This window comes from Myodes glareolus, chromosome 6 (assembly GCF_982192425.1).
Source record: "Myodes glareolus chromosome 6, mMyoGla1.1, whole genome shotgun sequence".
Lineage (NCBI taxonomy): Eukaryota > Metazoa > Chordata > Mammalia > Rodentia > Cricetidae > Myodes > Myodes glareolus.
This window is the reverse complement of record NC_142031.1, coordinates 20204474-20489219: the sequence shown is the minus strand read 5'-3', so window position 1 is coordinate 20489219 and position 284746 is coordinate 20204474. Positions and strand designations below refer to the sequence as shown.

The following is a 284746-nucleotide window of genomic DNA, read 5'->3' as shown; positions in this document are numbered from 1 at the left end:
CTGCTCTTCTCAGGCTACAGGTAAGGCTGCGCCTGGAGATCCCGGGGCTGAGATGGGAGTAGAGAGGTCCTTCTGCGAGCGTGGGGGTTGGGAGTATGTTCCTAGCTCTACATGTGAGCGGTGCCCGGTGACGAAAGTGGAGGAAGGGGGGTCGAGGTAAAGAACAACAGGACTTTGACAGTCAAGAAGGGGAGCACCTCCTAGTAGGGTCGGGAGAGGCCACCAGGGGAATCAGCAGCAAGGAGGGGACAGGAAGAAGCTGAGTCCGAGATTATCCTCCGGGAGCGCGAGAGGAACAGTGGGAAGCCTTGTAGCTTGGGGCAGAGAGCAGAAGTACGGGGGGGGGGGGGGGCAGAGACAGCGTGTCGAGGAGGGAAGGAGGATCAGGACCTGAACACGGTCTATGGGCTGGCAGGATGGAGGGAATACTTCAACATAGTCTGCGGAAAGATAGGCAAGGGGAGGGGTCTGCAGGATCACAGCCTCACTCTAGAAGGAAGTAGATAGTGGGGCAAGAAGGGACATGAGTGTGTGTGTGTGTGTGTGTGTGGTGTGATGTGTGTGTGTGTGTGTGTGTGTGCGTGTGGTGTGTGTGATGTGTATGTGTATGTGGAGGGTAAAGATCCTGTGGGGAACCCTGAGGACAGTTCTAGGGAGCCACCAGGTCACAGTATTGGACCCTGAATGTCTGGAAAACCAGATTGCCCTAGGGAAGGACAGGGAGAAGACCCCATCATCCACAGCACTACCCTGGGAGGTTTTCCCCTAGCAACCCCTGCAGACTCTAAGTCTGCCTCAGACTGTGTGCTGTGAGGATTGGTGGATTCTCCAGGCTGGCCTGTACTTGTTGAACATCTGGGGCACCGTGTAGAAGCTCCTGTCAGGAGGACTGTGTACCTCAGGTCCCGCCCCTGGTGAAAGGGTTCCCTTTCCAGCCTCCACCCCTGTCACAGATAACCCTGGCTGGTCAGTGGTGCAGTTCAGGTTCCTGTCCTGTGCCCTGTACTGGTGACTGCAGCTAGCTGGCCCAACCTCTCTGGGCTGCCTCCCCTTTTCAGAATACTCTCCTTGGAGCAGTGGGGTGTCTGAGCTCCGGGTAAGAATTTTCTTAAAAATTACTCATTTCATTCTGGTCACATTTCTGAGTACAAATAGAGACCCACAGCAGTTACAAACACAGACGGGTTTTGTTCCACCCTGGAAGCCACGGGGCGGGGGGGGGGGGCTTTTTCTTTAAACTGGTTGAGTTGAATTGGAGAATCAGTTTGCAAAGAAGGAGGTGACTTGGTTGCTGAGGGATCTGAAGGCCTGCCAGTGCTTGTCCAATCTACATTCATCCACTGGGTGCCCAAGAGTTGCCCGGAGCTCTGCTTCTGAAGTTAGCATTGGTGTTAGACAAGCTTCAGTGCTATCTTGCCTCTGGGCCTGAATCTCCAGATGGACCTGGGGGTTGAAGTTGTGCAGAACCATATGGGAAGCTGGCTACTGCAGCTAACTGATAGAACACCTAAGGACAAGCATTTGGGGTCCTCCGTGGCTAGGCTTCCCCTCAGGACCCCTCTGGGGGCTTTGCCTCCCACACTCACAGTATTAACTCTGGCTAGACTTCTTATTGCTAGTCTTTATCTTTGGTAGCTACCATATGGACCTTCTACCCCAAGTAGGTGTTAAATTATTTTTTTAAAGCTTTTAAATGCAAGGCCCATCAAGACAAAGTTATTTTTAAAAAAAAATATTTATTTATTTATTATGAATACAGTGTTCTGTCTTCATATATGACTGTGGACCAGAAGAGGGCATCAGATCTCATTCCTGATGGTTGTGAGCCACCATGTGGTTGCTGGGAATTGAACTCAGGACCTCTGGAAGATCAGCCAGTGCTCTTGACCTCTGAGCCATCTCCCCAGTCCTGTTAAATGGTTTTTGAGGCAATGTCCTAGAATGTAGGCCAGACTGGTTTGGAATTCTCAGTACTCCTGCTTCCCCTCCCAATTGCTAGGGTTATTTTTTTATTGTTTTGTTTTTTTGAGACAGGGTTCCTCTGTGTAGCCCTGGCTGTCCTGGAACTCACTCTGTAGACCAGGCTGGCCTCAAACTCAGAGATCTAGCTGCCTCTGCCTCCCAAGTACTGGAATTAAAGCCATGTGCCACCATACCCAACTGGGCCATTTATTTATTTATTTATTTTTAAATCTTTTTTAAGATTTTTTTTTATTATGTATACAGTGTTCTGCCTGCACACCAGAAGAGGGCACCAGATCTCATTATAGATGGTTGTGAGCCACCTTGTGGTTGCTGGGAATTGAACTCAGGTCCTTTGGAAGAACAGCCATCACTCCAGCCCTATTTACTTATTTTTAACAAGTTCATAGAAACATGGAAAATTAGGTGGACATGGTGGTGCAGACCTGTAATCCCAGCCCTCAGGAGGCAGAGGCAGGGGAGTCATGATTTGAAGGCCAGTCTGAGCAACATGGTGAGATCCTGTCTGAAAGGACAAAGAGGCAGAGCCAGTAGAGTGGTTGCTGGGTAAGTTGGGAGCCTGAGTTCTGATCTCCAGCACCCACATGGAAACCTGTAACACATGGGCATGCATGCACACACTTGTACAAGCCTGTAACACATGGGCAAGCACACACGTGTACAAGACACACAAAAAGACGAAAGGAGGGAATCAGGGAAAAGAAAGAGTGGAGGAAGGGAGAGAGATGACGTTTGTATATGGTGTCATTTCTGGATCCTGGCTTTCTTTATTCTCTTTATCTAATGAGGTTAAACTTTGCTCTCCATGGCAAGATAAAATAGACTTTAATAGAATGTGCTGAGTCGTCAGGGTCCACAAAGTAACAGCGGAGCTTTGCGTGCCAAGGAGGTAGGCCTAGTCCACCCCCTCCCTAAGACCATCTCATGCAGCCCAGGCTGACCTTGTTCTTGTTACATAGCCAAGGTTAACCTTCAACTTCTGATCCTCCTGCCTCCTCCTCCCAAGTGCTGAGATTGTGGGTGGACGCCACCACACCAGATTAGTTAGGATACAGTTGACTTTCTGTCTGTTCATCTGTGTTCCCTCCAACCCCTAGCCCCCTCGCCCCCCTACCCCATCCCCAACTCCACCCAGATCCATTGGCTCGGATGGAAGGTTTTGTTTTTGTTGTGCTGGGGTGGGACCTTGGGCCTCATGTCGCCCACCAGGCCACACTTCATTCCAGGGACAGATTTTTGAAGAATCCATCAGGCTAATCTGAGGCTGGGATTTCTCTAACCATTCTACTGGTATTCATAAAAATGGTGGTTGTGGTTTACGGAGTCCCTAAATGGTATTCAAATTCAGCTCTTGTCCTTTAAATTTCTGCAGCAATCTGCAAGGTGTGTGATTTTGTCATTCCCACAGGGGAGCTAAGAACCAGAAGGTCAGTCAGTGGCCCAAGGTCATGGAGCCTGTGTTTTATGGGATCTAGCATCACATTCGATTGTCCCTAAAATCCATCTCCCAATAAGTCTTTCTAAGAAAGTGACCACTTACTCCCCCCTCTCCCCACTTACCACAAGGCAAGGTTTCTCTGTGTAGTCCTGGCTTTCCTGAACTTGCTCTGTAGACCACCAGGCTGGCCTGGAACTCAAAAATCCGCCTGCCTCTGGCTTTTGAGTGCTGGGACCAAAGGCATGTGCCACCCTTCAGGGCTCGCTGACTCTTTTATCTTTCCTTTTGATTCCAATGAATTCGGGATAGGAACCCACCAGGTGCTCCTGATATCCATCTCCCAGACCCCAGCCACTTAGTACCAGCTGGCTTGGCTCTTCCTTTTTGGTATGATCCGGGTATGTCACAGCTTTCCAGACAGCAATACACTTCTGCCACAGAGGTGTTGTTTGTGACTGAGCCTGGATTTTACTAATGTGGGGGTCAGAAAGAAAGGGAGGAGAGAGAGAGAGAGAGAGAGAGAGAGAGAGAGAGAGAGAGAGAGAGAGAGACACGGTCAGTCCCATCCTCCCGAGACATCACACAGGACACTTCCAGGCTCCACCCTAGTGTCCCTCACCTGTGCAAGTGTCATTTAGCACTGGGCATCTGGTGATCTCGTGCAGTTCCACAGAGATGTCAGGCTCCAGGCTCCAGAGAAACACCCCCAGGCACCCAGTGCAATTTGAGGGGCCTAGAGAGTGGGGGTTGCTGTTGCAGTTTGCTGGGATAGTTGTCCAGGACAGGCACAGCCTGGCTGCCTGAATGGCAGATCACTCTGGATGCCATAGGATGGCTCCCCATCACCCCTTCCCGTGTGGCTCCAGCTTGACCTCTGCCCTTGCTCCCTCCTTTCCTCTGGATCTGAGGTCTCTATCTATAGATTAAAGAGGACAGGGCCTAATTCTGAAAATAGATCTATTTATGTGGGGTAGTGCCTCTGCCAGGTTCCTAAGGGAACTCAAGCCATGGGCCTCTATCCCACTAGAATGTTGCCTATGGCATCTGTGTTCAGGGCCTGCCATGTCTAGGTACACGGGGTTGTGCGTTGGTATTGTCCCTCTCCTGAGGAGTGGCTTCCCTGGTGAGGATCGAGAGAGTAGGACTGAGGGAGACTAGAAGCCTAAGGACATTATTTACACAAGCCCTGAATGTCTGCTTCAAGTCAGTATATAGCAGTGTTGTTCTGGAGGCGCAGGTGGGCGTCACAAGGAGGCAGGCCAGCAGCAGAGGAGCTGATGAGAGTCCAGGTTTGCAGGCACTGGGTCCCACAGGCATGCATCTTCCCCCCTCCCCTTGGGTAAGAATCTCTTCATCCCTTAGACTGCACCATCTGAGCACCAAATGGGTCTCCTAGATCCCAGAGACATTACCAGAATTGGTTATGCTTGGTGGCACTTGAGAGGTAGGCAAAATCTCAAGGAGTTTGAGGCTAGCCTGATCTACTGAACGAGTTCCGGGGCTACACAGTGAAACCCTGTCTTGAAAAATGGGAAAAAATTGGTCACAACAAACATTTGATTTCCGCCGGCTTTCTCACGTACTCATGACTGGGGGAGGAAGCTTAATCAGGTAAACTTGGCACACTTAGGTTCAACAAAGCTAAGGACACTTTGCCGTAGAACTTCCCAGAGCCTCTGCTACATTCTTGTCCCAGGAGTGGGAGTTGGAGCCTGGGAGTGGACTTAAAAGATCACAGGAACCCAGTGACTAGGTGTGCATGGGCTCCCTCTGGCTTCACTGTTCCCCCGGTAGACCAGAAGCCTTGCTGGGCTTGCTGAGTCTGGAAGGGAACGCCAAGGTCTAGTTTCCTTGTGAGCCACCCAAGATGTATTCTGAGGCCAGTCTGCCCCTGCAGACAAAATCGTGGACATGAACAGAGGCCAAATGGTCATGGCTGACGTCTAGTCTCTTGGGATGAGGAAGAAGCCTTGGGTGGAAACTGTTAATAGTTCTTGTTAATAGCCCATCTAAAGGACCTGCTTCCTGAGTTGGCCCTGTCAGGCTTTCTGGGATGAAGGAGCCCAAGAGGCTCTCTGTGACTGAGGAGCCCCCATGTGTAGTGGTATGTGGCTGATCGAAATTTTTGTTATTTTGTTTTCCAAGACAGGGTTTCTCTGTGTAGCCTTGGCTGTCTGGAACTCACTCTTGTAGACCAGGCTGGCCTTGAACTCACAGAGATCCACCTGCCTCTGCCTCCCAAGTGCTGGGATTCAAGGTGTGCACCACCACCGCCCGGCCCTATACAAGCTCTTGAATTGTGCCTGAGTCCTTTGGGCGGTTGGGGGGCAGTGGCTGAGAGGCTGTGCAAACGTAAGCACCTGCACATACAATGGCTGGGACAAAGGTGGCCTTGCCAGACATCTGATAATCCCTGAAGAGAACGCCTGCATGCTGAGTCTAGAAATCTTGTTGAGGGAGTTGTCTGGCAGATACCAAGAGATGCTTGAGTTAATCAATGGTGATGTCTTAGTCAGAGTTATCGTTGCTGTGGTGAACACCGTGGCCAAAGCAACATGGGGGAGGAAAGGGTTTATGTGGCTTATGCTTCCACACCACACATTGTAGTTCATCATAGAAGGAAGTCAGGACAGGAACTCAAGCAGGACAGGAACCTGGAGGCAGGAACTGATGCAGAATCCTTGGAGGGGTGCTGCCTACTGGCTTGCTCCTTATGGTGTACTCAGCCTACATTTTTATAGACCCCCACGTTTTATAGACCCCAGGACCACCAGCTCAGGGATGGTACCACCCCCATGGGCTGGTTCCTCTTCCACTGATCATGACTTAAGGAAATGCCCTATAGGCTTGCCTACATCCCAATCTTATAGGGGCATTTCCCCAGCTGAGGCTCCCTCTTCTTTCATGATTCTAGCTTGTATCAAGTTGACAGAAAACTAGCCAGCACAAATTTTAAGCTTGCATGAAGCAGCAGGTGCCAGGAAAATATGCTGTGTTTATTAAAAGACTGAAAAATAGCCCCTGTCACCATGTCTTAGATATTACTTACTTTTTTCTCTCTGTGACAGAATACTTAACAAAAGCACCCAAAGCGAGGAAGGGTTTATGTTGGCTCACAGTCTAAGGGGATACAGTCCATCATGATCCAGAAGGCATGGCAGCAGGGGCTTCAGGGGTGATTCTCTAGAGCTGGCCACATTGTAGCTTCAGTCAGGAAACAGAAAGAAAAGAGTGCTGGTATTAGTGTGTTTTCTCCTTTTCTTTCTTTTCTTTTCTTCTTTCTTTTTTTTGTTTGGTTTTTTGAGATAGGGTTTTGCTGTAGCTTTGGAGCCTGTCCTGGAACTAACTCTTATAGATCAGGCTGGCCTTGAACTCATAGAGATACGCCTGCCTCTGCCTTCTGAGCACTAGTATTAAAAGTGTGCACCATCACTGCCTTTCTTTGTTTCTTTGTTTCTTTCTTTGTTTGTTTCTTTCTTTCTTTCATTTGTCATAGTGGAAATGCTTTTCAGTTAAAATATATTTTTTTCATACAATATATTTTAATTATGATCTTCCCTCCCCTGGCTCCTTCCATAAGCTTTCCACTTCCTCCCACCACAAACCACACCCTTCCTTCCTTTCTTTCTTTCTTTCTCCCTTCCTTCCTTCCTTTCTTTCTCCCTTCCTTCCTTTATTTCTTTCCCTCTTTCTCTTATCAGAATACAAACAGGCATCTAAAACATTAGTAACAAAATAAAATAAAAAACAAGTCAGAATAGGACAAACATACAAACAAACAGGAAAAGAGCTAAAGAAAAAAATCACAAGAAACACATATAGATGTTGAGATGCACACCTTCACAGACACAGATAACTCATAAAAAATAAAATCAGAAACTTTAATATATAAGCAAAAAAACATGTAGGTTTAAAAAAAAGTCATCGAGTTCATTTTGTGTTGGCCATCTTCTGCTGGGAATGGGGCCTGCCCCTAAGGGTGGTTTGTATACCCAGTGAGACCCCACTGGAGTCTCCGTTGGAGAAAACAAAGTTTTCCTTTGTGAGCCGTTATCAGCTGGAGATAGCTTTGGGTTAGAGATGTGGGGTTGTGTTCACCTCCCCTCGCAGTGTTCACCCCTGATCTGGCCTGTGCGTGCTCCCACATTCCCTGAGTTCATGTCCCAATGCAACAGCAGGTGCAGGGGCAGCAGAGGAAGGAAGAAGGTTTGGGGTGTGACGTGGGCTGGGGGGAACCAGGACAGGAGCAGTCAACCTTTGAGGAGGGAGGGATTAAATTTGGTTTATCTAGAATTAGGGTCCAAGGGCAGCAGGGAGGAGACTGGAGGGAAAGGAGTGACTCTCTAGGACTGGGTCCTGAGACTTCTTTCAGGCAAAAGTGGTTTTTCAGAGTTGGCTCTTGAAGAGGCGCCAGAATGTGTCACGCTGTTCTCTCATTCAGAAAATAGTGCAAGCAAGTGCTGTACCTAGAAGTTCACCAAGTCTGGAGAGAAACTTCCCAGCCTCTTTGAGCTCCTAGTAGCAGAGTTAATGCCCTTGAGAGGTGTAAGAATTTGATGGTAGGCACTCAAGGAGAGAAGTCAGGGGACAAAGAGGAAACAGGTTTTGTTTGTTTGTTTTTTGAGACGGGTTTCTCTGTGTCACAGTCCTGGAATTCTCTCTTTGTAGACCAGGCTGGCCTCAAACTCACAGAGATCCACCTGCCTCTGCCTCTCAAGTGCTGGGATTAAAGACGTGCACCACCACTGCCTGGCTAAGAAATAGGTTTTAGGATGTGAATAGGAGTTTGCCTAGTAGGCCAGATGGAGATGGGGTGGAGACTCAGTAGAGGGCACGGCTTGTGCAAAGCTATAGCTGCCAGAGTCTGGTGTGACTGTGATAAAGACCGAGGAACACTGTGACTAGGTAGTGAGGCTGGGAGAAGAAGTAGGGGCAGATTATGTGATGTGGGAGTGGTCAGTGGTGTCCCTGGCAGCTCTCGATGGGTAGTGGAAAGAGGTAGTTGGGTCTGATACTATGGTCATTGTCACTCAGAGTGAACATGGATGGTGGCACAAACACACAGACGGAGAGAGCCTGTCCCCTTCTCCTCTTCGCTCAAGCAGAGAAAACAGCTGGGGCTGCTGTGTGGCAACAGGGCTGGAAGGGAAGTGACTATGGCAGGGAGCCTTAGGAGCGATGGAACGAGGCCTTTCCACGGGTCCTGAGTGTTGGGGGGTTCTGTGTTGAATGAGTCGGTAGAGGAAAGAGTTCAGCAGGAAGGTCCAGCCTCCGATGATCTGAGCGCCAGACAGCGGTACAAAAGCATATTTATTGATTGTCACACAAGGTTGTTTTTCGGGTAAAGTATTTTCTCATACCCAGGTCCCTAGTCTAATTCATATGCTTTTCTGAAGGAGAGCATCATGTCCCTGCTGCTTTAGTCCTTTATTGGGTACCATTTGCAGGACACAGTCATTCAAGAGCTTTGTGTGCCAGAAGCATCTTGTGACCAAAGTCATGCAAAGACTGTAGTGTCCCCTTCAGAAAAAGAATTCTGTAAATCATGGAAGACAATCACCATCTTCCACGAGTCTTCAGGGTCTATGTACTTCAGGCGACAGCTGTTCACGCTCACGATTTACCCTAGATAGAGTGGCCCTGCTAGACTCGTACAACTGAGCACTTGAGTCAGGCCCTGTTCTGAATGCCATGGGAGAGAGCTTGCCTTTTGTAAGAGTCTCTTTGATTCTCATACTCAACCTAAAGTCAGGGTATGGGAGAAGGGAGGAAGTTCGGGGCATCAGAGCCCCAGGTGGAGACACAGGAACTCTGACTTTGCTCTGACCTCTCTCTAAGTGCCCTGCCCAGGACTCAGGCATGGCCGTGGCAGTAGCCCAGAAGTTCAACCACCTGCTGTCCAGCCTATGGCACATGGGCCAGAAGCCCCTGCAGCCAGAGCCCGTGTTCACGGTGGACCGGGCTGAGGTGCCGCCTCTCTTCTGGAAGCCGTACATCTACGCTGGCTACCGGCCGCTGCACCAGACCTGGTGCTTCTACTTCCGCACACTCTTCCAGCGGCACAACGAGGCTGTGAACGTGTGGACCCACCTGCTGGCGGCCCTGGCGCTGCTGCTGCGCCTGGTCATGCTGGTGCGGAGTGCCGACTTCCTGGAAGACCCGCACGCCCGGCCCCTCTTCATCATCGTCCTGGCCTCCTTCACTTACCTCTCCTTCAGTGCCCTGGCACACCTCCTGCAGGCCAAGTCGGAGTTTTGGCACTACAGCTTCTTCTTCCTGGACTACGTGGGCGTAGCCGTGTACCAGTTTGGCAGTGCCCTGGTGCACTTCTACTATGCCATCGAGCCCACCTGGCATGCCCAGGTGCAGGCCTTCTTCCTGCCCACGGCTGCCTTCTTGGCCTGGCTTTCCTGTGCGGGCTCCTGCTACAACAAGTACAGCCAGAAACCAGGCTTGCTGGGCCGCATTTTCCAGGAGGTGCCCTCAGCGCTGGCCTATGCGCTGGACATCAGCCCCGTGGTGCACCGCATCATAGTGTCCCCTCTCCCTGCCGAGGAGGACCCCGCACTTCTCTATCACAAGTGCCAGGTGGTTTTCTTTCTTCTGGCCGCTGCGTTTTTCTCCACTGTCATGCCCGAGAGTTGGTTCCCGGGCAGCTGCCACATCTTTGGGCAGGGACACCAAGTTTTCCATGTCTTTTTGGTGCTGTGCACACTGGCCCAGCTAGAGGCGGTGACGCTGGACTATCAGGCCCGGAGGCCCATCTATGAGCCTCTAAATGCCCGTTGGCCCCACAACTTCTCTGGCCTCTTCCTGCTCACTGCGGGGAGCAGCATTCTCACAGCCCTGTTCCTCAGCCACCTGGTGCGGCGAAAACTCCATCAGAAGACGAAGTGAAGAGCAGCGTGGGCGGGAGCTGGCAGGGCGAGAGAAGGCGCTAGGGACAAGGACCTGGACTTGGCTCCAGCTGGGAACAAGGTCTGGTAAAGTTTTTCCTATCTGGCAGCCATGGCGCCCTGCCTACAAGCTCAATGGCGAAGGTGGCACTAGCCAGTCTCTGGATCCGGGGATTGACTGGTATAGAGTCCCTGGCCAGTTCCCTGCCCTGGGAGTGGAAGAGAAAAGGGAGTAGATCTTCCTGACTGTCTTGTCTCCCTTGCCTCCTCTCAGGGATAAGGGTTGGGGTTCAGCTTTGGTCAGCACCCTGGTTTAGGGTTTCCAGGTTGTTGGGTGGGAGATGAGACTTTGGCCAGTGTCAGATTTGAACCTAAAGAGAGGGGGTACCCGTCTACCACATTTCGTTGGTGGAGGGGAAAGAAACAGGCCAAAAGATGGGTAGCATTTTAATCTTATTGTCCTCTGCACCCGAGCCTGGATCCCTGGGTTCCAGAGAGTCTCTGAAGACAAAAGATCCTCTCCACTGCCCCCATTGGTTCTTCACAGCCCCAGCCTTAAGCCTCACATCCAGCATTGCCTGTGGGTCCTGTATGCTCTTTCCAGCTTCTCTCCCACAGTACTCAGTTGGGATTCGAGTTCCGTTTCCTTAGCTCTGTTTCCCAGGACTCCAGGTTTTAGCGTGTCAAAGGAAGCTCTGAGGCCAGGCTAACCATAGTACTGCTTGGGGCATTCAGAATCCTGGGCTGGGAAGAGTGGGGAGTCTGCTCCCCGAGCTTAGACGGGCATTCCAGGCAGAAGCGGACACCTGGGCCCAGACCCAGAGTCGCAGAGCAGGAGTTCAGTGGGGCTGGAGGTAAGGCTGGAATCTGGTCCCTGACATGTTCTAGATTCAATAAAGCGACTATAGTAACAGCTTCCTCTGTTTTTGACTCCTGCTCCAGGGAGGGGCCCCATTCACAAGGAGGTTTTTTGTTTTGTTTTGTTTGTTTTTAGACTTGTTTTCAGTGAACACAACACATCTTATGCCTCTTTTTTAAAAAAAAAATCTTGTGCCGAGCAGTGGTGGCACACGCCTTTAATCCCAACACTCGGGAGGCAGAGATAGGTGAATCTCTGTGAGTTCGAGGCCAGCCTGGTCTACGAGAGCTAGTTCCAGGACAGGCTCAATAGCTACAGTGAAACCCTGTCTTGACTAGGAGAAAAAAAATTCTTGTGGGAGGGTGTCAGATCTTAGAGTTACAGACAGTTGTGAGTTGCTATGTGGGTGCTGGGAATTGAACCCTGGTCCTCTGGAAGAGCAGTCTTAGCTGCTGAGCCATCTCTCCAGCACCCAAAGGAGGTTTTTTTCTTCTTTTCTTTTGAAGCTGCAGGGTGCTGAGGGGTTGTTGTGGAGCAGGGGGGTTTATGTTTATCTGAGGATAAAATTGATGTGGAGAATGTATGTGTGTTATATATATATATATATATATATATATATATATATATATATTTGGCATTTTAAGGGATTAAAGAGAAGTTTTAAAATTGACTAAATTTTAGAGGTAGTTAAAGTAGTGTTTAATATCCAAGGGTTGAGGGCTGGAGAGATGGCTCAGAGGTTAAGAGCACTGACTGCTCTTCCAGAGGTCCTGAGTTCAATTCCCAGCAACCATATTATGGCTCACAGCCATCTATAATAAGATCTGGTACCCTTTTCTGGCAGGCAGGCATACATGGAGGCTGAATGTTGTATACATAATAAATAAATCTTTAAAAAAAATCCAAGGGTTGAGGACAAGGCTCAGTGGTCGAATGGCAGCCTGGGAAGCGGAGAGACCCTGTCTCAAAGTAGAGAGGACTGGTGATCTAGCCGACTGTAGAGCCTTTGCATGAGGCTCAATCCCCAGCACAGCAAATGAATAAGTGGCTAGGATATGTCCTTCCATTGACAACACATTCTGGGGTCTTCATAGAAGACACAGGAAACTTACATATGTGAAAATGCAGATTAAATGACATGTATAAAATGTGTGAGAAATATACACCTGAGGCTGGAGCTCAGTGGTTAAGAGTGTGGACTGCCCTTCCAGAAGATCTGAGTTAGATTTCCCACACACATGTTGGGTGGCTCACAATCTCTGGGACCTCCAGCTCCAAGGGAACGACACCCCCTAAACATAATTGTGACAGACTTACAGTTAGTTTTGCTTTGAGCTCACAGAAACCTGCCTCTGCTTCCCAAGCGCTGGCATTAACACTCTCCCACCATGCGTGACAAGCACTCTATCAAATGAGCTATATCCTCACCCCTTGATTTCAACTTTTATTTCATGCTTTCAAAAATCTTCCATGTAGTAGCTCAGTGGTTCTTACATGCCTGCTAGTGGCAACCTTGAGTGTTAGGTAACTAGGTCAGCCATGGGGCGAGTAGGTTTGGAGTGGGGTCCAGAGCCTGGTTCCACGGCTTCCTTTGTGGGAGAGGAGGCAAACAGTGCTGTCCGGGTCTGGAGAAATGGCTCAGCGGTTAAGAGCACTGGATGCTCTTGCAAAGGACCTGGGATTCCTAGCACCCATATGGCAGCTCAAAAGAACCTATGAACTCTAGCTTCATCCAGGGGATTTCACTGCTCTACCCTCGTAGACACACACACCTATATAATTAAAAATTTATATATAAACATATATATACACATATATGTGTAATATGTGTACATAGTATATGAGAATGTACATACTATATGAAATATGTATATAGTTTATATATACATACATACACACATATTATGAAAAAATATATATGAAAAATGCGCAGTGCTGCCAAACCAAACGCGCAGTGGCGACCCACGCACGCAGAGGGCTTTCTAGATCTCTCTCTGCTCGATCTCTCTCTGCTCCAGGGTCCACACAGGCGTGGATAAGAAGGCGGGAAAAGGAGTCTCTAAGGGCAATGGGCGTGGTCGTGGGCGGGGCCTACGTCTTGGCGGCCGCGGCGGGGCCCCGCCTCCCGCAGCGGCGCGAGATCCGAACAGGAGTCGGCGCAAACGGCGCCTGCAGAGGCGCGCGGTTTGCGGCCGCCATGGGACGCAGAGGCCTGGAGGAGAAGAAGGAGGAGGCGTGTGGCGTGTGGCTGGATGCGGCGGCGCTGAAGAGGCGGAAGGTGCAGGTGGGCCGCCACGGTTGAAGCGGCACGCGGGCTTTGGGGACGCCCGAGGGGAGGGGGCCGGCATGGAGGGAGGACGGCTTCGGGGCCACGGGCTGCGTGCGGCCTAAGCCGGCGCCTAAGTCGTCCTGTGGCATCCTGGGAGAGGCTCAACTAGGGTCACCCACAGGGTGTGTTCTCCCCAGCTTGCAGAACATCGAAAATGCAGGGCGAGGATCTGGCCCAACATTAAACGGGCATCCCTGGGGTGCTGGAGACTGTAGTAGGCATTTAATATGCGTTGCCGGTGTCCTTGATCTTTTCCCAGTGAAGGAGGGTTGAGTACGCCAGGTTCGCCTGATTAGATCAACAACCAACAAGTGTGAGGTAGTTGTTTAGCATTTCCTGCTGGCCATTGTGCCGGGTGTCAGGCAATGTTACCTTTTGTGATACAGCTGTATGGTAGTACCGGTCCATTTAACCAGGCAGGACGTGGAATCAGAATAATTACTGCTGACAGGCAGAGCTTTGGATAGATTAGCCGTCTAAAGACCAGCTGTGAACCATTTTGCTTATGAAAATTGTTTTTCTTTTGCTTTGGTTCTTTTGCTTTTTTGTTTTGTTTTTGGAGCCAGGGATTCTGGACCTCACAGAGAGCCACCTGTCTGCCTCGAAGTACTAGGAACAGTGTGTGCCCCCGTGCTCAGCTGAAAGAATTGAGGAGTCTTAAAATCGTCTTACAACTGAAGCCATCCCCCTACCCCCTGACAGGGTTTCTCTGTCCTAGACCTTGCTCTGTAGAGCAGGCTGGCCTTGAATTCAGAGATCCACCTCCCCTTGCCTCCGGAGTGCTGGGATTAAAGGCCACCACTACCTGCTGAAGTCATTTTTCGTGGGCTAACAAGTGATAACTATTTTTCCCCTCTTAAGAACATTTTTGGGGGGTTGGAGAGATGGCTTAGCGGTTGAGGGCATTGCCTGCTCTTCCAAAGGTCCTGAGTTCAATTCCCGGCAACCACATGGTGGCTCACAACCATCTGTAATGAGGTCTGGTGCCCTCTTCTGACCTGAAGGCAGACACGCAGACAGAATATTGTATACATAATAAATAAATAAATAAATAAATAAGTATTCTTTTTAAAAAAAAACATTTTGGGGGCTGGGCAGTGGTGGCGCATGCCTTTAATCCCAGCACTCGGGAGGCAGAGGCAGGCAGATCTTTGTGAGTTCGAGGTCAGCCTGGTATACAAGAGCTAGTTCCAGGACAGGCTCCAAAGCTACAGAGAAACCCTGTGTCGATAAACCAAAAAAATTGGAATTGGTAATCTATTGACGCACTCTGACATTTAAAGGTGTAATGTGTACTCTATTGACACACTCTGCAAGTTAAAGGTCCTGTCTTACCCTGGAATTACTGTAGTTTTCCAGGGATTTCTGTGTCTGCAACAAGCAAATGCATCTTTTCTTTCCTATTTATAAATAGTAGCATGCTATACATTGTTTAGCAATTTGTGTGTATTTAGATTTTTATTAATTTAATTATGTATTTGTGTGTGGGGTATGTGCACATGAATGCAGGTGCTCACCGAGTTCAGAGATGTGCAATCCCCTGGACCTGGGGTTACAGGCAGTTGTAAGCCACCTAATGTGGGTGTTGGGAATTGAACTCAGATCCTTAGAAAGAGCAGCATGTGCTCTTAACCACTGAGTCATCTCTCTCGCGTGTGTGTGTGTGTGTGTCTTAAGATTTAAAAAAAATTTTTTTGCATACATGTCTATATGGATGACCTTGGAGGCAAGCTGGAGTTTTGTGGGTGCTGGGAACTAAACTTGGGGCCTGTGGAAGAGCAGCAAGCTCTCTTAACCACTAAGCCATGTCTGCAGCCTGCAACTGTGTCTTTCTTTCTTGCTTCATATGTTTTCATGTTTAATGTTTTCATAGAGCTGCTTTGTGCCTTTGTAATATTACACATATCAAATGCCATTCATTGTATGCAGTGATATTACTTTAGTTAACCCAGGATGCCATAAGAAAATACCATAGACTAGATGGTTTAAACAGCAGAATTGGTTTTCTCAGTTCTAAGGATTGCAAGTTTTGAGGTCAGGGTGTCATCATACTCCTGTCTGGTGAGGATTCTTGCAGTGTGCTTAGGTAACACTGTGGTGTATGCCTATGTGGGTACATGCATGGAGAAAGAAACAGCAGGTTCTCTAGTGTCATGAGAGACCCACTTGGCCTCATCCTCCCAAAGGCTCCATCAGGTACCATCTTTGGGAGTTAATGCTTCAGTGTATGAACTCCATGTGACCAGTGTCCTTAGCAGTGTTGTGTGTGTGTGTGTCTGTGTGTGTCTGTGTCTTATGTGACTGTGTCTTTCTGTATCTTTTCAGTAGTCCCTTGTAGGAGGAGCAGCAGGCTGCATTCTCACCTGGATCCCGGCTAGCTTACCCCCGAAATAATTACACAGAAACTGTATTCTTTTAAACACTGCCTGGCCCATTAGTTCTAGCCTCTTATTGGCTAACTCTCACATATTGATTAACCCATATCTAATAATCTGTATGCCACCACGAGATCGTGGCTTACCAGGAAAGATTCAGCATGTCTGACCTGGTGGCTGGTTCCATGGCGTCTGCCTCATTGCCTTCTTCCCAGCATTCTGTTCTGTTTACTCCACCCACCTATGTTCTGACCTACCAGGCCAAGCAGTTTCTTTATTAACCAATGAAAACAACAGATAGACAGATGACCCACCTACATCAGTCCCTAATTGATGAAAAATTGTCTTCCATCTTTTGCTATTTCAAACAGCTTATGAGCTAGGTTTGATGGCATGTGACCCAGAAGCTGGAGGCAAGAGGAGTGCGTGTTTGAGGCCATCTTTGAATGGATGATTTCCAGGTCAGCTAGGACTATACAGTGAAACTGTCTTGGGAAACAACAAAACAAACACAAAACCCATGGAAACAGAGAGTGCGTGTTTGTTTCCCGGCTTCCCAGACCCGAATAATCACACAGAAACTATTAATTAAACACTGTTTGGACAATAGCTCAAGTGTATTCCTAGCTAACTTTTATATCTTAAATTGACCCATTTCTAATAATCTGTGTATCACCATGAGGCTGTGGCTTACCAGTAAGGTTCCGGTGGCGTATTTTTCCTTCAACAGCTACATGGCATCTCCTTGACTCTGCCTACTCTCTATATCTGTGTTTGGATTTCCATCAACCAATAAAAGGAACACATATATAGAAGGACATCCCACATCAAATCTAAAAGCCATTTCTGTGACAAGAATGTTATACAACCTTTTCTCTCACCATCTACACCATATATGTATGTTTTCTTTGGTATCCTGTGTAATTATTACTTTCTTTTTTTTTTTAATGTAGCCCAGACTGGCCTGGAGCTCCCTATGTAGACCAGACTGGCCTTCAACTTTCCTTGATCCTCCTGCCTCCCTCCTGCTGAGATGACAGTGTATGCTATCACATGGAGCCCTTGGTAATATTTAAAGAAAACAGGAAATGCTAGTATTTCTCTGGGCTCTGTGAACTTCTCCAGAGCAAATAACCGTGGTTTGTGGAATGCATAACACAGGTAAACAACCCTGGGCTTGGGGTTGGCGTCTAAATGGGGTAGCATCTTGGGGGCCTGACTCAGCCTTTGGGATCTGACGTCATCTGTGGGAAATGGTGTCAGAATGAATTGCGTTAGAGGCCACTTGGCTGGTTTTTGCTGCCTGGATTGTTTGCTAGGCTGTGAGGAAAAAGCCACACACTTAGTGTTGGGAATGTTTTCTTCCTACTGCATTCTCATTGAACACTGCAGATACCAGAGAGGAGCACCACAGCATCTCTGACAACACAGACCTGCCTTTTCTAGAGAGCTAGCAGGGAGGTCACAAAGCAGGGCTACTGGCAACGCTTTGGAAAACCTGCCTCTCCCCTCTTGGTCTTTGAACAAAGCTGTCGTTTTGGAGCGAATGAGGGAAGCATACCCTTGAGCCTATGTTTAAAGTGGGTTTGTGTCTTACCTGTTCTCACTACCAGACATGCAGTGTTGTCCTCACCACCTAGGTTTTGGTACAGCAGATAGTTGTTTTCTTGCTTTTTTTCTTTTTGAATTTAAAAAGTATTTAGCCAGGCCTGGTAGCACAGGCCTGTAACCCAGCATTTAGGAAATGGGGATAGGGAAAATCAGAAGAGTTCAAGGCCACTGGGCTACTTGATAGACACCCATACATACTTATAAAAATAAACCAAACAAATAATACTGAGTTGTTTTAAAAACAAAAGGCCACATTGGTGGTAGCTACAGTTAACAGGTTGGTATCCTTCAAGACATGTGTATATAAGTAATGTCCCCCCTAATGGGGGTGTTTGAAACCTCTGTACTGAACCCTATATATGCTGTATGCCCTCAAATTCATAGAACTCCGTCTGCCTGTCTCCTGAGTGCTGGGTTATTATTTTGAGAGAGGGTTTCACTGTAGCCCTGACTGCCCTGGAACTCACTTTGTAGATGAGCCTGGAATTAAAAGTGTGTGTCACTATGCAGGGCGAGATTTATTTTTCTCTAGTTATGTGTAGGTGTGCGTGCCTGTGTTGGGGTATGTGCACATGGATGCAGGTGCCTGTGGAGGTCAGAGGTCCCTGGAAATGGAGTCAAAGGCAATTGTGAACTGCCTGATTGTAGGTACTAGAACCAAACTTGGATCCTTTAGGAAACCAGTAAGCACTCTTGACTCTCAGCCCTTATGAAGAAAGGGTTTCACGTAGTACAGGTTGGCCTTGAGCTCATACGAGGTCAAGGATGACCTAAACTTCTGATCACCCATCTCTGTCTCCTGGGTGCTGAATTTTAAGCATGTGTTGTTATACCCAATTTTATAGGGTGCTAGAGATCAAATTCAGTGCTTTATGTATGCTAGATAACCACTCTACCCACTGAAATCCATCCCTAACCCTAAAGTTTTAACCTTCTACAGAACAATAATAGAAAAGGAGTAGCTCTAACAATATGCTGTTTTAAAAGGCACACAAACGTGGTCTCTCAGCTCTCATGGGGACAGTAGAATATATGGTGTAAATACAATGGAGAAAGATGTTTCACATCCTGCTGCAGTAGGATGGTGTAGAAATTTACCACCATGCTGAGTATAATTCAAATTCAAATTATTTATTTTTGTGACTTCCATTAATATGTTAGGCTTGAGTTGCTGTAGATAACTGAGACAACAGAAAGCCAAACCTCAAGTAAGAGGGGTTTCCTCACCCGGTCACAGCTGCCCACCTCCAACTAGATACAGAGAGCTTTCCACGTAAGACCTACAAGTTATGACAATATGATACCTCAAAAGGCTAATTTATGTAACTTCTAAGTTTTATATTTAACTGTGCTTCTTCTATGTAAAAACATTGAAAAATATCCACTGCCTCCTTGCCGGCAGCACTAGGGATTGAATCTAGGGCCTCTCACATGCCAGGCAAGTGCTCTGCCACTAAGCTGCTTTCCCAGCCTTTTTTGTCATTTGAACTTTGTATACATGTGTGTGTATGTATGATCCACTGTGTACATGTGAACACACCCTAGTGAGCCTTAGGGAAAAGGGTTTTTCCTACACGTTAGAGAGACAACGCAAATTTAAGATGATATATTTGTTTGGCTCCATTGTGTTACATCTAAATGTCATTATAATTAAAGGACATGATCAGGAAAAATGGAATTGTGAGCATACCATTTCTGCTGAGTCGCCATCAGTTTCTAGGCCAGTGCAGTGGAGCACTGACTGCCGCCCTGATCTGAGCAGCTTCATTAGCATTCATACAGTCAGCACATTCTCTGCTGGGCTGTCAGGTGGAGTTAGAGTTCTTTCCTCCCGTCCTCCTCCTCCCATCCTATCATTTTGTCCTTGAATTGAACATAGGGCCTCACTGTGTCTGAGACTCTCTCTACCACCTACTATATCCTCAGTTCTGTCCCCCCCTCCTTTCAGAAAAGGTCCCACTATGTTCTCAAACTCAAAATCCTCCAGCCTCAGCTTCCCACATAGTGGGATTATGAGAAGATGCCCCAATGCCTAGTTTATAGTCATATTTCTTACCCTATCTCTCACGTGCGCCAGAATGACCATTTGCTTGGTTTAATTTACTCCACCGCCCATAACAACCAGACGCTCCTTTCAGTCCCTCCAGCACTGTTTCAGTGTGTGTGCTCTCACGCCATTCAGCTTTCATCCGGTCCGTGTCTCTGCCTCATCCTGTCTGCTCCAGCCGTTCTCCGGGTACCTTTGCACTTCTCTGCCCGTGTGGAGGGATTAGAGGGTTCCATTGCTCTGTTCTGTGTGTGCTCAGATCAGTGAGTTGTTCTTAGCCCCCATAAAGTAGGAGCCTTGGTGCCGAAACCACATACTCCCTCACTGTCTTTATTTTTCACCATAGCACTGTTCGTCAGACGTAAATATGCTACATATTTAACCTGTCCTTTGGTGCATTTCTCTCCATCGGCATGAAAGTCCAGCAGGTGGTCTTCCAAACGGTTATCTGCTGAGTGAATGAACACCTTGTTCCAGCTCTGCGTTCTCTGCCCCTGTTCTAGTGTCTTACTCTTTCACTCTGCGGAACGAGTGGGATGACTTTGAGCTTTTGCGGGTAGAAATCATCTGGAGAGCTCCAGGAACGTGGTTGTGGGAGTGGTTAACACTCCCCCTTTCTGACACTACCTCATTGCTTCCTATTAGAGAGGAAAAGCTTATCTCATTGAATTAACAGTGTCAGAGTCCAAGATGGCAGCACTTGTGGGAGCTTCACCTATAGCTTGGCAAATGCAAGACTGTAATCAAGTCTCATGCTTTATATCATCCTGGCATCCATTTTAATTAGAAGTTACATTTTCTCATGCCGGCAGTGGAGGCCATTGACTGTAAGTTCTCAAGCTTGTACTCTAACCTGGGACCTCTGAGTTCCTCAGTGCCGTAGATCCAGTTTCCTGCCCTATACAGCTCTGTGCTGGTGACCAGTTCCCTGAGGGACAGCTAGATGTGGCCTGTCTGACGGGCTTTGCTGATCTTCCCTACCTGACACTGATGGTACTAACCATACCACCTTCTAGAACTCGCATCTGCTTGCTTTAAGCCCACCAGTTGAAACTCTCCAAGGAAAACTTGTTTGAATAATGTCCTGGACTGTGTAAAAGGCATTGACCCCCATGAGTCCTCTGTCCTGCCTTGGGATTATAGTCACGCACACCCATACTCATCAAAGAATAAAACCAACACACACACACATTCCATGCTGACAGACCTCCAACTTACTTGCTGCATTGCAGAGAATGGTCTTGAACTAATGATCCTTCTGTCTCTACCTCCCAAGTTCTGGAATTACAGGCACGTACCACCAAGCCTGGCTCATAGGCAGGCTTTCTTCAGCAGTACAGAGTACATATAGAGGCTGTCTCTATGTTCAGATACTAGAATCAGCCAAGGACTTTGTACCTGAGTCGCTCTCTGTTCTCAGAACTGAGAGTGCTCAGTTGCCCCCCCCCCCAAGGCCATAGGTATTCTAAGACAGCTAGCTGACAGACAGTGTCATCATCTGCCAGCACTTTGAATTTCCTTTAGTGCCTACCAAAGATGACCCGTGATTTAGATGAGATATTCCCATAGTCTTGGCCATTTGAATACTTGGTCCTAGGTTGGTACTGTTTTGGAAGGCTTAGGAGCTGTGGCCTTCTTAGAGGAAGTGTGTCCGTGTAGGCAAGCTTTGAGAATTTAAGGACGTGTGTCATTTCTAGCTTGTGCTCTCTGCCTCATGCTTGCAGTTCAAGATGTGATCCCTCAGCTAGGAAGGGATCCTTCCAGCTGCCACGCTGCTGCCACACTTGGCCATGACAGACCCTTAACCTCCTGGAATTGTAAATAAAATTCCTATAACCTGCCTTGACATGATGTTTTAGCACAGCCATTAGAAAAGTAACTAATGACCAACCTAGCAAAACACTTTGTTTGTTTATATGTAGCTATTTATTACACTATGTAGCCCTGGCTGGCCTGGAACTCACTATGTGGACTAGGCTGGCCTTGCCTGCTTCTGCCTGCTGAGTGCTGAACTTGAAGGCTTGTGCTACCGAGCCTGGCTGTAAAAAGCTTTATTCTCAGATGTCTTGCCAATTGAGGGCTTACAATTTTCTGACTTGTTGTTTTCTTTATAGGATTTAGCATATATGTACTAACTATTTATTAATAGCTTGTTTTATCTTCAAAGCTCCAAACTTTTCCAGGGCAGAGTCTGTTTTGTTTTCATTTCAGCATTTTGCATGTAGACACTCAAATATCATTCACAATATTTCACATATTTAAGATGTGTGTGTTCCTATAAAACGGAAGACCCATATGCCAGTGTGGGCGTCTTCAAATGTGTTGGCTAGGTTCCAGGAGTGAGCATCTCCAGGGAGCAAGGCAGAAGTTTGGAATTTCCCCCATATTCAAGGTGAAGCAATAAGGACCTCTTTCATGTAAGAATAGGATGGTCACATTAGCAGAGAACATATGACATGGAAACTCGTGACTGTTTTCCCTGGGTTGTGTGAGCTCTGGGAATCATTCAGCCTGCAGTTTGAACTGGCTGTTTCCCAAATACAAGTGTAGCCTGAGCAGAGACTGAAGGGATCTCTGTAGATGTCTGAAAGTCATCTCTGAACTGCAGGTCCAACCTCAGCTTCCCCAAGTCCCAATCTCATGTTGACTTAGCTCGCGAAGACCGCAGTGCTCAGCGTAGGCACACATTGACCTGGAAAGGGCTTCCAAACAGAAAGCTAGGGAAGTCTGCCGTGCAGCGTTGGTGCTATTTCATGGCTTGTATTTTACTACTATTTTTTTTAGTATGCAAAGCAGCAGGTAGTCTATTTCCTGGTGCCACCTTCATTACTACATCTCTTTCCTGGGCCAACCCTTCTGCCCTCAGTATTTTCACCACAATACACATTTTATCACCCTCACTGCTTCTTAGCTTGTGTTTTCTCCTCTCATAGACCCTTTTCTAGTTTCCTGGAATTTACACTCTCTCACCCCCCACACTGGTGTGAATTTGTACAAATTAGAACTTAAGTCTGCCTTCATGAGAGCACAAGCTGTATTTGTATTTCTGAGGCTTTGTTGCCTCACAATGTAAGTTTCCCAGTTCTATCCATTTTCTTGAAAATTGCATAATTTTTTTAAGGTTGAATAATTCTATTATGTATGTATACCACATTTTCATTACCCGTTCTCACCTGTTGATGGACCTCTGGGTTGATAACGTCTCTTTGGTGTTGGGAATTGAGCAGCAATAAACATGGATGAGCAAATATCACTGCAGTAGGTTATAACCTCGGGGCATATGCCCAGGAGTGGAAGAGGTGGGTCACATGCTAGTTCTGGTTCTGAATTTTTTTGAGGATTTCCACTGTGGCTGCATTATGTTACATGCCCACCATCAGTAAATAAGGGTTCCCTTTTACCCACATTTGTTGTCATTTTTTTCCCTTTAAGTTTTATTTTATGAGTATGGGTGTTTTGCCTACACATGCAACTGTGTACTGGGTGCATGCCTGGGGCCCTCAAACAAGAAGAGGGAACCAGATCTCCTGGAACTGGAGTTCTAGACCATTGTTAGCTGCCAGGAATATTGATGCTGGGAATTGAACCTGGGTCCTCTGGAAGAGTAGTAGCCAATGCTCTTAGTCATTGAGCCATCTCTCCAGCCCTGTACTGGCTGGTTTTATGTGAACTTGACACAAGCTAAAGTCAACAGAGAAGAAGGAGCCTCAACTGAAAAACTGCCTCCGTAAGATCGAGCTGTAAGGTGTATTTTCTTAATTAGCGATTGTTGAGGGCAGGACCCAGTCCATTGTGGGTAGTAACATCGCTGGGCTGATGGTTCTGGGTTCTATAAGAAAGCAGGCTCAGCAAGCCATGTAGAGCAAGACAGTAATCAGCACTCCTCCATGGCCTCTGTATCAGATCCTGTCTCCAGGTTCCTGCCCTGCTTGACTTCGTGTTCTTACTGATTTTGGTGATGAACAACAATGTGGAAGTATAAGCCATGAACTCATTTCTCCCCAACTTTTTTTGGTCATGGTATTTCATTGCAGTAATAGAAACTTAACTAAGATAAGCCCCTTATTTATGTTCTTGATAGCTGAAAAGGGTTAGATGGAATATCAGAGTCGTTTATTTTGAGACAAGATTTCTCTGTGTAGTCCTGACTGTCTTGGAATTCATTCTGTAGACCAGACTGGCCTTGAACTCAAATCTGGTTGGCTCTGCCTCTTGAGTGCTGAGATTAAAGGAGCGCACCACCACCGCCCAGCATCAGAGTAGTTTTAATTTGCATTTCTCTAACCACTAAAGACATTATTTTTATATTCATTTGAGAACTACTCACAGTTCCTTCACACATTTTATTTATTTATTTATTTTTAAGGTAGCGTCTTTTTGTGTAGTCCTGACTGCCCTAGAACTTGCTCTGTAGACTACTCTGACCTCGCACTCATAGAAATCCTCCTGCCTCTGTTTAAAGGTGTGTCTATGTGCGGATATATGCTTGTGAATGCAGATACCCACAGAAGCTAGAGAGTGTCAGATTTCCTGGAGCTGGAGTTATAGGCTGTTGTGAGCTGCCTGATGTGGGTACTGGAAATCAAATTCCAGTCCTCTGCAAGAGCAATATGTGCTCTTAACTGCCAAGCCATGTCTATAGCCTCTCCTTAGTGTATATTTCTTGATTGGGTTTATTTTCTTGTTGTTTAGTTGTTGCTCTTAATATATTATAGATATTAATACTGTCATATATATATCACAAAATTTTTCTCCTTTTCTGTAGATCGTCTCTTCTTTCAATTAACTGTTTTCTTTACTATAAAGAAGCTTTTTAATTTCAGGAGGTTCTATTTGTTAATTGGTTCTATATTTGAACAACTGGAGTTATACTCAGAAAAAGTGTATTTTATCTACTTTTTCCCTTAGCAGTTCCAGTTCTTACATTAAGGTCTTTGAGCACTTTGAAGTTGGCTTGTGTTGAGAGAGATGGGCCTAGTTTCATTGTTCAGCTTTCCCCAGCACCTTCTGTTAGAGACTCCAGTTAGTATTTTTTGACATCTATCTATCTATATATGTGTATGTGTATTATATATATCATGACTGTAGCTGCTTGTGTTAATGTTAGGTATTTTATTCTCGTCTATTGATCTACATGTGTGTTTTTGTGCAAGTGCCGTGCTGTTTATTACTATAGCTCTGAACCTTAACTTGGAATCGGGTGTGGCAAGATCTCTGCATTCTTTTTACTCAGGATTGCTTTGGCTATCCAGAGTCTTTCGTGCTTCCAAATGAATTTTAAGGTTTTCTTCTATTCTGTGAAGAACAATGTTGGTGTTTTGATGGGGGTAGCATGGGATCTGTAGATTGGTTAAGTTTCCTGTGGGTTAATTTTCGCTCACGTTGGAGGGGATAGTACCTTGTGGTGGACATTTGGTCGCCTTGCACCTGCAGTTAGTAGCAGAGAATGACTGCTGGTGGCTCAGCAAGCTTTCTCCTTTTTCTGCATGGCACTGCCTATTTAAGAGTGAGTCTTCCCACCTCAGTTAATTTAAAATAATTCTGCATGGCCAGAAGCGAACCTAATCTAGGTAATTCCTTCCCAGTGCGCCCCAGAAGCTTGCCTCCTAGGCTGTTTTAACGCTTGTCAAATGGACAGTATTAATGACCAAGGTAAGATAGCCATTTTCACAGTATCAGTTCTTGGAAGTCATGAGCATGGAAGATCTTTTCTCTGAGTGTTTTATTGAAGTTTCCATTATAATTATAGAGATCTTTCAATTATTTAGTTAAGTTTATGCCAAGGTATTCTTTCCTGAGGTAATTTTGGATATGCTTTCTTCCTTGACATGCTTGTTATTGGTATATAGGAAGGCTACAGATAATGTATGCTAATATATCTTGCCGCCTTGCTGAAAGTATTTATCAGTTCTTAAGGTTTTCTCTTTGGTTAGCTTTATTGATAACTGTTGGAAATTGGAAAGACAGGGCCACTTGGAATATGTGATTCCCGAGGTCAGTATCCTCAAGATGGCAGGAAGTAGTGGGAGGTGATGTCCAGTACAAACTACCTAGAGAACAGGGTGAACTAATATGAATCACTGGTATAGTAATAGGTTCAATTATTTTTCTCCCTCAGACACATTTAATCAAACCAGGCACCAAAATGCTGACATTGCTTCCTGGAGAGAGAAAATGTGATATTTCTTTTACTCAAAGAAGAAGCACTCGGCAGACCAGTATTGCATCCTTTGTCACCTTGCAACCAGGTATGGTGACCTGCCTGGGAATATTTCATTATCTGAGGAGCAGAACAAGTGTGTTCATTTCTCCATGTTGAACATTTATGAACTGTAGATGTTGCTCTGGAAAAGGAATATATTATACATGCTTTTTATATATGTGCTTTGCTGGTTCTGTTCTGCTCCGTCTAATTTTAAATATTTGTATTTACCAACAGAGCAGTGAGGAGGGGCATACGTGAGAGCTCAGAGCAGGCTTGAGCATACAGAGCCAGGTGGAGAGGGGGTGGGCCCACTCTTGCGTGTTACTCAGGATTGTCCTATATAAACAGAATGTGCACTATTCCCCCTCCACATAAAACTTACACTTTTAATTTATGTATAACCCCAAAATCAACTTTCCTCAGTTACAAAATCTTATGTATTTTATATATTGTTGAATTCTAAGAAAAAGCAAATGTTCTCACAGAACAGTGTAACTTAATAGGAGAGGACAAAAATAAACCTACCATTCTGCTTTTTAAAACTGTATCTTGATATAATTTGTGTAGACTGGGAATCTGTTTCATTCATCCTTAAGGGAGAACAGGATCCATCCTACACTTAATGAAATGGACTAGCTAGATGCTAGTTTTTCAGTTTGTAACTGGTTGATTTAGCATCGTAATACAATATCTTCATTGGCTTTCCCATGAAATGTCTGAATTGTGGAAAAGCTACGTTTATTTTTATTATTACCAGAAAATTTTAGAGTTTGATAATGATTTTATGACCTTACAAAATATCTGCCGAGAATATTTCCTTAAGGGTAATATTTGGATTTGTGTTAGCTAGTGGCAGGATCATTGTTCAGTAGGAACCATAGTAAATAAAAAGTTTAAAATGAAAAAAGAAAAACTATTTTGCCTTGTGTTAAAAAGCATGTAACAAAAACTGAGTTGGAGAAGTTGGCCATGGTCTAACTGTAAACTACACTTGACATATTAGGTAGATGTAGGTCACTGGGAGCACCCACGTGTTTGAGTAGAGGAATATATGAAGGAAGTTTTAGAGCATTCAGCAGAGAAAAGCAAGACTGAAAACAGGACTATTAGCCATGAAGTTATTTCAAGAGTCTAGGACTCCTATACCCAGTAGTAATAGCAGCTGATACTAGTCTCAGAAAACACAACAAAATCCTACTCAGGACAATTTTTTTAGTGGAATTATCTTTCGTTTCATTAGGAATGGCAAATGGTGGGAACCAGAAGAACATTTTAACTCTTAAAGAAAATCAGATCAACAAAGAATGCAAGAGAACCCAGAGATTGGGGGATTGCTTGGTATCACCTTTGGCCACATCAGCTCCTGCAGACATCCAGGAAGCTGGACATTCTCCATCTCCCCAGTTTTCTAGCTGCCACAGTTTGGAAACACCGTCTTTGACGACAACATCTTCATCCCAACCTGACATCCTGATGGATGCTGGACTAAGTAAAGCCTCCCTGAATTCTTCCTTTACCCAGGACATGGATGGTTATTGTTTGCTGGACCAAAGAGAGGCCAGGAAGAAAAGGGAATGGCTTCATGGACCTAAGACAAAATGTCCAGGCATGGGAAGCCACATTAGACCGTCTGGGAGTAAATGCTATCAGCCCTTGGACAAAGCTGAACTGGGAGAAAAAGGGACTGCCAAGGAAAACAGGCAGGCCCCTGTGCATCTTCCAACTTACAGATTAGAATCCTGGAGTAGCAAAAAACCGCTGTCAGTGGCAAAAAGCCCTCTTCTTTCTGTGTTTCCCTGGGATAGTGAAAGGAATGAGAGGGACTCCTGGAGTCAGCTTTTCACTGAGGATTCCCAAGGCCAGCAGGTCATTGCCCACAACACTAAAATGCCTTTGCAAGATATAACCAATGATAGGAGTCAAGGCTCAGGGCCATTTCTGGACAGCCCTCAGGCTCTGTGCCAAGAAGAGCCTACTCTGTTACAGCTGCAGCCAAACCTGCTCTTTACCCAGGACTCTGAAGGTAATCGGGTTATCAGACACTAGTTTTAAATGTTTGTGTGGGTGTACCTTGAAGTGGCAGAGATGGAGGAACGTACAGTAGAGGAGGGTTTAGGTGAGAGACCATGTGGGCTGAAGTGGTTGTCATTATGGAACGTTGTGCTCATGTAAATAAAGCAAGCAGTATGTGGTAGACATGCTTTTCTCTCAGGAAGGTGACTGGTGCATTCCATGGATGGATGCCAACAGGGACAGTAGGACAGGACTATTGACTGAAACCACTTCTCAGTTCAGAGTTGCTACTATTCTTCCAGAGGCTTGACTCTTTTTGCTTCTTACAGATATGTTCTTTTTACCTCTGGCTGGACCACTCAAGCAAGAGCTTGGGACCATTATTCCCAACTACATTTTAAGAGATGTCTTCCTCCCTAACCCAGGTGTGTGGAGCTGGTGGGAGGGCAAATAATCCTTTTTTCTTTTTAATGGTTAACTATATACATTGTTGACCTGGAACTAGAGCGATGGCTCAGCTGTTGAGCATTTGCTACCTCTGTAGAAGACCCAGGTTCAGTTCCCAGCATCCACATGACCTCTGCAGGCACTGGGCACACATGAAATCAGTTAAAAACAAGTTGTTTGCTGTATCTTCCCATCCCCAAATCTGAGCTTTGTAATAACCTAGCTTTTTTATTACACCCCCCCACCCACCGGAAGAAGGTTCCTTTCGGAAAACTGAAGCTGGATCTAGTGATAATTCAAAAAGTAACTTTTAGCTGGGTATGACAACTTAGAAGACAGGATTTCCATGAGTTCAAGGCCAACTCACAACCATGTAGGGAATACTCAACCAGCCTGAGCTAGAATGACACTGTGGTTTGAAAGAAAATGGCCGCAAAGGGAGTGACACTATTAGGAGGTATGGCGTTGTTGGGGTAGATGTGGTCTTATTGGAGGAAGTGTAACTGTGGGGGTGGGCTATGAGGTTTCTATGGAAAGGAGGACAAAACCCTTTAGAATAAAATGTCTGGGTGTTTTCTCTGTTTACCTCACGTGAGCCTGGTACCTATGAGACCAGAAGAGTGTCAGATCCCTGTGGGACCGGAGGAACAAATGACTGAACAGCCATGTGGTGCTGGGAATTCAACCTGGTTCTCCGAAGAGCAACCAATGATCTTGACCTCTGGGTCATTTCTTCAGCCCCAGGAAACTTCCTCCTAATGCAGTGGTTCTCAATATGTGGGTCACGACCCCTTTGGGTTCGTGTATCAGGTATCCTGCATATCAGATCTTTACATTATGATTCATAACAGTACCAAACTTACAGTATAGAGTAGCAACAGAATAATTTTATGATGGGGGGGGTTCACCACAACATGAAGAACTGTATTAAAGGGACACAACATTAGGAAGGTTGAGAACCACTGTCCTGACGGCAAGAAAGTAAGTCAGGAGCCTGTTTAAGAAAGCTCATATACCTTACAATTAACAGGAGTCCTCTCCAAAGGCCACTGTGGTCAAAACTCGGTGATAAAGAAAATGCACCATTTCTCCAAATCCTTCATTTAATATCAGGTAGTACTTCAACTCAGACACGCAGTATTCATAGAGAAAAGGGCCCTGAGGGCACCTGAGTCATGCATGATGCAGAAAATAAAATCTTGGCCCAACCCAGAGAAATCAGTTATTGTCCTAGAAGGATAGTATGCACTTTTCTCTCCCCAATTCTCCTTCCCAGACTTAAGTCCATGGAAGAAAATAATTTCACTCAGTAAAACTGCTGAGGCCCTGGAGGGTAGATCTGGTTGTAGTTTTATAAAATATGTTTAAGAAAAAATAGCCCAGGCCTCCCTGCAGCAGCCAACTATTGGCTGGTCCAGTGGCCTGAGTGCCATAGCTAGAGGAAAAGGTGACTGCTGGGCACTGGTGTGGGTTCTGATGGAGCAGCATAAGTTCGTCCCTGTGAACGTGAATGTGAACATGAACATAAACAGCCACTCCCCCTTAACCTTGTGGTGCTGCAAGGAAGCTGCTGAATGACAGCTGTGCACAAAGTGTCCAGTAGACCAATTATGGAGTCTAATGCAGTGAACGGAGTCATTCATTTAGGGCCTATTTTCACGCAGAGACTAGGAAAAACAAGAAACTTCACCTCTTAAACAGACATCCACCCTACCCAATTACCTGTAATAAATGCCTCAACTCAAACCACAGACCTTAGCTTCTGTCAAGGTTTAAGTGCAAGTAACACATAATCCAGCTCTTCTCTTCTAGCCCAAGCCCTAGCTTGTTGGCAAGACACTTGCAAACTTCTAACGGAGGCAGAGACATCTGCAGTGAGAAAGGCAGCTATTGAAGGAGTCAGGAGCATGAGACTGAGGTTGCAGTCAGTGCTGTCAGTTTCCTTTTCTACTGATGTCTTCTTCCTTCAGAGCAAACTTCCTCCTAAGGACCTCGGAGATAAGCACAGCAGGGTCTTCTTCCTTCAGTAAACTCCGGCTTCTGGAGACACAGCAAGAACTATTTAGGAAGTAATTGCTCTGTTCTGGGTTGTGCTCTATGTGCATTTTTTTTTTTTTCTGAGACAAGGTTTCTCTGTGTAACAGCCTTAGTTTTCTTGGAACTCTCTCTGTAGACCAGGCTGACCTCAAACTCACAGAGATCTTCCTGCCTCTGCCTCCCAAGTGCTGGGATTAAAGGCGTGTGCCACCACGCCTGGCTTCTCTGTGCACTTTTTGCCTCCTGAATCTTCACAGCTATTCTGTGAAGCAGTTGCCAGTACATGTTCCCACACTTATGGGAAAATTCAGCACACAAGAGACATGGAGTCACAGTCAATCTCTGGCCTTTAAAACCAGCTGTTTCTGTAGCCCATCTTCTCTTAACTAGAATGTATTTTTTTTAAATGTATTTTATGTATGAGTGCTCTGTCTGCATGTACATAAGACTGTATGCCAGAAGAGGGCATCAGACCCTATTATACATGGTTGTGAGCTGTCATGTGGTTGCTGGGAACTGAACTCAGGACCTCTGGAAGAGCAGCCAGTACTCTTAACCACTGAGCCATCTCCTCAGCACCTATAATACTTGTTTCTTGATTTCCTTCTAATATTTTATTTTATGGGCACATTTGTATGTGGGTGTTGGATCCCCTGGAATTGGAGAGCTGCCACATGGGTGCTGGAAATTAAACCTGGGTCCTCTGGAAGAACAGCCAGTGCTCTTAACCACTGAACCATCTCTCCAGCCCGGAATGCCTGTTTCTTACATGGCTACAAAAAAAGGGTAAAATGAAGGCCCATCAATATTTTGGAGTTCTGATCTATTCTCAAGAGGGTCTGTAGTAAGTGACTGATGGCTTCGCCATTCTGATCCTTACTAGTTCTGGAGACAAGACAACCTACCACCATCTTTCCTTAATAGATAAAAATAGTAAAACATTTATATTATAAGGAACTGTGGGAACCAAATGAACTCTAGTGTAAGCATACATTTATCACACAAGAGGGTCCTGAATGCTCTAAAAATTAGTTGTCTGAAGCTATTAGCTTCTACACATTTCATGAAGGTGTTTTATGGGTCTTGGAGGCAATACACAAACACCAAGACTGATTCATATGTCTGAACTTTAGCTGGCCCGGCTGAGCCAGTCTTAGTCAGAGAAAAAGAGGCCAGGACACACATGGGAGAGATTTAGTAAAAATTTTGGATATGATTTGGTCTAAGAAGCCAAGTAACAGGCTGGAAGGTGGTAGTGCACACCTTCAATCCCAGCACTTGAGGCAGGTGAATCTCAGTGAGTTCGAGGCTAGCCTGGTCTACAAAGCGAGTTCTAAGACAGCCAGGACTTTTTACACAAAGAAACCCTGTCTCAAGGAAAAAAGAAAAAGAAGCCAAGTAGTAGAAAGTGACCTGGTGACAAACACCTGCATTTCCAGCACTCAGGGAGCAGAGGCAGAAGGATTTTAAGTTTAAGACCAGCTTGAGTTACAGAGAGACAGACAAGGGGCATGTTTTACAACACTGACTACAAGAGGAAAAGGTACAAAGCCAACTGAAAATAAGGTGAGACAGCAGCTGGATTTGGGGAAATGAGAGATCTAGGAGCCCCTATGGGGCAGACAGGAAGAACAGTGACCAGGATAGTTTCTTGGCCAGCACTAACAAGGACAGCTATACTGGCCACCTGCTATCAAAGCCAATCTCCAACTAAGGCACCCAAAAGCAAGCTCCCGTGGAGTGGCTCAGAGTACATTTGGAGAAACTGCAAAGTGCAGGCTCCCTCAGGCAGTTCTAGAGCTTTTCTACCAGGAAGCTTCCCGAGGGGCTCAAGAGAATGGCCTTGCTTCCAACTTGGCCTGTCCAAATTCCCTTAGATTTGAGCATAAGGCAACTACAGCTCCATTCCCTGAGCATTCTGATTTGGTAAGTTTGCTGTGTACAAATTTGGGCCGGGTGTAGTGACCCTTGCCCTTTGACCCTAGTACTTGGGAGGCAGAGGCAGGCAGAACTCTCCAAAGCAAGTCCCAGACCAGCCACGGCTTCACAGTAAGACCTTGACTCAAAAGACCAACCAAAGCTCCAAATCTGAGCAGTTTAATGGGCAGCCAGATTTAAGAACTAATTATGAATCTTAAAACCTTGCTCTCAGGCTGGGTGTGGGGGCACGTGCCTTGAGTCCCTGCACTTCTGGAGTCAGGTGGCTCTCTTGAGTTCAAGGCCAGCCTGGTCTATGTAGCAAGTTCAAGTATAGCCAGGGCTACACAGAGAGAAACCCTTCTCAAAATCAAAACAAAACAAAACAAACCCGCTGGGTTCTCAAGTCCCAGAACTTGAAGGTTTTATCTTACAGAGTATCGTATGAGTGCAAGTGCCTGCAGAAGCTGGGGTGTTAGATCCCCTGGAGCTGGATTACAGACGGCTGTACTATGGCTACTGAGAATCAAATTTGGGTCCTCTACAAGAGCAGTATGTGCTTGCTCGTTAACCACCAAGCTATCTTCCCAGCCTCAAGCTATTTATTTAAAAATAAAATCTTTATGAAATTCTTCCACCAAAAAGTCTACTAGTTCCTAACTTTGAAGGGCAGAGCATGTTGAAATATGGTAGCTAGCAGTATGCAAATTAAAAAGCTACTGAGATGGGGTTTTTTGTTTTGTTTTGTTTTAAATGTGCATTGGTATTTTGCCTGTGTATATTTGTGTGAGGGTGCCAGATCCCCTGGAACTGGAGTTAGACAGTTGTGAGCTGGGAATTAAACCTAGGTCCTTTGGAAGAGCAGTCAGTGCTCTTAATTGCCATGCTCTCTACAGCCCCTTAGCTGCTGAGTCTTAACAGTTGAGGTGACTTAACAGAACAATTGGAGGCTCTTGTTTTTTCCTCAAACTAGGCCCTAGTCAGTCAGCAAGCTTTGTGAATGTAGTAACAATTACTCCTCATTAGCCACTCTGACTCAAGCTCACCAGAGCTCTTATCAGATACTCACAGGTCTTGGCTCTGTTTGATCCGGTGAAAATCCTTCAGGATGCCCATCATGTCTGCAAAGCTGCTGGCTTTAGACAGAGAGATGCAGTCATCCTCTTCAGATGAGCTGCAGGTAGCTTTGTGTTCTGGTTTGCAACATTCAGGGCTGGCAGAACAAAGCAGGGGAATTGTTGGAAGCTCAGAGACCTCTCCCTCAGTCTCCTCAGTGATGTCACTAATGACAAAGGAAGTTGTAGAGTGGAATGAGGATCCAAAGCAAGGTAAAGGAGAAGAGACATTTGAACTTCCTGGAGATAAGAAATCTGGCGTTAATGAAGACGAAGCTGAAAGAGAAAACAATAGATGTAATGGACACTGGGCTGCCATGAAGCTTCTCACAAACACCGCCTACAGAACACACTCATTTCCTGAACCCACATCATGACATTCCTAGAGTGCTAAGGGAGGGATGTCCCCAAGGGAACCTTCCCCACTCTACTTCCCACTGAGGGCTCCAGGTAAGCAGAAAAGCACTGGCTCTTGTCGTGTTCAAGACAGAAAACCCTGTCCCACACAGTCAAGAGTCCTAAATGCTCCCAATGCACAGTGAACTACAGGTTGGCAGCCCTGTTCTAAACTGAAGCCAAGCAAGGCCTGCAGTTCCTACATTTGTCATTTTCTCGATTGTGACAGTGTTACAAGTTGATAGTTTGAATTCTTCTATCTATGAGCTTCAAGTGTTCTTGACAGAACTCCCCAGTTTTAACTGAGACAAGTCTTCAGAGTTCCTAAGAAATGATACTGGTTTTTCATAGTCTATGGCTCAATTTTATTTTTGAAAAAATACTGCATTTATTTATTGTATGTGTATGGGTATAGGTTTACCACAGAATAGGTCAGAGGACACTTTCAGAAGTCTGTTCTTTGCTCTACCATGTGGGTCCTAGGGATGGAACTCAGGTAGTTAGGCTTGGTGGCAAGTGCCTTTACCTGCTGAGCCATCTTACTACCCCACACACTATAACTTTTATGTATGTGCTCTACTAGCTGATAGTGTTTAGGAGCTATGTCTTTTGAGCCACTGGGGGGAGGTTAATTGTCTATGCCTCTGGTTAAGGCAGGCTCCTCTCCTGTTTAAGGCTCTGCCTTAATTGTATGCAGAAAGCTGCATTGAGAAGTATTCTCTGGTAGAAAAGACAATTAGAGGGAGATAGGTAATTAAGGGGCTATGTCTCATGGTGCTGTTGAGAAATGCTTATATTGAAAAGTGAGCTCTTTGGGTTCATGGGATATGTGATATTAATGACAATTAGAAAGGGGGTATTAGGTTTTGTGGCTTAGAGAAGAAATTTCCTCAGTGTCACTGGTTAAAATTTTGTTCCTAATCAAACCAATCAATAAATGACTAGTAGACATCTTCTAAAAAATATTACAGGATATCTGGGCCTCGGGTCAACTCTGGAGCCCTAGGCCTAAGTCTTCCTGAATCAGACTATAATCTTTCTCATCCTTGTCTTGCTCAATAACCAGGGGCAGGGGAAAGGACAGCCTGCTATGCCACATCCTCAGTGGGGCTCCTACCTGCATCTGCTGCCACTATTTTAGCAATCTGGCTGCGCAAGTGGCTTAGTTCATCCTGCAGCTCAGTGGTGCGGCTTAGGGCAGGTAGGCCTGGCTTCTTCAGGGCCAGGAGCCTCTCCTCAGACCCACGCAGATTGGGCACTGAGGCATTCCGCTGCATGACAATCAGAGGGCTGGGCTTCCAAGTGTGTCTTAGGGGACGTGTATCACTCCTGAACCAGAGGGAAAAAGTCTTACTAAAGGGAAAAAGTCTTACTACAGACAGCTGACCACTATACCCCTGATTAAATTTCTTCACCCCACAGGGTCTACCACTTCCCTCTAAGCTCTCATTCCTGTTGGCCTCAGCCTCAAATAAACACCCTCCTTGCTGATCGCCACTTCTGGTAGAAGAAGCTCCCCATCACCATCAGAGTGGCTACTGCCTCGACTACCTGACCCGAGCATATGTCTCCTCTTCATCTGCAGCAATCCAGGCAATGTCAGCCAAAGTAGGGACTGGAGGTACATCTCTCAAGCACAGGTCAGAAATGTTGGGCAGAGTCTGTAGGAGAGCAAAAATCAACATTTATCCAACATGATGACAGCTAATTGGATTAATGCAAAATGGGACACCTAATCCAGTACTAAGTGAGTAAAGCTTCCTAGAGTAAGGAGAAAGTTTCTTGGTTACAAATCAGGCTATTTAATGGGACTGGCCTGAGCCTCTCCACCCCCAATGTATTTGGATGTTTTGCTGCATGTATGTCTGTGTGCATGCTTGGTACTCACAGATGCCAGAAGAAAGTGTCAGATCTTCTAGGACTGGATTTACAGGTAGTTGTGAGCTGTGATGTCGGTGCTGGAAACCAGACCTAGGTCTTCTGGAAGAGCAGCTGCTAAGCCATCTCCCCAGCCCCATATACTAAATGTTAATAGTACTTACATAATCCTTTGAAGAACCTGTGCCGTAAACTATCTTTGCTCAGCGGCATCTGGACAATGGGTATAGTCAAATGTGGGAAAACTTCCACGGTGTTACATTCCACAACTTTATTTCCCCTTGTTTCTGATGCTTCTGAGTACCCAGATCCTTCTTATGTTCTTTTGACAGTTTTGGACAGTGTGCAGTAATGAGACACTAGTCCCCTAACCATACACTTCTAATCCCAATCCTGCCTCCTAACACCAACCCTGGATTCAGTTCCTACACAGACTGCAGCTATCATTTTGTGTGTGTGTGTATGTATGTATGTATATATGTGCTTGCTCTTTCTCCCTAGGTCCATGTTTTTTTATGCGTGTTTCTACCTCTGTGTGCCCATAATGCTTTCATGTCCATTTCCCACACTCACCACCCTAACCATCTAACACAGAACTGGTTCCTCACCAGTTCTTTTCCTTCTGAAACTAAGTTTCTGTGCAGCCCTGGCTGTCCTGGAACTCACTCTGTACAGGGCTTGCCTCTACCTTACAAGTGCTGGAATTAAATGTGTGCCACACCACCCAGCATCACCAGGAGTTCTTAATGGAGGCATCTGGCTCTAATGAACATTTCACTTTCTATTACAGAAGCAGGTCTCAGAGACCTAGTGCAGATGGGGATCTCTGCTGTAGAGTGGATGCTAAAGCCTCCATAGACACAGAGGTTAGCATACAGTGGCCATATTTGGACAGAAAGAGGAGGATGGGGATTTGAGGCCACAGGGAAACACTAAAAATAGAAGCTAAGTGGCCCACTCACAGGGCTGGTGAGAAAAGCAAGAGTCACAGCACTCATGTAGAGAGAGACCTGGCAGGGCACAAATGCCTCAGAGCTCTGATGTAAGTCATCTGGAGGCTTGGTTTAGCAAAGGCTTTCTGGCCTGCTTTGATAAAATGCATCGCTGGAAGCTTATAAAACCTGAGTCACTGAGCAGCAGCAACAAAGATAAGATGAAAGATTATCAATTTATGAGCAAACGAAGTCTGACTGTTGTGGTCACATGTCTGTATGCAATCAGAAAGGCAATGACCAGGGTCTATTACATAAGCACTTAGGAAATGAGAAAGTGGACAAAAGCCTTGGCAACTGACAAGGTGTCTGCAGCACAGAAGTAGCATCCACCTCCCATACTGTTGAGACTTTACTTTCCTCACCCCTCCAGTACACTCACCTCAAAGGATGCCCGGGGACAAGGTTTCAGGGGTAGATTGGTCCCAATTCTTCTTACCACACTCCGAGCAGCCCCATGTGGCTTGTTTTGCCAGATTGGGATAGTCTAGAGAAGAGAGACAACCCAAAGGCCTCAGAGTAAGTCTAACTACTGTTCTTGCCTGCCTTTCTCCTCTGGAAGTGAGTCAAGTCAATTGTAAGGGCCGGTTTCTACACCTGGTGCTGTTAGAGTAGTCGGTGGTTGGGAGGGTGCAAAGAAGGAACTAGAATTAACTCTGGGTATGGACTGTTTTGGTTCCCTCATGTTCCTCTGCACAAAGAAGTAAAAACATGGATTCATGAAATGTACCAAAAAGGAAGTAGGACTGCAGCTTCCTCAAAATCCAGGGCCTCAGTGAAAAGCAAAAATGAACTGGTATCTCAGGGCCCTGTATAGTTCTTCAGCAAGTTCAGTACTCAGCTCTCTAGCCCCTGCCTTGAGACTCCTTACCACATTGGCTTCCATTCCTGACAGCTCAGCCAGCTCCTGCACTTGAAGGACAAGGCACCCACAGGGTAGCTTGGGAAAGCTCCTTCATATCAGGCCATTCCTGGGAGCATGAGATCTTTCCTGTGAAACAAACCCAGAGTATGGACTTGGTAGTCACAAAACAAGCCTCTACAAAGTCACTGCTAAAACCACCTCCAATGTTTAAAGGAAGAAAACTAGCCCAAGAGGCTACCCTTACTCTTCACTGGCTTTTCTAAACCCAGATCCTTACAGGTTATGTTTCAGGTTTGCTGAGAAAGCTTGGCCAACCCAGGGAAATTTCCAGGCTCTAAGGTTAACTGAGGCAAAGCCTCAAAGATGCAGATAGAACCCTTTGATAGTTACCTAGCTAAAAGGAAAGCAAAACCTGTGTGTGATCATAGACCAGGCATTTATTCCTGAAAACGCAAGTGGGAAAGAAAGAGTCAACAGCCAACTCAGGCTAATTTCAGTCTACTGGGCTGTGGGGGAAGATGAAAGTGGTCGTAAGGCTGCACCCTATCCCCAGCTGCAAACATTCTGTCACAGAACCACACCTCCAGCCTCAAGAGCCTTTTTTTTTTCTTTTAATTTTGGCTTAGTCTTCTATGGCTATGTCTCTTAATGCTGGTTTCTTCGTCTGTAAAATGGGGAAAAGAAAATCCACCATTTGCTGGGCAGTAGTGGCACAGGCCTTTAATCCCAGCACTTGGGGAGGCAAGTCCAGCCTGGTCTAGACTGAGTTCCAGGACAGCCAGAGCTGTTACACAGAGAAAGCCTGTCTCAAAAAAAAAAAAAAAAAAAAAAAAAAAAAACAAAAACAAAAAGGGAAAAACTGCCATTCTAGGCTACCCTAAAGGTCAGTGAAATTGGGGTAGGTGGGTGAAGTGCTTAATGAAATTTAAAACAAGACAGTTACTCCTGAGTTTTATTGTAAAAACCCATTTCTAAGGTACAAAGCAATACTCCTGACTGCATTCTTCACAGCTACTTTGGCATGGAGGTTCAGTGAGCTTTACATCCATTGAACACCAAGAATATACATTTTTCTAAAGAAGGCTGGGCATCATTAAGAGGTGCACTAGGCAGGTGGGCGTCTGAGTTGACTACAGTCCAAGACCCCATGTTGAGTTTGGAGAGAGAAGGAAAGAGAGGGACTTGTAAAAAGACAACAGAGTAGCCTAAGACACTGCAGAAGGCAGACAGGGGTCTTGTCATGAGGGTTTGCAATGCCTGGGTGAGGAGTCACTGGGGAATGAGGTCTGGTGCTGAACAGGGATGAGCTGAACTTGACGGGAAGTATCTCTTAAGGGAGATCTGGAGTTCCTATTCTACCATGACAACTGTCATGATATACAGAGAAAGGAAAGGACTTGTCTGGCTAGTCAGTGGCTGTACAGTAGACAGCGCCCAAAGTCTCTGGTCTAGGTTCTGGTATGTGCAGCCCTGTTGACGCTTACAAAGTCCCTGTGTGCCTGACTTCTTGCTGAATGTCATCTAACTGGGCTACTCCAAAGACTCCAGCCGAATCTAATCTTTAGGTGAAGGCAGATTTTAATAAACTGCTCATTCTATTGCTCTAGTGTTTAAATCGACTCTCTCCTAGACTCTACAGCCCTCCTGCCAGCAGGGCCTACCAAACAGCCAGACCCATCTTCTGGCTCCCCAAACCAAGCTCTAACACTGGCCAGTGCACGCTTTGCGGCCACTCTCCCTCCCTGAGCCACACTGCTACCGGGCCATCAGCTCGCAACACGCTCTCTCTGAAGCCCTGATCTATACCATTGCCTCCGTGGGACCCGGCAGAACCCTTATCCAGGTCATCCCAGTCCCTCAGCGCTGTGCCCATGCATCACGCGGGTCCTCAGTGCACGCCGTGGCCACTCAAGCCCAAAACGAAGTAACCAATCGGCCCACGACACGGCCAGGCACCGCAAGCGCTCAGCTTTAGGAAACCGTTGTCGGCACCACCAACTTAGCTCCGAGGCCCCGCCCCCCGCGTGCCCGCTACCGCGCTCGCCCGCTCCGCAGCCCCGGGTCTTCGCACCTCGGAGCCTCCGCAGCCCCTTCCGCGGTGGCAGTGTACGCCTCTCTCGGTACACCCGCTCTGCTCCACGGAGGGCCTCGGCCCGGCACTCCCGGGCCAGGCAGAAACTTTGCCCAGCGGTGCCCGGCGGACAACCGCGCCAAGTGCGTGAGGGTCCCACGCCACCCGGAGGGAAGGTCTCGCGCCCTCAACGACTCGCCCCCCGCCCCCGCGAAGGCGGCCCGGCCAAGGCCAAGGTCGGTCAAGTCCTCAATGTGCGTCCGGTGGCCCTGGAACCCACGGGCCGGGCCGGAGCCTCCAGGCCGGTGTGGATCCCAGAAACGCCACGCAGCAGGGGCGCGAAACGGGTCGCACGCTAACGGCGGGGTCGACCCCCACGGTTGGGGAACTTGGCCGGCAACTACGCCTCGGGACCAGTGTCCCCGTCAAGGAGGGGCAGACAGCGGCGCCTCCCGCGAGAACGCTCACGGGACTAGGAATCACGCGCTGCCCCTGCGCCGGGACGGAGGCGCTGGCAGCGAACCGGGGGCGCCCACCGCGCCTCCCTGCCTCCCAGCGGCGCTGCCCTGCGTCTGGCTCACCTCAGACTCAAGCTCCGGACTCACCTCAGCCCCTCCTACTACAGCAGGCGGCCGGGCCTCAGACGTCACTTCCGCTGACTCGCCTCCGGAAGCAATCGTTCGCAGCTGCGCAGCACGCCGCACGCCCTGGAGAGGCGGGCTTAACAAGGGGCCGGAGCGGACGCAGCCTCTTGAGTGGACCGCAGCCCGGAAAGCCACGCCCATCTTCAGCCCCCGCCCCCGGGCGCGGGTTGCGCCGAGGGCTCGGAGCCTGAGCTTCAGCGGTGGGGATTTGCTTTCTTGTTGCTCCCCCACATTTAGTCTCAACTTCTGGACAGCGTGGTCTGCCTGTGTAGCAGCTCAACACTTAAAATAGTTGGTGGCGCGCCTACTCCTGCTGCAAGTCTCCGAATCCTCGTCTTGGCATTTCTGTCATTCCTGTCCAGTCTGGACTCTTCGTCCCGTTCCGTGGTTGCCTGACACAGGCTCCCAGCAAAAATGGCCGCTTTCTCCCTTGACGCATGCCCTCCAGGACTTAGAAGTAGCTTTCTTCTGTTTAAAAGCTCGGCGTCTCACATACATACGCGCGCAACATGATTCAGTTTGTGGGTTAGATGGGTAGATTGATGACACCGGGAGACTCTTCCAAGCTCACAAGCTCATTCCTCTGGTCCCCATGGCATCCTGTTAACGGGACACATTGCAGTTTCTGCCCTTGGTACAAGGTTTTGCCTGACTCACAAGTTGCATTTCCTTGGTCCCAAAGCCTGCCATCCCCATCTGCCAGGGACAAATCTGTTGGCTTCGTGGGCGGATGCCACAATGGGCACTACGCCCAGACCTGCCTGACTACGCCCGTGCATGGTTTCTCTATTGTTGTCCTCTTGAAATTAGTTATGGGTTGCCGAAGAAAGGGTACTCTCCGAGCAACGTGTCCTTAGGTGACTGAGTTATTGAGTGTACTCACACACACCTACGTAATGTGTGCGACACCTAAGGGAACTGGTGTAACCCTATTGCTCCAGGTTGCAAATCTGCTCGGCTGCGGTGCCAAATCCCAGGGCAGTTGTAGCACAACTAAACATTTACATCGAAACACAGATGAGGTCCATCAAAATCCCAGCAAAAATTCTTCAAAGACCTCGAAAGAACGGTACTCAATTTCATTTGGAAAAGCAAAAAACCCAGGATAGCCAAAACAATCCTGGGCAATAAAAGAACTTCTGGAGGCATCACAATCCCTGACTTCAAACTTTACTACAGAGCTACAGTACTGAAAACAGTCTGGTACTGGCATAAGAACAGACAGGAGGACCAATGGGACCCAATAGAAGACCCGGATATCAATCCATACATCTTTGAACACCTGATCTTTGATAAAGAAGCAAAAAATATCAAATGGAAAAAAGAAAGCATATTTAACAAGTGGTGCTGGCATAACTGGATATCAACATGAAGAAAAATGAAAATAGACCCATATCTATCAACATGCACAAAACTCAAGTCCAAATGGATCAAAGACCTCAACATAAAGCCAGCCACACTGAACCTTATAGATGAGAAAGTGGGAAATACATTTGAACACATTGGCACAGGGAACCACTTCCTAAATAGAACCCCAGCAGCACAGACACTGAGAGAAACAATTAATAAATGGGACCTCCTGAAAATGAAAAGCTTCTGTAAAACAAAGGACATGGTCAACAAGACAAAACAACAGCCTACAGAATGGGAAAAGATCTTCACTAACCCCACATCAGACAGAGGTCTGATCTCCAAAATATAAAAAGAACTCAAAAAATTGGACACCAAAAGATCACATAAGCCAATAAAGAAAAAGAGTACAGACCTAAACAGAACTCTCAACAGGGGAATCTAAAATGGCTGAAAGACACTTGAGGAAATGTTCAACATCCTTAGTCATCTGAGAAATGCAAATCAAAACAACTCTGAGATTACATCTTACACCCATAAGAATGACCAAGATCAAAAACACTGATGACAACCTATGCTCGAGAGGTTCTGTATTGCTGGTGGGAATGCAAGCTGGTACAACCCCTTTGGATGTCAGTGTGGCGATTTCTCAGAAGATTAGGAAATAGCCTTCCTCCAAGACCCAGTAATACCACTTTTGGGTATATATCCAAAGGATGCTCAATCGTGCCACAAGGACATGTGCTCAACCATGTTCATAGCAGCTTTGTTTGTCATAACCAGAACCTGGAAACAACCTAAATGCCCCTCGATTGAAGAATGGATTAGAAAAATGTGGTACATTTACACAATAGAGTACTACACAGCAGAAAAAAATAACGATAGCTTGAATTTTGCAGGAAAATGGATGGAACTAGAAAACATTATTTTGAGTGAGGTAACCCAGACACAGAAAGACAATTATCACATGTACTCACTCATAGGTGGTTTTTAATCATAAAGCAAAGAAAGCCAGCCTACAAACCACAAGCCCAGAGAATTTAGACAAGAATATGGACACGAAGAGAGACTTACATAGATATAATCTATATGGGAAATAAAAAGTATAAAAAGACAAGATCTCCTGAGTAAATTGGGAGCATGGGGGGAGGATTGAAGGTGGGAGGGGAGAAGCAAGGAGGGAAGCAGAGAAAAATGTAGAGCTCAATAAATATCAATAAAAAATTTTAATAAAAGAAGCACAGATAGGGCACCATTCAAGTCCCAGATAACAGGAATTTCTCAGTTCCTTTGATTGTAAGATATCACTGTCACACAGCCTCTTAGTGACAAAGCCACCACTGCGTAGCATCTAACTAAATGCTTCTGGCATTTTTCTTGCACTTCATTTTGCACTGGTCCCCATAAGATATGTCAATGGCTATGATCGAATCCTAATCTGGAAACTAGCTTCACTTTGCCGCACTAGTCAGTGACAGAAGCACAAAAGGCTGCTTTGGTCTGCAGTGTGGTTTGCTCCAGAGCCCTCTTCTGTGGACAGCTAGGCGCTGACACTCTTTGGTTCTGAGCTTTTTCCTTGCCCTCTTCTGTTTCCCTCTCCTGACACCCTCCCCATGTGTGTGCACTATGGTGCCCATGTGGATGTCAAAAGACAACTGGGAATTGGTTCTTTCCACCATGTGGGATTCAGGGACTGAACTCAGGTTGCCTTGGTAGCAAGCACCTTTACCCAGTGAGCTATCCCACCTCCCCTACTGGCACATTTCCTCCCATAATTACCTAATGCCTGCCATAGGCTCAACTTCTAAGACAATGAGTTTAACCTCAGGACCACTCTCTACACAAAGTTTCAGATTCCTTGGTATATTTTATCATTCTATTATAGACTTACCTTAGGCAAGTCACTCAAGACCTTTGCTGACAGACAGAACTCCAAAGACAGACCAGCTCAAATGTGCCCATCCTTGCCTGTCTCCCAACAGAGGCAGCAATCAGACGGCACAAGGTCGAACCCAAATATCCTGCTCAAAGGAAAAGCACCAAATCCCTTCAACGCTCCAATTTTATTACAGGACATACTAGGGATGGGGCAAGAAAGAGACAGAGGGGTGACAAGCTAGCAGCTGGGGATGTGCAGTGGTATCAGCTGAAGACCCAGAAAGCCCCAGCAGTCACTGTGGAATCCTCTCTGATCCCTTCTGAGGCTGGGTGACACACATGCACCATGCCTACAAGACGGCAGAGGCACTGTGAAGCGCTCAGGTACCCTCCTCCTCTGTAGGGTTCATGGAAGAACCTATTCCCCCTCGCCCACAGAGAACCTGGCAGAGCAGAGCTATTGGTACCTGCTCTGTTCAGTCATATCACGAGTCATGATTTTCTTTGTTTCTCTGAGACAGGGTTTCTCTGTGTAGCTTTGGAGCCTGTCCTGGAACTCAGTCTGTAGACCAGGCTGACCTCGAACTCACAGAGAACTGCCTGCCTCTGCCTCCCGAGTGCCGGGATTAAAGGCGTGCACCACCACCGCCTGCAGAAGTCATGATTTTAGAGGAGTTCCTTCCCACCATGGGGGGAAGTGAGTAGGGGTAACAAAGCACCCCCAAACCAACACACAGCCGCTGGAGTCACATGGAGTTAAATCACAACTCCAGAGCTCTGAGTGGCCCTGAGAAGCCACTTGGCTTCCCCAAGATGCGAGCACCTTGGTCTGAAAATTGGGGTGATTTTCCAATTCCCTGTTCTGTTGTGAGAACTAAATGAGAAAGCGTGGGCGGTTGCTGCAGGGCATCCCAGAGACTCTGAGGTGGGCGCCGTGGGGTGACTCCAGCATCAGACAGGGGGGCCAGGCTCAGGGAACGGCTACCAGCCTTCCTCCTCTGCCAAGCTGAAGGCTGAGCCCCTGGTGGGACAGGGGAAAAGAACTGGGCACGCAGGGAACTGGGTGGAGCCAAGAAGGCCTTAATGAGATTAATATCAAGTGTGCAGCGCAGGACAGAGCTGGGGAAAGGCTGACCTTCGGGAGGACTGCTTATAAAAAAGGTAGAAGAGAAGGAAGACGGGCGTATTCCCACGCCCACGTGCAACTGCGAGGACATCAGGCTGGACCCATCTGGGATTTCAGACCCAGCCATCATGCGGCTGCTGCTGGGGGAAGTCACTGCCCCCTTCTTTCTCCTCAGCATTCAGAGTTTTAAAAAATATAAACTGTGACAAAGTTAATATAAAATGAGAAAGTTCATATAAAAACACTTTTCTGTGTGTATAAAAAAGACTGGTCATGGTCAGTGGTTCAGGATGTGGACCGAGTCCCTAAGAGTAGCCGAGGGGAACTGGTGATCACCCAGTGGTAAAATAGTCTGTCCGCAGGACCCTGAGGGCCTAGACAGTGCTGGCTGTGGGGAAGGCTGTGGTCTTTGGCTGGGCTACACTTCTACGGAGCAGGGGTCAGGGTCAGAGGTGTCATGAAGACAATGACTCCAACGGTCCTGTCATAAACCTAGGGGCAGGCAGTAGGACCCCACGCCCTATAACCCATCACTGAAGTACAACCTACTTCACAGTGAACTTCAACTCCCCAAAACAGGACTGGACTCAGGCCGCTGGGTCCATGAGGAGCTCTGAAGGGGGGCAGTGTGACAATATGGTCTCTGCTTCTGTAGACGGGCCCTGCACACAGACTTCCATAGCTGTCTCCGGCTGACAACGACTCCAAGCTGGGGGCACTGGGCACAGAAAGCTGCCTGGGGTATGGCCAAGGTAGAAGGCGCCAAACAGGCATGGGGCTGACAGCCTGGCACCCAGGGCCAAGCTCATGAATTCCTTTGACTTGAGAGGGGAGCCAAGAAAGAAGGGGCAGTCTGTCGTCTTCCCAGCACCAAGGCCCTGAACTACATCGCTGTGTGGAAGGGCCACGGAGATCACCCCAGACCCTGTTTTGGGGAACTTGAGGCTTGGGAAGCCCGGTGAGAACGGAAGAACTGGTAGTGGCAGCAGGTCATTCACACACTCAGCCAGGCCCTTTACCTAACCACCTTCATTCAGGCTAAGTGAAGGGAGCAGCCTCGGTTGGCCTTTGACTTCCCTAGGCAGCCTGGGAGTGACGTGGAGGCCATTTCCAGTGTGAAACTGATGGAGGGCATTGTGGCTCCAGGGTGTGGAATCTGTCTGCCAGGTTCTCACCAGGTCCAGTTTCTCTAGGACTCTAGGCTCCCTAGGGCTGGAGGAGGGGCAGGCCACGCCTGAGTCCCTCCCTCAGGAACTGCATGTAGGTGGCTGTGGATGGGTCCTCAAAGGTGGAGGAGAAGCTGAAGGCATTGCTTTCCATGTCTTCCGGCTTCATGGAGGTGATGTCCAGGAAGTAGTTGGCATTGATGTGGTGAACCTGGGGGAAGGGCCGAGTGAGGAGAACTGGAGAGGCCGAGGTCACATCTGCCCAGGCCATCGCAGTTTCTGCCAGCTTCACGCGGGGGTGAGATCAGACAGGCTAGCACACTGGGGTGATCAGACAGGCTAGCACACTGGGGTGATCACTGGCTAGAGCTGCCCAGGCTGCTCCCATCTTCCTCAGCCCCCCATGTAGCCCTCTACAGAGGGAGTGCCCCCCTACCTCACCCACTAACCAGAAAACCCACCTTCCAATACCACCTTTCCTCTACTATGCCTCACAAATGGCCTCTCTTCTGTTCTCATGACCCTAAACACCTATCCAAGTGCTCAGTGTGCCTCGTGCTCAGCGTGCTCCGTGCTCAGCGTGACCCGTGCTCAGTGTGCCCCGTTGCTAAATGTGCCCCGTTGCTAAATGTGCCCCGTTGCTAAATGTGCCCCGTGTTTAGTGTGCCCCGTGTTTAGTGTGCCCAGTGCTCAGTGTGCCTCCTTAGATTCTCTCTACCTCAGCCAGAATGCCACCGTGTCCTTGCCTTTTTGTGGAGCTTGGTGGGGTGGGTGTGCAGTGAACGAGCAGATGGGTGAGCCACAAGAAAGCGAAGCAATGGACGTGTGAGATGCATGCTAGTAAGAGTCTACCAAAATCCTGTCCGAAGACAGGTCCCTCTGTCTTCGGGACCTCAGGGTAGGCTCCATGCAGTAGGAGCCTCCTGACTGTCCCTCTGGGCCTTTCCTCCCTGGCTCCCCGACACTGCCAGGGGCTTTTCTCACCTGAGCCCAGCTCCTGATCCTGACTTCCCTCCCTAGAGGCTGGCCAGCTCACCACCCTCCCATAGCCCTGTCTTCCCACTCTGGCCGCATTGAGACTGAACATGGCTGCTGCTCAGAGTTGGAGCCTTGCTCTACTACTCTGAAAATGGGCAAGTTTTTCAAAGCTGCTGTGACCTGATGCCAGGCCCTCTAAGCAGCCCGCAGGGAGAGGGCGACCTGAAATGCTGGCTCAGGCCAGGCCTTCCTCTATTCCTCTCTACCCTCCCTCCCTGGTTCCCTTGGGCCATGTTTTGTCCCGCGAGGTTCCCTTGGGGACATCTTGACTCTATTGCTATATTAAATGCCTTGCTGTACGTGCCCACCCCACCCCGGGATCTCCTGCTCAGGATTCCTATGCCAGTGATGGAGATGACAGCCTCAGACCAGCTGAGACGAGCTCAGGAAGAGACCGCCCCCCATGCTCGCTGTCCCCTGCTCGCTGTCCCCTGGGACCCACCACAGTTCCGTTGGGCAGGCAGATCATCATCTCCACAGGGAAGCTGTACTTCTCCAGGTGCAAGCCTGCCAGCTGCCTGTGGAGTGGGTTCTCCTGCTGGACCTGTGAGGAACAATGTTATTTCCTGGTACCTGGGCCTCATGCTGTCTTGGGGACTCCACAGGCTGCTCCCCGACCCCTTGCTCACCTGCAGGTCTTCCAGTTCCTTTACCAGGGACCAGGTACTGATGAAGCTCTCATTGAGGAGCGTGAGGATGGGCGGGCTTTCCAGGACAGTCTCCCGGAGAGTCCGCCCCGAACCTGTTCAGGGCAAGGCCAAGGGTGAGCAGCCCTAATTTTTACAGCAATGATCTCAGTTTGGGTAAGTCCTGCGGACTGCAGAATGTCTCTGCACCCAGACGAAATAACAGGTTAGAAGAGAAGGTACTATCCAGGAGTGGTGACACACACCTGTAGCCTAGCACGTAGGAGGCTGAGGCAGGAGGATTACTATGAATTGAAGGCCAGCCTGTGCTACATATAGTGAGTTATAGGCTAGCTTGGGCTACTGTCTCCAGAAATAATAAAAAGCCAACAGCAGACCCCCAAGGAGTAGATGCTGAATGAAGGGACAGTGGGATTAACACACTGGCATCCTGGGTTGAGGCTGGAGTGTCTGGGACCTCGTTAGCAGCTACAGCTTCTCAATCCACTTAGTTCTGTCTCTAGGGCCTTTACATAGACACTTTCTACCCCAAACCCTCTTCCTCCTGTCAGGTGACAAACCTCTAATCTCTGAGTTTAAAAGTCGCTTTCTCCAGGAAACCTTCCAACTACCACTCCCCTCTCCCCGCCAGCTTCGCTTCTCTTAATCCACTTTGAACTCACTGTTGGACACCCAGAGAACTTTCCAGAAGGTCTTTGGTGAACATTCTGGATAAAAAACCCAAGCCCTGGGCTGGAGAGATGGCTCAGTGGTTAAGAGCACTGGCTACTCATCCAGAGGTCCTGAGTTCAATTCCCAGCAACCACAAAGAGGCTCACAACCATCTATAATGAGATCTGGTGCCCTCTTTTGGCCTGCAGGCATACATTCAGACAGAATACTGTATACATAAAAAATTTTAAAAAATCTTTAAAAAACAAAAAAAGAAAAGAAACCCAAGCCCAGCTTCTGGCACTGTTTCTTCTCTCACTTGGAGACTTGACTTTACAGAGTATAAGATACATTAACACCCAATGATGAAAACAGGCTCGGAGGGGGAGTTGCCTGGTCAAGGTCACCAAACTAAAATGGCTGAATATGAACACGTCTGGCCTTTTCTTCTACACTTGGCGTCATCTTCTAGGCTCAGCCTGAGCACAGCAAACCTCCCCTGGGAGTCAGTTCCTAGGTGGCCCAGGTCCTATGGCTTTAAGTTCTGTTTTTCCCAGAGCCTCTTGTGCCCCATCCACAGGGTATGAAGGTCCCCACTTTCTCTTAGAGCTGACCAGGGTGTTACCTCACCTCAGCAGGACTGGTCGTCCAGGGCTCCCCACAGCAAGATGGAATGCACAAGTTTGTTCTCGGCCTTGGCCCTGTCAAAGGCTTCTGTGAATGGCAGGTAGTTGACCTGTGGTCAAACCAAGAGAGAAACTGAGTGGCTGGGGTCCTGTTTGGGGTTGTGCTTGTGAAGTATGTATTTATTCATGGGTGGGGGGGCACATGGGGAGTGTGTGTGTGTGAAGGGGCGTGGCTGAGTCACATGAACCCTTCTTCAAGTTTAGAGAAGCAGAGAGGAATCCCACGTCCAAGCTGGCCCTGAGCCCCAAGTTCCAGCACAGGGCCCATAACTAGACCCCAGTTCCCAGCCTTGGCCGCATGGAGCCTTCTCCTGGACTTGACGCCCAGTCTCACCTTCTTGAAAGGGTACATGGCCACCTCTAGGCGCCGGGCAGCTTCCTCCCAGCTCAGCTCCTGGTGCCACTTGATTTCCTCAAACACGAACTGGAGGGGTTCTCCCGAGGGCAGGCGGCTGTCAATCATGTTGCCATCCTCATCCAGGATCACAGAGGGCACTGAGGGGCCCGTGGCCTCCAGCTCCATCTGGGCCAGAAGTCAGTGGTGAGGGGTATCTCAGAGAGGGGTCCTGATAGACCTTCAGGGATGGTCTACTCTGCATAGGTGGGGAGATGGGGCTCAGGGCAAGGCCTCGCAGCTGAATCCATCTGGGTAGGGGCACCTGAGTGTTCACCTGGGGTATGTAGCCGATGTCCACCTCCATGTTGCTGGTCTCACTGGCCCCATACAGCCACTCCATGTCAACATTCAGGGACCTGAGGATGGCCAGGGTAAAACAACATCACCATCAAAGCCCGTTAGTTACACGTCAGGTGCCATCTAATTTTTTTAAGACAAGATTTCTTTGTGTAGCTTTGGAGCCTGTCCTGGAACTCGCTCTGTAGACCAGGCTGGCCTCGAACTCACAGAGATCCCCTGCCTCTGCTTCCTGAGTGCTGGGATTAAAGGCGTGAGCCACCACCGTGCGGCTGGTGCCATTTAATTTAATGGAAGCAGTTGTCCTATTAACAGATGGAGACACTGAGACTCCAGAGGTGTCACTGGGATTTTGACAGCAGAACCTGAGCCAGGCCTCAACAGTTCAAAGGACTCTCATCACATGACCCATTTACAGCAGAGAGGTGGCCAGTGTCTCGCTGCAGGTCCCAGGATGAGGCCGAAGGAAGAACCCTGTTAGTGCAGAGAACTTGCTAGGCTTGTTCTTGCCTACGGAGGACAGCAGTTTGGCTTGGTCAGTGCAATCTGAAAGTCTGCCACACGGGGGAGCCCCAGGACTGCTACACAATAGTCTGTGGCAGTGACTGAATACCATCAGGGCTGTCCCTGTGGCCAGGTTCTTAGACACAGGCCCAGAAGCAGTAAGTTCTGCCTGGTCTTCTACCTCCTGTGGTATTCAGGACCTCAAAATGGGCACACTGAGGCCAGCCTCCGCCCCACTTGGCAAAACTCATGAGGGCAGGTGTACTACTGTGTCTCTGTCCTGTCTCTTTCTCTCATTGGTTTCAGCCTCTCCCAACCATGGTTACCCCTGCTCCATGGGTGAAACAGGGCAGGAGTCAGTCTTATACCTGGAAGGTGAGGAGATGGGCCCAGAGAGGGCCAGGGCCTTGCTCACAGCCACACAGCCCATTGCTACCAAAAGTAAGTTTGGAATCAGCGCCTCAGGGTTCTCAGCCTTGCACAGGTTCTCATGAGCCTGTCAATCGTCCACCTGCTATCAGGGAAGACTCTCTGGAAGCCATCCCCACCCTCCACACACACCCTCAGTCCCCTGATCTGCTGATGGGGCTGACCCGAACAGGCAAATAGCTGGCATAGGGCTAAACTAGATGTCACCTCTCTGGGGAGCCTTCCTAGACGCCATGGGTCCTGCACAGCTGCTGGCATTTCCCTCAGTGGCATACGTAGGCTACGCTGGGCTGTCTTAGGAGAATACCAGCTCCGGGGAGGGCCTGCCGGTGGCTATGGGGCAGCAGTGAAGGCTCGAGGTGTCTTGTTGGGCTCTAGGACCTTGCTCTGTAAACTGCTAGCTTCCCACAGAGGTGGAAGGAATGCCTGGAGATGTCTGTGAGTAGACAGGAAGACCACTTAGCTACCTCATGCCGCCTCCTCTTAGTCAGCAACCAGGTCCCCCAAGTGGTGGTACTGGGGGGCAGGGGAAAGGGCTGAGATTCAAGGGTCCCTGAGCCCCCTGATGTCTGGGCTCAGGGAACAGGGTAACAGGATCAGTAGCAGAATGTAGCGGGACTCTGAGGCTGTGCTGGGGGCAGCTCCTACCTGTGATTGGGCACGAACAGCCGGAAGTCACGGATGTGTGTAGCATCTTTAGACAGGATGATATGGCCAGTGAACTGGCCCGGCGAGAACCAGAAGGGGAAATCAGGAGGTTCACTGAGCTGGAACTCGGCATGGATCCTGTGGGAATGGGTTTACTAAGCCTGGACCGCTCCCCAATCTCCCCCGGAACCTAGGGAGCCTTGGCCGGACTCCTGTGGGGTCGGGACAGGGAGACAGCGGGAGACACTTCAAATGGCGCTGTTCTTGAAGACGCAGTCTCTGCGCTGCCTTCTCTGGAAGCCTTGCCCTACCCCCCCCCACTTAATCCAAGGTGCGCTCATGCGTGCATGCGTATGTGTGGGTGATACCATCCTGGCCACCACCCAGGCCCACTTCAGGGCTAGGCAAGTTCCAGACACCTCTCACCAAATCGTGTGCCCTCTGAGGAAGTCATTACTTCCCTGACCCACTGAGGAGGAAACTGAGGTTCAGAGAGCCTGAGTCCACAAAGGAGGGAGGCAGTAAAGTTGGGGGGGGGGTCAATGGATAGGACTTCCCCTACCCTCCCAAGCTTTGTGACACTCACCGGAACATCACCGTGTAGTAGGAGTCGCTGATGGCAGTTAGGCAGGCCACGGTGCCCTGAGGGGCAAAGCGCGTCTTCACGAAGGGGCGTGGGTGAAACATGCTTAACAGCCGGTGGATGATAACCTAGGGGCGGCAGCGAGACCCTGGCTGGCTGGTCGGAAAGCTGAGGCCCAGAGGGAGGGGCACTGAAGGAGAGGGATGCCTGGTTCTTGGGTCCAGGTTCAGATAGGAAGGACCACCCCTGAGCTGGGGCTGGTGGGGCCTGTCTCTCCTGGTACTGCCCTTACCTCCTTGTCCTTGGGCGGCGGTGGGTAGAAGCGGTTGTTGGACAAATAGCCTGTGAAGACACTCAGCTCACCAGGGATAATCCACCAGGGCTGGCCCAGCTCCTGACCTGGAGGGGGCAGGAAGGGCCGGAAGTGGCGGGCAGCAAACACTGCGGTTGGCGAGGCTGCAGTCGTCCAGTTGCGGAGGCCTGACAAGGCAAGGCGGGAGACCTGGGACAGGGAAAGCAGCATTCTGGGATGCCCTGTCTGTTTCCCTCAAGCCCAGTCAGACTACAGGCTGGGGCAGCAGAGGGAGCAAGCGGAAGGTCACACCTCAGCCATGGCCACAATCTTAGCACTGTCTTGCCAGAGAGTGGCTCATCTCACACATACCCTGCCAGGGCTTCATTGGTTTTCCAGGTCCAGCCAGGCCAGGCCAGCTAACTCAGGCCGGGCCACTGAGTAGCCGGAGGGGCCACCTGTCCTTGACCAAGGTGGTTGAGCTCTGGCTTTACACAGGTCCGACCCCGATCCGGCATAAGCCTTCAACCAGTCCCGGGTGCCAGGCCCTGCCCCAGGCTGCCTGGCTCCCGCAGGCAGTCTTGCTTTGCCCCAAACCACATCTGACAAGAGGTTGGGTTTGCTGTTGAGTCTGAAGATGGAGGGAAGTGAAAAAGCCAGAAAACTCCAGAGTTAAGAGCAGAACTCTGGAAAAGTAGGAGGGTTCCCCCAAAGAAGGCCCTGCCTCAAGTCACCTGCCCATCATGTTCAGACCCTGAGCAAGGTCTTTCCTCACCGGTTTCCTCCCCTTGAAGAGTGTGTGTGGGCAGAAGCGGTTAGCCAGCAGTCAGAGGGCTCTCTACACATGGCACAGAGCTCAGAAACAGGACCCTGGAGGTATGTGGCCCTTGTTGCAGCTCTATCATCTGTAGTTCCTCTATGGTCTTAAGGGTATAGGCAAGTGTTGTACCTTTGAGGCATCATTACCAGGACAGGAGGACGACCATACCTCCCCGCAGAGGGGATCTGGACCACTGGGAAATTGCCAATCCTTGCTGGGCAGCAGGCCCCTCCCTCCCTCTCCACCTCCAGTGTTAAGAGCCTGGCTTGGAATCTAACAGGCAGGTTCTCAAAGGAGGGCCAGGTTGGGTTGCCTGCCCACTGGTCCTGCTCACAGGCTGGCCAACCCTTCAGGGCACTGAGAGAGGAAGGGTCCCGCACTGTGGCAGGGTTGGGGCACTGCCCTGCCTCCCTGAGTGTTGAGGTCCCCCCGGTTCTTATCCTTCCACCATTCCCAGCATTCTCTGGGAGCTATTGGCTGAGCAGTGCCGTCACTGCCAACCCCTCCTCCACTCCCGGTCTCCCATGGAAAGCCAAGTCCATGTTTCCACCTACAGAACTCCCCCTGACGTGTCCCGGCCACCTCAGTGTGCTGTGTCCCGTGAGGTGATAGTCTCCCTCTTTTTACAGCCCCCATTTGGGCAAAGAGCACAGTGAGCACTGGTCCCCAGCCAGGAGTTTCTGTCACCTGCTCTGCTCCCCACTTTCCATCAGCAGCCACAGCATGCCCTTTCCTCTTCTGTACCCCCCCAGACTGTACCCCACATCCATCCCCTTGCCCCTACCAGCTCCAGGAACTGGTCTGCTGGTACCCCCACAGCCTGCCTGATTTCAGTCAACCCACTGAGGCATTTTGCTTCTGTAGAGCAAAGGTTAAAGGTCAAACAGAGACCCTCAGCAATCTAGCTGCTTCTCTTGCTGCCCCACTAGCCAGCATGCCTCTCACTGGCCCCAGGGCCAGCCGCACCTGCCCTCTGGCCTGCCTGCCACCTTTTGCCACAGGCTCTTGCTCACACAGAAGTGGGGCTTTGCTGAGCAGGTATGGGCTGGGCACAGGGACGGTTGCTTTGCTCCTGGCAGAGGGAACAGCAGACAGGGAGGTGGGAAGCAAACCCCGTGATTAGGAAGGAAACCCAGAGGATCTGGTAGGAGACAGGTGACAGCCAGCAGGGGTGGGGGGCGGGGCATGGCCCTGCAATAGGCTCATTGTGTCCTCAGGGCCTGGAGTTGGGAAGGAGATGAGGCCTGTCTCCTCCCTTCTCTCCCCAAGGGGCTCGTCCTTGCCACAGTCCCCGCCAGATGCTGCACTGTGCAGCCAGGTCACCATTGATAGAGCATCTGCCACATGCCAGGGACTTCATGACTCTAACTCTTCGCTCTAGCCCACCCATTTGTCCCTGGGGACAGTCTCTGTCAGATGCCACCCTTGCCAGGAAGCTCTCCCAGACTCCCCTGTGTTCAGAGGGGCTCCTGCAGCTTCCTCTGGCTCTCCCGCCAGACCAAACTGGGAAGCAAGCTCAGCTTCTTGGATGCCGTGGGCACCCTGAGGGACACTGGCAAGGATGAGGAAGAGGAAGAGGGCACAGGCCTGTCCTCAGGAGCAAGTGCTCACGGGTAGTTTTGACATCAGTGGTCCCTCCCTTGCCCCGACTCACCCCTAGGAAGCCATCTTTGCTCTTCGTCATGGTCTCTGTGAGCAGAGGCTGGAATCGGGCTTCTATGGTGAGAGTCTCCTCACTGGGATCATGGTGGAGCTCCTCCTCCTCATAGCTGGCTGCAGGAACTGACCCTATGGGACAGAGGTGACTGGAGAGACCTTGCCCAGGGCTCCAGGCCTGACTTCTCTCAGGATGCCTGTGATGAGGGAGCTAGGCTTGGGACAGGGCTAAGAACTAACAGTCACCAAAGGGACAAACACCAAGCAGGGATCCTACTTTCAGCACAGTCCGGAGTAGATGACATCATTAGCAATTCCGTTTCACAAGCACGTGGAGATGATGTCACTTTGGAGGGAGTCAGGACTCAAAGCCAGGCCTGTGTCACTCTGAATTCATGATTAGTTATCACCCTCTTCTGGATCTTAGGGGACTGTGAGGGACTCATTCAAGGGAATTTTAGCAAAAAGAAAAGCAAGCCTATCAGGCTATAGGCTATGTTGTCATTGGATGAGAACCCATGGGCGGAGACTTGACCTGTCTCTCCCTGCTCTTCTGGCTGACTTGGCCTCCCTGCATGAGGAGCAGCTCCCTCATAAGGAGATGCAAAACTCCTCATATTTCCCATGTGAATGGAGCCACAATGCAGGGTTTAGGGGAGGAAGCGACTTCCAAAGCAATGACAGAATGAATGGTTGTCTTTGACAGAATGAAGCATGATAGCGCTGTCCTCCAGGCTCCCGAGGATGAATGAAGGTAGAGAGACCACGCCTGGCACTTAGTGGCGGCATTGGTGACTAGCCAGGCTGAATGGGGCACATTCTAGGTACCTCTCAACCACAGTCATCAGAAGTATCCAGACTCCCTCTTCACACTGCAGCTGCTCAGGGCCCACCTCTGCCTACCAAGTGGACCCTCCAGGGGTTACTCCAGAAATTGCCCAGTCCACAGCTGCCCTGTTCAGAAGATCGCTTTTGGGCTGGCGAGATGGCCACGTAAGCCTGACCTGAGCTCTAGCCCTGCAACATGTGCTGCACAACAGGAACTAGAGAGGCTCGGCCTCAGCTGGGCAGTGATGGCACACATCTTTAATCCCAGCACTCAGGAGGCAGAGGCAGGTGGAGCTCTGGGAGTTCGAGGCCAGCCTGGTCTACAGAGTGAGTTCCAGGACAGCCAGGGCTACCCAGAGAAACTCTGTCTCTAAAAACAAACAAAAACCAAAAAAAAAAAAAAAAAAAAAAAAGAGGCTCTGCTTCAATCAGGTAGAGGGAAGAGAATGGGCATCCAAAACTTGTCCTCTGGCCTTCAGGTGTATATTGTGGCGCACATGTGACATGTGTGATTGTGCACTAATAATAAACAATTTTTATAAGATAGTTGATATTTCTCTATCTGCAAGTCAATGCGGGAAAAACATTTATTTACTTACTTTTTTTTTTAATTTGAGACAAGGCTGACTTGGAACTTGATATGTAGATCAAGCTGGCCTTAAATTTGTGGTACTGTTCCCTCTCTGCCTCCTGAATGTAGGGATTGGGGTATGTACCATCACTTCCAGCCAGCAGAAATTTAGAACAGCATTCTGAACATTAGAGAAAGGGAGGATTGTGTAGGGTTATTATTAGTTATTATTAGCCTTGCAAATGGAATGATTCCAGTGGCAATTATTAAAAACAACTGGGCTTTGGTGGATCAAGCCTTTGTTGTTGCTGTTATAGAGATCCTGTCTCAAAACAAAAATAACCAGACATGGTGGTACAGACCTATAATCCCAGCTACCTGAAAGCTAAGACAGGAGAATCCAGAGTTTAAGACTAGCCTGGGCAATTTCGTGAGATAGGGCTGAAGAGATGACTTGGTAGTTAGGAACACTGGCTGTTCCTCCAGAAGACTTGGGTTCAATCCCAGCACCCACATAGTGGCTCACAACTGAAACTCCAGCTCCTGGGGATCTAATGCCCTCTTCTGGCCTCTGAGGGTACTTCACTCTAATGGTGCACATACATGCAAACACATAAATAAATTTAAAAAATTTTTATTTTCACCTGACTGTCCTCCTCTAACAGTGACCACAAGACCCTGGACCAGCAAGTGACCATCCTTCATTCCCATCCCCCAACGCTGGCAAGCCCATGATGGCACTATGGTACCTGACCCTGAGACTAATTGGTTTCTTCCTCCCCTGACTCTCATCCACTGACAGGCTTCCACAACCAGCTGGTGCCCAACTGGGTGCCTAAGATCGTAGGTTTGAGAATAGAAGAGGGCACTGGGGACATTGAGGCAGGAGGCCTGCAAGCCAGAGGCCTGCCTGGGCTATACAGCTTAGTTCAGTGGTAAAACATTGAGTAATATAAACAGAGCTGTGTGTTCAATGTCCACTGTCTCCAAAAGCTGGGGGAAGGAGGGCGAGTGATGGTGTGACTGGGGAGAGGACTCACTAGAGCACTTGTCTCACAAGCAAAGCCAGGCAGCGTCGTGCACACCTGCAATCCCAGCACTATGAGAGGGGAGGTGGAAATAAAAGGATCCCTGGCCACTTGCTGGCCACCAGCCTAGCATCAGTGGAGGAGTCCCGCGCTAATGAGAGAGTCTGCCTCAAACAAAAGGTGGGAGGTGCTGGAGCACTGAGGTCATCCTCCGACCATCCCGCACACACCCACACTCACAAGCGCATGGACACCCAGCCTGGGTGGGAGGGGACAAGTGCTTTATAATTTATTTATTTGAGAACCAGATTATTCTGCTCTTATTTTAAGAAAATTAGCAGTTGCACCTGGGCAGCCCCAGCTAGCAGGCGCTGGGAATCACACGGCATCTGGGCAGCCCTGGCTAGCAGGTGCTGGGAATCACAGAACCTGGAGTCTAGAGAGCAGCGGACACAGCTGGTCCTGTCTGTGACTATCTACACATTGGCCATTGCTCACGGCCTCTCTGAATCTTCAACCCCGTGAGCCAGTGCAGGGCCCTACAATCAGACGGCCAGGTCTAACCTGGTTCTCTGCCTTCTAGCCTGGCAAGTGGGTGTCTCCATCTTCTGAAGTACAGCTAGCAGGACAGTGTCCACCTCCCCACGCTTGTGCCAGGGGTAAAGGCTGAACCTCCACAAAGTGCTTCAAGCCAATGATGTGGCAGGGAAATGGTGGAGGAATGCCATCGTTACCATTCACAAACACGACTGAAATGGGCTTGGGTGCCAAAGCAGCCTGTGCGCCCAAAGTAGTGGGGGGAAGGGTTGTAGGGGGACCCGACCTGGTATGTGTCCCGTGAGTGCCCAGCATCTCTGGTACCTGTCAGTTTCTCTGCAATGGGTTTGAACTCCTCTGGGCTGATGTACATATCCTGGTCCGTGTCCAGCGAGGAAAAGAGAAAGAGGCCATCTGTCCCCAGAACCTTCAGTGCTGATTCCTGTTTGGGAGGAAAGGGATAAGATGACAGGCCCCAATCTCCCCATCCCAGGCCCCAGCAGGCAGCTGCTTCCTGCTACAGTGAACTCCTGCCATCCTCTTCAAGAGTTCCCTCCGTACGTGCCAGCCCATTTGTCCAAATACCAGCTCAACAGTCCCAGAGTTCCTTGTCCCCTTTCCAGTCGCTGCTGGCCCCTGCCTCACATCCACGCCTTCATCCATTGTCTACTCTGGGTGCCCTCGCTCCCCTTCCAAAGGCCCGGTCCTACTTTATCCTGTCCCAGCCTCTGTCCCCTTCAGCCTTCCCAGTCCCCCTTCCCGGGTCCGGGGCAGAGCTTCACTCTGAGCCTCAGTCTACAGCCACTGTCCCAGGCAGCCTCGTGCACCGTCCCCTCCCCTCCGGTCCCCACTGACCTGCCGCGCGGCCGCCTGGGCGTCGGCTAGGAGCGCCCAGGCCCGGGCAGCGGCGGCGGCGGCCACAGCGGCCACCAGGGCTCCGAGCAGCGCCAGGGTGCGGGTGCGGCTGCGGGGAGGGGCGGGATGCGCGGCGGGGTCCGGGCTGTGCGAGCGGCGTGCCGCGGGGCGGGCCCGGCCCATGGCGGCGGCTCCCGGGTTCCCGAGCTCCCGGCGGCTGCGGGGACCGGGGAACGCGCGGCGCGGACGGCGCGGGGCGGAGCCGGGAGGGAGGGCGTCAGCCGGGCCCACTCTGCCGGCCGGGCTATGCCCAGGGGAAGAGGGAGGCCCCGAGGGAGGGCGCGGCGCCGTTTCAGCCGGCCCACGGGCCCTCTGTCCTTACCTCACCTCTCATTTAAAAAAAAAAAAAAGGAAGAAAAAAAAAAAGGGAAAAAATTAAATTGTTTTAGACAGCCTTCTACTCTGTAGCTCAGCCTAGCCTGGAACTTGCTGCGCTGTCCAAGCTGGCCTTAAACTTGCAATGGTCCTCCTGTCTCTGTCTCCCGAACCTTCAAGTATGATCACCCTCACCCCTGCACAAACACCGGGTCATCTTTCCCTTTCTTCCTCCCTTCCATCTAGGTTTCCGTTACTTTTGCAAAACGTGGATGCCATTTTGAAGACTGCTGTTGAAATCATGATCTAAAATATCCGTTGGGGCTCAAGAGGACTCACGGAGACTGGGGAGATGGCACAAGCTTAAGGATGTGAGTTCGGACCCCCGGCCCCCATGTGAAAAAACAAATGCGCCCGCACACATCTACCTGTAACATAGGAAGGCAGAGACGGGAAGATCCCTGGGACTTGCTGGCCAGTCAGCTTAGCGAAACAGGCAGGCTCCCGCTTCAGTGAGAGACCCTGTCTCAAAAAATATGGTGGAGTGATAGAGGAAGACTTGTGACATCAACCTCTGGCCTATGTGTGCACACGCGTGTGAAAACACACACCCACACACCACACTCACAGAACCAGGTTTCCACGATCCACTTTATAATACCAGAACAAAATATAACTGAACAAGTTTTCAGGCATAAATGGCCAATGATGAAGTCCGCACCTCCCCTTCCCGGTCCAGCTGAAGCGCCCTTATTCAGTTTGCTCTTTATCATGTACAGGTGATGATCCCGGACCTTCACAGCCGGGGTCAAGGTTTCCTCCCGTGTGTGGAGGGTCTCGGCTTCGTGGAGAGAGGGAGGCAAAGGCTGCTGGGACTGTAAGCTCGGCAGGTGGTGTAGTGTTCGTAGTTACCAACTGGATCTGGCTCACACGGGGAATAACGCTTTTTCTGGAGAACACTGGGCATGCTCAGGGCAGGGCATTAGGAAAAGAAGGGATCCAATTGGAGGAAATGGTTCCCTATTGGTCCAGCCCCACGAGTCCTACTTCCTGTCAGGCTTCCTTTAATGATATCCGGCTCCAAGGCCCCAAGGTGACTACTCTTTCCCATAGAGCATTGGGCCTGGATTCTAGACACCACTCGGTCTACAGGAAAGAGGTGCAGCCTTTGGAGACCACTCCCAACTCCCATGTGCCAGCGCCCCTTGGGCTGCGTGCACTAACGGAGTCCAGGCCATGGTGTGCTAGGTCGGCTGCTTCATGATGTTGTCTTCTTTTGTTCCTAGGCTATTTATTGAGCTTGCCTGGGGGCTGAAGAGATGACTCAGTGGGCTCTTGGTGGCCTGCACAGCCATAGGGTCCTGAGATCAGATTCCCCAGCAATCACGTAAAAAGTCAGCGTAGGACCTACCTGTATCCCAGTGCTGGGCACACAGGCACTGGGAGGGTGGTGGGTGAACCCCGAGCTCACCAGCCAGCAACCCTAGATAACAGTCCGCTTCCAGATTCAGTGAATGAGGTGAGCACAACCTGACTTTGCTGCTATTCTGTAGCACTTTGGTTCCTAGTTGCCACCGTGCCACGAAGGCAGGGCCTTGCCTTTCCAGCACCCATTCATGCCTTCCAGAGGTGGGCACTCCACAGTGTCCACTGCATAGGTGGCTTCCTGGAATGTTCCAGGGCTGTGGGCCTGGCTTAGCCTTGGCCTGTGCTCTGACTGCACATCCTCAGAGGACGCGGAGGGCCCGACATCTGCTGTTGATGTCCCAAGCTCCTAACTGTGCCACTTCCAACTCATTACAGCTAATGTTTGGGGACACCCCACATAAAACAGATGCCATTAGAAAACCAAATTCTGTTCTCTGCAGAAGCACAGCTAACAGAGGGCAGAGCAGGTTAGGAGGGAAGATTGATGAGGCAGGCACCCGGGAAACAAAGCAGGGGAGATGAATTTGCCAGGCTCCCTTTATTTATCTCACCGGGTTTTTGTTAAAGGCGTAGATCCCCTGCTGCCCGTGCAGGGGTGGGGGTTGGGAATGAGGGGTACGGGTTTCTTAAAGCTCAGGTGGGGCCTGACCAGGCTGCGGTACTTAAAGCAAGCATTGGGGGTTTTCTGTGCCCTGGCCTGCCTTTCTGTGCTTTCTGTGATACTTCATGTTTCTCCCTCTCCCTCTCTCTCTATGACACACACACACACATACACTATCCTCTGGCAGCTTCCTGTTCCCCACTCCTTGGTGTGTTAGCACCAAAGAAACCGCAGCTCCTGCAGGGGGCGCTGCTGCTCCCTCCTGCTTTCCCCTAGGTCTGTGACAGCAAGCCAGGGAGGGCCATTTGTTTCTTTTCCGTCATCTGGGGCCCTGGAAAGCAAGTTTTTACTCAAACTCCACCTCTGTCATCTTGGCAGCAGTGGTAAGAGCAGCATATGAGAGAACAGTGCTGCCTGGGGAAACTGGGGCTTCCGGGGCCGAGGCAAGAATAGTGCGAGCATCCCTGGAGCAGGGGGATACAAGGTGCTCCTCCGTCAGAGGAGATGATCCAGCAGGAGCAGAGAACTGACACATCGAGCTGAGCTTAGGTAATGGTTGTCCTGGTGGAGCAAGTAAAATAAGACCTGGGTACAGTGACGCGGGCAGGGTGGACAACCTCAACATGGCAGCCTGGATGGGATGAAGCTGTCCGCTGCGGGAAGAACATTCAAGCAAATGTGGAGGCTCCGAGGTGGAGATTGTGTGGTGTGTTCAAGAACTAAAGAGCTGGAGAGATGGCTCAGAGGTTCAGACCAATTGACTGCTTTTGCAGAGGATCGGGGTTTGATTCCCAGCACCCACAGGGCAGCTCACAACCATCTGTAACTTCAGTTTCTGGGGATCTGATGATGCCTCCTGCCCTCTGCGGGCACTGCACGCCCATAGTGCATAAAATACACATGCAGGTAAAACACCTATACACATAAAATAAAAACAAATGCATCTCAAAATAAACGCAAACAAAAGATCAAAGAAGGCAGCGTGACTGGTGGGGAGAGTAGCAGCAGCAGGTGGACCTGGGGACATCAAGACTCTTGCAGGCTATGGCCACAAGTTTCCTTCCAAGCATACATACTCTCCCCCACAACATCTCTAAGGCAGGGTGTCGCGTATCCCAAACTGGCCTCTAACTTGCCATGTGACCTAGGATGACCTTGAACTCACTCCTGGTCCTCTTGGCTCTGCCTCCTGAGTGCTGGGATTATGGTGTGCATCATCATGCCGGATGAGCTTGTTATTTCCTCCTGAAATGAGTCTCATTATGCAGACTGCGTTGGCCTTCTGCTGTGACTCAGTGTCCTGAGAACTGGATGGCAAAGCATGCCCTATGATGGTCGGCTGTGACTTAAAGAAAAAAACAAAACCAAAAAGAAACAAAGTCAGGTGGTGGCACTCACCTTTAATCCCAGCCCTTGGGAGTCAGAGGCAGGTAGAGTTCAAGACCAGCCTGATCTACAGAGCGAGTTCCAGTATAGTCAAGGCAACATGGAGAAACACTGTCTTGAAAAACAAACCAAACAACCAAACACACAAACTCAGGAAAGCTCGACACAACAACCCTTGTACTAGCCCAAAGAGAAGAAACAACCCGGTTTTCACAGTTGAATGCAAATGACAGCGTAGCTAAGCCTTAGGGAATGTAGCCAGATGCAGAGGCCACAAGCGTTAGAGTCCATTAACAGGAAATGTCCAGAGTGGGCAGACCCATGAAGACAGAGTGGAGAAGGGGGGTGCTGTGTCCTGGGGTGGGAGGATGTGTGTGACTCCTAATGGGGACATTTTTTGTTTCATTTTGTTTTGTTTTTGTATTCTAAAATTAGATGAGGGTGATGGCAGAATGACTATAAATACACTAAAAATATTAATTATGCACAGCAAATGGATAGATTTTGTGGCATGTAAATGATATCGGCAAAGCTACTGGGGATTTTTTTTTTTGAGAGAGAGATCTCATGTACCTCTGTATGACCTGAATCTCACTAGGTAGCTGAGGATGACCTTGAACTTATGATCCTCCTGCTTTCCTGAGTGTTGGGGTTACCAGCATGCATCACTCTGTTCTAATGAGAAGGGAAAGAAAGGCTGGAGCTATCTTTTTGAGAGCGACATCACCTGGGCTGAGCCGGTACAGGTACAGGAGAGAAGCTGGAAGGTGTAAAGAAGGTTCTAGAGCCAGAACTGGCACTTGCTGGTGGGTTGGAGGGAGAGAGGAAGCAGTGTGGCTCTGAGTTCTGACTCTGGCCTCTAGCTCACCGGCTACTGGTGCCATTCTGAGGGAGAAGCCTGCTTGGTCCAGTCAGCCAGCCTGGTTCACACTGCTAGTGTTGGAGGTCACCTTTCCGAGTGACTGTGGGCCACAGGGAAGATGGCCGTGGGCTACTAATTCCAGAGGTGCCTGTGAATGGCATCTAAAACCACGAGATCCAGTGAGGTCATCAGAGGAGGCTGAGGAGAAGAGGACCTTTGGCTTGTGTGGCTGCAGATCACTGTACCTGGGGGTGCCAAGCAGCTTTGGCGGGATTCACAGACACAGGTAGGGCCAGAACTGCTTAGCTAGAAAGAAGGTCTATATTGGGGACCTGGATGAGCTTGGCATTACTTCTGTGGTGTCCAGGGACAGGGAGAGATTTGTTTCCTGAGGCTCCTGTGTGGTTCTTTAAAGGAAGGAGGCAGATGCCTAAAGATACCCCAAATGGACGTCGATTCTAGTCCAGTGGGAACAGAGGCCTTGTCTTGGCTAACCTCACTACCCACTAGATTCCTGGGGCCTTTGAAATAAAAAAAAAAAACAACAAAGAAACAGTGAGTTGGCCACACCCCCAGTTGATTGTGGGTATCACTGGACAGGGCTGAGAACCAGCTGATTTCCCTGGCAAGAGCTTTAAGGTACTGGTCATTGAATGTCCGATCTGACATTACATAACCTTTTTCCTTTACATAACCCCCTCACCCGTCACACACACATAAACAAACACACACCCTGGTGCCATCTAGGACTAGAGTAGGCAGGAAAATGGACATAGGCTCCCACCATCGGTTTGAAGTCTGGGGCCTTCCACAAGTTAAAGTCGGATTGGCAGCTGGCATAAGACTCACTGTCCCAGGTTCTGCTCTACATCATACTGAGGACATCATGGTCCTGTTGAGTCAAAGGTCATGACTACACAGGAAGTTTAAGGCCAGCGTGGGATACATAAGAGAGACCCTGTTTCAAAAACTCACGAAACCCAACTGTCCTGAGCCAGTGAGTGGAATACAAGCTGAGTAGACTTGGGGTGCTGGACAGAGCCTGTAGGGAGTGATAGCAGGGCACAGCTGCCTCTGGGGAACAACCGACCGGCTGTGCCAGCTGCCCCTTTGCAGGTGAGGTGCTAGCTTTCCCTGCCTCTCCCCCTCCCAAGCAGCAGGAAGAATCTAGAACCAGAATGCATGGGTCCTCCAACACCCCCCAGGTGGAGGGGCCTCCGGGTCAGCACTTTCTCTCCTCCACCTGACTTCAGCTGGAGCCCCTGGGCAGCTAGCAAATCTTCATCTCCGTTTCCCAGCTTCAACAAACTCGGGCTAATGGCAAAGGCTTGCTCAATGAGAAAAGCAGAAAAGCATTTGGATTTATTGCTTGGAGAGTTCGTTGCGTCTCCTGGGCCTGCTTCGTGCTCTTTTCTCTAAGTTTCGAAGCATTGTGTTTAAAAGAGGAGAACTTCCAATGGCAGTGTTTTGTCTCACATTTAAGCGGGGCTCTACAGTTTACAAAGACGTTGGCATAGTAACAATAACAACTGTCACTGCTGCAAACGGCATTCCTGCAAGAGTCTACTCAGTAATCCCAGTGTTTCCACCAACTGAACAGCTTTGCTCAGAGAGGTTAAGGGGTTTACCCTGGGCCACACAGGCCAAGGCCGGGGCCACCTGGCTTCAGAGACTGGGTTGGCCCTCTGACTCCTTCCTCTCTCAGCTTACCCTGACCTATCTCAGCCATCTGCAGATAAACTGCAAGCGAGAGAAGCCAAAATGGGACAAAACCCAGGGGTGTCGTTGGCAAACAGCCAAAGGAGAAAACAGTATAAAAATAACCACTTGTGTACCGGGGGACGCCTGAGATCCCAAACAGATCATTTTGTGCTCAGATCATTTTTGCAATGGAGCCGAGGCTGAGGGCCGGGCAGGGTCTGAGGAGGACATTTGGTATCAAAGTTCTAATTCCATACTGGCTAAATGGCAGCTTGGAACCACATGTGGCTGTTTAAACGAAATGAAGAAAATTAAACCTGTACTTTGGTCGCACCTGCCAGAACTGCAGTGTTTCATCTCCGAGGCACGTGGCCAATCCTGGGCCGCAGAACCTCAGGAAATCCCTCTGGCCACCTCTGCTCAGTCACCAGCTGCCGGCTCCTGTCTCGCCCTTCTGTCTGTTCAGAGGTGACGACATCGTGGGGTACGTCTGTTTTGATGTAGGTCCTGCGTACAGCTCAGGCACCTATGGATGTCACCCCAATCATTGTCCCTGGACTCCATCCTGGTGCCACTGAAGCTTCAGGGGTGCAAAGAGAAGCCAAGCCAATCAAGGGGTGGCCCCAGAGCAGGGCCTGGCTGCTCGGAGTCCTGGTCCAGTCTTATCTGCAGGAGATCAGGGCATGCAATATCCTGCTCTTGTGTGTGTGTGTGTGTGTGTGTGTGTGTGTGCATGCACACGCAGAGGCCAGAGGTCAACATAAGGCATCTCCCTGAGTTGTGCGGAGTTGGGCTCAACCTTATCTTTTGAGAATGGCTTTTTACATGGGCTCTGGGGATCTGAACTTAGGTACTCACGCTTGGGAGGCAGGCGCTCTCTCCCCTGAGCTAGTTCCCCACCTTGCTCTTTCATGAGGTCCCCAGGTGCTTCATGTGAACATTTAGCTTGAGAAGGTCTGATTTAGGAGCCAGCCTGAGCAGGTGTAAACATTACTTCAAACCTAGGAAGCCAAGCGTGCTTCTAGCTGAGCAACCCGAGTCCTCCGCCAGCAGCCACCAGTGAGGCAGGGACTCCCACAGGCCCACTCAGCCCTGTGCCGTGTGACCCCACAGACAGGTGCAGGGACAGCGGCAGCCCCATGTCACAGTCACTGCCACCTCCCAAAGCAAAAGCACGAGGAAGCCTATTTCTTTGTGGATGCTGGGGATGGAACCCAGGGCCTGGCACAGCCTAGATAGTGCTCTGCCACTGCCCTGTGCCCCTAGTGTGAGAAATCCATCTTAGCCTTAGGGTGTTCCCCGAGGATCTCCATTTGCTTTGTGTGAGGTGTGTGTGTATGTGCATGTATGTATACCACATGTGGGGTATGTGTGTGTGTATGTATACCACATGTGGGGTACATGTGTGTGTCAAAGGTTAATGCTGAATGTTTCTCTCTATTATTCCACCATCAAAAGAAAAAAAGAAAAGAAAAAAGATTTATTTTTCTGTTTGTCTGTGTGTGGGTACCTGCATGTGGGAGTGTAGGTGCCCAGGGAGTCCAGAGGAGGCCACTGGATTAGGTGGAGCGAGAGTTACAGGCAGATGTGGAGCGCCAGCACAGGTTCTGGTGAGCAAACCTGGGTCCTGTGAAAGCGCAATGTGTGCTCTTAACCCCCATCACTTCTTCAGCCTCCACTCCACTGCAGTTTTGAGGCAGGGTCTCTCCATGAACATCACTAGTTTGGTTAGACTGGCTGGCCAGGGAGCTCCAGGGAGCCCCCGTCTGCCTCCCCACCTCTGGGATTGCAGACAGGTGCGACACAGTGTGGCCCTCATGTGGGTTCTGGGATCTGAACTCAGGTCCTTATGCGTGTATGGCAAGTGCTTCACCAACTCAATTCCAGCTACCGGTTTTACCTCCCCGACACTCAGCATGGCTGGCTATCTGACCACATGCACACAGTTTGATGGAAGTGCCCAGCCAGACTGTGCCCTTTGCTTACCATGATGCCCCATGACCTGAGCAGGGGGTGAGAGGCTGGCACAGAGCTGTTGGTGAGCTGCAGGGGGTGCAGGCTGCTGTAGAAGGTGCAGGCTGCTGTAGGGAAGGGTAGCCTGGGGCTTGCTGCAGGCCCTCTCCTGCCTCTTGGGTCTGAGTCATCCCCAGCACCCATCTCTTTCTAGCTACCTGGAGCTTTCCTTACTTTTTATCCCTGATATGATGGTCTCTGCTGACGGGGTGACTCACCACCTGCAAGAGCACTCCTGGGGGAAAGGAGGTTCAAACAGCCAGTTTTACACATTGTTCCCAGCAGAAAAGCAAAGGACAAGCCTGTGACATGGACCCAGCGGGGAGCTTGGGGCTTTGGAGGGAGAGACATTCTAGTTGACATAGCCCAGGGATGAGTTGGGCAGGGTGGGGGGAGGAGAGGCCAGGGGACTCTTCACAGCTCTCTACCATTCTGGAAAAAGGCAGGCAAATGAAACCGCCCTGCTCTCCTTACCACTCTGTTCAGGGCCCCTTACGCAGGTAGTGACCTCATTTATGTCCTCCACGAACACCTGATGCTCAGGCCTTGGTGGATGTGCCCATCACCTTGACTATGGGCCAGATGGCACTCAGGCCAAGCTCAGTGGGGTGAAGATAGAGAAGGACCTGGGTGCTTTGGGCTCAGCCATCCTGTTGAGGACCTGGAAGGCCACCCCTCTTCTTGAAGGACCCCTGGCCACCAACTCCTCTTTCTTGTCTTTGTGTGTATGTGTGTGTGAGTGTGCCATATGTGTGTGGTGCCTGTGGAAGCCAGAAGGCGGTGACAGATCTGCCGAAGCTGCCTGACATGGGTGCTAGAGGTCAAAATGGAGTCCTCTGGGAGAGCAGTAAGTGTCCCTAACCACTGAGCCATCTCTTCAGACCACTTGTCCTTCTCGAGATCTAGCCGTTCCCTCATTCCCAAGATTCCGGGAGCGTCTGTCCTGCTGGCAATCCGACACATGCTTTCGTTGCTGTTTAACTAAGAGCCCCCAGAGACACGAACCCAGATGTCCAGCGTCAGCATGTTGGATGCATGCAGCGTGAGACAGCACACAGTGGAAAACCACACAGCCAGGACGAGTGCTGACATATGTGTATATTTGTTGACGGGGAAAGAGGTTCACAATATATAGTTAAGTGCAAAAGCAGGTTATAAGAAAACAGTATGCATCAGGCAGGTACCATGTTTGTAAAATATATATTCTATATATTCATAGAAAAAAGTCAAGAAGAAAATATAAGCTATTCATTCCAGAGAGTGGGATGGTGACCGTGTTCTTCTCCTAACTATCTTGTTTTCTTTAATTGTCCTACAGTGTTTGTGCAGGGAGTTTGTGTGGTGTGTTTCCCCCTTCTTTTGACGTGTGTGCTGTGGGCTGCAGGAGACCCTGTTCTGCGACCCCTGATTAAAGTGTGACCGATGCTCTGAGGGCCAGGGCTCCTGCTCCGGGGACTGCACGTGCACAGCCCTGCTTAGGAAGAGCTGCAGTGTCTGAGCCTGCAGAACAAGGAGGCCAGAGACCCTGCACCATAGCGTACCAGGAGCATCTCATCGGTTGAATCTGTGCTGATGAATAAGAGCCCAGAGAGGTGAGGTGACTTGCCTGGGCACACATGGTGGGGCGGGGGGTCACCAGATTCAGAGCTCCAATACCTCGATGGCCAGCTGACCAGCACAGTCCAATGAAGGGACTGGGAAAGACTCAACATTCCGGAGGACCTCAGCTGTGGCCAGGCTGCAAGCGGGACCGGCTTGGAAAGGAAACCCTGGCACCTCAGTGTAGTGACGTGAACTCCTTGCCATGCAGATGGCCTCTGGGGTCACAGGGCAGCGGAGGTTGGCATAGGGAGGGTGGGAAGGGGGTCTGGATTGACAGACCTCACCCCACTATGTCCTTTCCTATAACTTCCTACTTATCTTGGCTTAAAAGTCGCCTTATTGTCCCTAACCCCTGAGCCAGGTCCTGGCTATTGTTGGCTCAACTTCCTGTCTTGTTGGTATTTCCAATGATTTGAAGTTATCCCACTGACCTAGGAGCACCATCTGACCTGAGTCCCCTGACTGTCTCACAGCCAGCCTTGCCCTAGGTCTGAGGTGCAGCACCTGGTCACGACAGTTGCTCCCCAAGCATTGCTGAATGGTGGCAGATAAACAAAGGGCTGGGGTGGCTGGGAGATCCCAGAAGATGATGCACTTCTGCCCTTTTCCTGGCTGTGTGACCTCGGGCAGACAGCTTCACCTCTCTGGGCTTCTTCCAATCCTCCATCTGAGCATGCATACCCAACTCTATCCAAAGGGCGGGCCTCACACTTCCTGGATCTACTCGGGCCAATTGAAGGGAGGTTACAGAGGCAAGTATGGTTGACTAAATCACACCTCAGCTCTGCTGCCGGCTGGTGATTGTTTCTGATGACATTGTTTGAATGCTTTTCCCAGGAGCCCCTGGTGGGCAATGAGTCCAATCTTACCTCTTATTCAATAAACTCCTTTATTCTACTTCACATAATTTTCCATGACAGTAATGAAAATAGCATTAGTGACTGGTAACATTTGGGACCAACTCAAAGGGGAGCGCCTCCTCAACTGATAAAGCAGGAGACACGTGGTAGAACAGAGTCGGTGCTGGGGTGAGAGGCATTGAAAACAGACCGGTCAAGAGCGGGAGCGAGTGTGCGACAGTCAAGGTCTCCTTGAGTTAGGGGACGCCAGTTCAGAAGGTGCATGATTATGATTCTGAAAACTGTATTTGTAATCGTCATGAAACTCAAGTGGGGAAAAAAATGCAAAATCAAGCAAAACCAACTCCCTAAACCAAAAAGGAAGCAAATCAAATCCATGGTGTGACTATGCAAACCTCCAGTCCTTTGGCCCTGTGACAGCGAGTGGGGGGGGGGTGCAGAAATTCCCCCATAGAAAGGAACGTACGGGCTCCGGGGACCACAGCCTGGGCCCAATGCTGGTATAGCCACCAGCTCCTGTCTCCTCACAGAGGAAAAGTAGTTGCCTGTCCGACACATCCGTCCAGGGTTGGCCCACGATGGGCCTCCCGTCCCCAGTGCCTCTGAGAACGGTCCCGGATCCCAAGAAAGTAGAGGCATCCCTGAGACACGGGTGTGGAGACAGTGGGTTAGTGGCGGTGCCCAGCCATGGTGGAGCTGTCCCAGTGATTGATGGGCAGCGGGTGGGCCTCGGTGTTGAACACCCAGTCCTCTGGCGACAGCACGTTATCTTCAGAGAACAGAAGATAGAGGTATCTGTGTGGCGGGGCAGGAGTGAGAGAGTGGTTAGTGCCCAGGGGAAGGAGGGCCATGGGAGGGGACACCCACACCTGCCGGGGTTGGCCCTGGGAAAGCACAGGGATTCGGAGCTCTGGGGTCAGAGGACCTGATTAATCCTGGCCCACATCCCTGCTTCATTCGCCTGTCTGCCCTGTTGTGAGCCCTGCAGACTTGGGCGTCAGGCAGCACAGGGTCTGTACCTGCCCAAACTCTGGCCCAGTTCCCAAGAAACAGTTAAATTCCTGCAGCCGTGACACAGCCAGGCTCTGGGGACCCCAGCCTCCGGTGTGGGGGCTTACTGGAAGAGACCATGCGCGTAAGAAGCATAGTGGGGTAAGCAGGACAGTGGACTACACCCGAAGCAGGCAGGAGTCTGCCATACACTCCCAGCTGGGCTGCAGAGGTCACAGGGGACACCCCCAACAGTGCTCAGTATCAATGTCACACGGAAGGTGACTATTTTGAAGAGCTGAGTGACAAAGGACCAGGTGAAGGGGTTTGCAAAAATCACCTCTGTGGTCAGTGCTGGGGCCTTGCCAGAGCCCGGCCTGCTGGGTAGCCCTAAGCCTCCAGCCCACATGGGCTCCCTCCCTGTGACTCCTGAGCCCCTGGCCTGACCCAGGGACAGCTGTACTCACTTCAGCGTCTCGGCTAAGAAGAAACTTTGCTGCCTGTTGTCGTGGTTGGGGTTGCTACTGTACACATCCTGGATCCCCGAGAAACCAGCTTCCGTCCGGCAGTGTTTCTCCAGGGCCTGGAGGAAGGGAGCAGCCTTGGTGTGAGGAGGAGATGCCCGCTGGCCAGAGCTCAACAACACAGATCCCAGCCCTTGGCTGGCCACCAGGGAGTCCAGACCAGGTCCTTCTCCCAGGTTCAGCCTGCCCACACTGCCCTCGCCCACTCTGGGAACTCGGCCCCATGCTTCCCCGAGTAACTGAGCAATTCCCTGTTTGAATCTAGCCCAGGCTTCTCCACCTTCCAGGGGCCCGGGTGACCAGGTGACTGACACTTTCACCACAGAGGTGAAAGGTCAAGGATTCTTGCTGGCAACCTGCGGGGGCCTCTGGGATTCAGAGAGCAGACTCAGGAACCTGGAGGTGACACCTCTGCGTCAGGGTGGATGTGGGTGTCCTGTTCTACACAGAAACACAGTTTTGTACATTGTAGGCTCAGTGGGCGAGGCATCCTGCTGGCGACGACAGGCCACTTGTGGTGGCTACCGTCACAAAGGGTAAAATGGATCTTCCCCCTTCCCTTGCCACTTGGAAATCTGACTGCAAGGGCGTATTACAGCTTACTTAGAAACTACGTGGTGTGGGACCTTCCCCTTTCTTGAAATCCTCCAACAGGGAAACCCCTACATCTGTGGGGCTAAACTCTTCAGAACCTTGACACTCCTACAACTAACGAATCTTAGTTACAGCTTGTCTCAGTGACCTCTTGATCTCAGCCTTATATACGGTGCTGTGCTTCAGAGAGAAGTGAATGCTGAAGTACATTGCCTTTTGGTGTGCCCTCAGACAGAGCCATTGCTGAGAAGCCTTTTAGGGGGCTCTTCTGTTCTTCTCCACATGCAACACTGGCCCCTTGTGCTCTAGTGATGCACATGAGCACAAAACATTTGGCCCCTTTGGGGGCCTGGAGAGATGGCTCAGCGGTTAAGAGTACTGCCTGCTCTTCCAAAGGTCCTGAGTTCAATTCCCAACAACCACATGGCGGCTCACAACCATCTGAAATGAGATCTGGCGCTCTCTTCTGGCCTGAAGGTGTACATGTAGACAGAACATGAACATAAATCTTAAAAAAATAAAAATCTTTGAAGGTCAATCCACGGCTTCAAAGCCCAAAGTAAATGCTTTCTCTCTAAGAGTTGCCTAACACTTAACATGGCTGTCCCTTCACAGCAACATGACAGTGACTAAGACACTCTAGGAGGACCTAGTGCTTGGGATGGAGGGAAGACCATGGGGCAGGGTGAGCTGGTGGCAGCTGGACCTGTTTCAAAGGAGGCACCTCAGCCAACTCATCCAGGCTCCAGGGCCAGAGCACAGAAACTAGATGGTACTAGCTATGGCCACCAGCCATGTCCCCAAGGTCACAGACACTTGGACTCTCCTTAGCAATTTCAGCCTCACCTCAGGGAGGTTTTGCCAGAGCTGCATTCTTGGCTCTGCAGCCTCCTGAACAATTCTACCATCCCATCCCTTGGTCAGAGGACGGCCTGGTTGCCTTCCTGTAGTTCCCAAGCCAGAGGCTTTAAGCCCCCGCGACTGTGGCTTCCCAGGGACACCCGCTACCCCCACACTCACCATCACTACCTCCCAGCCCCACTCCCTGTAGATGGGGTCATGTGTCTGCCGCCACAGGTACATGTAGCTCTCCACCACCTCAGGTCGCAGGATGTAGTAGCTCTCGCTTAGCTGTGTGGCCACCGCCTCTCGGCCGGAATTGAACCAGAAGGCCTCAGGCCCCAGCTTGGTGTCTGTGGGAACAGATCCACAAAAACTGTCAGAACCCCCGCTTCCTGCTCCTGTGGCCGCTGTCTAGGAAAGACCTGGATGCCTCTTGGGGCTGCGTCAAACTGTGTACAGCCTGCACGGCAAGTTGGCTGACGCTTGAAGAATTTAGCCGTTTAGCTGGGTGTGGTGGTGCACACCTATGAGCCCAGCACTGGGAGGCAGAAGCAAGCGGATCTCTCTGATTTTGAGGCCAGCCTGGGCTACATAATGAGTTATAGACCAACAAGGGCTACATTTTAGAATCTGACTCAATTCTCTCAAACCAACAATAAAAGTTGGGGTTGTAGGATTTATCAGATCGTTATTATCCGAATCCTTCCATCAATCCTTCCACCAGCTCCCTGCCTTCCACACAGCCACCACCACTCAAGACCAGGAGCTCCCGGAGCATCAGGGTTGGTGGGTTGGTTATGGTCAACTTGTCGCCAATCTAGACATATCTGGGGGGAGGGAATCTTAACTGAGAAACTGTGTCTCTGCGGTTGGCCTGGAGGCAAGTCTGTGGGGTACTGTATTAATGATTAATATTGGGGGCCCCAGTCCAAGAGGGGGTGGTGTCATTCCTGGACAGGAGGTCCTGGGGTAGATAAGCAAGCTGAGCAAGCCTTGGAAAGAAGCCAGTAGGCGATGCTTCTCCACGGTCTGTGCTTCAGTTCCAGCCTCCAGGGTCCTGCCCTGACTCCCCTTAGTGATGGGGCGTGACCCGGGAGACTAGGATGAAATGGATTCCTCCTCAGGTCGTTCCTGCTCATGGTATTTTATCACAGCTGTGGAAACCCTAACCATGACAGGAGCCTGGGAAAGCCCCTGCCCAAGCAGAGGGTGCTTGCCTTGATGGGGCCCAGAATTTGTCTGTGGGCAGTCTACTGCCATTTGGTTTTCTGCAGGACCCAATGTGTGCAGAACAGCACAGCCGCCGCCTGTGATCTCAGGGGCTCTGCCGGGCACTTTACATGATTCCAGTCCTTCATTTTTCTTTCTCCTTTGCTAAGGGCAAGTCTTCTCTTACACTTATGGAAACAGGATCAGAGAGGCTAAGCATGTTAGTAAAGGCCACACAGCGAGGCATGGCTGAGCTGGGGTGATTGTGTTCTCCCCATCCTGCGTGGCCTTGGCTCCCATGAGGCCCTGGCGGGGGATTTCCTCTAAAGCCTGTTGGCACTTTGTAAGTTTATCTGCTCAAAAGAAGAGTCAGCTGGGCTCAGCTTCTTCAGCCCCGACCCCCACGCAGTCTTAGGTGGCTCTGAGGCTCTGCCACTGGGAAACAGTGCTTTTGCCAAGTTCCTAATGGGGTGAGGGAGGAGGAGGCTGTACAGCCGGCAGCGGCCGCGGGTGAGCCAGGCTGGCTGGGACAATATGCTCAATTAAGCTACTGTCTTTTACAGCCCTAGATGATTGTCCAGACAAACAGCTCTTTATTATTCCTGAGATTTCCCATTTGTTTATGGCCCTGGCCCAGCCAGGGCCGTGGAAAGAATGGGAGACCCAATTTCAGGTCCAGCATGAATATGACTTCCTAGGACCCACTTGGAACCAGCTCCAGCCCCAGACACGTCAAAGCCTTTTTCTGCAGGGCGGCTTGGACGCTGGCTCGTGGAACCTGGCATGGCTCAGGCAGCTGCATGCTGTTCTCCCATTGGACAGATGAGAAAACGGAGGCTCAGCACAGCATGAAACCTCTCATCCACCCAAGGTGAGGACTGTGGCTCAGAGAGGCAGCTCTACTGCCTAAGCGAGGCTGGACAGTGCACTTTCAGAGGGGGACAATGTGACCGGCTGTCGGGGCCTGGTTCTCAGCCAGGCTCAGCCACTCACTTTTGAAGGGACTTCCCCTAAGTCAGTTCCCTTTCTCTGGGCTGACTAATAACGTGTGTGGCTCACACCCCTAGACTGACTATTTGCCAGGTCTATGTAAATGGTGATCTTAAACTTGGTGGTGGTCATGAATCAAAGAGTGGCAAACATGGGGTGAGAGCCACATGGGTGCAGAGGACAGGTAGAGGCACCTGTGCAGGCAGGGGATTTGCAGGGGTCAGTTGTCAATCTGCCATGGGTGTTGGAGGATCCTCCAATCCCTGCCTCCGGTGGAACCTTGGCCAGGTAAGTCATCTCTGAGCCTCAGTTTCTCCATCTGTGCCACGGTGGGGAGGGGGGGCGGTGGGGGACGAGGGGGCCGGCCGAGGACGAAGCTCAGTAGTGACACCTATCAGTGCTGGACACAGTACCAGGACTGCCTCTCACTCAGATTCTGGTAAATGCCCAGGGCAGATGATACTAAGAGCTCCCCCTCCTTCCCCGCTCTGCTGCTCTGGCCAGTGCTTCCTGGTATCTAACCTGGGTATCAGCTGCTGCTTTTCCCCCTGCAGGGTTACCTGAGCGGACATAGGACTCATGGCATGTTCTGGTGATCTGGGCTGCGAGGTCTCGGTAGTAGGCCTTCTTGTCTTCCTTGGCGTCCTCGGCACCAAGGGCGATCATGCCCCCTGAGAAGCAGGCCAGGTGTCCCATCTTGTGATCCAGAACTCCCCCTCGCCACTCAGCAATGTAGGTCAGACCCCCAGGAGAGACATTCACCAAATAGGTATCTATGGCCTGAAAGGGGGGGAGCACCACAGTGGGGGGAAGGAGAGAAGGGGAGACACAAGTGAGCCACAGGGAAACGGGGGCAGGGTTGCTCTGCAGGGCCCTGTCTCTGAGGGCCAGTTCAGTGGGGTGGGAGGGGGGTCCTTCTGGAAGCTAGAATGTAACACAGGCCTTTTAAATCTACAGTTTGTGGCTGGAAACGGTTCAGTGGTTAAGAGCACTGGCTGTTCTTCCAGAGGACCCAGGTTCATTCCCAGTACCCACGGAACAGCTCAACCATCTGTAACTTTAGTTCCAGAGGATATGACGCCCTCTTCTGGCCTCAGCAGGCACTGCATACACATGGTACACCGTCACATTCAACCCATAAAATAAAAATAACAAGTAAATCTTTAAAGGCTAAAAAACAAAACAAAACAAAAACAACGAAGTTTTAAAGAACGTTTAAAAATCTTTACAATGGGACCTGTGAGATGGCTCCACAGGTAAAATTGCCTGATGTGCAAACTTGTCCACCGAGTCAGATTCCCAGATCCAACAGTAATCACAATGAATAAAATAAGGATCAATGAGACTTCCTTCCCCTCCACTGCAGCGTCTGCTAGGAAGGCCTTGGCCTGAAGGCTGCTGACTTGTCTGAGCCCCAGCTCCAGAAGGCTCTGGAGTTCCCAGCCTTCCTGTGGCTACCGGCCTTTGTGGGAGGGAGGCCCCTGTGTCTCATAGAAAATGAACCTCTGCTCTGTCCAGGGCTTCAGCAGTGCTTTCTCCCTCCCTGCTGGGCGTGGGAGGATCATGGGAGGATTGGCTCCCCCTCGTCACCCACTGGAGTTCAGCTTTCCCTCGTCACCCACTGGAGTTCCGCTTCTTCTGCTAGCTCTGTAGGTTCCTTTCAGTACAAAGGGGCCCCTGAGAATGACTCGTGATGTTGGAGTGCCTCCTGCCAATAGTTCCAGGAACTCTGAAGCTGGGTGCTGTCCACACGGCCCAGAGCTGGCCTCCAGAGAGGCCCATGAGTCCTGGCTTGGGCTGAAGACCCGTGGAAACATTACTGGTCCTGTCTGCACGTATGCCTGCAAGCCAGAGGAGGACACCAGATATCATTCTAGATGGCTGTGAGCCACCATGTGGTTTCTGGGAATTGAACTCGGAACCTCTGGAAGAGCAGCCAGAGTTCTTGACCTCCTCCAATCTACTCTTAAATGAATGGATCACATCATAGGCCCTTACGCAACCTCAATAGATTCTTGGCACCATTGAAAGAAGGCCCCACTAGGCCTCAAAGACACCCTGACCTGGACCCCAAGGAGTCACTGGTTTTCAAGACTGGTTCCTGTGAGCTCAAATCTCTTTTCTATCAGTTCTGCTGTGTGGCGCTGGGCAGGTCACACACTTTCTCTGTGCCATGTCAACTTTGTCTCTTTGCACCAGAGTCCCCAAGAGACACTGCCCATAAGTCCTTGCAGCCTGTCTCCTGCCCTCTAGCCACAGCCTCCCCAGCCTCATTGACCTTTTCCCATTCATGCCCGCCCGTTTGGATATCCCAAGAGGGCCAGAGTCTTTTGGGGGGCCAAGGGCTGGGGACACAATAGCACTGTGGATGGGCAGTCCTCTGCAGACTCTGGGTGCAGCCGTCTCTGTCAAATGCACGTAGGAATGGCTGTCTGTGACCAGCAGTCAGGGAGAGATGAAATGAGGGTTTGAGATGAAATATGGACGTTCTACTTTGTAGAATGAGGTCAGAGAGGTCTCTTGTCTCTGGCTGTGTGTGCCCACTCTGCATTCTGAGCCCTGGAAGGCCTCCTCCAGCACACTAGGGTTCTTGGAAGGTCCGCCCTCTTATGCCTACCCCCTGACTCTCCACTTGGAGCATGATTGCGCTCAGTGCCTTATTCCCACCTCGGAGTGTCGCCTGACACAGCTGTCAGCCACCAACCAGGACCTGGCACATGAAGTCGGCCCTGGCTTCTGGATCTGTTTTTCCTTCTCCTCTCCTGTCAGGGCCAGGGCTGGGAGTCTGGCTGTGGAACCCTCGCTGAGTGGCAGATGGGAAAGGGGTTGATGAGGTGCCTTGCTGGGGCACCAGCTCCACGTGGGGAGTGTGCTGAGGCCTGGTGTGCGACCAGCTGCTAGGCGGGTCTGCTCTAGGCTCAGCACTGGCTCCTGGGTAGAGTGGGGTCCCAGCAGCTGATCCGTGAAGGGTCACTGCAGGGGGTGCGCATCTGGGCAACTGCAGGGGGTGGGCATCAGGGTGAATCCAGGGCCCCAGAACCTACCTATGTGTTGGATGTGATAAAGAAGACGTATAGGGATGTCATGATGCCAGGGTGCCATGCCACACGGCTGGGAAACAGTACCTTCTAGACCCCCTCCCTCCACAGGCTGGGTGAGTCCTGGACTGCATAACGGCCTCTCTGAGGAAACCACAGATCTGTGTCTCTGACTACGATAGAGACAAACAGAGGTGGAGACTAAAGCCAGGCCACATTCTGTTTGTGTTCATATGTGAGTGTTCGTGTGTGCACTGTGCATGTGTGGGTATGTTTGTAATGTGTGCGCATATATGTGGAGGCCAGAGGGCAGCCATAGGCGTTCCTCAAGTGCTGTACAGCTTGGATTTTTTTGGGGGGGGGGACAAGGTTTCTTACTGGGATCTTGGGCTTGTTGGTTAGACTAGTTGGCCAGTGAGACTCCTCAGGACCTTCATCTCTGCCTCCCCAGCTCTGAGATTATAAACGTAGGCCACTGTGCCGGGCTCTTTAGGTAGGTTCTGGGGAGTAACTCTAGTCCTCTCCCTGTGCAGCAAGCACTTTATAGAGTGAACCACCTCCTTAGCCCAAACTAAAGCCTAAAGCCACAAGACACGGTATGGGAGTGGTGTGCCTGGACAAGGCCCACGTTCCAAGACGTGGTACAGAGGATCTGAGTTTGGTCAGGGGACGGGGTCTGGATCCCTCTGGGCCACTTCCCACTTTTCTGAAGACTCACTTTGCTCACCTGTAGAATGGGAATGCAAGCTCACTCGCAGGGTATGGTGAGGCCCAAAGGAGAGAGTATTGTGATCTGGCTCAGTGCCTGGCCCAGTCAGTTCCTTCCTATGTATGCCTCTTGGGAAGCTCACCTGAGTCTTCGTACAGGGACCCAAGTGACTTGCAGCCAGCTAGTGCAGGCATGGACAGTAGGGTTAGCGTCAGGGAGGCCCTTGCTCCCACCTTGGCTCTTGCTGTGGTGTGGCAGACCTTCTGTTTCTTTATCTTTAAGGGGGCATGAGTACAGGGACTCACTGGGAGGCCACAGCAACAAGGCCCTCCTTGGCTTCCTTAAGTGTCCCCCTCTTATGGGTCTCAAGGGTGTGTTTGTGGGGTGTCTTGAATCCTCCTAGCCATCCCAACTGGACCCAGGTTGAACCTGCAGGTTCCCAGCCCTTGTTCACACAGGCATCCCTGGGAAGCTCTACAAAGGCATCTCTGGGCCACCCCAGAGGGTCTGGCACCATTGTTGAGGTCCAGCCTGAGAAGGGGTCTGAATCTCCCAAGTGATTCCAACATGCTAGCAAGGCTGAGGACCACTAGAATATTCTTCAAAGCCCCAAACCTGCCAGAGGCCTGCCCTTCACTCAGGGTCTGTGGCCCCAGGCTCCTAACAGAAGATCAAATGTGGGAGCCGAGTTTTCTCTGCTCAGCCATGCTTTCTGAGGCTTCCAGACTGCTTAATAATTCATGGCCATCTCTCCCCTTGAAGCTGCAGCCACAGTGTGCCCTAAGGGCCGTGAGGCAGTGCACTCGTTAACTTAATATTTACTCTGCAGAGAGCTGCAGGAAGAGAAGACAGCAATCCTCCTGTAGGGGACGCTGGCCAAAGCCAAGGGCAGACAGGGCTAAGACGGAATGAGCTGAGCTGTGATGCTTCATGCCAGGGCATGGCACCAGGGGGCCAGGCAGAGACCTCTCACCCCTACGTCCACAGTTTAAGAGCTCGAGCAGTCTGCTTCAGAGTGCTCCTATAAGCGCTCCCATTGCCAGGCCGACTTATACCATCAACAGTGCCTAGAGACCACCCATCCTCCCATTCATGCATCCATCCAACTGTTTGCATCAGTCTACCCCTCCCCAATATACCTATCTGCTCACATTAGTTCACCAGTCTCCCATTCGTCTCTTCATCAACCCATCCATACATTCATATCCAAATCCACCCATCTACCCATCAACTAATCCATGCATTGATCCATCCATTCAACTGTTCACATCAATCTGCCTGCCCATCCACCCATCTACTCAGTTATCCATTGGTCTGTCTACCCATCCACCATCCACCCACCAACCCATTCACCCATGTACTCAGCTATCCATCGGTCTGTCTGTCCATCCACCATCCACCCACCAACCCATCCACCCATCTACTCCTCTATTCACTGGTCCATCTATCTGTCCCCCCCATCCACCCACTAACACACTCGTGCATCTGCTCAACTGTCTGAAGTGTTCATATCAATCCACTCATACATCCACCCACTCATAAATCTATCAGGCCAACCATCCATTTGTCTATCCTTTCATCTATCCATCCGGCTGCCCATACCAATCCACCCATCCACTCACATGTCCATCTGTCTGTCCGTCCATCCATCCATCCATCCATCCATCCGCCCAACTGTTCACACATCTGTTCACACATCCACATACCCACTCACCTACCATCTGTCCATCCATCTAGCTATTGAACCGTTTATACCCATCCCTCAATCCCTCGATCAACTATCCACACCTATCCACTCATACACCCACCCACCCATCCATCCAAACACCCATCCATTCTTCTTATCCATCACCCAGCACCTACTTTGTCATGTAACAGTTATTGTGTGACAGCCATTGCCAGCCTGTTTCAGGAGTGAGGCTTATGGGGTAAACAAGGAGACAGGGCTGTCGGCTGGAGAACTCACAGTGTATTTGGGGAAGACCAGCAAGGATTAGGTGTTTGTAAGCAATCATTTTGGATTCCGTTACAAGTGAGGAAGAGAATAAGCCTGGACGTGTGACGGACAGGCTGGGAAGGTCATTTTGGCAGCATATGTACCAAGAGTTGGCCGCTCTAAAGGACCTGGCTTTGGAATGGCATTCTGGGTAGAGTGGTTGGCATGTACTAAGGCGCTAAGGTGGGAACAGCCTGCTGCACCTGAGGAAGCAGAGGGGCAAGAAGGGAGTGGTGTGGTCTTGGTGATTGACAGGGTCCCAATCGGGTAGGACCCAGTGGGTAGAGGGGGTGGGTCACCATCAACTCCAGGAGTAAAGGAGAGATGGCGAGGAGACAAGCAAGCATCTCCAGCCCTATGGCTGTTGTGTGCAGAACTGATTTCTGGGCACAAGGGGAACAAGGGCACACACCAAAGGACATGAGGTGGTGCTCTAGAGCAAGGCAATGGGACAAGGAATTCAACTAACTTCATGGCAAACTGAGGCCTGAGTCTTCTCCATGCTTTTTCTTAAAAAATTCTCTTGAGATGGTGATGATAATTTTGTTTTTGAAACAGGGTTTCTCTGTGCAACAGCTCTGACTGTCCTGGAACTCACTTTGTAAACCAGGCTGGCCTTGAACTCACAGAGATTCACTGCCTCTGCCTCCTGAGTGCTGGGATTAAAGGCGTGTCCCACCACCACACAGCTAGATTTATTATTTTTACTTTATACGTACGAGAGTTTTGCCTGCATGTATGTCTGTGCACCATGTGTATGCCTGCCGCCCAGGGAGGTCAGGGGATGGTACTTGATCCCCAGGCAGTTGTGAGTCACCATGTGGGTGCTGCGACATGAACCCAGATCCTCTGGAAGAGCAGCCAGTGCTCTTAACTACGGAGCCACCTCTCCAGCCCTGCCCTGGGCTTTCCCACCTGTTAGGTTCAAAGGCATCCACAGCTCCAGCCAGTCAACTCCTGGTCTGTTCTCAATGTTCCTCTTCGGAGGGCCTCACTCCAGCCTCCACCCCTCTTCACTCTACAGCCCACGAAGAGACCAGCAGCGGCACTAACTCTGCTAGTTCAGTGCTGTGTGGCCTTGGGCAAGTGTCCTCCTCTCTCTGGATCTCCGCTGGCATCCACATAGGAAAACAAGCAAAAGTGCTTGCTCTACACATCCTGGACGCCACTCTCTCTCTGCTGAGGTGTCACCTCCCGTTTACAGAATGACAGCTGAAGATCCCAAAGGCTCCTGGCTGCCATGTGGGCTTTGACACATTAGCTGAAGCCCAGAGACTATTGGGGGAGGGCTTAAACTAAGCTTCCTAAATCAGACTGTCACTTCCTATGAGACCTCAGACAAATGGGCTGACCTGCCTGAGCCCGGGTTTCTGAGCACAAGGGAGGAACACGCAGATGTCTCCTGAATCTGGGGAGGTGTCAGTGTGCAGTGTGGCTGGGGAGGCCTCGCCTGTCACTCTCTGCCCATTCTGTCCCCTCCCAGCACGCAGGGCCCTGAGGACTGGTGGCAGCTCACTGGGCAGGCACGGGAAACTTCTCTTACCTCCAATGCTTCATCGTACATATTTTTAGCCTCCGTGTCTGTTTTGGCGGACATCAACCAGGACTTAATCAAATATTCATAAAAACTGTCCCCAAGTCCTCCAACCGAGACATGGTCTGCAGGAAAAGATGACAGGAAGGATTAGCACATTTATTATTGGCTGGGTTCAAATGGCAGCCTTCGTGGTCTGAGCTGGGCTTGGAGTGGAGCCAGCATCTGGTCAGCTGCCACCCAGTCCAGCTTGGGCGGGCTGAAGGGACCCAGTGGGAACCAGGACATCTTGAGCCAGGTGTCCTGTATCCCTGCACAGGGTCCTGGGGCCATAGTATATCTGGCCTTAGCAGGATGACGACAAGGACCCTGGTTGTCAACTGTAAAGGGTGGGTTTTCTCTTTAAAATCCCTTGAGATTTAAAAATGGATGCAGAGCAACTACTCTGTAGTAAAGTTATCGGAATAGAGACCAAGAGAGGGCAGCTGTGCACAGGGCTCCTTCCCACCAACTTTGCAGGCTCACGCATGAAGTTTGGAGTTTCTCATAGTCTGTGTTTTTCTTTTTATTGCAAATTTATAATAAATACTAGGAAATATATATATATGCATATACATATATGTGTGTCTATGTGCATGTGCACGTGTGTGTGTGTGTGCATATGTGTATCTCTTCACTGACCGTTCGCAGTGAATGCTGGCCCTTCATAAAAGGCTAGGAAAGAGGAGTAAGAGGGAGTCCTGGGTCAGACCCCAGCTGCAGAGCACCCCGAGGAAACTGATTGATCTGTGCAGATCAAGATGATGGGAGCTGGAGGGGAGGGAGGCTTGTGATCCCTCTCTGTCTGGGGATGGTGGGCCAGCACTACAGTGGTGTGCTGTGTTTGCATGGTTTGCATGGTTTGCATGTATGTGTATATATAGTGTATGTGTCGTCTTGTGCAGTGTTTGTGTGTATGCATGGATCTGGGTGGTAAATGTTTGTTGTGTGTATGTGTGCGGTGTGATGTTTGTGTAGGTCTGTGTGACAATTTTGTGTGTGGTGTGTGTTTTGGCTGGGTTTAAGTATGGGTCCATGTGGTGTATGTGTGTTTATGCAGGCCTGTGTGGTGTGTATTTGTGTATGTCTGTGTGGTATATGTCTGTATATATGTGTATGTAATTTGGTGTGGGTATATGTGTTTGGTGTGTTTGTGTATAGTGTATGACTACGTGGTATGTGTGTGGTGTGTTTGTATATATGCATGGATCTGGGTGGTATGTTTGTGTATATGTATGTGGTATGTGTGTTTATGCAAATCTGTGTTATTTATGTCTTTGTGTCTGGTGTGTGTAAGTGTGTGTGCTTGGTGTGTTTGTATATGTTTGTGGGTCCATGTAGCATATGTCTGTGTGACTATGTGTGTGATGTGTTTGTGCATATGCATGGGTCTCTGTGACATATGTCTGTGTGTAAGTGTCTGTGTGTGGCGTGTGTGTTTGGAGCCCAGTGGATTATCCTGGGCATAGTTTACACTGTAGATGGGGTTGAGCATCCTGAGAGGCCGAAGCCAGGTGTGAGGAGACCTGGAAAGAGACAGGAGCAGAGGCTGGGTGACTTGAGCTGTGGCCCTAACACTTCCCCCTTCACCTGCCACTTCTGCGGTAGCAGAAGATGCAAGCAGCCTCCTGAGTGCGCTGCCTCGGGGCCACTCAGAGAATCCAAGGGGAGGGAAGAGTGGGAAGGCACTCAGTTTATGCAAGGTGGAAGTGGGGTACCTGCTGAAAAGATACAATCACGCCAAAAGAACCCAACGAAGTCCAGAGACCCTGAGATGACCTGGGGCAGAAGCCAGGAGGAGGCAGCCCCGACAGCCCCAGCAGGCCCCGCCTTCCCTCCGCTCTCCAGCAGGCCATGGATTCATCTGTTATTAGCATGAAATAGTCTCATACACGTGACCCCAGGAGCAGTCTGGAAAGGAAACGATTCCCTGTGTAGTGGGAAGTTACTTCGTGGCTCTCTTCTGCTTGCTGCACCATCCCAGGCTGCCAGGGATGTAAGAGTTCTTAAGCCCTTGCCTTCCATGCTTATAACCTGTACTCGAACCTCAGTTTCCTCATTCTGACAAGTGTTTTGGTTCAGAATTCCACACTTTTGTGATTTTTAAGTTAGGAGTGGCATTGCACACATGTCATCTCAGCATTTGTGGATGTGGAGGCAGGAGTATCAAGGGTTCAAGGCCAGCTTTGGCTACCTAACAAGTTTGAGGCCAACCTGGGGTACCGGAAGACCTTTTCTCAAGTAAAAAGTCTTTAAACAGCTGGGCATGGTGGTGCATGCCTTTAATTCCAGCACTCTGGAGGCAGAGCTAGGCAGATCTCTAAGTTAGAGAGCAGCCTGATCTACAAGCGAGTTCTGGGACAGTCAGGGTTAATTCTTTAAACAAAAAAAGCTAAAAAAACTCAGTACTGATTCTGGTAAGTTTAAGATATAGTGGTGAGTGAGACACTTTCACATCACCGCCTAGTTTGGCCTTGCCTAAAGTTTTGTCTAAATCAAAGCTGGAAGTGGAAAGCCAGATCAAAGGGTTGGGAGATGTCACAGGGCCTTTTCCGTAGTCATTTCTGAGTGACAGTCCTAAGTGGGGCATTCCTGCGAGTCTGGGGATCATAGAGGAGGGTGTGGAGGTTCTGTGAGAGATGGACACTGTGGTGGTTTAAATGGCTGGGTCTGGAGAAATGGCTCAGGGGCTGGAGAGATGGCTCAGCAGTGAAAAGCACTGGGTGCTCCTCTAGAGGGCCCCGGGGTTCAATTCCCAGCAACCACGAGGCAGCTCACAACTGTCTGCAACTCTAGTTCCAAGGACTCCATGGCACCAGGCATGCACATGGTGCAAAGATATATGTATGTAGGCAAAATATCCATACACACAAAATAAATAAATCTTTTTAAAAAAGAATAGGAATGGCCCTATAGACTCGTGCGTTTGAATGTTTCATCCATAGGGAGTGGTTCACAGGAGGTGTGGACTTGCTGGAGGAAGTGTGTCACTGTAGACGCAGGTTTTGAGGTCTCATCCATGCTCAGGCTATGCCCAGTGTGGCACACAGTCTTTCTGCTGCCTGCAGATCCAGAGGTAGAACTCTTGTCTTCTCCAGCACCGTGTCTGCCTGCACGCTGCCATGTTTTCACCATGATGATAATGAACTAAACCTCTGCAACTGTAAGCCAGCCCCAGTTCAATGTTTTCCTTTATAAGAGTTGTTGTGGTCATGGCGTCTCTTCACAGTGATAGAAACCCTAAGACAGATGCTAAGAAGGCCGGGAAGAGTCGGATGCGCAGTTACTGGCTTGTCCAGACCGGTGAATTCAAGAGCCAGTGCTCTCGGTCAGTGCCTACTTGGGCTCAGGAAACCTGAATAGGCCCCCGTGGGATGAGGGGCAGTGATACTGGTACTCACGCTGCACCCAGTTCCCGCTCACTGGGCTGAGGAAGTTGGGGTAGAGGCCAAAGGGCTTGTCAATCTCCCTGAGGACCTTGCGGATTTTCTTGACCTGTGAGAAACACCAGGCACAGTCACTTTCTGGAAGAAGCCACTCATTCCCCATTCGCAAGGAGGGAGCAAATGGTTCAGAGGTACATGGATGTGTGTGTGTGTGTGTGTGTGTGTGTGTGTGTGTGTGTGTGTGTGTGTGTGTGTGTTAAAGCTTTCCAGTGTATGTGGGGAGGCCATGAAAGAACCACAGGTTCTGTGCCCATACACAGAGCATGGTGGGATGTGGCCAAGTGGGGGGCGGGCCCACCACCCTCTGCTGACTGCTCTGCCCAGGACAGTCCTAGCCTAGGCTGCCTGCCTAGGATACCTAGGATACCACCCCTGTGGACCACTCTGGGTGAGGAGTTTAGGTGATTGGCAGTGGCTATCCTGTAATCACTAAATTTCCCTCTTTAAGAAAGACAGGTAGCTCAGGCTGCCCTTGAACTCTTAATCTTCCTGCTTCCGCTCTGAGTGCTAGGGTTACAGGCATGCCGACCGCACCCTATTTTTGAGTGCTTTGGAGCAAACCCAGGGCCTCATGCATCTTTGGCAAGCACTGCTGTTGGAGCTCTATCCCCAGACCCAGTGGTGTGACTGTGGTGAGCTAAGGCATTAATACTCAGGTTTCTCTGCACCGGATAGCCATTGAGGATGAGCCGGAGGATGAGCACACAGCAACACAGAGTTGCGGCTGGGCTTGCAGCCTTGGGGACTACACAGGGCGAGAGATGCAATTGAGAACTTTGTCTAGACAGCTACTAGAACGGACCCCTCAGGGAGAGCAAGCCTCCAGGACCATACTGCAGCCTGCTCATGGATGAATTGGCATGGCAGGGCGGCCGGGAGGTGGAACCGTCAGCCTTCCTATTCCTCAGAGGTACTTGGTTTTGCTTCACAGCCCTCACGTCTGTTTAAGGTAACAGAGACCGTGAGAGGGACAGGAAGATTCTCGGGCCTAACTTAGGCTTCCCTGTCCTGGTGGGGCCCAGGGAAGCGGCTGGAGGATGCAGGGCGCCGTAAGAATTTGGGCCAGTTTGTTGACTGCTAATAATCTCCTCAGTGGGAGGCGTGAGGAGGGGCTGAAAATAGCTCAAGTATGCAAATGGAGTGTGGCAGAGGGACGGGGAGACTGGAGGTGCACCCTGCAGCTGGCTATGCTGATCTGCCCAGGGAAGAAGAGGCTGGAAAGTTCCTGGCCCAGTTCTTGGCTGTATCATGGCTGGCTGCTCTTAGCAGGTCACTCAGCCTCTCTGGATCATTTCACCCTCTACCTCTCCGTTAGATAGGCCTGGCAGAACTCCCCACCCCCACCCCAGGGCTGCTAAGGCTTAAATAAAATATGCCCAGGGCATGGCAAGGATCAGTATGCACACATGGGACCCTTTCCTGAGCTGACCAGAGCTTCCCAGGGGAGTCCAGAGAACAGAAAGCCTGGGCTGGGCAAAGGGTCAGAGAGCAAACATGGCATTGGGCTGTGGGAACCACAGCCCTGGACAGGTAAGGGTGGGAGGGAAAGGAGGTTGGAGGCACCAGCTGAGAAGGTGGGAAGCTTGTTCTGGTGGCGACCCACGCGAGGACACAGTGGTGCCGAACCTGATGTTAAGAAGCTTCGTGCAACTCTGGAGCCTGGGGCAAGCAAAGGCCAGGAACCTATTTCCTTCAAGCTGTGTGGGTGGTGGTGGTGAATATGGTCTGAGGACAGCTGGTGATGGGACAGAGCCACCAGGTAGAGGTGTAAAGCCATCTCAGAGACAGCAGGACCCCAAATGCTGTTCTTGGGGGGCTCTGGACAGGGCCTATGCATACACTGCCTTCCTTTGGATTCAGAACTAGATCTGAACCCAGACATTTCCTTGGCCATAGCCCTTTCAGAGAGCTCCGCAGGGCCCAGGATGAACAGTTGTCAGACCCGGGCAGTGATCTGGATGTCACTTCTCAGCACCCATGTAGTCTTGGACAGCCGAGAAGAGAGATAAGGAACCATTCTGCCAGCCTGCTGCCAGCCCGAGCCAGACAGGCATCTGGGAGGGAAAGGCAGGGAGATCTCATACACAGAGAAAAGCAAAATGTTCCCTGGAAAGGGTATGTGTGCACACCACCGCCTGTTCCTGCCAGTATGAGGAGCCTGGCTCAGTCGCCGCTGTCTCCAGATTTCACAGTTCACAGCTCTGCCACCAGTCAATGAGCCAGCACAAACCTCCCTGGCAGAGTTCTGGTGGCTTCTGTCCCCCTCCCTGCCACCTGCCATTGAGCACAGTTGGTTCTTCTACCAGCAACCACTATGAGAGTAGTGGATGGGGGTCCTGCACACCCTGACTGCAGACACTCGCCCTCTGCCCCTGTGCTGGGGTGTGAGATGCTTGCCCTCTGCCCCTGTGCTGGGGTGTGAGATGCTCGCCCTCTGCTCCTCTGCTGGGGTGTGAGATGCTCGCCCTCTGCTCCTCTGCTGGGGTGTGGGATGCTCGCCCTCTGCTCCTCTGCTGGGGTGTGGGATGCTCGCCCTCTGCCCCCATGCTGGGGTGTGGGATGCTCACCCTCTGCCCCCATGCTGGGGTGTGGGATGCTCGCCCTCTGCCCCTCTGCTGGGGTGTGGGATGCTCGCCCTCTGCCTCTCTGCTGTGGTGTGGGATGCTTGCCCTCTGCCTCTCTGCTGTGGTATGGGGTGCCTGTCTGGGGAGAGAATGGGGGCAGGGGAGCTTACCTTTTCTGCAAAGACTTGGTTGCCAGAGAGTTCAGTGAGGTGCAAAAATTCCAAGTGCAGGGATCCGAACTCAGCCAGGATGCTGCTGCTGCCCGCGGTGGCCCAGCCCCAGTTACCACTGAAAAGACATCAGCTGTGTCACCCTGCTGACTTCTTGGCCTAGAGGGGTAGTGGCTATGGTAGAGGGTGATGTCTGCTGGGTGCCAGACACCTCAGTTTATCATCCTGGGCCCCACTATGTGGATGGCACTGGGGTAGGCGAGGGGATGAAACTTATTAAAGGTGGTCTGAGCCCGCGCCACAGTCTTTGTCCCTACCAAGCGGCCTCTATAACGTTTGGGGCTCAAGGCATGACACACAGATATTTCACACAGTGAAATCTGCAGGTGATGTGGGTGTGGTCAGGAGCCACAAAGGCCCCACAGGACACACAATGGTTATCTGTAGGCTTGAAGAGGGCAGTTCCAAGCAGGGACCCCCCCTCCCCTCACTCACATACACTCTTGCCTTTACCCCTATCCAAGGTCATAGGATAGCCCCAGACTGGAGTTTCCTGGGACCTACAAGGTGTGATCACAGCCCTACAACTGCTGGACCCAAGGAAGCTGGGGGTTAGAAGTAGAAGTGGGGCCCCCAGAGCTCAGGCTAGTGCCCCATGAGGCTGTGCCTCTCACAGGCGCATCGGTCACATTTTCTGCTCTGTGCTTGCAGGAGGCTCTGATGGCCACTTCGGGGTGCAGTGCTCTGCAATTAAAGCTCAGAGCCAGCACACACGCTATCCTCCACTTTCCCATCTAGAGACAAAGACTCTGGCCCACAGTCGGGTACCTTCTGCCGGAGTCACCAGTCTGGGCAGTAGCTGGGCCCAAAGGAGGCTGAACTGAGCCAGCCCTGGGGGAAGCCACCGCCTGCATCACTCTGGCCCGCGAGGGGGTGCTTTCCAGACCTCTCACCTGCCACACCCTGGAACTAGAAGGTGTAGGGTCCAGCACCACTTGGCTGGCACCCTCAGGCAGGTCCCCGTGTGCCGCAGTTCCCATCTCTGCATAACAGAATGAGGACAACCGCCCTTGCTTCCCCGCCTGGCGCTTCTATGGGGCCTCAGGACTGAATAAGGAGAGCAGTGGGCAAGAGGCTCCCTCTCCACGTGTCTCCGATTCCATACACATATTCCGGTTACTTTCCCAGGGGATATTTAGGATTCCAGGGGGACAGACATTCTGCAGAGAGTTAGTGTTAGATGGGGTGAGGATGGGCCAGGTGCAGGTTGTGGGGTGGCTGTGTTGCCTTTTGGAGGCCCTCTGCCCTCCTACTACCTAGGAAGTGGCTACTGTCCATCCGTCTCCAGTGATGGAGAGCACTTGGGAAGGCAGTGTGGGGCGGGAGGTGCCTGGGGACCACACCTCCGCTGGTGCAGGCCCTAGGCCTCACTATCCCCTCTGAGGTCTGCTCTTGCCCAGCATGGGTCTTCCCAAGGGGAGTGCCAGCGAGAGGACCGTGGCTTCCATCCAGGCAGAGACTGTCACACCCCTCGTCCTGTCTCTGTCCCCTTGGGTATTTCTAGACTTGCTGGGCAGGCTGCTGTCTGTGGAGCCATAAGATCAGGTTGGGTACTCCAGAGAATGGTTTCATTCTCTACCTGAAGCTCACAGGCGTGGTTAACCTCAGCACCCAAAGGAGGAAACCGAGCTTGCCAAGGAAGGGATGTATGTGCTTATAACTGGAGCCCACAGGAGGTGGGACTCCAGCCTGAGCGAGCTTTCTTCCTCCCACTGGGGAGCTCAGAGGTCTTCCTGGGTGATATCGACTGGTGTTCCATAAGTTACAAATAAAAAAGCCCCAGCCCCCAGTTAGCTTTTCTTTCTTCTTTCTAGACAACATCTCACTATGCAGCCCTGGATGTTCTGGAACTCACTCTGAAGACCAGACTGGCCTCGAACGCACAGAGATCCGCCTGCCTCTGCCTCCCGAGTGCTGGGATTAAAGGCACACTCCACCACTCCTCCCTGTCTTCCTGACAGGTTTTGTCCTCACTGTCCACCCCGTGGGCCTCTCTGTCCTCTCTCCTGACCCTCAGTCACTTCAGAAGTAGGAAAGGCGAGCGCGGGGTGTTCTGGCGCTCTCTGCCTGGCTTCCTCTGTGTCCCTATGACCATGTGCCCTCAGGAGAGCCCCACCTCTCCCTTTGATCAGCTTCCTCCTTCAGTTAAACCCAGACACTCAGCTTCACTGAGTTATTGTGAGGCCTTCATCACGCACGTGACTATCATTTTTATCAGTATGTAATTATGCAAATGTAAAGTGACAATAAACTTCTAACAGGAGCCAGGTGGCTTTGGTGGCTTCGTTCACCCCTACCTCCAACTCTATATTTCATAGGTGGGAATACTTGGGCTCAGAAGGTGGGGGAGACACCTTTTCAAGGTCACACAGCCAGTGATAGAACTGAATCCAACTCCAAATCCTAGGTACTGTGCATGCTGAGCGGCTTCCTGGAAGAAGGGGGTCCTTCGACCAGCTCTGTGAGCCGATGGACCAGCAGCAGTAAGATCTGCCCTGCTCTCCTCTCCCCTAGCAAGGGGTACTGCTCCACAAACCCCTTGCTACCTGGCTAAACCTCCTGTGTATGGTGCAACTGTTACAGCAGAGCTGAGCTCAAAGCCTACCTTTATTTGGTTGCTGTGTGACCTCGGGGATGTTACTGCACTTCTCTGAGCCCTGGCCCACTGTGAGCTCCAAAGCTGTTAGGCATTGCGTAGGTATGTATAGGCATGTTTAGAGGGAGCACACCTGCACGAACATACATTTGCATGAGTCCATGCGTGGATTTGAGAATAACCTGACAATGACCAACTTGAGTGTCTGAGACCTTACTAGTGGCATGGGCAGAAGAAGGAGTGTTTTGGGGCAGGTGTGTACATGTGCATGCACGCTTATGCACGTGTGCACCCCAGTGACAAACTGATTCAGTCTGAGGTCCCTGGATTGGCCACAATCACTGCCTCAGATAGCCCAGTGGTCACTGCAGGCCACAGCTGGTCCTGCCCCTCCTATGATGGCCCCTGTACAGAGATGAGCACCCACCTCCACACTGGGCAGTGTGGCGCACCTCGCCCCCTAGCTGCCCGGAACCAGGCCTGCTGAACACTAGAGCAGCAGCAGATAGCTCCCGTCCTCTACCAGGTCATCTCTGTGGCACGTTCGCAGTAGCACGTGGCCACCGTGTCCTCGCTACCCTCCCGTTTTTAGCAGTCATTTCTTTCTCAGAATATGAAAGCAAGCGATGCCAGGAAGAATATGCGCGTGCTGCGTATCTCGATGGCGAGCATGCAGCCTAAAAATATCCATGCCTGTGCCAGGAATCCTGGAGTCTGTGGGACCAGCTCCATGGGGGCCACAGGTGAGACAGTGGGCTAGGGCTGCAGCAGAGGAATGGACCCTGAGGGCTGCGCCCAGACCCGGCGCGAGGGTGTGGGTCACTTCTGTCTTGATTCTCAGGATCGGTGCTACATGTGGAGGGCACAGGTCTATGTGCAGACCTCTGAGGCATCAAATCTGGGGTGGAAAAGGACTTCCATCAGCCCTCATGGCTGCCCTGGCCTCTGTGGAGCTTTAGTGAAGACACTGGGACAGTTTCCCACCAGGAGGCAGGTGAAAGGAGCACCGGCTTGAGGGACGTGGAGGGCAAAGCTACCAAGGCCACAAGACAAGAGGGAGGGTGGAGACTAGCAGAATCTGGGTTGACTCCCCTCCCAGGCACCTGGCCAGCACTCCCGTGAGGTACCCCACATGTGGGCTCAGGCAGTCAGGGAGCATAAATTTTCCCAGCCTTTCTCCCAGCTCAGATATGCCACACATGGCCCAGTGTGTCTTCTAGAGGTCTGCTCCACCTAGCTCAGAGTCAGGGCTCTGATCTCACAAGGAGAATGCTCTACCTGGAGGCGCTGAGCCCTGCCTCTGAGGGTGGGAGCAGGGGCCAACTCTGGAGACTCTGAGTCAACAGCGATGGGGGCTATATTAAATGCCTCCCCCAGGAACGTCAGGCCTGGGTGGCCCAAACCCTACACTTGGTAACCAATAACTGTCCAGGACAGTACTTAGCAAAGACCAATTCTCACTATGCACAAGATAGGAACTATGCTTTTCTCATACCTCAGCCCCCACGTCTGTAAAAATGTAAGTCGGACAAAAGCGACTCCCTAGGACTCCATTCTGTCCACTACTCGGGACCCACAGATGTCACAGTTTACAAGGGGCACCTCACCTTTTGAAGTTCACGACGCCTTTGGGGATGCCTGTGGGTGTATTGAAGGCAGGCAGCAGTTTCTCACCCAACTTGATGGCCTTTACTCGGAACACCTGCCAAGAAAGGTCAAAGGGCACTGAGTTCGCGTTAGGGGGAGTCAAGGCTAGGGGACAGGATTGGGAAGAGGCCCGATGCCAGGTTCTACGGCCAGACAGCCTGGATGGAAGGTCAGGCTCCCACAGGCTCCCTGTGCTGACTTTATAGCCACAGACCAGGTATTTCTCTCTGTCAGTTTCTGTGTTCATAACATGCCAGTGTCACCCCTCAGATGGTAGGGGGACTTTGGGAAAAGGAAGGGAAAAGCAGTCAGCATCACCTTCAGGTCCAGAGTCAGACCCCACTGAGGAAGATGGGCTATCAGCATCAGCACCGCCCTTCGAGGAGCTGAGGGGTGGTGAATGCTGAGTGGTGCAGCCTGGACCCGGAGTGACCCGAGAGGTGTGTGTTGAAGACTTGATCACCAGGCTTGTTACTACTGGGAGATGGTAGAACCTTTAAAAGCTGGAAACTAGTGAAAGGAGGTAAGTGTTAGGGGGAGATGGGGACATTGCCCCCCCTCACTCTCTGCGGCTTCCTGGTCTTGCTTCCATCACATGATCCTGCCATGATGTTCTGGACCACTATGGAACCAAAGAAGTATGGTCTGAGACCACTGCAACTGGGAGCCCAGTCGAGACCACTGCAACTGTGAGCCCAGTAGAACACTTTCTTTCTGTAAATTGACTATCTTAGGCATTTTATTCCATGAGGAGAGCTAATTAATACAATGAGAGGGAAAGAGTCTATTTGGACAGGGCAAATACAGCACTGGACCGGGAGCCCAGACCAAACTATTCTCCAGATTCCAGAAACTTCTACCTTCTGGATGACAGCTTCCCCCTGAGTTGGCAGGGCAAGGGCCTTTCTTTGGTACTCAGGCCACTCAGTTGCTTCCATTTACAGACAAGAAATGAAGGGCGAGGGTGAGTGGTGGTTCTAAACCCTCCATATGATGGCTAAGGAGCCATAATGAGATCCCAGCTCAGGGTCCCCAAGCAAGGTTCCAAGGTCTACAAACTGTTCCGTTGAAATGCCAGACTAACACAGAAGGATGTGTGACCTTAAAGGATCAGCAAGATGACTCAGTGTGTAAAGGCACTTGCTGCTTGAGGACCTGAGTTCGATCCCTAAGACCTCCACACGTGCACCTTGACACACGCGTTCGCACATACACCCACAAAACAAAGGGAAAAAATGTAATAAATCCCATTTATTCTTAGGAGATAAATAATTGAGAGTGTTGTGAAGGATTTATATTACGGTTGCTTATACCAGCATTGCCTAAAATAGACTGCGGTGCACCAAGCGACAGGGAGATGGTTCAGCTCTGGCTTCCACACAATGTAATGTCACGTAGGAAGTAGATACACCTATGACATAGAAAAACACGCCAAAACAGTATAACTCAGTTTAAAATGTGTTTACATGTGGACACATGGGAAAAGGAAACACATCAAAATATTAGCAGTGTCCTCTCAGAAGGGTTAACCCATGGATGGTATTTATTTCCTTCTTTTGATTTATTGGTACATTTTATGTAATCATTTTCATTTTGAAAGGAAGGTTTTGTTGTGTTGCCCAGGCTGGTTTTGAATGTCTATGCTCGAGTAGACCTCCTGTCTCAGCCTCCTGAGCAGTTTGAATTACAGGTATTCATGACCATGCTCAGCCTGTGTAGTTTTACGATAGGACTAGGGAGATAGCTTGGTGGGTAAGACACTCATTCCGCAAGCATGAGGACCTGAGTTCGGATCCCCCGCACTCACATAAAAAGTTGGCTGTGGTTGTGGCTCCTGGACCCTCAGCACTGGGCAGGCAGAGAGAGGTGGTGCTCCCTGGCCAGGCAGCCTAGTCTAAACGGCAAACTAAGCTTCAGTAAGAGACATCCGGCTCTGGTCTCCCAGTTTGTGTGTGCGGGCACCCACCCACATGCATGACAAACATCTCTCTCTCTCTCTCTCTCTCTCTCTCTCTCTCTCTCTCTCTCTCACACACACACACACACACACACACACACACACACACACACACGACAGGCCTAGAACTTGGACTCCATAGTCAACAAACTGCAGGCCAGGAAAAAAAAAAAAAAAAAAAAAAAAAAAACCTGGCCGTGATGGGGAACACCTGTAATCCTGGCACCAAGCCAAGAGAAACATTTGAAGCTGGGAATTTGAGGCCAGTGTGGGCCTCCCTGGAGGAAGGGGTAGAAGGCACATCCATGTTGACCATGCATGGGATTCTTATTCCTAGAGGAGGGAGGGAGCAGAACACAGCCCCTGCTGCTGGGCATCCTAAGGACTTCGAGAGGATGAACGGAGGCTCTCTGCAAATAGCACGCTATTTCAGGGAAGGGCTGGAGCATTCCTGGAATTTGAGATCTGTAAGAGGTCATGGGCCCAGTCACCATGGATACCTAGAGAGAGGATCATAAATGCCATTTAAGAGATGGGATGCAAGTCCCCAGTCTATAGATCTACTGACTCAGTTTCCTGACCTTCCTAACAACGCACCAGCAACAAAAGTCTACTGAATAAGGGGCTGGAAGAAGGAGCTCGTGGACCTAGGACTAAAGGCCATGGGTCTCCCATACCACAGAACAGAATGCAAACAAACAATGAAAGTCCCATGAAGCAGCTGTTAGGGGCTTCCCAACTCTGAGCGGTAAATGGGTTTGAGGCCTCTGAGGGTACATGGCTTTGCCAAGGAAGAGGAGAGGGAGTGTCAGGGCTGAGGACACTGTCCAGTGCCTGTCGGTGAGTCCTGGAAGTAGACCTTGGGAGCTGGTCTAGAACCAAGGGCACCTGTCACCTGGAGCTGCAGGGTCTGCCTTGTGTGTCTGCTGCAGTTCTCCAGGTTGGAAGCCACTGGCTTAGTGACAGAAAGGACTTGATCTCATGCAGGCTTTGGATCTCTTTCCCATCCAGAAGGTTGCTGGTGGTGAACGAAACCCACCCAGAGGTGTGGCCCCTGCAGCTGTATGGTTGTCTGAGACCCTGAGGAGGCTGAGCTAGGATTTTCACGTTCCTCCTGTGCACGGCCCTTAGGAGATCTTGCTGCAGCTGTCACAGACGTTACCAGTGGTCCTGGGAAGGGACTGGGCAAGCATGTATGTTCTCGAGTAAAACACGGGTCCACTCTGCCATCTTGAGAGGGAGTAGGGGGAGGGGTGTGGTTGCAGCCCTCTAGCGTCTGTAACAGCTCCCAGGGAAGGGTTCCTACTAAGGCAGAGACAGCTGAGCTTCAGAGTGGCTTGCTCGGGACTTTCTCTAGGACACCCGGTGTCTCTCCACATAAGGATGTGGGTTCAGTGGTCACAGTTCCAGAATCAGAGAGGAACAGGAGTTTGATTCTGTAGGGCAGAAAACACACAGAGCCAAGGGCCCAGCACACAGCCTCCCATGTCACTGTGTGACCTTCATTGAGCCCCACTCTGTCTGAACTTCAATTCCTCCCTCTTCACAGTAGAATGACAGGGTGTACCCATGGTAGAGTTTTGCAGAAATTGGGAAAGAGGAAGCTTATATGCAAACATGCTTCTAAACTGTAAGATACTGTCCCAACACCCCCAGGACCAGCTCTGTCACCTTTTTTGATGTAGGTGGGCCATCTGTCTATGTGTTACTTTCATTGGTAATAAAGAGACTGCCTTGGCCTTTGATAGGACACCAGCTTAGATAGGTGGAGTAGACAGAACAGAATTGCGGGAGAAAGAAAGCAGAGGCAGGCAGTCGCCATGACTCTCCTCTCCAAGACAGCCGCAGGTTAGAATCCTCCCGGTAAGCCACCACCTCGTGGTGCTACACAGATTATTAGAAATGGGTTAATCAAGATGTGAGAGTTAGCCAATAAGAGGCTACAGCTAATGGGCCAGGCAGTGTTTAAAAGAATACAGTTTCCGTGTAATTATTTCGGGTAAAGCTAGCCGGGCGATGGGAAGCAGCCCGCTGTTCCTTTTACAGAGTGGCACCCAACGTGGTAACTAAATCCACTTAAAAACCTGAGCTGCAGGTTAAAATCTTCCCGGTAAGCCACGACCTCGTGGTAATATAAAGATTATTAAAAATGGGTTAGATCAATATGTAAGAGTTAGCCAATAAGAGGCTACAGATAATGGGCCAAGCAGTGTTTAAAAAAAATACACTTTCCGTGTTATTTCAGGTAAAACTAGCCTGGAGCCGGGTGGCGGGAATGCAGCCCGCCGCTCATTCTTTTTACACTTTTTAAAAAATACTTTATTATTTTATGTGTGCAGGTAGTTTGGTCATGCACATATATGTCTGTGCATCATATGTGTGCAGTGCATATGTATGTCTGTGCACCGTATGTGTGCAAATGTGCATATATGTCTGTGCATCATATGTGTGTAGTGCTCAAGAGCGCCAGAAGAGAGCATCGACTCCCCTGGAACTGGAGTTACAGAGGTGTGTGAGCTTGTGAGTGCTGGGAATTGAACCTGGGTCCTCTGCTAGAGTATTCAGTGTTCTTAGCCACTAAGTTATCCCTCCAGTGGGAAGTGAAGAAATGGAAAGCCCGCATCAGGCACCCACTGGGTACCTGTGAGCTTCGTGTGACTGAGCCCTGTAGCAAGCAGTGACAACGGAGACAGAGGCAGGAAGGCCAAAGGGCTGGAGAAAGGCCCAGTACAGCCCTCAGTGCCTCATAGATTTGTAAGTCTGTTCTGTCATCTGCCAGTGGGTGATGTCTTCCTTGCACTGATGGGGTATCTGTGGCTCCTACAGAGCTGTGCACAGAACTCACAACCGGGTATTTAGAAAAGTAGCCTGCCCGGAGATAGCAGGGACCATGGAGGTGTGCTGCACCTCTGAGCAGGGGGTACAGACAGATGCAGGGAAGCCTACTTGGGCTTCCCTTTGAGCCTCCCATTGCCCTGGTTCACAACCCCCGGCCAGATGCTGAGAAGACAAAGCAAGGCAGGGGGCTGAGGGCTCGGACCTACAGACTCTTCAGAGACGGGTCAAAGGAGGAGTGGGTGGCTGTCACGGAGGAGCCACTAGTTCCTTCCTTCCTGAGTGGCTAGTCCTCAAATGCCTCCCCTCTTCCTTCTCTGCCTCCATCCCTCCAACCACATCAGCTGCGGAGCTTGGGCAGGTGCCCGTGAAGCGCATGATTGACTTTGCCTTTGATTTTCCTGCTCCCTCCATCATTGTCCTGTCCAGAGGTTTTCAGATGAAATCTAAGCTCTGGGTGGCTCTAAGTTGACAATTTTTTTTTGGGGGGGGGGAATAAATTGGTACAAGCAGTAATCTCTACTGAGGAGATTATGTTGATGAAGAACAGCCTGAAGCGACTCAGGAGACAGAGACAGCCTGTTACCTCTATGTCCCCGACTTCAGCCAGGACAGCTAAGGGAGGAAGACGTTCTTGGACCACAGTGATGGAGGGAGGCAGGATTTCTCTGGAGCCTGCCTGCTTTACCTGCCCAGCTCCTGGTTCCAAGTGGCAGCCGAGCCGGGCAGAGTGGCTCTCTGGATCCCGGGAAACAGCCTGACTGATGACCTGTATTCTGGGGACGCTGCCAACCTGGTCACCCGATACTGAGACTGTGTTGTGATGAACGCTCACGAGGGGAGATGGAAGGTTCCAGTTTCTCCCAATCTCAGTACAACTCAGAATTCCCTGGCAGAGAGAATATGCCCTTTGGAGGTGACAGCCCTGGGCCAAACTCTCTCCCTCCTGTCCCCTGTCACAAGGGCTCTTTGATCTAAAGAGGTATCATGACCATCAAGTGACTTGGGAGAAAGTGATAAGAAGGGTGTTTAAGGCCACCAGCAGGTGACCCCGGGCGCTTCCTGGCCCTCACAGTCTTGCAATTACAGGCTACGGCCAGCAGGGCGGCCCCATTGTCACACTGCTCCCTTGAGAATGGGCGCAGGCAAGTATCGGCTACAGTTCTGCCCAGGACTGGAGGGAAGGAAAGTGCTGGCGGTGAGGGACTTCGAAATCAATGGGTTCCGCAGCTCAGCATTTAAGATCACTGGCTGCTCTTTCAGAGGACCCAGGTTCAATTCCTCACACCCACACAGAGGCTCACAGGTGTAACGACAGTTTCATGGAATCCAATACCTTCTGACTTTTGTGGGCACTGGACACATATGTGGTACACAGACATCCATGCCGGTGAAACACTTACACACATTAAGAAAAAGAAAAAAGTGGAAGGCCCGGGGAGTGAGAAGCAGTGGCCTTAGCTTTGTGGGTCTTGAGAGTTCACTTGTGAGGTGCCTAGCAGTTTGCTGGGGCAGGGCAGACGTGCGGGGCGAGCGTGCGGGGGCAAGCGAGTGTGCCGGTTCTGATGGACATGGCTCTATTCTCAGAGAACTCCTCAGCTGCTTTGGGAGCCAAGGGTGCTCACCTGGGCCACAGATCTGAGCAATGTGGAATTCTCATGGGGACTCCTGGCTGGTCTCTGGCAGACCACACATCCCCAGGCAGTCACTGTGAAAAAAGAGGCGGGACTATGGTTTCTCTAAGACCCGCCCAGCCTGGACAGCCCAGGGGCCTCAAGAACCAACTCACCTCCTCTCCCGTCAGGTAGTAGGCCGAGAGGAGTCCTCCGATGTAGCGGATGTTCACTTCAAACAAAGATGCTTCTCCACTCTGCAAGAAGGCAAGTAGGAGATGGCAAGGATCCGGGTGAGCTCCCAGAGCTCTCCAGGCCCTGGACACAGGCCACACTGCTCCCCTTAACACACATCTGTGTCCTGCTCTGGAGACCCCAGCAGGCCAGGCCACGGCTCGGTTTTCATAGCAAAGGTTGAGAGGGGCCAGCACCTGCCTGGCAGTTGCTACTGTGCATTTAAGTGTTCCAAATAAACACCAGCTTTGGCTCCCTTCCCCAGCCTCGCCAGAGGCCATTGGAGCAGTTATACCTGGCCATGCTCCAAGGAGGTCCAGGACCTGTGCCGAGCAGGAGAAGCTTAGCCCAAAGAGAGGCAGAGCCGGAGTGAAATGAGGGAGGTCCTTCCCTGGGGTGGCAGAGCGGGGCAGGGCTGAGCAGGAGGCTGTGGGCAGACATCTGTGCGCAAGCTGCCAGTCTCTGGTCTCCTTCACTCTGCCCTGCTCCATGGGCGTGCGTAGCAGGTGTGGAGGCATCATGCCAAAGACAGGGCCTTGCTAAATTCCCCACGTGAGCCATGTATACGGTTCTGTGACTTGAAACAGACCTCTCTTTTCCCCTGGGGTTTCCTAATACATAGAACAGGTCTGTCACCACCTCCGGACAGGACTTGTCATAGAAGCTGTGGCAGGGTCTCACACAGGTCCTGTTGCCACCTCCTTTACCCCAGGTGCTCACTATGCCAGTTTTCTGCTTTGTATTTTTAATTTTTATTTGTAATCCTGGGGATTCGATTGAAGGCTTAGGCGATTGCTCTATATCCCCTGTTTCCTTTTTTCTATATTTTAAGGCAGGGTCTCACTAAGTGGTCCAGGCTAGCCTTGAACTTGTGCTCAGCAGCCTCAGCCTCTAGAGTAGCTGGGCTTCCAGGCCTGCACTACCAAGCCTGGCTCAAGCTTTTGTTACCTACAGCAGCCATCGGTATCTGTTAATCTGGAGGGTTTTTCCACCAGCAAAGGGTGGGCAAAACCCAGTTCAGTTCCTTCCCACCTCATAGCGCTCTATGATGTCACCCCATTCTCCAGATGAAAAAGCTAAGGCTTAAAGAGGTGACCCCCACCTTTCTTTTTCTAGAAACACTCTAATTTGCTCCAGCCTGTCTGAGTGTCCACAGCTCCCTGGTCCCCTGGGCAGACCCATCCTCTGCCTGGAGGACCTGGAGGCCGCCCAGGGGGACCAGGTGAGTCCTGAAAGATGCCCATCTGCCTCTCTTCCATCACAGAAAAGGAGCAAGGGCTGTATACTCCTCTGGCCTCACAGACACCAGAAGCTGCAAAGGCCTCAGAATGAGTCTAGTAATTATAATAACGGAGAGGAGGCAAATTTGATTTTGTGTTGACTTTGTGGGACCATAAAATTCTTGCTACAGCCCTCTGTCATGGTCATCCTTCCTGGTTCGGTGAGGAGACTGAGGTTCAAGGGGGCGGGAAGCCTTTCGCCATTCTCCAGTCCAGTTCTCAGGCCCCCCAGGTCTCTTGCCTCTAACAAAGCCACTTCCCTTCCTATCTCTTGCTGAGCAACACCTCCAAGATGAGGAGAAGTGTGGGGAGAGGAGGGGAGGGATGGCCCTGGCTGTCTCCCCTCACACCAGAAGACACCAGCTGGGAGCCAGCCCCACCCCAAGGCTGCTCTATTGTATAACCCCAGGCACGAGTGTGCCGTCTGTAGAGCTGGAGACAGGCCCGTCTCCCCGTGGCCGCTGACTCACCACGTTCAGGTGGAAGCTGTCTTGCACCCAGGCCTTGGCCTCTTGGAACTCCTCCTTCAGCTCCATGAGGTAGAGGGTGTCAAGAGAATCGATGATGGTTGCCCCACCGAGGCCACCTGTAGGCACAGAGAATTGCATGTGTGAGCTGGGGCCATTTTCATCCTTCTCACTTCCAGTTAGAAAAGTCACCCTTCCTCCAGGGTCCCCAGATACTTGGAGAACTCCAAGGCCCCAGTCACAGGGACTCCAGTACCACCGGTGAGGACAAGGATGGATCCATCACCCTGTCTCCTTGTGGGAGGAAAGATGGAGGCCAGGATGGGCCTTCCAGGACCATGGTCACTCCTTGGTCACCAAGTGACTCAGTTCCAGGTAGCACCTGCACTGACCCATGTGACACACACAGATCCCAAGGCACAGCCATTCCTGCGGCTCATGCATCCCGATTTCTGCTTTATCCTGTGGAAAAACGCAGGTGCTCACATATGATTTTGCAGAGAGAGACACTGCAGGACTGTGAGCCCAGGGAGGAAGTAGGCAAACTCCAAACCTGTGCTACAGACTGGAATATAGCACAGGGGCATCCACACACACAGGCGAGGTAGGCCTGTCTTGATGAGCTTGGAAAAAAATCCGGGGATCTCTTCAGTTATACACAAACACGAACAAAAAACTCAGAAGTCCTAAGGCCAGACATTGTCTATCAAATAAAGAGGCAGATATGGGTTACCTCCTTTCAAGTGGTTGGTCAGTGGGGTCCCATAGACTCCCCTAAATATTTCAGGCTATTCCTATTCCTACTGCTTACCATCTGGAACTTTATGGTAAGATCCTATTGCTGAAGACATCACACGCCTGAATCACAGCACATGGAGGAATCAATACTGCTACTGACTTGGCCTCTTTATCCTACTGGCTAGCTTTCGCGGTGCGGGGAAGGGCTATGCACGCTATCGGAGGAGAAAAGTAAATACAGATCTTACCCACTTCTGAACACTGACAAAACGCAATAGCAAGTAGCCTGGCAAGAGACGCCCAGCGGTGCCGTAGCAGCACTAATGTTATGGGAGTAATCAACCACTTTCTGATTGGATTTGAATCCGGTCCCACAAGACTAAACTCGTGCCTAGTACTATTCACTGGGTCAAAAGCCTGTGACTGGTCAGGCCATAAGCCCTAGGGGAGAACCTAGTACTATTACTTTGCTAAATGGACATAATATTCAGCTGTCTCCTAAGTACTTTTCTTTGTATCCATAGATTAACACATCTCTCAAACCTCATCAGAGGAGATTATTATTTACTTGTTTACTTATTGCAGGAGATGGTGATTTAGACAGAGAGTCACCACTGGCCAACGTGCAGAGGCTAAGAGATCATGGAGTACTCAGCTCTAAATGGGACATCTATACTCCTCACCCAGGGCTCAGGGATCGTCTGGGAAGAAGGGGTGGAAAGATTGCAAGAGCCAGAGAGAGCAGATGTTTGAAGCAAAACAGTATTAGCCAGACATGGCAGGCCCTCGCACACACGAACTCGCAGCGGCTGGGATAGCATGCACAGAAACAGCACAAGACCAAGCCAGAAAGAATCCCAGAGTGAAGTCCCAGCCCAGCAGAGGAGCCTGGCAACCGATGGCTGCTGGAGGAAGAGAGTCCGTTCTTTTCAGGGTGGCGTCCCTAAGAGGCTACCTGTTGTTTAAATGAGACACGCCCCCAACACAGGCTATTTGTTTGAACCTGTTGGTAGTCCTGTTAATAGAGGGAGTTTGTGGAACCCTTAGAAGGTTCAGACAGACTTGCTGGAGGAAATACATCATTAGGGGAGGGCTTTGAGGGTTTGCAGCCTTGTTCTACTTCCTGTTCTCAATCTCTGCTTCCTGCGGGCAGTTGAGATGTGATGGCTCAACTTCCTGTTTTGGCCACTTGCTGCCACGCCTCCCAGGCCACTATGGACTCTCTCTATGGAAACAGAACCTCAAGTAAACGCTGCCAGATGCCACTTTTAGCTGTGTGTTTTATCCTAGCAACAAAAGAGCAATTCAGACACAACACATGAGGCGAATCCCTGGAGCCCTATGGCCAGGCAGCCTAGCCCTGTCAGCGAGCCCCAGGCTCGTGAGACCCTGCGTCATACAATCTAAGACAGCACTTGAGGAGCAACAGTTGAGGCTGTCCTCTGGGTTCTACATACATGTGTACATGTGCACACATATCCTCTCTCTCACACAAAGCCAACGACAACTAAACAAAACTCCGAAAGCAGCATGGCGGACGCACTTCATCATAAAGAGAAAAGTCTCCATGCTGGAGACTGCGGGGCTCGGAGCTTATATCTGGGTGCTGGGGCAGAAATGCTGTTTATTTCCTCTGGGTTATCTTACTGCTAGAGATTTATTTCCATTAAAAAGAGAAATGGGAAACAGTTTAGACAAAGAAACCAGACAAATGCACAACCCAAAAGTCCTCCAGTTCTCACTTGTTCCAGTTCAATGAGTTCACAAAGAACGATCACTGCTTGTCCCGCCACCCTGACGCTGGTCCTGGGCATGAAAACTGAGATAACTTGTCCCCACCTTCATCACTGTTGAGCGAGGCAGGAGAGGACTGGGGAAAGACTCAGATGGTTGGGTACTGTCAGAGCCCGGAATGGGAAGGACTGGGGGGAGAGAGAGGGAGGGGTGAGCATGGTGACATCGGGAGAGCTTCCTGCAGGAGGAGGGGGAAGAGGAGGAGGGGGAGAAGGAAGAGGAAGGGGAAGAGGAAGAGAAGAAAGAGGAGGAGGAGGCTCACTGTCATCAATATCTTACAGCTAGAGTTACAGCCAGACGAGTTACAAAACTTAGTCTCAGGTAAGTCCCTGTCACACTGTGTTATTAGAGGCTAGAGATAAAAATAAGATCATGTTTGGTATACACTTTTCCCCCAAGAATTTTCCATTTGTGGCTGACTGAACCCATTCATGTGAAACCAAGGGAGGCAGAGAGCCCATAGCACAACCTTCAGAAGAATGGCTGTCTCCATTCTGCCGCTGCAGAAGCTGGGAGGGACAGGAGTCACAGGCTCTGCCCTCCTGAGCAGAACCCACTGAGTCTGGCCTGGCTTCGGGGCCTGCGTGTTCAGCGTTCCGCGGCCTGTGTGTCCCTAACTGCTCACTCGTGTCTATAACGCACATGGAGGATCCTGGACTGAATCACGGGTGGGCATGGTGTGATAAAAGGCAGAGCCCGAGAAAGAACCAGAGAGAGGAATGGCAAGGGAGAGCTGGCATAGAGACAGGGCCAGAAGTGAAGGACATAGCTATCACCAGAAGGGGAGGGCTGGCCACAGAGGACAGGGATGGTCACATGTCTGGGTGCTTAAACTGGACTGAAGTGAACTTGTAGAGTGTTGGCCCCTCCCACAACCACAAAGTCAGGCCAGCATGCCTTTCCTAGCTGCCCCCACTGTGGGTGTCCTCTCTAGGTGTCCCCTCTAGATGTCCCCTCTGAGTGTCCTCTCTAGATGTCCCCTCCAGGTGCCTTCTTTCTAGGTGTCCCCTCTAGCTGCCTCCTCTCTGGGTCCAGCAAGGCTCCAGTGAAGACTTTATCCCCTGGAGACGCTTAGGCTCCTTGGATTGCTGGTCTGGAGCCCAGGTCCCACTCTTCAGGGCCTGATGACCTGGGGCCCTATCTAGTGTACCCCATGCAGGTTGCAAAGCTGGTGCTTTAAGGCCTGGAGTGACTCTGAGGTCCTGGTGGATCACCCTTTCATCTCACAGACGAGGCCCTATAAAGGACTGAGCCAGCTCAGGGGAGATGAGCTTCCACTACCGCCACCAGTGTGGACTGTCAACTGTGGACAAAGGGACCTAAGTGCTCACCCACCTGGCAGCCAGCTACAAGCCGGAGCCAGGTGGAAGCTGAGTCCCTCCCCCCAGGACACAGCAGTCTCTCATTTCAGAACCCTGCCCTGAGTCACCTGTTTTCACCTCAATAGCCCTCTGTCTCTTGGGGCCGTGTAGGGAGAGCAATCAGTCAGGTACCTTATGACCAGCTGTCCCCATGTCCCCTCAAGACACCTGACTGGACAGCTGAGTTTGTTGGTGAGGGCCTGCTCTGGTTTGAGGCTCTGGCTTGGTTTGGTTGATCTCAACCCCACCCCCACACCGCACCTGGCTGGGCTGGGGTCCAGCAAGGCACTCCAGGCTCAGGGTTACTCCAGAGCCAGGCTGAACAGAGAAGGCCCTATCCCCAGTCCAGCCCTATATGGTGCCTGGACAGCTTTCACACAACACCTGGCAAAGAGGCCACGATCTATGTATTCCTAAAGATCCAACAGGGCTCAAAACAGCAGCCAGGACCTTTCCTGGGGTGCAGCCATGGCGGGCTCTGGCCTGGCTTCCTCTCCCACTCTCTGAGCTCTACCTTCACACAGGATAACCTCCCAGAGCAGGAGACAGCAAAAAAACACTTTAGAAGGAACAAAGGCCCCAGGAAACAGAAGAACTGGCTCAAACCAGCATGAGCCAGCAGCACCCCTGTGAGCATCAAAGTTATCTGTGAATTAAGGGAAGACCCCTGAGGGTGGCACTGGGGGGTCACCAGGGGCATCGCAGGTCCCTGAGCATGAGCCACCTGCCCTTGCTTAGTGTGCACTAAGTGCTTGATAAATCAGTTCACTACTTTTTCCTGGGGTCCCTTTGTCCCCCTTGAAATGACGGCCCATCTAGGGTTGTGAAGTGTGGGAGACTCTCCTGGCCCTCCTTCCAGGGGAGGAAGGGGACGTTGTCATCTCACTGTTCTGATTTTTGTCCCTGGAAAGAAACCTCCCGTGGGCTAAGGCGCCAGCCTGCTGCCCCACTCTGTCTCCATCTCCACTAGCCTGTGGACGGCGCAAGCTAGCTGGGCGTTCTGAGCCTCATTCCCCTCTTTGACATGGGACAGTATGTAGGACCTGCCTTGTGGTACTGCCGGCTGCAGTGGGACACCATATACCAGCACCTGGGTCCTGCGCCTGACTGTCCCCGGGAAGCCCCTCTACAGCGCTTCACATGGTCTTGGGTATCTACTGCTTAGACCATCATGACCCTTGACCTCTGCATAACAGCCTCCAGCATAGCTCCCATTCTCATATGTGTTGTCTTCCTAAGACCAAAGCCAGTGGTGTCTCTCTCCAGGTTCAGGAGCCTGCCACGGCTCCCCAGTACCCATAAGGCATGTTCACTCTGCCTTCACAGCATTGAATGATTCTCCCTGTGTTGTGGAAGGGTTATAGTTTGCATATTCCTTTTTCTTTCTCTCCTTTGTTTTTGTTTTTGTTTTCTGTTTTTCGAGAAAAGGTTTCTCTGTAGCTTTGGAGCCTGTCCTGGAACTAGCTCTTGTAGACCAGGCTGGCCTAGAACTCACAGAGATCTGCCTGCCTCTGTCTCCCGAGTGCTGGGATTAAAGGCATGCACCACCACTGCCCAGCTAGCTTGCACATTCTTTAAGGCCTGCTTCCCACACAGTCTTCCCAGTGAACCTGTTTCCACTCAGAGCACGCCCACAGCATTCTTGTGGGCCATGCTCCCCCACGCATTGGAAGGTGTTAGATTTCCCTCTGAACATCTGATGAATGTCGAAGGTCAAAGGTTCCCCCGTCTCTCTTGTCCCTCTTCCACTGAACCTTGTAGTTTTGCTTCCCAGCAGCCCTAATGGGCAAGAGTCCCTCGCAAAGGGTCACCAGTCTTTCCTGGGGCCTCCTCATATGCCTCTGAGTATGTAGCCTCTCTACCAACTCTTGTTCCCATCTCCCTATGGCAGCCTAGTGCCCACCTTGCAGGCCCTTGGCATCACTCTGACGCCCATCCCCTGGTGTGAGATCATGCCTTCTGCTATGTCCTCTGAGAAGCCTTCCCTGGCATGCCTGGCACAAGGGCACTCATTCCTGTTGGTTCTGAAGGAACCACCCATGTCTGTCCTTCCACAACAGTTGGAACCCTAGTCTTCAGGGATTGTCCCTGTACTGCCTGCCTGTACTAAGTGACAGTACGGTATTACTCCTGTATTGCGGCGCCTGCTCTACAGGACCATTCGCGAGCTGGGCAAGGGCCTGGAGATTTAAACACACAAAGACACACAGAGGCAGGGGTCATCCTTGAAACAAGAATCCCCCCCCTTTATTGTGTCCAGGGCAGCTTATATAGGGATCCTTAACTGAAAGCCACACCCCAGCTAAACTCACCAGAAACCACTCCCCTGCCATCAGGAACTCCTGAGGGTCTCATGCTCAGAGCAGCTGCAAGCATAACACGTTGTTTACAAGAAATTCAGGATCTGGGGGTTCACAGCTCCCAACATGTCCCCATGCCCAAGAAACAGCTGCTGGGGGATGGTGAGAAGGCAGGAGACAGGAAACCACAGATGTTCCTAGGGCCTCTTGCTGACTCCATCCTGGGCTTAGACGGGGGAGGGGGGGAAGGAGCATTGATGACATGGGGTATAACTCTCCCTCTCGCTTCTCCCTATGGTGGCTGATTCCTAGTCACCTTTACTGACTCCTCATTGCCTGCCATCTCCACACCCTGGGTTGTCTGAGATTCAGTCTGGGCCTGTTCCTGTCTACATGTTCGGGACCCCAGGTTTAAATTTCCTGCCAGGACCTTGTCCCTTATGTCCCTGGAGATTGCAGGCACTATCTCCTATGAACACTCTGGAAGTTTCCTGCTCCTCCTTCCAAATGGACCCTCAGCCTCTGTGCTTGCTCCCCCATAGCCAACCCCTGCTCTCTCCGGGGCAGCCCTGTTCTGCAGCATAACCCAAGCTACAAGCCCCTAGGCTTCCTCCCCTGTCCATTTCTCTTCCCTGCCTGTCTGTCCTCTATGAGGCCAGAGGGAGCCAAGTCACTGACCGGAGGGTGGCTCAGGCTCTAAAGTATTCAGCCCACAAGCAAGAATGATGGCATATCTCATTCCCAGAATCATATCTCAATTCCAGGATAACTTGTTTTACATCCTCAGATCTCAAGAAAAAAGCGGGGAATGGAGCTGGCGAGATGGACCTGTGGGTAACGGTGCTTCCCGGCAAGTCTGATGACTGAGTTTGGTCTTCAGGACCTACCTGGTAGACAAGAGAAGTGATTCCTGTGTTGTAGGAGGGATGTTCATTTGTTCCCGGATGCTCAGCCCCAAAATAACCACACAGAAACCATATTATTTGCAATATTGTTTGGCCAATAGCTTAAGTGTATTTCTAGCTAACTCACATCTTAAATTAACCCATCCCCATTAATCTGTGCAATCCAGGTGAAGTTCCAGCGTCTGTCTCCGGTAGGGCTACATGGCTTCTCCTCACTCTGCCTTCTTTCTCCCAGCATTCAGTTTAGTTTTCCCCGCCTACCTCTGCTCTGCCCTCCTATAGGCTCAAACCAGTTTCTTTATCCATTAACCAATAAAAGCAACACATATACAGAAGGCCCTCCCACCCCACTCCTGCAAGTTGTCCTTTAACCCCCACATGAAATAAATGCACACAAAATAAATAAAGGCAATAATTAAAAAGCCTCAGGTGGCATGCTTTTACAATCCCTGTTCTGGGGAGACTTAGGGTTGGGGTTAACCTTTACTCTTGCTGGATGTGGTAGCATATAGCTTTTGTCCCAAGCATTTGGGAGGGAGATGCAGATGAATCTCTGTGAATTCAAGGCCATCCTGGTCTATGTGAGTTCCAGGGATACACAGTGAGATATTGTCTAAAAAAAACAACATAACACAAAAAACCCTTGACATCCCTGTGGAACAATGGAGACAGGAGGATCCTTAAGGCTCCATGGAGAGCCAGTCTACCCTAATCAATGAACTCCAGGCCAATGAGAGACCAGGTCTCAGGAACCAAGGCGGACAGCACCTGAAGAGGATGGACATTCAAGGTCACCCTCTGGTCTCCGCCTTGCACAGCTTCCTACTGAGAGCAGGCAGAGTGAGAACCCCAGGCTCCAACACCCCCTCTCAGGGCTGCCTCCACAGACACTCACCCAGCCTGTGTCTCTACCAACTCTGCCATATAATAATGATTTTTTTATGTGATGTTATATTAACAGAGAGAAATGGGCCAGGGTGGGCAACTCTAGCTCCGGGAAGAACATTTAGAAGGAAAAAAAATGACCCAAGGCCTAGCCTATTACCGCGTCTCCCCAGAGCCACACACTAATGGCTGCGTTTAATTTAATGATACAATCCGCAGAGACTTCTCTTGATCTCAAGTGAAACAACATGTACGTCTTTTCCTGGCTGCCACGGAGAGCAGGGTGGCTGTGTGCAGCAGGCTGTAATTTTATAGATGGAGGCAAAGGCACTGCCCACCCACAGGAATGAGGCTCTCTGGGATATTGAGGGATACTGACATTCCGTCCGTGGCTCTACCCCAACGCCTGGGCAGGACAGGTAATGACCTGGACCGATGGAATAAAGGATGGCAGGATGTGCTGGTTTCCAGGCAGAAGCTGACTGGCACCTTTCTCCCCTGCATCTGTGGGGGACGGTGCCATATCACGGGGGAGCCCAAGACACTCAACAGGAGGCCATGCACATTTATCCCGACAGTCTCACAGACTGACGGTCTCATCAGAGACCGGCTAACAACTGGCGTGGACTCGACATGCACGAACAGAAAGCTCCACCTCCAAGCCTCCCCAGCTGAGTGCCTGCACACCAGCTACAGAAGAGCCATGCCTGCTGAGCCCTCTGAGAATTCCTGACCTGTCAATTCGGAGAGCCTCATCAAATAACTGCTCAGAGCACTAAACCCAAGGCGCCTAGAAAGCCCACCCCATGCCTTTCTAGGAAGATCTGTGAAAGCCACACATGCCCCACCCCCACCCCGACCTCTCCACAAGCATACTGTATACTGTTGAGAACCACTGTCCTGTAGGACGAAGCCATCCAGCTGCACTGAAGCCTGTTTCTTTCCTTAGGTAGCCCAGGCTGGCCTCAGGCCCCTAGCCCTCCTGCTGTGACTTCCTGTGGGTTGAGAGCACAGAAACAAGCCAGCCACCCAGGAGCCTTTCCATTCCTATGTGGCCTAGGTTTTTGTTTTTTTTTTCTTCCTGGAATGTTTATGATGCCGTTTCCTGGGTCACTCGAATTGCACTCAGAGGCTGTTTCCAGGCAAAGGCTTCTTGGGGCCTCTCTGAGGAAAAGCATTATTAGGAACTATTCCCGGAATCCAGAATGCTCGCTAGAAGCTGAGTAACACAAGGCTCTTTACTCAGTCTGACCTGCCCACACCGCTGACCTACTTAAAAGCTCCATTCCTCCCGTTCTCCACGGTCAAACTCCTGATGCACTGAGCAATGATGCAGTCCAGGCCTCACAGATCCTGCATAGTGCCTGATACCCACTCTGCAAGTGATGCCCTGCCCCCACCACAGAGCACCAGCTGTGCCCTGGGTCCCCCGGGGGCAGTCACTAGCACAGGTCTCTGTGCTTGGGATGCCTTTTGCTAGGGTTCCAAGGCGTCCCCCACATCTTAGGAACATAAATTCCAAATGCAACAGTGTTGCAGGTGGGAACTAGGAGACACAGAGTTCCCAAGGGCTCTGTTCACAGGGCAAAAGGATGCTGTTATCAGAGGAGTGGGCTGGGTATCACAGGTGTGGGTCTTGGTCAGCGGATGAGTTTGGCCTCCTTCCACTCTGCTGCCCTTCTGCCTCTCACTGTGGGACGACAGCAGAGGAGCTCAGCTGTGCGAAGCCCTCAGATCCTGGTCTGGGGTTGACGCCCCAGAAAATGCACGTCCACGAAGCGTGAAACCTGACAGACGCCCATGACTGGCATGACCTCACCGGAGCTGGCCCTCTCCGTACTCAATTTGAGATAGGCACCGCAGCGCTACACAGGGCTCTCTTAAGTCTCGTGACAGTTCTGGTAATGCTATCCTCTCACAGATGAGGATCAGGGCTTAGCGAATTAAGTCACTTGCTCAAGATACATCCATCCAGCCCAAGTCTGCTTTCTGGGTGCAGGGGCCTGGCACAGGGGTGCTGTGGAGAGAGAGAGACTGAGGTCCAGGCATCAAGGTCCTGGGAAAAGGTTGGGTGACTTTGCGGGGGCAATGTGAACACACATTTCCTCAGCCCAGGCAGGGTACCAACGACACACCACAGTAACACACTCAGCCTGGCTTGATAACCAGTAATGGATGGTGCTTACTTACTGGAGTGCAGTTACCCCAAAACTGCTGCATCACATAAAAGCCCCACCCCACCTAATCTCCCTTTATAGGAGTAGCGCTTTCAGACCACGTGTACCGAGGCAGGGTTACAGGCCACCAGGGACAGGGGCGGAGCTCCACAGCACAGGGGAAGAGGGTAGCTGAGTGGGGGCTGCATTTGAAAGTGGTGGGGTGGGAGGACTTTGGTCAGGATGAGCTGTGTCCCTCTGATCAGAGCTGGCAGGACACACACAGGGCAGAGAGCGGGCTGTGGTAGGAGGAACGTACACTGGTTAAGCTGGGAGAGAGTAAATCTTAGCGAGTTCATGGAGCAGAGGGTGGTAGCCAGCACTGAGGGCGAGGCGGGGGTGGGGGAAGAGCAGCAGGTGGAGAGGGGTCAGGCTCACGCTATACAGGGCCGTGGGGCTAAGGGATGAGGGGGTCTGGCTAGCTTAGGACCACATCTGATGGGCCGCTGTGTGAAGAGTGATCTGGAGGGGACCCAGAGAAGATCTTATGGAAAGCTATGATCTGAGTCTGGGGTGTACCCAACAGTCACTTAGGGACATGTGTGTGTGTGTGTGTGCGCGCGCATTTGTGGGTGTGTATGTGGGTGTGTGTGTACTGGCAGAAAGAACTTAAGCTTTAAGGACCCCCGTCCTCCTACGGATCTAGGTGGAGTTAGCCAGCTGCCCCTCTCTGCCCTAAGAGAGCCTCCATCTGTCTGTAACCGCAGGGTCTTCCCCATCCCAGGGCAGTTATAGACCCTGCCTGGTATACATTGTGGCCACACAGAGCTAAGCACTGATCACTATCACTCTGCATTCTCTTACTCAATGGGCCAGAGCCAGGAGATACAGATGTGTGGCTCTGATAACCAGATGAATATTTATTAGATCACAGAGAGGCCTCATTCACCCCCAAGACACACATGGGAATGGCAGAAGCAGTGCAGGGTTAGGTGGGTGGGAGCCTGGCACAGAGCTGTGTCCCTGGGATGGATGGTCTTTCCAGCCACAGAGAAGGGGCAGAACTCTGGAGACGCCAAGCAAGCCTTCCTCAGTTTCCTTGTCTGTATAATAGGAGCAATTACACCTGTTAAGGCTGCCCTGGGGGCTGGAGAACCCACAAAAGGAGGACTGTAGCAGCTATCCTGGAACCCAGGAGCACTTCCTACTGGGCGCTACAGTCACTCCTGTCTGCAGTGCTGCGGACAGAATGCAGGTCCTCTCACACGTTGGCACCCTACCCCTGAGGGGCACCCCGAACCTCAACAGCACAGCTACAAGCTTTCTGACTAGCTGGCAAGAGGCTGTGGTTACAAATAAGAAACAGAGACTTAGAGTCAGCTAAATGTCCCAGAGTGGGGAGTGGGAGCCAGGGTCTGCCCCTGACACTTCTTGTCACCACTGTGCAGAGGGTCCTTGGTGCAGGGGGTCAAGGGCGCTTCTCTGCAACCTGGTGTTTCTTCCTACCCGGGGCTCCAGTGCTATTCCTTGGCTGGCACTGTCTGTATAAGGAACCTGCTGTCTCTCTCCCTGGAGGCCTGGGGCCCCTCATCACAGTACAGGGACCCCAGCTTGCATGACTTTCTATAGGTTCCTTCAGACTGATGTCTCACCATGCTGGTCTATGTCCTACAGTCTGACCCAGATGGGCTTGCAGGAGGCTGTTTCCCTGACATGTGGATCTGGGAAGGCAGAGGTCTTGAAGCCCCACTATTTATCTCCAAACCATCAAAGACCCAGGAGGATGCTGGCTCCATGACAGGTTCTGAGTCAAGAGTACAGTGTAAGCCCACAGAACGGATCGAGAAGCAAGTGTGACCAGCATCTGGAGCAGTTGGCACAGTATCGAGAGAAGAGGCAGAGAGAGACCCAGTGGACAGCCCTGGGCTTTGCCTTTCTTGAATTGCAGAGCCTTGAAGTAAAATGTACCTTCTCCTTCTCCGTTTCTACCCCTCTGAGACAGGGTCTCACTATGTATCCCTGGCTGGCTTTGAACTCAGAGATTGACCTGCCTCTGACTCCTGAGTGCTGGAATGAAAGACTCTTGAACACAGTGTCCACCACCAAACTGACCCTCACTGCAGGACAGACCTGGGATAATTGACACATACAGAGGACAGGGAGGTCAGTAAATATTCTCCTCTTATTACCAGCCATGTGTCTCTGTCACCTGATTCATCCTGTGAAACAGGACTCTGGTCCATTACCGCAGCAAATGGTCATCCTAGGTGGTGACAGCATGTGGTGCGTAGAGGGTGTCTGCCAGTCACCTTGGGTTCCTTAGAAATGGCAGCAATAACGGGTTAAATCTCTCTCTCCTCTCTCTCTCTCTCTCTCCCCCTCCCTCTCTCTCTCATATATATGCATATATACATATATACACGTGTTTCTCTATATATATGTTTATATATATGTATGTCTATATATATGTTTCTCTATATATGTCTCTCTCTCTTTCTCTCTCTCTCTCTCTCTCTCTCTCTCTCTCTCTCTCTCTCTCTCTCTCTGTGTGTGTGTGTGTGTGTATTTCTAGTAAAACAAAATTAAGCCTTGGCTCTAGGGTTTAGCAGGTGTATGACCAGAGCAAATGACTTAACCCCTGGAACCAGCAGTGAGCCTGAATCCATCGGAGGACCAGCAGTACCCACCTGGGATGTGCAGGTGGGGGAGCTACCTGCAGACTCTTCAGAAGAGGAAGCTGGGCAGGCCCCTCCCATAAGTCCAGTCCACTTTCTCACAACAAACCCAAGCTCATGCTGGTGCCTGAACAGCTTTTTGGGTGCCAAGGGGCTTTAGGTTGGGTGGGGGTCAGGGGAAACTCACAGATGCAGCAAGAGCCTGGGAGTCTGCTCCTCTTCACAGTGCACACAGAGCGAGCTAAATGAGAGGGAGGGTGTCTCGGGTGTCTAGGCTACCCCAGACAGAGCGATTCTCAACAGTCAAAAACATGAGTATTTGTCACGCTTGGCACTGGCGGTGGGAACGGTAGAGGAAATGACACAGATCTGATTTGGCAGCACAGAGTTTTAGAAATATATGGTAATCTGTTTTTGCCAGTCCATGAGAGGCTTAGCTCAAGTCATTAAGACACCATCGGAAATAATCGAGCGCAGCGAAGCCGGGCGCTGCCCCCCAGATCATCTTCGAATGCTCCAGGGTAACCTGCAAAAACCATCAAGGAGACAGGAAGGGATTATGGCAGATGTGATCTGTGGAGTTTCTGGGTCTGGTCTATGTCTCAGGGGTGAAGGATTTGAGATAATCACCACCCAGACTGAGGTGGCAGAGACAGTGAGCCCCTGAGGGACAGTGTCCACGATGGCTTGCGCCTGACCCCTTCCCACAGCTGCTTTCTCGGGAAGACACTAAGGTCTAGGAAAGGAATAGTGGTGCCCCCAGCGACAGGTGGTGGGAACAGGCGGGACACTTACTCCACGGTCAGTGCTCTGCCCTGGTGTGGGACTTCGCCCCTACTCTAGGTACTTATATGGCTTCCTGCATTGCCCTGGGGGGCCTCTAGTTATCCATCTGTGAAGTGGGCTGGACAGCAAGGGAGTTTACTACCGCAGAACAGCTACCCCAGTTCCTCAGGCAGCCCTTGACACACGGCTGGCTGAGCAGCCGCTGAAACGGGAAGCCTGGGATGACTTTGGACGTGGATGAAGACGAAAGAGCAGACAACCACAGAGTGGCAAGCCGGAGGACGGCCATCCCAGGCAGACCCCAGCATATGCAAAGGTCCTGAGATGATCACTTAGAAAGTGCATATAGGGAGGAGGCTGGAGATCCCTGGACACGGGCACAGGCTGAGGGTCTCAGACTCGGAGGTAAAGACAAGGTTGGAATGCGGAGGTCTGGCTGCAGGGCGGGGCTGCTGACCGTCATGTGGACTAGGGGAGGACTAGGGGCACTGAGAGGGGGTGCAGAGACTGCAGGCAGTGTGACTTCGGGCTCTTTCCAGGATCCAGAACCACACGGCATTGTCCCCTCCCAGCTCTCAGCCGTACTGTGTGTGCCCATAGGTACTAAGGACATCCCAGCGTCCCTAGCTGTTGCTGAAGAAGGCCCTCTCAGGAGCTCGTCCCTGGGGTAGAGCAGAGGGGAGATGTCGTGACATGGACAGGACCCGCGCTTCAGTCTGCGGTTCAGCGGGACCTGGGACTCTTCTGCTCAAGTGAATGCAGGCGTGAGTTCCATAAGTCACCAGGAGCCCTGGTCCATAATATCCTCCAAAGCCAGGATGACCACGGGAACCACCAGGGTACTTCCAACACCCTGAGTCCCTAAGAGCCTGTGAGGAGCAGCACAGATACCCCCTCCTCCACTGACTTGCCTTCACTTGAAGGAGAGTTAATCAATAGCTACAGTCTTCATGACCTATGGGTTCTGGTTTGACCTGTTATAGCAGCTAGCCTGATCTTAAACACATGCGCCCACTAATGGCCTGACCTCAGACACCTGCCTGCACCTCTCGGTTTTGCCCTGACAGACCTCTGTGAAGGCTCCATGGGACTCCATGTACAAGAGGTGCCTTGTGGGGAGGGCAAGACTAGAAGCCCGCCCATGCCCATCACTGAGATTTCTGGCCTGGGTCTCTGTGAGCCTTAGGCTGCTGAACGGGACTGAGCATGCTCCCTGAAAGCAGGGGTCAGCCAAGGCTGAGGTAGCTCTGGAAGAGAGGGAAGAGGAGTCCAGGCTCACTGCTGGTTCTGACCCAGAGGGAGACTCACTTCAGGCGTTAGTCCTATCTCTCAGCAGACCTGAGAGGAAGCTAAGGCTCCCTGGGGGAAGGAGGTAGCAGGGGGGGGCGGACTGAGATGGGAAGGCCAGGCAGATTTCTACTACAGGTTGCTCTCTTGGGAAGGAGAGGGCCCAGTTCCCTTGGATAGCTTCTCAGCCTCTCACCGCTCACGAGCAGGAAATCACCCTCCCTGCCAGGAAGATGCTCGGCTGATTTTTAGGCATGTCGGGCAGACTGTGTTATCAAAACCTGTCATGTCTTCTCGAGGCCCCCAAACACTCTGCTGCACCCTCTGCCAGCTCTGATTCGCACAAACACACCGCCTGCACGAATCAGCGCTGAGCCAGCATGGGCGGCTGGATAAAATCTACCTACATGGTGGCTGAGGCTTAGCCTGACCTCGGATCTGGAGCACCCCATGTTCCAGCTCAGGAGTGCTGAGGCCCTGCAGACAGGTGATAACTGCCTCCGACTGCGGGGGAGTTCCGCAGGACCCAGGGCCATCCCTTGTCATTTTCATGCCCCAGCTTGGAGCAGAGTTGAGAATGCTTCACTTTACCCCTAGAGCCTGGGTTTGGAACCAGGTCACCTCATCACACACAGGGCACCCACAGACCCACTCATCAGCAGGGCAGACACCGGGCTCCACCCACTTGCTCTCCCTTCCCTTAGTCCCACCCACTGACTCTATCTGGTGACATTTAAGGGGTCCCTGTTCTGCCCATGGGAATGAAAGTCACTGGTATCCAGGACCACGGCAAGGGTTTCACACAGTCATTAATTAGCGTTAATTATTATGACCCCCAATTTACAGAAGAGGAAATTGAGGCTCATGGAAGCTAAATGACAGCCAGTTTACTCAGTGGTCATCTGGCCCAGGTCTAGCAACTTCCACAACTGTTGCCACCATCTGTGTGATGACCCCTACCCAGACACAGGACACCGAAAATGGTTTCTCTCAGTCCTCAGCAGTTTACAACATGGATTGTTACGGTGCCTCCACATCCAGACGGCAGGTTCTGAGAGGCTTAGCAACTCGTCCAACACTTCACAGAAAAGCAGGGGCTGATGTCGGCTTAACGACAATACAAGGGTCTCCTCCAAGGTCAATGACCTCTCCACTACCACTGCCAGATCCTTAAGCCAGCCTAACTACCTAACTCCACTCTAAATCCCCAGATACCCACAGGTAAGTGTAGCTCTCACCCGTTTCCAACGAGCCTCTCCCTGCGGTAGACAGAGACCATTGCAGAAGGCCGCATTGGTCAAAATACAGAGAAGAGCTGGCCAGGGGTGTCCAGCCCCAGCTGGTACATCTACAGAGAAGAGCTGACCAGGGGGTGTCAGCTGGTACCCCAGCTGGTACTCCAGCTGGTACATCTACAACACCACCCCTGTACCTGATACTCAGGGAACACTTTTGACAGAGGGATCAAACAAATCATAAGAGTCATTGGACATCAGCAGAGTGAGAGTCTTCTATATGACAGGAGAACTAGACCCACGAAATACTGACAAGACGGCTGCCCGATCGAGACTTACACAAGACAACACCAGCTGACACGCCAAGGTGAATGAGGAAGATCTCACACAGCCCAACCCCTAGATGAGGAGCTGCAGGGATGTAATGGTGGCAGAGAGAGGGAGAATCAGTCCTCTCCAGGGATGAGCCTACTGATGGGGCTGTGACCCACAGGTTGAGAACCACTGACGGGGCTGGCATCCTCTGTGAGTTCAGTCATCCTTGGCTGAAGGTTCGGGTGGCTAAATGGTTAAGGTGAGCAGGATCTGGGGATACAGGAGTGGTAATCAACCTTTCCTTGACCTAGATGGGGGAGTCCTTTCCTCCAACAGGTGTAGGAGCCACCAGGCTAGTATCCTCTCCAGCCCACGGAAGCCCAGCCAGGCTTCTGTGTTGGCTGCAATTCACGTATCTGAGGCCCAGTGCTCTCAAAGACTGGCTGGCTGGGGCTGCCCCAGTCACTGGAACTCCAGCTGTGATGAGGGCTAGGCCCACGGTCCCATTGTAGAGGTCACAACCTAGAGACTGTTCTTCAGTGGCCTCTGAAAGGGTCTTTGTGGTTCGCCCTGCCTAGCAGGTCAGCACCCCACCCCTTATATCGTGGACAGCTACTTTAGTTTGCCCAGGCTATACCACCTGCCCAGACTCTCTCCTGAACTCTGATTCTCCAGCTCAGATGGGTCACACTGACTTATTCTGATGACCCTGGATCTGTCCCCTGTCTCAGATGGCTCAGAGTCTCCTCAAAAGACACTCAACTTAAACTTCCATTAAATAAGCATTTTGAGAGACTCCTCAAAAAGTCTCAAGGGGGACAAGGTCAGGGGGAAGAGGGTCAAGACAGATGGTGTGTTCTGGAAGGCCTGCTGTGGTCTCTGAGGGCCTGGAACTTTCCCAAGTCCCTCCTGTGGGACTTCAGGGTCTTCCTAACTCCTTTACCTCCTCTGTCCATTCTTGGAAGCTCAGCTGAGTGTTGCCAATTCTGTGAAGTCCCCAGGAGCGACATCCATAACTGCTTCCCCAGCTTCCCACCACCCTGACTGATGTTCAGGGCAAGGCCACGGCCAGTTCACGTCTGCTTCCTGGCCTACGCTGCCTGCAGAATGAATGAGCCTCGCTCAGGCTCAGAGGTCCCTCTCACTCCATCTCCGGCTGGACCTTCCCTCCCGATCACAGGGGAATAAAGAGCCTCTGCTGTCCCCTCCACCTTGGTATTGACCGGAGCAGGGTTTTAATGGCGCTTAGACAAAAGGCAGCTCCCACATCCGTCTTCCTTGGCTAATTACACTCCCCAATTGCCACGCTTATCTCCGGGCTGGTGGTAAAGACACAATCAGTTTCCAGAATGGATTCAAAGGAGGTGAGAAGTAAGAAAGTAATTAAGCCAACTTCTGATTGAATCAAATAATTAAGCAGATTAAGTCGACCTCCTGTGATCAACAGCCCAAGCAGGGGCCTGGAGGTCGATGCTGACAGAGAGATCATTTCTGATAGGTTTCCAGACCAGCACTGTGACTCCCAGCTGAGCTGAGGGACAGAGTAATGCAAATCAGGGCAGTGGGCTACTTGACTCAACAAAACATTTTGGGGACAGCAGAAGGAAAACAGAGGGTGAGGCTCTGTTCCAGAGCAATGTGGGACCCCCACGGTAGAGGGATACGTGGGTCCGGTTCTTCGCCTTGTCCTGCACCTATACCCTGTGTGCCACGGTAGGTTGTCTCCTCTGTACGTCTTTAGTCAATGACTGTGAATGTGACCCTAGTAATGGTTTTGAAAGGCACTCCTAGGAGCCGAGGAGATGGTTCAATTGGCTCAGGAGGACCTGAGTTCAATCCCCCAGTACCCAGGTAAAAAGCTGGGCCCGATGGCATGCACCTAAATCTCAGCGCTGATCAAAGGCAGGGAGATCCTCTGGGAGTGTTGGCCAGCTAGCACTACCCTAAGGGGTGAGCCAGGTTCCAGAAAGATACTTTGACTCCAACAGCAAGGCAGATGATACCTGAAGAATGTCTCCCAAGGCTGACCCCTGATCCCTACGTGTGCTGTGACCCATGCATGCTCACTGAGACACATGGGCACATAAGAACACACACATTCTCCAGCACAACCATCCTTACCAAAGGCACTGGCATATTCCACTTGCTTTCTTGCCCTACTCCCAGCCACCTCCACGCTGGGCACAGCAGAGTTGATCCTAATATTCCAGACAACAGTCAGCCGACAGCCATGATCTAAAGGTTTGCCTGGGACAGCTGGACTCTGGAGGGCCCTGGGTTGGATGATGATGGCTGAGCAGCCAGGATGGCTTCCCTGCAGCCCAAGTCTCTAGAAGGTTCCCTTGCTTCCAGTGGCACCATCGGGCACCTGGTCTCAAAGGCTCATCTGACACTCACAAAGGCTGCTGGGCACGTGCTAGGTTGGGGCTCATTTTTAGAGACCCTCTGATATGCAGGGAATTTATCAATTCTAAGCTAGGGACTTGGGAGAGCTGGAGAGATGGCTCAGCAGTAAAGAACACTGGCTCCTCCTGAGGACCTGAGTTCAATTCCCAGCACCCACACGGCAGCTAAAAATGGTAACTCCAGTTCCAGAGAACCCAACACCTTCTTCTGACCTCTGAACACACGTAATACACAGACATACATGCAGGCAAAACATCCATGAATATAAAATTAAAAAAAAGAGCTTGAGATGGCTAAAGATGCTGAAACAGGGGAATGCCCTGGCCCCTAACTCCCAGGAGCCAAGATGACTACTTAGAGAATATTTGATACATTGATCAACCACAAGGATGTTCCATTCACAAACAGCTGGGGACAGAGTGACGAGAAGCAACCTAGCAGCTACCGAAAACCCAACATGAGAGTTGAAGATCGAGTTGAGGAAAACATCTTGACACAGAATCCACGGCACAGACACGGACACCAGGAGGATGAGGCGCAGGACCCACGGCATAGACACGGACACCAGGAGGATGAGGCACAGGACCCACGGCACAGACACGGACACCAGGAGGATGAGGCGCAGGACCCACGGCACAGACACGGACACCAGGAGGACCAGGCAGGCACCCGTAGCTCTCCCATCCCAACTTAGCAGCTCCAGGAATACAGAAGACGGCAGCTAGAGGCCTGAGTCAGGACCGTGGACAGTGGACGGAGGGGACCCAGGCTAAGACTCACCACTGTGACGGTTCAGGAAACAGACCACAGTGGAAGTCTTATGAGCTTCTTGAGAAAAGCACCCCAGCCATATCTCCCTGAGCAATTGGGTGAGGAAGGGCACCAGGCTTCTCTTCGGGGATGTCAGAATCTTAAAAACTGAGTCCACATCAAAAGCCCGAGGGAAAGCAACTTCTGATCACACCTCACCCTACTCATGACCTGAGAGCAGAATAGAGTTCAGATTTCAAACGTTTCAACCATTTTTTTCTCCCCCCCCCAACCCCCCACTTTCCATCTACTGGATGGGGCATATTAGAGCGTGAAAGAAAGGCAGCAGGTGTGTGTGTTGGGAATGACAACACCAGAAGGCCACCAGAGCTGACACACTGGATGGGTAGGGTCTACGCTTTCCTCCAGGGCCAATAATAAATGAAGACGCTGCCCTGGTTTAGATGGGAACTGCTCCCCACAGGCCCGAGGGTTTGAGCACTTTATCCCCAGATGGTGGCGCTGTTCTGAGAGGCTGTGGACTCTTCAGAGGTAAGGCCTGGCTGGAGGAAGTGGGTCTCTAGGGGTGTGCCTTGAGAGGTCTAGCCTGGGCCATGTCCTGTTCCTTCAAGATGTGAGGTGAATCCCATGGTGGAGCCACCTGCTCCCATGAGGTCCACCTGCCCTCGTACGACCCACCTGCCTCCGCGAGGTCCACCTGCCCCAGTGCAGTTCTTCCCCAGGATGGACCCTCACTGTGGGCTGGAGTCAACCTTTCTCTCTAAGTTGCTTCCACCGGACACTCTGTCACAGCCACCAGACACCCTGTCACACCCATCGGACACTGTCACAACCACCGGGCACTGTCACAGCCACCGGGCACTCTGTCACAACCACCGGGCACTGTCACAGCCACCGGGCACTGTCACAGCCACCGGGCACTCTGTCACACCCATCGGACGCTGTCACAACCACCGGACACTCTGTCACAGCCACCGGGCACTGTTAGCCACTAACAGTTGACTAGTACAGCTGTCCATGTCTCACACGGCAGAGTTGAGACTGGGTGAACAGACAGGCAGGAGAAGCAGGAGGCACAGCTCGCAAAGCAAACACTTGAGCTATTAAAGCAGAGCAGAGCAAAGAGTTTAGCAGGGTGCACCAGCGACGGACATTCCCAAAGAAAAGGAAAGGAGAATTTTGCTTGGAAAGGGCATTTAAAAAAAGAATAAAATACGTACAGATTTAACAAAAATCTGCAAGATTTAAACATTAAACAAGAAAACATTGTCGAACTCAACTATTTAATTAAAATAATTATTCACTTTGTTCTTTTTAAGACAGGGTCTTATTAGGTATCATTGGTGGGCCTGGAATTCCCTATGTAGACCAGGCTGGCCTCAAACTCATAAAGCTCTGCCTCCCAAGTGCTGGAACTAAATGTGTGTGCCAATGCACCTGGTTTATTTTATTTTAAAATAAAATAAATAAATTTATTTCTAAATAAATAGAAAATATCTCATATTTGTGATTTGGAAGTCCCCAAACTGGTCTATAATTCAATGCAATCCCTACCCAAAGCCCAACTGAGTTTTCTTTCTTTCTTTCTTTCTTTCCTTCTTTCTTTCTTTCTTTCTTTCTTTTGCAGAAGTTAGCAGACTGATACTAAATTTATACAGAAATGGACAGAACAGAGAGGCGGTAGATGCCCCAGAAGAGCAAGGAGGAAACTCACCTGACGATTCCAGGCTTACAGACCATCACCGTGGGCAGGCTACAGAACTTGAAACAGCCAGGTACACCACATCCACAGGCAGGAGCAGATAGAAAGGAATGCAGGCACGTTCCCTCATTTGCTCAGCCTCTCTATTCTAACACAGTTCAGGACGGCCTGACTAGGGAATAGTGCCACCCGCAGTAGGCTGAATCGTCCCACTTCAGTTAACTTATCGAGACAATCCCCCATAGACTTGGTCACTGGCCAACCTAATGTAGACAGTCCCGCATTGAGACTTTCTTCCCAGAGGAAGAAACTATCAGGTTGTTAATGGAAGCTAACTATCACAGTCTGTAACAGGAGGTTGGAGGAAGGAAGAAAGTTAGGGAGGAAGGGGAGGGGGGACAGTGAGAATAAATATGAATGGATTTGAATGACACCTCCCCCGATGTTCACTCTGCCTTGATTCCTACAGAGCTACTATGTCTTTAGCTGAGCACAGGGCCATGAGAGTAAGGACTAAGTCACCTACCAGTCATGTACAGGCGTGTGACCAAGTTCTGGTCAATACGCTATCAGCTAAAGTGGTGTGTGTGATTTCTAGGAAACATGCTTGAAGGGAAGGGGAGTCATGTCTTTTGCTCTGTTCCTGGAATACGGTCTGGATGGAATGCCGTCATGATGGCTGGAGCCATAACAGCCATCTTGGACCACAAGGTAGACGCCGCCACTCAGGATGAACTGGGAAGCCCGAGTCCCCCGTGACATAGAGTCAATAATTACTGCCATCCCAGACAACTCTGACTTGAGGAGGGGGGGAAATTCTCCTTTGCTTAAGTCATTGCTATTTTGGGATTTCCATCAGTTCCACCAAAATGTAATTCTAATTAATAGAGTGAAGAAAGGCAGAGGTGAGGGCGACGAGCTAATGTCCCCAGGGCCTCAAGCGCCCCAGGACAGCGCCATGGCCGTTTCACTCTCCCCGGCTTGAGGGTGGCGCCCTGGTTTTCCTCGTCCATCTGCGGACAGGCTTTGGCACCTTGGGACTCAGTAAAGATAACTCATGTACAGTCCCAGCCTCAGCTGAGACAGTCAAACCGCTCTGAGATGCCCGAGTCCTGATGGCACCGTGGTTGCCCCTGATCCCTTCAAGATGCTTCCTGCAAAGCCTCAGCTGCTTGCTGAAGGAGACAACTGGGTGCAGGCTGCCACTGAAGATGCGAAGATCCACACGGTGGCCTCAGGGTGAGGGGTTGACAGCCTGAGTCACCCTCTAGAACATCATAGTGGTTCCGGTGTGGAAAGCCGCTCACAGGCTCATGTGTTTAAACGCTGGGTCACTGGGGGAATTAGCCTAGAGCAATGGTTCTCAACCTGTTCGTCACAGCCCCTTTGGGGTCAAATGACCCTTTCACAGGGGTTGCCTATCAGATAACCCGCATATCAGATATTTACATTATGATTCATAACAGTAGCAAAATTACAGTTATGAAGTAGCAATGAAAATAATTTGATGGTTGGGGGTCAGCACAACAAGAGGAGTTGTATTAAAGGGTCACAGCGTTATGAAGATTGAGAACCACTGGCCTACAGGGACATAAATGTAGCCTCTGCTTCCGGTCCAAGGTCTTTGCTTCCTGATACGCGAAACTGAATAAGCCAAGAAGCTCTAAGCCCAGCTGCCATGGTCTCACCACCATGATGGACAATAAACCTTCCAACCATGAGTCCAAACAGCCCTCTTCTCCCTTAAGTTGCTTCTGTCCATTTTGTCGCAGTTACAGGTAAAGTCACCAATGCAAGCCCCTCCTCTGCGGCCCTGCTCCTTTTCCCTGAGCTGATCTGGGGCAGAGCTGTAAATGACCCTGCGGTCTTGGCCTGAGAGGGTTCATGCACCTCCCATTCCTCTGTAAACAAAGATCAGTTAGGGACGGAAGGAACCACAGGCACACGCGCAGGTGACCAGAGTTGACCTGGGCGCTTGAGACAGTCAGGAAAGCAAAACTCACACATACCAGTAAATGGTCTTGAATGAGAAGGGCCCCCATAGGCTCATGTGTTTGAATGCTTTAGTGCCCAGTGAGCAAAACTGTCAGTGGAGGATTAGGAAGTGTGGCCTTATTGGAGGAGATGTGGGGGTGGTGGACTTGGGGGTTTCAAAAGCCCAATCCAGGCCCAGTCTGTCTCTGTTTCTCCCTCCCTCTCTCCCTCCCTCCCTCCCTCCCTCCCTTCCTCCCTCCCTCCCTCCCTCCCTTTCCCTCTCCCCCTCCCTCTCTCTCTCTCTCTCTCTCTCTCTCTCTCTCTCTCTCTCTCTCCTCCCTTTCTCTTTCTCGCTCTCCGCTGTCTGCAGATCAGGACATAAGCTCCCAGCTACCGCTCCAGCACCATGCCTGCCTGCCTGACAGCATGCACCACCATGATGGTCACGGACCAACCCTCTGAAAATGTAAGCGGATCCCCCAACGAAATGCTTTCTTTTATCAGAGCTGCTTTGGTTATGGTGCATCTTCACAGAATACAAAGATAAGTGCGTGCTGACTGTATATGTAGATGGAGGCCCAGATGTCAACACCAGCTCGCACAATGAAAGAAGGAAGGGCCAAGCCAATCTGAGACACAGAAAATCAACTTCGAACACAACTGAGGTTTGCTCCCTGGATCAAGGTGAGCCTGAAGTCCAGTGCTCATGACTTTCAATCAAATAATCTGGTGAACTTCTTTTGAACTTAAATGGCCTCTAATCAATTGTAAATTACTTCACTCCAGAGTACAATGCCAATGTCGGCCTAGGGCAGTGCTTCTCAACCTGTGGGTCATGAGAGATACTTACCTTCACCTTCCTAGGTCTGGAGGGAGGGGGGAGGAACTTGAACTTCCCACAGGGCAGAAAACCCTGACTGCTCTTTGGACTGGAGAGGGAGGAGGAGAGGGAGTGGGGGGGAGAGAGGGAGTGGGGGGAATGGGAGGGTATGGGGAGGAGGGGAGGAAGTGGAAATTTTTATAAACAAACAAATAAAAAATAATTAAAAAGATTCATAACAGTAGCAAAACTACAGTTATAAAGTAGCAACAAAAATAATTTTATGGTTGGGGTCACCATTACATGAGGAACCATATTAAAGGGTTGCAGCATTAGGAAGGTTAAGAACCACTGGGGGTAGGTACAGCTAGTGCCGTGTGTGTGTGTGTGTGTGTGTGTGTGTGCAGAGGTGGGGTGGGATGGTTGTAGCACCAGGTGAGGCATTGACTCCACTCATCTGAGAACTCAAACAAGGCTCATTCATTCCACCTGCTCTGCAGCATTGCGAACCAATCTCACATTATAAGCGTGGCAAAAACCCTCCTATAAAAAAACACGGGAGTTGAAAATGTTAATCCTAGAATTAGTGGGCATTTGTCTTTTTGTGGATCGGTATAATTTCCTCCTGTTAATATTTTTTTTATCTGCTTTCTGAGCCATCTCATTTATCTGAGCTTTCAAAAGCTCATGCAAAACACATAATGCACTTGAGCTACGAAAATCGATGCTGCGAGGGCGCATCTTTACAGGGATCGCTATGGAAATCCTCTCCCTGCCTCCACGAAGCCAACTGCAAACACTTCTAAACACAGCAGACGCCAGGGGAGTTTTACTAATAAACAGTGCTTTCCCCTAATTACCGAATCGAGGAAATGTAAATTTCAGTAATGTACATATGTTCTGTTTCTGTGAGAGTCTTAGGTAGCCCAGGCTATGGAGCTCAGGTTAGCCTTGAACTCTGGATTCTCCTGCCTCCAGCTCTTGAGTGCTAGGATTACAGTCATGAGCCACTGCATCTGACTATGGCTTTTCAGTATATGTGTGTGTGTGCATGCGCGTGAGGGCACAGGCTCTCATAAGGTGTCTTCTTCAATTGCTTTTCCACTCTTTTGTTTGTTTGAGGCACGGTCTCTCACTGTACCTGGAGTTCACCTTCACCTTCTCCCCTAGACTGACTGGCTACTTGGTTCACTAGACTGACTTGGACTCCCTGTCTCTGCTTCCCCTGCGCGGATGTGAATTTTACATGGATGGGGGTCTGAACTTAAGGTTCTCCTGCTGGCACAGAGAGCACTGTGCCCACTCGCCATCTCCTCAACCCCCCTGCCTTCCATTTTTAAAGGGGAAAAAATCAAATTAGTTCGGGCTCCAAGCCCCTTACCTCCCTTGAACACCAAAGACAACTGACTTTAACTAAAACCCACTCACCCTGGCAGAGGACAGCTTGACACAATTTGCACGAGTACTTCTGCAGACAAATGGATGGATTGCAGGCCTTAGATTTTTGCCCGAATGACAAAAGAAGCAATTATGTTCCCTCGTCACTTCCCCACTCCCAAGAACTCTATTAAGAGACTAATTTGAGCTGACTCGCTGCTATTCTGCATTCTAAAGTGTGATCTCTTTCGGTGCCACCAACATCTCTTCCCCTTTTAAAAATGAGTGGTATTTAAGAAAAATGCCAGCTGGGTGTCTATTTGAGGAGGGGCTGTGGGAGCCTTGAGGCTGATTTAACTGCCTCTGGAAGCCAGTTGCTTGGGAGTGCAAGAGAAGCCTGGCGCCTGGGACCACGGTGCAGTCACGTGGCCCTGCTGGCTCTGGTCACCTGCTTCTGGGTTTGTCTCCTGCTGCCCAGTGATGGAGGGCTTTGTGTGGGACTGTCCAGCCATAAGGCTTCCAGATCTGCCCAGCGTGGGGCTGAGCGAAAGTCCACACTGAAGGAAGGGTTCTGGAGCTGTGTCCAAAAGAGACCCAGCCCACACCCTGAATGGTCAGGCAAGCTGCAATGCAGTGATTTATCCGGCTGGCTCAGCTCAGGCCTGGCATATGGATGTGCTTGCTAAATGCAGAAGGGACGGTGAGGTGAAAAACTCGGCTTCTAGGTCCATCCCTTTCAACAAATGGAGCTAAGCACAGAGCCTCTCTTACTGGTCTGTGAACTACATGAGTTTACTTTTGGGGTGCACATGTGTGAGCACATGTGCCACTTGTGTGTGTATAGATGTGCATGTGTGAGCACATGTGATACTTGTGTGTGTGTGTGTGTATGGATGTGCATGTGTGTAGATGTACATGTGTGAGCACAGGTGCCACTTGTGTGTGTGTAGATGTGCATGTGTGAGCATATGACGTTTGTGTGTGTGTAGATGTGCATGTGTGTAGATGTGTATGTGTGAGCAAATATGCTGCTTGTGTGTGTGGAGGTCAGGGAATAACTTGGGGTCGGTTCTCTCCTACCAGAGGGGTCCAGGCACTGAACTAAGGTAATCAGAGTTGGCATCAAGTGTCTCTGCCCTCTGCCCTGTCCACTTCATTGTTTTTGAGGTAGAATCTCTCACTGAACTTAGAGCTCATAGGTTCAGCTACACTCGTTGGTTAGAGAGTCCCAAGGATCCTCCTGTCTCTTCCCTCCCCCACAAGAATTACAGACACTTACCACCATGTCCAGGTTTTTATGTGTGTGCTGGTGATCTGAACTCGTATCTTTACGATTATACAGCAACCATGATAGTGACGGATAGCCACATGAGCAAGCCCAGCCAAGCAAGGCCCACAGGCACATCAGAAATAACACAGGCTTTTGTTTGAGAACACTGAGTTTTGGGGTGGTCTGTTACATAGCAATAGCTAACTGATACACTGAGTTCAGCAGTCCGGAAAGTCGAGGAGGAATCTGAGGCCCCAGGAGGAACAAGGCCTTCCCTAAAGTCACGCCTGCTGGTGGGAACCAGTCACCCGGGGCCTGTCCAACGACACCAATTCCTGCTCCTTCCTTGAGAAGCCATGTTTCTCATCTTAGCTAAGCCGCCAGCCCCGGGGGTCCGAACAAAGAGCAGGAGCAGGTGTGTGAAGGCGGCTGAGTGGCTGTGACGAGGTCAACTCTATCTGGCCATTTCCCAGCTGGTTACCTCGGAGATTAGAGATCCGCTCTGAAGGAGCCATTAGGTTGCCTCAAATCATCTCATTCTCTGACCCAAAAAACCAAACCACAGTGGCCTTGCCCCAACCTGAGAAAACTTGTGGAAGCCGATAGGATTTTAATATTAGCAGCAATCTTTAAGAGGCACGCAGAGCTGCGTTTGGCGCACAGTGAGCGTTCAATAAATGTTAGTGATTGCCGTTATTGTGTTCTCCCACGTTATTCCGATGCCTCTGGTACCTGTCACCATCCATCAGCCAGCAGGCAAGGTGAATGAGCAATGACCACCACAGCTCACCGAGGCCAGCCCCTTTACATGGGTCTTGAGACATCGGACCTAGCTTATTAAGTGGAAATACTGTGGTTAGGGAAGTGTGGAGGACGCGGGGAAACGCGGTCCCTGCCCCACCCCTTTCTAGCTGTCAGACACAGGCAGGAGGCTGTCCTGTCCTGAAGCTGGCAGTGTTATGGGATAGGAGGGTCACTTTGAGTGAGGGGCACATCACTTCTCAGATCCCAGTAGGATTGGTTCTTAAAAACACGTAAGTTTTGAGGTCGAGGAGGTAAAGACTGCCAGCCCTGAATGAGGACTCCAGTTTGATGAGTTACTTCAGACCAAGCTCTTGGGTCCTGTGGGAAAAATACTTTATCTGAGACCTTCACTTCCGGGTTTGGGGACTGGGAGTCTCTGTGACACAGACTGAACCCAATAGCAGCACACCACGTTGTCTACCATCTGCTCCCCGGACGTCCCTGCCCGCTGCCACATGCAGGCCACCCAGTCTGCAGGATCTAAGCTGTGCTCCAGAGTCCTATAGGACTCCTCAGAGGACCCAGCCTGTCATCTAGGGACAGAAAACAGAGGCAAGGCCTTTGCTCCAGAGCAAGTCTCCACACAGAGGCCGCAACAGGTGGAGGACTCCCTTGTACACACCCTGCCTGCTTTCTACACCTGGATTTCACTTCCTGCAACTGACCCCACTCTGCAGGACTTCAAGCCAGGTAAGGGCAGAGCCGGGGCCGCTTCCTTTCTGAGACCCCAGTGCTGAAGGCAAACCCAGGACCACCGATGGAATCCAACAGTGATCCCGCAAAGCTCTGGCAAGAGACCCAGCTGGTGGCAATGTCTGTAAAGACAGTTAGTGACAAAAAGGGGCTTGAGGGGTTAGTCGTTCAAGGCCACCTCAAAGCTCGCAGCCCTTTCCAGCCTCCAGTCCCTCTTTCTGACCCTCCAGTGCATCCTGTCCTCCAGATGCAGTCGCTTCCACGGCAGCAAACCCATTCTCTGAGTTAAGTAAAAGAAAGGGAAAAGGTTGTCTTTTTGATTGGCACCATCCCAGCTTGCCAGAGAAAGCTCCCCCACCTGGGCTCTGCATGCGGCCCTGATGGACCAAGTGGCAGCCTGTGGGGAGGCCCAGGGGCCAGCACTCCGCGTGGCCTGATTTCTTCACTGCTGTGTGATGACGACTTCGAGTTGGCATTTCCGCTCCCCGGGTTTTTAAAGAATGAGAAATCTGTGGCTGATCACATATTCAGCAACCAAGTGCACTTATTCGAAGACCTAAATTGCAGAAATAACTCGCGTGATTAGTTGAATGAATATTCGGAGCCTGTATCATCAAGCGCAATCTATAGCTAAATCGGGGAGAGATGACTGGGCCCGGAACAGGGCAAGCCCTCCCCATTCTGTCTCTTCTTGTGGACCAGGAGGTGGCCCGGGATGGGAATCCTAGACTCTAGCTTGGCATTGCAGGCCCAAGGGAGAGGCGGCTGAGCCTCCAGTTATCTCCAAGGGGCAGAGCTCACGGAGTGAGGCCCAGAAAGGATTGTGAGATGAGTCCTGGCCATCTCAAGGGCATAAGCCTGTATGGGTATCTGTACCACGAGTCCTTGCAAAACAGCCAGCCTACTTTGGGGCTCTGGCCTTGGGTGTGCCCAATCTAGGGGCATTTTCACTGAGCTAATTGCCTTAAGTCCCCATTTGGTATCTCCTCTCCTCTTCAGCAGAGTTGACTCCTGTGTGCAGCCAGGCTCTCCCCATCGGAGATCTGACCATGGGCTCCCAACCTTAGCTGCATCTCAGTCCATAGACACGCTCAGGCTCCCTAAGGCGAGACTCCAGGGGCCTTGTTTTCCTGCCCTGGGTGGTTTTAGAGAAAGAGCCCCCTGGGGACTGGAGAGCAGGGTCCTGAGAGACAGTGCAGAGGCACAGCACAAACCCCGCCCACCCTTCTTCCGGCTGTGGTGAGGGGTGAAATGGCTCCCGGAGACCAGGTTTCAGGCCGGTCAGTCACAGAATCAAGAGCTGGTAGAGAAGTGGACAAGAACCTTATTCCCATGAGAAACCGATTAATTCTTTACACCCAAAGCTTCTAGGACCAAAGAACTTCGGTTCCAGTCCTGGCTCTGCAATTTGCTAGCTGTGCAACCCTGATCAAGGTACCTAACCTCTCTGTGCCCAGCCTCCTCACTTGTAACATGGGACTATTCCTGTTTATAGATACTCTTTGTAGGATTCCATAGATGATATGGCTAACGTGCTCAGCAGAGAAGCAGATGGCAGACACGTGAACACTAACTAGTCTTTAGGAGACATTGAGACAACTGGGTAAAGATGAATAAACCGTGGCTGGGGAGACAGATCCAGGGAAAAAGTGCTTGCCCCACAAGCACGAGGACCTAAGTTCAGATCCCTAGAGCCAAGGGAAGTGGATATGGCAGCACCTGTCTGCAACCCTGGTCCTCAAAGGACAAAGTGGAGGTGGAGACACAAGAATTCCCGGAAGCTCGTGAGCCACCCAGCCTGGCACACGCAGCTGCAGATAAGAGGCCCCAGTCTCAGAAAGGTGGAAGGCAGGGCTGATACCCAAGGTTGTCCTCTGACCTCCATGTCACACCGTGGTATGTGCGCCTGCACACACATGCCTGCACATAAACACACACATGGAATGCACATACACAAGTTTTTGAAGAATTTAATGTATGGAATTATGAAATTCCTCACACCATTGCTTAGCATGGGAAATAATATTGTATAGCTGCTTTTCCGACGCTGTGACTACTACCAAAATCGAGTTAAGGAAGAGACAGCTTCTTCTGGTGTATTGTTCCAGAGGGATAAGAGTCCACCATGGCAGCCAGGCGTGGTGGCGCATAACTTTAATCCCAGCACTTAAGAGACAGAGGCAAGCGGATCTCTGTGTTTGAGGTCAGCCTGGTCTACAGAGTGAGTTCCAGGTCAGCCAGGTCTATTCAGAGAAACCCTGTCTCAAAAGAAACAAAAAAAAAACAAACAACAACAACAACAACAAAAACCAAAGAAGAGTTCACCATGGCAGATAGGCAGGGAAGAAAGCAGCAGGCATGGTGGCAGGAGCAGGGAGTGAGAGGTCACATCTTTAACCTCAAGCACAAAGCTGACAGTGAACTGGAAGCAGAAAGAGGCTATGAACTCTCAAAGCCCACCCCAGTGAGATACTTCCTTCAGCAAGGCTGCACAACCGAGCATGTGTGCAAGTGCATATGTGCACGCATGCAGAAAAAGAGAGAGAGAAGAAAAGAGCAGAGGAAGGAGGGAGGGAGGGAGGAAGGGAGGGAGGAAAGGAGGGAGGGAAGGAAGGAGGGAGACAGTGAGGGAAGGAGGGAGACCGTGAGGGAAGGAGGGAGGGAGAAAGAGAGGGAGGGAAGGAGGGAGGGAAGGAAGGAGGGAGGAAGTGAGGGAAGAAGGGAAGGAAGAAGGGAGGGAGGGAGGGAGAAAGAGAGGGAGGGAAGGAGGGAGGGAAGGAAGGAGGGAGGAAGTGAGGGAAGGAGGGAGACAGTGAGAGAAGGAGGGAGGGGGAGGGGGAGGGAGGAGAGAGAGAGGGAAGAAGGGAAGGAAGAAGGGAGGGAGAGAGGGAAGAAGGGAAGGAAGAAGGGAGAAAGAGAGGGAGGGAAGGAGGGAGGGAAGGAAGGAGGGAGGAAGTGAGGGAAGGAGGGAGACAGTGAGGGAAGGAGGGAGGGAGAGGGGGAGGGAGGGAGAGAGAGGGAGAAAGGGAGGGAGGAAGGAAGGGAGGGAAGGAGGGAGGGAGAGAGGGAAGAAGGGAAGGAGGAAGGGAGGGAGGAGCCTAGTGTAGTGCACACATCTTGTATCCCAGCACTTGAGGCTAAGGCAGGTGGATCTCTGTGAGTTCGAGGCCAGCCTGGTCTACTTAGTAAGTTCCAGGACAGCCAGGGATGCCAACACTTCACCAGACTGAGAAGATACGCGAGAAACAGCAGAGAAAGGACACCCCACCCAGTGAAAGGCTTTGCATCCATGAAAGTGGCTTGGAAATGACAGCATCAGGCTGGAGTGATGACCCAGCAGTTAACAGCGCCTGCTGCATAAGCGGGAGGACTAAGATCCGATCTCAGCACCCACAGAACAAGTCAGGGTCATCCCAGCATGGAGGAGCAGGACAGACAGCAGGATTCCTGGGGTTTGCAGGCTGCCAGTCAAACAGATGAACTCAAGCTCCAGGTTTAGTGAGAGATCCTGCCTCAGAGGAATAAAACTGAGAGGAATAGGAGGCACCCAGCACCCTCCTCTGGCCTCTGCACGTACCCATGTATTAGTGTACACACACACACACATACATATACACACACATATACACAGACATACACACATATACATACACACATACACGCATATACATATACACACATACACACAACACACACATACACACATACATGCACACACATACACATATACACATACATATACATATACACACATGTACACACATAATACACACACATACAACACATACATGCACACTCACACTACACTACACATTAATAAGTTAATATATATTAATAAGAGATGACACAGTCTCCAGCAAGGCTTCACTATTCCATCGTGGGAGAACTCAGCCTTGAAACCAGTGACAAACCAGACACGAAGCGTGCCTGTCTCCAGATCCCTTAACACCAGAGCCTCAGGTGACAAGACAGTTCTGCTCCACCTGGCAGAGAGGCCCTTCCTACAGAGAAGAGAAAATTTGGGACACAAATCAGCTCTCTGGAAGCAAAAGCGACATTTTCACAGGATCAGCTGGAGGCCGGGAAAACTGCAGACTCTAAGTATTCCTGGTGTCGTAACTCTGTCAGCTGTGTTGACGCTGACAAGATGCTTACCCAGCGCCTCGAGACCTGTGCCAAACTGAACTGGTTAGATGTGTAAGCCATAACAACCGCCCTCCGGGTTCTGCCGGAAGCCTGTGTTGAGCAGGCCACGTCGCGCTACCACAGCCTGCCTGGTGTTGCTCAGGGGCCTGCTTCCCTCTTCTCCCCACACTGGGGGCCGTGCAGCTCTGGATGGGTTTGGAGCAAAAGCCGGGTTCAGTTGTTCAGTCATCTGGCCAGGGACAGGGTGCAGTTTGGAGGCCAGGGGAGGTTGCACCTGCTTTTTGAAAACACCATCGGCTGCAGTGCCAACCTTTAGAGAGAGGTGTAAATCCAGGGAGCCTCACACAGCCAGCAGCAGCCGGAGGCCAGAAGGGAGATAAGGGGGGATGGATGGAGAGCCACTCAGCCTTGAAAGAGATAAAGTACTTGCTGGGAACCCGAAGGCCACAGACCTGCTTTCCCGGACATTGATCAGAGGGGAGATGAACCTGAGGAGCCAGGCCTGCACAGCAGCGGTGTCTGTGGGTGGAGCCAGCTTAGGCCAGGAAGCAGGACCCAGCCCCACCATGGGGATGGGCTGTTTGTCTCAATAAAACCTCAAGGCCTCCTTTCCCCTCACTTTTAGACAAGGTTTTATTATGTAACCTAGGTTAGTCCCCGACTTCTGGGCTCAAGCCATCCTCCTGCCTCAGTCCCTTGAAAAGCTGGAACTCCCAGTATATTATTTATCATTATTGTTTGTCTATATGTATGATGTGTGGGAGGGTATGTGGATACCAGGGAGAGCACTGAAGGACAGAGTCTCCACTTCCTTCTCTGTGCAGCTGGCTCTTTCCTTCCACCTGTATGTGCATCCCAGGATCCAGCTCAGGTTGTAGGCTTGGCCGCTAAAACCTTTACCCACTGAGTTACCTTCTTATTAGAAGTCCTCTAGTCCTGTAGGAGGTTGACGTCCACCCACAGCCCCAAACCCTTCTTGGCAATGCAGAGTGGAGGTTGGTGGGAGACGTTCTCCACCATAGTCTCGAGTACTTAGCCAGCTGGACGACACCTTCTTAGAACTGCTCTGCCTGCCATGTGCAGGTCCCTCAGTCACAGACACCAGCTGGGTGAAAGCCGCTGCACACACAACATGGCTGTTTTCCAAGTCACCCCTCCTGTTCCCAGCATAGAAGGAAACCAGCTCCTACAGGGTGGGAGGTGCCAAAACCCTATCTCCATCAATTAATCGGGACTGGTCACTTTAGGTCCCTAAACCGGTTCTGGGCATCAGAACCAGCGCAGAGATGCAGATTCCCAGGCCAGCTCCAGACCCTCCCAGTTAGATCTGCTGTGATCTGAAGTCTACATTACCAAAAGCCCCACTGGGAGCTGTGGGTACCAGGGGAACGCTGGTCAAGAGGCACAGCTTAGGCTAGAGAGGCGGCTCAGTGGTCAGGAGCATGCATTGCTCTTTCAGAGGACCCACATTTAATTCCTAACACCCACATAAGGCAGCTCCCAAAAGCCTGTCTGTAACTTTGGTTCAAGAGGATCTGATGCCCTCTTCTGGTCTCTGCAGGCACTTCACTCATGTGCACAAACACACAAGAGATATGTACTTTAAAAAATTCGTAAAAATAAAAATAATAATAATGAAAGTATTTTTAACTAGAGGCACAGATTTATCAAATAAACACAAAAATAATGTTTATTTTATAGTTGGTAAGCTTGCATTCAAGGGAGGGTGGAAAATAAGCAGTAGCTAGTACCTCAGGGGTGGGGCTCCGCAGTGGGCAGATCAAAATACAATCATAATAAAGATGATGGTAATGATGATGGGGGCTGAGCATAAGCAATCTTGCCTGTAATCTCAGCATGGAGGAAATGAAGACAGAAGAATCAGGAGTTCAAGGCCATCATGAGCTGTAGGACACTCTCTCAAAAACCCAAAACCCCCAAATTAAAAATAAAGATAGCTTCCAGGCAGCGGTGGTACTTGCCTTTAATCCCAGAACTTGGGAGACAGAGGCAGGCAGATCTCTGTGAGTTCAAGGCCAGCTTGGTCTACAAAGTGAGTTCCAGGACAGTCAGAGCTACACAGAGAAACCCTGTCTCGAAAACCAAAATAAATAAAGACAGTAATGGCAGGAAAAGTCCTCTATAATGCATTAACTAAGCCTGTTCTCATAACCACTGCAATTCCTGCATTTCCAGGAAAGGAAACTGAGGCATAAGAAGGTTAACTCACACACCCAAGGTTAACACAGCCAGAGTATGGCGCTCCAGGCCTGCTGGTACTGAACTGTACTTCCATCTAGTTGGCTTAACTGCCCAGCCCCAGGGATTCTCTCCTTCCTCAGTCAGTGGGTTGAGCTATGGACTCCAGCATGCGTCTGTACGGGGAGGAGCGGGGGGACTGGTCCCTGGAGACAAGCCAGCTTTGCGCCCACTCCCTGCTTCCTGGAGGAGAGACATGTACAGCCCCCAGAACCTGGCAGAGCCTGGAGAATCTATCTCTCCATGGCTACAGAGCTCTCTTCTGGGTCTGAGGGGGTTTGATGTCTGGGATTTCAAGCCCTTCAAATGAAGCCTCTCCAGGGTTTGCTCCAGGCAAGAAAGCAAGCTTCAGCCTTTTCCCACAGAAGTCTCCTTCATTAGCCGGCAGCCGTGCCCTCTTAGGTGGCAGGAAGTGTCAAGTGATAGCTTTGTCTGGGATGTTCAAGATTTTCTCATCTTCCGTGTGAGGGAGGCTAGTCTGGCTTTATTTTTAGGACCTAATACAGGGCGGAGGGACACCAGGTACCAGGGCCAGCAGTGTCAATAGAGCAGCACCCCCTCACAGTCATCAGAACACACCCCTGCCTCCTCCAGGTACCTCTGGGTCTGACGCTGGAGACTGCCCTGGCACTTGTGTGGTTCCAGCCCCACCCAGAAGAGAAAGGGGTCTCCACTTGGAAGCAAGGTAGCCTGGGTATGACCACCTATGTAGCTGGGGAGGTCACTTCTCTCCTTCTCTCAGAGTATTTCCCCTTTAAGATGTGATGGCAGATGTTCAAGAGGAGACATCTGGAGGTGGGCGCCCATGGCCACACCAGATATGAAAAGAGACAAGGAAACAAGCTGTTTCTGGGTTTGTCTGCCAGCTCCGAGGGCCACAGTGACCCAGGTCCTTTCCATGAGATCTGAGCAGGCCCAGGTTTCAGCCCCCACCTCCATCGGGTGAAGGTGGGGTCCAGGCAGCAGGTGGGTCTGACTTCCTGGGCCTCGGCAAGGTTGTGTTTGAGCCCCTTTCTTGGGGTTCTTTCTCAGGGTTTTTCTTTTTTCTTGTTCTTTTGAGACAAGTTCTCACTCTGTAGCTCAGGTTAGACTTGAACTCCTGACTCTCAGAAGCTGGGACTGTAAGCCTGTATGACTATACCCAGCTTCCCTTGCTCTTTTAAAAAGAAAAGAAAAGAAAAGAAAAGAAAATTATCCTTTACAGCTGTATCAGTAGGAAGACACATCTGATCTCCGCTGGGTACATTATTATATGTGTTTTTATTCTTCTGATCAGAAAGAAATTGAAATTAAAACATTCCACGAGCCCATGGGCCCTGTGTGTTATGCTTAATGAAGAAGTCAGACTGCACGCAAGGCCACGGGGAGGGAGCTATGGCTGAGCACAGAGATCTCTGCCTTCCAGGCCTGCACCCCCACTACACCACGCATCCTCCTGGGTGTGGCCTGTGTGGTCCCTCACCTGTAACGGATTTCACTGCCATCTGTCAGCATGTGCCCTCCCAGAAACCCAGGACCCAAGAACACAGACCCTGCTCCCACACAACCCCTCCCAAGTCCCACCACCTTTGTGGCTCCCCACGGTGCAGCTTCAGGAATGGGGTGTGTGCTCCTCCTCAGACGCTCCGAGGGTCTACAGTAGGAGTGGCCCTTAGCCCACATTCTGACTGGTGGCAAAAGTGAACATCACTTTCGTGGACCCCCTCATGGGCTCACTGGGCCTGGCTCATTTCCGGCCTCCCTCCCTGCTTCACATCTAGCTCCCAGCTAGGTACACAGTGAAGCCTCAGGACTACAGAAGCCAAACTAAACTCCAGCTTAAGCAATAACACATGCCACCACCCCCATCTGCTGCCGGATGCAAAACAATGTCCAGCTGCACTTCTAGGCCATGGCTATGTCAGGAGCAGGGTCCTCAGCAGAACCATACCCCGCCTACAGGAAGTGACAGGGACAGGGGGTTTGAAGCAGATGGCTCCCTTTCCTCTGTCCTTCCCTCCTCAAGGCCTTGGGGGTACGGGTGACAATGACCTCGAACAGACTACTCCCGGAATTCACAGTTACTGGGGGAGAAAATGTGATTGTGTGTTATCCAGTCATTAAAACACAAAACAAAAGCCACGGGTAGACAATTGCAAGCTGTCTCTCAGACTTGATGAAAAGAGAAAACAAACTTGAATATTAGCACCAAACTGTGCTGACAGCACACTTCTAGGGCTCTTTGTCTCCTTGGGGCTCTTTGAGAAAATGTCATCGTGCCTATTGATTCTAGTTATGCTTGGGAGGACCACCTCCTGTGGCGTGTGGAAAGGGATCTTCCCGTGCTGGAGGCCCCTGGCCAGCAGGGGAGAGGCTGTGGCTGTATGCCACTCTCTGCAGTGGTCAGTGATCCGTCCCTGCAACCCCCATCGCTGACCCCACTGTCCACTCAGCTGCAGGGGCTCTCATCAGCTGGAGAGTGTACACCCCGAGGGACACAGCCGCCCACTGTTTTAAGGACCTTGAAGTAACCCAGGAGACCATGCACTGGGCACCTGTGTAGCATGAGGTGGAACCTGCAGCCCTGAGCAGCTGAGACCCGAGGAGCCAGGGGTCCTGGCTATTGAGCCTGGGGCAGGACGGGGTATTTTGAGCTACATCTGCAGACCTGGTGTTTATTCTCACAGAAGTTCTCTTCCCACAGATATGCCCTCTGCCACGCTGAGAATTCAGCAGCCCCAAAGGGGCCACGGGCTAGCTCATGCTCGCCTCTGGGTATTTCTGTGCCACTACCCCCCCACACACACACACATACACTCACACTCTTCCGTTCGTGTTTCTCTGCTCTGGGAAACCATCCCCTCAAGAGCAAGCTAAGGGGATGTGAAACTCAAGTTTGCAGACATGACCCACACGCTTTATGCTGACCTGTGTCTACACAAGCTGGGAAGGGCCGCACCGTGGAGACAGTGTCTGGCTCACGGGAGACACCCCACAGCACTGTGTGGACAGCATCTAGCACACCGGAGACACCACGGGTGTCAGATGAAAGGAACAGGCTCCTGTGATCCCAACAACGGTCACAAGGAGACTGTCACCATCCCCATTACACAAGAGAGAAAGCATGGTCCTGGAAGGGAGCATGCTTCTGTCCAGTGAGCGAGTGATGGAGTCAGAATTTGAGGAAGCCATGACCCCTGACTTCCAGGCCAATGCCTTCCCCATTAATACTGGTGTCTCACAGTCCCCAGACTGGAGAAGTCCCGTTTGTCTCCGTCTTAGCTGGACACATAGCACGAGGGTTGACTGGTATGCAGAGAGACCACTCCATAGCACCGGGGGGATAGCAGGGAGGGGTGGTTGAAGGAGAAGGGATTTAATGTGAGAAACATTTGTGGGTGTCCCAGCTCACCCCTAAGAGGAGGCAGGACGATCAGGACCCCTGCAGACCGGGGGTGAGCAGGCAGTGCAGGGCACTAAGAAGAAGGCAGCATGCAGCAGGAGGCTAACGTTGGTGCCCACAACAGCAAGTGTTGACAAGGATCACAGAGTAACTAGAACCCACACAGCTTGGAGCTGCTAATTGGCTTAACCAACTTGCAAAACTAATACCATCTCAGAAAAGCTGGGGATGCCAAGCAGTATGATACAAATATGGGGTGTGTCTCATATGACCACCTGCTATCCCCAGAGAAAATCATACCCAAAGTACTCTTTGCCCTCAGACAGATCCCTGGTGGAAAAGCAAACTGGTGTAGCACGAAGGGAAACAGTCAAAGTTGAGACATTTGGTTACCATACAACCCAACAATCCTTTCCTCTCCTAGGCATATACCCAAGAGAAACGAAAACCTACGTCCATACGTTAATGGTCATGGCAGCGTTATTCATTACAGAAAAAAAATGAAAACTTCAAATGTCTGTCAGTGACTGAGCCCATATCGTGGTGTATATCTATACGATGGAAGAGTATCCAACGATAAATAAGAGCAAAGGACTGATACAGGCTGCAATGTGCCTAAACCACCACACACACTCAGAGGAAGAAGCCAGTGGCAAAGACCAGGTATTATATGAGCCACACGTAGGTTCCTCTGGCGCTGCCATGAGAAACGCCCGGACAGAGGGAAACCTGACTTGGGCTCATGGTCTCCAAGGGTCTCAGTCCACCGTGGCAGAGAAGGCATGAAGGGAGTGACTCACCCATACTGCAGGAGCTTGCGGTGACTTCTCCAACATAGAGCAGGTGTAACCTTCAAAGTCCACCCTTCGTGGTACTTCTACCACTCAGGGCTCCACAGCCTTCTAGATAGCACCACAAGTTGGGGACCATAAGACTGTGGGGCCAGTTCAAAGTCATAACGTATCATTCAGATAAAGCACTCAGAATTAGCCAGTTACACAGGGTGGGAAATTGGAGCCAAGTGGGACCACCTGCCTGTGAGTCTGGGGTTTCTATGAGCGATGATGCAAATGTTGTAAAAATGAATTCTGGAGATCGCTAAAACGTCCATCAACATACCAAAAATCATTTCATGGTAACCAAAAAGCATTTTATAGGAGTCACCAAATACCAGAAACAAAAGTAGCCCGCAACAGGAGAACAGACAGGCAGACCTGACAAAGGATTAGCTACCGTCCACAGAACAGACAGGCAGACCTGACAAAGGAGCAGCTACCGTCCACAACAGAATAAGGAGGTAAGAATCAAGTCCGGAAGGCTCAGGACATAATTAAAGCTTAGTGCACACAAAATGAATCCATGGCGTCAGGAGTCCAAAGAGCTGCCACCCCTGGGAACCTACTGACCAGAAATAACCTTCTAATGGAGCAGGACCCTCTCCATGCAGGTCTGCAAGGCCAGCCACAGCTGCATCTGTGTAGAACTCGCAGGACTGGGTTCCTTACAATTTTACCCTGCAGATGTTGCAAGCAATACCTTGGAGCTTGGGTCTGGTTTTTTTTTTCCCTCAGACAAGAATTTTGTGGCTTTTCCTGGAGATACACGATGGCAGACCAAAGAAAGGGAAAGAAAAGGTCCCATAAGTCTAGCTGAGGGAATCACTGAGTTTATCGGGGTCACTTAAATGAGCATGGACAACTTGAAGGCAGTTGCATTACCCTAACAAGGTGGCATCTCATGAAAGTGGCATGCCTAGAGCTCCCTGTGGGACCGGCAGGGGGCACAGCTGGCAAATTCCCCTTTCCCAGCAATTGTCACTACTCATAATCATGGGGGTGGGGCTTTGCAAATCTTTTTTAAGTTTCAGGAACTTCCTGTGGTTTGTGTGTTTCCTTTACTTTCTGGGTCTTATTTACCAAGTCTCCTTTCAACAGCAAATACTTTCTCTCTGAGGACAGAGCTCTGTAACAACTACATAGAAGAAACACTGCATGTTCCAAAAGCAGGGTTCAGATCTAGGTTGTCAAGCCTCCGGGGAGTCCCTGCCCTAGGTACTATCTTCCCCATCCTCAGGCACCAGACCAGATGGCTGTAGAGAATTCTACTGGCATTGCTGATCTGCCACGGTGTGAATCTACATTCCTATGAGTCACAGAGTTTGCTGGAAAATTTGGCGAGTGCGTGCCATCAGTGTTGTGAGAAGAGAGGGGCTGGTTGCTGTCGGCTCAACCTTGTTTCCAAGGAAAGAAAGGTCTTTGGAGAGTGGGTGGAACACGCTGCCACGGGGAGGGAATGTCAATTTCAATATGAATCATTTCACGCATGGCAGTAACTCACTCTGGGAATAGATACCCTGACTCACTCAGCTCCCACAGGAGCGTGGCTTGTTGCTAACATTTCAGATGCCAAGAGAATCAGCAATAGTTGAGAGAGAGAGAGAAAGAGAGAGAGAGAGAGAGAGAGAGAGAGAGAGAGAGAGAGAGAGAGCGCCCCAGTAAAATGTCAGGAGTCCAGAGGCAGAGGCCCTGTGCAGAGCCCTTTGTGCGGACACTGACAAGGTCCGGAGGATATTGTGAGCTCCGGTGACAGCCGGCGCCAGTGCAGGGACACCAACCCAGGCCTCTCGCCTGAGAATTCTTTTTACAACAACCTGCTACTATATTTTCTAAGGAAATAAATTCTCCTCTGTGCTAAGGCTTTTAAAGAAAAAGAAAGGGGCCACGAAGCATCTTAATTAGAAACTGCTTGGAGGAGAGAGAGAGAGAGAGAGGCCTCAGAGGGAGCGAGCCGAGTCCTGCCAGTGGCCAGCCGGCTGCCCAAGAGCCTGAAAACCCAGCGCACCATGCTGCAGAGGAGTATTTACTCTGTAATCACCAAGGGTGACCCAAGGGGCATTCTGGTCATCAGAAGGTGGCTAGGGGATTGTCATTCAAGGTCCCAGGGAGACCTCATGGGACCCACAGCATCTGTCCAATGACTGCAGGCCCAGCCTGTCCTTCAACACGGGGTTGACTTTTCATCCAATTACCCTCCTTGGGCCAAAGGCACATCTGCCAGTGGCCTGAGTTTCTGGTTCATTTCCTCTGTGCTTTTCTACCCTCTGGCCTCCCGATGGAGCATACAGAGCTTCCAAAGCATGTGACTTCCTGGGAGGGTGCTGGCCGCCCCGGAGCCTGACCTGTTCTGTCCAAGGAACTGCAGTGTGGCCGCTTGTGAAGTTGATGATGGTCATTTCTCAAAGCAAAGTCCAGCCCCAGTCAAGAATGTGCACACAGCTTGCCAGAATCAGCCAGCTGCCCAGCCCCACATTGAGGTTCCAGGAACTATAGATGTTTTTTCTTCCCCAGAAGAAAAACTCCAGGAAAAAAAAAAACTCATAAAACAGAAACTGTATTTTCACCAGACAACTTGAAATGCTATTACTTAACCAAAGAGACAAAAAAAGGTACTGGGCGGGGGGAGGGGGAGCAGTGAGACGGCTCAGTAGGTAAAGGTGCTTGCCACCACGCCTGATGATCTAAGTTCGATCCCCGGAACCCACAGGATGTAAGGAGAGAACAAATTCCTGAAATTTGCTCTCTGACCTCCATATATGTGCCAAGGCGTGTGTGCACCCACATACAACCAACCACACGTGTGAGTAAATAAATGTATCCTTAAAAAACAAAGCATCAGGAACAGAATGCATGTGTGCAAGGAAGAAAAAACTTCTTGTATGTATTAGTATGCAGGCGTCTGTGCACATGTGTGTGAAAGCCAGAGGACAACCTCAGGTGTCTCCAGGTCTCTAGGTACTGTCCACCTTGTTTTTGGAGACAGGGTCTCACTGGCCTGGATCTTACCAAGTAGACTAGGCTGGCTGTCCAGTGACCTCCCTCCTCGGATCCACGCAGCTCTGTATCTCTGGTGCTGGGGTTACATGCATGTACCACCATGCCCGCAGTTTTACATCACATCTGGGAATCAAACTTGGGTCATGATGCACTTTGCTGATTGAGCCATCTCCCCAGACCAGGAAGAAAATCTTAATGCTTGGTGCCACTCTCTGTGTCTCGAACCCTCCAGCCTCATACAGCGGGAAAACTGAGTGCCCCAGAAGCCTGCGACTTCGGCTGGTGAATGCCAGGGATGGGATTCGAACCCAGGTGAGTGTCCGCAAACAAACTCTTGAGAGGCAGGGTAAAGACCCAGGGAGATGCGAGATGTGGGGAAGCCAGTCTGCTTCACAAACTAGCTAGCTGACAAAGCTGGCTTCTCGAAAGGGAGCCCCATGGGGAGGAGCTCTCACGTGTGAAACAGACCAGGAGGAATGGCGTGTGTACCAGTGTGCGCAGGTGTGTAGGAGAGTGTGAATGGCAAGCAGGTGACACTACCAAGCCACACGCCCTACAGCAATTGTAAAAATGGCACTGCGGGGCCTGGATTTATTCTCTCCTCAACATCCTATTTGCTCCGTTTACAAGGCAAAGATGATTTTTCTCTCTGCCAAGGCCGAGCACTGCCAGCCCCTGATCTGAAAATCGCACCGTGTTCATTTTGCCTCTCGGCTCACTCACGGCTATATATCATCCCCGTGATGGGGACTGGGCTGGCAGTTCTATCAGGGAATCCATGGGCAGAGACAGAATCCAATTTGGGGCTTCCACAGTCACCCTGGGGCTTGGCTTGGAGCTGGGGAAATATCGCTTTGGGCCACACAAACACCTTCATCCTCCACAGTGAAGATTCAGGGAACCAAATTTGCTGAGCAAGCGGGACAGTTACTTTTCCAGGCCTCTCTGCTGATTCTGAACGCACTTCACGGCAGGAGGTCAAGGCCACCACCACTGAACAGGACGGGAGCCGAGGAGTGAGCACGGCCCAGCCAGGCTGGGAACAAAGGGGAAATGGTCCAGGCAGAGACCGCGGCAGGCTGTTCATTCTTTCTACAATACATCAAGAGCCTGCTGAGTGCCAGACACTGCTCTTTCCTGGGTTAGCATTAGAGTCATTATTATTAATTAGCAAGTAGAATGCTGACAGCGGCTGCCATGTGATGAGTGCACGTGGGCAGGTGTTGCACCAGGTGGTTCTAACACAGCAGCTGCATTGAATCCTCATAGCGGGAGAAGCTGCTGCTGCTGTCACCATTGTGCAGATGGAGAAACTGAGTGCAGTAGAGGTCAAGGCAGTAGCTCTATGACCGAGGATGAGGAAGTGGCAGACCCAAATTTCAAACCCAGGCTGGCCTGACTCTCAGATCCCTGCTCCTTGCAGCTCAGCTCAGGCATGGCTGCAAGCAGGTGTTCCTAAAGTTGCAGGTAGATTTTCTAGATGGAAGACAAGTCCTTTGAGCCCTAAACACTCGGTGGGTATTCAGTAATGACGCCGCGAGACAGGTGATGCGGACCCAAGCTGTGGTGGATAGGGGAATGGGGACCGGAAGACGCATCGCTCCAGCCCTGAGACTTTCTGTTCCATTCCCTACACCGGGTTTGCTGCTGGACAGGGCAGCGTGGTAGCTTACTGCTCGGGCTTCAGAGCCCACACTACACCTGGGATTTAGTTATTGCAAGTCCCAGAGATTTCTAGCTCTGTTCTCTCACCTGTGAAATGGGGCGACAATGGGTAAGTGACACCTTACAAGGAATGTGTGGGGTACACTAAAAAACACAACTATGGTGTTGGGAGTGATGTGTATGCAGGGTGTGGTGGCCTCTGGACCCCAAATCCCACACCTCTTGAAAGGCAGTTCTGAAACTCCGATAGTATCTATCACTGGTGGTGGTGACCCGGCCACAGTGGCAGGTCACATGGGACAATCTGGCTAATCTCTGAATGGGTGTAGCCAAGTGCAGCAGCGGCCTGGGAGTCGAGGCACTAGGGTTAATGTGGGCTGTCGTCTCCACCAAGCCCCTTCTCCCCTCTCTGAGCATTAGCTTTCCCAACTCTAAAACAAAGGCTAAGCAAGGCAGTGGTGGCACACACCTTTAATCCCAGCACTAGGCTGGCAGAGGCAGGTGGGGCTTTGTGAGTTCGAGGCCAGCCTGGGTCTACAGAGTGAGTTCCAGGACAGACTCCAAAGCTACACAGAGAAACCCTGTCTCGAAAAGTAAAAATTAAACAAAACAAAAATGAAAATGAACAGTCACACTATCAAGGGCAGCAAGACTCTGTCCTGTGACATTTCTTTCAGGAAGGGCCAAGATTTCACTGTACCGACAGAAAGACGAGCAGTATAGTATATATCGTTGAGTGTGGTCACAGCCAGCTGACGTGGACTGCAAAGAAAGGGGGTTGCCGATCACATGTCCTGGGCAACCCAAACCCTTCTGCTGGCAAGAGGCTGGTTTACTTTCTGCTGTTTTTCTGTCATGAAATTCTAGGTTGCTGCTCAAATGAGTGGCCAAGAGGTGTAGTGCCCTACCAGGGGCAATGGGGATGGGGCAGGGGACAGCCCTATGGTACTTATGTGGGTTTCTGGGTCCAGGGAACTTGGGCATGCCCCTATAACATGGGAGCAACAGTTTGACCTCAGGGCTCTTCCTGTGCCATGCTCACAGCCCCTGGGCATCTGCAACGTGCTGCCTGTGTGCTGAACATGCGCCATGCTCACAGTCCTGGGCATCTGCAGGGTGCCGCCTGTGTGCTGAGCATGTGCCATGCTCACAGCACTGGGCATCTGCAGCGTGCCGCCTGTGTGCTGAGCATGCGCCATGCTCGAAGCATTGGCTATCTGCTAAGTGCGGCCTGTGTGCTGAGCATGCACTATGCTCGCAGTACTGGGCATCTGCAGCTCGCCACCTGTGTGCTGAGCGTGCGCCATACTCGAAGCACTGGAGAGCTGCTGCGTGCTGCCTTGTACTGAGCATGTGCCATGCTCAAAGCACTGAACATCTGCAGTGTGCCGCCTGTGTGCTGAGCATGCACCGTGCTTGCAGTCCTGGACAGATGCAGTGTGCCGCCTGTGTGCTGAGCATGCGCATCAGTTTGTGAGCGCTAACTACTTCCTCGGAAAACAGTTCTGTTACTGCCTCACCTTGAAGCTGGGCAAACAGGCCCAGAGAAGTTAAGAGACTTGCCCAAGATTACACAGCTAGGAATAGCAGAGTGATATTAAATCCCTGCCCTCTGGCTATGGAGTCCGGGGCCGCCAGGGAACTTCTCTGTCCCGCAGGTTCTAGCAATGGGTATTAGTGACTGGCCTCTTCTACAGGCAGAGAGACTGGGCCTCTGTGAGCCAAGCCACTTACTTTACGATATGGTGGCTGTCTCACCATATGGCTGGCTCTTCTGCCACCGTACCACTCACTGCCCCAGTCTGAGGACTGGCCTCTGTGGCAGGAGCAGGAAGAGCTACTGACCAAGAACCTCCTTGGTGCTTGGGGCTGGATCCTGGGCACATCTCCTTATTAATTACCAGGGACAGGGCCGGCAAGATGACTCACTGGGCAAAGGTACCTATCAACAAGCCTGTCAACGGTGTTCAATCCACAGGACCCACACTTAGAAGACTCCTCTAACCCCGACCTCTCACACACAAAATATACAAAATAGTTATAATCACCGCAGGCTTAGGAAACTGAGGCCTTGCCCACTCCGTGGAGAGCCACACAAGCTTAGCTGGACCTGCAGTCCATGTGCCTCTACCATCCAGCCGAACAGTAAGGGTCCCACATGGCGAACTTACAGAGGAAGGGAAAGGCCTGAGCAACAGGCCCAGAGCGGGCAGTCTTCTCTGGTGGCCTTGGGCGTGTCTTCCAATGGGGCCTGCTGAGCCGGATGCGGGTGAGGACAAGCTACAAGCTACTGGGACAGTGGAATGTCCAGTTCACAAAAACTGTCCTCAGCAAGAGGATCTGCCCTCGGGGCAAGAATAGCATTGATGAAGGACATGGCAGCATGGGGTTGTTGGCATGGTGAGGGACCACACAGGGAGACCAGACAGACCAGGCTCAAAACAGTGACCACTGTCACTATAGCTCCTACAGATCTTGGCAAAGGGAGGCACTGGTGTGGTCTCAGGACCCTCCCCATATGCAGGCACACAGTGTGGTCCCCAGGAACGGGCTGTGGGATCCCATCCCATCTGAGTGCGACACACATGGGCACTGGGCAGGGTCCCCCTGTAAGTCTCATTCAGTCAGGCAGGGCAGCGTGAGTCTGCCTATTTCTGCCTACCCCAGGGCATCTTGTGTCTGTAGGGCCCAGCCTACTTGAGGTCATTGGTGATGGCAGAGGCCACCCAACAGCCGCTCCCCCTCCCCCTGGGCCAGGAAAGAAACAGAAGTGTGAGACAGAACAGGGCATCTACTCCTACCTCTGGGATCCTCTCCCTGGATCCGGAAATGGAGTCTTGTCTTCTGGGTGTGCTCTCATGGACTCTGAATTCTGAGAACTGTCACCATTGCCGGAGCTCTGAGACAGGCAGGCCCAGGCTGCATTCAGAGCCACCTGTAGCTCCAACTCCCAGAAACAGATACAGGGAGAAATACTAGCCTAAGAGCACTCAACCAGGAAGCAGGGACGCCTCAGTGTGAACCTAGGTCTGTCTGACTCCAGGCTTTCAGACCAATAAGTGTGATTTATAGCACTGTCTAATGGTCCCCTCTACCTGTTCCTTTCTGAAGACCCTGGGGGTGAGGGCCAGGAAAGGGGAGCCCCTTGTGTTCCAGGCAGCTGACCCCAGGCCCAGCACCCAACAGTGTGGAGAGTCAAAGAGTAAATGGATCAAAGCAGCCTCCTGTCTGCAGGCCCCACATCTCTCTCTTCCCCTGGCCTAAAGGAAGGAGATGGCTAGGCTGTCCAGAGCATCTTCTCTCTAGAAGGACATCTGGACAAGGAGGCTAGGCTTGCAGCCTTTAGGAGATATACCAAAGGTTTCTGGGTCCAGAGAACACTATAGCAGGGAGGTGGCACAGCCAGAGGGCTGCCGGAGAAACACAAGGGACATGTGTCTGATCTCCTGTCACCAGGCAACAAGAACGACACCCCGGAATTTAATCTAAAGGCAGCCTGAACCCAAACTCTTTATACACATTTGCTCTCTGTGGTGCAATGCCATCTCACCACCTCCCTCCAGTAAAGTGAATTTACCCAGTCTTCTGCGTTCACGTCACCACACCCTATCTATCCCCTCACCATCCTCGCCATCCCAAGCTCGGACGCAAGGCTGTACGAGCAGGCAGACGCACTTGGGTCCTCTGAGTCCAGAAAAGTTTGGAAAGCCCAGGGAAGAGCAGACCAAAGTGGAGCAGCACTCGACGCCCCCAGGGTCTGAGTCAACTCACCGAACATGCTGCCCTCGTAGCCGTCCTTTGTGAGTGGCCGGAGTTCGTTCTTGCCCATCGCATAACGGCGGTAATTCTGCCATGCAAACCGCATCATCTGCGGGAAAGAGCAGGGGACCAGACCCCGGTGAGCTGGCGGCCAGTGGTGCCCTCCATACCCTCTGCCAAGGTCTCAGCCTAATTTCATTCCCCATCGGAGCTGCCTGGAAAGTCATTCCCCTTCAGTCACTCTACACACCAAAGATCATCCAGAGGTTTCCCAGAAGGAACCCGAATCACCTCCTGGGCATTAAGTGTGGTTCACTGGTAGGGGCCTGCCCATCGTGTTCGAGGTCCTCCTTTTGATCCCCAGTACTGAGGAGGAAAAAAAATAAAGGCCACCTCTTTCATGTAGCCTTCCCTCCTCTGCCCTGGCTTAAGGTAATCCTCTCAAGGGAAGAGAAAGGGCGCATTGGCTCAGGCCGTGTGCCTGTCTCAATTGAACAGAATGATGTCCTCCCTTCCCTTCCTCCTGACAAAGTACTGTGAATCACTGTCTATACATAAGGAGCTGGGTCAGAAGTGGGGTGACCTGACCAAACTGCCCCAGTGGTTTATTGAGAGGGCTGGGAATAGAATCCACACTCTGGTTCAGAAGTGTCAGGTCTGTCCCTTGAAGACATGAGAGTCTCTATGGACGGTGATGACCTACCCTAGGCATCATGGGTTCCCTGAACCCAACTGGCCACTGTTGTTTGTGACTTTTATGGCCGTGGACCAGGAGCTCCTTGAAACCAGACACTTGCCTCAGTTTCCCCGACAGAACGCAGCCCAGGATAGTATACACTATCAGAGTGCCTGAGAACTATCACTATGTGCAAGAGTCTCTAGATGAGAGCTTTACCAGTCCCCCAGGAAGGTTGGCGTTTGCTCCCTAGCTGCACTCAGCCCTGGAAGCTGAGGGACACGCAGTGGCAGTCGGTGCCCACCCTGCTTCCCCCTCCCCACTCTCCCCCTTACACTGTGCCTGGCAGGGTGCAGGAGGGGGGTGACAGCGGAATGGAACACGGAGCAGGACTGGCAGGAGGCACAAGTAGCTGGGAGAGCAATGGGGGAGTAGACAGAGCACCCCCCTGCCCGGTACGCCACCATTGTGCAGAGTCTGTTTTAACAATGCAGGGTGACACCTGTTCAGCCACCATCCAGAAGGGTTCAACGACAAAAAAAAAGAAGTGGAAATACCTGCGTCCAATGGCAGAGATTGACAGATACCAGCTGTCCTCTATGGTGATACAGAGGACCCCCCTCTACCCCTCTACCCAAAATGCTTGGAACCAGAGCATTCTGGATTTCAGATTTTTTTTCTCAGTATTTCAAATATCTGCATATATATTATGAACAATCTTGGAGAGGGACCCAAGTTGAAAAAGGAAATTTGCGTTCCTCCTATATACCTTAGGCACGTGGCCAGAAGGTAATTTTACACAGCACTTTACTGCATCTGTTATCTCATGGAGCCAGGTGTGGAAGCTTCCATCTGTGAAGTCATGATGTCTCCCCAAAAATTTCAGGGTGTGGATCACTTTTGGATTTCTTTAAAAGTCTATTTATTTTAATTTATGTTATGGGTGTTTTGCCTGCATCTATGTACACGTATGTACATGTAACAAGTACATCCTGGTGCCTGTAGAGGCTACAGAGGGCAACAGATCCCCCGGAATGAGTTACAGGTGGTAACTGGAGTTACAGCCGCCAGGTAGGGATTGGGAACCGAACCCAGGTCCTCCGGAAGAGCAACAAATGCTCTTAACTGCTGAGCCACCTCTCCAACCCCTCACTTGGGTAGCTTTTTGTCTTTTGGTATTTATTTATTTACTTATTTTGAGACACAACCTTACTCTATGGTTTTGTCTGACCTCAGATTTGCTACATAGACCACGTTGTTCTCAAACTCACAGAGATCCACCTGCCTCTGCCTCTGCCTCTGCCTCTGCCTCTGCCTCTGCCTCTGCCTCTGCCTCTGCCTCTGCCTCTGCCTCTGCCTCTGCCTCTGCCTCTGCCTCGGCCTCCCAAATGCTGGAATTAATCTGGTTTTTGTTTGGGACTTTTTTTTCTCCAAGAAAGGGTTTCTCTGTGTAACAGCCCTGGTTGCCCTGGCACTCGCTCTATAGACCAGGCTGACCTCGTCAAACTCACAGAGATTCTCCTGCCTCTGCCTCCCGAGTGCTAAGATTAAAGATGTGTGCCACTACCTGAATCCTTTGGGACTTTTTAAAATTAAAGATATTTGATCCATAGTGTATGTGTATGTTTGCTTATTTCTTGAGGCAGGGTCTCATGTAGCCGGGGCTAGCCTCTAACCCACTACACCTCCAAAGAGAATATTAACTTCCTGATCCTCTTGTCTCCATCTCTCATGTGGTCCTGGGGATGGAACTAGGGCCTCTTATGTGTTAGGCGAGGACCACTTGAGTCACATCCGAAGTCCTTCATCCTGGACTCGTTGTGTTCTATTTCTCAGTGTTTCCAAACACTGCCGGGCCTTGCTTTACTCTGCCCTGGGTTTCCTGCTGCAGCGCCTGTCTCTGCAGCAAGTTGTGCCGCATTCCCCATGCTCAGCCATCTTCCTGGTCCTCAGACTTAGAAGTGATCTCCTCTGGTAATCATTGCTGCTGTGACCAAAACCCACAGGGGAGCGGCCTCGCAGAAGTGTGGCCTGGACTCTGAATGCCAGGATGCTCTAGCGCCATGCCCCCATGTCACAAATGGTGAAATTGAGGCTCCGAGGTGGAAAACGATTGGGGATGCACAGCTAGCCAGACTGGAACCCTTTTGTCTCCCCAGAGCAGCGGGCCCCATCATGCACAGCCATTGTGGGGCTTCCAGCTCCCATGGCCTATGCCAATGTCATGGTGGTACATGGCAAGAACTCGGCCTACCTCCATTCCTCTGTTATTTTCTACTTATCTCGAATTGGCAATAGCGGAGAATAATTGCTGGGTATGTATGTGGAGGGAGAATAGAGTCCTCCCTCCCTCTCTCCTGTGAGCTCCCCCCTACCCCCGCCATTGCAATTGGCAGTGGGGTAGAAGGCAGCAACAGGATCTCAGAACACAAACCATGAAAAGGCTGGAGACGAGGTGTGAGGGCTGCCACATCCTGCCCTGAACCCACTCTTTCTTAAAAAGCGGCCAGTGTACCAGTGTACAGGAGTGATGGGGATCACAGGTGTCTACCGTCTCACCAGAGCTGTCCCCTCTGGGCAGTGGCCTGATTGTTCTCACACCAGCCACATAGGTGGAGGACGACAGAGGTGGCCAAAGGCACAAATGATCCCTGTGTCATCTGGGCCTCTACGTGCAAACCCTCAAACACGCAGGCGTTGCCCCTCAGGCCCAGAGGCTCGGGTACCAGACGCGCAAGCACACACCCATCACGTGTCTGCTAGGCCTGGGCGTGGGCTGCAGTGTGAGCCGTGCTGTGGAGGCAATGTTCTCCCAGCCTCGCCCTCTCCCCCTGCTGCTGCTGTCTCCCTCCAGGTCCCAGCTGAAGGATGTGTGTGCAGGGTACTGCTAGTCCAGCCCGACCTGAATCAGCCCACGTCACCGACAGGATCATCTCGGTTACATAGTGTGTTCAAGGCCAGCCTGGGCTGCATGAGACCCTGACTCAAAAACCAACCAAGAAAACAAGTACCTGGGAGTCCGGAGTCAAGCTTTTTTCCTTCTGCTTTCAGTTTAGCTCCTCACGTCCTATTCGTGCTGCACACCCCCACTGTCTAAACACTGGCACACGGGAGAGACTTGTTAAATACTTACTGAGTCAATGAATGAAAGAGCAAACAGGAAAGTGGCCTTACAGCTTAACCCGGGGCCAGGAGGCCTTATGCGGACCCCACGACACAGATGGGACCCAGCCACTGAGTAAGGGCTGCTCCCAACAGTCTTCAGAGGAGCTTACTGGGCCCCAAATGCTTAGACAGAAATGTAGGGATACAAAGGGCACATGAAGAGACTTGTTCAAAGGCATAAACCATAGCCATGTGATCCCCAGGTCCTAAAGTCCTCGGAGGTCACTCAGGCTCCCTCCTGTCTCACTCATGTTCCCCAGCAGAACATCTCTCCTTGGATACGGATGCCAGCAGCGATGGAAGGCAGCCCCATCAACTGCAGAACATCACAAGTCCTTCCTGAATCCATCAATTCTATTGTCCCCTAGTGCCCAGAGGGAAGTATCAACTTCCACACCACACACGCTCACTTTGGGGACCCAACTGTCACCTCACCCTGGCTGAACAGCCCTGCTCTGTCAACAGGAAGCGCATGACTAACCTCTGAATCCCCCATGGTGAGCCATGGCACCGTCTGTGACCACACAACTTCCCACACCACATGCTCCTGGGGTACCCGTGACTTACTCACCCCGTTTGTGTAAAGAGCAGAAACAGTACCACCTGCCTCGGCCGCCCTGCAGCTGTGGATCTGCCCCTTGTCCCTGGTGACTCCCGTGTCACTGGGCTCTGCCTGCCATCCCACCCTATCCAGATCTTTGTGGGACCTGCTCTGACAAGGCAGTTCCAGGTCTGTCTGCTCTGAGCAATGGACAAACTTGGATTAGGTAGGCTGACATCTGTGTGCAACCCAGCTTTGGGGCGTTATAAATGGCTGGGCTGGGGGTGGGGACAGGAATCACCAGAGGCCTTACTCTTTGGTCAGGCACCATGCACTGACCACTACTAGCCAAGAGCTCATAACGCTGTCAGCAAAAAAACTCATCTTCTGAGAAGCCTGGGAAAGGCTGAAATGCATAGCAAATGCTTTTTTTTTTTTTTTTTAAGAAAATAAGGGGTTTGGGCTGGCAGGACTCTTCTTGGAGAACTCATTTTGTCATTTTGGCTGCCTCTGATCATTCCTTTTCGTCCTAAACGCTTACAAATCGCCAACTGAAGGCACGTTAGTCCCATCAGGATGGCTATGTGCAGAAAGATGCCAGTATAATCGCTGGCAGGGATGCAGGGAACGGAAGGTCTCAGCAGTGCTGGGTGGTTCTGGAGATGGTGCAGCAGCGAGAGTTTCCACGAGGAATATTCTAACTTTTTTTTCTGTTGTGATACATACTGTGACCGAAAGCAGCCTAGGATGGAAAAGGTTTGTTTGTCTTACAGTGCATGTCACAGTCTATCGCGGAGGGAAGTTGAGGCAGGAACCTGGAGCAGAACCCACGAGACATGCTGTCACACTCACTCCGGTCCCAGCTCAGCCAGGACCACCTCTGCGTAAGAATGGTGCTGTCTACAGTGGACTGGGTTCTCCCACATCAATCAACAATCACAAGAAATCCACAGAGACAGGACCCCAGGCCACAGTAATGTAGGCAAGTCCACCACTGAGACACTCTTGCTAGGCGGCTCGTGAAGAAGAGAAGAGTTAGCATTTGACCCAGAGACTCTGATCACGGTAAAGTGATTATTCAAACAAAGAGTCAGCCCGGAAGGCCCAAGAGGTTCCTCCTCAGATAGGTCTATGTTCAAGGCTGGACTTCAGCCAGCCCCTGGAAAGGTGGATTTCTAGAGTGTTCCATCACTGACTGATTGATAAGGAGACCTGCTGAATTGAGACCAGATAAACACACTTACACAAAGCACCAGCTTTTCTGCCTGGGGCCCGGGATTTCAGTCTATGTTAGGCAGAGGTACCGATGTGACCAGTCTCTAAGGAGTGTGCAGGTGACAGTTCCTTCCTCAGTCACAATCTCATGCTGCAAGTGCATCCTATGCAGCTTCGCTGGGAGGGGACCCTAGACACCTGCACCTGGTTCCTCCCAGACTGCTGCCCCTGCATTTGCTCCTTGGTTCACTTTGCTGCGCGTCCCTTGCTTTAATAAATCACGGTTGTGAACAAGACCATGCACCGAGTCTGATCACAAGACCGCCTACTGAACCACTGAAGCCAGGAGTCGTCTTGAGGGCCCCTGACACACAAACAGAATTTAGACACAACGTCCTAGTTAGTGTAAGCTGTCAACTTGACACAGCTCTAAAGTCTACCGAGGGAGTCTCAATTGACAGACTGCCTGGATCAGACTGGGCTGTGGCCACGTCTGTCAGAATGATCTTCATGGATATGGGAAAGCCCAGTCCACGGTGGACAGCACCACCCCTAGGTAAGTGGGCCTGGGCTGTACAATGAAGCTAGCTGAGCTCGATGCCAAGGAGTGAGCCAGTGAGCAGTCTTCCTCTGTGACTTCTGCTTCAGTTCCTCCCTGATTTCCCTCTTGACGGGCTGTGACCTGGAAGTGTAAGCCAGATAAACCCTTTCCTCCCCAAGTTGCTGTGGTTATCACACAACAGAATCAAACTAGAACACATAGATCCACACAGAAACTTGGGTGCAAATGCTCAGGGCAGCATTATTTCCGACAACCAAAAGGTGGAAATAAATCAAATGCTAACGGAGCGGTGGATGATCCACAAGCTGTGGTATATCCATTCAAAAGAATATGGAGCCGGGCGGTGATGGCACACGCCTTGAATCCCAGTACTTGGGAGGCAGAGGCAAGTGGATTTCTGTGAGTTCGAGGCCAGCCTGGTCTACAAGAGCAAGCTCCAGGACAGGTTCCAAAGCTACAGAGAAACCCTGTCTCAAAAAACAAAACAAACAAACAAAAAAATTGAGTGGCTATAAAAAGGAAGAAATGCAGCAATATGGACAAGGCTTGAACCCCTACATTAAGGAAAAAAACCAGGCACAAAAATGCCAGTTAATGATTCTAATTAAGTGTAATGTCCAGAAGGAAACCTAGTAACAAAGCTGAATACCGGTGCTGAGGATGAGGGAGGGAAGGAAATAGGACATGCCAATGGAGGTCGGAAGTCAACACTGAGTGTCTTCCCACAGGGTTCTCTGTGATGGGATCTCTTAACTGGGCTCACCAGTTTAGCTGTGGCCCCAGGGATCCTTCTGCCTCCCTCCTACCAAGTGCTGACTACAGACACACGTCACGGCTAACAATCTGCATTCAGGTCCCCATGCTTGCAACATAAGCACTTTACCCATGAGCCCTCCCCAGCCCCACGATATACTTTTTAAAAAGTGGTCTTTGTGATGTTAGAATTATGTCTTAATAAAAAGCTGTTAACAATTTACTGGAGGGGGGAAGAGAGGGAAGAAGGGAGGGAGAGAAAGAGAGAGGATGCATGCACTAGGGAATCTTGCCAAAGGTCAATGCCATCATCACTCAAATGTCTTGTTGTGTGGAATTCTGTTTCCCAACACAGGAGAATTCACGGTAGAACATTCCCCTTGCTGGCCACCCCGCAGATCTTCCCACCCCAGGGCCTCCCAAGCCTGGCTGACTTTTCACCAAACACAGCCTGTCCTAGAGAAGACAGAGTCTGATAAACAAGTGAGAACCAAAGACTGCCATGTTCAAATGGACTGTCCATCCCTTGTTTTCACTTTAACCAGAGGCTCCTTTTATAGTTCCGAACACTTTCCAGACGGTCCCTGTGTGCCAGCTTCATCCCTCTCTCCTCCCACTTATAGGCTGCTCCTTCTGTGCCCTCAACATCCCCTTCAGCACCTATCTCTTGCTCTGATTTGGATGTGGTTTGTCCCCAGTGTAACAGAATTGTGAGGCGTGGCACCCCTGAGCCATGAGGGCCAAGTAGAGGTGACCAGATCTCTGGAGCACAACACTGGGAAAGGATTAATGAAGGTCTTGCTAGAGGAGGATGGGTCACACTGGATGGAACTGGCTGCTAAGAAGGAGGATCACAACTTTAGTCCCAGCACTTGGGAGGCAGAGGCAGGAGGATCTCTGTGAGTTCAAGGCCAGCCTGGCCTACAGAGGGCGTTCCAGGAGAGTTCGGGCTGTTACACAGAGAAACCCTGTCTTGAAAAACCCAAAAAAGAAAGAATGAAAGAAAACAAAAAAGAGAAAAAAGAAAAAAAAGAAGGAGGTGGAGAATTATTTTATTTTAGAGCCGGCTCACTCCACATCCACACTTCCCCTTTCTGTTCCTCCACCGTGATGTGTGTCTGTAGTGTGGAATGTAACATAACACTCTTGCACTCCACACTGTGAGCCAAATTGATTGTTTTTTTCTCTTTAAAGCATCCACTGCAGACATTTTGTTATAGCAGCACAGAGAAGACAATGGCATCTTTATAGATAATTTTTTAAAAGAAAGATTGATGCCTATCTATGCACCTGTTTCTATTCAGTACAGGGGAAGTACACATGCCAAGTGGTCAGCACTCGGGGCAGAGGCAGGTGGCTCTCTGAGTTCAAGGCACAGCCAGGGCTACACAGAAGAACTCTGTCTCAAAAACAAGCAAACAAACAAACCATGCATACACCAAAACAAAAAGCAGATCAAGACAGAGGCGGAGGGGGAGTTAACACAGACTTAACACAGAAAAGAAGACAGAAGGAAAACAATTACCCATCATTCCATCTGACTACACTCCTAGTCTGTGCCTTGTTGTTCCCTATGAATATGACACAAACACACTGTGTTATGACAGACGCTTCCTAAACACAACTTTTAATAACTACGTAATAGCCCGGAGCAGAGCCACCAACTCCTACTTCATCTTCCTGCCCAACCGTAGACATGTCTGTGACTTCTAGTTTCAAAAGTGATGCTACGGTGTGCATCTTTATACACAAAATATTTCAGACACGTTCCTCCATCCAGAGCCTCATTATCTAAAGAAACAAATGAGAAGTTATTAGCATGTGTTGGGGATGTGAAAAGTGACAATCGGGGAGGCTGGGGCGATGGCTCTGTCGGGTGAAGAGCTTACTGAGCCAGCATAAGGACTTAAGTTCATCACTCCAGCACCCATGGGGAAAGCTGGACCCAGTGGTGCATGCCTACAACCCCAGCACCAGGCAGAGCCCCTGGGCTTCACTGACCAGCCAAGCTGTCCAAAACAGCAGGCTCCAGGGTCAAGGAGAGACCCTGTCGTCAAAGATTAGATGGAGGGGCTAGAGAGATGGCTTGGCAGTTCAGAGTGCTTGCTGCTGGTGGAGAGAAGCCAAGTTCAGCTTCCAGCCCCCAAGTCGGGCAGCTCACAACGGCCTGTAATTGTGGCTCCAGAGGGGTCTGACATCTCTGACCTCAGCGGGTGTCAGTACTCACACACACTCACACATACACACATGCACACACAAACACACTTCAAAGGAAAATAAAAAGCATAAGGAGGATGCTTGACATTGCTCACAGGCCTCCATGTTTGCATGAACAAGCACATGCACACACACACAGAGACACATGAAAGACCAAAACAAATAGCTTATTTGATCAACAGTGTGTGAAACTTGTTCGAGTCAGATGTGGTGGCTCACACCTATAATACCAGCACTCATGAGGTGGAGGTAGGGGTAACCCTGCCTAGTGACACATCAGATCAATTCAAATAGGGATGCCAACAGGGTCACGGGAGACCCTGGGTTATAGGATGAGACCAAGGTCCTGCCCGTGGTGGATGGGGCTACCCCTGGCTGGTGGCCCTGCATGCTTTAAGAAAGTAGGCTGAGCAAGGCATGGGGAACAAGACAGCAAGCAGCAGGCAGCAGCCCTCCATGGCCTCTGCATCAGCTCCTTTTTCAGGTTCCCATCGTGACTTCCCTCCGTGACAGAGCAGGGCCTGAGAGCTCTAAGCTGAAATAAGTCCATTCCTCCCTGAGTTGCTTTGATCATGGTGTTTCACACCAGCAATAGAAACTGTGATTAACACATGGCCCAAGACACAATCTATCCCCAAAGTCACATTTCATAAGAACTATGTGTGACCCGGAGAAGTGACCTGCCCAGCCAGGACATGAAGGTTAAGGCGAGACAAACGGCTGGGGTTGAGGCAGCCTGGGATACAGCAGATGCTCTCATATCAGACCCAAGCATATGCAATCACCATTTGTGCATGTGTGTGCAGACACACACACCACACACACACACACACACACACACACACACACACACACACGACAGCATGGCTTCCGTGAGCCTCCAGAAGCCTCATTTCCCCTCAGAGACCACCTATCAACAGACCCTAGAGCCTTCTCTTCACCTGAGCCCATGAGTGTGGAGAGCGATGCGCCTGCGTAGACACGGAAGAGCAAGGGTCAGACCCTAAGATGTCTCTAGCTCTTTGTCCAGCGACACAAGTTCCTGTCCACCTGAGAACACAGCCACGACTCAAGGCCACGTAAACGACACTGCTGGGGAGCGGACTCACGCGTCACTGTGCTAGAAGTTTTTTAAGACTTTCTCCTGCAGAAAAGCAGCTCTACTGTCTCAGCGGGCATGGATGCCCACACCACCGAGGAGCTCGGAACAACCCTCACCAGAGAAAAGAAGCCTGGGAGCAAGAGGAGACACACCCAACGACGGCTTCTGAGGAGGAAAGGGTACCATGTTGGGACAGAAAGTTCCGGGGACCATTAGGGAAGAACAGGCGAGCAGGGTGACATACCTGCTTTAAGATTCTCTCAGACCAGGGAGACAGCTCAGCCCATAAAGCGCTTGCCCCGAAAGTGTAAGGATCTATGTTCTGTCTCCCAGAACTCATAGACAAGCTGGGCAGGGGACAGTGAAGTGCTGGAGACAGAGGGAAATGGAGTCTTGGAACTCATGGGTCAGCAAGCTTGTCCCAGCTGTGATTTCTACTACAGTAACACCCTGTCTTAGAAAGGAAGGAAGGAAGGAAGGAAGGAAGGAAGGAAGGAAGGAAGGAAAGGAAGAAATGGGTGGCACACACATGTACTACAGGCACCCTCAGACACGCATGCACACAGACTCACGTGCACACTGGCTCATAGCAGTAGCTCATAGCTGCTCCCTCCCAAGCTAAGAAGGGGATTGGGTTTCCCAGTCATTCAAGACCGCAATGGGCATCCCAACTGCATGCCTTACTGGCACCCAGCAGTGACACCAGCCCCATCTGGAGGGCCGGGGGAAAGGATTTGGTCTCGAATGACAGGGGGATCCAATGACGGATGCACAGATTGGAGCTGCGGGCGGTGGTGGCTTCTCCCCACTTTTGTGCAGCTTAAGAAGCCAGCTGCCGGCTAGACACCCAGGAACCATTCCTGCTAGCTCATTTTCTCTTAAATAATTATTTACTTTTACATTATGTTTCTATGTATGTAAGTGCACACAGGTACGGGCACACATGTCCTGGCACACATGTGGAGGTTAAAGAACAACTTGCAGAAGTCAGTTTTCTCCTTCCATGATGTGGGTCTCAGGCATTGAACTTAAATCGTTATACCTGGCAGCAAGCCTCTCTACCCACTGAGCCATCTCTCCAGCCTCTTTTTCTTTTCTTTTCTTCTTTTTTTCCAGACAGGACTTTATTCTGTAAAGCCCAAGCTAATTTAAAACTCACTATATCAACTGGGCGGTGGTGGCACACACCTTTAATCCCAACACTCAGGAGGCAGAGTCAGGAGGATCTCTGTGAGCTCAACGACAGCCTGATCTACAGAGCGAGTTCCAAGGTTCACTCAGATTGGCCCCTTTCTTGCAGCTATCCTCCTGTCTCATCCTCCCAAGCCCTTAGATCACAGGCACGAGCCACCATGCCTGGCTGGCACCTGTTGACCTAGCTAGGCTGTGGGTGCAGCATGGGAGTTGACACACGACCACTTCTCACATTCAGGTTTGCTTTGACTGCTCAGGGACAGAGACAGGAAATGGCAAGTAGTGGTTGTGATGGACCTGCCTATGGCCAATCAAGGCCTACCTACTGCCCTCGAGGACCTGGACCTGAGCCACTGAAGCTCACCCAACCCACCATGACTGAGTGTGGTCTTAGAGAAGAGAACTCCTTGCCACCCCAAGTATGGTCTGGGGCCTGCAACTGGACACATCATGAGCTGGGACACCCTGAACACCACCCCAGACCTGCAGGGGTCTACCAGGCTCCTCTCGAGCTCTACCACTATTGGCTGTGTGTTCTTGCTGGAGTGTCACTGCAGGGAAAGACAACAACGCAGGTGAAGTGCTTAGCACCGCAGCGGCTAGTGTACAGTACGTGCCCAATAAGAAGCGGTGGCAGGAGATTACATCCTCTTAATTATCCACTGTGCATCTCCCCACCCACAAGCAGCATCAAAATCCCCAATGAGCCCCTTCACAGGCCTCCAAAGCCATTCTCCACACTGGAGCTGAAGTGGTTATTTGAAATGCAAATTTATGCCTAGCTCCAAGCTACCCCAATACACTTAAAACACTTTCATCAGACAGAAAAAGCAAACTCCTTAATGAAGCCATCAAGCCCAAGTCCCGCCCACTCAAGACTCCTGTCAGTTCCTCCTTCCTGATTTTGTCAGCTCCAGTCCTCAGACATCCTTCCCCCGCTGCCACAGGACCATTGCATGTGATCTTCACTCACTAGAAACTATCCCTCCCTCTTTTCTGCCTTGTGAATTCCACTGTTTGTTGGCTCTCAACTTGGCACAACTGGGACTGATGGGGAGCATGGTTTCATGTTAGTCAGGGTGGTCTGGACCTCATGATGTCACTGTGTAGTTGAGGATGACCATGCTAGACTTCCTTCTCCTCCTTCCCAAATGCTGGGATTTCAGATGTGCACAACCACACCTGTTGTTGTTGCCACTTGTTACTGAATCCTTGCTGGCATTGTGCATCAGGCCCAACCTCCCTACTGTGTAGACAGATTAGAACAGAAATGTCACAGTGATGACGATTTGCTAGTTTGTATCTAGTCACACTGATTGTGATTCGCTAATTTGTATCTAGTCACCCTGATAGTGATTAGCTAGTTTGTATCTAGTCACCCTGATAGTGATTCGCTAGTTTGTATCTAGTCAAACAGATTGTGATTCGCTAATTTGTATCTAGTCACACTGATTGTGATTCGCTAGTTTGTATCTAGTCACACTGATTGTGATTCGCTAGTTTGTATCTAGTTCCCCACTAGAGCATGGCTGTGGGTGCCACTGCTGACCACTGGCTCTTGCACATACAGGTCCTGCGTAAATACATGTTCATTCAATGTCGAAGGTGAGTTACGACACAGGAGACCCCGGGTCTCAGGTCAGAGGACCCCAGAGAGAGAGGACTGTCTGGAACAGTACTGGAATTTAATGTGCCCAGTAAGATCACCTCAGAGGCCCAGCACAGCAATGGCTCTTGGGAAATCAATGACTCTTGAAGTATGTGGCTGCTACACCTCTGAAGGCAGCTGCTCCGACCACTACACAGAGAGTAGGGGCCAGGAGCAAACCTTGCTGTGCTGCCTGCAGAATGGAGGTCTTCCTGCCCCTTCCTGTGGCACTGGTTAGGTGTGAGGTGGGGGCCAGCATTGGGGTAAAGGCAGGGACACGTGAAACCACAGCCCTGTGGAGACTCTCAGCACAAAGTTTCCCAGGAGTGGGCAGACTAGCCAGTTTCTAGAGTGTTCCACCTTCCTATTTTTCTAACTTCCTAGTTATGTCTGGGGGGCACCCTATTTTCCAGGAAACAAAGTTACCACTTTCATAGGCTGACATTTACGGCCCTGGCAGAGCATGCTATAAGCATAGACCACTTGATGCTCTCCAGGCCTCTGGGAGGTGCTCTCAGGAGGAAGGGAGGCAAGCAGATCCCAGCTCCACCCAGTTGTTTGTCCTGGTTCCGGTGTTTCCCACCCACTGTTATTCCATTTCCTTCATTGGTCCACAATTCCCCAGTGCCACACACACACACACACACACACACACACACACGCACTTGCACACACGCATGCTTGCATGCACGCACACGCATGGTCCTTCCTTCCCCTTGCAGATCTTGTGAGATTATCCCACTGTCACGCTCACCATCAGAGAAGGAAATTGAGGCACTACCCTTGAGGATCCCAGTAAGCTTCAAGCCCATGATACTCACCTGTCTCTCTCAGCAGCCTGCACTGTCTACAGTCACCCCATCAAACACTCAACAACCCCCAGAAGGTGTCATCAAAAGCTGCCACATCCTGGACCGCAGAGCCAGGGCCTTCCCTTCCCCGGGAAATAGCACTGGACACCATTCTGCAGGTAGCTTTGCCAGAACCTCCTGGTCTGCTACACCTCACATCATCAAGTCTGAGGACTCACTCACCTGTTCTCTACCCTCCCTGTGCCCCAGTGGCGCTCCCCTGACTCACAAGCCCCCTGTGGCAAATACCTGCCTCTCTGACTTTTCCCTAAACGCCATCTCTGCTCACCATGCTCAGTCACACCTGCGCCCAAGGAGCACGTCCCAAAGTGGCACCAAAGTGTGAGTTCATGAGGTCATAGGTCACAGGTCACAGGTTAATGTTTCGGGTGGATCTAGACTGTTAATCAGCTGACCTTTTGAACCTGGGAGGTGAGCCTGATTATCTGGACAAGCCACCAGGGTTGCTAGGATCTGGACCGGGGTGTCAGAGACGCGGTGGTGGGCACAAAAGGCCTCTGCAGGCCATGGTGCAGCTGAGGATGAGGAAGGGGCCACAGCAAAGGAATGCAGACCCGCCTCCAGAAGGGCTTCTTCCCAGGACTGCTGACTTTAGACGCCAACCTGACGGGGCTGAGGGAAGCTCCAGAAGCTGCTGCAGCATGGCTTCTGAGTGAGTATCTAAGGATGCTTATGAGAGAGGCTGATTTGAGTCAATGCCTGAGTTAGAAGGCCCTGCTCAGTGTTCATGAGAGCCAGCCAAGCACTGAGGGTACCAACGAAGGATGGGGAGGGGAGGGCATGCTCCCTCTCATCTGGGCTACAGAAGAGACCCTTGTCTGTCTTTGGACATCAGAGCTCTGGGTGCTCTGGCCTTTGGCCTACGAGACTCACATCTGTCCCCTCACACAGCTAACGACCCCCTCCCCAGTTCTCGAGCCGAGGCCAGGTACTGAGGCACAGCCCCAGTTCTTCATTGGTTCTCAGGGGGTTGCCATGGAAATTATCAGCCTCCATGGGTGATCAGTTCTCCGGATAAATCTCACGTCCTTTTGTCCATCCATCCCTTCACCCATCCATCCATCCATCCTTTATGTAGTCTTATTTTCTTCTTTCATTTTTGCTTTTTATCTCCCAGTTGGGTTTTTGGAATAGGGCACTGCTGTTTTCTAGGCTGGTTCATGCAATCCTCCTGACCGCCTGGGCATTAAAGTACAGGCGTGCCAACTGCGTCTGCGCCATGGGCGTGCTCAAAAGAACCCGGCTCGTTTCTCTGTGCTCTGTTGCCTCTAACTCCCTGGAGAACCCTGCCTGATTCACTCTCCCAGAGCAGAATGAACGCAGTCCGGCCATCACCGTGATTCTTATCCCAGTGAGACCCAACTGAGACTTCAGATTTCCAGAACTGTAGAGAACAAAAGTCGATGAGTTGGTGAGGCCTGTCATGCGGGGATCAGGACACGTACTCACGAGCTTCGGACCTTTGCATCTGCATGAGCAAACCAAGCCTGGTATTGCCTCCCACCTCCCCTCCATGGTGGCGCTTTCTGCCAGGGTGTCCAATGTTCTGACTCAGGAGCCCCAGCCATTGCAAGCCATCCTGGCAGCTGTTAATTTGTCTACTAGATAGAAATTCCACTTGTGTCTGTCTATGCTTCCCTTGAATGTGTGACCCGGTCACCTCTGCATTTTCAACACCTGGCACAACCTCCCAGAGACAGGGAGTCAACATAGCACGCCAGTCCTGATGGCTCATCAACAACTAGGTCACCCAGCAATGGATGCACTTAAACATGACACTGGGCCAGGTCCTTCATAAACATCTAATCCGATGCCACCCCTCCCAGATGCTGTATCATTTCCACACATCTCTCAGTGTGTGTAGTGTGTGTGCCTTTTTCTATCTTTTTTCCTTTTTTTTCTTTCTTTTTCCAGGGTCTTTCTACATAGCCTGGCTGTCCTGGAACCCATTATGTAGATTGGGCTGGGCTGGCCTTGGACTCACAGAGGTTTGCCTTTTTCTGCCTCCTGAGTGCTGGGAATAAAGGTATTTGCCCCACACACCTGGCATTTGCTGTGGGTTCTGGATATCTATCTCAGACCCCACACCCGGCTATACCTGACGTTTGCCGTGGGTTCTGAATATCTATCTCAGACCCCACACCCGGCTATACCTCACGTTTGCCATGGGTTCTGGATATCTATCTCAGATCCTTGTGGTTGCACAGCAGGCTTTTTCCCAATTGAGCCATCCCCCAGCCCCTCCACCCTTAGCAGAAGAAGTAGCAGAGTCCAAGAGGGTGAGATCTCATGCTCACGGCCACAGAGCAGACAGTGGCTGGACCAGGCAACGGTGTAAGAGGAGAGCTACGGAGCTCACAGTCTTACCCATGAGAACAAACTGCTTCCCATCCAGCTACCTGCAGGGATATGATTAGAGTTCCCTCTCCCCAGTGGCATTAGGGGCTGTGTGGTTGGCAGGTGGCAGAAGCAGTGTGAAGCCTGGGTCTGAGTGATCTGAAAGGCCGTGTCTCTTCATCTCACCAGGATGCTCCAACTAGCTAATGAGTGAGTCAACAACACATCAGCCCGGCACCTCTGGACAGCATGTGGCAACACAGAGTGTCAGGAAGAGGGCAGGCTGCTGCCCAGGGCTGGGCCTAGTGGCCCATCCTGATGTATGTTCTCTGTGAAAACAAGATGTTGCCATTCCTGTTTCCTGAATGCTGCCTGGGTGGAAGGCAGGGACAGCCTACTTTTGCACAGCAGAATCTGGAGTACATGAAGACATGGAAGAAACTCATTTTCTATCTAAACTGTAAGAGTCTAAAACCAGTCTGCGGAGATGGCTCAGCCAGTAACGCACTTGGCGTAAAGCACCAAGACCGGAGTTCAGATCCAAGCACCTGCATCAAGAAGCAGGAGAGACGGTGCACATCTATAACTCCAGAGCTGGGGAGACAGAGACAAGACGGTCCCCGTGGCTCGCTGATCAGCTAGTCTAATCTAGCTAAACCAGTGAGCTCGAGGTTCAGTAAGAGACCCTGTCCCAAAAATAAGATGGAAAATGATCGATAACATGCAATATCAACCTTCGGCCTCTGCATGCAAGTGCACACATACAGGTCTAGCTGCATGCAAGTGCACATGCACGGGTCTATATATATCATGTGAACATATACATACAACACACACACACAAATAATGGAGAAGCCAGTTTGAGTGAAAAACGGGGCGGGGGGGGGGGACAGAGCCAGTAGTGGATGGGCCCTGGTTGAGCACAAAGAGCTAGGTGTCAGACTGCGTCACCCGGTGACCTGTGTCAGAACCTGTGGGCTTTATAGGAAGCCCCAGGCCACCGGTGGGAACAGAGGCTTCAGGAGGACAGAAGTGCTGCTTCTTAGTTGTCACCTGCCAAGAGGCTGGCTTTGGGTATGGGAGCCACACAGGAGCATCTAGAACTGTGCATTCCTGGAGCTTTACTTTAGACCAAGACGGTTTCTGTGAGAACTCTTCTAAGAGGTCCTGCCCCTGAACTAGCAGAAGACTGAGTGGGACATGGAGGCATGTACCTTTAATGCAGCACCCAGAGGGCAGAGGCAGGTGGATCTCTGTGAGTTCTAGGGCAGGCTGGTCCACAGTTTTCTGAGTCAGTCAGGGCCAGAGTGAGACAAAAGAAGGAGAGTGAGGAGGAGGAGGAGGAGGAGGAGGAGGAGGAGAAGGGAGAGGAGGAGGAGGAGAAGGAGGAAGAGGAAGAAGAAGAAGAAGAAGTCTAAGTCTAGGATGTAAAGGTTCTGGATTCTGGTACAAATAAAAAAGTTCTAGTCAAAGATGGAGAATAAGGCAGGAAATCAGGCCCTGGGCCAAGTGAGACCACACACTTCATCGCCATGGCTACTCCAGGAAGCAGGTATAGAGCCCATCCTAAAGACAAGGGACAGGAACTTGAGACGCAGAGCCAACATGGAAGGTTTGAGGCCAGGTTAGCCTGACTACAACCTCTGCCTCTTCCTGTCCCTATTTCAACCTCATCTACTCAGAGAACATGCCCTGAGCACCAACCGACTGCATGGCACCCTGTGACTCACGGCTCACACATCCATTCCCGTGTGAGCAGACAGACAGCAACCAGCATGAACAACTCAACTGGGGCAGGGAAAGGGGGCAGGGGCAGCTGAGGGGTGAGGTGACCATGAGTGGCCTCCAAGATGGCAGCTGGGCTGAGCCCCCAGTGGACACTAAAGAGATAAGCCTCTTCTTTATCTGCAGCCTAAGAAACTTCTCTGCACCCCCAGTCCCTCCGCCCCATCCCCCGCAGCACCATCTCCAGTGTAGCTTGCTGATCTCGGCTAGAAAGGCTTGCCGCACCTACTGAGAAGGTTACCTGCTCACACTAGGAGGGGGGTTTGACAGCAGCAAACAGTGTGAATCAGCCTTACAAATGTCATATAAAACGACTGGGTCTCGGACTCATTCATCCCGAGGCCGCGAGTTACCACCCCATAAGCACTCCTGGTGTCTGCATTCATCAGGCTGCTCAGGCAGGCTGCTTTTCATTTTCCTAGGTCTGTGGTGATGGATGGCGCATGGCAGGCCTTCTAGGTTCCTAATAAGGACCAGTGGCGCTCGCTCTCTCACTCCCGCAAGACTGAATTACTCAGGACACACTTAGGATACGCTTCCCTGTGACAGTCTGAGCAGAAGCGTGTATTCTTCAAAGGATCCCGGCAGCCGTCCTCTGAAAAGAGGGTCTAATCACACAGGAGCCAGCAGAACATCAGGCAATTTGATCTCAAACCCTTGAAAGAGACACCAAAGAACAATTAACTGGAAAAACCAAAAGGCCTCCCCCTGATAAACTAGTGGGACCGACCAGGAGAGAGACAGAAAACTCAGATCTTTTGAACTGCTTCAGTGATTGCAATCAAAGCACACACAGGCCTTGGACTTGCTGAATTTCCAGAGGCCTCATTGAGCCTCCCTGGAATCCGTGGTCCCACTCCTGACAGGCTTCTCTGGATATGCTCTTGGATAGCACCAGGATTTTCTCCCTCCTAAGCTGCCTCCAGATCTGGAGCTTTCCTGCTGGGGCCCATAAACCTGCCACAAGGAGATGGCAGCTCCCGCTGTGTGGGCAAAACAGACCCCTTCCACAGGCGGGAGACAAACGAGCGGACAGCCATGACAGGTGATTGGACAAAGCCGGCACAAAATTCCTCTTTCCCTCACTGGCTCTGGAGGCACTGCTGTGGGTGACAGTGGCTCGCTGGGGCTCCTCCATAAATTTCGGAAACAGGCTCTTTCTGACACCTCTTACAAAGGAAAGGCTGCGCTGAGATCCCTGTTCCTGACAGCCGTATATTTTGTATAAAGGCAGAAACCATCTTGTTTTCTCCGTTTGGAGCACAGTGGCTGACAGGCACTGTTGCTTAACACACTGTCAGCTGGCCAGTGAAATGGCTCAGCGGGGAAGGCACCTGCTGCCAAGCCTGATGACCTGAGCTCCATCCCAGGAACCACGTGATAAAGGCGAGAACCTACCTGAGTACCTTAAATTGTTTTTTAAGCACTTGCACACACACACACACACACACACAAACACACAGAGAGAGAGAGAGAGAGAGAGAGACATAAATAAATGGTTTTTAGAAAAAGCAACACTATCAGCTGGGCTGAAGTGATGGGCTAGAGGAAGTGGTGGGTAAGGTGTAGGATGAAGGTGAGGTAGAGTGTGATGGGGACAGGAAGGCAGGTGTGAGGGTGAAAGTTGGGGTTGGGTGGAGTACGGTTGTGGGAGTGTCCTCCTTAGGAGCCTCTGACCTACCAAGCCCTCTCTGCGGCTGTTCTTTTCTGGATAGAAGAGAGAAATCCCTCTCACTTCCACAATGGACAGTCCACGTGTGAACTTGAGAAAAATGAGAGGTGGCTCATACACAGGTCTGACTCCAGGCCTAGCTGTACCACGGACAGTAAGACGGGGGGGGGGGGGGGGATCGGTAGCTGGATTTCACTTCCTCCCTCCTGGACAGAAAGTTCCTAACTGAAAGAGGGACCCTGCATGGAAAGGCAGCAAAAATAAACAGAGGATTTAGATGCAAAAAAAATAGTCCCTGTGTGATTAGCCATGATCGCTTAAACCACAGAAGGTTTAAACCCTCTTGAGGTCAGGGACAGAACCATCTTCTTCCTGTGGACAGATGCAGCAAGATTGGAAAATGCAAAACCTCTCTAAACAGCTATTTGATTAGAGTGTTTCTCCTCCCCAACTCGGCTGTGGTAATTAGCACATGCCTGGGAGATGAGATTTAAATATGCCAATCAGTCCATCTCCAGAGTCTAGCTGCACAATGCAGAATGTGATTATCTTTAAGTGATAACCACTTTTGTGGGGTCACAGCCATGGCTGGGGCTCTGACGCCCCACAGATGGCCTCTCCAAGTGGTCTGAGCAGCTGTTCTTCAACTTAAAAAAAAAAAAGCCACTGCCAGCGGTATCTGAAAATCCCACCAGTGTGACCTTTAGAGGAAATGATTCCCAGTGTTCCCGTTAGAACTGCCGCCATTTCTTCCATTAATGGGGCCTTTTCAAAGATCAGCAGCAGGAGGTTTCATGGGGGAGCCAATAGATTCTACCCGAGAGCTAAGAACACCCTGTCTTCTCCATCAGTGGTCATTTCTTCCACGGGAAGTAAAAAAACTAAAAACTCACAATGTCTGCAGTCCATTTGGGTGTGCGGGGGGGGGGGTTCTCGTAAGAAACGTGCAGAACACACAGGGTGCTATCCCGGAGGAAGAGCCTGCGGTTAGCTGTGTAGAGGTTTCTGCCTTGCTGCTGGGAAACAGTGCCCCTAAGGAGTGACACTGTGTCTGCCCATCATTTTGAAAGCTGACTCTTTCCTGGACTCGGGTTCCACAACACTGAATGGACCTTCCCCACCCATTTCTCCAGAGCAGTACTGGAAATGGAATCTAGGACCTCATTCATACTACGCACACACTCTGCTGCTGAACCAGACCTCCAGCGCTTTGGGGGGAAAAAAGTTTAAAACATCTGTTTATTTGTGTTTATGTCCTTGCACCTGCACACACACATGCAGAAATCAGGAGACAGCTTACGGAAGATGGTTCTCTCATTCCACCATGTGGGTCCTGAAACGCTGCCTGGTAAGCCACCTGGCGATGGTAGTCAGGTTGTCCGGGCTTGGTGGCAGCGCCTTTACCCGCTGAGCCGTCTCACTGGTCTTCCAGTCTTCTAAGCTACTGCAGTGATGGGGTGGCTGAGAGAGAGGCAGGCTTCCCATCTTCAGCAAGTGTATCTTGGACACAACGGGATGTTACCAGGCAACATGACAGAAATGAATCACACTGATAATCCACTCCATAGTAATGGCTTTTATAATTAAAGATTACCGCAAATACAATAGATCCCAGCCCAAACAGGAAGGCAAAAAGACAGGCCTCCTCTGCCTTTCTCAGCAATTCTTCTACTGTTTGCACGCAGGCCATGCTCCTCCACAGAAGTGGAGAGGCCTGGGATTAACCACCCGCCAGGGCCCACGGTGGCCAGGGGCTGTGAGTCTAACGGGGCCAGCACTGTGTGCTTAGAGTCCTCACAGGTGCTAATTAGAGCTGCCAGCCTGGCTTATGAGGTCTACTCACAGCTGAGAGGGCCACAGACTCTGCGGCACGTCTAACGGAGGCAGATCCTTCCCGCCACAGTGGCTGGTGTCTAGCAGCCAGCAGGTTTAACCATGAGATAAACATCACCACACACGAGGACCCTGCCGCTACCTCAGGAGCCTCCACCTGCCCCCTGCAGTTTCAGCCCCATCTACCAGGTGCATTCATTGCCCACTAACACGGCATCCCACAGGCTAGCTCAGAGCCAAGCAATGCTGCGTCACTCCCGTGTCCAGGAACAATTCAGACACCACACGCTGGACCTAAACTTCGACTGCTATTGGCCACCAGGCTGTAAAGATGCCAGTGAGAACTTTAATTCATAATTAGATGTTGGCTAGACAAATTACCTGCCAGTGATACTTCTGCCTACCATGGACGCACAGGAGAATAATGTTCAATGTGGGGAGACGTGGAAAGGGAGGGCCTCTCCCGGGAGGAAATGTTTTACAAAAATCTATCTCCACGTCAACAGTTTTCCAAGCAAATTCTAGCACTGTACCACCTCACTCCAGAGGTTTGAACGGTTCTGATATCAACAACAGCCCGAAAGTTCTAACATCCAAAACAAGAAGGAAAAAGAAATAAGCTTAGAGTTGAAAAACAAAGTCATGGGCCTGCCGCTTTCAGGGAGGGAAGGGTGAGCAGAACCGAACCGAACAAGAGATGAGCGTCACCGAGAGGGGCTCCTGAGGCTGACATTCAAGACAGAGGACCATGGGAAGAGTGGAAGGCAGATGGCTGCCCTGCCGAGCCTCTCTACCCAGAACTGGAGGCATAACTTAGTTTCTGTGGAGTGCACAGGCCCTCAAGACTCCCGTGTGGGGAGTTTCAGGGTTCAAAGAACCCCATTGAGCCCCAGAAATGAGATCACAGTTTCTGACTCTCCACAACTGGCCTAATATAAATTAATGCTTCCTGTTGTCACACCATGCCCTAGGGAGTGTGTGTGTGTGTGTGTGTGTGTGTGTGTGTGTGTAATCATGTGCACACATGCAGAGATGAGGGGAGGATGTCAATTGTCTTCCTCCAGCTGTGTCTGCATCACTGCCTGAAGACGGGTCTCTCACTAAACTGGAATCTTACCATTCCATCCAGGCTGGCCGGTTGGACAGTGAGCTCCCAGAATCCATCTGTCTCTACTCCCCCAGTACTAGGGTTCCTACATGTAGACAGAATCACCGTCCCAAGGCCAGACCAGACCGGGACTAATGCTCGCCCATCCTCTGCTCCAGCGGGCCCTTTCTCCACTGCCCCCATGAGCTCAGCTCTGTATAGGTCACAGCAAATCAGGGCTCTACTTCACAGGTCACCTCCCCTGATCATCAGATTCACCCGATGACACACAGCCGAGCTACCAAGAACTAGACTAGAGCTCGGAGCTATGACTACTGGGCTCACTCACGTTCTTTACAGTGAGCTTCTTGGTTGGGTGTTGCCTGGTGGGTTTCAGTGGGGATGGGAACCCGTGGAAATGTAAAACCAGGTAGGATGTGTCTGTATGCTGTGAATATTCTTCTAGGAGAGAGCAGCTTCCAGTCTCATCGGATTCACACAGGAGTCACTGCCCCAAGAAAAATGTTAAAAACCATTGTATGTAAGAAGAGTGTTCTCATCTGCCGGAGACAATGGAGGCAAAGGACTTTGGGTTCCCAACCTAATGTCAAAGGGCAGGACTTCCAAGTTGGGGCGCACTTACACATGCACTCACATGCCCACACATGTATCTGTCTATCTATCTGACTCTGTGTATGCACGTGTGTCTGAGTCTGGACGTGCGTGTGAAGGCCAGAGATGGACGTTAGATTCTTCTTCAGATGTGTACACCTTGTTTCTGAGACAGGGTCTCTCATTAGGCCTGGAACTCATCCATCAACCCCAGGCTGTCACTAGCGAGTCACTGGGCTCTGCCTCCCCAGCGCTGGATCACAAGAGTGCACTATCACACCCAGCTTTCACCAGGGTTCTGGGGGCTGCACTCAGCTTCCCACACATGCAAGACAAGCATTTTACTGTCGGCCGTCTCCTCTGCCACCAAGGCTTTGTCCTCTCGGCTCAAGCCCCTCACTCCTGGATGCCTCAGAGACCTGTTCCGTGCCCCCAGGCTCATTGCTGATCCCACATTGTTTCTGTCTGCTCATTCAGGCTGTCTGCTGAAGGCCTGAGTCCTGCTAGCCTGCGAGACACAGACATCCGCCATAACTAAAATCTGCGCAAAGAACAAAACCAGAGGTGGAAAAATGGTTAATGATTCCACGACAGGGGAAGCTTCCAGAGCATTCCATCCAGGTGCTTTCCCCACAGGTCTGAATGCTCCTCTGGGGAGAGGACCGACCACGTGACTGTGCAGCTCAGGGAGTTTGAGGAACCCAGCACTGGGCAGGTATTTGTATTTGCTGAATAAATAGACCTGTGGACGAGCTGGCTACCCTGTGATATTTCTTAGATTAATTATTTTTAGCCCAGTTTTGGAGCAGAGGTCTCATCTCAGATGTTCAACCCACTCACTGTAGAGAAACACCAGCAGAATAGGAGCTAGGCAGCAGGCAGGCACCCCGCTTGCCCGACTGGTGCAACTGTGGGTGTCTCTCCACCAGACCCTCCCATGCTCATTTGAACCTTTGTACATTTCAGATTCCTGGCCGCTCCCATGCCGCCCACCTCAGACCCTGCACTGAGCTGCGTCCCCATGAGTGTCACGTGGAAATACGGACTACTTATTCTCGTCAGGGAGATCAGACAGATCCGCTAAAAGGGGCGAAAGTTTGCAAAGCCACTACAGGGATCTCACATCTTTTTTGTTTTCAGACCCTCTCTGCCACTGAAAGGATCTATATGTGTGGCTCTTTTATTTATTCTGTGTCCCTAGGGCATGTCACACAGTACACAATGAAAGGGATCTCTAACAGTCTAAGGGAACAACAGCCAGAAACAAAAGTTAGAAGACGGCGTGGTCAACCTGTACCAGCCATGACCTCTGATCAACAACCCGCTGTGGAGAGAGCAGCTACAGGAGCAAAGAGAACAAAATGACAAAAGGCAAGAGCCGGGAGGGGCAAAGACCAACGGACGCCCTGAGACAGCGGGCCAGAGAGGCTGGATGGGCAGATGAGCCCTGGGGTCAGGGAGAGATGCTGCCTTAGAAAATAAGGTGGAAAGCCATTTCCAAAGATGCCCAGTGTTGAGCTGGGAGTGCCTTTAATCCTGGACCGCTGAATGTAGGAGGATCTCTGTGAGTTCGAGGCCAGCCTAATCTACACAGCAAGCTCTAGAAAGCCAGGATTACATTACGAGATCCTGTCTCACAAAAAGCAAGCAAGTCACCAACCAACCAACAATAAAAGGATACTCAAAGTTGACCTCCAGCTGCCTCTACCCACCCCAAGACAGAATTCCATTTGTTTGTCAATAAAAACCATCGACTTAGTTGATGAACTGCACAGTAGGTGTGATGGCTATTCTTGGTTGTCAACTTGGCTACATCTGGAATTAACTAAAACTCCAAAATAGAGGTGCACACCTCTGAGGGATTTTTTTCTTAACTAGAAATGGGAAGATCTACTTCTAATCTGGATCTTTGGAGTGAGAGGACTCACCTCTAATCTGGGTCAGGCCTACTGTTAGAAGAAAAGGAAGAAGGGGGCTCTCTCTTTGCCTGCTCCTTCCTGCCCTCACCAGCAAGCCCATTCCTTCACTGACATTACAGCCTACTTCTTTGGGATTCCAGCATCTACTGAAGACCAGCTGAGATAGTTAGCCTGTAAGCTGAACAATCACTGGATTCTTGGACATTCAGTTCATAGGCAACCAGTGTTGAATTAGGTGGATCACAGCCTGGAAGTCATTCTAATAAACCCCCTTAACACGTGCGCACGTGCGCATACACACTCACACATACCTAAATCATCCTAAAGTTCTGACTAATTGTTGGGTGAGGCTGCTTGTTTGTTCCTGGCTGCTCAGCCCTGAAATAACCACACAGAAACTGTATTAATTAAATCACTGCTTGGACAATCACTTAAGCTTACTTCTGGCTAACTCTTATATCCTAAACTAACCCATCTCCATTAAATTGTGCATCGCCACATGGCTGTGGTTTACCAGGTAAAGCTTTGTTTGGTGTCTATCTCTGGTGGGGCTACATGGCTTCTCCCTAACTCCACCTTCTTTCTCCCAGCATTCAGTTTAGTTTTCCCCGCCTAGCTCTACTCTGCTCTATCACAGGTCAAGCCAGCTTTTTTATTCATTAACCAATAAAATCAACACATATACAGAAAGACTTCCCACACCAGTAGGTGACTTTTTTCTCAGAGTACTTTCAAGTTGAATCTCTATTACCTTTTCCCCATCACTTTTTAAAAGTCCAGCCCGTGATTAAAGGGAAAACTCAAAGTTTGGTTTATAGTGTTTGCCTGTTTCTGTGGTGCAACTCTTCCCACCCCTGCTCATTCTGGGGCTACAAATATGACATCACTGAGCAGAGCCAGTGTGTATAACACATGCCACTGTACACAGACACAATAGCGCTGCTCAAATTATCTAAAAGCAGCAAAATAATTAAGGAGAAGCTCTGAGCCTTTGCTGTCCTTGTTTTCAATGTATCTGATGGTAATTTTATATCAAAACTGCAGTTTTTAAACAATGGTTGCTTTTAACAATCAGCCCATTACATTTCTTGCTCTTGGGAGAAGTGGTCTTCCCCAAGGGATGAAGCTCCTAATTGGTTATCCAATGCCAAGTGGTCAGTCCTGAAACATATACACACAAGCAATTTAAATGAACTCAGCAGGTTATATTTACATATTCATGGGTGAGTGTGTGTGTGTGTGTGTGTGTGTATGTGTGTGTGTAACAATAACAATTATTAAAAAAAAGAGCCCAGGAATTTGAGAAGGAGCCAGGAAGGCAGAGGATAACAGGGAAGGAATTGGAAGGAAATGGTATAAATATACTACATTTTTATGTCGTTGGATAACTTGCCTGTATATGTGTCTATGCACCACTTGTACATACAGTGCTCAGAGAGGTTACAAGAAGGTGTCAATTCCCCTGGAACTGGAATTACAAACAATTGGTGTAACATCTGGGTGCTAGGAATCAAACCAGAATCCTCTGGAAGTGCAGCCAGTGCTCTTAACAGCTGATCCATCTCTCCAGTCCCTATAATTGTATTTTATTTAAAAAAAAATTCACTCTCTCCAGTCAGCTCGTGTACATCCATGGGTGCACTGGTCAGGTAGGCCAGCCTCACTCCCATCACTGTCAGAGCTGGGTACCAGCCTCACTCCCATCACTGTCAGAGTAGGGTACCAGCCTCACTCCCATCACTGTCAGAGTGGGGTACCAGCCTCACTCCCATCACTGTCAGAGTTGGTACCAGCGAACCAATATGTTTTGAGATCTGAGACCAGGGTGGGACAGAGCTAGGGTGCAGAAGTGGATCCATGAGCTAGCGTGACTCTGGCAGGCACTGAGAGATGCCCTTGGAGACCAGCAGCAGACACAAAAGAGTCATGACTTTGAAGGCTGCCCCGGGTGCTCAGGGCACTGGCTCAGCAGCAAGAAGAGCCATTTCTATCCTTCCTCACCTCCCCACCCATGTACCTATCCTCATCCTGTATCCCTTCCATATCCCAGCTGATGCAGCTGTAGTTAAATGAACAGCCAAGGCAAGTAGGTAACACACCACCAAGCCTTTCAGTCGGGTGATGGAGAAGAGGGAACCCGGTGTACGACAGCCCCTGTTCCTCCTAACCTTTCCCTGCTCAGGCTCAGACCACGCTTCTGATTACACTGCTGGCCAGACTTGGGAGATGCTGGCTGCAGATAACTTGAGAACGCAAACAACCTCTTGGCTTCTCACTGATCAGGAGATTCAAAGCTGAAGCAACTGCAGGAATAATGAGAGGCGCTGTGGTGTGCAGGGGGCCCAGAGAGGCCACAAGGGACATACAAAGCAGAGACCATGTGGAAGGAGCCTTGGGCATTGCAGGCCATAGCCCAGTGCCCATCTCCCAAAACAGCTGAGACTGAGATTTAAGAGACACAGAAAACCTAACATGGAGGATGGGCGGTGTGGTATAGAAAACAACACACTCCAGACCAATGACGCCTGGGACTTCACCGTTTACCACACCACCTCGGACAAAGTACCCCTTCCTGCCTCAGTGTTCTCGTTGCAAAGAAGATAAATCCCAAATCCCGAGACTGTTGTAAAGACCAAAGGAGAGAATGAAAAAGTGGTTCCCGGAGAGTTCAGGGGCTGAGCAGCTGAGAGGACGCTCCAGGAAGAGACAGAATTCTAGGGGGCACTCTGGGTGAGCAAGAAGCTGCCTCCTCACACCCACTTTGTGCTCCCATGAAGCCTCAGTCCCCTCTTCACTCTCTTGCCCCAGGGGCCACCATGAAGACAATAACTTACAGGAAGGACCACCCATCCTACTGCTGAGCGTCAGTGACTTAATGTTTGCTAGGCTGCCCAGAGCGTAACCAGCAGCCCCTGAGGTCCAGAACTCATTTTCAGAACTGCCAAGGCCCCAGGAGACAGGGCAGTGAGTGAGGAATGTTGAGCTCACAAGATATCTGGCTGTAAAAGCCCCGCTCCTCCCTCCCTCCTCCCCGCCCTGAGAGTGGGCCCTGAAATTGACAGCCATCAGCCTGCAGGGCAAGCTGTGTGGTGGTTATCCACTTCTGCGCCCAGCAAGCTGCTTCCGCCCAGAGCGCACGTCCCCAGATGTCACCCTGGATGGTGATAAGTGGCAATGTTTCCACTCCAGAGAAGGTGAGGGACAGGAGGCCGAGGGAGCCGGGGTGACTGACAGAGGGGACAACCGACAGCAAAGTCGCAGGACACAACACGTGGTTCCTACACACGCGGCCCCACGTCTCTGCCTCTCCGTGGCTCTGGCTATGTCAATCTGGTTTCCCTGCGTCTATCGGACGAAGCTCCCCCACCCCCAGCCCCAAAGGACATAAGCAGAGCTGAGGGACTACAGGCCACTATGTTCTCAGCACAGGAAACGCAGGCCTTGAGTCTTAAAGTGGCAGATGGAGAGGAAATTATTTCTTGGTAAAGGAGAACAAGAACATAAATTGCTGCCCGGATGAGTCACTAGAATAAAGTGCCCCAGGCTAAGAAAGGAAGGCGCCACAATGCCAGGCTGCAGGCCCCATAGGGCAGGGCCCAGACAGGTGACCTTTCATCTCAGCTACCTCCCTCGCTGCTCCCCGGCTCCCTGCGCCCAGCAAACTTAGACTGCTAGATGCCAGCGTGGGCATGACGGAACGCGTGCCTTTTTCAAGTTTACATCTAAGGGCACTCTCAGATTAAGCACCACAATTAAGCAGGCCCCGGCACAGACGACCGCGGGCACTGGGACACAGAGCACACTGCAGAGGGTGGAGACCACAACGCATCGTGCAGACTGAGGCAGCGCGAACACAAAGCTGACCCCGAAAAGTTGAAGCCAGATGTCAGCCAACATGCCAACAAAGCATTACTAACACTTGGTGACCCAGGGTCGGGGGCTAAGGTGCCTGTAGCCAGATGACAGAATGGCATCTGACTGGCAATATTGCTGGTAGAATGTTTACTAAACATCTTATAAAGGCCTCTTATAAAGGACTCTACTTGGCCATTGTGTATATCATATATAATTACATACTATATGTACGTGTCAAGAGATTATACCGTGTCTCATAAATTTTGCACAGTGTATGTGTCAATTAAATTTTTTCTCAAAGCTGGGGTGTGAAACACCTGCCACACAAGCATGAAGGTCTGAGTTTGAGTCCCAGAAGCCACGGCGGAAGCCACCTGCGGCGGCATGAACTTGTAATCACGGTACTGAGAAGTAGAGACAGGCTGATCCCTGAGAACCACTGGCCAATCGGCCTGCCCTAGTCGGTGGATCCCAAACCAACAGAGGCTCTGTTGAAGGAAAGAAAAGCAAGTATACAACAACTCGATCTCTGGCTTCCACATCCATGTGCACACATGTGCACCTGAACACATACATACAAACAACTTGTTTTTTAATATTTTATTTATTTTTACTTTATGTGCATGAATGTTTTGTCTGCACGTGTGTAAGCATGTCATGGGCAAGCCACGCTGGCAGAGGTCAGAAGAGGGTGTCGGATCCCCGAGGATGCGAGCTACAGACACTTGTGAAGAGAAGCAAGTGCTCTTGACCACTGAGCCATCTCTCAGGCCCCACCAAGACTGCCCTAAGGGAAAACAGCGACCTCACTTCACCCTCTGTATCCACTTCAGGGTGCTGTGTTCACCTTTGTCCCCTAGAGAGGCAGCCGCTGCTGAGGATGCTGCACTTATAGTTTGTCCCCTGTCCTGTCAGCAACCCTGGGGACGCCACTATACACTGTAAAGTTCAAGGACAAGATTTCCCATCCTTAAATCAAACTACAATACAAGAGAAACAGAGGTTTGGAGGCAAAAGTACATTTCTTCACACTTTGCCCCAATAACCCGAGAACGCATTCTGAGGGAAAAATCGGCATTTTCTGAAGTGTTGTTTTTGTTTGTTTGTTTGTTTTAAATAAAGATTTATTCCAATAGACTTGAAAGTCGTTCCTCCTGACTGGAGGCTGAGAAGGCAGCAGGCGAGAGACCAGAGTGGAGCCACACAGGAAAGAGGCTGCCTTCTTTCTACCCAGCTACACCGGCCGCCGCCCCCCTAACCCCCATCGATCATCCCCTATCCCCTGGGCCCGAGCAAAGAACCAAACAACAGGCTTCCATTTGTATCTGTCAACTCCACTTGCTCCTGGGAAGCCAAGAAAAGAGACTGACCCACAAGTGTCTGTGGTTCCCAGTCGTTTGGAGTCACTAAATCACCTGAGGCAGCAATGGGGAAGACAGAGGTGGGCAAGGAGGGAGGCCACTGGCTTCAGCCCACCCAGGCCTCTGAGGAGAATAGTGGGTTTTAACTCCGAGAAGCCGGTCCACACCCTAAGTTCTACAGAGCCCTAGAGGGCCACACGACGGGACGTATAAATGAAACAGAGACTTGGAAGGGGGTGGCGGGAGCCCAGAAGTAAAGCCACGCAATTCTTCACCTGGGGTCTGAGGGGATGGCATAGCCTGGTGTGTTCATTGGAGCTATGACCTCGGCTTTGTGCCTGTTTTAAATCAGCCTGGTTTTACTGCAACCTGGGAAGGTATTGCTTCATTTCAAGGGTAACTGACATTAGGTTAGCACGTGTTCTGGGAACTCCACCTGACATTTGGGGCCACGGGAAGCTTACCACCAAACCATGAGGAGATGACATTCTCTGGCATCCGCATCAAGTCAGCTGCCCCGGTACAGCCACCTACGTCTGAAGCAAAATCTTGTGGACTGCTATTTATTTGGTGAGCAACCCACCCAACCGTGGGAGAGTCCTCTCAGCTCCCGGCCTGGATCCTGATAGTAGCAGCCCATCATTTAAGCCCAAACAAGGTCAGCACAGGTTCCCTTTTACAAAGCCTTGTCCTGTACAAATGAGGCAGCTCATGGATCAGTGGAATGGCCCAGGGTCCCCGAGACAGCAGTTCGTTGAAGGAGCCTCACCTGTAAAGGCCACCGCCCATGATGGGTCTGCCCACAGCTGCACAGCTCGTCAATAAGAAAGAAGCGACTGGAGCCCCTTGGACTAGGAGATGTGAAAAGATAATCTAGCTGGGTAGTGCCACTTCTAGCATGCTGAAAGTCCCCAAAGTCACCTCATTGCCTAGCCAGAGAGCCGGCAGTGGGGGGAGGGGTGGGGGGAGGGGTGGGGGAGGGGTGGGGGGAGGGGCGAGGGAGGGGTGGGGGGAGGGGAGCACCCATCTCCATCTCAGCATTGCCGACTTTCTCAGCTGGGTAATTCTTTGCTTACGGGGCCATCCTGTGCACAGTCTCATTTTGACTAGCTTTGGCCACAGGATACAGAGCCCATCCCCCACTGCCACACCCCCAAACTGTCCCCAGATGCTGACAAATGCAGGGGAGAGATTCACAGCTGGGAGCCACTGGAAGAGTTAGAAGGCAAGTTTCACATCCCCCAACGGTTCCTCTGCTCCTGTCTGAGGAGAGTAGGGCCACTCTGGAGCTTTCCTGCAGGGACAGGGGAGGGATAGGCAAAGCACATCAGGGAATTCTCGGGAGATGAGATCCAAGGTTTGGTCTCCAACCTGGTCTCCTGGCCAGGACGAGCATATCTATTGGGATTACAACATCTGAGAAGCCAGGGGGTAACAGGACACACATTTAGGAGGAATTCAAGTTAGAGGAGCACAGCAATCCCACAGAAACATAAAACCAGGCTTTCCTGTCAATCTACAGTCAGCTGCAACCCCTGGAAATGGTCAGGGTCCTATCAGTGACAAAATAAAAGCTAATCTCAATTAAACAACTACTGTGTCCCAGGCACACTGCCAAACACTGTAGGGATACTACAAACCCAAGGAAGTTCCCAAGGTCACCATTGTACAGAAGAGGAAACTAACGCAGTAATTAAGTTAGCTTTGCTTGGGACCCAAGGTTTATCCTGTGAATCTGTGGTTCCCCCCACACACACAAAGTCTGCTTCAGGAGGAAGCCACTCCGTCATGGTGCCAGGACCCACTAAGGCAGGAGGAAGATGGCAGAAGGCTCTGGTCTTAGCTGAATGGCCAAGGTCCAAGTGCTGCCAGTGAGCCAGTCCCATGCCCAAGTGGTGCTGGGGACCTTCCAGCCACGGGAGCAAGAATGGGGGCCGCCAGCTGGAAGAGTCCTTGAGAACACATTAGCAGAGTCTCACTTCTCAGGAGAGTGTGGCTCTGCCACATGGAACAGCCTCCTTTGGCAGCAGGCGGCACTTGCCGGAATCTCAGTCACTGAGACGGGCCTACTATTTGCCAACAGCAACCAGGAAGGCGGCAGCTGTCCTGCTGAGTCCCTCTGTGCCCAGGCCTCCAGTCAGGCTAGGAAGTGTGCAAGGCTTTGAAGAGTGTGCACCCTGACCCTCAGAGTCAAGGAGCTTCCACTAGATCCAAGACGCACCTGCAAATGTCCTTGGGAAGGGCCTGTGGTACTGACCAGATGAAATGTCAGACCTTAGAAGGCCTGAGTGACTACGGGCAGGACCAATCAGGAAGCAAGCATGCGGCCTCCAGTGGGTCTGCTATATGGCAGTGTGGCCTGCTGGTTCTCAAGCCCTTCAGGAGTCCCTGCTCAGGCTGCCTCTTTGCCCAGGGAGGAAGCGGGGTCTCCAGGTTGTGATGCAGCAATCATGCTAGGGTAGCACTGTGTGGTTAGCCAGTAGTGTAGCACCGTGCGGCTAGCCGACTCAGAGCAGGACTTAGCTGCGCTTCTAAATGCACAACCCATGAGTTCTAGTGAAATTCCTGAAATCCACCTAACTCCAAAGTGTACAGCCATCCCCCACGGGGAGCATCTCATTTCTCTTTGGACATGCGGCCTCTGGCAGGAGTCAGGGCTATCGTGACAGTCCATCTGTGACTTAAGGACTTCTCAGAGGCACTGCAGTCGGTAACACTGGGCTGCCCTCTCCCATCTGTTGGGAAGGAGGAGGTTGCTCAAGAACGAGCAGGGCAGATGTGGGGGCAGGAATCCATCTGGCTCATAACCTTTGCCGAGCAACAAGCGGCTAAGATCAACTGCCCAGACCCTAGGGACGAGGCCGTGAGCTCAAAGTCAGGCTTTGAGTCCAACCCAAGAAGCAGGTGAGCTCAGGGATGGGGCCTCACGGAGCTGAGAACACCCCACATCTCACTGGGTATCTGTCTTTCTGCACACCTCAGTTGATCCCTGTCTAGAGTCTCTAGCAAGGGCTCATCTGTCCACTTCCCCATAGGGACAGAAGCAACGGTGGGAAGGATCTCTGAATCCAGCAGCAGCAGAGCCCAATTCTCCTAGACCGCCTGCTGGGCAGTTGGCGGACCCCTCCTGGGCCCCCACAGGGTGGGACTCATTCCCATACTCAGCTTCTTCTCTCACCCACCACAGCCCCTGAGCAGCCCCTTTGGTGTTCCGGGGAGGAATTTCTTATTTACTGAACACACTGGTAAGAAAGAAGGGAGTTTAAATATAAGCTCGGGTAAGAACAATAAAGCCCCCTTCAGCCTTTGCCATTAAAAGCGATTTGAAATAGGAGAGTCAGATTTTCCAGGTGAGAATTACAGGGTTTGTGGATTAAGGAGACAAGCAAGTCTCCTTTATTTTCCCTCTATAAGGACTAAATTGATATTTACTAGTGCAAGCCAAGAGCGAAAGAGAGGCAGTGGCTCTCCTAACAGCCATTCAAATATCCACGCCAGGAAGATTTATCAGGCAAAATTGGCAGGGAGAAAGTGGCGTGTGAGAGGCAAGTTCCGTATTGTATCACACCACGTGAGTGCACACCATTGTTAGAGGCCAGTTTCTTGCCAGAGGGTCAATTCTGTCAGGGCTGGAGAGCCCAGAGTCAAAGTCTCTTGACTTGGCTTCTCTGAGGTCACGTGTTGTGGGATATTTGTACACTGTGTGAAGATACATTCTGTGATTGATCTAATAGGGAGCTGAATGGCCAATAGCTAGGCAGGATGTAGAGGCGGGACTTCCAGGCAGAGAGAGGAAGTAAGCGATGATAATCAAGGCCCAGGGGAGAAGCCAGGAGAGAGGGAAAGGAAACAGGAGGCACAAGATGGAAGAGAGGTAAGGCCCCGTGATAGAACATGGATTAATAGAAATGGGTAATTTAAGCTATAAGAGCTAGTTAGGGACAAGCCTAAGCTATAGGCCAAGCTTTCATAATTAATAAGTCTCCATGTCATTATTTGAGGGCTGGCAGTCCTGACAAGAAAGCACACTACAGTCTGAGCCCTTTCACAAGCTCAGAGCTGGACCAGCAGTAGCTAAAGATTTCCTAGCAAGAAACAATCAGATTACTCGTACTTGTAATCCTAGAATTTGGAAGGCAAAATTGACAGATTAGGGGGTGGGGCTCCCTGGCTGGTCAGCCTCGGCTACTTGGTGAGCTGTTCTCTGAGAGGAGAAAGACAAGCAAGACTGTCCCCTGGCCTCCACATGGAGAGGCAGGCGACCTCCTGAAGTTGCTTCCTGGCAGCCCTGAGCCTGTGGAAGAGTTTATGATCACCTCAGAGAAAGCAAGTCAGAGGGCCTGCTTGACTCTGGGCCTCTCCAGCCTGGCAGAATCTTGTTACAGAAAGCAACAAGCAGTCATTCTCAGCCAAGAGATCCTCCAGCCCGGATGCCAGGAAGAGAAAACACAGTGAAGTGGCCTCAAGTCCTAGACGAGCTCTTGATTGTAAACCCAAATAAGACTCTCGAACTTGAACTTCCATACCAGTAATGGGAGCTACTCCACTCTAAACCCAGATAGGGGACAGTGTAGCTCAATGTCCCAGCCAACAGACCAGCCAGTACAAACCACAGAAGTTATCGGTAAAGCCCCGGACTTCAAGGATGTCTTTGCACACAGAGTGGATCAGTTAAACCAGTAAAGACAGGTGAAAACACAGGGTTAGATCCTAGGAAAGCCAGGAAGAGCAGAGACCTGCAGGTGGGGGCTACTTAGGTCTCTGCGGGCCTTCTCCTCTTTCCCCACATTCTGTGGATTCACACACTACTTGAAAAAAAAATTTGAGACTTCTGATATTCAAAAGGTACCATAAAATTGGCACATCTTATGCCACCATGCTATGGGCTTGTTGTGATGACAAAGACTGAAGCCCAGAGTCCTCACTGGTGATCACAGGAGCCTGCAGGGGTCCTACCTACTCAGTCCGCACTTCCTACAAAGAAATGGTGCCAAGGGTCCTTTAGAGCTTCCAGGGCCTGAGTGGCCAGTGCTAGAAGGTGCCCGGGGATGCACTTCCTGAGTCTCCAGGTGAAAATCAAATCAAGATCTGGGTTCCTTCCAAGTATGTGCTTGGCACAGGGTGTTGGGGGGAGCAGATACTAGTGAAATTTCGGGGGAAGTGGAGGAGGGGACCCAGCCCTGTGTGCTGATTTGGATTCTACTGCAAAGTTGCTGCCGGGGAGGAGACAGGTAGTCAGGGAAGATTGACAGTTTGGGGATTAGTGTGATGACAATTAACCAAGTTCTGCTCTGCTTCTCTTTATAAAGAAAACTTCCCCTTCGCCGTGCTCTTAGCATGCCATGTTAGAAGAGAGACGTCTCCATGGCAACCGCATACACATTTAGTGATGTGTCACTGGATTTGTGTATGCACAGAGGCACATTAGGGGACTTTTTTTTTTAATGTGGCAAGAGAAATAGATTTCATAATTGAATGCTGCCCTCAAGTAGGGTTTACCATTTGCTCCAAGCCAGGGATGCTAGATAATGCCTCACCAGACTCCGAGCGGGACCCGAAGATCTTGGGCAGAGTTCAGAGCAGGGCTCATCTCTCTGGGAGGCCTGCTGTCCACAAAGGGGAAGGACAGATGGGGGCACAGCCAGGGGTCAAGATGGCTTCAGCAGACCAGGGAAAGCAGATTTACCTCCCATCTGACCAGAGCCTGGGGAGAGAGAGAGTTGGCAGCTCCAGCACCAGACATGGCCCGGCTCCTGATTCCTCAGGAGCCCAAGACCTTCCTCTGTTCTGACAGAGAGAGCGCAGGCAGAGATGACCACAGGTCTCAGACCTGTGAAGAACCTCAATAGAAAGAACTGCAGGAGCCAGGAAGCCCAGATCCTTGCCGTGGTTCTCTCTCCCTCATGGCGGCACTGTGACCAACCCCATGTTCTTCCTAAGCCTCCATTTGTACAATGGGGACACACTTCCTGACAGCCAGATGAAGATGAGGAAGAGAACAGAGGATGTCTGAAAACCCACACATGGCAGAATTCTAAGATGGTGTTGCCCGGGCTCATGGGCCCCAAAGGAGGTCTCCATCAGGGGCCCCCTGGTGTCTCAGGCCTGGGGACATTAACAGACTCCCAAACTAGCACTGCTGTACTGAACCAGGGCTACTGTTGATGGCCTGAAGATTCCAGGTCTCCCTAGGAGCTGCTGGTCACGTGACAGCTAAGAGGACAGCCCCGCAGCACCTTCCTCGGCCTCAGAGGTCCTGGTCTCAGACTTCCAGGTCCTTCCCTTGTCCTAATTTGTATTAGGTGCCTTCCAGCCTCTTCAATCTTTACTTTCTCCTCACTCAAACTAGACCTTGGTTTTTACTGTCCCAAAGGAGTCATCAAAAAAGAAAAAAAAAAAAAGCGGCGGGTGGGGTGGGGAGATGGCTCAGTGGGTAAAAGTGCTTGCTATACAAGCACAAAGAACTAAGTTTGAACCCCTAAACGCTATAGAAAAGCCAGACACACAGCACCAAGGTCTGTAACCCCAGTACTCCTACCAGAGAATACCAGGCAGACACAGGACAATCTCCGGAAACTTGAGGGCCATGCAGAAACTTTAGGCATAGATAGCCTAAAAAAAAAACAGTAAGGAAACCCTGTCTTTAAAAGTTAGAAGACGAAGACAGACATCTAAGTTTGTCCTCTGACTCACACACATGAATCCACACACACACGTGTGCAGATGCACCCCTACACGGGCAAGCACATATGCACATACAGATACACACACACGAGGCACCCACTCAGCAGCCTGCAGTCCCCTGGTGCTATTCAGACACGTGTGCGGCCTCAACTAAAGCAAGTCTGAAATCTACAAAGCCCGGAACCACGAGGAGGGCATGTTGGTTCCAAGCAGCCTGGGACTGTGTGGTAGGAACTGACTGAGTATTTGGGACCGGATCTAGCAGCTATGGAACTAACAAGGGGTAGGGTCAAAAAGTCTTGGGCTTTTCAATTTGGCTGGTGAAACGGCTCCAGGATTCTCGACCAGCACGGACTCTAAGAGGACACCTTTCTGAGGGACCTGAGCAAGCCAGCACCAGCAGAGGGGAAACCACGGCCTTCGGGAAAGTCACTTCTGCGGTAATAAACTGGAATTGACTAACGCTGGCCTGGTCTCACCCTGCATCCAGGGGAGCCAGCAGGGTTAGTGCTAGCATTCAGACTTCAAGATGTCTGAACCGCTAAGGACAGAATCTGGGCAAGACGGAAAAAGCAAACTTCCTGAACGTCGTACCCAGACGGGTATGTGGCAGCAGAGGTATTGTGTTTCCCAGCCATCCCCCACCCAGGAACCTATCTTCACACCCAGGTCAGACTCAGGAAGCCAGGCAGTAGGGAGCCTGTGACAGTGAGCTGCCTAAGGAATGAGACATCCTTTGAGACATCCTGGAAGCAAGCCTCTTCGGTGATGGGGCACTGGGTCTAAGAGCACACACCATGTAAGTCGGGAGCTCTGGACACCGACGGGGAAGAGTTGAAAGGAACCTCCATGGCTACCACCAGCTTATGAGATTCGCCTTTGCTCTTTTACGGTCTCTTCTCCTGGACCAAAGTGAAGATGAAGCTACACACTCCCTCTACACATGGCTTCCTCCCTTTTCCTGTGCATCACCAGGCCACAGACATGAACACCCCATTTCCCAAAAGGGGGGGGGCCTGGCTCTGCACTTTCAGCCACAGAGAGCAAGCATGATGGCACAGGCCTGGAATCTCAACACCTGGAAGAAAAGGCAGGTGGCTCATGAGTCCTAGGCCAGCATAGTTACATAGCATGACCCTATCTCAAATATGTGTGTGTGTGTGTGTGCGTGTGCGTGTAACCAAGTGTGGTGCTGATGCTTGCTTGGAACCCCAGCACTTGCCAGGAGGATCAGGAGTTCAAGGCCAGCCTTGTCTATATAGCTACTTCAAAGCCAGGTTGGGCTGCAGGAGACCTTGTCTCAAGAAAACCAAATCAAACAAAGAAACCAGGAGCAGCCTGCAGTGGCTGGCTCAGCAGCAGCCCAGCAGAACGGTCACATGGCTGTCCTCAGTGGGAGGCTGCAAAACAGAGAACTCAGGCACCCAGCTCTGCCAAGCGCTTCTCAGCTGACATCATGCCAGCAAATGGTTTCAGTCCTTGAGAGCAAGGAAGGAAGAATGGATTCGATGACAACAGAGGACTTAGCACGAATTCTAATTGCTCTTAATAAAAACCTGGAGCCAGATATCAGGGGGTAAAAGCTGAGAGATCAGAGAAGCAGAGCAGCCAGCCACTAGAGAGACCTTTTACCTCTACCAATGCTCAGACCGAAGGGGCGATCCTGTCCTCAGACTGCATCCTCTGACTGCCCTGAGCTCCTGCCTCCTCTCACCTTATATTCCTCTCTCTGCTCAGCTGTATCATTCCTGTCTCCACCTCCCTAGGGCTGGGATTAAAGGCATGGGATCCCAAATGCTGGAAACGCCTTTGTGTGAGTTCTGTTTCTCTTTTAGACAGATTCAATCTTATATAGCCCAGGGTGGCCTTGAACTCACAGAGATCCTTCTGCCTCTACCTTCTGAGTCCTGGGATTAAAGGTTTGAGCCACCACTCCCTGACCTCTAGTGTCTTAGCTCTTCACTCTGATCTTCAGGCAAACTTTATTTGTTAAAACGCAAACAAAATATCACTACAGAGGACTATCTTCAGTTAGCCAGGAGAGAGGTGAGGTGGAGGGACCAAGGAAAACCAAGGCTGAACTGGGGAAAACCCATGGCTCCACTCTCTTTTAAGATTTTTAAACTTTTATTTATGAAAGTGTCTGGATGTGTGTGTGTGCCATATATGTGTGTGCCATGTGTGTCCCATATGTGTGTGCCATATGTGTGAGTGCCATATGTATGCCATGTGTGTGTGTCGTATGTGTGTGCCGTATGTGTGTGCCATGTGTGTGTCATGTGTGTGTGCCATATGTGTGAGTGTCATATGTGTGAGTGCCATATGTGTGTTCCATATGTGCATTGCCATATGTATGTATGCCATATATGTGTGTGCCGTATGTGTGAGTACCATATGTGTGTGTGCCATATGTGTGTGTGTGCCGTATGTGTGTGTGTGTGCGTGTGTGTGTGTGTGTGCCGTATGTGTGCGGATAGCAGTGGAGGTCAGGAGAAGGCCTTAAATCTCCTGAGCTGGAGTTATATTTGTGAGCCCCACAACACGGGTACTGGGAACGGAACTCCAGTCCTCGGATGAGCAGCCAGGGATCTCACCTTCTAAGCCATTTCTCCAGCCACTGACTCTTCTTCTACATCTTGGTGCTCCCAAAAGCGTTGGCCCCTGCCTTTCTGTTCAGGCACTCCTCCGAGGTCTTTGCAGGGAAGCCTTCAACCCCTGGCAATGACTCCAGCAACCTCACTGCAACTGATTCCAAACCCCTGTCTTCAGCCACTCCACAGAAACGGCTGCTCCCATTTCACCAGCCTCTCACATTTAGTGCATCCAGAATTAGCCTCATGGCTATTCTTCACCAGACAGACACCTTGATCACACCAAATATCACCACACAGTCACACCTACCGACCTCTCCACAATCTACCAACCCCAGCCTCAACTCTGCCAGCCCACCACTCCCAGCGCCACCCATGCTGCCCCAAAAGTCACTCTCTCCCTCCGCCCTCAGCTTGCCCGTCCTCTGCATAAGCACATAAGGAACCTCCACAGGGCTACCCCTGTACACCTGCGGCTGCACACAGCCTACATGTTCCATGCGGTGCAGGTGAAACCATACCTTCCTGGCTTCACGCCCGGGGCTGAATGAGGTCAGTCCCCAGGAAAAGTTGAAGCAGAGGGAAGGAACGAAAGGCAGCTAACATTCCTCTCACCTTCAGCTCAAGCACATCCATCCCGAAAAGGTCTAGGTCTGACCTGCTTGGTAACAGAGAACAGCTCTGCAAATCCCAGCAGCCACAGGAGGGCAGTTTTTAGGGTAACTGATAGAGGGGGAAACGCACAAACAGCGACATTTCAAAGGACTGCAACCCCGAGACAGAATGAAGGGGTGAGGGGAGAGCAGGCTGAGCCTAGAGGGCCCCCAGTCCATCTCCCACCTAAGGAATGGCACCCACCTGGGAGAACTGGCGGCGATGGACCCAGGCAGAAAAGCTTCAGCATCTAATTAAACATTTCAGACTCCACTGCACATGAGCAAGGAGCCTGCGTCCCCCACGGAACCCTGACAAATGAGTCGTTTCCAATCAATCTATCACTACAGCATCTGGGTACCTCGGGAAGATGAAAATAAGACCAACACATAAATGAAAACCAATATACAAACAATCGTCTCCCACATAGGCCTCCAGGAAACCACAGGCACGGCCATCTGCCAAGACGCCCATCGCCGCTTCCTGCAGCCAGCAGCCCCTGAGTAAGCAGGGCTTAATGCGAGATTTAACAACAGAGACTTCTCCTCTGAAGCCTGACTCTCCATTGCTGCCTCTTAGCTGAATGTCCACCCCTCCAAGCTGGAAGGGAATCAGGGAGGGACAAATGAGATGTGTTTTTATATGCAGCATCCGCCAAGGAATTTGCTAGAAATAAATAGTAGGGACAGAATGAAGAAAGATTGCAAGTTGGCTGGAGGTTGAGAATTCACAGATTTCTTACACAGACATGGAGATCTGTAAGCTGCCATCCTGATGCCCTGGAGAGAATGCTTTCAGAAAGCAATAGTACATTCTCTGTTTTAAATTATTTCTCACCAAGTTTATTTGAAAAGAAGTAGATGGGGTTCTTTGTGTCATGACAACTTGTGGGAGTTGGGGTCTCTCCTGACTCCATTTGAGCCCCTGGGATCGAACTCAGGTTGTCAGGCATAGCAGCATGCACCACTCCCCAGTCCAGGGGTAGAATATTCTCAATCAGTCCCCGGTGGCTTGCACCACAGGTAGCCTCAACAGCCTGGGTCGTTGGTGCTCAGGGCAGGTCACACCCAGGATGGCAAAAATGAGGTGACAGCAGGACCAGGGTGGCCTCCACTCTTAAGTGTCCCTTCCTCCTGCATTCCATCAGTTACTGAATTTTATAGCTGGCAAGCTGCCCTGCCGACCACAGGCTACCCAGAAGGCCAAAAAGCAGTGTGCAAAGACTGTTCTTGCCAGTCAGAAAGCATCAGAGGCCACAGCAGGAAGGCAGGCAATGGCCCCGCTGTGAGCACTACTTCTGGACAAGCAAATATTTTCCTCTCGGCGGTTTATCCTGTCCGCTCCCCCACACACAAAGATTTAGGTGGGACAGGCAAATATTTAGACAGCTAAGCAATGCTTCTCTGCCTCTGGGCATCTGTTTGTGCGCGGAAGTGACCTGCGCCTGTGACAATATTATTCTATAAAGCTCTGTGAAGCCAGGGGCTCGCCTTTGCCCTTCCTTTAAGCCCACTGTGCAAACGAGACTCCATGAAGTGTCTGTATTTTCAACCTTTTTCTTAAAGTTTTAATGAATCCAAGAGATCAAGGGAACAGCATGTGCTCTCGGCTCAGGAAAATTTGGCTTTAACAGAGTCTTTGCCCCAGCTTTTCCCTCATCCAATCCCAGTGCGAGTTTTACATATTAGACAATTTCTAACAACTCCCTTAAATAAGGAAAAGAGAACTCTATTTCAAAAAGAGAGAGAGCCTGGACTGCAAACAAGCTCAGAACAGGGATGCCTGGTGTACCTCAGACCCACCTAGGAAGTGTCTCGAGGTCCAGCGGCCATGCTACACCCAGACCAATTAAGTCTGCCTCTCTGATTTCATAAAAGGAAGTCGCAGTAGCATTTACTAAATGGTTACATGAGATTCTAGAAGGCAATGAAAGCCAGAAGCCGCAGACGACTAATTCTTTTGAATACCTAAGAATATGACATTTGTACCATGTCCCATCCCAAAGCAGAAACTCGCCTCCTGAAACAAGCACTGTGGCTGTCGGATGATGTCATGAGAATGTCAACCTCGAAGCCAGAAGGCAATGTCTGAGTCCACAGAACACAGCGAAAACCTATTGGCCTGTGGCCTGCTGGTCACTTTCCTCTTGGGGTTCTGTCAAGGATGAGCCAGGATTATAGTCTTTGCTCTAAATATCACAGTCTGTTGGATGGATCAGCTCAACTCCTAACAGGATGCCTGGGCTCTGCTACGAACACCACAAACAGAAAATATATGACCTGATTGTTCTAGGATTAGTATTATTCAGTCTACAGACCACTGAAAGACTATTTTTATTCCTAATTTAATTTAATTTTTAATTATATTTGTTGTTTTGTTTTGTTTTTAGAAACAGGGTTTCTGTGTGTAGCCCTGGCTGTCTTGGAACTCACTCTGTAGACCAGGCTGACCTTGTACTCAGAGATTCACCTGCCTCTGCCTCCCAAGTACTGGGATTAAAGTCATGTGTCACCATTGTTCAGTTTAATTTTATTTTTATGTGTATTGGTGTTTTGCCTGCATGTATATGTACCACATGCATGAAATGCCCTCAGAGGCCAGAAGAGTGTGTCAGATACCCTGGAACTGGAGTTACAGACTGTTGTGAGCTATCATGTGGGTGCTGGGAATTCAACCCAGGTCCCCTGGAAGAGCAGCCAGTGCTCTTAACAGCTCCAACCCCGCCCTGAGGATTCCTATATGTATGGATAGCACTTAGTCAAAAGTCTCTTCTTAAAATTTATTATTTAAAAGTTATTATTGTTGTATAATAAATTTAAAATTTATTATTATAATATCTCTGCATATGTGTGTGTGTGCACGCACATGTTCACAAGCACAGAGGTGCACATGTAGAGGTCAGAAGACAACCCTTAGGAGTCAGCCTCTCCTGCAGTGGGATCGGGCTTCTGCAGAGAAAAGAACAGCTTTTACCCACTTAGCCAACTCACCAGCTCTCAGCATCCTTCTTTGTCTTGCATTCAAGTAGACCTCAAGTTCCCAGAAGAGGACTGTACAAATGGTGCCACGTGGACAACTGCATCCACATAAAGCCTGAGGAGCTTGGGAAGTAATTACAGACAGAAAAGAATAGAGTAAATCATGGCTTATTGATAGCAGCATTTTCTCAGGTGGGCTCTGTTTGCTCGAGGTAAATGTGTCTCATTGAAGAGAGGCTTTCTGACTCAGCCTTAGCTGCAAAATCTTGCAGCTCTTTAAGAGGTCCGGCCATGAAACACTTAAATGGTGTTGATAAAAGCTGACTGCATGCTTTTCGGTTTTCAGTGATAGCAGGACAAAAGCTATGTCGTTTTAAAATGCCGACTTTCTGAGCTGTCCTGCCACTGCAAACTCTGACTCTTTGAGGCAGGAGGTCTGGCTACAGAGAGAGCATTTGAGTGTTATTTGTGGCCACACTGTTGCAGCTTGATTCCTGGCAAGGGCCATGAAACACCATAGAGTTGTGGCAATAAACATGGCTCCAGCTAGTACCTCTGCCATGAGCCTAGAATTTCAGAAAGCTAAGGAACAGGCTGGATTCAGCCATCAAAGCCATGGCTTTAATCCTACCCATATTGCTTAGTCAATTAAAGATTCATGTAGTCAGAAAAAAGAGAGAGAGATACAGTAAAGAGAGATTCAAAGGTGAAGAAAACCTCTAAATGGTTTACAGTGTGTTAAAAATATATGCAGGCTAAAGGTTAAAGTTCTTAAAAAAGAAAGAGAGTACTTGGGTGTGGTGGTACACACCTTTAATCCCAACACTTGGTAGACAGAGGCAGGCAGACCTCTGTGAGTTCAAGGCATGGTGGCACATGCCTTTAATCCCAACGTTTGGGAGGCAGAGGCAGAGAGACCTCTGTGAGTTCAAGGTGTGGTGGCGCACACCTTTAATCCCAGCACTTGGGAGGTAGAAGCAGGTGGATCTCTGTGAGTTCAAAGACAGCCTGATCTACAGAGTGAATTTAAGGACATCCAAATATACACAGAGAACCTGTCTCAAAAAGCCAAAAATTAAAAGTAAAAATAAAGAAACAGAGGTTAAAATAAAGCCACGTGAAGATGAAAATTACACAGAGAATCTTGATACTGTATGTTATTATGCTCTCTTTGAATTGTTTGAATGCTGAGGAAGGAGCAACAACTGCTAAAAGATACTTGCTTATAAATGCTGCTGAATTAATCCAAGATAGGTATTTTGAAAATACCTTAACTTCAAAATTGAAGTCAAAAGGTATGTTACTTTGGAAAAGAGATTTTGCTTTTGTTTCCACAGGAAATTGGAGGCTGTGAATTCATTCTGAGTTAAGAAAAATCAGGTTTGTTATCAAGGAAGACCACCTGAGAAATTTCTGGTGGGAAGAGATGGCCTGGATGTCTGAGTTCTATATCCAGAACAGATTCAAGACTGCTGCCTGAGATGATCAAGACTCACAGGATACTCCAGTCAGGACTTGATCATAATTCTAAATTTCCTTTAGGTCCCCATAAAATTATCAGTACCCCCAACCAGCAGGAAGTAGCCTGGAAAACTATGCCCACATTCCCAAAAAATGGACTATAGATGTTCTTATTTTCTTGGAAAAAAAAGGGTGGGGGGATGTGCAATTCTGTATTCTGTCAATTATGTTTTAAATAAACGCTGATTGGCCAGTAGCCAGGCAGAAAGTATAGGCAGGACAACCAGACAGGAAGTAGAAATGCGGCAATGAGAACAGGAGTATTCTGGGAAGAAGGAAGCTCTTTCTGCAGTCCTGTCCAGACACGGAAGAAGCAGGATATGACCTGCCCCGCTGAAAAAGGTACCGAGCCATGTGACTAATATAGATAAGAATAATGGGTTAATATAAGTTATAAGAACTAATACAAAGCCTGAGCTAATGGGCCAATCAGTTTATGATTAATGTAGACTTCTGTGTATTTTCTTTGGGATTTACCTGCTGTTGGAACTGAGCAGGACAGAAACCCCAACAAGCAGACCCTCATGTTATACCTCCTGTTCCTTCCCCTGACACCAAGCCTAAAAGTACTTTCCACTGACCAAAGGGAACCCCACAATGTAAGACATAAGAAACCTACAACGTACACCTCTGTCCATTCTGCTTGAGTGGATAACACTCTGGTAGCCTACTAGAAGAATAATAAGATATGACTATGGGGAGGTTCCTACACAGTGCCGCCCAGAGAGCACTGCATGCCTCACCCACTCCCAACTATAGTCTGGGAGCCCAGAGAGTACTGCATGCCCCACCCACTCCCAACTGCAATCTGGGAGACCAGAGAGCTCTGCATGCCCCACCCATTCCCAACTGCAGTCTCGCCAATGCTGCAAGCTGCTGGAATCTCCAGACTGAGATGCTGTTTTCCTGCCAAAACAGGAACGTGTCTCTTTTATAAAGGGTTTCCTTGCACGGTGAAGTAGCAAAATCGATTATATTTTACTTGCTGTTTTTAAAAAGGTGTACCTCTGAAAGGAAGGAATGAAAGCCTTCATTTCTCACTGATTCTTATCATTAAAACCCAAGGCCACTCCAGAGGTCTCTAAGGCAAGGGACACACATAGGGGACGGCTCATGGAGAGCCAGAGGGATGGAGGATTGTGATTTAGGTCAAGAGCACACACACACACACACACACACACACACACACACACAGAGGAAAACATAACAAGGGCTGTAGCACTTACCAGCAAGGTCCAGGTTTAGCTTCTGAAAAGCCCATATCAGGAGTGTGGCAGAGGAAAGAGATCTTCAACAAGAGATTTGGGGCTCAGACTCAACGCCTTCCCCTCCCCAAAAGAGGCAAAATTAAAGGCAGGTTGGGCAGGATATACAGTGCTGGCTACATTTGTATCAACTTGATACAAGCTAGAGTCATCATGTGAAACTGTTTCCATAATACTGGTCTGAAGGCAAGTCTGCAGAGTGCTGTCTTGGCTAATGATGTGGAAGGGCCCAGTGAATGATGGGTAGTACTACCCCAGCACAGGCGTATATAAGGCAGCCTGCTGAGCCAGCCATGAGGAGCAAGCCAATAAGCAGCACTCTTCCATGGTCTGTCTGCTTCAGTTCCTGCCTCCAGGTTCCTGCCCTGCCTTCCCTCAGGGTGGAGTGTGACTTGAGAGTTGTGAGCTATAATGAACACTTTCTGCCCCTTTGGTCAGTGTTTTATCGTAGCAGTAGAAACCCTAAGATGGACGATATCTACTTCAGCTGGAACTTTTGCGAACACACCATGAAAATCCCTCAGTAACTCGGCAACTGAGCTTATGTGAACTTTCTTTTCTTCCTTCCTTCCTTCCTTCTTTTCCTTCCTTCCTTCTTTCCTTACTTTCCTCCCTCTCTTCCTCCCTCCCTCTCTTCCTCTTTTTCTTTATAATGTGGAGATTTATAAACCAAGTCTCAGAGGTAGTCATTATGCTTAAGGTAAAGAGCCCAAGAAAGTACTTGACTGTTTATGAGACCCTAAGAGGCAATCACAGTAATGTCAGCAGGAACACCATGGACCACTAACACATCTGTCTCTAAACACAAGGAAGAAATGCATAAAAAACACACAAATAATTTAAGATGTGATCAGTCAGAAGCCAGGAGCCCTTCCCAGAACCCCATCGCTGTTCAGTCATAGTTTCAACAGAAAAATCATATCACAAAAAAGCAATCAATCAATCAATGAGGTGCTTTAAATATCACAGTGTGCTATGAACTGTTCTTGATGATTCGGGAGTCACCAGAGGTCTGCCTGCTGGCACTTATCTATCAGGGTAACAAGCTAGATTAAATGGTTCCCTAGCCAGCCCCAGGTTAGAAAATGACAAACCTGGGAAGTAGGGACTAGCATCAGAAGGCAGGAAGTGACAGCTAGCAGGAAGGGAAATGGAAACCAAAAGTAGGTGAAGCTAGAATCTCAAGGAAAGCAGCAGCCACGGTGTTTAATACAGAATCACAAATGGCTGGACAGAGAAGCTGGAGGACATTGGGTGACCCATAACCAGGAGATTCAGAGCCAGGGTAGGTGAGGACAAGAAGGCGTGCTATGGAATAATCCTTTTGTACACTGTGAAGATTTGTCGCTGTCATTGGTTTAATAAAGAAGCTGACTGGCCAGCAGCTGAACAGGATAAAGATAGATGGGAAAGCCAAACTGAGAATGCTGGGAAGGAGATGGGTGGAGTCAGGAGTCACCAGCCAGATGCAGAGGGAGCAGGAGATGAACGTGGCATTCTAATATAGGTACCACCATGTGGCGGGGCATAAATAAGGAACTGGGTTAACTTAAAATAGGAGCTAGTTAGTAATAAGCCTGAGCTATTGGCTGAGCATTTATAAATAATATTAAGCTTCTGTGTGGTAATTTGGAAGCAGCTACTGGGACGGAGAGCAGGTGGTCAGGACAGGAAAACTCTAACTGCAAAGGTTAGAAGGAACAAACACAAACACTTTTTTAAAAAACAGCAATTATAAAGATACACTTTGTATTTAAAGAAAAATAAACAATGAGCAAACACCCGAGAAACAAAAACCTTTAAAAATTAGAGAAGTAAAATTATTCCAAGTTTAAAAACTTACCTGTTAGATATAGGACAACAAGCTACACACAACAGAAGAAAAGCTCAACCAACTTGAAAACAGATTTAGCCAAATGACAAACACTGAAGTTGAGAGAGGCTGGAGACAGACCTCTAGGGCAGTGTCAAGCAATCTCAGTTATATGTCACTAGACTTCTAAAGGAAAAGTACACAAATTAGATGGAAAAAAAATGTATCTCAAGACATGTGAACTTTTTATTTTTCCAAGTTTGTAGAAAAATATCAAACCATGAAATAAGACGAACAGGGGCTGGAGAGATGGCTCAGTGGTTAAGAGCATTGCCTGCTCTTCCAAAGGTCCTGAGTTCAATTCCCAGCAATCACATTATGGCTCACAGCCATCTATAATAAGATCTGGTGCCCTTTTCTGGCGTGCAGACAGAATATTGTATACATAATAAATAAATAAATATTAAAAAAGAAATGTATGTACAGTATGCTTTAACAAAAGTAAGCTCAAATTTAAAAAAGAAAGAAAGAAGACGAACAGTCCCCCAAGAAAGCCAGGCTTGAGTCCACCTTTAATTTCAGTGGTCAGGAGGCAGAGGGAGGCCGAGTTCTGTGCGTTCTAGGCCAGCCTGGGCTGGTTAGCAAAGACCTTTACTTAAAAAAAAAAAAAAAAAAATGAGGGTCTGGAAAACTGTCCAGCAGTTAGAAGCAGACAGCTCTTCTAGAAGCCTACGTTTCAGTCCCCAGCACCCACAACCTATACCCACCCCCACTGAAACTGGGGTTTCAGTCCCCAGCACCCACCCAACCCCCTATAACTCCAGTTCCAGGGGACTGACACCCTCCCCAGGCCTCAGCAGGTGCAGGAACACACGTAGGGCAGAGACATACAATAAGATATCTATTCAAGCAGAACACTCGTCCACATAGAAATAAATGTATTTTTTAGAATGAATGAATGAGCAAAATTCCAAAATAAAATGAAATGAAAATGCTTTTAGATCATCAAAAACTGGAAGAAGCTGTCGTTGGAGTAGTTCAATACCCAAGATGCCACACAGTGGAAGGAGAGGGCTGACTACTGCAAGTTGTTCTCTGGCCTACATACATGTGGCATACATTCACACAAAATAAACAAAGGACAGTTGATTCACTAAGAAAATACTGTGGTAGCAGATTGCTTGTTTGTTCCCAGCTTCCCAGACCCGAAATAATTACACAGAAACTATATTAATTACACCACTGCTTGGCCAATAGCTTAGGCTTCTAAATTAACTAACTCTTACATCTTAAATTGACCCATTCCTATTATTTTATATTTTACCACAAGGCTCCTGATTTATCAGTTAGGTTCCAGGGCATCTGTCTCCTTCGGCAACAACACGGCATCTCTCTGACTCTGCCTTCTTTTCTCTTCTATCTCTGCTTGAAATTCCCCGCTTTGCTCTATTCTGTGCTGCCATAGGCCCAAAACAGCTTCTTTATTAACCAAGGGTAATAAAACATATTCACAGCATACAGAGTGGAATCCCACATCAAGATACAACATTAAATGTACATATATGTACCGGCTAGTTTTATGTCAATTTGATACAAGCTGGAGTCATCAGAGGAAGGAGCCTCAACTGAGAAAATGCCTCCCTAAGATCAGGCTATAGGCAAGCCTGCAGTTTCCTTAATTAGTGATTGATAGGGGAGGGCCCAACCTCTTCTGGGTGGGGCCATTCCTGAGCTGATGGTCCTGGGTTCTATAAGGAAGCAGGCAGAGAGCTGGAGAGATGGCTCAGAGGTTAAGGGCATTGGCTGCTCTTCCAGAGGACCTGTGTTCAATTCCCAACAACCACAAGGTGGCTCACAACCATCTGTAACGACATCTGGTGCCCTCTTCTAATCTGTAGGCATACATGCAGGCAGAACACTGAATATATAATAAGTAAAACAAAACTTTAAAAAAAAAAGAAAGAAAAGCAAGCAGGCTGAGCAAGTCTTGAGTAGTAAACCTGTAAGCAGCACCCCTCCATGGCCTCTGCATTAGCTCCCGCCTCCAGGTTCCTGCCCTGTTTGAGTTCCTGTCTGACTTCCTTAGATGTGGAAGTATAAGTCAAATAAACCCTTTCCTCCCCAACTTGCTTTAGTCATGGTGTTTCATCACAGCAACAGTGACTGTCAATTTCAGGGAAAAAAAAAAAAAGATCACAGAAGATTCCTCAAAACATTAGAAGAAACTGAGACTCCTGTGAAGAATTTGAGTCTACAAACAACTTGTATGTGCTAGACAAATTTCTGAAAAATCAGTAAAGCTGACACAAGAAAAAGAAATTCCGGATCACTTTATGTCTGCTATATGGCCAAAGTCATTTTTAAGACTTATTTAGTTCTCTCTCTCTCTCTCTCTCTCTCTCTCTCTCTCTCTGTGTGTGTGTGTGTGTGTGTGTGTGTGTATCTTGTGCAAGTGACCAGGGTGGCCAACAGGAGGCAGGGGAAGCCCTGGAGCAGAGTTACAGACTGTTATGAACTCCCTGACATGGTGCTGGGAACTGAACTTGGGTCCACTAGAAGAGCAGAGCATGTTCTTAACCATTGGCTCATTTCTTCAGCCCTCCCAACAAAGTTATACCAACCTAGGAATTTCAGCAGCTTTACTGATGAATTCTATCAAAACGGAAGATACAAACAACACTAAAACCCAAATTTTCTTGGGGGTAGGAACACAGCTCATACTAAAATACTTGCCTAGCATAGGCAAGGCGCTGGATTTGGTGTTTAGCACTGAAAGGGGGAAAATATTAGATAAAAAACAAAGTGTGTGTTGTTATACTCGTACACGCCTGTAATCTGTAATCCCTCCACTTGGAAGGCGGGGCCAGGAGGATCAGAAGTTCAAGATCATCCTCAGCTTTCTCAGCTTCCTGTGAGTTCAACACCAACCTGGGTTACATGAGACCCATAAAAAACAAACAAACAAACAAACAAACAAAAAACCACGTGCATGCACAACCTGCAGTTCTTTCTGAATGCAAAGAGGAGAGAACCCATCTATGAGGCTATCACGATGTTGACACCAAGAAACAGATAAGGATTTTTTCACCATAAGACTATGGACATCTCAAAGTATGGGGACATCAAGTGCACTGGTTTAAAACACCTTTTAGATCATCCTGCTTCACCATAGTGACAGGATTAAAGGGGAAAGCAGTGTCACCATCTCCACAGATTCAGGAAGAATAGCTGATAGCATTCAGTCCCAAAGGCACCTGGACAGTAGCTTGGTCCATCCCCAGAAGCCAAGTATGCACAGCCAAGCACAATGGGGCACACTTGTAACCCCACCTCCAGGGAAGCAGACTCGGGTGGGCCCCCCAGGCTCACTTCCCAGCAAGCAAAGCCTACTTGGCGAGTTCCAGGCCAGTGAGAGACTATCTCAAAAGAACAAAGCACAGAAACTAAGCGATCACACCCAAGGTTGACCCCTGGCCTCCACAGGCACACAGATGTGCACCCAAACATACAGAAACCCTCTCAGCACACAAGGAATACTGTGGGAATTTCTTTGGCCTGATAAAACACATTTATCAAGAAACCTATGTCTGGGGCTGGAGAGATGGCTCAGTGGTTAAGAGCATTGACTGCTCTTCCAGAGGTCCTGAGTTCAATTCTCAGCAACCACATGGTGGCTCACAACCATCTGTAATGAGATCTGGTGCCCTCTTCTGGTGTGCAGGCAGAACACTCTAGACATAATAAATAAATACATCTTTCAAAAAATAGTCCTTTATACTTATAAAATAAATAAATAAACAAACCTATGTCTGACATCATGAGATGTCTTTTTTGTTTTTTGTTTTTGGATATTTTTTTTGTTTTTTTTTTCTTTATTCTTTTTCCTTGAGAACAAGAATAAAGCAGTGCATTGCCAAGCAGTGGTGGCACACCTTTAATCCCAGCACTCAGGAGGCAGAGGCAGGCAGATCTCTGTGAGTTTGAGGACAGCCTGGTCTACAAAAGCAAGTTCCAGGACAGGCTCCAAAGCTACTCAGAAAAACCCTGTCTCAAGATCTCCTGAGTAAATTGGGAGCATGGGAACCTTGGTGGAGGATTGAAGGGGGGAGGGAAGAAGCAGGGAGGGGAGCAGAGAAAAATGTAGAGCTCAATAAATATCATGGAAAAAACTATAAATAAATAAATAAATCCCCCCACAAATTAAACTCCCACAAAAAAAAAAAAAAGTATGTGTAAACTGGGAGGTGGTGGCATACACCACGCCCTTAACCCAGCACTCAGGAGGCAGGGGTAGGGTGATCTCTGAATTTGAGGCCAACCTGGTCTTCAGGGTGAGTTCCAAGACAATTAGGGATACCCAGAGAAACCAAGTCTCAAAGCAAACAAACAAACAACAAAAAAAATTGGTTTCAAAATAAAAAAGTACTATTAAAAAAAAAAAAAAACTGTCTCAAAAAAACCAAAAAAGCACACCCAGTGGGCAAGATCTAGATAGTTATTATACACAGTGTTCTGCCTGTATGCCTGTATGCCTGCACTGCAGGCCAGAGAAGGGCCCCAGATCTCATCACAGATGGTTGCAAGCCACTCTGTGGTTGCTGGGAATTGAACTTCATACCTCTGGAAGAGCAGCCAGTGCTCTTAATCTCTGAGCCATCTCTCCTGCCCTGGTGGCACACATCTTTAATCCCAGCACTTGTGAGGCATAGGCAGGAGGACCTCTGAGTACAAGGTCAGCCTGGTCTACAGAGTGAGCTCCAGGACAGCCAGGGCTGCACAGAGAAACCCTGTCTCAACCGCTTCCCCTAAAAAGGAGCTGTGTTAGGTAACTGCACTTACCTAAAGAACGCCTACACCACAAAGCTGTGGAAAAGAAGAGAATACACGAGACCAGTGAGGACAGGTGCTACAGAAAATGACTGAGGTAAAAGGTGAGGAGGGGGAAAAACAATCCCCTATTATTTGTTGACGGAAAATGGCAGCTAATTAGTGGAGGCTCACCAGGAAAGGGGCTGACCCAGAATGTGCCAGACAAAAGCTCGATTGTTATTCATGTACCCAGGAGGGCACTAGTCAATGCCAAAGTTGGTGCTGGAGAGATGGCTGAAAGGTTAAGAGCACTGGCTGCTCTTGCAGAGGACCCAAGTTTGGTTTCCAGCACCCCCATCAGGCAGCTCACAATCACCTGTAACTTCAGTTCCAGGGGATCCAGTGCCCTACCAAGGACACATGTATGCACATAAATCCATGCACACGCACACACACACACACATACTATCTTTAAGGGGGAAAAAGCCACAAATTTGACTTGCAAAAGTTTCCACAAACAGTACTAAATCCTGTGGCCAGCCACTGCAGCTTTCAGTTCCAGTTAAAGAAGTCACTGCTGCTAAGCAGTGGTGGCGCCCACCTTTAATCCCAGCCCTCCGGGAGGTAGTGGCAGGTGGATCTCTGTGAGTTCAAGGCCAGCCTGGTTTACAAAGTGAGTTCCAGAACAGCCAGAGCTGTTACACAGAGAAACCCTGCCCCAAAAAGCAAAACAAAACAAAGCAAAAGAAAAAAAAAAAAAAGAAAAGAAAAAGAAGCCACTGCGAGGTGAGAGATAGCCAGGCACCAGTGTGAGGAAGAGCTATGCCGGACACCTGTCTCCCAGATCTAGGGGGGGCTCTCAACCCAAATCTTAGAAAACAAATCTTGGGGGAGGCCAGCACACACCTGTAGCTGAGTGACGGCGCTGAGGTCTGTGGCTGTGTCTCCCTTGAAAGGCTTGGATGACAAAATAAGGCGGATGAGCACACTGTCACCTGCACAGACTGTGAGGAGAAAGAGGCCTAGCACTGGTGGCGTACGCCTTTAACCTCAGCGGAAGCAGAGGTAGGCGGACCTCTGTGAGTTCGAAGCTAGCCATGTCTAACAAAACAAGTTCCAGGACAGTTAGGGCTAAGCAAAGAAGCCGGGTCTGGAGATGGGGGGTAAGATCTACGCCTAAGCTGGGTACTAACTAACCCCAGAGAGATGAGACATGAAGGAGAAAGAGAAGGTGAGACTACCAGCCATGGAAACACCGAGCCAAGAAAATGTATTGTTTTTCCCCCAGTTAAGCAAACATTTGTGTAGCAAACATCTGCCTGGAGCTGGTGGGAAAGCAGAAGCCATTCCTCTCTGATTGAACCTGGTGTTTCTGAAATGCAGGTACAACGATGCAATAACAGTCATTCCTGGCTTGTGACACTCGGCTATGCTCCGTATGGGGCTCCCGTCTTCAAGACATGTAACTAACAGCCGTGATTTCACTCAGGCCAACCACTGTCCTGAATCCCGAGTTCCTCAGTCCACGGCTAAGCGGATGCCTGTGTTGCCAATGGACACATGACAGGAAAGAGTTTCTTAAAACTCCTGACGTACCCTGACCCGGCCCAAGCTTGGGTGCCAGCACTCTCAAGGCCTGGTGCCCACCAAGATTACCAAGCAGCTTCCCTGTGCCAGGCTTTGCCATCTACAAGCCTGATTTATTTTTTCCAATAAGAGAAAAGATATAAGACCTTCTGAGCAAAGGATGCCTAATATACATCACAATATTTATTTTTGGTGGAGGAATAGATCGGTCTTGCGGGAAAGCTGGGGAAAAGGCATCTTGTGAACATGGATGTAAATCAGTCACTCTGAACACCTCGGGGAATCTATATTCTAACCCCCACCCCCTGCTAACTCTACTGTGAAATAAACCGCTGACTTCTTTACAGGGATCATTTTATTTGTTTCTTGTCTAACACTAAAGACTGAGTTAAGGATGTGAGGCCCAGGAAGCAGTTGCTTCTCTAATGCCCAGTCTCCCAAAAGACTGACAACCCAGAGAGAGGGTAGAGAGACATCGATCTTCAGGTGTTAACAACAGCTGGCCTCTGAAGAACCAACGCACGAAGTTCTATGGAGGAGCTGGAAGGGTGTGGCTTGGCTCAAGATACAAGAGCCTCCCGAGGGATGTGTCCAGTTATTACAGCTTGTCTCCACGAAGTCAAATGAACTACCCAGCAAGGCAAGAAGGAAGCAGAGAAGCAGAGAAGGCAAAAAGTATCTTCGACGGATTGCCAGTCAGCTCTTCGAGGCAAAGCCATCTCGATCGGAGCCATACCTAATATTAATTACCCTGCGCATCTCCCAGACTCCAATTCACATGGTACAAAGAACACAACGCCTTTTAATTTTCTTACCTGTCCCTGGTCCCAGTGATGATAAATCAGAGACACAGAGAAACCACACATCACTAATGAACCAGCCTACTAATGAGGAGCAAAGATCACTCGCCAAGATGACAACATCACCTGTCACAACCAGCAATATCCTGGAGGCTTGGGGTGGCAGGCCCCAAGGGTAGAGCCAGGGACACCCTTGCAAAGCCAAAGGCACTTTGGGACAATTAAAAGCATCCTCCAGGCTCCTGCTATCCAGGCAGGAAAGGGTTCATTCACCTCCGCCCCCTTCAAATTAGCCTTGGAAAATTACTGATACTTCTAGTCAACCTCTTGGGTGGCTGAGCCATTAAAGCCCTTAAACCTGGCTGGAGGTCCCTGTCAGCCTCCTTGGAAATCACAGGTGTTCTTGGGGCAAAGATCCAGCCTCAGCTAGCAGCAGTCTTAACTGTTCATTTACAGCTCTGTGTGTGTGTGTGTGTGTGTGTGTGTGTGTGTGTGTGTACATGTTGGGGAGAGTGCACACATACAAATATGCATGCATACGGAGGTCAGAGGTCGACCTCACGTTTTTGGCATTATCCATCCTGCCTTTGCTTTTCCTCTAAGAACGGCAATTCTTTCTACGCTTATTTAGCCTGTGGGGAGAGATGCAACACACGCCATGGCACCACAGCTCCTCAGTGATGGCCAAGGGACGATTTGGGGGAACAGTTCCCTCATTCCATCGTGTGAGTCTCAGAGAACAAAGTGAAATTGTCAGGCCTGGCAGCAGGTGCCTTAACATGGCCTTTTTTTTTTTCATTAGGCTGACTGGCCAAGTCTAAGGATCCACCTATCTCTACCTCCCTGTGACTGAGATAAGGACACACCACCAAGTTCTGTTTTTTGACATGAGTTCTGAGGTTCAAGTTCAGGTCCTCAAGCACTTTACCAACTGACCGATCTCCCCAGATGTCTGAGGTAGGGTTTCTATTGCTGTGAGGAGACACCATGACCACGCAACTCTTATAAAAAAGGACAACATCTCACTGTGGTGACTCGCTTACAGTTCAGCATTTCAGTCCATTGTCATCATGGTGGGCATGGCAGCATGCAAGCAGGCATGGTGCTGGACAGGTAGCGAGAATCCTACATCGTACAGGCAACAGGGAATCGACTGTAACACTGGGTGGTATTTTGAACAAAGGATGCCTCAAAGCGTGCCCTCCCCCAACAGTGATATATGTCTTCCAACAAAGCCACATGTCCTGATAGAGCCACCTCTGTGAGCTTATGGGGACCAATTACATTCAAACCACCACAGCAGCCCAGTTCACAGACCTTGAACAAAGTTGAACCAATACTCAAGTATCTGGGCCAACTGAACGTCATACCAGAGCCAAGGTCTAGGGCAGCTCCATGAACACAGCAATAAACAGGGAGGCAGGGGAAAAGAAGACTGCTCCCTGAATTCTGGTCTCTTGGTTTTACCATAACAAGACCAAAACCCAGACCACAGCCAGAGGTCAGCCTAGGCTGGGTTCTTCGCAGGACTGTGTGAGGTGACACAGGAGAGTCCAGGGCCAACTGGACAATGAAGCAGAAATTCAATCCAGGTTCTCTTCGCCCAGACAAGCACTTCAGGAAGAGGAACCAGAAGGAATGGTTCCTTCCTATAATTTGTCCAAAAGCAACATTTGAACACCCAAAACCAGAGACCAGTATCATGACCCTAGGTTGACCGTTCTGTTTGACAACAGCCCCCTTCATCGGAAGGGACCCATAAGGTTTTTCAGATCAGCGACCTCCCTACCATCACGAATTCAAAACAGTGTAAATTATTTCTCTGGAATGTGATGCTAGCAGGGAGCCCATGCCCAGCTCTTCCCATATGTAATAAAGCCTGAGCTTGAACCCACAGACCACCCACCAATGGACAGGACTGCCATTCCCTGCCAAACACGTCCAGCCTGCAGCCCTCGGACTGCACATGTCCCAGGACAGCTATGGGTTCATCCCAGCACATATGGAGATGCTACCGTACCACAGTGCCAAAAGGCATCCCTGTGGGTCCACACGGTCCTCAGAGTTGGAAAAGAAGCCTTTAACGAGCCTGCTCCCCTTTGACTTCCAGCCAGCATCTTTGCCCATCACGAGCACAAGCTATAGAGCCAATCATCCCATCTCCCAAGTTCAATAAGAGTGCTGAGAATAACTAAATTCATCAACATTTAGATAGTTATTCATGGGTACAAGCTAGAGACACAACAGTATCAATCACTGCCATCAAAACCATCACCACATGATTCCACTTGACCTCATGGGACTAAGAGGTGCAGGAATGGAGAAAGTCCAATTACTAAGGTGTCCCTGACTGTCATAGAAGTCTACAGAGGGGCCAGAGCCGGACCAGTGTCCACCAACAGCCTATCACCTCTCTTTCATCCAATCCTGGAAGGTCCAGGCAGGAAAGGACGTGGCTTGCCCAAAGACAGACAGCTGGCAGCTGAGCTAACACATCGACCCTTGTTCTCTTGGTCCCCCCGCCTCCAACACATAGACTTCTCCAAGGTTCCAAAACTGGGAGGTGATGAAGTATTTCCTGACGCATGGATAGCCAGAACTTGCAACTTCAACCCGTCTTATCAGCACAGGCTTCGCACCCACATCCATCTCTCAAACCAGAATCTTCACAGATACATTTACTCAATTGGAAACCAGAGTGCCCAGTTACCTCCATTCCCATCTATCACCCTCTCTGATTCTGTCCCCATGTTTATTTTCACTTTTAAAAATCTGATCTCATAAGAACAGGGCTCTTTTTATCTGATGCTAGCTCTCCTTCTCCTTGGGTCTAATCAATCCATGTCTGGAAATAAACAAACCAGAGACAAATGCCACGGTCCCTTTTTGGAAAACAGGCACTTTTAAAATGATTCAGTCCTAGGCATGACACAGAGAGAGATTGAAGGAGAACCACGCACAGACAGCTCCACTGGTAGTCCTGTGGATGCCTCCTCCAGTGGGACAGCAGGGACAGTCACCGTCTGTTAACTTCTAAAAGACTCCACCCACCATGCTCAGAAGGGAGACATGGGACAGGGTTCACAGTCAAGCACTCCAAGAAGAACACAGGTCTCCAAACATGACTGAGACTATAGTTCAGCACCCACCACTCTGAGGCGCTTGCAATCTCCAAGTCGGAATGAGAAGGCTGTGGAAGAGCAGCTACAAGGACCCACGAGCACGCCTCTAGCTGCAGCCAGGGTGTAGGAGATGACACATCACAGATGCGGATACCTGGCAACAACGTGGTCCTCCTCCCACTGTGTTACTTCACACCCACCTGTAAAGCATAGAATCCTCGCACCTCCTACCAGCCCCAGTCACTGCAGAGAGTGGGAACCCCAGCCTCTGCTAGGAACAGAGGCCGACTCTGCATGGACAGAGCCAAGTTCCTCTCCAGCAGTCGGGCTCACCGCCACCACCCACCCACCCCATCAGGGAGGCTCCAACCCAGCCTTGCAGAAGGGTTGCTGTACCTCTTCCACAGTAGTGAATTCTCAATCCTTTTAGAGATCTTTTTGACAGTTTCTTGGCAGCTCTAGGCATCCCAGGAGAAACAGCATGCATGCATGCGACATATGCGTGATTGATTTCACTGGGGGTTGCAGCCCACCAAGGAGGTTCAGAAGAGTGTAAAGAGGGCCTATATGGAAAAGCAGCTTTGGGAAAGGGAGAGGCGTGGCCCAGGTGAACTGGGCCTTAAGACAGCCCCTTAACCGAAACAGGGGAAATAACATCTCCTGCTTAACTATTGCAAACTCTAGTCTTTGATTACCCTTTGAAAGTTAAGTGAAAACTTGGGAACTGCGAGTGTTCATGCGCACACGTGATCATGCACACATCAAGGACTTAGGTTCTGTGTGACTTCACATGTTCTGTGATTGCTTCTTGAGAGCTTCTAACAGGGCTCTGCACAGGCCAAGCAGGCATAAATGGTGATGAGACAGACCCTGGGAGGAAGGGCAGCTCCCACATGGGAAGAGGGTGGCCAAGCCCTTCAGTGGCCTGAGTAGATCTTGGCAGGGTGCTGCTGGTTCTCTCTAGAAATGGTAGCAGGCCTGCTGACTTCCTGCAGTAAACTCAGAGGTCCGGACTGAAGCAGAGCTTTCCTTCTGGGTCTCCAGGAAAGGGAAAGCATCCTCTTCTTTCCAGGGAGGAGACCCTGGCCCATTGCTTGCTCATGTCCCCCTTGTGGCCCAGGGGTGTCACTGCAGCCCCCTCTGCTATGCAGGCCACACAGACTACTCTTAACTGGGGTAGGGTTGAACATTCAGGTACCAATGCCATCTGGGCAACTGTCTGCAAGCCATGTCTAGGCTGTGTTTGTTTTTGATGTCTTAAACTAAGACTCTGACTCAAAATGATCCTTCTAAATCCCTCTGTGGTCCAGTCCTTACAGGGAACCAGTCCAAGACCCACCTCATTAAGTCAATAACCTCAGAGTTCTGTAACATTACCACTGCTTTATTGATCATTCCTTCCTCTCTCGCATGCAATTATGTACAATTGTTGCAAAGCTCGATAGAAGCAGTTAGCAGGAATGCTAGACATCTCTGGTTTGCAAGATGCTCAGAGATTACAAAACAAAACACCAAATACCATATCCTGTTGGGACTAAGGGGAAGTCAAGACGTAAAGACACACAAGTGAGCAAGAATATTTCTAGTGGCTCTCTCCTGTACAAAGGTAAACTAAGGACCTAGAGTCCATTCCGCACTAGTAGGCCAGCAGGGGAAAGCGTGGAGCCCACCAGGGCTGGGGATCGGCCAGGAGGTTAGGTAGGGGCCATAAGCTAAAGTCCTAGTTACCCTAAAGTATGCACCGAAGAGTGAGTAACTTTGGAGAGAGAGAGGCGGTGCTGCAGTGTGCCTGAAGGGTCTCAGGCAGAGCAGGAGCCAGGAGGGGTCAAGAAAAGGGAAACGCTGGTAGCGGGAAGTCTTGGCAGAGGGTGTGTTGGGGTGGGGGTAGAGGGGCGCTTACCTCTTTGATTTTCTCACGCTGAGCTCGCACTAGACTCTGGGACTCCTTACTCTCATCAGTCCTTGTCCCCAAGACCGGGTGTCGAAGGCGGCTACGGAAAGCATTGTAGTCGAAACTAAACCGGACGCTTCCTTCCTCCTCCCGGGGTCCGGTGAGCCGGGTGCGCCGCAGCCAGCCTTTCCTACGGAGGATACCAACCCGGCGGCTGCGACTGTCCTCTCCCGGGGCCGGAGCCGCGGGGACAGGGTTGGGAGGCGGCTCTTGCTCGGGCACCGGGTGGTGGTCAGTGATTTCGGCCATCACCTCCAGGCCGGGCTGCTGGGTCCGCGAGGTCGAGAAGAGGCGCTTGAGGCGAGAGGAGTGGGGTAGCAGGAACAGGGCACCGAAGCACAGGGTGACGAGGCCCGAGAGGAAGAGCAGAAAAAGGAACTTCTGCGGCAGCCGCAGCCCCCACGGCGAGGCCGGGACGAAGCCCGGCACTTTCCTCACGATCATCGCGGCGCGGCCAGCAGCAGGGGGCTGTCAGCTCTGCCGGTGCTCCCGGTGTCCTCAAGGGTGGGGAGCAAGAGCGCAGGGGCTGGTGTCACCAGGCAGGACTGCGCACCCCGAGGCCGCCGCTCTGGGACCCGCCCGAAGTTCAGGGAGTTTGGAGCGAGTCCTCCCGCGCGAGGGCGGGAGTGCGGCGGCCTCGGCGGGGCCCGGGCGAGGGGGGCTGCTCGGCTGGAGCCCGGGCCCGCCGTGCGCAGCAGCCTGCCCTCTGCCTGGTCCGCGGAACCCGAGCCCTCCCGCGCCTTCCCGCGCCGGAGCCGTCACATGCCGTCCGCGACGCCCTAGTAGGGTGCGCAGGGGCGCACGCAGGCCCCAACCCTCCCGCACCCGAAGTTTCAGCCTCTGGAGCAGTTTGCAACGGGAGCCCCCGGGGCTGCAGCGCAAACACCGCTCCTAGAGCGCGCGCCCGGCTGGTGGTGACAGTGCGGGGCCCGGTGGTCCCCGCACGTCCACAACTTTGCTTGCCGCGCGCAGCTGCGGCTCCTGAGGCTTCGTGGGACCCGGGGGCTTCTGACACTCGCGCAAGCAGAGGGATGCCCGGGAAGCGCGTGCGAAGCCTGCAGCTGGCCTCGATCAGCCCGGGACTGGGCGGCTGTCGCTGCGCCCAAGAGCGCGGGCTCGGGCGCCGCAACTAGGGAGGGCGCGGGTCTCCCGCTGCGATCACCTGTTCCCGACCCCGCGGCTCCACTCGCCGCGCAGCCTCCCCCGCCGCAGCTCCAGACGGGCCGCCGCCGCTCAGGCTCTCACTGCGACAGCGCTGCCGCCCCGCCCCCCGCCGGCCACGCCCTCAGGCCACGCCCACATGCGCGCCCCGCGCCCCGCCTCCCCGCCCGCCGCGGCGCCGCAGTCTGGCCAATGGGGAGCCTAGTCGAGAGGAATAGGCGGGTCCTAGTCTGGGCCACGCCCCTTTCCCCAGTACTGGCGCTGCGCTCCCCCATCCTGTGGCTCCAATGGTCCAGCTGCGCGCTGTGGCAAGGGCGGGGTGCAGAGCAAAGCGAGGTCATTGGCTGCCTCCGAGGGATCCCCGTTGGGCCACAGTCACCCATTGGTTTCTGCCCAGCATTCGCTGGACTCCAAACGACCGAGACGCCCCCTCTACCGCCCACCTCTTCCTTGCGCCGCTCTGTGTTTCGGTCTCCCCCGGAAGGGCCAGGAGACCAGGTTGGTCTGGAAGGCTTTGCCCATCCATAGGCGACCCTGCCACTTCTCAGCACCGGCCGGGGATGCTCAGAGCTCAGACCAGCCGCGGTGGTACCGCTGATTCGCTCTGGGGGATGGGGATGGTTGGACCAAACCGGAGAGCTGTGCCCGCGGTTAGTTCTGGCTGAATCAGTATTTTCAGTGGTCCTTGCAAACCGCCACCAAAAACGTAGCCAAGGCTCTTGGGTGGGGTTAGCTAGAGATGCTAACCTGAGAAGCTAGAAGAGAGAGAGGAACAGAGAGACGCGGGATACCGGACATAGGCATGGGTCATACATACGACATGCATGTAGGTGCACATTTGCATTTTATGCATACAGAGGCTGCCGGGTGGGTGTGTGCTTGCATGCAAACATACACTTAATTTCAGCACGGACACCCGAGCAATTACACCGAAGTATACCTAGACACACGTCTATATTAGCAAACATTGACAACATGTGCACAGGCGTAGCCATAGACACCTCCACAAGCCCACGCATACACAGGCATGTGTTGTAAGACACGTGTGACCCAGACTCAAAGCACTATCATCCGTGGAGTTAGTCTGCACCTTCCTTTGCTGTTAAACCTCACCGTGGGCAAAACAACACGGCTGTGTGGGTTTCAGGCAAAAACACTTTCTAGAGACAACAGCAGAGGGAGAGACAATTTAAGAGGTGTAATAGGCAAAGGGGAAAATATCTGTTTCAGCTGCAATTTAAAACGAAACGCGGCATTGACAAGACAGAAAATACTGCAGGGAGGCGGCCCAGGCAGGCTCTCACCTCATAAAGCTGGGTTTTTCCCTGAGGCCTACTGCAGATGGGCCACTGAGACTTCTAACCCTGGCCATTGCTGACATGCCCACGCCTGATATTTAAATACCCCTGGCATATAAATTTCTCTCTGCTGAGAACAGAAGAAAAAAGACTGCTGTGGGTAACAGGTGCAAATACTCTGGCTGCCGAAGATGAATAATCCTTTGCAATACACCTAGCTTAAATGTAAATTTCTGCTTCAAATGCTTCGGTCTCTTGTGAGTTTGGCTGTCAGGAGTCAGTTCCCTGGAGTTGGCACGTCACTGAGATAAGCATGTGATCCCTGGCTACAGGAGCTCCCAGGCCTACCTTGGCTTCCCCCACATCTCCCTTGCCCCGACTTCTCACTGGATCCCACAGGAAACTGCTGGCATATATTTGGGGAACAAGGGAGGGGCCCTTAGTTTCAGCTTCTCTAACATCGTTCTGCACTGCATGTGTATGTGGTGGTGATGAGGGTTCACTGAAGGTGGAAAGCAAGAAGTCTCAACAGGGTGCTCACTGTGAGAGGACTTCCCAACCAGTCCCTGACCGCGTTCTGTGAGCCAGGGGCTAAGTAGGGCCACAGAGGCACCTAAGTAAGGCACAGAACCCACAGAGGGCTAGTCCATTGCAGACTGCTGGCATGTGGGCGGTTCAAACACACACAAGCTTGTGGTCCCATAACCTTTACACTCCTGCTACTCAGCTCTCCCTCCATACTCAGCACCATCCATACCTCTGGCCCCTGGACACCCACACATATTGTGGCTCTTCTCCCAGCAGCTGTATTGCTCATGATGTTCTGTGCTCCAGCATCTACAAAGACCCTCACTAAACAACTCGAACCTGCATGCCTCAGTGAATTCCCTGACTCTCAACCGGATGCCCTTGAACACCGTGTCTGCTGAGTGAGTCGGTGGATGAGTAAATACATACCCATTTACAAACGAGGAATGTGAGGCCCAAGGAGGGACACAGGTGCACATTTTCTAGGAAATTCTTCATTTACTCTTCAGAACAATCTTAGACTGCGAGTGTTATTAATAGCGTCATTTCACAAAAGACTTGGAGAGATCTGGGATAAGCGAATAAGTCTTTGTCTTAGTCAAAGTTCTCCAGGAAACCAGAACCAAGAGAGAGACAGCTTTATTCTAAGAGGTTGAGTAACATCAGTGTGGAGGCTGGAGCCCATCGCTAATGATTGCAAACCATTGCTACAACTCCAGTCCAAGCCAGAAGCACTGAGCCCCAGAAAGGAGGGGACAGTCCTATAGGTAGGTCTTCATCTGAGCCTGAGACCCTGGAACTGAAAGCCCAAACATCCCGGAGCAGAAAATGGATATCTCAGCTCATCTTCAAAACCTCCCCTGGTATTTATCTGGTCCTCTAGCTCTGTGCAAGCCCACCGTGGATTAGTGATAGTCCCTGTGTAGCTGAGGCTAGACCTTCTCTCAGCCCATGCATTCATACCTTCCCTCCTGGCGATGGCCTCCCAGATGTCTCAGGGATGGTGTCTTCCCACTATCTAGCATCTCCCAGCCCAGCCAACTGTCACGACAGTTATGCACCAGAGCGTCTTTCTCAGTTGGGCTGGAACCACAGCCCAGTAGCTTTTCTACAAAGCTGTTCTGTGCACAAATGTTCACTCACACTGGCGGGTAGATGTCACACAAATCTGGTTTCCGGCACCAGGATGGGCTGAGCGTGATCTCTATTGGTACTGACTTACTCGTCCAGTGAGGAACTATGTTGAACGCCTACTATGTGCCGAGGCCAGAGGGGCTGAGGATTCAACCCTGAGTAGGACACAAAGCTTCCCTTCAAGGGGATTTTTTTCTGAAAGGCAAGGCAGAAGAAATGAACCTGTGAGGAAGGAACCAAGTACCAGCCTGGAGCGCGTGTTTCATTTCCATCCTGTCCGGCTGGAATAGCGGCTCTCTCTGACAACGGGCCCCAGATACCATCTTTTATATGTGTATGTAGTAGTGGGGTGAGAGGTATTCATGTGTGTGCAGGTTCATGTATGTGTACAGGTTTACATACGTGTGTATGCACTATGTGGTCAAAGGTCCACCTTGGATTTTGAAACCTGGGGCACACTGAATAAGCTGTTTGATGGACAAGTCCCTGGGACCCCCTTTTCTCTGCTTCCATGGTGCTGGCATGAGCAGCCATTACTCCTGGCTTTTTAAACAGATGCTGAGGATCAAACTCAAGCCTTGTGCAGCCTACCAAATGAACATCTTCCTGCCACTCAGATGCCAACTTCACAGATAAGAAAATTGAGGTTCTGCCAGGTAATGGTGGTGCACGCCTTTAATCCCAGCACTCTGGAGGCAGAGGCAGGTGGATCTCTGTGAGTTTGAGGTCAGCCTGGCCTATAAGATCTAGTTCCCAGGAAAGCCGCAAAGCTACAGAGAAACCCTATCTCAAAAAATCAACAAAAAGAAAAGAAAAAAGGAAGGGAGGAAGGAAAGAAGGAAGGAAGGAAGGAAGGAAGGAAGGAAGGAAGGAAGGAAGGAAGGAAGGAAGGAAACTGAGGCTTTGCACTATGACACATCCAAAGCCTCTCAAGGAACAATTCGCGAATGTTATTTGAAGCCTATATGTCCCCCGAGGGCTGGTGAGATGACTTAGTGGGTAAAGGTGCTAGCTGCTGATCCTGATGATTCGAGTTTGATCCCTGGGACCCACATAATGGAAAGAGGGAACTGACTTTTGAGAGCCTACCTCTGACCTCTTCATATGTGATATGACATGTGTGTTCCCATGCAACATACCCTTGGGGGAGAGGGAGTGGATCTTTGCAACGTGCGTGCGTGCGTGTTGGAGAAGCCAGGTGTGGTGGTGCATTCCTAGACTCCAGCCTTTGAAGGCCTGAGGCAAGAAGATTGTCACAAATTCAAGGCCAGCCTGGGCTACAGATTAAGATTGTGTCTTAAACAAACAAAACAGAATGCTGAAGAAATTAAACTATTGGGTCATGAAAACCACCTCTGAGGGTGAGCAAGACGGTTCAGAGGGCAAGAACCTGTTGCCAAGTGTAATGACCTGAGCTAGGTCCACATAGTAAAAGGAAAGAACTAATTCCTACAAGTGGTCCACACACATCACAGAGACACATGCACGCGCTCGCGCACACACAAATAAACAAATAAATAAATAAGTCAGGTAGTGGTGGTGCACAGCTTTAATCCAAGCATTTGGGAGGCAGAGGCAGGTGGTCTCTGTGAGTTCAAGGCCAGGCTAGTCTACAAAGCAAGTTCCAGGACAGCCAGGACTGCTACACAGAGAAACCCTGTCTCAAAAATTAAAAATAAATAAATAAATAAATAGATGTAGTTTTAAAACTAACTGCACTCCTGGGGCAGGCATTTTTTATGCACAGTTTGCAAAAGAAGTAACAACACAGAGTGGTCAGAGATCGGGCTGGTGTCACGCTGCTGAGAAAGGGACAAGGAGGATGTAAATTCCGATGGGCAGGGTGCAGAACCCTCGATGGTATTCCAAATCAACTCCTTGCCATCTTGTAAGGCTGTAACAACAGTTGCCGTAGGCTATCGGAGCAGGAAAAGACCGCGGGCCAAGCACTGCAAAGAAGAGTAAAACAACTGGGTGGCAATGCCCTGAATCCCAGCCCTTAGGAGACAGAGGCAGGTGGATCTCTGTGAGTTCGAGGCCAGCCTGGTCTGCATCGCAAACCCCAGGGGAGACACAGTGAGACCTTATCTTAAGAAGAAGGACTGGAGAGATGACTCAGCCGTTAAAGACTAGGCTCACAACCAAAAATATAAGAAGAGGAGGAGGAGAAGAGTGGTGGTGGCATACGCCTTCAATCCCAGCACTCGGGAGGCAGAGGCAGGTGGATCTCTGTGAGTTTGAGGCCAGCCTGGTCTACAAAGTGAGTTCCAGAACAGCCAGAGCTACACAGAGAAACCCTGTTTTGGAAAAAAAAAAAGGGGGGGGGTGGGAGAATTGATGATGATGATGATGGTGGTGGTGGTGATGGTGATGATGATGAAGAAGACAATGATTGGACAGACCGCAATAGTCAGCCTTGCTGATAAGAACAGGGCAGGGAGTTGGGGAAGAAGGGTCAAATGAACTCTTTTTTTCCTTTGTAGTGCTGAGGTTCAAATCCAATGCCTCACCCATGCTAAGCAAGCCCTTCACTTCTGAGCTACACCCCAGCCCTCTTTTTCACTTGCATACTTTGACACAGGGTCTCACTAAATTATCCAGGATGACTTAGAACTCATGACCCTCCTGCCTCAGTCTCCCCAGGAGCTGGGATCACAGGCCTATGACACCAGACCTGGCTAAAGGAACATTTGGAAGACTGATAGTGAAGGAGGTGGAGGCCTACTGGGGTGGGCTACTGTAGCCCCTGCTCAGGTTGCCTGGTACAGGGGAGAATTAGAAGGCATTTGGAAGCTTGATGTGGGCCATGCCAGACAGGAAGCATTGGCGTCCACCCCCAGGGCTCTAGCATGTGTCTGAGGTGGGAGTATACGCAGGGCTGAGGAACTGCTCCTTCTCTTGCACAGGAAGGCCCTAGGCAGCAGCGGAATCTGAATCTCAAGTGGCCATTAGCCCCGTTTAGAATCACAGGCAGAGAGAACCAAGCTGTCTGGGAGATAACCATCAGACAGCTCCCTAATGGCCACCAGACAACTCTGTCCCAGGCAGGAGACACTGAGACAGCCGGGGTGGGGCAACAGTGTTCTCTCTTTCCCCAGTGCCGGGAGTCATGTGACTTCTTTGGGGGACAAGGCCTGAGAATAACACAAACAAGTTCTCCTTTCGGCAAGGCCTGGGAGAATCTAACCCATTTCTGGCAAGGCGGAGGGGTAATTTGCTGTCTAATTCTGGGCATGACCCCAGGAGCATGGGCGCTACCTGTTCTCCTGACTTTCCCCACACAAATTATTGCTGGCTGCCTTAATTTCCATTTCTTAGAACCATAGATGAAATGGTCATTGTATTAGGAAAACTTTCCCCTGGTGATTCTCCTGTGGGTGTATTTACAGCACACAGTGATCCTGACTCAGTTCCTAAAGCCTTTGATGTTTCAAGTGTGACCATGAAGTCGGGATTCTCAAGACGAGGATGCTGCCTTTCCAAAGCACCTTGTGACTGGGCCAAAAGAGTCACGGTAGTTCAAGACATTGCGTAGTTGGATAATTGTCCTGGAGATGATGATTCTAACCACAGGAATCTAAGAGTCATGCAAATGAAGAGATGATATCAAAAGCTAATGGGCACAGTCTAGGAACAGGGAATGAAGAAGGATCAAAGAAACGCACAATGCCCTCATCTCTGTAGCTGTGCCATTACCGTAGAGGTCAATGCTGTAGGAAGATGAGAGGACGGGATATGGTAATAAGGAATGAGCAGCACCAACTATTAAGACTAAGCTTTTAAGTTACGTGGTTTATAGGATAATAGGGAGAAACCTGGTTGATCCCCTATAGGAGGCAGAGTAGTGTAGGGCGACAGATGGATTCAGCCGTGGCTGAGGAGTTGATTGTGAGAGTTTAGATTTGACCAGAGATAAACATTAACCATCAGAAGCACATCTTCCTATCACTTTGCATGCTGCTGTGACTACAAATGCTGCCAACTGGGACACCGCTCCACCTGTAGGTAGGTGTGCCGAGTTAGAAAGCTGCCTCTGTTGCTTGCTATGCTGCTTGTGCTTCTGACATTAAGGCTGCGAATCAAATAGGTAATGACACCAGTGGGAAAGCTGAGGGATGAACGTGGGAGGAGGCAGGAGAACAAACTGGCAATTATTGTAATTATTATTAGAAACTTAAGAAAACAAATACGATTGTAAAACTGTTCATGCAAACTATCGAAACCGTATAAATAAAAATGCCTCAGGCCATTCAGGGCCGGTTTTTATTGCTTTTTTTGTTTTTCTTTTTTTGTTTTTTTGTTTTTTTTTTTTTTTGAAACAGGTGGTCAGATTTTTCTTGTTCCACCAACTTCATACATCTGTCCCAGGACATTGGATCCGTTAAGAGCAAGGTTCACAGCACGCCAGCCCATAGCACACCGGTTATCTCTGAGATCAAAGACTCTGAAGTCATCTTGGGCTCACCTCAGCAAGCTGACATCAGCCAATAGCTGGCTGTGCTGGGGGCCCGATCTTAGAGTCACAGAGCCAAAGCTCTCTGAAGTGGCCCTTCGGTTCTTTCAGTTCTGCCCTTGTCTCTAAGTCTCACTGCAGTCACTGTCGGCTACATCTTCAGCCTGAGCACTGGAGTCCTAGTAGTAGGGGCAAGGCTTCTACGGGAGCCTGGAGATATCATAGTCAGGGAGATGGCACAGGCATGGGTCAGGGATGCTACTTAGTAGACTAATATGCCCACAACCCAGGCCACACAACAAGTGGGGAGAGGTGAGAAACCTAGCCAAGGGCCAAGGCACTGCAGACAGGCACATGTAGAAGTCCTGGCTAGGTTACAAGTGGGCTGGTGATCCTGGGCAAACTGCCAGAGCTCTCTTAGCCTCGATTTCCCGTCCGTCCAATGGTATCGATGCAGACCAAGCATGCCACCATACTCAGTGAATGAAAAAAAGAAAGAGAAGGAAGTATGTGACTTCTCCTAGGTACAGTGGAAGGGAAGTTTATCGTAGATAAAAGGGAGAAAATGGCCGGTGATAGAGGCAGAGGCATCTGGGAAAGGTCAGAGTGAGCATGGCCAGACTCAGCTGGGCCATGTGAGGAGAGAGGGGAGAAAGAGCAGCAAGAGGGGTGACCAACCAAGATGGGTGGCCTGCAGCAATAGAGGGGCCTAGCCAAAATGCCTGAGTTTTATAAGGATCAGATGAGCTGGGGGTAGGTAAGCACAGCCGGGACCCTGGATTGGAGTTTAGGGTTGAGGGTGGAAGATGCCAGGTAGTGGAGGTGCAGAGAGAGTGGTGGCCAGCATCCACTTAGCCGTCCCAAGTTTAAGAACTTTCAACAAATCTCAGAACCAGTGTTTTTGTGATGGGGACAGTCAACTGGCAAAGTTTATGAGAACAGCAATGTATAAGGAAAGAAAGAGAGAGAGAGAGAGAGAGAGAGAGAGAGAGAGAGAGAGAGAGAGAGAGAGAAAGCAGAATGCTGGTCCCAGGCACGTCCAGTGAGTAATCCTCCGCCTGCAGTTGTGCTGATGGGAGAAGAACGTGAGGCAGCTAGGAAGCCCGGAGTAGCAGCATGCTCCTCCTTCAGGGCAGAGGCTGGTGGGCCCACCTGTTCTTCATCTGCTCCCAAGGCCAAGTCCTCCATCTGATGCAGAGAGAAAGTGGAGGACCCTGGAGACCCAGTCACCCACCCCAGTGAGCCCAGGCTCACTGCCCTGGAAAGCTGAAGTTGTTCCCCTGTGGGACGGAGACAGCCTGGCTCCCAGTACATAGGGAACCCATGGAGACCGAAGGTGGATATTCTTGCAAATTTCTTAGTGCAGCATCTCAGTCAGTAAAATGGTTGCTACACAAGCGTGAGGACACGAGTTCAGGTCCTTAGCACCCACATGTGAGCCTGATGTGACAGACACCTCTGTACCCCTAACAACGGAGCTGGCCAAATCCATAAGCTCCTGGCTCAGTGAGAGACTTTTCTCTCAAAAAATAAGCCATGGTTCTGAAGAGATGACTCAGCAGTTAGGAGCTATTGCTCTTGCCAAGGACCCAGGTTCGGGTCCCAGCACCCACAGGGGGTTCACACCCATCTGTTACACCAGTTACAGAGGACCCATTGCCCTCTGACCGCCACAGACACCAATCACACACACGACTGTAAAACATTGCAGTCACAAACATGCAGACAAAACACTCATAAAAAAGCAGCAGCAGCAACAACGAAAAGCCAGTAAGTTAGAGAGTAACCAAGGAAAATGCTGGACATGATCTTCTCCATGTGTATAGGCACACATGTGCGCACACCCTCACGTAAGCACGAGCACTCACGCAAACAAAAGACCTGGCCCCAAGAAAGATCTGGAACATCAACTTGCAAGGAAGCGCCATGGCCAAAACCCTCTGCCCAGGGTCCCCTGTGAGAATGGAATTCTTCAGCTGTCAATCAGATGTTCAACACCTGGGTATGGTCTCTGCCTGAGTGGCTACAGACAATCAGGAGGGCTCAGCTGAGAGGTGCCCTCCTTCCAGGAGCTTGGGGATGCCCCCCCCCCCCCCGAGCAGTGGGAAGCTGCAGACACGCACTCTAAGGCCCAGAGTACGTGAATGACTTCAGTGCTCAGCTGAGCAGATGTCTCAGTACCTGAGGAGCCCATCTGGAACCACTCCTACACACCGCCGCCCATCGGGTCCTCCAGGGCTCAGCGTCCCTCGCTCGCCGCTGTGTGTACGGGAGCAGAGGACCTGGCATGCAGCAGAGACTAAGTGTGAGCTGTTATTATTTATGGCACCGGTGCTTTTCAAAGGGCGCGGAAAATAAATATCTTTGACTCTCATAAAAACGTGTTTCCGAAAGCTTTTATCAAGCCCTATGATGCTGGAAATAAAATCGTTTCCTTAAAAGGCAGTCCTGCCATAATTTACCCACCTGTTCGCACTTGCTGAACTCAAGAAGATTCTGTGGAGGAAGGAGGGCACCCACAGACGCATTGACCCCAGGTGTCTTCATTTATTACTTCCCATTTTGTTGTTTGTTCAGTTATTATTATTATTATTATTCAGTGTTGTTTTGTTTTTGTTTTGGAGACCAGGTCTCACTTGGTAGACTTGGCTGGCCTTGAGCTCACGGAGATCTGCCCACCTCTCCCTCCCAAGAGCTGAAGGTTACAAGTGTGTACCGACACACCCAGCATACCTTATTTTTTGAGACAGGGCCTCTTGGTGAACCCGGAACTCCCCAAGTCAGCTAGACTGACTGGCCAGTGAGCCCCAGGGATCTGCCTGTCTCTATCGTCCCCACAGCTTGGCATAGTGACACCTGAGTTTTATGTGGGCTCTGGGGATCTGAACTCAGGTCCTCATGCTTCTCTGACGAGCACTTTACCATGTGAGCCACCTCGCCACCCCTATCTGTTGTTTTTTAATATTCACAAGCCAAGACTCCAGAGTCTATGACCAGTCTTGAAATCTCTGCCTCTAGGGTCCAAATAAGGGGAAGGGGAGGAGGCTGAGGCAGGTGTTGTACACGGAGACTGCACTTTGTTTCCCAGCTGCTCAGGCCCGAATAATCACACAGAAACTATGTTAATTGTTACACCACTGTTTGGCCAATGATTCATGTATATTTCTAGCTAACTCTTTTTTTTAATGTTTACTAATTTGCTTATTATGTATACAGTATTCTTTCTTCAGTCCAGAAGAGGGCACCAGGCCTCATTACAGATGGTTGTGAGCCACCATGTGGTTGCTGGGAATTGAACTCAGGACCTTTGGAAGAGCAGGCAATGCTCTTAACTGCTGAGCCATCTCTCCAGCCCCCTAACTCTTACATCTTAAGTAAACCCATTTCTACTCATCTGTGTATCGCCACTAGGCTGTGGCCTACCAGTAAGATTCAGGCATTCTGGCACCTTTCTCCTTCAGCAGCTACATGACGTCTCCTTGACTTTGCCTACTCTCTCTATATATCTGTTTGGATTTCCCACCTGGCTTTACTTTGCTAAGTCATTGGCCAAAACAACTTTATTCACAACCAATAAGAGCAATACATATACAGAAGGACCTTCCGAATCAAGGTGTGGCGGACGAAGAGCACCTGGACCAAAGAAGCATGGGGAAATCACTCAGACTTAACCCTGCTGGCATTTGACTGTGTGTCTCGAGCCGGATAAGCAAGGCAGAGAAGCAGAAGGCCTCACGGACTGCATTTTAGCCAAACCCTGTCGTTTACAGGTTGATGATTCCGGACAAGCCACTCCATCTGTTTCGGCCCTCAGTTTCCTTGACCCTGAGATGATACAAATGTTAGTGAGCCCAACCTAAGTGCTAGTGTTCAAAGACATAAAGAATAGCAAATTCCATGCAAGCAGAAACGTTGGGTCTGAAGGTGGGGTGGTACCAGTCATGCGACCGTACACACGTCCACATGCTGCCAACTGGCTAGATGATCTAACAGGTCCCTCACCTTCCTTAGGCCAGTTTCTCCACACGTAAAGGGGACCCACAGGATCCCAAATGGAACAGTCAATGGACAAGTGTTGCGTCCCTGTCTGTAAGGGATCTTCAACATCCCACAAATATGTATTGTGCCTTGGTCCTAATTCAAAACGTTTTTCAAATGTCATAACAGGTGTGATGGCACAAGCCTGGTATGCCAGCACCCGGGAGACAGAGGCAGGGGACTATGAGTTGGAGGCCAGCCTGAGCTACAAAATAAGAGCCTACCTTTAAAATGTTTAAAAATTAAAAGGCTCCCTTTCTGCAGCGCCAAAGCCTTGTACAGAGCGGGACTGTCCCGCCCCCTGGTGGTTGAGTAAAGTCATGTGGATGGTTCTGGCCAATGAGCAGCAAGCAAGAAGGACAGGCATCCCTTCTAGGCCAGAGCATTTCATCTCTGGTGCCATGTTCTCCACAGCTGTGGCTTGTCCACGCCGCAGGTGACTGGCTGGGATTGTTGAGGCAGCTGCTCCGTCAGCACGAGGTTGTAGTGTTACTAAAGAGGAGAGTTGCTGCAGTCTGCATTGGCCGCGGTGGCTGGGAGCCTCTGTAGGAGATGAACTCATGTTGCGTTGGGTTGCTGTGTGTCTGAGTTTCTAAGCCACCACACTTTTTAGCTTTTAAAACGCTTTCTCAAAAAGCAAAAGTAAATTTTGATTTGTGTTATAAGTGCATTCCTATAACCCAGCAGCCAGGAGGTAGAGGCAGGAGGATCAGAATTCAAGGTCACCCTCAGCTACATAGTAAGTGAGACCGGCCTCAGATGCATAAAACCCTGTCTCAACAAAACATATGTTATTTAACCTGGTACATCCAAAGTATTACTACTTCAGTCATTATGGGGGAATCATTAATGAGATAGGTGGCTGACTTCATTGCTGCCTGATGCTCTCCTGGAACCCTCTGACCAAAGGCATCTTAGGGAGAGAAAGGGTCATTTCATCTTACAGATCCATCAGGACAGTAACTCAAGTGGGAGTTACTTGATGCAGAAACCATGGAAGAATGCTCTTTTCTGGCTCATTCACAGGCTCATGCTTAGCTAGCTTTCTTTTTCTTTTAAGATTATTGATTGATTGATTGATTGATTGAAGGGCGGTGGTGGCGTACACTTTAATCCCAGCACTCAGGAGGCAGAAGCAAGCAGATCTCAAAAGCTACTTCCAGGACAAACTCTAAAACTACAGAGAAACCCTGCCTCAAAAAAAAAAGAAAAAAAAAATCCTGCTGCCTCTGCCTCCTTCAACAAATCTTACCTGTCTGCGCCACCACCTTTAATCCCAGCAATCGGGAGGCAGAGGCAGGCGGATCTCTGTGAGTTCGAGGCCAGCCTGGTCTACAAGAGTTAGTTCCAGGACAGACCCTAAAGCTAAAGAAAAATCCTGTCTTGAAAAACAAAAACAAAAAAAAGATGTATTTTTATTTTATGTGTATGGGTGTTTTGCCTGTGATTATATCTGTGACCTGCAGGCATGTAGGACCTGCAGAGGCCAGAAGAGGGTGCTGGATTCAATGTGGGTGCCAGGTCCTCTGGAAGAGCAGCCAGTACTGTTAACCACTGAGACATCTCTCCAGACCCCTTAGGTAGCCTAGGACTATCTGCCTGCGGAGTGGCACCACCCACAGTGGACTGGACTCTCCTACATAAATTGGCAGAGGAGGTAAATCCCCTACAGACATGCCCACAAGCCAAACTGATCCAGGCGATCTCTCAATTGCAACTCCCTTCATAGGTGACTCTAGACTGCGCCAAATTGACAGCTAAAGCCAAATACCAAGTCTCCCAATCTAGGCAAGCACACCCACAGCCAGACCAACCCTGGTCCAAGCATCCCACAAGCTCCACAGCACTGGGCCTTCCGGACTGTAGCTAACAACCTCAGTTAAAAACATTCCGCCTAAAGTATCTGAATAAATGTGTCCTTGGCCTTGTCCAAAGGACCGTTAGAAAGAGAAATCCACTGGGCAGTGGTGACACTCACCTTTAATCCCAGCACCTGAGAGGCAAAGGGAGGAAGAATTCTGAGTTCTAGGCCAGCCTGGTCTACAATGTGAGTTCCAGGACAGCCAGGGCTACACACAGAGAAACTCTGTCTTGGATGGGGGCGGGGAGAATAAAGAAAGAAAGAAAAAAGAGAAGAAAGAAAGAAAAAATCCAATTTCTTACTTAAGACAGGCAACGGTGAGAGCTCAGGGGTCCATTTCCCATGCTTTTCTTTCTCATTGTGATTGCTGCCATTTCCCTCAGAGGCTGATCCAACACCCCACCCCCACCCCCCGTGTGCATTTTTCCTAATAAGACAGGAAAGAAGAGGGGAGGGAAGGAGGAAGCTTGGAGGGACTACTAAGAGGCTGTGCTGAACATGGTGTGCAGTCTCAGCACTTGGAAGGAAAATCAGGAGACTGAGTTCACAGCCAGCATGGATTACACAGCAAGACTCTGTCTCAAAAGAAATAGGGGCTGGAGAGATAGATCAGCTAGGAAGGGCGCTTGCTGCCGAACCTGGCAACCTGGGTTTGCTCTCCAGACCCATGTGATTGGAGGAGAGCCCTGACGCCTGCAAAATGCCCTCTGACACCCTAAGTGTGCAGTATACTTGAGACTTCCTATACGGGAAATCCACAGCACATGTCTCACTGAAGGAGCATTTGTTCCCTTGTCGTCACAACCTAAACCACACTGCAGAGTACGTATTCACACGCGTGTGTGTAGTGCACACACTTCAGTCACTGAGGATGATCCAGGTGATCTATATTACGTAGGACATGCACATGTGCACTGTATGCAAAGGTAGCCACGCTCTCCCTACGGGAATGAACAGCCAGATCCTGTGTCCCAGGGCATCTGGGAGCCAGTACCCCAAGGACCACATTTTGCTCGTCCGTGCATCCACCTTGGACACTGGATTGCTACCACCATAGCTCCAGTGGATAGTACTGCTATGATCATGGGCGTGCATGGGTGCTGATCTGTTTTCAGTTGCTGGTTCTAAATGCCACAGACTGGATACTGAGGTGAATGGAGAATAAAGGTTTGTTCTGGTTCTGCTCTTCAGTGTGGAGGCTGAGAGACTAAGGGGTCACATCAGGAAAGGTCCTATCATAGTGGGGACTTGAGAGTCCCCAGACAGTGACAGGACAAACACCGAGATGGATCACCCCACATTGTGCCTCTCTTCCTCCTCTTAGGGAGCCACAGTCACATCAGGTTAGAGCAGTGGTTCTCAGCCTTCCTAAAACTGCAGCCCTTTAACACAGTTCCTCACGTTGTGGTGACCTCCAACCATAAAAGCATTTCATTGCTGCTTCAGAAACGAAATTTTGCTACTGTTATAAATCATGGTGTAAATACCCACTATGCAGACAATCTGATATGTGACAGGGCCAGCCAACCCCCAAAGGGGTCCTGACCCACAGACTGAGAACCTCTGGGTTAGCACCTCTCTCAGGGACCTCATTTAACCTCCCTGAGGTTCCACCTTCAAAGACCACAACGCAGCCAAGTTTCCGGCACCTAAGAACACTTGGTCAGCAAGACCGCTCAGTGAGTTAGGGTGCCCCCCATACTACACACGGTGGGAGGAGAGAGCTGACTCCCGAGCATTGTCCTCTGTCCTACACAACCTCACACACACACACACACACGACACTCCTGAAAAAATGTAATTTTAAAATTTTAAGTAAATACCTCACAATCAAGATTAATTTTCAGTGAGAGTTTGGGTGACGTTCAAGCCCTCACAGTGCACGCGTTGAGCCCTTTTTAATGAATTTGTCACCGTGTCCCTGCTACTCTTGTGAAAGTGGGGTTTCTAGAGCACTTGCCGCTGAGGAAACCGGCTTCTTCCATTTACCAATATGTCAGGGGCGTTTTTCCATGAAATTAAATAGTCTTCCGCCTCATCCTTCGGAACAGCCAAACAGTACTTTTAAAATGGATGCACCATTGTGCTCCCTTCAGCAGCGCGTATACTAAAATGGATATACCGTCATTTATTTTCCTAATCTGTTACCGCGGGACATGTAGGTCATTCCAAACTGTTAATTACACTTGACAAATAGTTTATTGAACCTCTTAAGGCCAGGGCTCTCTCTGTTCAATTCGCAGTCAGGAGATTCAGCTTTTGAAGGTGGAGAGAGGAGGGATTTGCCACGTGAGGACTCTGCTCTTTTTCTTTCTTTCTTTTTTGGTTTTTCAACACAGTTTCTTTGTAGCTTTGGAGCCTGTCCTGGAACTAGCTCTTGTAGACCAGGCTCTCCTCAGACTCACAAATATCCGCCTGCCTCTGCCTCCTGAGTGCTGGGATTAAAGGCGTGCATCACCACTGCCCGACTGAGGACTGTGCCCTTAAACTACGAGCCAATATAATCTCTTCTTTATTTAAAAAATGTATTTAATGTGTGGGGTGTTCTATGACACGACATGTCTGTCCTTCCACATGTGGGTCCCCGAACGCAAGTCTTGAAGCTCAGCTGCAAGCCCCTCTACCCACCGAACCATCGCACCAGTCCATCCCGCACCGCTTTTATTTTAAATTTTATGTATGTACATGTCTTAGTTAGGGTTTCTACTGCTGTGAAGAGACACTGTGACCATGGCAGCTCTTCTAAAAGAAAACATTTAACTGGGACTCTCTTACAATTGAGAGGTTTAGTTCATTATCCTCATGGTGTGACGTGGTGGCGTGCAGGCAGATGTGGTGCTGGAGAAGCAGCGAGAGCCCTTGACTTGCAGACAACAGCAAATGGTCAGTCTCGCTCACTGGGTGTGGCCTGAGCATACAGGAGCCCTCGAGGCCCGCCTCCACAGTGACACACTTCCTGAAACAAGACCACACCTATTTCAACAAGGCCACACCTCCTAATAGTACCACTCCTTTTGGGGGCCATTTTCTTTCAAACCATCACATATGTCTATGTGTGTGCCTGAGTGTATGTATGTGGTCTGCATCTTTGGGTAACGTGTGAGTTGACAGCTCAGGGTGGTTTGTTTGTTTTTAATTATGTGCATACGTGTGGAGGATATTTTGCATGTCTGAGTGCAGGTACCTGTTGAGGGCAGAGGTCATGAGAACCTCTGGAGCTGTAGGCGGTTGTGGGTGCTGTGCCTAATGTGGCTCCTGGGAACCAAGCCTGGGTCCTCTGTAAGAGCTCGGGAAGCCCTCTGAACTGCTGAGCCACATCTCCAGCCCCTGGTTTGGTTTTTCAGTCCCATGATGACCTGTGATGTTTGGCACCTTTCCATATAGCTGCTGTCCCTTGAAGAGGGACTATTCCAGTTCTTCGCCTACCTTGGGTTTGTTTCCTGAGAAAAGCTGGCCTTGAACTCACCATATAGCCCAGGTTGTCCTCGATAATCCTGATCCCCTGGGCCTCAGCCTCCTGAGTGCTGGGATTACAACCTGGGGCCATAATGCAGCTTTTAATTGCATTATTTGTTCTCTCGCTGGTGAGGTGAGCTCCATGCATACTTTGTATATGAAGCCCCTGTCAGAGGTGTGGTTTGGCAATATTCATCTCGCTCTATGGCCGTCTCTGCACTCTGTTCAGTTCCTTGGCTGTACAGAAGCATTTTAGAGTAATCCCATGTGTCTATTTTTCTTTCATTTCTGAGCTTTTTGGGTAGTACCTCCCCAAATATTGCCCACACAAACGTCCTGGGGCTGTCTATTCTTCTTCTGGTCATGTTTTTTTTTCTCCTCGTACTTCCCTAGCTACAGGCCTTATGTTGGCATCTTTCATCCATTCTGAGCTGATTTTGGTGTGAGATTGGAGTCCAATTTGATCCCGCTGCCTGCGGCTATCCCGCTTTCCTGTTTGTTGAAGAGACTACGCTCTCCCCATGGCATGTTCTTAGCCTTAGGACTGTTGCGAAGATTAAATTAGGCTGAATGTAGGTTCTGGTAAACTAAGACAGATTGGACACACAGACATCTGCTCCATCCTGACACTCCATTCTCACCAAGACAAGCGGCTATTTTTAGGAACATAAAACCATAAGAGTAACGAGTGCAGAGGAGATAACATTAATGAAATTTGGAAAGTAGGAAGAAGACCCATGAGACGCAGGGAAACTGCCCAAGCCCCTGAACTGCTAACGAGGAACAACCCGATTGTGCTGCTGAACCGGCAAAGGCCTGGTGCCAATCTCAAGAAAAGAGTGAGAACCGGGATGGGTTTGCTCCTCACCCTTGCCTGGCTTTGCAGTTCTGGGTGAATATTGTGGGTCAGAGTCTGAGGAACAGGTGTGGGAGTGGCCAGCCCTTCCGTGATCATGGGTAATCCATCTGTACCCAGTGCCGGGACAGGTTCCAGGGGATGGACATGGAGGATAGCCAAAGGGGGCTCACACAAAGGAGTCGCTTCTTTGGGCTCCAGGAGAAAGCCTAGCAGGGCAAAGTGGAACTGAGAGGGTAAATCCGGGCCAGGTGACCTGGGATGACCCACAGGAATGTGGCCTTGACTCCTGTCATTTAACCCTGCCACACCACTTCCCCCCATCCCCCATCCTTCTCTGCGGCCCTTTATCTGTGCTGGCAGATGAGAGCTGATCTAGTCCTTGCTCTTCAGTCCTTCCTTCCTGACTTGGAGAAGCACAGGGTAGCTTTGGCCAGCCCAGGATCCCCACACCCTCCTCCGTCACCATCCATCCACTGCCCCAGCCCCCGAAATCTACAGACCACCCCCCAGGAAGCACCATGCATGTCCCCAAACTGCTGGCTCCTGGTTCCTGTGAGGCTTTGACCTCACAGCTCAAGGCACACAGCTTCCCTAAACACCTGAAGACTCCACCTTGAGAAGGCGAAGTGTCTGCCCTGTCGCATGAGCCCCCAGGCCTTGGGAGAGCGGTCAGTGGGCAGGGAGACCACTCCCTTCTCACCCCCCTCACCTCAGGTGGCCACCTCCATCAAAGGTCATGGCCACCCACGCCAGAGGACAAAAGCCAGAGAGGGTACCACACCTGCTTTCCCTCTAGAATGAAAAGGCTTCCGCAGAGGTGGCAACTCGGTGGCCTTTGCTGCTGAGGTTGCCAGACTTAACCAGTAAAAACAGTGCGGAGTCCAGTTACGTTTTAGTTTCAAATAGGAAGCAAATCATTTTAACTAGAGCTACAGCCCAGGCACTGTGGGTGCTGCACACAGCTCACGTGTGATGGACCTGACATTCCTCCTTAGCAGGATTTCTGTCTTATTTTATTAATTTTTAATGTGTATGATAGGAGGGAACACACATAACATGGATATGGAGGTCATAGACCAGTTTTCAGGGGTCTGTCTCTCCTTCCCCTGGATGGGGGGGATTCTGGGGACCAAACTCAGGTCATCATCAGACTTGCCTAGCAAATGCCTTACCCGGCTGAGCCATCATCTGGATTCCCTTCCTCCCTCCCTCCCTCCCTCCCTCCCTCTCTCCCTTCCTTCCTTTATTCCTTTCTTCCTTCTTCCCTCCCCCTTCCCTCCCTTCCTTCCTTCCTTCATTCCTTTTCCTTCCTTTCTTTCTCGGGGGATGGGGTTTGAGACAGGGGTGCTCTATGCAGCCCCTGGCTGCCCTGGAACTCTCTCTGTAGGCCAGGCTGGCCTAGAACTCACAGAGATCCTCTGCCTCTGCCTCCTGAGTGCTGGGATCAAAGGCGTGAACCACTACCACCCATCTATTTTTATTTCTTAAACTGTGTGCAGCCATATTGCCTGTAAGCAGGTGTGTGCGCATGCAGGAGCCTCCCAGGGTCCAGGAGAGGTCCTCGCTACCCGGGAGGTGGTGTTATAGGAGGTTGTGAGCTGCCTGACACGGGTGCTGGGAACTAAACTCCTATTCTCTGCAAGCCGTCTGCAGGGAGGGGCTGTGCATGGAGAACATAACTGGAGTGAGTGGCTGGCTTGGCTTTCCTGACTATGCTGGTTGGCTTCTCCTCCGCGCCTTGCTCCCCTTCAGTGAAGCCCAAGAATGTCACAGCTAGCCGCTGTGCATCTCTGGTCACAAATGAGATGGTTTTGTGTAGTTACTGGAATAATCATAAAAGGAAGTCAGACCTAGCTTGAAGCCGCACCGAATCACACGGCGAGAGAGATGCTCTCTTTGGGAGTCGCTTCGGTATGTCTAAAGATCACGCTGGCAAGAGGGAGTCTGATTCAATATTTCTAAAAATCATGCTGGCAAGGGAAAATTTCGTTGCTGCCATCATGTCTGACACTCCCTGAAGGGCAGGAATCTCCCTGTTAGAGAAAGCAGACTTTGGGGCTGATCCTTTGATAGGCAGGCAGTGTGGCATAATATTTTGTTTTCCTATGAGTTTGGTTTACTGTCTCTGCCTGTGTGTGACCCAGTGAGGATGCTGTAGCTGCAAGGGTTCATTCTAAACAATCATATTTATTTAAAACCCTGTCTTAGAGAGAGAGAGAGAGAGAGAGAGAGAGAACACCAAAGAAATGCTTATGAAGAGCATTTACCACCCATGATATACTGGTTTTCCAAGACAGGGTTTCTCTTTGTAGGTGGGTGACTGCCAAGCAGTTGGATCTCTGTGAGTTCAAGGCCAGTGTGGTCTACAGAGTGAGTTCCAGGACAGCCAAGACTGTTACACAGAGAAAACTTGTCTTGAAAAAAAAGAAAGAAAGAAAGAAAGAGAAAGAATGAATGAGTTGAGCTGAATAAATAAAATAAAAATATACCTTTGTGTACAATGAACAAGTTAGGCAACTATTTCAAAGTATTAGAACTTTGGGCCAGGTGTGGTGGTCATCCACAATCTCATCTCTCTGGGCTAAGGCAAGAGGATCAGGAGTTCAAGGGCATGTGGAAGGGAATCCTTTTTAAAAAGTGGTGTTGAGGACATTTTAGGTCAGCTCAGAAAAGTTCTCTCTGAGAAGTGGCATTTGTCCAGAGACCAGAAGGAAAAGAGGGGAGGAAGGACAGCCACAGTCAGGGTGAGCCTGAGATGTCAACAGGTTTGATGGGTTTAAGAGACATGAAGAATCTGGGAGCTGGAACTGGAGAGCCCCTCTGGCAGCAGCAGTGTCTGAGGCTCTGGCCCCAGGTGAGAATACGCCCAGAGCCAGCAGAAGTAGCCTTCCTCTGTCTGGACCCAGCGCCCACAGAGTGTCTGCCCCCAGTGCTTCCTGTTAACATGGATATTCACCTTGGCTACCAATCATCCACTGGATCTCTTAGTAGACCTCTGAGGGGTTTTACTTTTCCTAAGAAAGACTAGGAGTGTTCTCCCTGGTCATCACACCTTGCACAAAGCTCTTCCATTCTGATGTCTTGACCTGGCCATGCACTCGTCCACAGCGATGGGTGTGCAGGGAACATGGCAGGTTCAGGTTCTTCCCTCACGGCATGAGCAGCTTTGGGGAGAGGCAGGACTAGAAGAGCCTGACTCGGGGTCCACAGCACACAGTTCTGGGCCTCCACAGTGAACCTGGACTCTCTGTGAGGCAGAACAAGGCTGCCCAATAGAGACAGCTACAGAGGGTGCTGACCCACGGGACTCAGCCTAGGCACGCAGTCTGCATCTTCAAGCTAGAGACCAGGTGACCAGGTGCCATTTCTGGTGTCACCCAATCCCAATGCAAAGGCTGTAGTCCCAGGGGCTCCGGTGTCAGCAGACAGGAGTTAGATGTCCCAGCACAAGACAGAGTTCATCCCCTATGCCTGTCAGCTCTCAGGGTCTTGAGGATGAACAGCGGCCACCCACATGATGGCTCATCCGCAGCTCCAAATGTTCATCGCATCTGGATGTAATGTCACAGACACACACCCAGTAATAATGGCTGTTCGTTGGCTGTCTGGGTAGTCTTAGCCTAGTCAAGTGACATAAAATGAGCCACGACGCTGGGCAAGCGTCCTACCCAGTGTTCCTCACTCCAGAGAGATCTCTGGTTCATTAGATAAGCCATATGTTCTGTTCTCTTTCCCTCTTCAGCCAACAGCACATGGCAGGATCTTGTCCCAGAGACTGGGGTGTATCTGGCTCCTCACTCTCTGTTGAAGCTGTGGTCATGCTGAGAATCAGTACTGAAAAGGGTGACCATGGACTCTTTGCCTCTGTGGCACGGATGGTGACTATGGATGCTTCTGCACTGGTGTTCCCAATGAGCGCTAGCTACACAGGGCAGAATATGAAGTGAGAGGGTCAGACGTGGGACCCCTACACTCAATCTCTGGGGCAGGAAAAGGTAGGGACAAGGTAGGGGAAAGGTGAGCTGCTGTTCTCCTGCTCAGTGCCAATCTAGAGGATGCTAAAGAGCTGGAGTGGTCCTCCAGAGTGTCCTGGGGATGGGTGAGTCTTCCATTCCCACTCCAGCATCCACTGATGACTCATTAGATACAGAAAACCCTGCAGAGGCCACCTACCTACAGCCCCAGACCTAGAGAACCAAGTCCCTTCATGGAAGGAGGATGGGATGCTGAGTCTACACCCACCATGTGGAGCTTGGGAAACCTTCCTGGAGGAAGGGATGCTTGCTTCCTCATGAGGATGCGGAAATAGACAAGAAGAGAAGGGCAAGCATCAGAAGGCCAACGGCCAAGTGGGATGTGTTATTCTCAAAAGATCATACGTCTGACGGGAAAGCAGGTGGCCCTGTTTAAGATGAAGAACCAGGGCTGGTGATGTAGCTCAGTGGTAGAAGACTTAGCACAGACAAGACCCTGGGCACAATCTTTAGTACCACAAAAAGGGAACAAGGGAAGAGGAGGAAGGAGGAGAAAGAAAAAGAAAATGAGAGGAGAAAGAATGAAAAAGAAAGGAAGATATGCAAGTTGGGAAGACGGCTCAGCGGATAAAACCTTTGCTGTGCAAGTCCAGTGGCCTGAGTGTGATCTCCAGACCCATGGAAAAAGCCAGAAACGGTGCACATCTGTAATCCCAGCACTCCTACAGCAACATGGGAGAAAGAAATGGAAAAATTAAATGAAAGCTCACAGCCCAGCTAGTCTGCAGCACACAACACAGAAACAGGAGAGACTGCCTCAGTGAGGTAGAAGAAAGAACACTCCTTTATGTACATGGTTTAGCAGGCACACACACACACCACACACATATACATACCACACACACATACCTCACCACATACAAATACCACACATGCATACACGACACACACACATATGCTACACACCACATACACACCCCATATACATACATATACATACATCACACACACATACCACACACCACACCACACACATACACACATAATACACCACACACACACATATGCCACACACCACATACATGCCACATATACATACATCACACATACCACATACCACACCACATACACTCATACATACATACAACACACATACACATACACCTCACACACACACAAACACAGCTAGCACAAATTCTATTATTTGGAAAGATCCTGGGCTTCCGCTGGGTCACGTTTACGGTCAAGTGCTGGTTTCTTGTCCGGGATTTAGTCACCACCATCATTTCTCTGCTGGGTTTTGGTCACGTTGAGATGAAGGTGAGTCAAGAGAGAACTTCTGACCAGAGTTAAGGTTCAGTTGGAGGTCAGGGGGAGAGCAAGGAGTACAGTGAAGGGCTCAGACTGGAGTCAGGACCAGGGTTCAGTTGAGGACTAACTAGAAGCAAGGCCAAAGTTGGAGCTGAGGCCAAGGGTCAGTGCAGGCCAGGGCTGGGTCTCAGCCTGGAAGAGCACAGACCTATGGATCTGAACCTGGTTGAGGATATGGATTCTGGCTTTCCTGGTGACGCTCCCAGATGCTCAGGCCTGGAGTGTGAGCCGTGTCCAGCGCAGCAGTGAGGCAGAAGTCCATGACACCCACAGACTCTCCCCTCCAAAGACACGTTAGTGATTCCCTCACCTGGCTCAAAGTGCATGTGTGCAAACATACACACATATACACACATACGAATTTACAGACATATACACACATAAAATATACACACATACAAATACACACATATACACACATACACACATAAAATATACACACATATACAAATACACACATACACACATATATACACACATACAAATTTACACACATGTACATATATACACACATAAAATATTCACACATGCAAATATACACATGTGCACACATACACACATAAAATATACACACACATACAAATACACACATACACACATATATACACACATACAAATTTACACACATGTACATACATATACACACATAAAATATACACACATACAAATACACACATATACACACATACACACATAAAATATACACACATACAAATACACACATACACACATATATACACACATACAAATCTATGTGTGTATATACATACGTATATATACAAATGTACATACATATACACACATGCAAATATACACGCATGCAAATATACACACATGTACACACATACATATACATGCACATGCGAATATACATATGTACACACATACACACATAAAACACACATATACAAATACACACACATATACACACATATACACACATAAAACACACATATACATATATGCACAAGCACACATAGACATATGCACACACACACAACATGCTCACATCACGACACACACACAAGTACACTGTTCAAACACACATGCACCCTATACATGGGAATTGGGGATCTAGGCAGGAGGCACCTGGGAAGACTCTGGCACCTCTAGAGGCAGCTGCAGGGAACACCTGCCCAGGTCGGATGGGCCTAGGAAGATCAGTTACGTAGCACCAGTCTCTAAAAGTCCAGGCCTTGCAGACCTGCCCATGCCACCTACCACTTGTCCCCTGGAAATGACACTACCCAGACCCCCTGAAAGACAGTGGCCAAGTGCAGAAGAAAGAACTGTGGCTGGAGGTTAGGGCCTGGGTGTCACTGCCTTGCATCTTCTCTCTGGGCCATCTACAAAATAGGAGTAAAAGAAGGGTCACTTTCCTAGTTAGTGTTTCTAATCAGGTGGTAAAACACCATGACCAAAGCCACTTGGTGGGGGGAGGGGTTTGGTTTAAACTTCCAAATCACTGTTCAACATCACTGGACATCAGAACAGGAACTCAAGCAGGGCAGGAACCTGGAGGCAGGAGCTGATGCAGAGGTCGGGGGGGGGGGCAATTACTGGTTTGTTACTCATGGCTTGCTCAGCCTGTTTGCTCTCTTATAGAATCCAGGACCACCATCCCAGGGATGGCACCACCCACAATGGACTGGGCCCTCCCCCATCCATCACTAATTAAGAAAATGGCCTACAGGCTTGCCTACAGACCAATCTGATGGAAGCATTTTCTCAGTTGAGGTTCCCTTCTCTCAGGCGACTCTAAGTGTATCAAGTTGACACACAACTAGTCAGCATAGCAGATGTTGACAAATGAGGAAACTTCCAGGCAGAGGGAGGAGTCGAACCTGGAGCCCCACAGTGCAGCCAGGGTGGCATGGGATGACCAGGCATGCCAACAGCAAAGCCCACAGGTCTCCTGCCTGTCAGACCTTTATTTGCAAAATCACTTATCCACACCCCATGCCAGAGGCCGTTGAAGAGAAGAAAGTGTGAGCTGGAGTCAGACAGACATCCACCTTGGACCTGCCGAGATCCTGGAGCGCAGGGGAGACAAATAGGTCCAAAGACCAAGCCAACCTGCACTAAGGAAAACCCAACCCTGGACACAGGATCAAATCCAAGTTTCACCTCACCTCTCTGCGCAAGACGCAAACTTCCATCCTCGGGGAGCTCACTAACACCATTTCCTCTGTATCTATGAGCTAAGGAGCAAGCGAGGCAAAGCGTTCTAGAAGAACTGGTAGGGTCACCATCACCTACCCCAACTCATCCCTCATCCCTTCCCCTGTCTCCTGTTCCAAACACACTGGGCTTTCCCTCCCCGGTGGCCCTCCACACTCCTTCTCTCTTGCCAGGGGTTGGGACCTGCTGTTCCCTCCCGCTGGTTTGCCATGCAGAAGTCGGTCACTCACTTACATTCCATACACCTCCTACTGAAGCAATGTTGGGATGATGGGGCTGGGAATATGGGATGAGAGTGGGGGTTCCATTTGCTTCTGGATGGATAATCGGGATGCGGAGCTATGGTGAAGCCTTAATGGCATCTGGGTATCGCCTAGTAGTACAGCATGTGCAAAGCCCTGGGTTCCATGCCCAGTACAATTGCTAAGAAGTCAAACTGAGGCCGTGGGGAGCTCCAATAGCCGAGGCCAGACACTCTTTCCAGAGTTCATTGAGGGCGCAACTGGCCCCTTTCCCCCCACTTGAGCGAGAGTTAGAGATGTCTTGGAGGAATGAAACTGAAGCTCTCCTCCCAGTCAATCCCAGGGAGGGGCATCAAGAAAAACACCCTAGGCGCTGGAGAGGCGGTATAGCACTTAAGAGTGCAAGTCCTTGCAGAGGCGGCAGGTTGGAGTCCCAGCTTCACAAACATCCTTAACTCCAGATATTCAATGCCCTCTTTTGATCTCTAAGGGCACCAGGCACACACATGGTGCACAGACATGCACGCAAGCAAAACACGCATACACACACAATAAAACAAATCTAAACATAGTTTTTTATTTAAAAATAGAAAAAAGAAAAGAAATTTCCCTCCTGGGAACATTAGATGGTATGGTAGATGGTCCCATCCCTCAGGCAACCTAAGAACAGACAAGTGAACAGAAAAGGGTTATGGTGGAAGGGATGGCAACGGACAGCCGGGGTGGGGGGCTACCAGGTGCTGAGGGTCAGCAGGAGTCACAGAAAGGAACTGAGCTTCTGACACCCACCCAAGAGGACTCCTGTCACCTGGGCAATCAAGGGACAATAGCAGGAGCCACAGGCTGGTAACTGCAGGCAGGAATGGGGAGGAGGAAGCGACCAAGGCGGAACACCGTGGGGGCAGGTTCCACAGTATCCCAGAGAGTACACACGTGCTCTGCAGCCAGCTTGTTGACCCTTGTCACAGCCAGGGTCCCAGCTGCTGGTAGGGCTAAACCAGAGAGAGGGACTCAGTGCCCCCCTTGAGGCCCTGTTCTGAGCTCTACCCCGTTGGTGCATGGTGGGAAGGGAGGGCCAAGGCATCTACACCCTGAGCCTGGGAGGCACCACAGAGTCCATGACAAGCCCAGGACAGATGAGCACACACCAACCAGACGGCAGGATAGTGGTTGGCTACTGTAGTGATGGTAGAGATAGAAGACAGAGAAGGAAACTAAGGCCCATGTCAGGGAATAGTCCTGGGCCTAGAGTCACCCAGCTCGACAAAGCGGAGACCTGGACTAGAATCCAGAGCCCAGCTCCATGGCTCAGGCTTGTGGTGAGCCAGCTGGATTTCCTGAGCCCCCACCCAGCTGTGCACATCTGTCAGCCTCTGTAGGATGAGACAATGGCCAGAAGCAGGGCCAAGGACTCAAAGCATCAAGGCAGAACATTGCAGGATCCTCCGAGGAGTGGAGCTGGCAGCTACATGTTGGAGCTGAGCCTGGGCCAGCAGGGCTGCCCCTCTGCTGGCTCTGAGTTCTACATTCCTGAGGTCACACCTCATCCCTGTTACCCCGGTTCTGGCTAGAAGATGGGAGGATCTGGGGGATTACCTCAGCAAGTCCTAACTCTTCTCAGAGCCTACTTCAGGATAAACCAGTTCCTCCCAGTTCTGTTGGCCTCACCTTTCATATCCCATCCTAGAGTGGGGACCATGGCTTTGAGTACACTTTAATCTGAGGGAGAAGACAGTTTCTCAGAATGCTCAGTACCGAGAGGGAGACAAAATTCTTGTACACTGGAACTCTGGATATATAGGAGGAAGTGTCACCCAAGCCCTAGGAACCTCTACTGAGAGATGAGATGGCCTCAGGTTCAGGGACCACCAGTCTGATGGAGAAGACCCTTGCCACCAATAGGAGACTCTGTGAGCATGCCCAATTGTGGGCTAAGTGGGTCTCAGAACTCAGCACAGTGGCCTCTAGTTTACCACAGTAGAGCCCTACCACCTCAACTGTGGGTGGTAGTCAGCATCCTCACAACGCTGCCACACCCTGAGGCAACAGAAAGCTCATATCCCTGACACACCCTTGCTTCTGGTGAGAAACTGGTATGCTGTGGCTGCCGCTGTCTCCATAACGGTGCCCTGCTGTTCTGGGACCCATGCCAAGCAGGGCAACAGTGGTTGGTAGTGGGCAGCCCTGCCTGCCTCTGCTGGACCCTGAAGAACGACAGTTGGTCCAAAGTCCAACTGTCCCCTCCAGAAGCCACAACACTGTCGTGTTCTCACCACACCCCAAAGCCTGGACATGACAAAGATGCGGACCCCTTGTCCAGTCTACAAAACAGGCCGATGCCAGTAACAGCTCTTGGAAGTTCATGGTCAAGATTAAACTAAGAGAACATTGTCAAAATGATAGCACTGTGTAGAGACAAGGTGGAACATGGCTGGCTTTCTAGGTTTGTTTCAGTGGGAAATTCTCCTGCTTAGCATTCAGTCCTGTTCCCCTTTTTTGTTTGCTTGCTTGTTTGTTTTTGTTTTTGAATACAGGGTTTCTCTGGGTAGCTTTGGAGCCTGTCCTGGAAGTAGCTCTTGTAGACCAGGCTGGCCTCCAACTCACTGAGATTCACCTGTCTCTGCCTCCCGAGTGCTGGGATTAAAGGCGTGCGCCACCACTGCCTGGCTCCAGTCCCCTTTCGTACCCAGGGAGCAGGAGGTGCATCTGTCTTAAATGAAAAGCTGATATTGGTCTCAGCCAGTTAGAAGCAGGCCTATCTCCACCTCCATCACTCACGAACCTGCCCTCATGTCAGGAACACACTGGTGCCACAGGGTGGGACACGCCGGTGCCACAGGCCATGGTTGAGATGATTCGTTCATGGGCAGTACCGTGCCAGGATGCCCAGTGAGTACCCCACTCCCCTACAGCAACAGAAGCCACAGTTCTGAAGCCCACCTTCCCCTTGAGCCAGCTTTTCCAGTAGATTTCATGAGCAAGCTGGTGTCTCTCCAGTAAGTTCCGCTGTTTTCCAACAAGAAAGTCGCCTGGAAATTGGGGAAATGGAGGAAGATCTGGTCTAGTCGGGGCAGCAGGGAAAGTCCACTGCACATGCAAGGACACGAATCCAACGGCCCGAAGAGTATAGTAAGTGATGAAACAAGAGTTAATTAAATTACATGTAATCTATTAATTAAATGGTGGCCCATGGCCATCTGAGAGGGGGAAAGTCCCTTGGAGGGCAGAGGGCCTGAGTCCACACAGCCCGTGGGGGCCAGGAGAATTCTGAAGACGGAAGCTGTGTCTGTGACACCAGGGTGGGGGGTGGGAAAGAACTCAAGCCCTCAAATACATAGCTCCAGTCTGTGCCCAGGACTGAGAAACACTTTATGTAACTGGGCTAAAAATTCTCCTGTCTTTTTCTGCCGCCAGAGTGGTTTGTGGAAAGCCAGCGCAAAGTCAGATCCCTCGCGGGGACAAATTCCAGAGGCGGCTGAGCCCACAGCTTCTCCCTTCTGGACCCAGGCAGACAGCCGGGGCAACCCTGGGTGATGTGATGTGTGGCCCTGTGATGTGTGGGGTACATTTGGTTGGCTGCAAGTAACAGAAACCGTGAGACCCCGAGGGAAGTGGGTTTCTGGCACACACACACACACACACACACACACACACCCCAGCTCTGCTAGGAGTTTTCTCTCATTTCTGCTGATCTCCAGCCAGGATGGTTTCAATCAAGGGGGCACTGACGTCAGCCGCCCTTGGTTTATAAGGACCGACTGCGGGCATCCTACCGCATTTGGGGAGGGGGGTGTCCTATCTAGGGCAGGAAACAAGCTACGGCAGGCACATTTGCACCAAGTGCAGCATGGCTTCCTAAAGGGAAGCATGGACCACCAGCTGCTCTGTGCCCAGGAGAGAGGGGCAGGGGGACCCTGTGCTGACCATGCAGCCAGATCTTGTCTCGGTCTCAGCAGGATCTGCCCTGGAGCCATGGTGTGGGCTGCTTCCCCTGCAGGGCCCTGAAAAACTGAGTTGTCCTTGAACCACACTCGGGTTCTTCAACGACTGGGGAAAGGTGAGCTTAGGGGACAGGTAGCAGCAATGCTGTCTAAGGGGACGGTAGCAGCAATGCTGTCTAGAGGACAGGTAGCAGCAATGCTGTCTAGAGGACAGGTAGCAGCAATGCTGTCTTAGGGGACGGCAGCAGAAATGCTGTCACACCTACTTGGTGGCTCCCCCACAGCTGCAGATTCCCGACATCTGAGTTTCAGACTCTGGGCTTCAGCCTTGTGTAACTGACCACTTAAGGGACATCTCCACACTCAGCCCTTGCACCTGGCCCTAGCCACGCTCCCTGTTCTAGCCCACGCGCTATGCAGCTATTAGCTCAGCTTCTCCATGCAGGAGCCTCGTGAGGTGGATTCCATTGTTACCCTCACCCACAGGAGAGGAAAAGAAGGTGACAGGTGACAAAGCTTCAGGTAAATTACCATAGCCACCCTGCTCTGGAGCCCGGACATAAGCCTCCTGGCCCCAGGTCTGAGCTGTGACCCTCTCCTGTGTTCTGCCCCTCCTCCCTATTTGATGCTGCATTCTCTGCCATCCTCATTCACACCTCCCCTCTTGTCTACCTACAACTCAGCATTCAGGTCTGTGTAGCTATCACCATGCGAACCCCAGCCAGCCAGGTACCTCACCTCGGGTGCCAGCGGCTCTGCTTCCCACACCATCTGTGTAAACATCTGTCTTCTAGTCTGCTCTCTCTGTAACTGAATCTTCTAGTCTGTGGACTGGGTGTCCCTGGATGACAGGAAGTGGGCCCCACACCACATGTCCACTCCCCTAGCTGGGGGCTTGGCACCTGGTAAAGAATAGATGATGACCAGTCCAGGACCTCCCATGTCAGGCTCCTGTGCCTCGGTGGCCCCCTACCTGCTCCAGATGGTCTGTGCAACCTTCCACACTTGCAGGTCCTTGCAGCCCCTCCACACTGTGCTTCTCCAACTGCGTCTACTTCACAGGCTCGGCACGGATCTCCTCACCTCCGCTCCCAGCCTCCTTCCTGTTTTACTCTTTTATTAAGATTCTAATTAAATAATTCTAATTAAGTGTAATGAGCTGAATCGGCAAACTTATAGCGATAAAGCGACACTCAGGACGTGCTCGGTCCGGATCTCAGGCAACGGCAGTGTACGGTGCAGGGGGCCCTGCTGCTGGGGGGGTGACTCGGTGTCTGGGTCTGACCACCACCCTCACAAGGACATCATGGCTGGACACTGTGGCCCAGCTGAGGCCTCCTCTCACCCAGCCTCCCTTCTGTTCTCTGTGATAGGAAGAAAAGTCTCCCAGCTCCTAAGGATGATGAACACTGGCCTGTCCCACACTGTCTGGTCCCCCGCTCAGGCCCCTGATACCTGTGTCTGAGGGTACCATGCAGCCTTCTCCATCCTACACCAGGCACCCCAAGACCCCTGGCCCAGAGCTGGGCTCTGCTAGCCACACCGACATCTAAGAGGACCGCCTAGACCTGTCTGTCTCTTGGCCTGGGGTGACCCGTGTCCCTCCCAATCTGGATGCCACCTGTTTCCGAGGACACGCTGATGGGAGTGAGAAAGGCGCCATAACCGAGAGAACGCACACACAGTCACATCCGGCCTTCCTCTCGGACTAACCCTTTCCTGCCTGTGTGAGTCCAGCAAGCCACTTTCATCTCTGAGCTCTAAAGACAACCGCCATCAAATTGATCAAATTGCCATTGATCAAATGCCCCCTATCAGCCAACCATCCGAATTGAGATGCATCTCTCAGGCTGTGTGCCCCTTTTCCGCTGAGTGACTCAGGCCAATCACCTTTACCTCTCCGGGCCTCAGCTTCTTCTGTGAGATGGAAGCAGTACCCACTGCAGAGGGTGGGCCTGAGGGCAGGATAGCTCATCTCCACACTTATGTTTGAGGTGAGTTCCCATTCTATAGGTGCGAACACCGAGCCATTGTTTGACGAAGGTTATAGAAACAACAAGGAACGGGGTAGGATAAACAAACCCAGAATCCCTGGGCTCCTGTTTTTGCCACAGTTAGTTTTGCTGAAGTCCTGACTTTCCTGCGGACCACCAAATTCAGAAGTCTGATTCACTTAGGATTGGCAGAGCCCAAACATTCGTCTTCCCCAACTGGGAAGTGAGGGTCCTGCTCCATGAACATCGGAAGGGGGGTGGCGAGAGAATGGGTGGCAGCCTCTGGTTTTAAGACTTTACACTTGGGGATCACAGTCTAGGGGTCTGGGCCTCCCTGCTTCAGTCGTCAGACTCCCTCCCAGGACCAGGAACCACCTGCTAAAGCCACAGAAGACAACAGCTGTAGCTGGCATAGTGGTGCGCATGCCTCTACCAGCCATCAGGAGGCAGAGAGAGGCAGGTGGTTCTCCCAGACACTAAGAGTCTAGCAAGGGCAGCAAAATGGCTCAGCAGATAACAGTGCTTCTTGTGAAGTCCAATGGCATGACTTCAACCCCTGGACCCTACACAAAGGCAGGCAGAGAGACCACACTACAAAGTTGTTCCCTGACCCCCACACATGCATTGTGACACACTTGTGTCTGCATATACACCACACACTTAGATTCTAGAATCTTTATTTGAAAACACTTTGGAAAGCAAGGTCTTTGGTCAGGATATAGAGTTAGACTCCAGTTTCAGCAACACGGCCCAGGGAGGGTTGCAGGGCTGCTGGCTGGGAGCACCCTCTACCAGGGCCTGCTGGGGAGTCTGTGGGACCAGAACCTTGGTGGGAATCAAACCCCTGGGCTGCCACTGACCTGGGGCTGCCCACTCTCTCAGAAACTTAGACTGGGTCTACCCCCTTCTGCCATGGTTCAGTCATAGCCACATGGAGCCAGACTGTGTCTGGGCACCTGGCCATGGAGTGACTCAGACAAGGCCTGAACATCAGAGCTACCAAGCCATCGAAGGTATCCCAACCTTCCTACTCCTTCTGAGGTCCAGCACCCTCACTCAGCCGCCCATCTGGCATTCCCTGCAACACCCCTCAATTCTCCAATGTCACAGTGGTGTAGGCCAGCCTGCATGACCCGGGACTGCTGGGAACCATGCCCCTTGGACTATGAAGGATCAAGAGCAGAGGCCTCTCGTCATCCAGAGACAAGGCCAAGCTGGTGACCAGCAGACACGGTTGCCCAGAAGCATGACCTTGTGTCCCAACCCACACCTCTACTGGCTGGGAGCTCCAAGCTGCCCCAGTAATGCTGTGCTGGCATTTGGTCAAGGCTGTTCTTCTGAGCTGGCTTCAGGAGCTCCCAACAAGCAAGGCCATGTTCTCTGAGTGTTCCAGTGACCTGCAGATACGGGGCCACTCCAGGTCAGTGAACAGAGGATCTGGGTCTCAGGCCTGAACGATCTCTACGGGCCTCAGTATCTTTCGTCTCACATAGACACTACTTACAGTCACTACAGTGGCTCAAACCACGGACACTGTCAAGGGTTCCTGCCTTCCAGCCCCTTCGGACTCAGTGTCCCTCCTGTGGGAAGTACTCTCAAGCTGGCAGAGTGAGTGGACAATGTCACCCGGGAAAAGATGGGGCCTATGTGGGTACGTGGTTTTGCAGAATCCCGAGTTGGGCATATCCAGAGCAGCTGGAAACAGTTAAGAGATGCCAGTTTATCTATGTGGCTGGCACCTACCAATACTGCCCATGGGGTTAGGCCCCAGCAACTTCCAGGGGCATGATGCCCACTGCTGGTGCTGCTGGTCTGCAGAGTAGCAGGAATAAGTTTTGGATTCAGATAGCCTAGGGTTCAAATCCCTGACTTAGCCTCTTCCTGAATGTGAGCCTCAAATCAGTTTGCATCTTTCCTGTACCCCATCTAAGAAGTGAGACTACATGGGATACCTCCCTACAGTTTACTGGTCAGGGAGGCCCCAGAGGGTACCAAAACTAGATGGTAAGATTCCACCGCATAAGACACCTTTGGCTGTATAACACAGAAACCAAACTGAACTTTCCAAAAGCTCCCTCCTTGTTGACTAGGTCTCAGTGCAGAAAGGTCACTGGGGGAAGGAAACCCAGCACTCAACCCTGCATGCCACAACACCGGCCTACCATGCACAGTGTGTCCACTGGTGCAGTAGTGGCATGAGGTTATGGGGATAACCAACCACTTGAGGATTTAGACCTGCTCTACAGGAATTCAGGCTGGTACCACAAACCTGGCCAAAAACCCATGGTTACTGTAGAGACAGGCCCAGGGAGGAACCTACTATTGTCATTTTGCTGAAGGGCACGGCAACATGTCCTATACCACTTATGTTTATACCTATAGGTCAGGGCTGCACTTAACCCTGGCTAGGGTGGCTTCTTGGCAGTGGCCAGGAGTTAATAAAGAGATTCAATGAGTCCAAGTTGAGACAGGGCCTGGTGGGTGTTCAGTCCTAAACAGGGCGGATTACAGAAGGGTTGACATAGACTTTTCTCACACCCTCCCCAAGGACCGGGAACACCGTGGAGAAGGGAGCACACAGACCGTTGAGCACTGGGGGAGGAGAGAGCTGTGACATGCTGTCCTTCATAGGACATGGACAACACATACCAGAGCTCTCTGCAGCTGTGGCTACCTGCACCAGAGCAAGTCAACGAGGCCAGCAAGCACTTAACCAGGCAGGACTGACTGGACTCGGTGGGTTACAAAGCATTCAAGAGGAAAAGGGGAAAAGAAGATGCTGGAGCTCGGGGGAAGAGGGAGCAGAGGATGGAGCAGGGTGCACAGGACCAAGATGATGCTTACATGTATGAAACTGTCAAAGAATAAACAAAAGTTTCCGTTTTTTTTCTTTACTTCTAAGACCACCTACCCACCTCCTACTGTGCCAAGGCAGACTGATAATGCTGAGGCTGGGCACAAGGGTCCTGACCACTGCACAGGGGAAGATGGAGCAAGGCCAAGCTCAAGCCTGCGTCCCAGGCACAGACGCTGAAAAGCCCTCGCGAGGTTTAATCGTGATGGCTTCTCCTGAAGAGCCAATCCACCACCATCTACCCGGAGGAGCTGAAGGTCACGTCAAATCTGAAAGGTGGCTTTGTTCTTTCACTTTATCTGCTACGCATGAAAGAGCAGGCAGCTGGGCTCGGGATCCATAATTTGAGACATCCGGAGACTAAAGGCGTTGGCCAAATTTAAACCGAAAGATGAGCTTGTTGAGTGTCTTTTCAAATTATGGGGCAAAGAAGAAAGAATTCTTTAGTTTGCTCTGATCCACTTGGGCCTCACAGGGAGTCTGCTCGTCGGCTGGCATCAGAAGGCTGCCTCTGGACACAAAATAGGACTATTGCATAAATGCCCAAGACCCCCACAAGCTACAGGAAGGAGCAGCGGCTGGGGAGTTCCCAGACGCAAGCCCATGGAACTTGAGGAATGCAGCCTTGCTGGAATGGTCACTGAGCCTGGGCACGAGTGTTGAGCACTTGGATCATAGCCAGCTCTTGGGAAACCCCTACATGACAGGATGAGGGCCAGAGAAGGGCCTGTGGCCTCACCAGGCACCCAGGACAGGGCCACCTTTCTAGCTAAGCTCAGAGCCCTCAGCACTAGGAGCTGAATGACATCTGAGCTCTCCATGACTTCTGTCATGACAGCCGGCACACAGGAAGTACAGGGGGAGTGGTACTCGCTGTCTGAGAGTCTACTGGGACTTGACACATTCAATCCAAATGACCTCTTGCTCAGGGATAACCTGTGGGCTACTGGAGGCATGAACTACCAGTAACGTCATAGTGGACAACAGTCTCAAAATCCTGGACACAGGCATGGGAGATTGCTGTACCCTGTTTACAGACAGGAAAACCAAGGCTCAAGGAAGCAGGTAACTAACCCAGGGCTGGACTTTGGGTCTCTAAAATCACTGAACCCCTACCCTCCACCTCTGTCCCCATCACACAAAGCCACACAAGCTGAATCCACATGGGTCAGGCTCATCCAAGGCACTGAGCTCAAGACCTGAACAGGAGTAACAGATAATGCTGCAAGTCTGAGTCATGGGAGTTGTGGGAACGATACTGTCCTGGGAAGGGTGCACATGGGCCCACCCACACCTCACACACTCACGTCTCAGGGGCTCAGAGTCTGGCCAGGACACATGGCTAGAAACACCGTCAGTGTCAACACACAGACCCCATCATTCATCAGTACCGTGTCACACGGTGACAGCTGCAAAGAAAGGTGGCCTGCTGGCTCATCCACAGGGATCCTGCCATCATCCTCCGTTCTGGTGCTGCAAGGGCACGTGGCCTCCCCCAGGCTCTCGACAACTGCCTCTCATGTCACCAAAGGGCAGGAGCTACGACACTGCCCCTTGTTACCAGCAATACCCCGAGTGCTGCTTATACTTTTTTAAAAAGGGAACATTTACTGTTTCTTCCTCAGAGGCAGCCTTGGCAGCAGCGGACAACCTGTCAAGACCACAGCAACACCCACACCATGGCAGCCCCTCACGCCCAGGACCCTGGACATGGCTGGGGAAAGGGAGCTACCCTGATTCTAGGGAGGGTTCCCCAAGTCCCTTCCCCAAGGCAAGGGTCTGACTCAGCCACTCAGTAAGTCATGTTGGTTGGTGTGTTTCTCCTGGGGCTACTGAGACCTGCTCTCACAAGCCCTGCCACTGGGGGCTCCTAGCCATGCAAATATGCTTGTGGTTTGGCTGAGGTGCAGGATGCCAGAGTCCATGGGAGCAGAGAGACTAAGGACAGCTCACCACTGGACTGCTCGACCACCAGGTGGGGTGCGGGGACCACCGGGGCTGCAGCGTCAGGAAGGGACAGCTAGATGCTTCTGGAGGGTTCCATTTAACCCGTGGAATCGACACACTTCAAAACACATCTTTCCGGAAGTCAGCAACGTGGCAGCCAGCAGGGCAAGGAGGCCTGCGCCAGCACTGTGTGGAAAGGCACCAGATGGTTTGTTATGAAACACATTTCGGTCAGAAAATAGCTGGGAGGACAACAAAACTAGAGAGAGGAGGCGTGGGCTGTGAGGCTGCAGCGCAGACAGAGCTTCGGTATCAGATCTGCGTTCTATTCTCAACTCCAACCTCCCCACATGTGTTGCCTCAGTTTCCTTATCTGTAAAATGGATGAGAAATATTCTGACACAACCTAGTGTTAGGCTTTGGTATCATCCCAGGGTTATGAGGAGGCAGAAGATGGGGGCACACACAGGACACACAGACAAAACAGAAGAGCAGGCCTGTTGGGTACGCCCTGAGAGCCACGCAGAGGTGTTCCCCAGGTTGCCGTGAGACTCTAGGAGTCCGGGCAGCTGGTACACTAGGTCCTAGCACTATACAGACCACCTCAGGGACCGTGCCCTCTGTGGAGGGAGGCAAGGCAAGCTCTTCTCTCCCACAGCACCATCGAGGACCTCAAATCATGTCCACCACGTGAAGTTAAAGTGCAGAGCTATGTGTCTTTGGTCAGGGGCTGCCTCTCAGAGCCCCGAAGAAGCTGAACTCAGGACCCCAGCTTCCCTGAAGGCCATGTCCCCTCCAGTGCACAAGGAATAGTAGGCTCTCACCGCCTGAGGAGTGAGTGCCCCCGGGAAAAGGAACATGGAATGCTTTGGTCACAGGCCAGGAGGCAAGACCCTGGCCTGCACACACCACGAGAGCCTGATGCAAGCCTGGATATCCCAGGCTCGTTCTGCCCTCTCTCCCTGCCTGACTGTGCAGCTTTCCTCTGCAACTTCTGCAGAGTGGCTGACGGCTCCTGGAGATGGCTGCCCTGCTGCAGGTGGCTTCTGGTCCATCACATGTCAAGGCCAGCTGTGTCCTGCCAGTCCTAGGCCCTCAGAAGTTGAAGAGGTCATCTTGATCGATGCCGCTGCTGTCGGGCTTGTCCCAGTCGGTGGGCGATAAGCACTGTGCATAGTGGATGTCCTGTGCTGACAGTCCAGTGTCTAGGACCTGAGGGTTCGTCCGTGACTGCGCCAGCCTGAAAGGCAGAGCTGTGTGAGCCAAGCAACAGGTGGGAGGCTGGCAGGGGTGAAGCAACAGGGACAGCCTGGCCAACATGGGGACAGAAGGCCTGAAGGAACGTGAGTGGGAAAATAGCCAGGCTCAAAGCTCAGCAGGGGAGCTAGAGGCCCCCTGACAACAGGATGCCCAAGAGGGTCAGAGCACTGGGGCAGCCCTTATAGCCTACTCTAACTGAGGCTAGCTGTGGGCAGGAAGTGTTCAGTCTTGAGAAGACATTTGGCGTAACACAGGTTAGACATGCTTCCCAACAGCCAAGTAAGGAGACAAGTCTGATGTCCAGAAGAACCTGGTGAGGTCAGTACAGGGCAGCCCTGACCTCAGGAGGGGTTCCTGGAATGTGTGAACTGGAGGGAGGCCTCTGACAGCACTGAGAAAACGCAGAGTCCCCAGGGCCACAGCTGTGAGCTGATGGATACAAGGTGCTGTGCTCGTGGGCAGGGTCAGCACTCATGGGGCCGGCCTGGGATTATACCACACAGAGGTTTGAGATTGCTAACAAGGACCCGTGACAACTGAACATTCTGGAAAAGCAGATGAAACTGTTTTTCAAATGTGGGTGGAATTGGTCACTGAAGCAGGAAAGGTGGGGGAAAGGGCTGTTTCCTTGGGAAGGGCCTCACCTGCTGGTCAGTCCCTGGCTACAGCAGGAACAGGCAGAGAGAGGGATGGCAACGGTGTTAACCCTAAGCAGGAAGCCTCTGAAGGGGCTGCGCATCCAAAGGGGAGGAGGGAAGCCTGAGGGTCTAGACTCGGTACTAGGAACCCCAGTGGTCCGGTCCTTGCCTGCTGCCTTCGTGACATGATACAAAATGACAAGCTGAGCCTGCATTTTGACTGAACCCCAAAAGCATTCTCGCATACGAGACATCCTACGTAATACGCTCCCTGTCGCTGGAAGAACTCAAGAATGGCTGTGTAGATGGCTAGAGCACTTGGGTTCTCAGTCAGGACAAAGACCCGAGGGCAAAGCCAGGTCGCCTGAGGCCCACATCCCCAGCACAGGCCCTCAAAGTATTACCTTGAAAATGCTTCATCCAGGCCATCATCCAGCTCCTTAGAAACAAAGCAAGAAGTAAGAACTCTGAGTGGTCCATGTTCCCCAATGGAGCTACAGGGACCCAGGACAGGTAAGTGTGTTGGGACGAGGTGCCTAGGGAAACTAGCGTAGGCAAGCATCATGCTCTGGACCCAAGGCTAGGGCACAGGACAAGAAAAGGCAGGTCTCAGCTAGGCAGTAGGTGCCATATATCTTCAATCCTAGCACCTGGGAGGTGAATCTGAGTTCAAGGCCAGCCTGGTCTACAGAGCAAGTACTAGGACAGGCAGGGCTACACAGAGAAACCCTGTCTCTGAACCCCCAATCCCACTCTACCCCTATAAAAGAAAGAAAAGGAACAGGCATGTCTGGACCTTCAGTGACCCAGATAAGTCACAGCTCCTCTGAGACTTACTTTGCCTTCTGTAAACTGAGGGACATGATATCCACAGCTTTCCAACCCCAAAGGAAGGACAGAGAACATTCGCCTGCACCTCCTTCGTGCCCAACGCCAGTCATAGTCCCACGCTACTTCAGGATAACTGAAGCTAGGGCCTCTCAGCCTTAGGGCCTAAGAGCTATGTGAAACCCCTCCAAAGCCTTTAGGACACACGACAATGGCAAGGGTGAACCTAGACAGCAACGGACAGGTACAAGGGATACCCAAGTTGTTCCCAACTGACCGAGGTGAGCTGACAGTTGTCAGGAACACCATCATGTGAAGAGATAAACTGGCCTGGTGGGACAGGCTTGGGGTGTCCTGAGATACTTGGGAGGCTGAGGCCGGAGGATGCCATAGAAGGCATCCCTGAGGGAGTTAAAATTTTAACTCCCTGAGGGAGTTAAAATTTAAAAAAGACACGGAGAGACAGGTAGATCTCTGAGTTCAAGGACAGCCCTGGGCTACAGAGTGAGTTCTAAGACTGCCAGGGCTACACAGTGAAACCTGTCTCAAAAATAAATAAATAAATAAATAAATAAATAAATAAATAAATAAAATAAACAACAACAACAACAAAAAAACCACCACCACCCCCCCAAAAGAAAACAGAAAAAGAAAGGAATGAGCTGTGACAAGCACAGGATGGCTTCTGCCGATGCTGGAGTATGGTCCCATCGGTCATTCTCACACGCTGATATAAAGTGTCTACAGACACTGGAATACTTGGTGCTATTTCTGTAATACAGTTTGATGCCAACCACCTCCAAATGAAAATTGAAATTAATGGCCATTCAGGTTCCTCTGGGAGATGCCGTGGAAGGTTAGCTCGTCGCTGAGGGAGTGAAAAGGCTGACAGAGGTCAGGCACTGGCCATGAGTCCTGAGAGCCCGCAGCCTTGCTGTGAATTCAGACAGCTGAGAAGGGAGGGGTGCCAGGCACAAACCTGCCATGTCCAGAACAAGGGAGTCTTTGCTGACAGAGAGGGAACAGTACAGACACCCAGATTCAGACTAAGTATCGTGAGGAGATGGCCGTGCTGGGAACCAGGCCTGCTGGGGACACAACCTTGCGTTCAGAGAGGACATTGTTCAGCTACTCCACCCAGGGCCTTTGGGCTGCATCTGGTCCTTCCCATAAGTCACGGAGTCAGGGCCTGGGTCTGGGAATCACTTCAGGCTTGTTCAGAGACCTGGCTAATGCTCACCAGATCCCAAAACCATGCAGGCCACAAACTACTCACCCAGACGACACTGTTGCTGCCCAAGACTTGAGGCCGTGCTGTCTCGTCCATGTTGTTGGTATTAGTGGTAACCGTGGATAACGGGGCCTTAGCCACCTCTTCCAAATCCAGCAGGTTCCCCGTGGCAACCACTATGGGGGGGGGGAGGTCAGTTGGGGGCATCAGGAGGAGGATAAACATCATCTCTAGCCTCTTCCACACTCACATTCGGGTACCTTGGCACTATACCATTCCCAAGGAGCTTTGGGACTCTGGCCTGATCCAGGTGCAGGATGGACCTTGATCACACGGGGCCCCATTCTGACACTTTCCCCGACCCCAAGCTACAGGACAGTTGTCCACAGGCAAGACCCTGTGGCTCCTGAAGGTAGACCCTGGAGCCTGCATGTTCATAACATAAGTTGAATGTTTAAAAGTGCACCATGTGGCCAGGCAGGGGTGGCGCACACGCCAGGTAGGCTGGGATGTCTAACAGGCTGCAAAGCAGACAGGTGCGCACACACATTTATGCGTGTCTGGGTTAGTGTGCGCATCAGAACAGTACCCTCTTAGCTACCTACAAGGCATCGGTATTGCTGATGTAACAGAAGAAAAGGAAGCAGCAACAGGTCAGGAGGGAGCCTTGGATGGAGACAAGCTCAGTGCCAAGACTCACAGCTTTTCAGTGAGGGGGCGCTGTCACGTCGGGTCCCTGAGACATCTCCTCCTTCTTGGCTGGCTTTCTCCCGCTTCTCTTTCTCTGTGGGATCAAGGCACAACATGCTGGGGCCCTTGTGGACACTGTCTCCCTAAGCCCCCGGGGAGAAGGCAGGCTGAGGGCATTCAGGGGCTCCCCCAGGGGAAAAGACACCTTCCAAACACTCTGAAACCCAAACACTCTGAAGAATGAGGAAGATGGCATTTGTCCAAATGGGGAAACTGAGGCTTAGAGAGGTAAGATGACCTGTTCAAATATCACAAGCCCAGTAGGGGACGGGGCTGGGGTCAGTCAGGTCTGACTTCTGGCCTCTACCTGTCCCTGTTCACTCACTCACAAAGCTCAGAAGGGAAGACTCACCTTCCTTGGACACCTGCCAAAACTCAAAGGCAACTTTGAAGGCCTGGGCTACAGTGAGGGTGACGGCTTGTGCCTGAAAAACAGGAAATGAGGGTGGGGATGGGTGCAGCCTCAGGCAGCAAAAGCAAGTATGAACTGGAGGGTTGGGGGCTCCCACCCCATGACAGGCTCTGGAGGGCCGGGGGAGGGGGGCCCTAGCTCCTCCATTTCCCACAGTAGCCTGGGGCATAATGAAGCCACATGCTAGAATGGGGACCAACGCGGCACCTCCTGTCCGGCACCCACAATGTCTGTTCACCTCTACTTTTTCCTTCCCTTCGGGCATATCTAAGCCAACTATGAGAGCTACTTCTGGGACTCAATCCTGGGTTATCCAAGGATTCCCTACACTCAGAGTTCTTGAAGGAATGGAAGGACCTAGCCGTGCCTGAGTGAGCTACAGCCAGAGAGGTGGAGGCCACACTGCTCAGGGGTTACAGGGTATTGAGGGTGTCAACAGCTGATAACTGACATCCCAGCAAGGTAGGAGGTGGCAGAATCAAGATGTCAGTGACAGTAAGGAAGAAAAGCCATCTAGCACTGAGGTCAGCCTATGAGCAGCTGCCGTGGCTCCCACTTCACACACCACTACAGGTCACCACCTCTCTCCCGTCACCAGCACAGGGCTCTATAGCCCCGCCCACCTCCCTCTGGAATCAGCTGATGGGAGAGGCCCTAGCTCACATGCTTACATCCACATGTGAAAGCTTCCTTTACAAGCAAGAGTAGTACCACAGCTCAGACAGCGCCCTCGGGAGGCAGCGATGGCGTCGCGGGTCCCGGTTGTCACACGGATCTGCTACAACCTCCTGCTAGCCCAGTCCTGGAATAGCCAGCCCAGAGCTTGGCGTACAAGTCCCTTCCCAGAGAAGGGAACCACACTCAACTGTAGACCAAGCTCATGCTTAAGTAGCCTCCACCAGACAACTCGATTTAACTGAGAAATAAATTTGGGGCCACTGCCTTCAAAACTCCTTTAAAAAAATTTCAAAATCTCTAAACTGGATGATCTGTGCCAATTAAACTTCACGAAGTATAAAAATCTCATTTGAATGTCTCCGTCATTTACATTTGTGATGGAAGTGAGGATGCTTTATGGTGAAACTTAAATATGGTAATTAAGTATGAAAGTCTTCACAGCTGTTTACAATTTAAGCTGTCACGTCTGAATCAAGTTTAATAGACCCAGTTACCACTGTGAATTGCCCATGAACTAAAAATATGGGCTAATTACCAGCCAAGTCAGACCACCATACTCTGGAGCAAGGGCTGGTCACCCATGCGGCAGGACTATGGAAACACCATTACGTCTGCCTGCAGGAACTGGAGGACAGGGGTTTATGCTGTCTACGTAAATCTGGCTCATTTGTGCAAATTCCTGCTCCTGTGCCTTAGGGTCCTGGACAGTAGTCATAATAAACACGTAACCTGAGCCGAGATCTGAAGCAATGCGTGCAAGTGGCGGCAGGGCTGGGCAGGCCTGGGGGTGGCCTGCTTCCCCGGGGACCCCCAGCAGGATGAGTCACAGGAACACTCAGTGGGAAGACATTCATCCCCCCGGGCCACTGCACAGTCCTCCTGGGACTTCTGACCCAGAAGCTTCCTCTTGGTTCAGATGTCATATCCCTAAATCATTCCACCTAAGCAGGCTATGTCAGTAGGTCACCCAGGGCCAGGTACGCAGCCCAAACTAAGTCTTGTGTTCACCATCAGCCCTGCCAGCGCTCATCTGGCTCCCATATTAACCTCTGCACAAAGATTTCTCCAGGACACCAAGGTCCACGTGGAGGAAATAGCCCTGTCTGACTCTGCTAGACAGAATGGGGTGTCTGGGCCTATGTCCACACGGGGAGCCCAGACTCCTCCTCCTCCTCCACGTCCGATCACAGAGGCTGTGTTTGCTGAGCTGAGGCCTCTCACATGAGCGTAGTGAACCACTTCCTTGCAGTGATCTTCTGATCACGCTCAAACAAGAGCAGAAAAGGGAGCCCTTGGCGCACTGTGGGGGACCCCAGAAAGAACCCCTTTCTCCAAGCTTCTCGCTTGGCCAGCAAGGAAAGGCGGAGATTCAGTGAGGGCAACATCTGCACCATGGGTCCTGTCGGCTGACCATGCCTGATGTTGAGTCTCCAGGCCCAGAACACCATATCAAGGTGTTCTTTGCACACTCAGTCCCTAAGCCCTCAGCCTGGCACACTCGTGTTCACCACTCTACTCATCCTTTAAGTCTCCAGTCTCTGGGCAGCTCCCTAACCTCCACCCTAGAGCCAAGCCCTAGACTCAATGTCAAAGTCAAACCCTCCCCCACAGACTTATGCAGGTTCAAACTGGAGACAGCTGACAGAAGGCGGAGCAGAGCCAAGGCCCCCAACTCATCCCTGATTCTCCCTCAGATAATCAGGGAATCTCAGGCCAATTCAGGACAGCCTTCAGTGTTGGCCCACCGAGCCATGGCTTTAGAGCCCAACAAAGGTCCTGAAGCCCTGGGAGCAACCTATACCAACCCAGAGCGACTTGGAAACCCTGGGTGACAAAAGCTAGAAATAGGTGGGAGACAGACCACAGCCAGGTCACACAGAGAAACAAGCAGCTGGGTGTCCAGCAAGAACCCTATTCTCCACCCATGAGGCTATGCTAGCCACAGTCATGAGGTAGAGAGCCTCTGCTTTTCTCAGCAATGCCCTCTGACCTGGGGCAGACTGTGTAGAGTCCTCTGGTCCAGGTCTCCTTCTGAGTGGCTGGGCCTGTTCCCTGTTCTACAGAGAACCCCATCCCAGAGAGAGCTGCTTCATGAGATCATGCCCCTCCCACCAGTGCCCACACTTCAGTAATAACTTAGGGCCAGTAGGACTGCCTGATGTGACCAGTGAGGAGGAAGAAGCAAACAGTGAGAACACAGTAACTTTGCAATGTTAAGTCAATGTGGCCTCATTCATGCCAAAGTCTCCTGCCATCTATGGGGTCCAGGTTGTCACGGGAGAAGCCACCACTGCTCAGAGCCCTGAAGGACCCCAGAGGGATGACCGGTAACACAGACTCTGCAGGAAGATAAGGCATGCAAAGGAAATGGGGCCTTTGGAATGACCCTGGGGTCAATGAAGTGACCTCCTCATTCTGCTGATAAGTAAGCAGGCCAGAAAAGGGCAGGGTTCACCATGGTTACAAAGCACACTAGCTGTTCCCCTTCTCCGGGACGCCCTGAGCACAGCCTCACAGGAGGATTAAGAGAAGGAAGGGTGTTGAGACGGGGAGATAAATCTGGATTATCCAGTAGACATCATTACCACAGGGACCTGAGAGGAGAGGCACAGAAACAGCAGTATGAGAATCACTGTGGTGGTTTGGGTAAGAATGGTCCTCATAGGCCCATATATTTGAATATATACCAGGAACTGGAACTATTTGAGAAGGATTAGAAGACTTTGGAAGTGTGGCCTTGTTGGGGAAAGTGTGTCACTGGGGGTGGGCTTTGAGGTTTCAAAAGCCCACATAAGGCTCAATGTTGTTGTCTCTGCTTTGGGATCAGGATGTAGCTCAACTGCTGCTCCAGTGTCTGCCTGCATGCTGCCATGCTCCTTGTCACAATGCACTGACCCTCTGACCTGTAAGCCGGCCCCAGTAAAATGCTTCCTTTTATAAGGGTTGCTTTGATCACGCTGTCTCTTCACAGGGACTAAGACAGACACAATATGGGAAGATGGCACACAGGCACCTCTGAAAACAAAGGATGCTTCATGAGCAAGGACTGGAGGTGGGCTGTGAATACTCGGGAGGTAGGAAAGCAAAGACGGCTCTTTCCCGGGCTGCTGAGGATGTAAGTCCTGGCCTACCCCAGCCTGCCGCTTCCCAGGACTGGATGAACCTGTGCTGTTGGAGTCACTACGTTTGTATCATTGATTCCTGTGGCCCCAGAGACCATGGAGTTCCTCATGTGTCCTTTGATGGAGAAGAAAAAGGTCTTATCTCCTTGCCTCTGAGAGCCAGGGGTCTGGGGATCAGGCTCTGAGCTGTCAGCAGACACAGATGCTGAGCCAGCTGACACCAGGGGCCTCCTCACACTCAACCCTCAAAGGCCCCAGAAACCAAGGTGTCATCAACCAAGTCAGAACAGCACCAGCTCCTCCACATTCAATGCACACGCTGGAGACCACCAAGGTGCCTCCATCACTCAGCCAAAACAGATGTGGCCAGGGGTCAGGGACAGGAAGTTCTCAGCCTCTCGGGTGTGCAGAGGAGAGAACTGTGGGCTCTGGGCCTCACTTTGCACCTGGTTGGCTGTGTGATTATGAGCAAGACTGCTGGCTCTGGGGTGTGTCTTATTGTAATTAAAAGGCTTAAAGAAAGGCAACAGAGACCATTTCCACCTTACAGAGCTGCCCTGGAGACTAAACAAGAAAGCACTTTGAAGCCCAGCTCCAAAATGGGCACAGAGCAGGTTGCAAAGGAGCCATTTGCCTCCGCCCGACCCCAGAAAGCCCAGTCTAGAGAAGTCTCACTTTTACCCTGCACCGGGTCCCTCTGGTTTCCCATCTCCAAAAGCTAATCCCTACAAGGTCTGCACCTCAGGCTGTACTAATGACAAGAGTGTCACAGTCTCAAACCCAAGCAATAACAATCCTGAGAGGAATATGCCCAGGGACTTGCAGGGGACACGGGCTGCTCATTGCCCATAGCCAGATGGTCCAGCCAGGCTGGCTGACTTCACCCCTCACAGTGCCCTCTGGACTCTCTCACCTACTTGGATTCCTGGGGATTTCCTCCTGTTTTTAAGTCCCTGAGCCTGTCCCCTCTGGGCCTGTCCCCTCTGGGCCTGCCCCCTCGTCACTGACCACTTTCCGCTTGGTGCAGAGGAAGGCGTGGCACTCCAGGCTCTCGCTGTGCTGGCTCTGGGCGATGTACGCAAACACCTTGTCGTGCATCTTGTCTGCGGTGCAGTAGGAGATCCTGAAAAGCAGGCGAGAAGTGTCACCGGCCTGCATGGCACCTCATCACATCTGGATGTGCAGACTCTGCTGGGTCTCATAGACTCTGCTGCCTGATCTCCACCAGGTAAGCCTCTGCACATCTGGCCTTGCCAGGCAGGGCAAGGAAGGGGATAAGGAAGGAAGTCCCTTCCTCTTCTTTCCACCCCACACTGAGCCACAGCCCTAAGAGGAACACCTGGACCCAACTGCACACCAGTCAGTACGCCAAGGGCCCTACAGAGTCTTCCTTGTTTAACCTCTGAGCCGGGGGTCTGTGATATGATGCTGCTGAGAGCCACAACCACAATCCTGAGGCGTCTGTGTCAACTGGCTAGAAGGAGAAGCGAGATACTGCCCTGCCTACCACCGCCCCGCACCAACCAGACAACAGATCATATCCAGCACCATCTCGCTAGAGACCAGGACCAAGAGCAAGTCCTCCTGGAACTGTGGCTGGGGCAGAGCTAGGGCTGGGGTTATGTGTGGATGTCTGCCCAGGAGCCCCCGTGGGTGCAGAGGAGACTACCAGCTTCCTCTGCTGCAAACAGTGGCCTTTCAGATCTCTGCCCACAACCTCAGCTCCCCAGGCCTCTCACCTGTTCTCTTATCTAACCCCTCCCTACCTCTGTTTATCCTGAGACTCACAGTTGGGGGAGGGACTGTTGTCTAGGGGTGCAGCTCAGCAGATTCACCCCTCACCAAAACAGTCCCAACTTTCAGAACATCGTTTCAATAACACCACTGATTACCCCAGGAGGGAAGATGGGGGTGCCATTTTCCGAAGGGCTTTTTCTATCCTAGGCATCTGGCTTCCTGCTAACTATTCCTTGCTTCTGGATAACATCAGCTAGATCCTGCAGGGAGCCACCTCCACTAGGAGGTTTTCCCAGGCTTCCCCAACACGCCCCCTTCTCTGCCTTCTTGGGAAACACTGTCTCCTACGTCCTTCCCTTCCTTCCTTTCCAGACCGGAAGTGCTCAGAGGGCAGAGGCTGGCAGGCACTGAGAAGTGCTGGCTAAGAGAAGGCAGGTAGAAACTGAATGGTGGCTTACAGGCAGCAGCGAGGGCCTCTGGAAGCACTCCAGCACACCTGTGCCTGCCACGCCCAGGCCCGGGACCTGGGCAGACAGAGCTCCAGTTGGTGTCTTAATCCCAGCTCAGCCTCCACCTCATGGTACAGTCTTGGGTCACTCTCTCTCTCTAGGCCTCAAGTTTCTCCACGGATAACATGGATTTGGGCTGCTTCTCCCGTTTTGTACTCCCACCCCTGACCAGCTGAGAAGAGGTGGGGTAGTCTTGAAGCCCCCCAGGACAGAGAGGGAGCATCTCCATTACTGCTCCAGATCCTGCATGAGGCCTCTCAGAGACACTGAGTCAGACGATGGGGCTGAGCACTGTTCAAGGCAGACAGAACAGGGAACTTTCACAGGTGTGTGTCCCCAGCCTGACTCCGTGGCACAGGGCCAAGCACAGGCCCTCTGAGCCGGCTTCAGCTGGTTAGGGGACAGCAATGCCCACCTTTGCAGACTCGCTGTGAGCCATGCATTACCTGTTAGCAATACATTAACAGCACAGGGAGGCAGGACCTGCCCCCAGACCATTTTACCTACGAGGGACATTGAGGTTCCACAGAGCCCACAAAGAAAGCTGTAGAGCCTAGATTCAGACAGGACAATCCAATCAAACCCTGAGCAGCAGAGCAGACAGGCCACTCCCTGCTGAGCATACCTGTAAATGGACACGTTCTCAATGAGTTGGCTGGTGAGGCTGTCTGTCAGGATGATCCCCCGGGGTGATACCTTGAGAGTCACCTTCTGCAGTTTCTTCCCGCTGGCCTTGGCCTAGAGGCACACAGGGGTCAGAGGTGCCTGTCTGGTGGCCTGTACCTCACTGCTTCAAGGCCCCTCAGCTCAGACAACTGGGGGGGGGGGCAGGGCAGGAGCAGAGGACACTGACATGCTCAAACAGTACCCCTGTGCTGGCTAGTTTTTGTCATCTGGGAAGAGGGAGACTCAATTAAGAAAACATCACCATCAGACTGGACTGTAGGCAAGTCTACTGGGAACATTTCCTTCACTGGGAGGGCCCGGTCCCCTGGGAAATGGTGTTACCCTGTGTAAGTGGTCCTGGATATAAGAAAGCAGGCTGAGCCGAGTAGTGGCGGCACACGCCTTTAATCCCAGCACTGGGGAGGCAGAGACAGGTGGATTTCTGTGAGTTTGAGATCAACCTGGTCTACAAGAGCTAGTTCCAGGACAGGCTCCAAAGCTACAGAAAAACCCTGGCTCGAAAAACCAAAAAAAAAAAAAAAAAAAAAAAAAAAAAGCAGGCTGAGCAAGCCAGAGGAGCAAGTCAGTAAATTTCATTCCTCCAAAGTCTCTGCCTGAGTTCCACCCTGAATTCTCTCAGTGATGGCTGTGATGCAAGTTTAAGACAAACAAACTCTTTCCTCCCAACTCATCTTTGGTCAGTGCTAAGCACACTACAACAAGTCTCCTGAGGCACAGATGGACAACCACTGCCGGCTAGCCCATTGCCCAGTGAGCACTAGCCTCACATGAGGGGATCAACACCTCCTGTCCAGGGAGATATGGGACTCCCAGGGGAAGGAACCAGCCCAAGGACACTGGGAAGAATTCGAGACAGATTGCCACAGGCCAGCACCGCAACCTGGGGACCCAACTCTACCACATGCCAGGGCCTGAGCTATAGGTCAGGGCTACTCTAGGGAATAGACTTAAAGAGTTCACATCCTCTCGGAGGTAGGAAAGGACACTTTGGTGGGCCAAGCAGTGAGAACACGGTAAATGGGGAACAACTTCCTTCCCTCCTTGGAGCTAGTGAGTCACCAGGAGCCTGAGGTGGGTACTCCAGGCTGGAAGCAGTCAAGGCCAGGGTGGCCTGCAGAGGATGCTAACTGACCCAGCAAGTACAAAGGCAATCTTCACAAATGTCCCTGAGCTGGGCACAGGGGACCCAATGTGTGCCAGGCCCAAGCACATGTTATACAGACCCCACCTGGAGACAGGGGCAGCTAGGGTAGAGGAGCTGGCCCGGGCTCCTGTACTCCTGCCTGGACACTCACTGTGGCCACGATCCTCTTGACAGCAGCTGCAGACAGCTCCTCGCCCTTGGGGCGCTCCACCAGCGTCATGCCAAGGTACTTGAGGCTGAAAACCATGCCCTCCAGCAGTGTCTCCCGAGTGTCCGTCCAGTTCTCTGGCAACTCTAGCACAGGACAGACAGCCTTCAGTGTGCTGAGCAGGCCTGGCTCTCATCACCCACCTTCTCAGCACACCTACAAAGGGCCCTGGGGTACCCCCATCCGTACTTTAGCTATTACCTCCCGGCCTACCCAAAACCTGACCAGCTTCGCATACACTGTCCCCGTTCACCCTTAGGAGCACCGACAACCTGTCACACACTGCAGACAGCCACTCCAAAGTCCAGGAAGTTAAACCAAGTCACAGAGACAGTCAGTCGGTCTAGGGTCAAGACTTGGCTATGCCATCTCATGAACCCCAACTCAATGGCAACGCTGAGGGAAAATGGTCCCTCCTCCTCAATGAGTCCTCAGTATGACTCTTTAAGATGAGGATTATCACATTATGGTGGTTTGAAGGAAAATGGCTCCCAAAGGGAGTAGCACTATTAGGAGGCATGGTCTTGTTGAAGTAGGTGTGACCTTGTTAGAAGAAATGTCACTATGGGGTGGGCTTTGAGGTCTCTTTCACTGAGCTTAGCTCAGTGTGACACTTAGTCTACTTCCTGCAATCAACATGTAAGAGCTACCTCTCCAGCACCACATCTGCCTGCATGTCTCCCCATGATGATAATGGACTGAACCTTGGAACTGTAAGTGAGCCCCAATTAAATGTTTTCTTTGTAAGAGTTGCTGTTGCCATGGTGTTTCTTCATAGCAATAGAAGACACACATTACAGTTAAGGAAACTGAGGCTCAAGACTTGAAGGGATGGGCCAAAAGCCACCACGGTAAATACTGGCAGTTACCTACCAGCTGGTGCATCCCAACCCACACTTGCTTAAGAGCTGGGCAGTCTGGGGGGTGAGGACCAGCAAAGATACAATGGCCCAAGGAAAGGGACTAGGGTTAGATTTAAGTGATGTCACTGGCTCCACTGGGCTGCATCCATGACACATGGGAAGGGTCCTCCAAGATGCCTTGGCCATCACTAACATTAGCAAGGAGGAGGGGTGAGTGGAGTGAAAGCCAGGGCAGGGGAGAGTTGGGAAGGGGCCCACCTGGTCCCCATGAAGGAAAGAGTGCTGAGGTAAAGGGATGCAAACCCCAGGGAAGGTTTGCCCATTCCCCAGTTCCTCCTTAGAGCTGAGGCTAAGGGCACCCATCACACAGTGGGAGACCGGGCCAAGCTTACTTGAGAGAGTGAGGTCACTGGGGATTTGTGCACAGCCCAGTTAGGGCGCCTCCTACCACCTCATGCCCCTGACCCCTGAGTTTCAGGGACGCTATCACTTCGTTCCATGGCTCATGGCTCGGGATCTGTGTTGGGCAAGACGCTGCCTCTCACTGTGGGTGGGGACGGGAAGGGACCTGCAAATATGACCCCTTCTCTCAGACCCAGGTGACTCTGACTCGCCACCAGAGCCTGACACACAACTGGTACTCATCTTTTGAATGTAAAGATGTCCTAAATACCCTCAGCCCCAGCTATGTTTGACACAATGCCCTGCGGGCCTCCTGAGCCCTAACTGAGACAGATGATCATAAAGTCCAACAGGACGTCCCATCCATTAGGTCCTCCAGAAGGAAGTAGAGTCCCCATGGTATCCCCAGTCCTGGGTTAGGCAATGAGGACGCCAGAACAACTCCCTGCTCTGGAAGAAACCAAGGCTCGTGGCCCTATCCCCAGGATGAGTAGAGCCACCATGTCGGTTGAAAGTCTTTCTTGCCCATTCTATGGTGAAAAAGATACCAGCCCGTGCTCCTGGTCCCTGGACCACACAACTTGCTACAAGGCAAACTGCCTCTAGTTTAGTCAAAGGTCAGGAAAAGGTTCTTAGGTCTTTCCTAATAACCTATGCTGCTTCTTCACAGCCCAGGATACCCAGCCCACCATCTCCAACCTGAGGTGGGCACACTCACAAAGCCTGTGTCCTTGGCAGACAGCAGTGTTTCCCAGTTTCTCAACTATGGCCTCAGGCAGGCAAAACTAATCAATCAGGAGTGACCTCTTCCCATTATCCATCCCTGCCTTAAGGCACACATCCTTCCCCTATCTCTGGGTCCCACTCTCCCATTTCCTCTGGCTCAGCCCTTCCCTGGCTCTGGTCCAAAGCCACTTCCGCTCACTTCATTCCAAAGGGCCAAAGCTTGCCAAGGTCACTGGTGTTCTCTTTGCTGTCAAAACAGTCTCTCCTCCTTGACCCCAAATGCTTGACATTTTTCTGTGGTCCTCCTTCCCTGACCTGACCCTTCTCTACAGTGTGGCCTGCCAGCTTCTACACTGGCTACCAGACCCAGCCTCTGAGACCCTCTGCCCAGCCCTGTAACTTGACAGATGACCTAACTAAAGCCGAGAGGTGCAGGGCCTGTTCAAGATGACACGGCGAGTCAGAGAAAGGAGGTGCCCACAGTGACTGCTGGGCTGTTTGAAAGCAGCGTCCCCCAACTCCCCAACACACCTCCCTACACAAGCTCCCGCCATACGGCAACATCTACTTTCTCAATATCCAAAATGCTCTTTCCAAACAAGGCATGGCAGTACCCACCTGCAATCCCAGGATGAGGCAGGATGATTCTAAATCAGAGGCTAGCCTAGAACACACCTTGAGATCTTGTATAAGAAACAATCCTTTAATCCCAGCACTCAGGAAGCAGAGGCAGGCAAATCTCTGTGAATTTGGGGCCCAGCCTGGTCTACGTTGCTAGAGCTACACAGCGATCCACACATTCACCCTCTCCCAGGGCACCTAATCAGAGGCAGGCAAGCCAGCCCAGTGGCTAAGAGTGAGGGACTCAGTTTGATACTGTGAATGACCCCGAGAGAGAGCTCTATTTCCTCATCTCTAAAATGGGGGAAAGGATTTGGGGTGTTGTTGAGTTGGTGGAGTGCTTGCTTCGCATGCACGACGTCCTGATTTCCATCCCCAGTACCCCATAAACCAGGTATAGTGGAGCATACCCATAATCCTGGCACTGGGAAGTAGAGGCAGGAGGATCGGAAGTTAGAGATTATCCTTGGCTACACAGTCAGTTAGAGGCCAGCCTGGCATACACAAAACTGTCTCAGAAAGAAAAAAATAAAGACGAAATGGGGGCTGAGATGACTCAGCACTTGAGCGCACTGTGGGGCGGGTTTGGTTAGAAAGCTCACACTCGCTGCTAAGTCCAGCCCAAGGGGGACGTCATAGGCTGGCCTCTGCGGGAACGTGTGCTCATGTTCATACACACATATGCACACTATTAAAAAATAAAGGGCAGATGTGGCATAACATGCCCCCAATCCCAATAGGTGGATCTCTGTGGGTTCGAGGACAGCCTGGTCTGTCTACATAATGAGTTCCGAGCCAGCTAGGGCTTCATAGCAAAGCTGTCTCAAAATCATGATAAAATAGAGAAAACACTGCACTAGGCTCACAGGGCTGTCCAGAGCTGTGGGTAAGATAATGAGATGTGGCAGACAAAGGAGCAGGCTGAGGGCCAGGTCCAGGGGCAGGTATCTGCAGGCTTGTTCAATCCTGGCTATGGCTGTTGCCTTGAGCAGGGCTCTGCCGATTCTTCACACAGCAGCTGCCTGCCTCTCTTCAAAAGACCTGTCCTCAGGTCTGCTCCCCAGGCTGTAGCGCTGGAAGGGCCCCTGCCCTGAGCGTTTCTCCTGTGGCCTCTGCCTCCCTATATCTCCTGTGCTTCTGGACATGTGACTTGCTCTTTACTGAGGTTCTTCGAGGCCTCTGGCGCCCACAACTTCCCCAAGAAAGAACGTTGAAACAAACAGACAGACCAGTGTGGTCTCCAATCACCAGACACCATATACAGCAAGGAGCCAGAGCCGCACCCTTTCCCAAGCAGAGCTCCCAGAGGCTCCTGGGCAAATACAGGCCTGTGCTTACTCCAGTTCGAGTTATTTTCAGCCCTGTGGTGGGTAATGACTACGCTATTTTCATTTTATGATTTTACAGATGACCTGCTATGGGAGTTAGCTCAGGACAGCACCGCAAGTCCAGGCTAGCTTCAACCCCACCACATGCTGCTTCCTGGTAAGAGCCCCAAGAGGAGTTAGGGCTACTTGAGCATCCTGCCCCGACCCAGTTGCAGCCAACCCACAGGTACAGTGAAGGCAAGCCTCTGCCCAGGGACCCAGTCTGCTTCCCAAGCCTGGTGAGGGTGACTTGGGAACTGTAAGGATATCCTAGGAGGGGACCTAAACACTGCCCTGCGGGAACATGACAACCTTTGACAAATCCAGTGGGTTTTTCAGGACTTTCATGGCGAAAGTTTCAGAATGTGAACAGACTAAGAACCAGGCATTGTGGAGGCAGAGGCAGGTAGATCTCATTTGAGGTCAGCCTGGTCTACAGAGGAGGTTCGAGGACAGCCAGGGCTTCACAGAGAAACCCTGTCTCAAAATAAAACTAAAACAAAACAAAGACTAAGCCAATTTCAAAAACTAAAACCACTGAGATCATTCTCAAAAGTGAATAACAAATGATGGCTGCCTCAGTCAGAGCTCCCTCCTGCCTACATACACGAGAAGAAAAAAGGAAGGGCAACGAAAGGCTATTCAGTCCCTCAACCTTCCTGCGCCTCAGTTTCTTTGCTTTGAAACAGGTAACAGTACCCACTCCATGGTGCTGTCATGAGGCCAAATGAGCTCACACGTGACCCTGCTGAAACCACACCTAGAGCCCTGTGAGAACCAGCCACTGCCACCGCCACCCGTCAAGCGCAAAGGGCTTTCATGCACGTGTGGCAGCTTACTGAGTTTTATGAGATCAGTATATCACAGCGCCACAGGCAAGGAATACAAAGAAGGATCCTAAGTGACAGCCCTGAGACTCGGGTCCCACACCCCATCCTGCAACCACCAAGCCCCTCCAATGCAAGGCAGGGGTGACTGACACATGCCACGGCACCCAAAGACAGTGTCTGTCAACAGTGGGTGACCTGTCTCCTCTCACATCCTGCCCCTCCCTCAGTAATCAGACCACGAAGAGCCTCCAGTTCAATGTCCCTCAGACCTGCCGGTCAACTAGCCAAATCCCCTTCCCACATTTGTCCCTCCCTGGACTCACCTGTATCTTCCAGGTCAGCTTCTTAAGAGAGGTGGCTGCCTCTATGCAGACCACTTTCTGACACAAGACGCCAGTGCCTGCCACTCTGACTGCTAGAGGGACCCAGTGCCTGTAGTGCCTCACAAACTGGAGGACTGTGGTCTCCATCTGCAATATCCTCCAGTCACGAATCCAGTGAGTCTTGCTGTAGCCATTGCCATTCAGAAGCAAGACAACACAGTGCTAATTCTACCTTGAGGGACCTCAGAATTAAGGCCCAGGGGCTGCCCCACTGTCCACTATGGGGACTGCCTTCCCTTCTCAGCTATCCTCACCATACTTCCTGGGAAATCCTCCCAGAGAAGCTGCACTTGGACCCATGTCTCAGCAGCTACCGCTAGAATAACACAGTTCCCACCCTATCTGAAAAAGCTGCCCCTCTGCTGTTTTATCTTTTTTCTAGCATTCTGTGCTAGCCTCGCCGACTATCTGTGGCCTTCTCCCTCTGTCCCTTCCTCCACCAGAAGTGAGAACCATCACAGTACACACCATCAGGAGACACACTCAGACTCACTGTGCCCTATTGTCACAGGTATTGACATTCTGGTTTCTTGTTTTGGTTTGGTTTTTTTGAGACAAGTTCTCTCCACTATGTGGCTCTGGCTTGTAGACTAGGCTGTCCTGGAACTAATAGATCCACTTGCCTCTGCCTCCCCAGTGTTAGGGTTAAGGTGTGGGTTAAAGGACTATGCCCAGCCGTATTTAGAACCCTATACAGAAATATGAATTGACCCCATAGAGAGTCATGAATTACCTTTACTGGAACAGACACCTTATACTTCTTTATCATTTGCTTTGGGTTCTCTGACAGGTTAACACAACCCATACAGGAATGTGAGGGTCAAAGTGACCCCAGGACCTTTAGGAAGCCACTGAGCTAGGGAAGAGATCCTGGTTCTAGGTCAGGCGCTGAGATATGATCTTTATGGTTCCCAGAGAGAAGGAGAAAATGGCCTTGAGAGAATCCTCTTTCCAGATCAGGCAGTGGCTCTGCCCTCTGAGCTTTTCTCTTTTATTTTTCCACACTTAGTAGGCATGTGGGGGGGAAAGGAGCCCGTGTACCAGAGCACACGTGTGGAGGTCAGAGGGCAACCTTTGGCAATCAGTTTTCTCCTCCCACCACCTGGGACCCAGGGATTGAACGCAGGTCCTCAGGCTTGAGAGCACGCTCCTTTTCCCATCTAACAGGCTCTGGCCTTTGATCATGAAAGCTAGACCCAAGGACTGGCTGAGTAGGTTCCAACCTCTCAAGTTGGGCACACCTAAGGCCTTCCCCTCTAATCTGTGTCCACACTGGTCCTGGGGGCAGCTAGCCAAACCTGGAGTGGGGGGTACCTCGCTCCCCTAACAGCCAGAAAACCCAAAGCATGTGACTAAAATCCCTGGGCTGGGGAAGCTCTGCCTCTCCGTGCCTGGAGCCATGAGTGAGTGGACTTCCCTGTCCATTATCTCTAAAATGGGTCTGAAGATAAGCAAGCTTTGACACCTCCCAGGAGCTAATGAGCTAACAGAAGTCAAACACCAGAAACAAAAGCAGGAGCAAGCATTCATCAAAACCACCCCCAGGTAAGTAAAACACAGACACTCCCACAAGAGTCCCAGGCAAGTCTTCTTGGTAAAATGAGATTATGAATTTGACACTTAACCAAAGACAGGCCAGGCTTCTGAGAAGCTTGTTCTAAGTGCAAGGCTTTGGGAGGTGCAGGGAGGGGAGAAGAGAGAGCTCAGAGTCCCTCCAGGGTCCAGACAGGCTGCCACCCCCATCTCAGTCAGAGCTGGCCAAACCGGGTTGAGAACTAGGTTTAGCCAGGAGGACAGGGAATGGTGATGTGTACCTTTAATCCCAGCACTGAGGGAGGCAGAGGCACAAAGCCCACCTGGTCTACACAGCAAGTTCCAGGCCAGCCGGGACTACAACCTGGAAAATACACTAGCACCAGTTTAACTAACGTCTAGCCCAGGCTGGACTCACTCTTTGGCACAGCATGACAATGTACTTCTGATCCACCCCCACCCCCACCCCCACCCCTGCACACGCCCACTCTCCCCGCCCCAGGATTCCACCTCCCGAAGGCTGGGATTACAGACCAGAGCCGCTACCAAACAATCTGTGAAGTGCTGATGACGGAACCAAGAATTTAGGATCAAAAGACTTCCTGAAAGCGAGGCATGCACCTATACACCACACACATTCCAGCCCCACGGGGACTTTATCCCCACTTTGCAGCCTGGGAAACCAAAATCATCAAGACCGAGTAAGTGATCTCTGCCTCAGAGTGGAGATGGCAGGGAAACCTCGTCATCCAAAATGCACCCTGGTCCTCCAGACTCATCTCTGCTTCCTGGCTCCCTCCTCTTCAGACCTCCTCCCCACCCACCCTTCTTCTCCTTGTCCCAGGAGAAAACCACAGGGTTCATCCACTGGAAGGGAAGGTCACGTTCAAAAGTCCTGGTCACATCCCACGAATTTTTGAAGGGCTATTTTGGGAGTCAGCAAGTGTGGAAGATGGTACATGCCCTGCCCCAGGGGCCCCTGACCCCACCCCCACCAGCAGGCACCAACACACATTCCCAATGCCAGTCAGGGTTAGGAGGAACCCACAGCTGGAACGCCACAGTGGGAGAGAGGAGGGGCAGGGCGGGCTCCCTAGGCCCAGACACGCTGGCGCTCCAGGGACCAGGGAACTCGGGCTCCCCTGGTGGAGCGCGGCAAGGCAAGGTGCTGGCAAGAAGTTGGAGGCGGAGGGAGGGGTACTGCCAGTGAGCCCCAGGTGGGTGGCAGGTGAGACTAAGCCGGAGTCCAGGCGCTTTGGCTTCACATCTGGAAGGAAAGACTCGGGTGATCCCCTATGAACGACTCCCCAAAAGGGAGGGACCTGAGCTAGGTTTCTCAGGCCTCGGGGGGAGGGTGCCAGGTGACGGCTCCCAGAGAGTAACCCGAGAGGTGACTGGGGAAAGCTCCCCTCCGCTCTTCCAGACACCCGGGAGAAGTGGCAGCTAGTCAGAGTCTGCCTTTTGCCTAGGTGCCCAGGGACTTGGACAGCCCCCAAGAGAAGGTACGAGGGAAAACAGGGTTTGAAAATAGCTTGGACGCCAGCCTCGCCACCTGAACGCGTTCAGAGGGGAGGGCGAGAGGACCTCGGGTGGCACCCGGTCTGAGCTCGCCCCTAGGAGCAGAGACCTGCGGGTCGTCTAGAGGCGCCCCTGTGGGTTGGGCTGGAACGGGTGGAGAGGCTTTAGGCGTCCTCACCGCGCCGCACCTGGGGACCCGGAGTTCCGCCTGCTCCCCGCCGACCCGCCCCAGACGCAGCCGGACGTGATCCCCGGGGCCCGGCCGCTCGGGTCGGGACGAGGCCGCCCGGTCCACTTTGGCCCCGAGCTCCGCGGAGGCCCGACCCGGGACGCACACACTCACTGCGGTGCCGACCGCCCACCAAGCTCTGCTTGGCCAGACTGGGGCTCCGGATCAGCGCGCGCCCCGCCGACTTGAGCGCGTCCATGGCCCGCTCCGGTCACCACCGCCGCCGCCGCCAAAACTCCTCCAGGAAAACTTTCCGCCGGGCCAGGCGGCGCGCGCCCGTCGCGCTCCTCCTCCGCCTTCCCCGCGACGTCCGGGGGCGGGGCCATAGAGGCTACGCCCATAGCCACGCCCCAGACACGCTCCCAGAGTGCGACCCCGCCCTTCCCTGCCCAACACAGACTCGGCGCAGCAAGTTGTGCGTTCCTACGGGCTGTATCCAACAAAGCTCACAGCTCCGCTCACTTGCCCGGTCCCAAGCTACAGAATCCCACGGTCTTCTTGACAGCTCGGCACCTGGAGACCATTACACAGATGGGGAAGTGAGAGCTAGAGACGTCAGGGTCTTGTTCAAAAATAGGAGAAAGACAGTGGTAGATGAGAACGAGATGGCTCAATGGATAAAGGCACTTGTGCCAAGCGTGATAATGATCCCAAAGACCACACGGTGTAAAAAGAGAACCAACCCCTGCAAGTTGTCCTCTGACTTCCAGGGGCTAAAAGTGGCACCCACGTGCCCTCTCCCATTGTGTACATACACAAAATAAATGTAAAGAATTAATTTAAATCTGAAGGAAGAGTTCACCAAGGCAATGAGGCTTTCTAATGAGAGAGTGACGGCTGTGAATTTTGCTGGGAAGGAGTGGGAATGTATAGTAGGCATTTTTAGCACCTTTCCTAGCTGTCCCCCTCCCCACAGTCTCAGTGACATTGCAGCCTTAGCCTCTGACTCAGATTTGCTGTGTGACCCCAGGTTGTCCTTCCCTGTTCTGAGTCATGCTATCTGTCAAATGAAGCATGATCCTGTCTCTAGAGAACCTACCCACCTGCCCCAGCAGACACTATAACCTTGCTCCAGCCCTTGTCTGTTTCCAAGGCAGCGCACCTCTCCCAACTCCAGGAGGCTAGACTAACTCTCGAGCCAGGAGTGATGGTTCATACCTGTAATCCCAGCATTTAGGGAGAAAGAGCTGAGGCAGGAGGATTCCTGCAAGTTCCAAGGCATCCTGAGGCACAGAGTAAACACGTTGTCTCAAAAAAAAGATGCAAAATAAACCTGGCAGTGGTGGTGCATGCCTTTCATCCCAGCACTCAGGGAGGCAGAGGCAGGCGAATCTCTGAGTTCGAGGCCAGGCTGGTCTACGAGAGCTAGCTCCAGGACAACCAGAGATACACAGAGAAACCCTGTCTCAAAAAAGAAAAAAATATATATAAAGAATTCTAACCGGGGCTGGAGAGATGGCTCAGCGGTTAAGAGCATTGCCTGCTCTTCCAAAGGTCCTGAGTTCAATTCCCAGCAACCACATGGTGGCTCACAACCATCTGAACTGAGATCTGATGCCCTCTTCTGGCCTGCAGACAGATACACAGACAGAATATTATATACATAATAAATAAATAAATAAATAAATAAATAAATAAATAAATAAATAAATAAATAATATTTTTAAAAAAAAGAATTCTAACCATAAAACCCTGGGTGTTGGGTCAGACTGTGTACAAAGGAGTCCCAGGCAGAGGACATCCAAGACAGGCACTCACTCCCTGGCTTTCAGAAGCCATGCCTCAGCCACACAGCTGTGACCTCTGGTTAGTTTCAGAAGCCTGCAGGTCTATCCTGGCTGGGAGACAGGCAGGCTGTCTCCGGTGTGCCTGGCTCACATTCTGCTCTTTCTAAGCCCTCCTGTCTGTTCCAATAGCTCAGCTTGAGCAGACAGTGTAGCCAGCCACAGCCTCCCTTACTGCAGGAGACACACCTGAGGTCCCCAAGAGTTAGAAACAGAAGCCCACTGAGTACCCAGTGGTCCTTGTGGCGGTCATGGTAGTGGTCTGGCCTTTCTTGGCTTCATCCGTGAAGGTGACAATAAAACCTTTTCCACGGGGGTGACCTGTGGGACTGGATTAGAGAAGCTCAATCCTGTCCTCGAGAATCCATCTGCTTCCTCCAGGAAACCCTCCTGGACCACCACCCCTGGGTTAAATTTCTCCCCATGGGCTCCCACAGCGTTGAACTGGGAGCATTGTAATGCTGTTCCCTGTTATTCCCCCTGAATTAGAGGTCATGTCCTCAAAGATTTACAAAGGTTTTTTAATTCCTTTCTAACCCCAGGTGCCTAAGGAAGGTAAAAGAGGAGTTGGAGGGCGTGAGCAGGAAGGGCCTTCCACCCCTCCTCCTTCCCTCTCTCCCTAGTTCAGCTTTCTACTACCCTAGGTCACTTGTCCCCTCAGAAGGCTATGGCAGTGGGTAGGAAGTGACAGAGCTGAGACCCTAGCTTTCTTGTCCAGGGTCAGTGAGATCCTAGAAGAGCAGAGAGATTTCTGAAGCCTGGAGAGAAAACAGTGACCAGGCTATGGGCCCAAGAGCAGCGGTGCTGTCTGGTTGGCAGAGGAGACATATGGACCCCGTAATCAGGCCTGCCTGGGAACCCTGTGTGGGCAGCAAAGACTGTTTAGCCCTTTTGTGTCCTTCCGGAGGTGACTTGCTGGGAGCTGTCAGGCATGCATCTCCTGCAGAGGGCCAGGCTGCTGGGGGGCCCTTCTGCTGCTTCCAGAAAGAGAAGTGGAGACAGAAGGTTGGAGCTGCAAGGGGCCTCCAGGGCAGTCGCTGTGCCCAAAGCCTCATTTCACAGGTGAGGAGGCTAAGGCCCAGAGAGGAGCAGGAACTTGCCCAAGGTCACACAGCAGGCTTGGACCAGCAGCCAGGGCTCTTTGCCTCCCATCTGAGGTACTGGGATGCTTAAAACTCCAGGACAGGGGTGAGGGACTCATACTCAGCCCTCAAGACAGGCTTTGAGGTGTCTTTCTGTTTGGAGGTTTTACTGCTGTTGTTTGTTTTCAGATAGGGTCTCCTGTAACTCCCTACTGGCTTCCAATTCACTACCTAGACTAATGAAGAAGACCTTAACCCTCCTGTCTCCACCTCCCAGGTGGCCTTATAGGGGCTATCCCTGCAACCCAGGTGTATGTGGTGCTGTGGGTTGAGCCTGGAGACCCACGCGTGCTAAGGCAAACATCTTACCAACTACATCCCCATACCTCTGTTTTGTTTTACAAATATATATGTGTGTGTATGTGTGTGTGTGTGTGTGTGTGTGGTGTGTGTGTGTGTGTGTGTGTGTGTGTGTACATATATATGGGGGGGTTGAGACAGGGTTTCTCTGTATAACAACCCTGGCTGTTCTGGAACTCACTATGTAGACCAGGCTGGCCTCAACCTCACAGAGATCCCCTTGCCTCTGCCTCCTGAGTGCTGGGATTAAAGGCGTGTGCCACCACCGTCCTGCTATTAATTTATATTTTTAAAGACAAGTTCTCACTATGTAGTTCTGGCTATCCTGGAACTCACTATGTAGACCAGGCTGGCCTTGAACTCACAGAGATCCACCTGCCTCTGCCTCCCAAGTGCTGGGTTATGTGCCACCATGCCCAGCACTCTTTGTTGTTTGTTTTTAATTTTTTCTCTTCTCTGCTCTAATTTTACAAACATATCTAAAATGACTTGAAGTCCCTTAGTAATAGCAAAATAAAAATCAATGAAGTAAAAAGGGGATGCTGTCAGGGGAGTAACCAGCTTCTGGCTGTAGTCGAATGGTTTCTTTTCTCAGTACTCACAAGGACCCCCCGGAGAGAGAGCAGGTGTCAAGTGGATGGGTCATTAGCATCTCTGTGCAGTGACTGAGACTGGAACAGAGGCCTAGGTGAGAAGCCAGTGGCCCTGTTCAATCCCCAGAACCCACGTAGTAGAAGAATACAATTTTCAAAGTTTTTCTCTGACCTCCACACCCACACCATGTTGTGCACATGCTGCCCCCCAGAAAAATGAATAAATAAATTTAATAAAAACTTTAATCTTCTTGCTTCGCTGGGTCAGTTCTCCACCTGTTGTTCCTCTGTCGCCTGGACAGGGCAAATTAGCCTGGAAGAGGCTGCCATGAGTTTGACCTTTGGCAAAATGTTTAAATACTGAGGGTCTAGGTTTACTAAAAACTGTCAAACTGAGCGGGACAGCGGTGGCACAAGTCTTTAATCCCAGCACTCAGAAGGCAGAGGCAGGCAGATCTCTGTGAGTTCAAGGTCAGCCTGGTCTAGAAAGCAAGTTCCAGGACAGCCTGGTCTATAGAGTGAGTTCTAGGACAACCTGGTCTATAGAGTGAGTTCCAGGACAGCCTGGTCTATAGAGTGAGTTCCAGGACAGCCTGGTCTATAGAGTGAGTTCCAGGACAGCCTGGTCTATAGAGTGAGTTCCAGGACAGCCTGGTCTATAGAGTGAGTTCCAGGACAGCCTGGTCTATAGAGTGAGTTCCAGGACAGCCTGGTCTACAGAGTGAGTTCCAGGACAGCAAGAGCTGCTATCAAGAGTGAGACCCTGTCTCAAACAAACACACACTCTGTGGCTGTGGTTCTCAGGCAGGTTCCAGGGAAGGGGGTGCTCTGGAGACTGGAACCAGCCTGACCCAGTCTGAGCCACGAGCAAGATGACTTCACTTCAGCTAGCTGGGTGGATCTGAGTGACTGAAAGTAGCCCATGAGAAGCTGTTATATAGCTCTAGCCTTTCACCTGCCTGCTAACCTGCTCACCTGGCCCATCCTCTCTGCTTACAATGCTTCCTTTTCTAGAAACTTCCAGCTACTCCTAGTTTTCTCACCTATGCTATAGTATCTAAAAGCCTCCCTCTCCAATATCCCAGCCTTAGCTACTTAAACTACTTTGTTTGTTTGTTGTTGTTGTTAAGTCGGGGTTTCTCTGTGTGCCCCGGCTGTCCTAGAATTTGCTTTGTAGCCCAGGTTGTTGTGAAACTCACAGAGATCCGCCTGCCTCTGCCTCCCAAGAGCTGGGATTAAAGGTGTGCGCCACCACTGTATGGCTATACCACTGCTCTTGCCCTAAGACATGCACACACATGCATGCATACATATTCACACGTGCTTGCACACATATACACATATTGACAGTATTTCTTGGACCTTGGGCTTATGCCTTGGCTCTTAACCAAATCCTCCACTTATATATGTGTCACCTCAAACTAACAGTACCTCAGTTTTTCTGTCAGTACAGTGGGCTCATAGCCACCTTCAAGGGTTTTGTGAGGCTTCTGGAACTTGAAGCAGGTGCCCAACCAGCAGCCATGCTGGCCATCTGAAATTTTCACAGTGAGTCTGTGGGCAGTTCTCAACAGGGAGCAGGTCTCCAGCGGGGGGACTGGAAGTCCTTACGTTCCCAGGGTCTCCCGGAGCCACTGGGGAATACCTGCAGGTGCCCACCACCTAGCCAAGGACAGCTTTTCCATTTTTCTATTCTCTGATGTGTCTCTAAGGTGGGGGGAACTCTCTGGAGCTGGAGGAATGGCAGAGCCTGAGGGATCTGGACAAGGTTCTCCTGAGGAGCCCCGCCCTGCCCACCCCACTTGCTGTCCCCAGTGAACCTTTGCAGCTGCCTCCTCCCAGCGTGGGCAGCCCTGGGAGATCTAAGGCTGCAGAGCCACTGAGCTAATTAAGAATGACAAAGCACTGTGTAATTGCCAGCGACAGATGAGTCCCCTGCCTCTTCCTGTCCTCCGTCTCTGGCCCTCCCTGGAGGCCACACTGAGAAGCTGAGCTCTGACGATGTCGGGAGATGATGGGACTGGCTGTCTCCACCACCCTCTTGCAGGAGGACACTGAGCAAGCTTCCTCGATTGTCTTAAACTGCCTCCAACACACACACACACACACACACACACACACACACACACACCAGCACCACCACTACCACCCTGTGCCATCTACAGGGCCCGTGACCTTGTTCAAAGAGGAGGAGAAAACAAGATCCAGGGCCTCCAGAGGCTCAGCAAGGCTTTCTGGCTCAGCCCCTCTCACTCACCAGCTGTTCCCAGCTGTGCAGCCTTGGGCAGGCCACTTGCCTCCTCTGAGCAAGCTCTGTGCCTATGCTGTGGAGGTTGTTCACGCACCTGGCTGTGATCAGAAGAGCCCTGTATGTCCCAGGAGGGAGCCAGGGCAGCCTGCCTTGCAGAGGGAGGACAAGTCTGAGATTGAGAACTCGTGAGCGTGTGGGGGAGGGTTTGATGTCTACCACATATCAAAAATTAAAACATTAGGCTGGGGGGGAGTCTTCCTCCAACTAATTTTCCACGTATTTTTTTAAAAATATTCATCTTTCTTCCCTTCTTCCTTCCTTCCTTCCTTCCTCTTTCTTTTATTATTATTATTATGTTTGTTTTTGGTTCGTTGGTTCGTTGGTTGGTTGGTTGGTTGGTTGATTGGTTAGTTGATTGGTTGGTTGGTTGATTGGTTGATTGATTGGTTGGTTGGTTGGTTTGATTTCAAAAAGGGCTCTCTGTGTAGTTTGTGTGTTCACATGATTGACGTCAGGTGTCTTCATCAATTTCTCAAAATTTTTGTTAAAAAATGATTTCGTTATTATTTGTCTCACATGTGGAGGTGGGTGAGTGCATGTGGCGTGTGACACGTGATGGTATGAATGGAGGTATCAGCTCTCTCCGACCACCATGCGGCCCCGGGGATTGAACTCAGGTTAGCAGCTTTGGCTGCAAGCCTCCCCAGGCCTTCATTTCTTGAGACAGCCTCTCTCCCTGAGCCCAGAGTCCGCTGATTTGGCTAGACTGGCTGGTCTAGCAGCTCCAGACAACATCTAGCGTCTGTCTCCCTAGCACTGGAAGGACAGGAGAGCACTGCGAGCCGGGCTCTTTTGTTTTAGGCTTTGTCTTGTTTTTGTTGTTTTCTGTTTGGTTTGGTTTGGTTTTTTGAGAACAGGCTGTCATCGAACTCAGAGATCTGCCTGCCTCTGCCTCCTGAGTGCTGGGATTAAAGATGCGTGTACCACTGCCTGGCTCGGGCCTGGCTCTTTATAAGATGCTGGGGGTTGAACTCAGATGCTGTGGTTGTTTTGTTTTGTTAACTCTTTTAGCTCTTTAGGTGCCCACCACTCCCCAGCTCCCAAATAAATACACACATTGAGGCTTATCCTTACTTACGACTGCCCAGCCTTAGCTGACTGTTTCTAGCTAGCTTTTCTCAATTTGACTTACCCCGTCTACTTTTTATCTCTGGGATTTTCTTTACGTCTTACTCCATGACTTGCCGTGTAGCCCTGATACCATCCTCTCCTTCCTTTCTCAATCCCCAATCATCTTCTCTTCCCAGAGTTCTCCTCCTATTGATTCTCTCTGCCTGCCAGCCCTGCCTATCTTTCTCCTTCAGTGTTAATGACCATTCCACTTTGTTAGACCAATCAGGTAGTTTAGGAAGGCACAGTAACACAGCTTCACAGAGTCAAACAAATGCAGCATAAAAGAAAGCAACGCATCTTCGCATCATCAAACAAATGTTCCACAGCATAAACAAATGTAACTCATCTTCAGATATTATTCCACAACACTTAGGTCCTTGTGCTTGTATGGCAAGCGATTTCCTAATAGAGCCTGTCCCTGTCACCTCACATTGTTTTAAGTAAGTGTATGGTTCTGTATTGGACCGCTTTTGTAGAAGGCCACAGACTGGAGCCCATAGCTTTTTTTTTTTTTTTTTTTTTTGTCTTTCGAGACAGGATTTCTCTGTGTAGCAGTCCTAGCTGTCCTGGAACTAGCTCTTGTAGACCAGATTGACCTCGAACTCTCAGAGATCCGCCTGCCTCTGCCTCCCAATACTAAGTCTTGTTTCCTAGAAACTTCTCTTCGGATCCCACGCTCCTTTTCCCTTTTGGTTTCCTACAACCATACACTGCACTGAGTGACCTCGTTCTGCCCACCCCCTACTTTCTGTGTTTTCTTTCTCCTCCAAGCTTCTTCCTATCCTGTTTCTCCTACCTGTAAAGCTTTCCCCAGCTTTGCCCTCTTCCTTCAAGGCCTGACCAAATGTCACCACCTCCAAGAAGGCTCTCCTCCTGCTGCCCCAACTCCTGCCCTCATCAGTGACCCATGAGGCAGGCCTCACGGGCTAAAGCTTGAGGTCTGGACTCAGCCCTGTTTATCTCAGTTGTGACAGGCAGGTGACTGTCCTATTGAGATATACAGGCCCCAACTGTATGAAGTGTTGAGACGCCGTGAATGGCCTGCAGGAAGAGATCTGAGAAGTGCCGGCCGCTGCTGTCACGCCTTGGGACTGGGCCAGTCTCTTTCTTCTGGTTCATCGCTAGACAGAGGGCAGGGGCTCCTCAGAGGGTCTGACTCACCTGCAGGCTTCCTGGGAAGCCTGTGGTTTATGCTGGGTGTGCAGCCCACCCAGACTTGCAGCTGCTTCCTGCCTGGTGTTGCTGTGCCTGGAGCAGTCTTCTGAATGGCATTGACAAACCCGCCCTGGAAGAAAAAGCATGTTCCACGCTGGTGTGGAGCGTTGGCACAGAGCACAGGTCTCCCCTCAAAGGGACTAAGACAGTTTATTTTGAGCCAAATGTGAGTGGCTACGGCCCAGGATAATAACCTCCGTGGGAGCAGTTACACGAGATTTTATTAGTTACCAAACAAAGGAAGTCATTAATCAAGATGTTCCCCAAGTATGCAAGTGGGAACACAGGTAGGTAGGTTGTAACAAAGCACGAAATACTGTTATGGGTCTCAGGTGCTGTCTGATGGTATACTCAGCCTTTGGGTTGGTGGAAGCTAGTAGTCTTTTTTTCTTCTTTTTGAGACAGGGTTTCTCTGTGTAGCCCTGGCTGTCCTGGAACTGACTCTATAGACCAGGCTGGCCTCAGACTTGCAGAGATCCGCCTGCCTCTTCCCAAAGTGCTTAAAGGTGTATGCTACCTTTCTAGGCTAGTCTTTTTGTTTGTTTTAAAGATTTAATTTAATTGTATGTACATTGGTGTTTTGTTCACATTCATGTCTGTGTGAGGGTGTTGGGATCCCCTGGAACTGGAGTTACACACAATTGTGAGCTGCCATGTGGGTGCTAGGAATTGAACCCAGGTCCTCCGGAAGAGAAGCCACTTCTCTTAACCACTGAGCCATCTCTCCAGCCCGGAAGCTAATAACCTTAATGAATGCATTTGAGCCAGATGATGGTGGCCCACACACTCAGGAGGCAGAGGCAGGCGGAGCTCTGTGAGTTCAAGGAGAGCCTGGTCTACAGAGGGAGTTCCAGTCGAAGTATAACACACGGGGATGGACAGTGAATGCTTCTATTTTATTTTACTTTTTAAAGGTTTGTTTTTATATTGTGTGTGTGTGTGTGAGTGCGTGCCACAAGCACGCCACAGATGCGAAGATGCTATAGTGGTAGGAAGAGGGTACCAGATCTCCTGGAGCTTGAGCTGCAGGCAGTTGTGAGCAGCCCGGCATGAGCGCTGGGAAACAAACTCCTGAAGAGCAGCCAGTGCTCTTAGCCACCGCGTCATCTTTCCAACCCCACAAGTGGCTGGACAAAAAATAACCCAGGAAAATTTGGCTTTGAATCTGGTATTCTAACCCTGTAATCATGACATTTGAATCAAGCGTTTGACTTTGTAGAATTCTTCAGCACAGGTGTGGTCCCTCCCTCTGGCGACTTCAGTTCACAACAGCGCTTGCTGATTCCCGTGGCATCAACACAGCTGCCATGACTAGTTTCAAGTTGCTCAAAGTTTAAAAGCTAGCTTGCAGATTCCCCAAGTATTTTCTCCTCTGCTCTTTTGAGCCTCTTGGCACTAGCTCTCAGCTGCTATACTCAGCTCCAGCACCAGCTCCTGCACCCGCTCCTGCACCAGCTCCTGCACCAGCACCCAGCACCCAGCTCCAGTACCCAGCTCCTGCACCAGCTCCTGCACCCAGCACCCAGCTCCTGCACCCAGCTCCAGTACCCAGCTCCTGCACCAGCTCCAGCACCCAGCACCCAGCTCCTGCACCCAGCTCCAGTACCCAGCTCCTGCACCAGCTCCTGCACCAGCTCCTGCACCAGCTCCTGCACCCAGCTCCTGCACCTGCTCCTGCACCCAGCTCCTGCACCTGCTCCTGCACCCAGCTCCTGCACCCAGCACCCAGCTCCTGCACCCAGCACCCAGCTCCTGCACCAGCTCCTGCACTCAGCTCCTGCACCCAGCTCCTGCACCAACTCCAGCATCCAGCACCCAGCTCCTGCACCAGCTCCTGCACCAGCTCCTGCACCAGCTCCAGCACCCAGCACCCAGCTCCTGCACTCAGCTCCTGCACCCAGCTCCTGCACCAGCTCCTGCACCCAGCACCCAGCTCCTGCACCCAGCACCCAGCTCCTGCACCCAGCACCCAGCTCCTGCACCAGCTCCTGCACCCAGCTCCTGCACCAGCACCAGCTCCAGCACCAGCTCCTGCACCAGCTCCTGCACTCAGCTCCTGCACTCAGCTCCTGCACCCGCTCCCGCACCAGGTCCAGCACCAGCACCCACTGGGTGTGACTGTTCTGAAGTAGAAGAGCACCCAGGGCAGGGGCTGCCCTCTATATCCTCCCACCCAGCCACACGGAGGTCATCACCCATCTCCCTGCCAAGACCCAGTCCGTGTGGGTGGATTGTTGGGAGTACAAAGATCCACATGCCTGCCCACAGATCACTAGGGAAATCAGGACTGGTAATCATGAAGGGGCATCTCTTCAAAGGAGGACAGGCTGGAAGAAAATATTGGTTTTGTTGTTGTTGTTTGTTTGTTTTCTTTTCTACGTGGGGCCGGGACTTGAACTCAGGGCCTCGAGTTACATTCCAGCCCCCAGAGTGAATATTGTTAGTGACCTGTGCTCTCTGTGGAGGCGGACCTCACCCAAATCCCCCAGAAGGTTTTTCTCCAGACTCTCCCTCCCTAGACTTTCTCTTCAGCTCTAAGTCAACAGAGTCCATCCTCAGAGAGCTGTCACCTGTACTTTACAGCCTGCTGACCTCTACACTGTCTCAGAGCCCACACCTTCAGTCAGATCTCAGGCCTGGGTTCTACAACCCACCTTCGCGGTCACCCGTGCTCTGCAGAAGAGTTTCTAGGTAGTCACCCCTTAAGTCTCACTGTGCGTCCGGAACTGGAATGACTCTTTAAATACGCTAACAACAAACTGCCTGGCACTAAACTCTCCTCTTTACCTTCCTTCCCACCATCTTCAGCCTTCTGTGTCTGTCATTCTGACCAGCTCAAACCCATCCTCCAGGATGAACCACGAAATACCAACCGTGCGGTTTTTGTGACTCCAAGCATAAGGGACAGGCTCTGACGTTTGCGGTTAAAACGGGCAATTCACACCACAAAGATGAATGGCAAAACTCACGCTGATCGTTTACATTTTAAATTTTTCATTACTCAGAATGACATTAAGAGCTAATTTAAAACGCAGTGGCAAGAAATGGGGCAGGGACAGCAGAGGGAGGGGGAAACGGCCCCCAGCACCTGCATTTACACTTGGTCTCTGCAAATCTCAGGGGTCCTTGACTCCAGACTCGTGGTCTGGTTTAACATAGCCCCAGAAGCATCCTGGCTCTCCGGGGGATTGGTTCTTTGTTATGGTTGTGGGGTTGTCCCCTGCTAGAACCTAGACCCTGGAGGAAGAGGGGTTGCCTGGCTCACAGAGGGGCGCAGTAGGGACTTGGCAAACAAACAAAGAAGTTGTGGGAAGGAGTGGATGGATGGCACCTGGGACTACAGACCTTCCTTGGTCCGTCCATTTTAATTCATTCCTTTCGGCTCAGGACCTTCAGGCCAGAACTTGGTGGTTCCGGCAGTCCCGTGTCCAGACTCCAAGGATTCACCAGCCGTTTCCTGTCACCCCAGGCCCGTGGATGGGAGCAGTGGGCCTACAGGCTTTGAGGCCTAAGGCCCTGGTCCAAATATCTCCCCCAACCCCCGCCTCTGGGATTCCTTAGGTCATTTCCATCCATTGTCTGCGGCCCCTCTTTCCGCTGGAAGGTTCCCTTTCTGGCCTCCCATCTGCTTCCCCCTCAAACCCATTCTGGCTCCAAAGCCTCTGCTAGGGTTTCCTCAGCCCCTTCCGTTTCTAAAACCGCCAGCCAGGGAGACCTTGGGCAAGCCAGCTACCGTCCTCCAAACAGGCCCTTGTAATGGGGGGACTCAGCAGGGACCTTTGCCCTTTTCCAACTAAGGGCGAGCCCCTTGGAAGACGGCTGACTGAGCAGTTGGATTCGGTATGGCTCAGAACCGCTGCATTTCTGGTATCTTATGACCCCACTTATGTCCCTTTCCTGTAGTCGTATGAGAAACAGCTTTAGTGGCAGTAGACATCCAGCAGCCTTTCATTCGTTCGTTCATTCATTCATTCGTTCATTCATTTCGTCATTGCACAACTGTGTTATGGGACAAAGGTCCTGGAGAGCTCTGGGGAGCTTTCCTTCCTCATCTCTCTCCATCACATGGGGTCATACAGATGAGTCCCCTCTCTTCCCCTTTTGAGTGTCTGATACAAGAGCCTACCGTGTAGCCCAGGCTAACTTGCTATATAGCCGAGGATATGCCTTTCATCTTCTGTTCTTCCTTCCCCAGCCTTCCAGGTGCTGGGATCACAGTAATCCTCTCTGTCTGACTGAGTGTTTCTCTCTCTCAGACCAGTCAGGGCAAGCAAGCATCCTAGGCCCGGAAGGCTCCTGGGCACCACACAGAGACCCAGCACCCTTCCTTGCTGTGGCCTCCATTTTGGAATGGATTTTCACCAAGTCTAAGATGAAAAGAGGGTTTGGGGGAACTGAGGGCTGGCCCTGGCTCCTCCATCCATAGTGGGAGGCAAGAGCTTGGTGTTGACGTAATCCTGCAAAGGAGGCTCCCTCTTCCTCCTTCCCTCTTGAAGTAAGTCTGGGTTTTATTTTATTTAAAAACATTCTTTTTTTTTTTTTGCCAGGTGGTAAAGGCACATGCCTTTCATCCCAGTACTCAGGAGGCAGAGGCAGGCGGATCTCTGTGAGTTCAAGCCTGGCCTAGTCTACAGAGCGAGTTCCAGGACAACCAGAGCTGTTACACAGAGAAACCCTGTCTTGATGATATTTTTACTGCATTCACTTATTTTTGTATATGTGTATGCATTCACTGAGCTCAAAGGACAATCTACAGTAGTCAGTTCAGTGCACTCCTTCCTGCATGTAGAGCCTGGGATTGATCCCGGGTCATCAGGTTTGGCAGCAAGCACCTTTACCTGCTGAGCCATCTCAACAACCCATGTCTGGGTTTCAGACTCCTTTCGGGTTTGTATCACAGAACCAAGAAAGTGGAGAGAAATCCTAAAGCAAAAACTTGAGAGGGAAAGGGAAGGACAGAGGCTGGAGAGACAGCTCACTAGTTAAGAGCACTGGTTGCTCTTCCAGAGGACCTGAGCTTGAGTCCTAGTACCCATCCGGTATCTTACAGCTGTCTGTAACTCCAATCCCAGGGGATCTGATGCCTTCTTCTGACCTCAGCGGGCATAAGGCACACATGTGGTGTGCATTTATACATGCAGGCAAAGCACTCATACATATGAATTGATTTTTTAATTGAAAAATTTTAAAGATTAAAATAAAAGTATTGAAGAGTTACAAATAACAGTTGAAATGATTTTAATTAATTTATCTATTATTATTATTGTTATTATTATTATTATATTTTGTGTGTGTGTGTGAATGTAAGTACTGAGAAAGCTGTAGGGACAGAAATGAAGAGGATAGAAGTAAGGATGATTCTGGGCCAGTGGGCTCAGGTGGCAGCAGACGGACAGATGGCTTATACAGCCAGGAAGAAGCAGCCTTTGAAAGGCCGGCTTGGGTCCAGGCCTCCACCCTCAAGGACACTGGACTTATACTCCAGATAGAGGACGTGACCTTAAGTGCTCTGCCACACAAGGACCCAGATGCCCGTGAGTCAGTCCCTTTGGCCCTGCTATGCCCACTCCTGACCTTCACAGACTTTTGCCTGAATCAGAAGCCATTTAGTGTTGTCTGGAGGGGGCAAAAATCACCTCCTATAGCTTTGGAAACTTTATTTTCCTTGAAAATAACAAGATTGCCCTGAGTGGAAACTGAATAATTTCTGGGGTGTGACACTGATTAACCCAGCGATGGCTAGAGTCCCATGGGTCCTGGTTTCTGAGCCACAGAACCCATCACTGTGGGCCAAGGCCAGAAAGGCATTAAAAACACAGAGAGTCAGTTCTCAGAAGTGTCCCACATTCTCATGAATGTGGCATATGTGCTCACTTGCCCCATCTCAAGACTGTGTGGCTCTGAGGCGGTGTGTCAGGAGCAGGGCAGGAGGGAGTCTGACTTTGAGTCGACTGAGTACTGGGCTGCATTCCAACCAGTCCCAGTGTGGTGTTTGTCTCAGGGGCACTTCTAGCTGGCAGCTGGGCTCAGCTGGATCTCCCAAAATCAGTGATAACTGATTATCTGTGATAACCTGGAGTCTCAGTCACTCATCCTTGACAATCCCAAACCAGCAATTCCTGCAGTCTTCCTGGGCCCCTGCCATGGCCTCTGCAGGGTGCTGGGAAAACAGGAACCTGAAGGAGGCCTGAGCTGAGGCCCTGGGCCTAGCGAAGCAACAGGGTGGGTCAGATCCTGAGTGTCCCAGGCCTCTGAGCAAGGGCAGGATGGAGGGAGCTAGGACGCAGAATATGGAAGCCGGCAGGTGCCTGGCTGGGTAGGGCAGCAGGATGGAGCGGTGGACAGCAGCGGCAGGAAACACAACTCTGTTGCCCTGTTGGCTGGACAGCCTGAGGAGTGTCTGCCAGAGCTTCAGCGACTCACCCGTTGGGACTTGAGACTTGGGGCGCAGGGAAGAGCTTCAGAAGGAGTCACTGAGGCAGGCAGCTGCCATGCTCGAAGGGAGTCACATGTGGGGTGTAGGGTGAGGAACAACCACAGCAGCCACTGTAGAGGGAACCTGGGACTGGGCATGGTGATGTGTGCCTGCAATGTCACCACTTGAGTGGCCGAGGCAGGAGGAGTGCCGTAAGTGTGAGGCAAGCTTTGGCTACATAGTGAGCCACAGAGACCCTGCCTCAGTACACAGAAGGAAGAAACAAAGGGACTTAAGGCGGTGATCTGTGACCAGGGTGGGGCCAGAAAGGAAAACAGTTGGTGGCAGGAACTCGTTCCCTGGGACATAGAAACAAATGTCTGCCCACTTCCTGTTGACCACCGTCACCAAACCGAAGTAACATTCCCCCGAAGTCCGTTGTGAAGAGTCAGTAAGACTATTGGGCTTGCTCACAGGACACGGATGAGAGGGTAGTTACAGAAGTGTGGGGGACCCCCAAAAATCTCACCTCAGGCATGAATGCTATCCCCCTAGCTGCTTAGAGGGCATCTTCCCTCCAGTTACACCTGTTGCACCCCCACCCTTTACAGCCTGCAGAGCCTGCCCACCCCAAGGCCATCTGCAATTAACAGATCATCACCAGCAGCTGTCTGGGAGAGGTATGAGGGACCCTCCCCACCCCTCTTCTGTGGGAGAACAGCACCTGTCAACCCTGTCAGCAGGCCAGGCCTCCAGGGTATCTTGTCTGTAGTCACCTCTGTGCTGATGAAGGTGAGGTCTGTTAAGAGAACAGCACTCGGGGACAACTGGCCTCCTCAAGTCTTTGTCAAAAAAAAAAAAAAAGTCTTGCTCTTAAAGATCTATTCTATTTATTTATTTATTTATTTTGGTTTTCAAGATAGGGTTTCTTCGTAGCCCTGGCTGTCTTGAACTCATTCTGTAGACCAGGCTGGCCTCAAACTCACAGTGATCCTCCTGTCTCTGCCTCCCCAGTGCTGGGATTAAAGGCGTGCGCCACCATCACCTGGCACAGAGAGGGCTTTAAGTAAATGAAATTATAGGGTGGATTATGCAACCCAGGAAGGTTAATGTGAGGAACAAGTGTGGTCAAGATAAAAAGATGAATCAGAATGAAAAATCTAACTATTTTGCCACACCAAGAGTTTATACTTCAGGCTGGGGATGCGGCTCAAACGGTGGAATGCTTACTCAGCACACACAAAGTCCTTGGTTTCCTCTCCAGCACCAGTAACTGGGTGTGGTGGCCCATACCAGTAACCCCTGCACTGGGAAACTGAGGCAGGACCATAAGAAGAATATGTCATCCCAGGCTACAAAGAAAGTTTGAGACCAGACTGGACTACATGGGACTCCATCTCGTAAAAAACGAAACAGGCCAGACCGTGGTGGCGCATGCCTTTAATCTGAGCATTCAGGAGACAGAGGCAGGTGGATCTTAGTGAGTTTGAGGCCAGCCTGGTCTACAAAGCGAGTTCTAGGGCAGCCAGGGCTACACAGACAAACCCTGTCTTAAAAACAACAACAACAACAACAACAACAAATGGACTGAAGAGATGGCTCAGAGGTTAAGAGCACTGACTGCTCTTCCAGAGGTCCTGAGTTCAATTCCCAGCAAACCACATGGCTCACAACCATCTGTAATGGGATCCAATGACCCAATTGGATGAATTAGCAGACTCATGGGATCCAATGACCTCCTCTGGTGAGCAAAGGAACACACAGGCAGAGCACTCATATAACTAAGTAAATATATATAAAAAATATAGAAAAAAGAAAAAAAGGCCAGACAATGGTGAGGACCTGAGTTCAGTCCTCAGAACTCACACAGGAGTGCCCAGGGTACACTTGTCATCCCAGTGAGGGGAAGTAGTCCAGTGAGGGGAAGTATGTTGGATCCCTGAGCCAGCCAGTCTAGACTAACTGCTGAGCCTCAAAAAAACAAAACAAACAAAAAACAAAAAACAAAAAAAACAAAGAAACCAAGGTTTCTGGGAAATGGCAGGAAAGGTTGGTCTCTGACAGAGAGATTGCACACATCACACACACATCACACACACACACACACACACACACACACATACACACACACACCACACTTTTATCCAAAGCACAATCACTAGTAGTTTTTGTAGGCAGGATGTTTTCTATGGTGCTGTTGGGTGGAGTCGTTCCTAAGTTTCTAGTCAGTGCTATTGAAACCCAGTCAGAAACTTGAGCTGTGGTGTATGTGATGTGGTGTGTGGGATGTGTGTGTCCCTTTGAGCTTTTCCTACCTCTGTCACCTACCACTTCACCTTTGGGGCCACCGGACACCACGCACATGATGAGGCTCCCGTCCACCCAGCCGTACTGCTCTCAGGTAGGTGCAGTGGCACCTTCAGCCTGCCCATCCTGCAGTGGAAGTGTGGGCAGTACCCCATCTCACTGCAGGTGAGAAGAATGCCTTCCCCAGTAGCTCCAACCTAGCGCTCAGGTGAGAGGGCTTGTGGGGGGATGAGGGTTATCAGCATCCACCTTCCGAATCAACGCCTGGTCACTTGCAGGCGGAGTCTGCTCATTCATTTCCCAGCCGCTCAGACCCGAATAATCACACAGAAACTATATTAATTACAACACTATTTGGCCAATGACTCAGGCATATTTTTAGCCAGCTCTTACATTTTGAATTAACTCATTTTTATTAATCTGATCACAAAGCTGTGGCTTACTGGTAAGGTTCCATCCAGCATCTGTCTCTTTCGGCAGCCATCTGGCGTCTTCTCGGCTCTGCCTACTCTCTATATCTCTGTTTGGATTTTCTGCTTGTCTTTACTCTGCTCAGCCATTGGCCGAAACAGCTTTACTCATCAACAAATAAAAGCAACACATATACAAAAGGACATCCCACCTCAGTCACTCCCTCTGTGGCCCCCTGCACTGTGTAAAATGCACAGGTGCGTACACACGGAATGCACACACACGCAAGAAACCCAACCACAGTTCACAGCACCCAGAAGTCTTCTCCTAAGCCTGCCCACAGTTACTGGGTGTTACTCCAGGGAGGGTGACAGCAGGTAGCCCTTCCTCACTCATGGGAACCTTCTGAGCCCCCAAGAGCAGATTAGTGTATGCAGTGA

The 284746-nt window shown here is 50.8% G+C and overlaps 6 protein-coding genes across 14 annotated transcripts in view; 2 read left to right on the top strand and 4 right to left on the bottom strand.

Moving 5' to 3' along the window:
- The window catches only part of Paqr7 (progestin and adipoQ receptor family member 7), an 11364-nt gene extending 134 nt beyond the window's left edge, over positions 1 to 11230 (top strand). The window contains exons 1-2 of one of the 2 annotated variants that reach the window (XM_048443154.3): positions 1 to 20; positions 9260 to 11230. The exon at positions 1 to 20 is cut by the window's left edge and continues 134 nt beyond it. In XM_048443154.3, the coding sequence (XP_048299111.3) occupies positions 9281 to 10318 (1038 nt within the window). In that variant the 5' untranslated portion in view covers positions 1 to 20; positions 9260 to 9280 and the 3' untranslated portion in view covers positions 10319 to 11230. Of the gene's footprint in view, positions 21 to 639; positions 1097 to 9259 lie in introns of those variants that run through there. The other variant, XM_048443155.3, reaches the window with a different exon arrangement.
- Positions 11231 to 13305: 2075 nt separating this feature from the next.
- Aunip (aurora kinase A and ninein interacting protein) lies at positions 13306 to 27937 on the top strand. Of its 2 annotated transcripts, none has more exons than XM_048443161.3 (3): positions 13306 to 13460; positions 25657 to 25786; positions 26984 to 27937. In XM_048443161.3, exons 1-3 carry the CDS (start codon positions 13374 to 13376, stop codon positions 27787 to 27789), a joined length of 1023 nt encoding a protein of 340 aa, XP_048299118.3. In that variant the 5' UTR covers positions 13306 to 13373; the 3' UTR covers positions 27790 to 27937. The 2 variants fall into 2 exon arrangements, with proteins under 2 accessions (XP_048299118.3, XP_085546643.2); XM_085690517.2 differs by having other exon boundaries at positions 13323 to 13454.
- Positions 27938 to 29288: 1351 nt separating this feature from the next.
- On the bottom strand, positions 29289 to 40182 carry Mtfr1l (mitochondrial fission regulator 1 like). Of its 6 annotated transcripts, none has more exons than XM_048443169.3 (7): positions 40080 to 40182; positions 37410 to 37529; positions 36921 to 37025; positions 35220 to 35329; positions 34786 to 34997; positions 33227 to 33548; positions 29289 to 30261 (listed from the first exon to the last, which is right to left on the bottom strand). In XM_048443169.3, the coding sequence occupies exons 2-7, from the start codon at positions 37422 to 37424 to the stop codon at positions 30138 to 30140; spliced, it is 888 nt and encodes a 295-aa protein (XP_048299126.3). In that variant the 5' UTR covers positions 37425 to 37529; positions 40080 to 40182; the 3' UTR covers positions 29289 to 30137. The 6 variants fall into 6 exon arrangements, with proteins under 6 accessions (XP_048299126.3, XP_085546647.2, XP_048299125.3 ...); XM_085690521.2 differs by having other exon boundaries at positions 33227 to 33512; positions 40056 to 40152; XM_048443168.3 differs by having other exon boundaries at positions 40056 to 40151.
- Positions 40183 to 43512: 3330 nt separating this feature from the next.
- On the bottom strand, positions 43513 to 58335 carry Selenon (selenoprotein N). The gene is made up of 12 exons (XM_048443157.3): positions 58106 to 58335; positions 57575 to 57692; positions 54285 to 54418; positions 51811 to 52020; positions 51522 to 51646; positions 50936 to 51073; positions 49332 to 49413; positions 48995 to 49183; positions 48605 to 48710; positions 47306 to 47418; positions 47119 to 47220; positions 43513 to 45849 (listed from the first exon to the last, which is right to left on the bottom strand). Exons 1-12 carry the CDS (start codon positions 58286 to 58288, stop codon positions 45679 to 45681), a joined length of 1671 nt encoding a protein of 556 aa, XP_048299114.2. The 5' UTR covers positions 58289 to 58335; the 3' UTR covers positions 43513 to 45678.
- Positions 58336 to 68945: 10610 nt separating this feature from the next.
- Man1c1 (mannosidase alpha class 1C member 1) lies at positions 68946 to 208958 on the bottom strand. The gene is made up of 12 exons (XM_048443156.3): positions 207697 to 208958; positions 147579 to 147675; positions 100272 to 100387; positions 98464 to 98544; positions 91843 to 91937; positions 87580 to 87697; positions 84801 to 84894; positions 81370 to 81485; positions 74644 to 74863; positions 72062 to 72234; positions 70391 to 70506; positions 68946 to 69728 (listed from the first exon to the last, which is right to left on the bottom strand). Exons 1-12 carry the CDS (start codon positions 208189 to 208191, stop codon positions 69602 to 69604), a joined length of 1848 nt encoding a protein of 615 aa, XP_048299113.2. The 5' UTR covers positions 208192 to 208958; the 3' UTR covers positions 68946 to 69601.
- Positions 208959 to 240898: 31940 nt separating this feature from the next.
- Ldlrap1 (low density lipoprotein receptor adaptor protein 1) lies at positions 240899 to 266996 on the bottom strand. Of its 2 annotated transcripts, none has more exons than XM_048443174.3 (9): positions 266830 to 266996; positions 258187 to 258329; positions 256830 to 256942; positions 254967 to 255081; positions 250099 to 250171; positions 249697 to 249780; positions 249042 to 249172; positions 247342 to 247376; positions 240899 to 246279 (listed from the first exon to the last, which is right to left on the bottom strand). In XM_048443174.3, exons 1-9 carry the CDS (start codon positions 266912 to 266914, stop codon positions 246135 to 246137), a joined length of 924 nt encoding a protein of 307 aa, XP_048299131.1. In that variant the 5' UTR covers positions 266915 to 266996; the 3' UTR covers positions 240899 to 246134. The 2 variants fall into 2 exon arrangements, with proteins under 2 accessions (XP_048299131.1, XP_085546641.1); XM_085690515.2 differs by having other exon boundaries at positions 266822 to 266915.
- Positions 266997 to 284746: the final 17750 nt, after the last annotated feature.

What these genes read in the sequence shown, in the direction of transcription:
- Aunip (XM_048443161.3), top strand. Translation starts at nt 13,374, where the DNA reads ATGGGACGCAGAGGCCTGGAGGAGAAGAAGGAGGAGGCGTGTGGCGTG. An exon ending in TGAAGAGGCGGAAGGTGCAG is followed by an intron (nt 13,461 to 25,656) that starts GTGGGCCGCCAC and finishes TTTCTCCCTCAG; the next exon opens with ACACATTTAATCAAACCAGG. An exon ending in CTTTGTCACCTTGCAACCAG is followed by an intron (nt 25,787 to 26,983) that starts GTATGGTGACCT and finishes TCGTTTCATTAG; the next exon opens with GAATGGCAAATGGTGGGAAC.
- Mtfr1l (XM_048443169.3), bottom strand. An exon ending in GTCCCCGGGCATCCTTTGAG is followed by an intron (nt 35,330 to 36,920) that starts GTGAGTGTACTG and finishes GCTCTCCTACAG; the next exon opens with ACTCTGCCCAACATTTCTGA. An exon ending in GAGACATATGCTCGGGTCAG is followed by an intron (nt 34,998 to 35,219) that starts GTAGTCGAGGCA and finishes CCTCTGGTTCAG; the next exon opens with GAGTGATACACGTCCCCTAA.
- Man1c1 (XM_048443156.3), bottom strand. Translation starts at nt 208,191, where the DNA reads ATGATCGTGAGGAAAGTGCCGGGCTTCGTCCCGGCCTCGCCGTGGGGG. An exon ending in CTACGAGGGCAGCATGTTCG is followed by an intron (nt 100,388 to 147,578) that starts GTGAGTTGACTC and finishes CTGTGCCTACAG; the next exon opens with GTGGCCTCGGTGGGGCAACC. An exon ending in GAGCGGGAACTGGGTGCAGC is followed by an intron (nt 81,486 to 84,800) that starts GTGAGTACCAGT and finishes CTTTTCCTGCAG; the next exon opens with ACCATGTCTCGGTTGGAGGA.
- Ldlrap1 (XM_048443174.3), bottom strand. Translation starts at nt 266,914, where the DNA reads ATGGACGCGCTCAAGTCGGCGGGGCGCGCGCTGATCCGGAGCCCCAGT. An exon ending in TCAAGAGGATCGTGGCCACA is followed by an intron (nt 256,943 to 258,186) that starts GTGAGTGTCCAG and finishes GTGTGCCTCTAG; the next exon opens with GCCAAGGCCAGCGGGAAGAA. An exon ending in CGCCCCCTCACTGAAAAGCT is followed by an intron (nt 249,173 to 249,696) that starts GTGAGTCTTGGC and finishes CCCCCCCCATAG; the next exon opens with TGGTTGCCACGGGGAACCTG.